At 38.7% G+C, this 288358-nt stretch overlaps 1 protein-coding gene and 2 long non-coding RNA genes across 3 annotated transcripts in view; 2 read left to right on the forward strand and 1 right to left on the reverse strand.

Annotated features, from left to right (window-relative positions):
• Nucleotides 1-12097: 12097 nt before the first annotated feature.
• On the forward strand, nucleotides 12098-140492 carry LOC111576870 (uncharacterized). The gene is made up of 7 exons (XR_008601328.1): nucleotides 12098-12176; nucleotides 27663-27799; nucleotides 80812-80935; nucleotides 123385-123670; nucleotides 129452-129500; nucleotides 135093-135926; nucleotides 136856-140492. It is a non-coding gene; the product is annotated as an uncharacterized LOC111576870 (long non-coding RNA).
• Nucleotides 140493-178196: 37704 nt separating this feature from the next.
• On the reverse strand, nucleotides 178197-182142 carry LOC129348794 (uncharacterized). The gene is made up of 3 exons (XR_008601487.1): nucleotides 181818-182142; nucleotides 179378-179503; nucleotides 178197-178279 (listed from the first exon to the last, which is right to left on the reverse strand). It is a non-coding gene; the product is annotated as an uncharacterized LOC129348794 (long non-coding RNA).
• Nucleotides 182143-188139: 5997 nt separating this feature from the next.
• Nucleotides 188140-288358, forward strand: part of sorcs3a (sortilin related VPS10 domain containing receptor 3a) — a 314018-nt gene continuing 213799 nt past the window's right edge. The window contains exon 1 of the mRNA XM_055010019.1: nucleotides 188140-189062. Within this exon, the coding sequence (XP_054865994.1) occupies nucleotides 188412-189062 (651 nt within the window). The 5' untranslated portion in view covers nucleotides 188140-188411. The remainder of the gene's footprint in view (nucleotides 189063-288358) is intronic.

Raw genomic sequence — 288358 nt, forward strand, 5'->3', positions numbered from 1 at the left:
GTTTTTTGTGAGTGATTTGTTTAAAAAATGTGATATCTGACACTGAGCTGCTGCTGATGTTTCAGACGGGATGCTGTTGCAAAACAAAATCTAAAGACATCTGAGAGCTGATTTGTAGCATCCTCTATTTCCTCTTCTTGCTTCTTCTTGTTTTTGTCTTGTTAGTGCATTCACCTCCAACATGTACTCCTTTAATATATGTTTATATAGTTGTTTTACTCATTAATGGCTGATAGAATTTGTTTTTAGGCAGCTGCAAATATACTCATAACTAAAATGAGCATGTAAAGTAAATACCATTCAAACTTTCTCCTGACGCGACATGGCCACAGGCAATTTTTTTTCTATCTATTCAGTCTGGTCACCTTTTTTACCCTTTACCCGTTTACATCTCTGGAAACAACATCCTGAAAATCAGTGAGTTGTTGAACAACCTTGGGCTCTGTGGATCAGAAACATTTGGGAGAGACAATAATATTGTGTCTCCATGCAAGAGGTCAGAGTCAGATCTGAAGAGCTGCAGCAAAAACTGACATTTTCACTTTAATCAAAACTATAAACAAAGTAAACACGAGCCTCATAACTATGAGTCAGTGACACTGATGTTATTGAACTTGCTCTAAAAATTCTCAACCGCAACTCTGCCAAATCTGACGCCTCAGAAACTCAATACAACAGTGCTGCAGCCGCTGGCAGAATTTTATGTTTCTATAACACTGATCCTATTGCTGAGACCTGCAGGCTGCAGAGGGTTGATGTAATTCATAATGACTGTTCAATGAACCCTTGAAAGATCTAAATACAAAAACTGCCCTGCTGAGTGGGAGACACTTCAAAGTAACAAATTCTGTAAACAAAATGGTAAAAATCTGGCAGTGAAGGATCCAGAAAAAAAAAACATGAAAATATGTTTGAATACTGTAATGTTATAAAACTGTAATGTTATAAAACTGTAACAAACAACTGTGAGACTAATTTTACCATTTTATTTAATTCTTAATGTGCAATGTTTCTTTTAAATAATACATTTCTGTAAAGTTACAATGTGTTTAATCAGTTTAAATGCAGGAAAAATAGAGTAATTTTACAGTCAAAAATGCAGATTTTTTAATGTGCAATTTTGGTGCATTTTTTTTTTTTTACAGCCAGCATGTAAATTATATATTAATATAATTCTATGATATTTTTCCTCAATTTGTCCTTAATATATGTATTTTTTCTTTCAAATAACATTGAAGATCTGTTACCACAAAAAACTACAAAACTACTATACAGTTATTTCCTTTTTTTTTTTTTTTACTGTTAACATTTAAATAATTTTTTTTAGAATTTACTATTTATTTTCTGTAGTTTAACAAAACAAGGAAAATAACAGTAGGCTTTCTTTTAAAGAAAAAGACTTGTAAAATCTGTAAAAATAAGTAAATAAGTGTTAAAGTTAGGTTATACATATGTACATATGAGCCAAAATGATTTCATATAATAATGGACCCTTGGAGCCGTTTGACACGGTTGGAATCTCAAAAATTGAAAAGGAGAAATGAGTTCATGTGTGTTTTATAATGCAGACACATTTAACAGCAGATCCGCAGCACATGTAAATTTCAGAAATCCCAATATAATGTCCAATAAGGACTTCTACAAAATGTATATCTACACACTGTAGTAATCATCTTGAGGAATCACTGGCTCTGTATCCCAGCAGTGTCACATATATGTAGTTAAATGAATCTAAGAATAGACAAAGCACATCTTAGCCATTCACATCTATTGGTACTATATAGGAAGAGCTGAGAATAATAAATATCTGTGTGGTATCCATTGGAGACTCACTTTCCTCCCCCTACATATGGCCTTTTTATAACTGACTATATTTTGGTCTCAGGGAGTTTCATAAAGCGAATCTGGAGTCTGTGATGGAATTGTATTTTTATCTGATCATGCATGAGTTGATGCAGTTTAGATGAAGAGCAGAGAACTTCACTTTGCCCAGTCAATAACTCACTGTTACAGAAAAAAATAACCTGTTAGAGGAGAGCGCTGGCTACACACTGATGACACTCTGATCCTGGAGTTATTTGGGTTGTGTAGAGGTTATAATGGGCTCTGTAGTTCTGGGTAAACACTCCTCAGACTGTTGTAAACACGGGATTTGTTGGGGACTGTGTCTTAGCTGTGGATTAATGCCTATTTGGTGGTGTAGTCGTGTATTTAACCCCTTAGAAATTCCCCCCATTTGCTGCTTTTTAACACTGATTACTTTAAATATACTTTTAAATACTTTAAATTTAATATATACTTTAAAGTAAGTAAATATCTAAGTATTTACCCCTTATAAAGCGATGAATTCAGCTGGGTATAAAACAGCCATTTCCCTTTCTTGAGCAGTCGAAGCTTTATGGGAGAGTCGCACAGAGAAAGACATTGTTGAAAAAAGTTCAAATCAAATCTGAGCTAGAGTTCACCAGAAGGTATGTGGGAGACTTTGAAGTCTGGAAGAAGGTTCTCTGGTTTAATGAGACCAAATTGGAGCTTTTTGGCCATCAGACTAGACAGCAAACACTGCACATCATCACAACACACAATCACCACCATGAAGCATGGTGGTGGCAGCATCATAATGTAGGGATGCGTCTCGGCAGCAGGTGCTAGAGATCTTGTAAGGATAGAGGGTAAAATGAATGCAGAAAGTATCGAGAAATCCTGAAGGACAACCTGATGCAGTCTGCAACAGCACTGCCACTTTGGAGGAGATTTGTTTTCCAACAAGGCGATGACCCAAAGCAAACATCCAAAGCTCCACAGAAAAGGTTTAAAGGCAACAAGTTGAATGTTCTGGAGAGACTGAGTCAGAGCCCAGACCTCAATCCAACTGAGAATTTGTGGTTGGACTTGAAAGGGTTGTTGGTCACTATTCCTGTACAATCTGACAGTTTTACAAAAAAAAAAAAAAGACTGAGACCTACCTATCCATGCAGGCTCCATGCTGTGACTTCTGCCACAGGTGTGTTTACTATAAGGGCAGGACTACTTTAGCAATCACTTATTTTACTTTTTCTATTTTTAATTAAACCACATTACCTATTACAAATCTGTTTTCATTTGACATGGAAGAATCTTTTTTGGGGGGGGTGGGGGTTTGCCATCAAAGCCAAATGAAATTGAACATAATTCAAAGTTAAAAAGGGGAAAACGTCCAGATGGAGGTGAACATATTTTATAGGCGCTTAAATATATAAGCTCTTCAGTGACTGAAACACCTTATTTTGACATTGTCCAGTGAATACTGGAATGTAAATGCTCTAACAAATGATCAGTGATGCCATGAAATATTAGGGGTGATGTTGGACTTGAGTATATTTCTGAAGTTTCTATTTATAATTTCAGCTATCTTGGATTTCATCATTTGGCAAGTACTTTATTTTGGAAATACCTCTCGCTGAGCCGCTGTCTCTTTTCATTAATGAGATCTGGCCCCATCTCTACCAGCAAAATTACGGCTTGTTTGAACATGGTGGTGTGCATCAATATTTTAGGACTATATTTGTGCACCCAAGTCTGAAATGAAGACTCTAAAGACAAGGCTCAAGGCCTGTCTTTGAAAATAAGACCTTGTTAGGAGGACAATTACCAAGAACCCGCCTCACTGGGTGTAATTTGAATATATGATACAAGTGCGGCTCTGTGAGAAGCCCTGTTCTCAATGCATGTACCGCATGTTCTGAAATATGTCAAGAACTAGATATCATACTGACGAGATCTTTTCCTGCAGTGCCACCAGCACCTTATAACAGTGAACTGGGACTTTCATAGGTTAAGAAAGAACACTTTGGACTTTGAAGAGACATTGCCATGAATTTGGTCTATTGAGAAGAAAACAACGCAGTGATTTGGAGGAAGTGATTGTTTTTGTGCATCAGGAACTACAACCCAGATGCAGGACCGTGTTCCACATTGTTGGACCTCCTCACTAATGGTTTGCATTCTCTGTTTACTGATCTGAGTATTTTGCGATATTCATCATGATTTGTGATTGTATTCTAAACAGCTTTTTCTCATCAATTTAGATATTTTTGAGTTTTTTGTGTGCATTTAAGACTTTACAATTTCAAAGAACATTCTCGTTTTTTCTCATGCATTTTTGATTATAAACTCATAATGTTCAATTTTTTTACTCATGAATTTGCAAGTTTGAGTTCAGATATTTTTTTCCGTTAAATTTATGGCGCTAAATTGACAGAATGTTAGTTGATTGTTATGACAGAATGTTCAAGTTGTTTTCTCAAGTTTTTTTTAAGTTCAGATTTTTAGAGAATTAGATTTTTTTCTTGCAAGTTTATGACTTTAGAATCTCAAAGCTAATTAAAGGCTTTTCTCATAACTTTTGACATTTTTATCTCATAATTTTAAATTATATGTAATAGAATTTCAGAGAAGATTCAAGTTATTCACTCATATATTTTCTAAAGTTATTTTTAAAAATAAAATAATAAACACTCATATTAATACAAATATACTTTTTATTGTAAATTTGGGTTTTGGTTTAAAAACTGATTTTAACCTCAAGTTGATTTGTCCTAAATTTGTGAGTTATATTTTGAAAAAGCTGAGTTTTTTTCTCATAAATCTATGACTTTCGAATCTCTTAATGTTCAAGTTTTTATCTCAAAGTGATTAAATATTCATGTTTTTTCTCATGAATGTGTGAGAATTTGAGTTCTTTCCTCTAATGTTGTGACTGTACTATCTTACTGAATATTCACATTTTTACTCATGGATTTGCTTTATTTTTTAGAAATTTTTTTTTTATTTTAAATTTCTGACTATATGATCTCAGAGAATATTTTTCTCATAAATTATCTGTGTGCAGAATACAGTACCATGCATATCGAGATTCCAAAAAGAGAAGCTCAGTGTGTATGTATGAGACAGCAAACAGCCAAACCGGAAGCTGTGAGGGTCCAACAGCTCCCAGCTGAGGGGCTGCCCAGCACCAGAGGCCTGAACAGATGGGTTTGGTGGGAACCGGAAGGTTTTCAGGGGAGAGTAGAACTGATGTTCACGGATAGCTGACTCAACCACTCGAGGGCTCGTCCTGGAGGAACAGAGGAACCAGGACAGAAGCAAAACCTGTGTCCAGCTTTGTCTAAAATGTCTTCCTCTTCTGTTTTTTTTTTCTTTTTAATCATGTTTTAGCCATCAAACAGCAGGACACGATTATAAAACAGCAATTATGATCTGTCTGACTGAGCACGTTGCTGAAAAGTGCCTCCATCCAAAAAAAATTGCCCAAATACAGGCAGTGACACAGCACTAGTCCCAGCATCAGGAGGTGATGTGTGAATCCCCCCAAAATCAAAGTTCATCCATCATTCATTTAGTCATAGAGGGGTGCAGCGAGAGAACTGCTGCCACTGACAGGGAAATTGTGGAAACGATGAGCATGATTTCCAGCTGAAAGTCAACAGAAGCGAAGACAGCCACAGTGTAAAATAATTAGTGACCATCCAAACTCTGGAGCTCCGTCCAGCCTCTGGTTCCGCATGTGGAGAGAACGTCCTGCGCCGTGCAGCTCGGATCATTAGCGATTGCTGTTGTCGCAGTTGCAACTGAACACATTAAAAAGCTAATCAAAAACTACTTGATGAGCAACGTAGTTCAGGAGAAGTTAATTAGGTTAGTGATGAATTGGGAGCATCCAACTGTGTCCCGTGTGGACGCGTTTAAAATGTCTCCATTTGTTTTTCTATCTGTGTTACACTGTTTTCCAGCCTAAAAACTGCTTTCTGTCCTCTGCAGACTGGTTCGACTAAATCTATAATCTTATATTTCTGGCTCTCCCAGCCTCTCTGTTATGCAAATTCTCTTATGTACATTGAGAATCCAGCTTATATAACAAAAATAATAGCCTTTAGACACAGTCTCTTTTTAATAAATCCTAAAATACCACTGTACTGTGTGACCCAGTGGACAGCACACTGACAAACATGGTTAGAATTCAAAGCAGAACGTCGTCATTTACAGTTTCACATTTTGAGTCTTAATCACATACATTTATAATTTACACACAGATTAGCGTCAAAGCTGCAAGTCACATTAGTAAATATCAAGTGAGACAAATAAGGATCTAATCAGTGTTTGCTAATGCCATTGTAAATTCATAAAAAATACAATAAGCATGAGAGAGTTTTCATGCTGATTGTGTAACACAATAAGTCCTAATTGAAAGTACACACTAACAAGATGAAATAGAAATGAGAGTTACTTGCCTGTATTTGTGTTCATTGACTCAGTTAAGTGGTAGGTGTTTTTAAAAAGCTGACATCAAAATAAAATTAGCACCAAAGTAAATAAACAAGGTCGTATGCAGAGAAAACAAGCACAATATGCCCTCAAGAATTCAGGATGCACATTTCAATGTCAGCTGGACCACATAACCAATAATTCCAATACATTTAATTGCAGTAAGGACACTCTAAGAGGTTCATCTCTTTATGGAAATATCCATCCGATATTTCAGTGGTTATAACAATCTCTGTGCACCTAACATTTTCCATTCTTTCTCCAGAATTTGGGTGTTGTGAACATCTTATATCCTTTAAGAAGCAAGACTCACATAAACATATATGTTCTGTTTTTATTCCAAATGTCAAATGTGCATTTTACATTTTTTTCTTTTTTTTTGTTAAGAAACAGATACGTCACAGAAAATAGTATAACTTGACATGTTAACAAAAACAGCCGCAACTGTAAATGCAGTCCCCATAAAAAAAACCCAAATTTTATTATTCTTTTTTAGTATTTCATTGTTGTTATTTGGGAAAAAAAACATGTATATTTAGGAATGTAAAATGGTAAATTGTTTTTAAACTGTTATTTTACAGATCTTACTTTTTTTTTTAAATTACAGATAATATCTAGAAAAATCTGAAATAAAAACTTAAGTTTATATGTTAACTGTAAAGAAAACAAAAACAGGCTAAAACTGTAGATAATGTCCACATAGAAAAATCTGTATTATTTATTTTTTAAATTCTTTTTTACAAATGGTAATTCATTCATTCTTTTGCAACATGCGATGGTAAAATTACAATATACCATATGTTTTTTCACTGTATTTAAGTTATCACAGTATTATTTTACTGATTTTTTGTTCTGTTATTTTATAGTTTTTCTCTCTTGTCTGTTTTCTTGCAGATACCTAGTGAAGGATATAGGAATATTTGACAAGAAAACAAAACAAAACAAACACAAACAGACAAAATAACCCAGGACAAAACTGTAAATGTATACATCAAAAATCTGAATTCTTACAAATTCTTTCTTTTACAAAATATTAATGTTTTACTATTTTTCATTCAGTTAAAATCTAACTAGTTAACAGATGTTTGCTGCTATACACTTTTTGAATGCTGTAGTATTCCAATACACTTTTAGTTTATATTTTCTGGCACCTTGCTGCCACAATTTTTATTGTATTCATTTATTTATTTATTTATTTTTACAGTGTATACAACTTGGTTCAAAGGATAATTCTACATCGGGTTTGTTCTTTACATTTTCAGTCGCCTCCAGCTTTGGAGTTTGGGGCAACACCAAAAAATATGTGCTAAATATCTGCAGATCGACAAACCTTTTCCAGCAGAGTGTCTGCCAAGCAAACAGCCTCCAGGGGTGAGTCCACACTTGTGCCAAAACTCCCAGAACCTTTAGTCGCTCCTCATCTTTGACTACAATTCTCCCGTCTAGTTTTTCCATCGGGTGTTTTCTGATCCAATTGTACCTCATGAAAACACAAACCATTGTTATTCAAGGCTGTGTTGTTCTAGATTATGATGCTTTAACTGACATAGATAATACAGGTTTTATTGGAGGTACCAGTAATGGCCACTGTCACAGTATCAAACTGTGCTTGAGGTTGGAAAATACTTTCATATATTACCTTCAAATACAAGGTGCTTTTGCCTCCACCTGCTAAATTGTTTATCCAATCTGTCAGGAATATACCCACTAAAAAGTCAAACATTTTGCTGTTTCATTGGTAGCTTTATTCCATTGCAGTGGGAGACAGAAAAACAAGTATGACAGCTTATTTAAAACATCTTCAGACTAAAACTAAAACCTGAGAAGGCCTCAATTTCCACTTTCTGACTCTTGCTGTGTAACAGACATTTCAGCAATTACTTAAACAGCAGTCAACCTGTGAGTCTGAAGTCACAAGCATTTGGTTTCTCATTTAGAGTAAATATGATACAGATGATTGTCATAGAAATAAATGCTAACATTATTGATTTTAGTTTCACACAAGATAATATAAAAAGATGTTCAGCATTTCCTGAAAGGTTTAATTAACCCGTTCATTTTATATCCTGACCTTCTTCCCAGCTTTTAGGCTGAACGATGGGAGAAGTGATGTTGGTAGTTCTGTTTTCTCTATGTGCAGACGTTTGGTCTTTATCCCCTCAGATCCCTGGCTCCCCCCCTGGGGGTGGGGGGGTGGGGGTGGGGGGGGGGGTGTATATTTTATACAGGAAAACTTTTATTAATGTCTGTTTTGGTATTTACCATACACATACTGCTTCTTTAATATAATATAATATGCTTCTTTAATATAAGACACTCTAAAATGTTACAAATAATTACGGTTTGCAATAATTTTTGATGCAAAAAGAAGTTAAAACCCTTGTCAAATGAGCTGTGTTCATTGTCAGTTTGGGCATTAAGTATCTGCCTCAAGGCTTCTGCAGCAGTAAATCTTCTCCTCTTGGTCTGTTGACTGAGATTCGCTGCAAAACATTAAAGTGTAGTCATTAAAAGTGGAATATTATACTAAAACCACAGCATAATATACACTCAGTTTCTTCTTGGGTCACAACACAACTTTCCGTCATCCTCGTAAAATACCCATAGATCCCAAGATTGTTAATTTCTGCCTCATGTAAGCTGTAAAAAAAAAAAGAAAAAAGAAGCTGAAACTGCAGATAATGTCCACATGAAAAATCATTGTTTTTACAAATTGTGATTTGTTCTTTTACAGCACTTGATAATAAAATTACACCATTTTTTTACTGTATTTAAATCATCAAAACATATCATTGTTTAAAATATTAAATAATTTTTTTACCATTATTTGAAAGAAAAAATACGTATATTATGGACTGAAAAATAGTATATGATTTCTTTTACCCTTTTTTAAATCACAAAAAGATGAATAGTTGTTGACTGTAAAAAACAAAACAAGGCCAAACTGTAAATAATGTCCACTTAAAAAAATGTGTACAACATTTAATGGTACAATGACACTTTTTAAAAAAAACTTTAAGCCTGCTAAAATACGTAATTTTTTTCCAAATATTTGCCAATATACAGTGTTTGAATGATACAGTATTCCACCATTATTTAATAGAGTTATTTGGCACCCTAGCTGCCAAGTTCTAGCAGATTTTTTTAAATACAGTTGAGCAGTTGTGGGACTGTTGCTGACAGATTTTTTTCTATTTTTTTTTTTAGATAGAAATTTAAAATACTAGCCTCGGGCTGTGTGTAGATGCCAATTTGTTTCTTCCCTGAACTCAGCACAGTTAGTCTTATTGTGGACCTTTTATTTTGCCATAAACTCTTTTTTTTTAATGTGGACACTATGTATTGCAGTAAAAATAAAGAACACACCTTAGCAAGAAGTTCATCCTGATTACCTCCAAACTTTTTATAAATAACAGGAACGATATTTCACCTTCACACACCCAGAAATGTGTCCACATTTTCTACCACATGTTTTTGTTTTCAGACTTCAACTTTTAACACTTTTACTTTAAGCTTGAAAATGGACACAGAGTTAGAGATAAGACTCTGCCTTTCAGTCATCGATTGCTAAGGTTTGCTATCCTCCAGCAAGTGGCCTAAAACCTGTAACATATCGGAACCGCTTACAAAAGACTATATTGGTTTGTGTGTCTGCATGTGCCCTTGAAAAACAGGCCACAGCGATTAAAAGCCCCAGGTAAGTGAAGGCTCAGGCAGCAGCAGCATAATGCCTGCAGCGCAGGGACGTAGAGTAGCTGCACCTTGGCCTGAGAATAGACATCCACCAATCCAGAAGCATAAAAAATCCCCTTTGTGGAGTGAATCTGACTTCCATGCAGCACATTTCATTGACCGAGGCTATGCTATGGGGGTGTTCAGCACAGCGGTGCCATCACCTGGACCCTTTCTGAACCTCTTATCCTGGAGGGTCAAGGCTTTTAAAATGGCTCTGAGCACAGAGTAAATGTAGAAATAAACAGCTTGTATCAAACGCAGAGGCAGTAAATATAAAATGATCAATCTAAAACCTCCTGTGCTACAAAACTAAGTACAGAAGATGCTCAGTGATTTCAACCAGTACCAAAATCTACCCTCGTAATCCAATTTTTACTACCAACATCGTCAACAAAAACAAGCTAAAGATTTGTTTCCAGCTTCACCTATGACTAGGTGAAATAAACAAACTGAGCCCAGTGGGTTCAACATGTGTCATGCTGTTTTGATTGTCAAAAACTTCAGGTGTTTTAAAAATGAAACTTTAAGATCTGTCTTTTTGTTGCTGATGCTGCCAGTCATTTGCTTTTTATCATGTGTTGCAAGTTACTATGCAAAGTAAGAAACAGTGTATTATTCTAGTTAACTAGTGGTCAGTTATGGGGAAAAAAAACAATAAGCTTCTTTAAATCAGCAATTTGGGCAGGACATTGCATTGCTGAAACATCCATCCATCCATCCATCCATCTTCTTCCGCTTATCCAGGGTCGGGTCATGGTGCCTCCATGAGAGGGCTTGCCTTGCGGCTCAGCTCCCTCTTCACCGCGATGGTTCAGTACAACGTCTGCATTACTGCTCATGCTGCACCAAGCCGCCTGTCCACCTCACGCTCCATTTTCCCATCACTCATGAACAAGATGCCGAGATACTTGAACTCCTTCACTTGGGAAAGCAAGTGAAGAAAAGTTGAAACAGGACCTTGCTGTAACAACCGATAATGACCTCACTGTTTATGTATAGAGCTGCAACAATAAGTAGAATAGTTGCCAACTATGAGATTAATCACCAAATCTGATTCTAACTTGTAAAATTTGAATATTTTCTGGTTTCTTTTCTCATCTATGACAGTAAACTGAATATTTTTTTATGTAGACAAAACAAGACATTTAGAGACATCATGGGAAACACCAAAGCCCATTTTTCATAATTTTCTGAAATTTTAATAGATCACACAATCAATTGATTGAATCAAGAAAATAGTCCACAGATCAACAGACAGTGAAAGTAATCATTATTTTCACTCCTAGTTATATATGGTGTAGAGAATAGAATACTATTCTAGTATCAAGCATTATAGCATCCAGCTGTGGTAAATTTGCAACTATCAAACAAATGTGTGGATCTTTGTTGTTGTGATTATCATGCCCTTCTGCACAGGAGCTAATTAATGTCTGTTTTATTTAATGGCTGCATGCCACTGTGCTACTAAACTCTCTGTGCACTCGCTGTGTATCACCGAGCCGCATGGATCCAGGCTCAGTCACTATATGTTTGTGACCCTCCAAGGCCTTACTCCAGAAGGGGAGCCTGGTTTTCCTATACAGTGCAGTTCCTTCTTGCCAGTTCATCCGAGTCTTTGTTTGATGGTTGCCCTGCTTAGCTTGCTGCCACTGGTTAAGAAGAAGAAAATCGATGAATGGTTATGTGGAGGGTGCCATTTATTTTATAGGTGTGCTTTTACCTTTGGGGTTTTTTTCGAGGAACATCTAAGGTTCAGCACAGAGATGATATCTCTCATCTTGCCCAGGAATGTCTTGGAAGGAGCTCACTAGAAATTGTTGTTGGGAGATATCTTGGCTGTCCTACTTAGCCTGATGCCACAATGACCCGAGTATATGTGGCACACCTAAAATTTGGTGACCACATTTTGTATAATAAGATTTAATTTTTACAGTAGAAAATGGGCTGGAAGCCAGGATGATATTTTATTCTAAACAAGGGACAGGAAAACAGCAGCGTTCCGAGGGGGAACTGTTGACATCGGCATTGTTGCACCTGGGTCACCTTAAGGGGAGGGAAACGGCGGCACCCCAGATGTAACCTGGAGGACGGAGTGCCGAGCTTCTTCGTTGCTGCGCATTATCTCCTGTATTTTACAGGTTAGTACGGTTAAAACCTGCTAATGTGTGCTTATGACTTATCAAGCTTTAAATGTTAAGTCGCTGTGTACCAGTGAGATGTTGTTTTAAGTGATGAAATATAAAAATAAGGCCGTTAAAAATGCGCGACAGCTATGTTCGCGGGCTAACTGCTAACCGTGGTTTCATGGGTTTTTGCAACCTCACCATTGTCTGGCAGGGAGATCGTCACCTTCTTATGTACACTCTTTACAGTTTTATTTGGAATCCTACACCTGTTGTTGTTTTTATGTGGTATTTAGCAGATGTTTAAGCAAAGAAAATTGTTATCAATTGAGGATATGTTTTATTTTTTAATAGTTTTGATAACAGTAACTATGTAAAATGTTCCAGATATGGTATTTACATGACCTCAAAGTGCCTTTGTCCCTCTATGAGTTTAGACAGCTAAAGGAAGCTTGTTTTTAAGACAGTGGTTATACTTCATTGATTTAGAGAAGATTGTATCCAGCACTTTGAAGTATTGGAATGTGAGCAGTCTGTATTATTGGAAGAAAAGAGAGACAATATTGCACTTATGAGGACACTGATACCAGGATGTTTGTACAAAATGATGAATGTTTTCTGTTAATTGAAACCAACATAATAGAGATGTAACCTGGAGGACAGAGAGTGTGCCAAGTGTCTTTGCTGCACATTATCTCCTGTATTTTACAGGTATTCATTTTTGTTGCTGTGGTCCTATTCTTGGGACCTGTAACATATAGATAAGCAGAAGAAAATAGATGTAAGGTCAAAGGAAAAGTGCCATTCATCAAGACTAATTGGTGTGCAGTGAAAAGTGAAGAGCATGAGATGTAACTTGAATTATATTTTATACTTTGAAACCAGGCTGGTTCATCTGGTTGATATTGGGGAAATGTTAAAGTTGCTCTGCTAATTCATGGCAGCAATGTCTCAGCTGGTAGAGTAGGTTGTACATAAGGTTCGGGGTTCGAGCCCTTGACCCTCCAAGTGCTGAAGTGTCCTTGGAGAAGACACTGAACCCCAAGTTTCTTGCACTGGTAGTCAAACCCTTTTAAGGACTGCTCTACCACCACTGGTGTGTGAATGGGTGAATGAAAAATGCTAGAATGGCACTATATAAGTGCAGACGATTACCATTTACTCGTCTGAGGTAAATATTCTATTGTGTTGAGATACTGCCGTGTGTATAGCTGCTCAACCTGTGGCTTATTTATTAGTTGTGCTTTGTGCGATTGTTCTAGTGCTGTTGAGGTTGGCTTTAGCCTCATGCTGAACTCCAGTAGCAAACTATGTTGTCATTACCATGTGCAGCAGTGACACCCAGCAGCCCTACAGGCAAGTCTTGTTTGGTAAAGAGCAGTAAATTCTGAGCTTAATGCTGGAATGAAAGCTGGCTGGTCCCTCAGCTTCCACCACACAATCTCTCCCAAACATCTTCACTCTCTTCTCAGTGATCTGAACTTTCCTGGAGCACTTATGTCCACCCCTCAGCTTTAACCCAGCATGCTTCAGGCTTCAGTCCTGCTTGCTCACATCGACAACAGCACAAACCGCAGGAAGCCAATAGCAATCCTTCATCCCCAGGGATGACTGCTTCTGCCCTCAGCAGCTGATTAGCATGGTGGCTTCCTGCTGTACTGTTATCTGTTCAGGCTCTCAGGCGGAGTAAACATAAAAACAGCAGGGAGGCTGACCTCAGGCCATTTACTCAGCAGCCTCTGAAGAGCTTCCCTCACCACGACCAAACCCACCCCACACTGATATTTCTGAATTAATGAGGGCACAGTAAGATGTACGAACACTTGTTGTTGGCCCTCCAGAAAGGTGGGTTTCATCTTTCTAATCACAGCGAGACACTCGACAACGCAACTGACCATAAGGTCAAGAAGTATGACAGACTGGAATTGAGTCACTTCGTAGGTGTTAGGTAGACACTGACTCAGAAAGACTGTCACAACAAACGATTATGCTTGAGAGCTTTCAGATTCTTTTTGCAATGCAGTGATGGACATCAAGTTATTTTTAAAAGACTGTGATGTCTGTGGCAGCTGCAGTAACTGGAAGTGTGGGAATCTATTTAATTCAAATCAACAGGTCGTAGTTATGGGGTAGATAGTAATAAATTAATCTCTAACAAAATTATCCGGAACCGAGGGGAAAGTTGGTGTTATAATACTCGTACAATAGCTCTCTCCCACCGCAGACATTTTGATGTAAATAATGGCTGAATGACAATTAGCTGTTCAGATGCCAGAGACCTGCCACTGTAAATACTTGCTCTCTGCATGCCTCAAGAACACCTGAATGAAATGAAGCCACCAGGATTTTAGCTACATCTTTGTTTTAGGAATCAGATGTCATCAGTGAGGAAGAAATGTCGAAGTTTTGCTCTGAAACTTTTTGTCAAGACTGTCAGTAAGTGTTTAAACAGAATGTGTTATCATGGAATATGTTTGAGTGGCATCATCTGTTATCATTATTGTCTTGGATTAATGCCAGCCACATTTTTTGCCTAAAATTTAGTCTTGTCAGCCTTTGTTTGTCAGGAAAAAGTATTTACCCCCTCTTAGGAAGATTCTCCTTTTGTTGCTTTTCAACATTAAATTATTGTCAGTTTAATTTGGGTTTTTAACAAGAATTTGCAAAAATAAACTAAAAATGACAACAGATTTCTACAAAATAATGTCAATTACTTGAAAACACAGAATGTAAAATAAGATGATTGTGTAAGTATTCATCCCTGTGTAAGATGACTCACCTAATTGAACACAGGTGCCGCCAACTGGTGCTGCAAGTTACATAATTAGAGAAGCAGAGATCATCTGAGTGCAGTAAATGTGTCTCAGTGATTGTAGTATAAACACACTTTTATCTGGAAGGTCCAGTCACTGATGAATCAGTACTCCTGGATATAACTATACCATGAAAAAAAGAACACTCCAAGAAACTCTGTGAAAAGGTTATTGAAACGAATAAGTCAAGGGATCAATGCAAGACTATTTCTAAGTCAATGAGCAAATATGGCACATATTAAATTGCATATTTCAACCTAGAACAGGCCATTTTCAAAAACTGAGTGACTGTGCTAGAAAGACTAGTGAGGAGGCCACCAATACACCTATGACTCCTCTGTGATGCACCGCTATGCTGTTCTTCACCAGTGAAAACTTTATGGGAGAGTGACAAAGGGAACGATATTGTAGAAAAAACGCTTTCCCGGGATCTTTCTGCATGGAGTTTGCATGTTCTCCCTGTGCATGCGTGGGTTTTCTCCGGGTACTCCGGCTTCCTCCAACAGTCCAAAAATATGCTGAGGTTAATTGCTGATTCTAAATTGCCCGTAGGTGTGAATGTGTGAGTGATTGTTTGTCTGTATATGTAGCCCTGTGACGGACTGGCGACCTGTCTAGGGTGTCCCCTGCCTTCACCCTAAGTCAACTGGGATAGACTCCTGCAAACATAGCTGGCAATGTGCACTGCAGCAGTAAATTACATTTTTAAATTTTCATTAATGTATACTGATTCTCTAATGAGTTCCTAGAAACTTCTTGTTAGCAAACAGCCGATGTAATTCTATATTTATGATGTTTTATATGAAACTTTAAATGTGTTGAAATTGCATTGTTGTCCAAACCACATTTTGCGTCCCAGTGCAATTAGACTTTGGAGAAATATATTAACCCTCATCAGTATCATCACTTTTCAACCTACAGCTGACCAAGTAATGAAAAGTATTCATCAGATTTTGCATGCTGTGACACTCTGATGTTTAGCTGCATTTTGTTGGTTTTATTGGAAGTGACAAACAACAAACTTATTAATGAAAGATGTGACAGGAATATATTTTTAACCACAAAATCAGGGTGGCATTAGTAAAAAGAGTCAGAAAAACAAAATAAACAAAACAAAAAAGAAAGAGAATTTTTCATGTGTTATTAAAAATTAGGTCTTTTAATCATTATTTGTGCACATTAGGGCTGTCACAAACGACGAATCGACGAATCGCCTGAGCACGATACGTCATCAAAAGCGGAAGTGAGCGCGCAATGCAACAGAAATCACCGTCTGAGCGGAGCGCAGAACACGCATGGACATCCGCGCTGTATCGTGCATATATAGTATATGCATATATTAGATATGCACAATACAGCGTGGACATCCGCGTTTACGTTACAGCGTGGACATCCGCGCTGTAACGTGCATATACTATATATGCACGTTACAGCGTGGATGTCCGTGCGTGTTCCGCGTGATTTCTGTTGCATTGCGCGCTCACTTCCGCTTTTGATGACGTATCGTGCTCAGGCAACTTGTCGATTCGTCGTTTGTGGCAGCCCTAGTGCACATATCTGTTTAAACTTAAGGTTCTGCTGAAACCTGAAGACTGTAACTCAGCGTACCTGAGGTCACTGAGTTACTCTGAATATAGACTGTACCTTTGCAGTAGCAGCTGCAAAGCTGTAGAACAGCCTCTTTCCATTGACATTTTTAGGATAAATCCTAAATATGTGCTATCAGTGGCTTTTGTTAGCTCTAAAAGGTCAGAATTTTTTGTATTTTATATTTGTTTTGCCTTAGAATTTGATCTTACAAGTTACTGTGCTGTTTTACTTTGTTTTAGTGTTTTCATACAATTTTATCATCTTTCACAATTTGGTATTTACGCTAGGTTTGATTGTAAAATGGTCTGTTTTGTAGGTGTAGCTGCTAGTATCCTCTATTACACTTCTGCCGAGAACTCTGAATGGCCAGGTGAGTGGTGGCATCTTCTGTGTTCTCAAGTGAGCACCATCTTTCCTAATTGGTTCGCTGATGGACAGAAGATTCTTTAGTGAGTCCCCACATCCCAGGCTCACCCTTTAGATTCCATTCGTGCACTTGGAGTTCTTTCTCTTTTTCCAAAGCCACTGACTATGTTCTTCAGATGCTCCGGAGAGGTCTTAGCTCCCATATACTGCAGCTACCTTTATGTTGATGTGGCATCAAACCCTCTGCAGATTGTGTCAACTGGTCCAACCATGTCACTTACATTCTTATACAACTAAACTGCATTCTCTATTGCATTTTAATGGAAAAAAAGGAATTTGTCAAATGTGACATGCTCGAATAGGGTTGAAAACAGTTTGAAAGAGAGGCTAAATTGGTGTCAGGAGGTAGGAGGGGAAGTTTACGGCATGAATTAGAGACCAGACTTTCACCCAGAAGACCAGGGTTTGTGTCCCGTGATGGATGATTGGTCTGAAGTTTTTCTTTTTTTCACTGTTTTCTTTCAGTTTTCAGTTGCTTTCTGGTTTGGTTCCGGTACCGAACGTACATGGTTAGGTGAAACTGAGAAAATATCACACTTTGTTACATACTTTTAAAGGTTAGAAGGCACCAAAATTACTTGGTAATATCACAGTTTTGGTTAAAATACACTACAGGCCAAAAGTTTGGAAGAAAGATCAGATTTGTACAAAAAAAGATCATAGTTTCATTGATATACTTTGCAACAAAATAAACATGAATATCATAGAAAGTACCACTGATGAGAATACATTTTTACTATAATTATCAGCTATTTGTATCTGTACTCTTGTTTCTTCCCTCAGCTGTGTCTTTCTAGCCATTTTTGTTGTAGTTATAGAGATATGGACACAGTTGAGATTTACTGGAATTTTTGTTTACAAACTCTCAAAAGCCAAAGAGCTGAAGTGAAAGTGAAGTGCAAACTGTGATTTGTTTTTTGCTTTTGCACTTAAGTTGGGACCCTTGTAAATCTTCTCAACCCTAAAACTAAGTCCTTCTTTTCTTTTGTTAACATTTATTCAGCAATTGTCTGGTAACTTCAGTGTATAGCTACAGGTAAATTGAGGAAAATTATGTATATCAATGAAAGCAAAGACTGGTCATGCAATAAATACATCCCAAAATCCACAGAATTCATACTGATTTGTATTTGTATTTTTTTTTTTTTCAACCTTTTTAAGAAAGACTGTCTGAACAGAAACTTGAAGCTGATTCCAAATGTTTGGCCTGTATTGGCCTTGCTTCCAAACTCTTGGCCTGTAGTGTATGATCGTTTCATTGCATGGTTGAAGCTTCTCCTTTGTTTTCTGGGTAATTTTGTGGAGCCTTGGTTGACCAGTCGCACCTTGGCTTTACAGCCACATTGTTGGACTCATTGTACCTCAGATTTTTGCCATCATAGGCCTCCTCTATTGCATCCACCCAGGGCACTTTGAGCTCAATGAGAAGGGGTGAGTCCAACCGTAATACAAAACCTGCTCTAAGGTTGGTTGGCACAATTTCAGCTGTAAAGTCTGCCACCATTTTCCAATTGCTTGCCTCATCTAACCACTTAGTGTCCAGTCTTGGTCCCTAATGTTCTCATACAAATGCTTTTGTCAACCAGCAGGGGGAGGAAAGGCATAAACACCTTACTGTGCCACCATTTGTATTGGTCCTAAGTGAGGATGGTCTTGTGGCATAGCCAAATGTTGCTAGACTCTGGCATGTGGATGGCAGTGGAAGGTCAAAATAGGTAGCTGCGATGTTGAAGCCTGCCTGCAACTCTCACTGTTTATTTCATAATGATTTCTTTTCTCCACTTCCTCCCATCTGATCAGTTTCCTTTGCTTAAAAACAGATTTAAAGAATCATTACAGTACTTATACTGTACAGTTCTGGATTTGTTTTTACAGCTTTTATTTGGTGACAAAGTTTAGACAGCTTCAGTAAGGCAGCATTACCTGACACAGTTAAATAAATTCATAGATTTGATCTCAAGTTCCACACTACCACAGTATATTTTACCTCGACATGTTAAGTCTCTGACTGTCCAGAGCAAAAAACAATCTATTATGTCATCTGTGCTGTCCAACCCTATCGTTATCTGCCCACAATTTTCTCTCACTTTCTCCACTTATGTTTCTTAAGATTTTTACACACAAGCCAGGCTAACAGCTGACACTTCCACTTTTACATCTGCTCCCTCTCCACTTCTCTCCCTCACTTAAATTCTTTCTCATTTACTTGCCTGTCTTTGCTCTGAACACCTCCCCATGAAGCCACTTAAGCTGTTCACAGCAGTGCTCTACTTTTATGCACAACTGTAATGAAATTTGGCCCCATCAAGATGCTGTCTGCTGAGTTAATGCTCCAATACATCTGGTCACTCAATTGCTTTTCAGCAGCGTAACATTTGAGATCAAATGGGTAAAAACCCATTTGCCTGATTAAAGTCTGACGGCTATTGAGTAAAGCCATAACTACTCATTGACAGCTCCCTTCTATGGTATTCTATACACTTGTTAACATGAAACAAAGGATGTCAGAGCCTTAATGGTCAGCGTTTCAAAGGCTACATTTACACGTCATCTCAAATGCCCTGTGAGCTTTTAAAAACTTTCAGTTGCTCAACCACAGACATGTTTCTTCCAGAACAAACTTCAAACATGCAATGTATCCTCTGCTTTTTGAATGTACAGTCCAGACTGTATATATCGGAACAGTTCTTTTTGAGATCAAATAACTGTCAAATCTACATCACAATTAATTTGATTCATCGGTTTAAAAAGACTTTCATTTTGGCTTCATTTTTCAGCTGCAGAAGTTGCCACTTCATTTCGGTACAGTGTTTAGAGAGTAAAATGGGTGGTGTTTTAAAAACTTCAAGTGGGACGACTTTTTTTGTTCGTGTTTTTTTTTTGTTGTTTTTTACAACAAAAGTATATTAATCTGTATGAAAACTATTTACCTCATAAGCTCAATTCAGAAACTTTAATGGATCTGTAGTGGTAATTAAAAGGAACTCGTTACAAACAAGTTATTTGTCAATGCATTTCATACCTGTAGTTAGCTATTTAACACACCTTTTAACAGCTTCTGATTTTAGCTTTATTTTTGCTCTTCAACTTTCTTCTTTGTGCTAAACCAGCTGATGGGTAAAGTAAGGTTCATTAATGCAGTGAATCTGATCTTAATGCTTAATGCTCAGTGAAGTCTTTCCACCAACACTTGAGAGAAATATTTTCATTTCAGCTGCTAAATATTCAATTTTCTTTCCAAGCTATTTGCTGGTTCAGTCGGTCTGCTCTGTGATGTTTGGCAGGTAGTATACAGGGGATTTAAAGAGTGAAAGCTTTTCTTGCTGCCTTTTGCAGGTGAAAGTAAGATTGATGAATGTGAGTCTTAATCGTATAGTCAATTTAACAACAAGCAGCCAAGTTACCTAAGAGAGGCCACATAGAGCTGGGATAAGTCCTTCAGATTGCACACAGTCATGTGATTGATTGTTAATGAGAAAGACTATTGTTAGATGAAACTTTCAAGTCAGTTAAAGGTGCCACGTGGAGTTTTCTGTTATGCAAGTGATTTCTGCTTGCATTTACTACAACTCACCAACATGTGTGATGTAGAATCCTCAAGGCAACAAGGAACGTTAGCATTCATTTGGAGCTGTTTTCTGCCTATATGATGAATGTAAGTCCAGTTTTGACTTGTCTTGAGGCTCTGTTGTTGGTCTCCACCTCCTGTTCAGGGGAAATACTTCCATTTTGGCAGCTGAATATTTAACTTTGTAGCTCACTGACTGTCTGCTGTTTTTGCTGAAAAGAGCTGCCTCCTGCTGGTGAAAACAAGGTTTATTAAAGCAGTGAGGATTACATTTACATATTCTATTCAAGGTTAATACAACTAAATTGATTCGTGGAACTTTCAAGACAAGTATAAAATTAGTTTAAGGAAAAAAACATACAAAATTTGTGTCTGTTAGCTGTCATTTCACTTGATTTTCACAAAGAACATTCCTAGAAGAAGCCATTACTTCCAGCCAGATCGGAGGTTAACTTTCAATTCATTTTTTGCTCAGTCTCTCTCTTCAGTTTGAAGCTATCTTCGTGTTTCTCCAGCTGAGATTGCAGTAGACGAGGTTGACTGACTTGGTTTTTGAAGAGGAGAGAAGAGAAGAAGCGGGAAGAGAGGGGATTGTGAATAAAACAAACGGCTTATCACTAAAGCTGATCAGTGAGGAAGAGTTTTGCGCTCCACTGACCTGCTTTTTTCTCCTCTTTTGTGTGTTTTTCTACAAGAGCAGACACGTCGTTATCGCCTGTCGTCAGCTTTGTCAACAGATGGGAGTTAAAACCAGTACACATGTATTTCTGTTTAGAATGCATGCCAGTATGCATTTTTAATGTTTGACTCTTTAAAAGGATATTGACATCTCGGCTCACCATGAAAGAAAGATGATTTCTGTCTTGTCAAAGCCTCTCCAACAATTTGTCAGGTGTCAGCCTCTGCTCTCATATTTCACTCTTCATTTGACAATTGCCCTTCTGCCAGTGCTGTGACAGGATGTCGATAGTTCTTTCCTGGAGATGCTAACAAATTCAGCCTTAGCTTTCCACACCGAGCAAAAAGTGGGAAAAATATCCTGTCATATTCCTTTCTTCCCCTCTTTACTCTCTTGTTTTTACTGGTGAATTTCCAACGTGCTTCGGCTCCTCATCCTGTCACAAAGCGTCACCATCACCAGGTTCGCCTTTAGTGCAGTGCGTGAAAGCTGCAGTTGCTTCTAAAACACTTCACTTTGAGTGAGTTATTCCACAGTAAGTGTTAGACCCACACAGATTTCACGTGTGGTCTTGGAGCTCTAACGGCAGCCTCGTGTCACCCTAGTGTCATTCTGGAGTGGATTTACTGCTCTTCTTCCCAAACAAGTCTCTAAATTTGACCGTTTTACCGCCCTCAAAAGAGTGTTTTCATTCTGTTCACCATCTCAGGGATTCTCAGCCTGTCTTTCATTCATGTTAGCCCTAAATGTATGCAGCTAGAATAGATTGTACATGCTTGACTTTATGCCCTCTCTCATCTGTCTTCCTTTTTGTAGTCAAACAGTCTTGTTACTTTGATTTTTTTTCTGTTCACTAGCTGACCTGTATGAAAGAGCCTGGAAATAAAAGCGAGAGTTCTGCTTCTCTCTGAGCTCGTTACACAATGAATAAAAAATGCAGAAAGTCTGACAATCTTATTAAACCCTCAGAAATACATTTTGTATTTACTGATTTAAATTTTTGATGCGACTTTGCATGATATTAGGTGCATAAACATAATTACATTTCACACCCACTTGCTTAATTGAATGCAGCAGAATAATTGTAAGTGTCTGCTCATTTACCATCCTTTTAAGGCATGTGTTAAATTATGCTAAATTAGACATCTTTATCTCTCCTTGACCACCTGCTATTCATTTTAGTGTGCAGGCTGTGTTGTCAAGCGGCACACAATGAATGCACTATAGATGCTCGACTCCAAAGATGTTTCGGTTAGTCTGTCTCAATGAGGGATTCAGCCCTCGCTCTTTGAAGTGTGAGCCTGCTCTTTGCCAAACCTTTCAGTTGGAGATATGAGAGGAAAAGGCATTCCCCTTTTCTTCCTTTTCTTTTTACTTTAACTACCTACAGAGGGACATGTAGCCTAGAAGCTGTGTGTTGTTGTATAAGGTCCGAATTTGAAAGCTTGGCGCCAATGAGCTGCTTTTGCCACTTCATCCTCGCTGAATTTCATTTGCAAAAGAAGAACATGACATGCCAGGACCACAAAGTATCAGCTGACCATCTAATTTCAGCACGTCTACACAATGAACAATGGATTAATTGCATGTGTACATTTGTTATGTAATCATAAAGAGCAAAGGAATTTCATTACATCTTTTTTGTTTTTCAGTAACATCATATATCTGTGCAAAGGTTTAAACCAGCAGTGCAGAACTTCTGGCAGTGAGAGTAGTTACACACACATACTGTTGGTACATGCTGATTTTGCATGCTTCGCTGTCAGTCTCTTCATTTTTCAGACCGTAATCTCTCCCCCATAAAGTTTCTTTTTTATTTGGAGCATCAGACATGTTGTGTGGATGCTTCACATATTGGTTCTACCAAATTCCTAGCTGCTGGAGCCCTCTCCATTGCTTCAGTTGCTTCCCTCTTCAGCTATGTCAAACTGATCATTGCTGGTTAATGTAAACTGAATCGCTACCAGTGTACCAGCATGGGTTTGGTGCTATAGAAACCAGATTTAAAGCTCTGGTACGCTTCAAAATACACAGAGATTTACCTGGTGCTAACTATCAATACGAGTTGGCCTTCCACTGCAGGAACTTGGGGCAGGTCTCCTAATTGATCCTTTCAGCCTTTCTGTTTCCGTTATAGTGCTGGATCTAACAGATTCAACTGTGACATTAACTCAGACTGCTCCAAGACAGCAACAGCATTAGCACATAGCAGATAGAACAATGGAGACTCCTTCTGGATGTGGATATCAAGATGGTGGAAAAAATGTCTCTTCTCTGAATTTAACCAATTAGTATCACAATCTGCACAATAGTTTGTTCAGGGCCACTTAGAAGTACCCACCCCGGAGAAGGTACTGTTTTCTTTCTAGAGGTCTTACAGGCGCGGTTCTCGCAAACAGCATGTTTAAAAATTAGATTATCTTAAAACGTCCCACAAAACTACTTGATATCCTTTATGTGTTTTGGCATTTTACGATTGAACAAATGTTAAAATAAGGCAAATAGGATGTGTAAATCAGATTTTAGAACAAACAGTGATAAGATTGGAAAACTGAATTTATGAATACACTAAATAATCCTGTGAAAACGGCTACCCAACGGAAGCCTACAGAGCCCATGTAAGTTGTTAAGACCAGAAGTGCATGCCCTCTCTTCATCTTGGAGTTGAAACCTAGGTCACGCTTAGCTCAGTATAAATAATGCTAACCTAGCAGAAAAAAAAGAGGAAGTGGTTAAACATTTGACACGATTACATCATATACATCCTGAGTGGGTCTTAAGATGATGGGTTGTAGCTTTCCAGAATGGAAGAGGAGTGTTTAGGAGAAGTTTGCATAGGTTTGTGTAGTCAGTTAAAATCTTGAGATTTTGCTCATGTTTGTTCTTACAGACTCTGTATTGAATAAACATTATTCACATCAGCCTCTGAAGACTGCCTGAAGACTCTTTCTGGAGAACTTTTTGATGACTCCAACTTTTGATCCAGAATTGATTTTCGACTACATGTTTAAAAAAGCTGGGCAGACTGAGTCACAACAGATGCACCAAATGACATCCCAGCTACTGGATGAGGACATCAAGAGGATGGAGAAACTGTTGAACCTGTTGTCTGCCAGAGTGTTTTTTCCCCCCCGACATTAATCACTTTCACTTTTCTTCTTCCCAAAACTGACCCTGATAGAGGTTCTGCAGAGACAGTTCTTGAAATCAGCACATGTTCAAAGTTTCAACTCACAAGTTCCTGCACAGGACAACTGCTTGATGTCCTTGATGCACCAAATGACATCCCTACTGCTGCTGGGCGAGGGCATCGAAAGGCTGGAGAAACTGCCTCTTGATGAACTAGTCTGCCAAAGTCTTCTCTGGCTTTAACCTTTTTTTATTTTTTCCTTCCAACAACAGCCCTGAAAGAGGCTCTACAGGGTCAGTTGTTGTAGTCAGAACACGCACAAATGTTTTAGCCCAAAAGTTTCTGCGTTTTAAAATGACTTCCTGTCTGAATTCATTTGGCTTGAATATAAATAATGTTCATATATATGTAAAAGCCCTGCATCCAGCTTTAAGCAAAATCTGTATTTGGTGTGAACGCTGTTTGCCTACAAAACAACCAGTTCTCCCTAAGATTCAAGACTGAAGAGTTTTTCTTTGTCACATGCAGACTGGGCAGTGAATTGCAAAGCGACTGTTCAGCAAGGCAGTGAAATAACAAGAAGACGTGAAAAAAAAACAGAAAAACTGAAAGTGTGAAGAAGTTGAAAAGTGTGGTGTGCTTTGTGCAAGAGTTGCAGTCGTGTCTGTGTATATGTTATGTTTTTTGCGTGTTTTTTGTGTTTGGGCATGTGTGCATGTTCTGCACATACTTACATTTATCCAGTGGCATGTAGCTGTTTATGATGAGGTGCTATGATTTAGATTCACAGCAGAGGTCAGAGTTCTCAGTTCTCAGAGGGAAGAAACTCTTCCTGAGATTGCAGGTGTTGTTGATTTTAGTTCAGCCTTTAGTATCCTTGGCTCAAGCACACCTTACTTCAACCTGTTCTGTCTGGATCTGTGGATCCTGGATTTCTTGTCCATTAGAACCAAGGTGGTGCAGTGACCAGACTCTGAACATAACCCTTTTGTTTTACTTTGCTTCTTGCTTCAGTTTGTTTTCCTGCTTTTGATTAGAATTTCTGATTAATCTTTGCCTGCTCGCTGCGTTTCGTCGATGCTTTAGTCGTCTTTGTATTGATTTAGTTATTAAGAGTCACTTTCTCTTTTTGGAAACCTTCCTCTAGATTTGGTTCTGACACCTCACACAGCAAGTCAGGTTTCCACTAAAGTGTTGCACAGGTTTTAATTGAATTTCTAGAAAATCTGCCAAAGAAAATGGAAATTAATTTGCGTTTCAGTACCATTAGTGAACATTAAGAGTTCATCTAGATAAACAGCTGGTGCCACTAATTCTCCAGTCAGATGCCATTAAACCGCTGCAGAAAAAGAGGGTGCAAGGAGGTAATATAATTAAGAAACCACACTTGCAATGATGGAAAGCAGTGTAGAAGACATCAGATATGGAAGTATGATATTTGTGTATTTTGGTTGAAATATTTCATTGAAATATTTTTGTTTGTTTTAAATTTTTTTTTGCTTGTTTATTTGGTGCATTACTTTGAGTGACATTGAGCTTTGAAAGATTTACAACTTGAAAGATTCAAGTTGAAAATCTTGGTCAGGTGTTGTATTTGTATCTCGTTTAATTAGTTTCAGGACCTGTGCACATATAAGCTGTCCATAAAAAACATTATTCACAAGCAGAAAACCATCATGTACACGGTTAAAAAAAAAAAAAAAGATATTTGGCAGTTTTAATCTGTTATTTTTAGAACAATTCACTATTATTTTCCAGATTTTCCAGACCAAGACTGTCAATAATGTTCACATCAAAAGTCTGTTGTTATAAATTGTAATTTGTTCCTTCGCAATACTTTACTAACCATTTTTATGTATTTAAATCTGTTGCAAACATTATTTTGCAGATATTTGCCATTATTTATTTATTTATGTATTTTTTGCCATTTTTGAATGTCGCAGAATTCTACAGTTTTTAAATTTATTTTTTATTTTGACCTTCCTTTTTTTTTTTTTTTTTTACAGCGCAGTTTCCAGCATTTATAAAACACAGATCAACACTGACTCACCAAACAACATGGCCAATGTCATTCAAAAGCCCAAATGTTACACAAATAGCTCAGATGGTAGTGATTCAAAGTAACTAAGTACATGTACTCAAGTACTGCACTTTCAGTACAAATACAGCTTGTCATACTTTATGCTTTCTGCTGCTTTATACTTCTACTCTGCCACATTCCAAATGCAAATATTGTACTTTTGACCCAATATGTATTTTATAATTTTGGGTAGTAGCTATTTTGCTCATTCATAATACAATATATAAAAAAAATAATCAACAAATAATTTGGGATGTATTATTGTTGGAAAGTCCTCTAGTGACACCTTGTTATTGGATTAATCTGAAACTTTATTGATCACTGTAAAGGAAGAAATTTACAAACTACCAATAGTAAATATTAAAATCAGATTTACCTTCATCAGCTCCAACATCAAAGCGACAAACATACTGATGCACGGCTAATTATAATCCTTTATTATAATATGCAAAATACTGAGAGACATTTTTTGTGTTACTTTCTGCCGTGCTACCCACCAATAAAATAACACACACAAAAAAATAATATGCAGAAAGATGCTCAATAGATTAAAGGGCAGCTGCAGAATTTGGCAACAATCCTCTTTCTGTTTATCACAAGAAACAGTCATTTAATCAGTTTCATATATAAAAATGTGATAAGTGCAGCTTTAATTATTACATTTTATGCAGTGCAAAGAAAAAAACCCAGTGGTGTCTTTCTTATTGGAAACATCCCCACCACCCACAGTAAGTGCAAACCACTGTCCTCCCTGGGAGCATCGCCAACCTTCAGGACGCAGTATGTCAATCTCTCAGCAGCAGCCTGCCCTCGCTGCCTCCTTAAGACAAGTGGAAGGACAGGGGTGGAGGCTTATTAGACACAAGTAAATTACCTCCCTTTTCTCTCTTTGCTCTTTGATCTGTCTCATAATTTTTCCTGCACTTCTTGCAGGTAAAGTTGAGCATAATGTGTGTCAAAAGCACTGATACATAAAACAGCAAATGGGGTAAATATCTCTGCACAAGTCCAGTGTTAACTTCCCCAGAGGAGAAGAGTAATTACTTTCCCTACACCCATCATCCGGTCTGGTGATTCTAACATAACACAGCTTCACCCTGCATCCTAACCTTTAAGCAACCCTTGTTCTATATATGACTTGTCTTAGAGGCACAACTCTGGTATAAATTTGCGTGAGTGTTTATCCCACTTTTTTCTCTCTGTGTCCCGATACAGAGGCGACCGCGGCTAATGAAGCAGCAGGAGGCGGAAACAAGGCAATGCATTGACAGCCAGAAGGCAGAGGAGAAGGCGAACTCGGCACGATCATCGCTGACGCTGAGCAGATCCGACAGAAGAAACAACCGGACCAGGTAAGGAAACAGAGGTGTAGAGGCTGTGGGAGAAAGCTATGTGAAGTAAGTAGAGGAGGAGGAGGAGGTTTGGGGTTCAGTGAGCTAACTGGCTTCACTGGCTGCTACAGGGATGAAAGAGACCAGAGTCTGGGTCCACTCCAAGCTCATTAACCACAGAGCAAGACTCTCCCTCTGAAGCCTAAAGGCCTCCGTCACCTCACTAACCCTGCATCCAGGAATATAAATGTGAATGCAGTCTCCCAGCTTCCCTGTTTGTAGGAAGCATTTGGTTCAACAGGTGATCAAACAGACTCTGACCTAACAGACGCGATCGGCTCGGTTCAGTGACGGGACGGTGTTGATTTTGATGTGAAATGTCACCGTAACATCCTTCCTTCCGGGACGTTTGTGGGGTCGGTTTCAACTTATTTCTAAAAGACAAAGAGGTTCCCATCAACCAGCACAACTGTCACGGTACAATCTTTTTATACGCAGCCAAATATAATTGTGTTGATGATGTTTCTTCCTCAGGGGTGACTCACTGTTTAACAGCGTAATGACTCCTGACTGGAGACACTGACAATAGCAGCAGAGACACACTTGGAGCTTCAACACTGGACACTGTTTTATCCAGAGTGATGCTAAACTGTGGTGTCAGAGAATCTCTGCAAGACTGACTGATACAATAATCAGGCTAAAAAGGCTGCACTTCTTCCCCTAAATTAGGCAAATTAGAAAAATCAAACAGAAGAACATATATATCCTCATATAATCTTTAAGAAATTATTGTTGCAAGTTAATAAGTTTCTCTTTGAACCAATAAAAAATACGAGCATCATTCCGTATAAAATCAACCAAAAAAAAATCCATGTGACTTTCTCAGAATCTACAATTTTTTTGTTCACAATATCTTTTGTGTACTTTAATGAAGCTGTGCAAAGTTTACCTTCATACTATCAATCTTGTCAGAGCTACATGCGCTCAAAGTACATGTAGATGGGTTGAAAAAATGTGCTTCTAAATTTGAATTTCTTTTCTCATTATTTCTGAGCTTCATAACTTCATCAGTGCAGCAGACAGGAAATTTTCAGGGCTGAAAAAAAAATTTGAGTTCTGTTAAAAACTGCAACCAAATCAAAGTTGTTTTTCCATTTCACAGCCTCAAGACACATTCACATGTATCAAAATATCCCTATATTAGAAACTGATTCTAACACGGAGTGAATCATTGAAGCATTGAATGTAGGTGAAAATGAAACATTTCATTTGCTATAACTTGTTCTGATCAACCACCTTTTACACATGCTGATATGAACCTAGAAAGTTTACCCAAATTGCACTCTTCAAAATTTTCTCTGATGATCAGGGTACCGATGCTCGTTTCTTTGAGTCTGTCACAGACATTAAACTGCTGCAGTTTTATTGTCAAACTATGATACATCCAAAATTACTGATGCTTGAAGTTGGTTAAAGTTTTTTTTTTTTTGCTATTTTTTGCTCATTTATGACATTTTTTTGAGTAATTTTGGACAATTTCAAAGGGTTTAGTGATTTATTTATTTATTTTTTGGTCGGTCAAAATTTGATTCATTCTGGATAGGGTTAGATAGGATACATTTTTGCTTATTTAGGACAAATTGAATCATTCCGGACAAGTTTTTTTGAAATTAGGAAAGTTTCTAAATATTGTAATAAAGATTTGAAGCAGTTCGAATAACTTTTAGATATATTTAGGTATTTTGGAAATGTTTTGAGAAAAATCTTTTTAAAAAATGAGATTTTATGTTATTTTTAGTCATCTTGGGGAAATTATGAGTCGTTTTGGACAAACTGAAACAGAAACACACCCAGGGTGTCAATGCTTGTTTCTATGGCTCTGTCATAGATATTAAACTGCTGTAGTTTCACTCTTCAAACTATGATACATCCCATAATACTAATGCTCAGGTTGGATGTAGAAAAAATGAACAGAAACCAGATTTAGTCTTTACATTATGACACCTGGAGAGGATGTAAAACTGATTTGGCTGCAGTTTTTAACAGAACTCAAATGTGTTTTTCACCCTTGAAAATGCCATGTATTTATCTACTGCACTGATGAAGTTCTGAGGCTCAGAAATGGTGGAAAAGGAATTAAAAAGTGAAATTTAGACCCACCCCTAGAGCCTGTAACTCTGAAAACATTGATAACATCAGGGTAAAATGGCTGATGATTTTGTTAAATCTATTAAATCAAGTGATTCTGAGAGGGTCAGGTGGGATTTTTGTTTGAATTTATTAATTTTGTTTAAGGCTTGTATTTTTTAAAATTAAATTTTTAACAATTCTAACAGTTTAAGACCTTCTCAGGAAAATATAACCTGAAGCTTTGTGGGTAGGACTTACATTTTCTGACTCTGGTGAGTTGTAGCAAAAAAAAAAAAAAATATTTGAAAAATGCAGCATAGGCATAGAGAGTCTATACAAAAAGGTTCTGTGCTCGAAATATTGTTTTAGCTATTGTAAGGCTCTGCAACAGTGCTCCTTTAACACAGATTTATACTGAATATACATGAGCAGGCATTCAAATGTAGATATACAAAATTAAATGTTAAAAACAAAGACCTATTAAGAAGCAAACAGTTGTTTCTGTATATATAAAAGGTACTGATTAAAAAAAACAACAACAACAAAACGTTTGTCTACAATAACAAATCGTGTCACGTCCTTGGTCTGGCAGTGCTATATCTGATATCTGGATGTGCAATCTCCACTTTCACCACTCCTGCTTTTTATTTGCTGTATTTTGTTGTTGTGTTTGCTGAAGAAAGGCACTGCTGGGACAAATATGATCAAAATCATGTAGGGACGAACAGAGCTGAAGGCTGTTCTGGGGTTTTGGGGGACAAAGGTGACTGAAGGCTTTTTAAGGGTTTCAAAAAATGTATCTTTATTGGCTCCCGCGGCAAATTATGTCAACGTGCTGCCAGTGATCCTTGATTTGAATCCCTGAAGTAGGATGGCATATTTTTTTCCGACAGGAGTGGTTATATTTAGGTGTGACTTCACGGATAGCTGAGTTTGAAGGACGATATACAGTCGGGCCATGTAAGCCTAAAGCCAAAACTTTCCACATTTTCAAAATAGAGGGAAGATGTCAGACAGACGAATTCCTAAGCTTTTTACATCTCTGTTTTGCTTAAAAAAAAAAAAAGTAAAGCTTTATTTTACAGATCTGTAAATTCATTTTGATTTCCAGCTTAGTTTCCGGGATACAGCTGTGTAATTAGGTAAATTTAATGTACATTTAATGTTATTTATTTATAGGGACAGTTCAGATAAAACGCTAAGCAAGTATAACTTTTGCACAGCAGATCACGTAAACATTCAAATGTTCATACTTTCTCTACATGCTTCAAATAATAATTTTAAAAAAAGGATCTACACATGAAGTACAGTAAACACTTGAGTTTAAAGCTGATTTTCTTTCATTACAGCCATAGAAATCAACAGCATTTAAGCACCACTAACTTTATACAGGGTTATTCAAAAAGAATGAACTGATTTCATTACGTAATATTTTAATAAGGAAAAGCAATAGAAAACTCCAGCCAAGTCACAAGTTTTCTACTTACACTCAACTTTTATTTGATGTTTAAGGTCATCGAATGACATTGAATAACAACAGCGATCAACTCAGTGGATGGTGATATGCTGATTCACATTTGGGAGGAATTCTCTTATTGCATTGATGTTGCCGTGCTGCGGGTGGTGGCCACATTGAACACTTGTAAGACAGGAAATAAAAGTTGATTGTGAGTAGAATACTTGTGACTTGACTGGAATTTTCTATTGCTTTTCCTTATTAAAATATTGCATAATAAAATCGGTTCACTGAATAACCCTGTATAACTCCCATTTTAAGTCAAACTAGTTTCAGGTCTGGTTTCAAACCAGTTTTGCATTTTTGACAACCAGAGAATTGCCTTTGGTTGTCAAAATGCAACCAAAGTCAACATAATCCAGTTAAAGAATTGACTCTTGACCAGGAAAACTGGTTCTAGAGCAGCACCAACACTTGGCTGGTCTTGAACCAAGAAACACCAAAACTGGGGCTGCAATTAGTAATCCAGAGAAGAAGAAAAAACTGAGATTCAGTATTGTTGTTAACATTTGAAGTATCAGTGCATTGAAAGCAGATATAGTCATGACTTGTCAATTTTTGACTGCTAATGAAGTTTTAATATCACTAGCTGGTTTTTGTAAGCGGCTTTTGTAGATCCCGTCTTTGATGTTAACCCTTGAAATGGCTTTTTTTGGCCTTTGTCACATTTTTCCTCACTATGGGCTAATTTTTTTTTTACTGTAATTGAAAGTCTTGGACCTTTATTTAAATGGCACAACCATTTAACGAGATCTTAAATATGTTTTCTGTGCTGTATTACATAATTAGGACAGAAAATCATAAAATGAGGGAGAACTATAGTTGCTGAAGGTATCTTCCAATAACTCTGTATACCATTTTTTGAGCCATCCTGCATTTATTTAATTGAACCAGTACGTTTTATTTACATCTCTCTCTCTCGTTGTCTTCTTTCTACCCCGTATAAACACTGCCTGCAGTTAATCTGAAAACTGTGATTCTAGTCATGTGAGTGTTGGTTGCAGCCGAGTCAGTCATGCCTCGTTTTGTTGCTTTTTACAGTATCTGGTGCAAACCATTTCTCCGAGTTCTACTGCTCACACAAATGACAAAATGGGATAGCGGAGGTGGAAGGACAGTAAAAATGATTCACAGCAGAGGAACAGAGATACTGAGGCAGAAGACAGACTAAAGACAAAAATGTTGTCGCAATCAGCACAGAGAGAACAGAGGAGAAGCTAGAGACTGAACTGTCGATGAGATGACACGATAGAAAGAACATCCAGCTCAAAGCCACCATGGATTCCTTTAAATCAAAACTCTCGTCCCTCCGACTTCTGGGTTTTTTTCTGCAGCAGGCAGGAGGCTTTGCTATATAACCTTTCAGACTGCAGTGAGTCCCCAGACGCTTCGATAAATAATCAATGAGCCTGAATTATGCACTAATAAAAAGGCTTCTCATTTTGGAATATTTTATTATTAAACTTTAGATATTTCAAAGCTTCCCTGGGCCCTCCAGGGAGATGTTATGGCCACACTTTAACATGCAGATTCAGAATGAAACACTGGCTCTATGGAATATGGCTCTATTTTTTTTTTTCTAACTCGTGATAATAAAGGCTTTGAGATAACTTAAAACTATCTTTTCTATTTAGTCAAGAATGGACTAACAGCTGGGGAAAGTTTGCTTAGTGATTAGTTTGTTCTGATTTGAATACTACATATTTATAAGGTAATACGCACAACTAAAGCACAATTAAAAATTTATATTTCAATAGATAAAATGCTGGGGGGTTTGCCACTGGGAACTGCACAAGTTGGCACTAATAAATAGTTGCTTATTTACGGATCACATCCAGCAAATACCAAGCACATGTGTGAAGATGTGAGCTTACACTTGTGTCCTTTTGATCTAGATTTATACCAATTTCAGCTGTGTTTTGGTCTCCACCACCTCCTGGTGGGAAACATCGGGCTCTTTAGCTGCCAAATGCTTCACTGTATTCACCACTCGGCTTTATATATTTGTTATTTGGTCCAGATTGACTTTAAACGGTTTCATTGGTGCACCAGCACATAATTAATTTGCACCCAAATGTATTCACTGCACCTTTTAAAGCTTAATAATATCTTGTAACTGTAGTATTTTGGGTGATTTTGAAAAAAGATCTGAGACTTAAAGTTCTTCTTTGGCTATATTGTAAGTAGTGTTAAATTTTATTACCATTTCGAACCCCTTGTTGCTTCCCTTTGCTACTGCGTGGTCATGAAACGTTTACTTGTAGTGGTGCGATCGATATGCATGCAGAAATTCATTGTAGATTTACACTGAGTTACAAGGCGAAAGTGTAACCCAGCTTGACTATCGGTAAACGCTACCATTTCTTAATGCTCCATCAACATCTCACATTCTTTGGTAGATGTTGAGTAGCTTGGCTGTGCAAGGAGAAGCCCCTAGTCTCTACTAAGTCTCTGCAGCTCAGAGAGTTGTGTGATCAAATGATAGTTTGAAAGGAGTGAAATCAAACATTCTAATGGAAGATTAATACAAGTTGAAACGGCTTCTCACAGATCTGCTAGATGTAGTCACACTTGACAGATTTTTGGTTGCATGTTTGACCAAAATGTTCTCACGCTGGTGTCATGATGTAGTGAGCAGTAAGATTTTATAGCTTAAACAAGCAACAGTCTCATTACACTAAACAATAATAAGACCAGTGAGCTAAAAGACAGCATAGTTGGTTGATAATTCAGTATGTTTTAAGCAGATATATGACAATTTGATTCATTGCTGATCTAAAAATACGGATCATAGTGACTTGAAAAAATTTGTTTTTTTTAATCTAATTAAGGCGATAAACCAACATATAGCAAACCTTGGAGAGGGTATTATTCGGGTGAAAATATACTGTTTGCTTTTTGGGATTGTGAATCTAAGTGTAGAGGCTCTGGCTGTCGATATGTCGGCAATGTTTGACTCCTATCTCCAAACTAATCCAAAAATTGACCAAAAGATGGAATGTGAGTGGAGCTGAGGTGGGTCATGGACTGTCCTATAACCCAAAGCAGCTCAAGCCTGACTGATGCATAACTTTACACCTTAATACAATTTAAATGGGTGGTTTAATTAAAAATCGCCCTTCTAAAGTGAATGACAAAATTAGCTGTAGAGACCAGAAAAGTTTTTTCTACAGGCTGTAAACATGTTTATTTCTGCTGTAAAGTCGAACATTTTAACATGGTGGTCTATGGAGAGTGACTCACTTTTGGATCCAGCCTCAGGTGGACATTTGAGGAACTGCAGTTTTTGATACGTCAGCGTTTTTAAGCCCTGGAATTTTCCATTTGGCCCACAGATAATTCATGCATTTATTACTTATTTTTAGATAATTCACATTCAACTAAAGACTACTTTTCTTTGATATCTTAGTAGAACATTGCGTATATGTAATTACGCACCACTTTTTTCGAAGATAGTTAAAGCCAACTTTGTCATTTTTAATGAGCTGGGTCTTTGAAAAACAAAGAGTAGTCAGTGACATGTTTTCGTACTTTTATTATTTCCTGAAAATATGCATCAGTCTGAACTGCCAGAAGCATTCTCTCATTAATTAAAAACTGCTTCTTGAAACACGGTGGCACATTTGACCACCATCTGAATTGCAGGAATTTCATAATGACATGACATGAAATGGAAGAAATTCCCAGACCGTACGGCCCCTTTCCGCCTCTACTTCCTTTGTACATTTCAGTCCAGAGAGATTGTGTCATTGCGAAACAGCTTTGTGTGTCTAAGCAGAAGCATATCTGTGCATTTTCTCCCCCAGCTGACCCACCCAATCTCCACATCTCTCCCAGCTCTCATCAGTGCTAATGGTGGAGCCAGGAGAGCCATACAGAACACACCATATGCTACTCCCAGTAATCGGCTCATTAGGTGCCAGCCTGCTTACTCTCTGCCTGAATGGAATTGTGAAATATCATAGATAGCCAGATGCACCCCGTATGTTTTCACATGTGCAAACAAACAAGCATGCACATATGTGCATACATAACCACAGTCACACATGCAGGAACACAATCTGTATGCGATTGCGGCGACAGGGTTGCATGCATTAATGGTCTATAATTAGCCCGCCTGTGTTCGGCGTCCTCTCCACTGTGTTTATCATGCACGTCGGATGTTTCAAATAGCTTTGCTGCAGTCGCCTGTGGGAGTGGCTCTTCATGTGTTTGCATACACTGAAGTCCAAAATTATTCATACCCAGGCCAACTTTTGATTTTGTTTGTATTTGATCTGTAGGTTTCCTCTGGCTGGAAATGACATAAAAAGCAGGAAAAGACTGCAAGAATCTTGTGTTTTTCTGTTTGTTTTTTTTTTTATTTTTTTTTTAACATCAATATGAAAAATGTCACGTCTTGAATTATTCAAAACTCTTGAATCTGATGCCAGTTATTGAGAAAATGTAGCTTCTATACCATTCCACTTGGTCCTGGTAATTTCCATCATGTTCTACAGTATTCTAATACATTATTGACAAAATCCGATGTAGTAGTTCTCTATTCAGTTACTTGTTAATTGCAAGTCACAGATAAACCTAGGAGAGAGTTTCTGCTCACAGGATGAGGAAGTGCTACAAAGTCATATCCAAGTGTTTTCAAGGTCCAGAGTCCACAGTGCAAAGTAGAATCAAAAAGTACAAGGAGTTCCACAGCTCCAAATCTCTAAGGGCTAGTAGGAAGTGAAAAGTGACCCCTGCACTGATGAGAGGAATTCAAAATCGGTACCAAGACCATGAATGTGACAAGTTCCGGTAGAAATATCTCAAACAGACTCTGACCAGTGTTGAAAGGAGGACTCCACTTCTAAACAAACTCAACTGGAAAAAGAAGGAAGTTGTAGGAGCTTTAGTAGATATCATCATCGTCAGATATGTGGACAACATCTGGGCCAAAATCAAAGCCCAAGAAGTAAAAACCTTCATAGAGTACATCAACTCAGTGGATAGACTACACAAACAGACCAATATCTGCTGTTTGATTCCCACCATCCACTGGAACATAAACTGGGGGTCATCAGAACCTTACAGCATCGGGATGAGAATGTTCTTTCTAATGCAGAGGGGAAGCAGAAGGAGCATACTCACATTAGGAAAGCACAGAGGATACGTGGCTACCCCTGGAGCCTTCATCAAATCAACAAAAAGATCTAGAAAACACAGCACCACGACAATGAAGAAAAGGAGAACAGGAGGAATGATGTTGTTATCCCATATGTAGCTGGGGTATCTGAAAAAATTCAGAAGGATTATCTCCAAATATAACATACCAGCTGTGCCTTCTCTGTTACTGTAGTTATATCCTCCATGACTGTGCTGGGTAGGCGTGTTCCCAGTTTTTGGAGAATCTGTTTGCTATTTTCCTGCAGTGCTTCATACCAATGTACTTAAAACCCACTAACATTCTGAGACAAAAACTGGTTCATGGAGGGATAAAACAAAAACACACAAGTTAAGCCACCCAACCTGCACTCAGCATCTGTGAAGGAGACATCTGGCAGCTCTTCAGGAGACAAAAGACTGTGAAAGCACCAGGCCCAGACCAAGTCTCACCTGCCTGCCTGGAAGTCTGTGCAGACCAGCTGTCACCTGTCTTCACTCGGATGTTCAACAGAACACTGGAGCAGGGTGAAGTCCATTCCTACTTCAAACGCTCCACCATCATCCTGGTCCCCAAGAAACCCCAGATCACAATGCTGAATGACTACAGACTGGTCGATCTGACGTCGGTGGTCATGAAGTCTCTTGAGAGATGTTGTTGGCCCACCTGAAAGACATTACCAGACCCCTGCTGGACCCCCTGAAATTTGCCTACCGAGCAAACAGTTCAGTAGATGATGCAGTCAACATGGGACTGTATTGCATACTGCAACATCTTGACAGACCGGGGACCTACACGAGTATTCTGTTGGTGGACTTCAACTCGGCCTTCAACGCTCAGCTGTTGGTGCCGGCCTCCATCTGTCAGTGGTTCACCAGCCTCCTGACTGACAAACAGCAGTGGGTGAGGCTGGGCAGCTTTACATCCAGCACCCATACAATCAGCACCAGCACCCCCCAGGGATGTGTTCTCTCCCTTCTGCTCTTCTCCCTCTACACCAACAACAGCACCTCCTCACACCCCTCTGTGAAGCTCCTGAAATTTGCAGATGATACCACTGTTGTTGGACTCATCCGGGACGCTGATGAGTCAGTCTGCATACAGACAGGAGTTCGAGCAGCTGGCTGTCTGGTGCAGTGTCAACAGTCTTGAGCTGAACACTCTCAAAACAGTAGAGATGACAGTGAACTCCAGGAAGAACACCCCTGTACCCCACTCAGGACACCACGTTTTTGAACTACTGCCCTCCGGCCACCATCTCAGAACTCTGAACACCAGGACATCGAGCCATCGGAGCAGCTTCTTCCCACAGGCCAGCTCCCTCATGACCACTAAACCAGTTAACCACAAATAGACTCGTTAAAATACCGAACTCGTGCGCAATATTGAAGCCCATCCAATTCATGTGCGGTACTTTAGTCTATGTGCAATATTTTGTGCATAGATTAAAGATACTGCAGTAATATTAATGTACTGTCGTGATGCACAGAAATGTTGAAGAAAATTGATGCGGTTTTGGCTTCCAGTGAAAGATATTGATCAAGCTCGAAGGCAGGACACCCATAGCATTACAGCTTACCACAGTGAATCAATCACACACATACATACATGTAGCTATATCGATGAAGAGATTTACACAGTGCCATGCAAAATATTGATCAAAATTTCAGTTATGAATAGATAAGTGTATAAATGATTCCCTGATTCTTTATACTCGTGCAATATCGTAATTTATCATGTAAATATGTCACTGTTTTTGTAGTACATCCTATCATCACTTAGAGTGTAAATTCCACTTTTATTTGTTAACCTTATCTGCTCACCTGTAATAGTTCATCCCTTTCATAGATCACCTGTAACATGTGCAATATGGCTGAAGCTATTTTCATGTCTTTATATAGTACTTCTCCCTTTGCGTATCTGGATTTTTTAGATTGTTATATTTATTACATCTTTAGATATGAATTTTATATTTATTACTTACTAATCCTGTTACTATCTTGTTGTCTAAGTTTTTGTGAGTACTTTAAGTTTCAGTTACTAAGACAAATTCCAAAGCTGTTTCTGATTTTCTGATTCAGTAATTGAGATTACCGAATCAATATCAGTCTCACGCTTGTTTGTTAATTCACCAATAATTGATTTTATTTCCATTTCAGTCCAGCAAAGCAATTTTATTTGTACAGCAACCTTCAAGACAAGATCTTTTAAGGGAAATATCAACATCCCTCGCAGATCGATAAAATGTTCTCTATTAAAGGCCAGTTCTAACTGAAATACTTGTCTTGTCCCTTGTGCTCTGCTTTAATACCAATTCAGCGCTCGTTCAGAGATTCTTGTCTTTGTTATTTTCAGGAAACTGAATGATGAGAGGATTACAGTGACTTCGTTCCAGTCTATATTTTTTATAGAACCAGCTTTCATTAAAAAAAAAAAAAAAACTCACAGTGCTGCATGACACTAGTTGCTTTTTCCTGTTTGTTTCCTCCCAAGCTAAAAGAATTTGATCACAGGCAGTTTTAGACAGTTTGATTTCCTACGTGGTGTCATGTACAACAGTTAAACATGAGCATGCACAAATACAATTAATATACTGTCGTGATGCACAAAAAATGTTGAAGAAAATTGATACTGTTTTGGCTTCCAGTGTAATCAGTCACACACATAGATACATGTAGCTATATAGATGAATAGATTTACACAGTGCCATGCAAATATTGGTCAAAATTTCAGTTGTTATGAATCGATGAGTGTGTAAAAGCTGCTCTGATTTCTAAAAAAAAAAAAAAAAAAAAGGCATCAAATCAAAGACAAGAAACATTCTTTTAAACATTTTAAGCAAGATTAATACAGCTGTTTGTATAATTGTAGTTGCACAATGCACAACTATGGGCACACCAAGAAATCTCAGCTTTTTCTGTCATCATTATAGACCTTAATCAGCTTGTTAGGTCTGTGGCTTGTTCATAATCATCCTTACTTAAGACTAGGTGTTGCAGTTTTCAAAGCTTTATAAATACTCCTCAAACCTGGTCCCAACAGTCGGCAGTTGTCTGCTCCTCTAAGCAGCTGCCGGACACTGAATATTCAAATAACTGATGTCCACAATGCAAAAGAAGGCTTTTAGAAGAAGTGGCTGTTTCCTCCATAATGCAATCAAGAAATGGCAGTTAACTGGAATGATGGAGCTAAAGTTGAGGTGGAGAAGACCCAGAAATCTTCCCGAGATCTGCTTGTAGGATCGCAAAAAAGGCACTTATTTGACTGGAAAAGACCTTCTGGAGTATTTATCAGACTCTGAAGAGGTGATGGTCTATTCACATCAGTTGCTTTAGCTCCTTCAGACTGAGAAAAAAACGTACAAGAAGGGCCAAAGTCGTCTCCACCTGCTGAGGAGACTGAGGTCCTTTGGAGTGTGCAGGACTCTGCTCAGGACATTTTATGACTCTGTGGTAGCGTCTGCTATTTTCTATGCAGTGGTCTGCTGGGGAGCAGGGAGCACTGAAAGGGACAGAAAGAGACTAAACAGACTGGTCAGGAGGGCCGGTTCTGTCCTGGACTGTTCCCTGGACTCCATAGAGGAGGTGGGTGAGAGGAGGATGTTGTCAAAGCTCACATCCATCATGGACAATCCCTCTCACCCACTGCATGACACTGTGGGGTCTTTAAGCAGCTCCTTCAGCAGCAGACTGAGACATCCACCCTGCAAGAAAGAGCGCTATCGCAGGTCCTTCATCCCATCTGCTATAAGACTTTACAACATCAGCATCACTGGCTGATGTTAACATAAACTGGACTATATCATTACCACCCCAAACCATAAAATTTGCACAGACATTCTTGCACTGCACATCTTTGCACTTTTAAACTTTATTTTTATTTTTATTTTTTCTGTTAAAAATTTTGCCACCCTTGTATATATTGTAAATAAAACTGCTGTAACAATGTAAATTTCCCCTGGAGTGGGGAGAAATAAAGAACTTTATCTTATCTTATCTTATCTTATCCTTATAAGCTATTATATGCAATTTTGCAAATTTACTTTGTGACTTGGATTTGCCTTTTCTTAAGTGACTTTGTTTCAGTCTGTGGCACTGATAAAGAGATCTGGTACATCAAGGACAAGGTCAAACTCGGAGGATATCCATGTATAATACGGAGATGTCTGAAGATACCAGTTTGATTCTGTATTTCCCCAATGAGCTTTCCAATATCACTATTTGTTCTCCCTGGAATCAAACTAACGTCTGCAGCATTTGACTTTAAGTGCAATGTTATACGCCTCTTGTTTGCCACTCAGATGGTGAGCATATGGCAGCTTTGACACCATCGATGCATCATTTGAAAGAAGGAAGCATCTTGCATCGGAAATAAAGAGCACCGAAGCATAGACAAGTGTTTAAAATGCCTGGGCAGTAATGCAAGCATCTGAAAGGCAATTGATTGGGCCACCACTGCTGTCTGAATCGCAATTCCATCCATTTCCTTCTGTTTGAGCCCAGGGCACAGCGAGGAAGAAAGGGAACAGTTTGAGTGGTGAGCTCCAAAACACATTAGCCCGCATCACCACTCTCATTTTAAACAGCTGCATTTACATCATTTTTTTACTCCAGTCTACTTCAGGAGGATTTTCTTAATAATTAATCACATTTGCTTAATAATGTTTGCTATCAAAGCAGCTATAATCACTTTTTTTTCTGACAATAAAATATCAGATGACAGCGTGACGGTGAAAAGTCCTGTGAACCAACAATCTGCTCTTTAGACCTTTAGTGAGTTTCAGCTCATTGTGTGCTGTCTGCTCTGTAACTCTGCTGTTTGGCTTCACTCGCTGCTCTAATAGCGTTGTTGTTGTTGACCACAGCAGGCGGTGAAAAAGCTGTAAAATCCCACTTCACCAGCTCAGCACCAAACAGCAGACAGATACCACTACAGCTGATGAATGTAGTGCAGCTTTTAGCAGCTAAAGAGACAGATACTGCCCTCAGGAGTAGGTAGCGACTCAAAATAGAGCTAAAAGAAGGTCTATGTTTGACTTGAAAACACCTCCAAATGGATTCTCATGTTGCTCATTCATTGATACATGCGTGAATAAACACAGTTTGCTGACAAGTTTGCCACATCATCTCCAAATGTGATGATATATCGTGCAGTGGTTGCTAGAAGTGGTTCAAGGAAGGACAACTGGACACTTGGCGAGAAGGTTCATTGATGCTCTTGTTGAGTGAAGACTCAGATCCAATAGAAGAGCTACTGCAACACAAACTGCTGAAAACCTCAATGCTGCTGTGATAGAAAGGACTAACAACACAGAGGGAATCTCAGTTTGCGGTGAAGCTGCAGACCAGTCAGAGTGTTGATGCTGATTACTGTTCACCACTAGAAGCTCCAACAAACTGAGAACTGAACCATGGAGCAATGAAAGTTTTTTTCTCATTTACCTGGAGAAGAGATGAGGCAGGATGGGAAGAAGTTATTTGGTGGAGGGGATGTGATGTTCTGAATGATGTTCTGCTGAGAAGAGTTGAGTCCTGCATTCATGTAGATGTTACTTTGACACCTAAACATTTCTACAGACTATGTCCAACCTTCATGGCAGCTTTATTCCCAGATAGCCTCTTTCAGCAGCATAATGCTCCCTGCCATGCTGCAGACATTGTTCAAGGCATTGACTCAGCCTCCAAATTCCTCCAGATTTCAATCTAATTGAACATCTGTGACAAAAACATGGATGCTCCACCTTGCAGCTTCCAGGACTTGACCTGAAACCACGGGTCAATTTGAATTCTTTGGAGGCCAAACCTTGACCAAACATAACTTTTGGGGCAGCATAAGGAAGAACCTGCACACTATTATTTTAGAGAAGATAGAATATTCCACAAAACGATAAAACTAAAAACAAAGCTTGCTGATGGGGGTGCAGGAAATCCTTGGATTTGTTGGGTTTACTTGTATATTTTTCTAAGGACATAACTATGGTTCAAAACTAGTCAGGTAAATCTCCAGAATTAATAATACTGTAGGGCCTTAGCTATACTATCACAGTGTCACTGTTATTTTAAAAAGCCAGCCACTGTTGCACTGAAGTGCTTTCCAGGATAGAAAATTCTGTTATGAAGAAACCCAATGAGTTTAAATATTTGGATTATGACCCTATATCATGGTGTTAATTTATCTGAATAATTTACATATTGAGGATTAAACCATACAAAAATTATGTAAAATACTACGTTACCTAACGATAATAAACAATATGGCTAAGACTCTACAGTATCATAAATTATGGAAATTAACTCAATAAATTGTGCAAAGAGAAACTGTAGTTTATTTTGGATTTTACCTTTAGATGAAGTTGATTAGATGATCTGGATGTAGTTAACTTTAATTGACATTACTACAGTACTTGTACAAAACAGGATGACGGAAAAGACGAGGTAGGAGTATAAAGTTCAGGACTTATTTCTATCATTGTCTCTGTTGAATCAGCTGGTTTAAAGCTTCAAGTCTCTGCTACCTCTGAACGCTCACAACAGGACTCACTGATGAATATAGTTGCATGTGGTTAGCTGGAATGTGAACCTAAACTCGTACATCACTGCAGTGACACAATAACTCAAACCACTGGAGATCGGGAAGAACAAGATTCTCTTTTCCTCATTGCTTTTGAAGCTCAGCAGTCGCCTGCTCTCGGCTCGGGTCTCTGGAGCTGCTGTAGGACACGGTGAACGCGATGGCTTCACATTCTTTCTCTGTATTCTTGTAACGCTTGTTGAGTTGTCCCTTGATTATTCTTCTTCTGCAGCTTCACAATCCTACAAGCTTCACAAGCTTCTTCCACGTCTCTGAGCAAAGTTAGCAAAGTTATGATTCGCACTTCTGAAACCAACATGGTGAGTTGGGGTTTAAAGATGGAGAAGAATTTAGAATTCTGAGAGTAAATTTCATCTCTACTGGTTACAGCAGACCAGTAGGACCTTATGCATATTTATGGTGTCCATGAAAAGAATTATACCAATCAGTTAAAAATGCTTTGACTAGCTCTGATCCTGACCTTTGAGGTAGTTAGCATCTCTTTGTGGTCATTTTGTGCCTCTTTTCAGTTATTTTGCATCTCTTTGTGCTTCTCTTGAGTGGCTGGTATGTATCTTGTCTACAGTTCTTTTTTGTGGTCTTTGCACTTATTTGATTTTGTTTTGTTGTTTTCGACAGATGTTCTTTGTAAAGTATTTACATCCCCATCTTACATCTTTTTGTGATGGTTTTGTAACTCGTGGTCGTAGTTGTGTATCTTTGCAACCATTGTGTACCTCTTCTAGTCAGTTCTGTCTCTGTGATATGTTTACATCTACTTTAGGGTTTTGTAGTTGTTTGCATCTCGTTGGGGTCATGTTGGTCCTTATTGTGTTTATTTGTGGTTCTATGGAGTGAATTGTGTTCGGTTGTCTGTTTACGTAATTTTGCATGGTTTTGTGGTTGTTTTTAACATATGGCGGTACCTTTGTGTCTGCAGTTCTTCTACATCTCTTTCCAGTCATTTCTACCTCTTTGTGGTCTGTTCTGTATTTTTAGTTGATCTTAATTTCTTTGTAGTTGTTTTGCATCACTCTGCCACCATTATGAGTCTCTTTGTAGTCATTGTGTATCTATTTGTGTTTATTTTACGTTGATACCTGTTAGTAAAAAAAAAAATAAAAAATTGATTGACCCTGATCACAATTATTTGAGGTCTGTTAGCATCTCTTGCATCTTTTTGTGGTCGTTTTGTTTTCCTTCTCTCAGCCATTTTGTGTCTCTTTGCAGCATGTGTTTGTGTGGTTTATTTGGACTGGGTTGTGTTTACTCTTCTTTCTTGTCATTTTGCGTTTCTTGAGGTTGTTTTGCATCTTGTGATGGTCTCTTTGTTGCTGTTCTGCATCACCCTCCAGACAATTTGTGTGTCGGTTTGCATCTCCTTCTGGTTGTTTTGCTTTTCTTTGTAGTTGTTTTGCATCTTTCTGCCCCTATTTAGAATCTCTTTGCAGTCATTTTGCATCAACTTATGTTCATTTTACATTGTTACCAATTGCCCTTATCCCAATCTTTGAGACTCGACGTTCCCAAAACTATGGCCTGAGATAGATCTTGAACTCAGGCCTCCTGCATGAAAATCCACTGACTTACTCCTCCACCAAACCCACAAAATTCAGACTGTTGTTCTCTTAGTCACAGCTTCACCACTACCTAAAGATGGAGGAGGTCCCTACGGCGCTTATGTATGTATGAGAATATTCTGCAATGATAATGGCCATTTAATTGGCTGATAGCATCTGAAAAAGGTGGTTAATGTGGAATCCAAATCTGCTATGCTGCTTTTCTGTACACACAGTATTTACTGCATGTCTGTGCATCCTGGAAGGGGGATCCCTCCTCTGCAGCTCTTTGATTTTTCTCCTGTTAAAGCGTTTCTTTTGAGTATTTTTCCTCATCTGAGTGGATAGGACGAGGACAGAGGCTACTCTGTGCAGATCATAAAGCCCCTTGAGGTAAATTTGTGTTTTTTATTGTACTAAATAAATTCTCTCTGAACGATTTTAATTCATCATTTACTTTACAGCAAAATTCTTAGGAGAAAAAAGACACCAGAAGAAAGAATCAGTACAGAGCTCAGCACTTGGATGTGGTCACCAACATTCAAAGCTGCCTCTCCAAAAAAGAATTCTGACCCTGACAGAGACTCAGGCAGAAAACACAGGCGCTGTGTGAAAGGAAAAGGTTAGGAGCGTGTCAGGAGCAGCTTTAAACATCGCTCACATCCCCCGCATAGCCAGGATTGGCTGAAGATTTACTCTTGAAAACGCTTTTCCATTTCCAAGATATAAGAACTGGTGTAAAAAGGGCCTTTTTCTGAGGAGTTCAGGAACACAACTGTGCACCGACACACGAGCACACAAGACACACTGTGTCTTTATATAAACATACATTTGCAGCTTTTAAGATTTGACTCATTCTATTGAACCAATGAAGCCGCTGCAGCAGGCTCAGGTCACCCCACAAAAATAAAATCAATTACAGTTCTACAGGAGTGTGTTGTCTATTTTATGCCTTCACTGTTCCACACTGCTGCTTTGCACCTGCGCTGCACAAGTACAATACGCTTCCATTTTCTGCAGTCGAGGCTGTTTTCTTTTGAAAAAAATAAATTAAAACTGTTAAATAATCAGTCCGATGAGCAACTGTTAATTAGGATTAAGGATTAACTTAAAAATGAATACAGAGCACATTCATCTGGACCCATTGCTAATTTTCTCAAACATTATTTTTGTCCTGCAGGTAGCAAACAGTGTTATTATTCCTTGTTGTGTATCAGCTGCATTCTGCTGCTGTAAAAACTACAGTGATTAGAGCAGCAGCCTGCAATCAGTAAGTCACACATGGATTATCCTCCCATCCTTACCTACCTGAGCAAGACATCCAGGGTGAATGGCACAGATGTGTTTTGTGTCTCTTTGCAGTTGTTTTACATCGCTGGAGCTGTTTTGTGGTTGGTTTGCAACTCTTTTAGGTTGTTTTGCATCTTTCCATGGCCATTTTGTGTCTCTTTGCAAGTATTGTGTGTCTTAATTTTAGTTGGCTCTGTCTCTTTGTGGTCTGTTATTCGTTTTGCAACTATGTTGTCATTTTGTTTTTCTTTGCAGTCATTTTACATGTTTTTGTGTTTCTTTGGACTGGATTGTGTTTATGTTTGCAGTTTATTTTGTGGTCTATGAGCATCTTTTTCTGGTGGTTTTGCATCTTTTTCTGCTCCTTTTGTGTCTCATTTTAGACAGATTCAACTCTTTGTGAGGTGTTTGCATCTCTTTCTGGTTATTTTTGTGGTTGTTTTGTATCTTGCGGTTGTCGTTTTGTGTGTCTGCAGTCATTGTGTATCTCTGTTACCTCTTTTTAGTCGGTTCTGTCTTTTTGTGGTTTCTTTTCTTTGTTTTGCACCGACTTGTGTTTGATGTTAATCTCATTTTAAAAACATCAGTCTCTTTGTGGTGTGTACACCTCTTTCTGGATGTTTACATCTCTTTGTGGTTGTTTTGCATCTCATTGTGCCCCGTCTGTTCCTTTGTAGCAGTTCTGTATCTCTTTTAGTCAGTTCTATCTCTTTGTAACATGTTTGCATCTCCTTCGTTTTTTTTCATCTCTTTTTAGTAGTTTTATGTCTCATTGCAATGATTTAGCATCTATTTGCATTTCATGGAAGTTCGTTTTGACTATTTTGCATCTGTGGTTGCATCTTATTTTAGACAGAGATCTGTGGTGTGTTTAAGTCTCTTTCTGTTCGTGTTGCATCTCTTTTTGTCTCCTTTTGTGTCTCTTTGGTTTGCATATGTGTTCATTTTGAATCTCTTTTCATAAGTTCTGTCATTTCGTGCTCCTTTTACATCTCTTTCTTGTCATTCTGCATCTTTCTGGGGTTGTCTTGCATCTCGTGGTCTTTTTGTGTTTCTCTGCAGCTGTTCCACATCCCTTCTGACTCAATTTTACCTTTCTTCTGTTATTCTGTATCTCTCTACCACCATTTTGAGCCTCTTTGCAGTCATTTTACATCTGTTTGTGGTCTTTTTCCTTCTCTTTTTAGTTTGTGTATCAGTGCTTGGCGGAGTAGTTGAGGAGGGCTGTAGTTTGGTGATAAATGTCTATGGCATTTTTTATTTTTTTTGCTAAAAGAGATCCTCTCACATCACACATTGTTATCTGATCTATTTTTAATACAAAAAATATCGAACAGATCAGGTTTACAGTTACTGAGAGTTTAATCGATAATAAAAACATATAAGAAATAATTCTATCAGTTACCCTTGACCAAGCCACTGGCCTCAAAACAGGAATTGATTTTTTCCTGTGGCTGCCCACTGTTTCTGAAAGGTTAAGTTAGGTCAGTGCGATTCCCTGCTGGGATTAACTTGGCATAACTTTTTGCTTAACTTTGCAGAGATGGTGGCGTCGTCTCGCTAAAAGCTACGATGTGTGTAACTGGATGCTTTTTCTTTGTCTTGACAAATTCTGCAGCATAAAATGAAAGTGACTCTTATCATGCAACTTTTCGTTTTCATCTAACAAGGTTTATCCCCATAATGTCATGTTTGTGATTGGTGCAGATTATAGCCCCTTTCCACTATCATTTCACATTCACAGCTTGATGTAGCCCTTGCAGCTTTGCCCAGCTTTGCTCACGGCTTTTACTCACCCTGTTGCCAGACTTACAGCAGATTGCATCAATGCCACCATATGCACTTCTGCCAAAATCATTGTTCTGTTTGTCAGTTTAGATTTCGCTCTGCCCACCGTCTAAACACATTGATATTGACAATTTTTGTTGCCGTTCCCCTGAGTTAGGTGCACTTTTCACCCTTACATGCAGCATAGTTGAATCGAGGTTCGGGCAACATGTTCTGCCGCCTTTCGCTGCCTCGCCCGCTTCCGATTTGCTTCAGTAATTTAATCATATGAGTGCTCGGGGCTGAGATTGGAAAACACTCACAGCTACAGCCCTGACAGAAGCTCAGGTGAGATTAGGCCGCAGGATTTGTTACCACAACACTTTGTGTGAAAGAACTGCTGAGCTGATACAGTTGGAAAACACAGAGAGCATGTGAGAGAGGACACCAAACAGATATAAGAGCACAAGAGCAGTGGTAGTTTGTGTGTTCATATGTGTGGTCTACTGTGTGAAAGCTGTGTGTGTCAACATGAACCGGTTGACAGGTTGCGCTGTGTACTGGGAATTGGACTGGTGCCTTATTTTGACTACCTCCAGAGAAATAATAAAAGAGGAAAAGATAGCAGAAATGGAACATGATGGCCTGTTATCCTCCTCCTCCTCCTCCTCCTCCTGCACACACACAGACAAACAACCAGCGCTGCCCTTCAGCCTGTTTCCCTTTATTGAGGCTGTATTACAGAAAGGATGCAAAGGACACAAACTCCATTTCGCTTGATCCTCTTTGAGCATGCCGGATTACACTCATGCTTCGTAAGAGATGGCAGAGTTCTTTTGTCCACTTTTTACAAAGCTCAACGTAGAAAATCAGCACAACTGCGGTTTAGGTGATGTAACTGATTCAATACCACGCTACGCTGACCTGCTGACTGATTATGAGCAGTCACTTATTTTCCATCCGGAATTGTCAGACCCGTCTGAGATGACACCATCAGTCAGACACTCCCAAATCCCATTAAGTTAAACAGCCACAGCTACGTTCCAGATTCTACAACACAATGCTGTTTATTGCTGCATCTGTATTGCGTGCAGGAAATATGATGCCTCAGTGGGACCGAGGTAAAGTTCACAGTAAAGAGTGAAGATGTCACATTAAATTCCTGCTAGTGCTGCATTCAAATTTTGTTATACATTGCAATCAAGCTGCAACCTCAAAGACTGAAAAATGAAGCTAATGTAGAAAAACTGCAGTTCCTTTAATGTCCACTTGAAGCAGACTTTTTATACCTCTATCTCCGTAGACTTCCGTGTTAAAATGTCCAACTTTACAGCAGAAATAAACATGTTAACAGCCTGGTACTAAAAGGTTTTGGTCTCTATAAGGTTATTTAATCTCAAATCATCTGTGGCCTTCTGCTCGACCATCTGTCAGCTTGAAACTCTTCTTTATTATAAACTGTGCATATTTAAAAAAAAAAAAATTGCGCATCAACCCACTCTTAGCAAGCTTTTTCTCACATTGGATTTTGAGGCTGTTTAAACTGCAGTATCTCTAGATAATACTTAGGATAAAACCCTGAAATTTTCAGTTGCTCATCAAATAATATCTGCTCATAGGTGAGTTGAAATATGAAAAAAGTAAAGCCGTCATGAAAAATCCCATCTTTGAGCACGTTAATAAAAAAATGTACAATGCAGCAGTCAGCTAGTGATATTTTGTGAACTAAATGTAGCCGCGTGTCACAATAACACCGAGCAAAACATATAGAGTACTTTTTGTTATAAAATATTTACTCAGAAATATTAAAAGAAAGCAGTTTTTCTTGAACTTTCATAACTGATTGAGTATGTTGTACCACCAGAACAAAAAATTGTGGTAGATTTTCTCACCCAAGTAAAACAGAGTCCTGGAGCTTCTAAATGGCTGTCAAAATATATCCTGAGGTACTGTTTTTCAAATTTTGCCTCAAATTTCAATGCATGAAAAATGTCCTGAACATGGGTCGGCAGGCAATTTTTAAAATCAATTTCTCTTCGAAAGTATTTAAAATATCAAGCTATAATTTCACAAATATCTATATTAACTATATTGTTTGCTATAGCATTCATGAGCTAGAGCAGACATTGAGCAGTAATTGTTGTAATAATGTGATGATTTAAGATGGACCGATCCTATAGTTAATTTGGCGATTCAGGACAACTGTACACGCTGTAGATTTTTATATAATTCATTCATTTAAATTGGTTCAAGGCCAAGATTATGAATAATTGAAGGCACTGCCATTTTAAGTGATGGGTCGGTGCAGTCATTGGACAGTCCATGGCCCACCTCAGCTCCTCTTTGCTTATTTTTGGATTAGGCAACAATTGAAGCTCTCACACTGAGCTTCAAAACCATTCTTTAGAGAACTAATGTGTGACCACAGCTGACAGTTTTGCTACACTCATGCTCAAAATCCATTAAATGTGTGATTTTTAACAGCTTCAATTGTATGTGCAAATATTCATGAGTTTCTGAGTGCCTTTAGCCCCTCACAAAGGTGAATTATGCACAAGAATAAGAAGTCTTTAGATAAAGTTGGAGCTCAGGCCTGAAGAGGCAATGTTCTAGTCTTTGGGGTTTTTTTGTAGCTGGAAAACCAGTGAAGGATCATATCCGTTTCACATTGCTGATATTGCTAGAGGTTGGATGGTGACCTGTGCTTTCTAAATGAACTAAGAGCAGCAGCTAACCTCCAGATTTTGGCTCCATAATACAGCATGTGTTGCTGAAAGGCTGCCTTTCTGTGTTCACTCCTGACCCGACCTGATGATCTGACAGGCCTGGACAGGTGGTGACTTCCACCGGGAGCGGTGGGGATTTGGCCATTCTGAACTAACATACAAGTGGAAGAAAACACTCACAAATATGAACTTTATAAAAGTGCACAAACTACAGAAACAAACAGACATGAAGTTTATGTATAGAGGTGCAGCGTTGTTTCCCACCACTGCAGTGTTTGTAGGTAGATCAGGTTCTTTGTGTCTCAACATGCAACAAAAGCATGCAGCACATAAACCCAAGCATGACATAGAGTAAATGGAGCCTGATAATGGAGAGTTTATCTGCAGTATGTTGGCTTTGTTGACTATAAACTGTAATCAAATTACTTATATATTTTTATTATTAAATCAAATCACTAGTTAAATGTATCTATCAGTAGTGAAATGTATGACACTCATTCTCTATCTATCTGTCTGTCTGTCTGTCTGTCTGTCTGTCTGTCTGTCTGTCTGTCTGTCTGTCTGTCTGTCTATCTATCTATCTATCAGTAGTTGAACGTATCTATCACTAGTTGAACGTATCTATCACTAGTCAAGGCATCTACCACTTGCTAAATGTAATTAAAACTAGTCAGTTGCATTTAACAGTAGTTAACTTGTGTAATACAAGGGGTTCTCGGTTTATGACGTCCTCAACCTACGCCTTTTCATTGTTATATCGGAACTGGTTATGTGGAACTAGTCGGTGAGCGGAGATACAAATACGTTGTTACACAGCGCTATAAGACGCCTTTGTTTACATTCTCTGATTGTACGCCACCTTGGATTGTGCTACATTTGCTAACTTTTTGCTCTTCATTATGGCTCCCAAGCGTAAGCCAGACTCTTCTGATGGCAGTGCTTTGAAGAAAAGGAAAGCCGTCTCCATGTGTGCATGTGTGTAAGTTAAACATCAAAATAGCGGGCAGGAAGTGACAGCTGTCAACAGACAACTTCAAAACAAAGCCTTTTTCAAAATAAAAATTGATAATTCTGCCTTATGGTCAACACACCATGGACATGAAATTAGATATAATAAAACGCTCGGAACAGCGCGAAACACCGATGAACATCTGCATTATTAGATCAGGTTGTAAAAACAGTGCAACATATTGTGTCATTTTCTTGTAAAATGACTCATACATGCATGAAAGTCATTGGTATTCATGACTTTTATGAAGAACTATTAAATATCTTGATACACGTAACGGCTTTGTTTACGTTTTAGCCGGAGTTTTGAGTTACAGCAAAAATGGATCAATCTGTAGGAAGGGAACTCTGACGTAAGTTGAGTACCGACTGTACTAGTTAAATGTATCTATTACGAGTTGAATGTCGTGAACACTTGTTGCCAAAGCATGAAAATGAAGAGAAAATTTGCAGTCAGCAGTGCAGAGAATGTACCAAACAAAAAAAGGCTTTGCTAGCTGATATCACAAACTGTGTTAAGCATTGAGGTTCAAGGTTTCACTGTCAGATTCAAACATTTTGGGAAGTTAAAAGTTTTTGAAAAATGTCTCTTCGATTGTAAATTGGTAAAATAAACATGCAAAGTACGGTATATCATTTTCTTCTATGCTACACCGCTAAGGCTTATAATATTAGAAAAAATGGTCTGTTAAATATGTGAATGAACACGTGAAAATGTCTCTGAAAGGAAAAGAACTGAGGAGGAGGAAGCAGCACTGATCCATTTAGAGCAGCTGCTATGGTGTGACTGTGAAGTGAATTAGAGCACAATACATCATTCATACGATCAGGTTCATTCACGTTACTTATTGTTGCATTACACTAAACAGAATGAATGACGAGTACGGTGCAATATTTTCAATCATTCTGATAATGAAAGCAGGTTATTAAGCCAAATTAGCTTAATCACCTAATTAAGTTGAATTAGGCCAATTCAGCTTCTATTGTTTACTTTCTGTATACAAACATTAAGAAGAAAACCTTGAAAAATTATCTCCACAATTTTTTATTGTATCCTATTACAATCAATAAAATGAACAGATTCTTTCAATTACAGATGGATTCTTTGATGGACAGACATGTTGTGCCAGTTTGTGCATGTAACTGAGATTGCTTGACAGTAAATCTGCAGGCTGCTCTTTGTATTTATGATTTAATGTATTGTGATGAGCAGTTTAACATAAAACAACATAAATATGTCAGTCTTTACAGCAGGTGGTAACATGTATGTGCAGGAATATAGCTGTTTTATGTGTGTGTGTGAATGTGAAACATGATGTCCAAGAAAGACAACATTCATTCATTTTACAGTCATGTGCACAGTGTGTATTTTGTTTGTCTGCTGTTTAGTGTTTTGTGGAAAGCACTGTATTTCCTGGTGTGATACCTGTGCATGGTACCTGATGACTGCAAACAGAAGAGTATTTATACTCACACAGGCCATTAGGTACAGTTCATACACAGTAAAAACAACAACAACAACAAAACACGCACTTTGAGTTCACAGGAGTGTTTTCAGGCCTCAGTGTTCTGTGTCCTCTTTTGATCGCTTGTTGAAGACTTGCATTTGATGCTTTTAGGTTCATCATTAATTCACTAGATGGAGAGCCAGAAGACCTACACAGCGAAAATAAATCGGTGGATATTAGCCCGCCACTTGGTGACTAGGTGACTCTGACTCGTAAAATATGTCCAGTGCGAGTTAAATGTACATGTTAGTAGTTACATGTGTATTTAGTTAAATGTGTTTAATACTAATTAAATGTATCTAATACTATTTACATGCATCTTAACACTAGTTAAATATGCCTGACTCTTATTGCTGATGCATGTATTATAATTAATGTTAAAGAAAACTGTAGAAAATAAAAATAAACAATTTTTATTTTGTCTTTAATTCAAATGCTTTGTGGAAACCTTGCTCCTTTCCACCTTTAAGTGTGTACTGTATTTATCTGACAGGGACAGAGCTCACTGTTCAGCAGATAAAGACAGTAATGGGGTCTGTCCACTAAAGTGTTATTTGGCAGCTGAAAATGCCAGCAGCTCTTGTGAAAATGCCCAACTGGGAGCATTTTGGAGATGCAGTATTTTGTCAGTTGAGACACTTTGGGTGTTGTGATATGGAGTATCTGCAGAAGTGTTTTGGCATGGAAGAACATTTAGACCCACTGCGACCAAATTGTTCCTCCAAGCATTATTTTGCGTACTAATATTTCTCCTCCAGGAACATGGCGCAGGCACAAGATGCAGCAAACGTTTATAGGAACAGCCCCTTTGTCACCACTTTCAGCCTTTCTGTTTCCATTACGGTAAAGGATGTGGCAGCTTCGAGCATGAAGTTAACTCCAAGTTCACCAAAACACAAACAAACAGTAGCTACTGGATGTAGCTCCAGTTCTATGAGCATGTGTAAAGTACAACAATGAAGGTTTGTTATGTTAGTTTATATGGTAAATGACATGTAGTTGTTGCTGATGTTAGAGAAGAGAACGCTGCTACTTGAAGACGACATTGAAAAGGGAAAAAATGGATCTTTTGGTGCTCTCTAATTAGAACCAAGCTCTGCATAGCACTTTCCTATAATCTGGATTTGTTTTTTTCTCTTCTGAAAACTGCCCTTGAAGGAGGTTCTACAGAGACAACGCATTTAAAAGTTCACGATGGAAAACAGACGATTGTCAAAGTCTAGAATGTCATCTGGTATATCAAGGACATCAAGCTTTTTTAATCTGCAGGTGGTTATAAGCTGACACGAAGCTGGTTCCCCCAGTATAACTTCTTTCAAGGCCGTTTTTGGAGGAGAAAAACGGTACTTACTCTGTGGTAGGTAGCATAGTGACTGCTGCTATTTCCCCCATTTGGATGTCCTCGTCCAGTAGCAGTCTTTTCCACTAAAATTCACCATATAGGCTAACAAAACAAACCTCCATTGTCCTTCCTTCGTGCTTCTAGAACTATGTCTGTTGTTTTAAAACTCTCACAATTAATGCCACGGTTGAAGCTCTTGGATTCTACTCCACAAAGGAGACATAAGGCTGAAAGGGCTGATGAACTGGCAGGTCTTTCTGTGCAATACCAATTTTTCTGCATAAATATTAGAATCTCTGCAATGTTGTATAGTCAAAGTTGTGCAATATAGAGAAATTCTGTGCAATATGAATGCTTCTCTATCAGTTTTTCTACTCATGAACATATCTGTGCAGTACCTCTGATATGTGCAAAATTATTTCAATATCCAGAGGAATTTGAACAATCTGAACTTGTGCTTAAGTATATCGTTTGTTAATTTTGATTTTTCTACTCATATTTCTTAAATGTTTGCTGCTGGAACAAAGCAAATTTCCCCACTGTGGCATTGATAAAAGCTTATCGTATCGTACGTTGGTGATGCCTTGTGCCGGCTCAGAGTTTCTGCAGTGGAAAACCACCTAAAAATACTTAAAAAGCAGCAGTATTTTCTTCGTTAACACTAGTTGGTCGGTGTGGTATTTGTTCCACTCCTTCTCCACTATGATGGGATGACTTGAGTGTCATATGGCACTTCCACTGAAAGCAATAGAAAAACAAATAACACTTCAAAAAGTGCACTGTGGCTTTACAGGCTAGTTTTCATCTGTTGTTTCTGGCTGGGTCTTAAAATTACATTGGATAATACATGTCTGTGTAAATTCTCAGCCATCCAGTTCAAAGTAGTCCTAAGAGGTCCAGTACAAAGCAACTGGGCTTGTCTTTTATCAGTCTTCTTCTCCAGTTGTAGGGTTGATCCACGGAGTTACCGTGGCATGTATATTTGGTCCGACTGTGTGTTTTATTATATAGTTGTGTAGTGGACTTTAATTTTACTACACAGCAACATGAACGGTGATCTGCAATGGTAGAGAAGTACGGCATTAGCTTAACATTCATTTGGAGTTGTGTTTTTGGCCACTTGGTGAATTTAGGTTTAATATTCATTCTCCTTTAAGCTCTGTTTTTTTCCCTCTCTACCAAGTCCTGGGGGAAATTTCTGGCTATTTATCAGCTAAAAGCTTCATTACGTTCTGCAGCTAGTCACTGACTTTGTCTGTTTGTGGAGTCAGCATGCAGTGAAGGTTCTTAGAGAGGAAAGGAAGAGTGCATACCCTTCAAAAAAAAAAAATCGAGAGGAAAATGCGAAAGTGCAGCACATTCTTTCTGTTACATTGACATTTAAATTTATTCAGTTGCTGGAGACTTTTGTCCAAAACGTCGAACAAATGAGGTACAATGCAAGCCACAGTACATAAAAGAGCTGTCTTTGAGGAAAAAAAAACGGCCCCGGTTACACGTTCCATTATGGAAGTGCTGCTCAGCCTGAAAGTACATGAACCTACGTAATGACAAATACATTTTTCTTTCTGTTTTTTTTCCTTTGGACAATGGGTTATGGTAAGCTAAAGAGATATAAAGAGGGCATATTTTTTGGGGAAGTGCTCTCAGTAGAGGACAGGAAGATGTTCTACTCATTAGGAGACTAAACATTTGTGCCAGGTTAAATATAGAGTAATAACACAAAATTAGAAATTGTAACACCTCAAGATATGCCACACAAGATTTTAAAGGAATTTATAATGCTATAATTTAGTACTGCACACATATTAAACTAACTTGGAAGTAGTGTTAATTAACAACATTCCATCTCGGATTCGCCAAGTGTCTTGATGGAAATATCTCCTAACTGACCGAATCAGACAAATAAAAATAAAAATGTGCTAAGGATAGGCTTTCTAAGCTTGTTAAAGAGTAACTCACATAGTTAAGAAACACTGGTGAAGTTGGAAGTCATGGAAAGGACTCCCAGGACTGGTTCTCAGTTGGTCCCATAAGAGATTTCTCTGAGCAGGCTGCCTCGTTCAACATTTGTTAGTTGATTTAATGACTGACCTTCTCCACATGCTGTATATCCCTCTAAATGCAGGAATATTTGGATAAAAATGAATCTGGTTATGTAGCAAGTCAAGTTAGTCCAACCTAACCATGCAAACTTTAAAATTACTTTTCTAAGCAAGTCAACTTCTACAATTAGGGATGCCAAGATCCAAGCTCCAAAGGCAATTAGAGCATTTTTTAACTTGATGGTATTAACTTTATTGAGCATGGACCTAAGTCCAGTCATTTGTTTTTGTCCACTGTCACACAGGTGTCGTAAACCGAGAGCATAATTTGTGACTAAACACTAGGGATGCAAATTTTAAAAAAAAATTTAATCAGTAATTGGTAGTTAAACAAATATAGCTCAACGGAATTTCATGCTGTGCTCATATTACTGTTTGAGTTAACAGACACATGACAAAGGTGGATTTATTACATATGCCACTAAGAAAAGAACACCGTCGTAGTGGATTTCAGCTAGAATTTAACACACGGTCTGGTCAAAAGTCATTAAACATCACAGTCTTCGTCATGGTGCCCCTTTACTAGCGAAACCACAACAATGCTCTCTGCTTGCCAGCATGAAATGTCCATAGTCCATGTGACCAACTCCTCTGGTCACTACAGTATTAAACAAAGAGAGGCTCCACCTGGTGGGACAACCAGGCACTACAGCTAATCTACAATGCATGTTCTGACATGCATGTAGAGAAAACGGGTTTTCTCTGTGTTCTGGAGCTTGTGGAGCCACAGTACACCCTACATTCTGACACTACAGAGTTAGACAGTGAGCTAGTGGAGCTTTACGACAAGGTTCTTGACCACCTACACTACAGGTCAAAAGTTTTAGAATGCCCAGTTGTTCCAGTTTTTTTTAAATTGAAATTCAAGTAGTTCAAGTCCCATGAATAGCTTGAAATGGTACTAAAGTAAGTGGTGAACTGCTAGAGGTTAAAAAAGGGTAAGTTTACCCAAAACTGAAAAACAATGTACATTTCAGAATTACACAAAAAGGCCTTTTTCAGAGAACAAGAAGTGGGTTAACAACTTAAAGCTGTTCTGCAGCAATAGAGGTTGATCAAGCCTTGAAAGTTGGTGCTACCAAATCCTACAGGTGTCCCAACTTTTCTTGATTACTTAAAACCCCCTCTGTCTGCATAAAAGTAGTAGTATAGTTTTCTTCTCCATCAAAAGGCACTCAGAAACTGGAGGAAACTCTGACAGGAAGAGGTCTGGAAGACCCAAAGCCACAACAGAATCAGAAGACAAGTTTCTGAGAGTCAACAGCTTGGTGATAGGCGGCTCACAGGACAACAGCTTCAAGCACAGCTTAATAGCGGTTGTAGTAAGAAGTCTCAGTTTCAACTGTGAAGAGAAGACTTCAAGTTGAAGGTTTAACAGGTCGAGTTGCAGCAGGAAAGCCTTTGCTAAGATGTCAGAATAAGAAAAAGAGTTTTGACTGGGGCATGAAACACTGCCAATGGTCTTCTAAAGACTGGAAGAAGATATTGGCCTGACAAATCAAAATTTGAAATCTCTGGTTCATCACGCAGGATTTTTGTACACCGTCAAGTAGGAGAAATGATGATTCGACTGTGTGGCATTTGCTGTCAAACATGGAGGAGGAAGCGTGATGGTCTGAGGCTGTTTTGCTGGATCCAGGGTTGGTGACTTGTACAGAGTGAGAGGAACCCTGAACCTAAACAGCTTCCACAGCATTCTGCAGCTCCATGCAGAACCCTCTGCTATGTTCCTGGTCAGGGATTCAGGTGGCTACTTTGATGAGTCAAAAATTTAGAATAGTTTTGGTTTCTAAATAGAATTTTTTTTACTTGTTCATTTGTTCTATGCTTTCCTTTCAGAGTACGATGAGACATTAACATTCATCATTTCCAAAAGAAACTAGAAAAATTGGGGTGTTCTAAAACTTTTGATGGTAGTGTACATTAAGGAACAGCTTGAATGTAGAAATGCAATTTTTTTTCTGTCGTGCTGATATGCAGATGTTAAGCATTTACACCGGATTGATTTTGACATCTTTAATGTACTTGAAGTGTGTATTATGTTGAAAAAATGGTATCAAATTCTAACTTTAGATAGTAAAGGACTCAGATTGGATCAAAAACAATACAGCTTGATCAGAACACCCTTAATTGCAACAGCAAATATGTCTCAAAGGAAAAAATGGAACAAATGGAAACAAAAAAAAAAACAGATAAAGCTCAGTGGAGGGGGCTGATGATAAATGTTGGCCTGTCTGGATTTTGTTCAGTGGAAAGCCACCTGTTGTGCATGATATTAGTTCCAACTTTGTTAACTCCATAAACTCCCCCAGGAGGTCAGTGTCCATGTTCCCCTTTCCTTTCTTTTAGTTTGCGCACTAAATCAATAAACATGGCCAAAGTAAGAAGTCGTACCTTTGCAAAATGAGTTTTCATTTTCTTTCATTTCCTCTGTACTTTACTCAAGATCCGCCTCATCACACGTCTGTGACTTGAAAAGCTGACATTCTAGGGATCTTAAAAGACATACAGCTTAGGGCTTAAGTGGTTTTTCAAAATCAGAGCTTTCATTGCCTAAACTATCACCTAACAATTGAGGTTTCATTAAATTTTGGTCTCCAACTTTTGTACACCCACCATCCACCCCATCCACCTCCAGACTCTGCTGCAGTTCATAAATGCGGTGATTTATTTAATCAAATACAAAAAGCTGCCCCTGAAAACCACTGAGTAATTACTTTGCGCACAAGTGAGAAAGTAATTTAGATGTATAGAAGCACAGTTTCTTGGAAACGGGGTTGGAACAACTTGCATTGTCCAACTGTACATTTTCTTCCACACACCTGCTAATGTCAACGAGCTAGCTGTCCCTGAACTCCCTGCAGTAATTACTGTTACGCATGCAACCCACGTCTGAATAATTACACCATTAAAAGATAAAGACAGCTCGAAGAAGCAGCACAGCTTTAACACGCATGCGGTTTATGATTGAGGATACTTGACATGGCAGCCTGGCGGCGATTTGTCACTCTTGCTTCCTTCATCCTCTAGTTTTTGAGGCTACAGTTTGACAGGCATCGTGTCCCAGCTGGATGTCACTTGATCGAGGTGAGGGGGCAGTGTCTGTCCCTGAAAGGATCCTCCGGCCACAATCTCAGTATCATTGAAACTGCAACAACACGTGCTTTAAAAAACAAGAAGACTTGCTGCATATTCTTTTCTTTTTACATCTTCCTCTGTTTTATTATTACAGTTGCAGCTTAATTTTTTGGGTCAGCCAGGATTTTTCACTAGCTTCATACACTAAAAAATGTAAATTCTAACAGTTTTTGGCACTAATTTTCTGAACCGTTCGCCATTATTTTCCAGATTTTCTCTGTTTTGGTATGACAGTCAAAAACAAAACTCATGTACATTTTAACTGTTTAAATAGAATCAAAAATCACTATTTCTACAAATGGTAATTTTGTTGGACTGTAAAAAAAATTGTCAATTTTTTGTATATTTAAATGAGCAAAAATATTATACAGATATTTTTCATTATTTCAAAGAAAAATATGTATGTTAAGGATTAAAATAGTAAAAAAAAAAAAAAGTTTAGTTTTAAAGATAGTTTCTGATTTGGGAAATACAAATATCTTGTAAAATCATAGAAAAAAATATACTAATCTCAATGTTAACTAGGGAAAAAAATAGAATGGCACAGGCAAAAATCTACATCAAAAATCAATATTTTTACAAATAGTAATTTTTTCTTTGGCCATAAAAAAATCTAACATTAAATCAGAAAAAAATACTGTTATATTTGTCATTGTAAATTTTAAAATGTCATTTCATAGATTTTTCCTGTTTTGTGAAATTATAGCTAATATCTCTTGTAAATTCACACACAAAAAAGTTAATTTACACATTGATGAATTTTTACAAATAGGAATTTGTTGTTTTACAGCGTGTGACCATAAAATGATGTATTTAAATCAGCTAAAAATATATATTATTTTACTTACTCTTATTTTCAGTGTTTTTACAGTTTCTGAACCTTATACTATATTTTGTCATATACAAAAATATTTCTTGCTCCTGCAGATTTTCTTTATTCTGGATATTTAATTTTATTTATTTATTTTTGCAGTGATGTCTGTAGGCTTTTCATAAACAATGTTCAATTTTTGAAAGTTGAATAACTTCATGTGGGCAAAGTTCTGCTTCTTTTCCACCATTAGACACAAACGGTAAAATGTTGTAATTACTTGGATTATGTTACAAAGATGGTAACATCACGTTCTACGTGTTGTTTCATGGTTGAGAAAGCATTTTGTATTACAAACTGAACTAAATTGGATTCATTGCGTATTACTATTTACAGCTCTAACGCAGGGTAATTAAAAAGGGTATAGAGGAGAAGTTGTGCCACTGTATTAGTCGGCTCATTGTCTTTAATTTAGATTAAAATCTGTTGTGTGTATGCATTGAAATTAGTTCTGTCTTTCTATAATTAATTTGCTCTGCTCTTCTCAACTTTAAATTCATGGGTATCTCTCCTGTGATATTATTTCTAGCAGCTTTACATCGTCTCCCACACAAGCCGATGTCTGGCCAAGTCTGAGGTCCAGCGGTTTGGACTGTTGCAGCTGTGGCTGAAATTTTCTAATTGTGAGCCATAATGGAATAGTGGGAGGGATTGCTGCTGATGGCTTCTGTAACCGAGACACTCTGTGGGTGAGCGGCTGTTGTGGAATTGAGATTATTTCAGTCTGCAGTAATGGTCCTCCTCTGATTCCTCTCCTCCTCCTCCTCCTCCTGTCATCTCTGACTCCGCTCATTAGCTCACTGTTAGAGGACAAAGACTTGCCCGGTCATCATGCTTGATGTTCAAGCGTTGCCACGGTGACTGTGAGTCCAGCCTTTGTTGCTATCAATCAAAATGGCAACCTGTAGATGTCGCTAACCCCCCGCTGGGCATGCAGAGACATTCAGATGCATTATGCTGATTATAAACAGCCATAATTTTGAGTGCTTCGTTAGGCCCTCGGGTCCTGCAGGGTCTTTGCTCGCTGTATTTAGCTCTCTCATATTGAAAAATGCATTTGTTTGTGTCCCATTAATTTATGATGCAGCAATAAAAAAATGTTTTCATTTGCTCTCTTTCTTCTCTTGCTAAGTGACAGTCAATACGCAGGCAGTGGTTTAATTTTCTCAGTTGCTCTTTTTTCTCTCCCTCTCTTTCTCCCTTTGCAGCAGCAGTCCTGCAGTTAGTCAGTTTTGAAATATATTAGTGAAAGCTGGCTTCCTTTTGACAGTTTGACAGCTCAGATTTTCATGAGCCTCCAATAAAAAGCAAGTCATTGTTCCTGGAATAACTGCTGTGAGAATATTGTTCTTCTCAGGCAGATAACAATGCCATTCATACAGCTGAGCCTTGACTTGATAACATACATATTGATCACTGTCACTTATCTGGCAATTGCCTCGGCGCCCCCATATAGATGAATTACTCGCAGACTGTGGCTTCTTGGTGTATATATTCATACTGACGCTGTGCTTTACAGCAAGCTGTCTATGAGCAGCACCTTTAACAACTTGGGTGCTGGGGATGTTTATGATTTAATCGATTAAAATCATTCAGTAAGGCAGATGATAAAGGACATGCATGTAAGAGATCTAAACTGTATATGAAAAAATGAAGCTCAGTGTGGTAGACCATGCTCAGAACTGCCAGATAATTCAAAAATAATAAAAGATAGGGATTGTAAGTATCTCTCGGCCATGAACTTTTCCTATGACAGCACCTACCTAATGCTCAAAGCAGCCGTGCCTTTAATTATGCACAACATTAAGCCTTAATACTATTTAAATGAGTGAGCTATAGAAAAAAATCTGTCTCTGCTCAGTGGTTCTGAAGGTGAGAATTAGCTATAGAGACCACAACATTTTTCTGTACCAGGCTGTAAACATGTTTATTTCTGCTGTAAAGCTTCAACATGGACGTCTGTGGGGATTGACTCACTTTTAGAGGCAGCCTCAAGTGGACATTTGAGGAACTGCAGTTTTTGAGACCTTTGCATTCTGCCTTCATTTTTAAGCCCAGAGGTTGCTGAAGAGTGCATTCAAATGTGTGCTCATTTTTTGTCTGTTGCAGCAAAGATTCATACAACTCAGCTGGCTCATTATACAGCTGACAATGTAGAAATTAAAGCTGTAGAAATTTGTTTGGTTTGCTCAGATATTCAGATGCGCAGAGTAAGTGTTCCAAACTACATAAACATATTTACATGTAAGTCTTATGGAACATTTGATAACGGCATTATCTTCATTTTATAAAATAGCATGCTTCTGACATTTTAGAAACGTAGCTGAGAAGCCAAGCTTGACTCAGTTGTGAAAAACATACAGACATTCATACATTTGAGGAACTGCAGTTTCCGGCACCTTGGTGTTGACTGCATTTTTCAAAGCCAGAGGTCCTGCTTGGTCAGGAAATGTATTATAAGTCTGCTCTAGTATCTGCTTCTTCCTCCAGGTGGAGCCTCTTACTGTTTAATAAGATGGAATTACAGGTGTGTTTAGCTGATAAAAGGGGTGCACCTGCCTGCCATTGTGTTGATGAACTCTGCAGGCTAAGTTTGTGAAAAAGGTTTTGCTAACTGTCTAAAGTAAGATTTCCAAATGGTAACTCAGGCTGGAAACTGGGTGTGTCAGTAAAGACGCTGCTAACATTTAGTAGCAGCAAGACTCTGATTCCAAACTTCCAGCAACATTCAAGATAAAGTGATTTAAGTGTCTCAGTGAAGCTCCGTTCTGAGTTTAATGTTTTTTAGAGGTTGCACTAAATACTGACAGATTGCCTGGGCTGATAAAGCTGCTACAACAATATTTAAGCAGCTGTTTGCAGCAGCTGGAATAACTACAGTGAACAAGTCACTGCGTCTTGTAGATCAGCCATGAGGATTATTGTGATAGCAAATCGCTGTTAACAGATTAGTAATATTATAGTTTCAAAACTGTGTATTCCATCTGACGCTAATTTTCCTATGTCTTGTATTGTTTTTTACTGTTTTTAATGTGTATGTTGTGTACATATGAAAATGTTTGGTTGTATGGTGTCCTTCAGTGCTGAGAAAGGCCCTTTCAAATAAAATGGATAATTATATTCTTCTTCTTATTATTATTATTGTTATTATTATTATTGTTAAGAATGCAGCTCGTCAGCTGTGCTCAATACTTTGGATTTTGTCGGGCTGATTGCTGAACAGCAGTTTTAAAAGAGGTCATTATTTGTTGCTATTTAATTTATAATTCAATGACTCGCTGTTTACTTCATCTGTGCAATTAAGCTGGTTTTGCAGCCAACGTTAAGTATTAGTGGTCAAAATAGTTCTATGAGAACATGAAAAAAAACTTGTCTTTCATTTTAGCAGTTGATTGACATTGTTTAAAAGTTGCATCCCCAGTAGGTGCCATTCACATTTTTTAATCTTTGTTGTCTTGTTGTGATTGTCACTTAAAAACAATCTCTCCATTCATGCCCAGAAGGCAGCGAAAATTAATGAGAGGATTTTGAAAACATTTTCCTGCAGTTGCTCTGGAGGCAGCCAGTGAGTCGGAGTCATTTGTTCCTGTGCACTGTGTGGACTCAATCAAGACGAGGGAGAGCAGGAGGAAATAATGACGACAAAGATTTCATTTGGTCTTTGCTCTCCAACAGAAAACATACATTCTAAAAACGGACACTGAATCTACAAGGACCATATATGCTTTTCTTTCCTGCGCTGAGCTTCCACACGGCTGCCTTTGAGGTGGCTGTTTTCATGTGTCCGGTAAAAAAAAAAAAAACGCTGTTACAGCACAAGGGCTTTGATTGTCGCAACCGTTGCTCGCTGTGACAATTAACATCTGGACAGAGCCGAGCAGAAACCCCACACGGAGGCAGGGACTGGAGCTTTCATGGTGTTTTCAAAGTCAGTCAACTCGCTGTCAACACCAAGCTGCTATCAAATATGGTCCAACCACATCAGAAGTATATTCCTGTGCTAAAAAATACCTGTTATATTGTCTGTCTTAAATTATTCATCAGGTTTTGATATTTGAGGTTCCTGCACCCAGACCTGCTTCAATCCAATAGATGCTGATTTTAATTTGTCAAAAATGCGAACATGAAGCTTCTGAGAAAGAGCTCACATCACTCCTACACAGACGACTAAAAATGCTCCACGTTAGCTTTAATTTAATTACAAATGTGGGCCTACAAAGGGCACACTGCAGATTTTACTTGTTTAATCATAAAACAATAATAAACCGGGCTTACAGTAACATTGAGAAAAGTTTAACTTCCAGCACTGTAGAACACTAGCTACTAAAATTAATGTATTTCAGCCTTTTTTTGTCTCCATATGCACTGTTTTATGCGACTGCTTGTTTCCATGAACCTCTACACTGGAGGTGGAGAGTTCAAAGACAGGCAGACCTATAAAGGCACAATAGAAACAGAAATGCTAGGTTGAAATAAGGCCAAAATGCCAGTTAAAGACAATACCAATACAACATTTATCAGAATAAGAAGCTGTCAAAGCAGCCCAAATGATCAGAATTTCAACTTTTCGAGTTGCTTTTACTTTTGTTAGGAACAATCGAGGCTAAAAATTGGGATATTTCATCAAATATTATCCATATCTATGTGTCTCATTTAAATAAAAATCAAAAATAAAATGTTTGCAGTAATTACACTCTGTAAAAAACTAAAAAAGTACATTCCTTAGTGCAACCGTGAAGCCATTAATTAGTGACTCTTCTGCAACCAACAGTCACCTGACAAAAATTCTGAGAGCTTTCGGCTGAACTGCCAGCAGTGTTTCCACGGAGCAGAGAGGAGACAAGCACGAAAACAAATTAGAAACGTTAAAATCTCTAAAATGTTTTGAGCCAACATTTTTCCCCCAGTATTTGTAAAACCTGAGGGCACTTAAAAATATTTTACATGTTGATTTCCTTTTTTAAAATTTTTGTGAAATGAAGAATCAAAGAAATTCAACTTTTGTTTTTCTTTTTTTTTTTTATATGCTATGACTATCTGGTCATAGCAACCATAGCATGCTTGGTCTGTTTCCATATCAGTGCAGGACTTTATATTGCAGTTAACCTCTTGACGCCTATTGTCACAACATTTAGAACCTAATTCACAACATACCACTTTCATTCAGACTGCAGCTGAGATAGTGTATCCATTCCCCCAATGCCGGTTTGTGCGTATTCAATACGTACCTCGGAACCTTTTGCAAGTACTGGTTTCTTGTAGGACCAGTCGGAGTGGACCTAATTATTATGTATCTGTTATTATTGCTATATATATCTATGTATTTATGTGTAATAGATAAATTAACAGTCTCCACTTATTTTAGCATCAGGTGGAAAGCAAAAACACACACAAATAAGTTTTTTATTTAATTGTAAATAAATTCAGGTGTCAAGGGGTTAAAAATGAGCCGACAGTGAGGACAAATGTGACAGGAGCAAATGAAATGCCCAGAAACTGCCTGGAGTTCAGAAGATTCACCTACCAAAAACTAACCCTTGGAAACCAGTGTGGTGACGGTTTGAGTGTTTTTATAAAATAAATAAATAAATAAATAAATAAAATAAAATTATGCTTAGTAAAATGACCAAAAAAACCAAAAACAATACTAACATGAGATAGTAAAACAAAGTCAAATTTAAATAGCAGCAGTACTGTATTTCTGTCTCATTGTGGGTATAAAATTAATCAAAATGTATGAACTATTCCTCAACACTGTTTAGAAAAAGATTATCTTAGATAAACGCTGCACCAGCCCTTTTACAATAAACTCCATTAATAAACACACAATTACTGCACACATCAAGCACTGTACTGCTACTGCAGCTTGGATAATAGGATGTCTCTAAACTGGGATAAGGACTTATCCTGGTTTCTGAAATCAGGATATTTTTTAATGCTTTTTTGCCATTAAGATAATTCTATGACAAAGTGAAACTGACTCATCAGTATCATCAGTTAGTATGAGTACGTGATGCTGTCAGAATAATATCACAACCAGGGAAGAAATCAGACTTCTAGAGTTTCAGTAACCTGCTTTCTTTGATTTTTGTGGATGACTTTACAATATGCTGTGCAGCTGTGGAGTTCAGTACATTATCTGAAGTGGAAAGTATATTGCAATACAGAGTAGAATGTTTTTCGTGTAAGTTATTGTCTCTAAATGTGATATCGATATCATCTGTATTTTCACATTCTGCAGTGAAGCTGCAAGGATTGATTTTGTTGGCGTATTTTTTTCATCTTGGAGGAATAAAGGGCTGCTCACAAGCAAGACGCTGAACCAAAAGAGAAAAATCTTCATAGTGAGAAAAAGTCGGCACACTGCTGAGCTTCCACTGTATTTTATTAGTAATTGCCATCCTGCATTTTAATCAATGGGATCTTCAGCCACGAGTGGTGGAGCTGTGTTAACAATGACAATCTTATACCGAAGATCAGGTCAGAAAAAGAAATCTTACTGCAAAGACAACGAAGAAGACACAATAAAGGACAAAAAAATAATAAATTATAATAATCTCTTTTGTCTGCACTTGACACTGTGTTTTGAGACTTGTCTTCAGCTCGGTTTTCTTTTCATCTCCACTTTAGCCAGCGTCCTATAATTTCATGCCTGTTTAGAAAGCTGCTGCCTTTGACATGATAATTGTTACTCGAGATAACAGTTGCTTTGAGCCCTTTGTTGTTCCTTTGGTGCATTACGAATAATTCTGAAATCAATAAGGGGCCTTTCGCTGTCATGAGTGCTGAAATGTTGACCCTGTCATGAAGCTGCAGGATCTCTGTGGACCTCATACTGTAGGTTTTTGGCTCTTCAAATCTCAATCTGGAGGCGATGGTGTGTTTGCTGTGCTCAGAGTGGAATCTGCAAACACAGTTGATTAAACAGTGCTTCCTCTTTGAATGTGGGCCCTCTACTGCTTTCGCTGTCTAACTTGTATTGCTTTTATGCACGTGTCTGGCTTTATTGTCTGCCTGTATTACACCGCTGTTGTTCCTTTTGTTTATGGAGCACTTTGTAACCTCAGCATGGACACGTGTTGTAAAATAAATAAAGTCTGACTTCGATTTATTCTCTTGGACGTCACGTTATGCTGCTGCCGCTTTCACATCTTTAAGCTTTGATGCTGCAGATTTGCAGCCTGTAAATAAACATTTGCTTACAGTAGGTGTGCGCACATGCATCCGTCACTCACAACATGAAAAGAGGCTCCACATAAAAGGATTAAGCCTTTGCTTCAGTCCAACTTTTGGGATTTTTGTGCTGCATGCTGCTGTCTGTGAAGTGCCTCACCCCCCTGTGAACCTTGTGGGCTTGGGCAGATCTGAACTCTGTCACTCACCTCATTGTTGTGAAGACAAAAACTTCCGCACACACACACACACACACACACACACCTGCACAACCCCAAGAAGGGCTATTTTCACTGCTGCTAGCTTAGACATTTCTGTGAAGGACCTGCATATGAATGGACTGACTGCTGTTTCCCCCCCAGTCATGAGTATATGAGCTTACACAAAGTGAAGATCTCTCACCTCACGGTCAGTATCTGTCTGCTGGTGCCCACTCACAAAGGCAGTCAACATATACAGCAAATTCAGAAACAGGAGCTGCATCTCATTTACCTGGACTGCAGAAAGACACAGATATTTATTAGATACGGGCCTTCAAGAACAGTATCGGCACAAATCTAAGCCTGATCATTTCTTTACCTTTGTTTACATCAGTTGTCACACAAAAGGAGTAAATTTGATCAATTTTCTTAATAAATGCAGCTTTATCAATTAATAATCAATAAACAACCAATTTATTATACATATTGAGGAGGCTAGTTATGTATTCTGTGGTGGTATTACCATATTAAGCCACAGGCACATGATGCAGGCCACAAAAGAAGCTTTTACATAAAACACTGAAATGTAGAAATACAGTCCTAGCTAATATCTGCTTCAATGTGCTGGCTAAATCAGAGGTCCACTGCTGTCCAAAGACACCTGAGACCCTCTTTGGTCTTTAATTAAGCCCCTCAGAACTCATTTCTGTGTATCAAAGTTGCACATTTAGAAGTTTGGGGTTTTTTTTTCATGCCAGTAATCTCTTCATGCCCTCAAATTTCTTGTTGCAAGAACCTGATTTGTCTTTTTAAATTAAGAGGGATATAGGAGTTATCTGCCAATTTTTTACTTAATACGATGTTAAATGATGTTTTTGGATTCCTATTACCTCTGCAGTGTGTGTGTCACGTTTTACTGCTTCATATGTTTAAGGTTGAGCTAAATTGAACTATTTTGTATATATTTATTACAGCATTGTTCATAGTGTCTTGAGATCACCAGATGTTTGTGGCATTATATTCTTGTTAGAACCACAAATCTTTAAAAAGCCAACTTTTCATGAAAAACAGTTTGTCAGCTCTGTGATTAAGCATTTTCCACCTAATCTATAGTTGTTATTAATGATTTATTTATCTTAACTATTCGAAGGATTTTCCCAACTCATTTAAGAAAACTTAATCTGTCAGTTTTTCACAAACATTCAAAAACATGATTTTCACTGTAATCTGGAAATTAACTAAACCTGACTGCTAAATGTGCAGTACCAGTCAGAAATTTGGACACACCATCTCATTCAATGCTTTTTATTTATTTATATTATTTTTTACATTGTATATTAATACTGAAGATTAACACTTTTTTGTTTACAACATCATTCCATATGTATTCTTTTATAGTTTTGATGTCTTCAGTATTATTCTACAATGTAGAAAACAATTAAATAAAAACCATTGAATGAGAAAGTGTGTCCAAAATTTTGACTTGTAGTGTAGTTAAAAGCTCAATATTTCATATTTCTCTGAGATCGAGTACACCTAAGTGGAGCTGTATTCAAGTGAAGTACTTGAGTAAATTTATTTCACCACTGATCAGCACCAATCCTTGAGAGACGACAAGTTGAATTAATTCTGTTCAGCTTTGTTGGAAAAAATGAGATTCTTAGTGAAGGTTGAGTGTCAGTGTAAATGCTTTGTGGTATTGTTAAATTAAAATTACATGGGCATCATTTCTGATGCATATTGGTAGAGCTGCAGTTAAAAAATTCATCGTCCAGATTCATTAACATCAGTGTCAGTAACTCATTGTTATTAGGGTGTTATTTACTCTGTAATTAAGCCAAATATGGCAATTTTAGTGAACGTTTTTAGATCTCACTCTGGTCTAGTGATGGGGACAAGATTACTTACTGTATTTGAAAATTCTCTGAAGTCTCATCGATCTAGAGAGCCCAAGGTTTTTCATTTTGGTCTTACAGTTGCAGAACTATAGCTGATTAAAATGTAGTATTCTTTTGTGGCAGTACTTTCAAAAAATAGCCTTGGGGCAAACATAATAGTGGAAAAAGACATTAATATTTCTGTATATAACTGAAAACACAAATGTTTCCTCATTTTAATCCACATATTTTTGTAGACTAACAAAACACTGCATGCAAATCCCATACTTTGGCTTTTAAGGCTTGTGAAAACACCACAATCTAATCATTTCAGATAAGAGAAGTAACCACAAGTTTCTGTAGAAATTGATCAACTCAGGAGGTTTGTTCTATTTCATAACTCTCCCAGGTTTCCCTGATTCATAGAGTCCAAGGTTGCTTATTTTAGCCGTAAAGTGGTGAGCTTTTACTGCCTGAATTTTAAGTCAGAATTTTAAATACTAGCATTGGGCCTGAAGGATTAATATGAAGCATCTTCAGGATTCCTGAGTTTTATTTACAGTTGCTTGACAATAAAATGGCAAAGTAGAAGTTAATTAACCTGTGACAGTATCTCCCCTGGCCTTTAATGCAGTAATTATGGTTATTATAGAGAATGGAACGATTGCAGCTGTGGAATATACTCTGGCTCCACAAGCTCTAAAAGATGAACAAAACCTGTTTTCTCCACACGTCAGAAAATGTATTGTAGATTAGCTGTAGTACCTGGTTGTTCCACCAGATGGAGTGTCTTACTGTTTGATACTGTAGAGACCAGAAGAGGCGTCACTCAGACTATGGGCAGCTCATGCTGGCAAGCAGAGAGTACCAGTACTGTGGGGGTTTAGCTAGCAATGGGCACCATGACAAAGACTTCTGTGGCTCTTAATGACCTCCGACCACACCTCATGTGTTTGATACAAGGTGGGTTCAACTAGGGCAGCATTTCTACATCCCAAAGGGTTAAAGTCACCTTTGCTACCTAAATCCTGTGTCTGTGAATTACAACAGCAACATCAGCACAACAAATATGTTCATTGTGATCAATTTTTGTTGTAGAAAAGTCCATTGCATTTTTTAAAATTTCTAAATTTTAAATTATAGACCTTTGTGTTGGTTTTATTGTCTGATGTTCTGTTTGTTCTTGTCCTGTTCTTTGTTGATGCTGCTCTTTGTGCCTTTGCCCCTCGGGGATAAATGAAGTGTTTGAATTGAATTGAATTGTCCTGATTGTTGATTAAGAATATTTCTAGAAATGTGCCATACCACATAATGGCCACTTTTACTTATGACACCAGTACATTTTGAGGGTGATACTTTTGTACTTTGTCTTGCATGGCTATTTCTGCATTGTGATATTAGTACTTTTACTAGAATACAAGGCCTTCTTCTCCTTCTGATTTTTAGGCAACTGTCAGCTATTAAAATGTCTGAAAATGGTTGAGATCTGTGGCTTTAGACACAGGGGTCCCGTCTGTCTGTCTGTTTGTCTGTCTGTCTGTCTGTCTGTCTGTCGATATAGATGAGTAGTGGTGAAAGTTTTGGAACTTGGTAAAAATGGGACGTTCTGTTGAAATTAAGGGCAATTATCAAAATAAAGACAAAAGAAAACACTATATATTATTTGTTCAGGGGGACTTTGCTTTTATTTGGCTGTATCTGCCAACTCAATTGATTTGAAAGTCAGCCAATATTTAAAAACTGGCTTTTATTTGACAATTTCCAACATGTGATAAACACACAAAGCCCCATGTACTTCACACACTCTTAAAAGTGTCCCTCTCCCTTGCTCTTTCTGTCTCTGCTCAGCACTCTCCATCCTGTCCACTGTATATATAATTGCTTTGAGTCATTAATAACCTATTAATATTGATGCATGTTATTTAAATGTCCGGGTTAACGACTCGGCGGACCTCATTAAGACTTGATGGGGTCAAACTGGGCCTGCAGTCCCACCACAGAGTGCCTGATTACACTTTTAATAGACTGTGGCTTTGATTTAGTAGGCTGTCCTCACAACGCCCGGTCCACAAAGATATGTTTTAATTGTTAGTGATACTTTAAAGAAGGGCAAGTGGCTCTGTAAGCTTGCAGGTGTCACCAGTTAATTGACTGCGCTCTGAAACCCCCACAAACAGCAATCATAGCTTAGCAGCTGTAATTATAGGCGCTGCAGGCCTGTCAAGCTCTGGACACATGTTGACCTCTGAGTTCGTGTAGCTCTAGTAAGAGACATCCTCAGTGAGCAAAGAGTTTGGAGGGTGATGTCTCCTTAATTGCTTTATCAAAGCCAAAATCGTGAGAGCAAAAGTGCAAGGAGCGGATTAAATAGCGGTCGCACTACAAAAAAATAATCACTTTGCGGTGCTGGAATTAGAAGGCCCGTCCTGCTCTTTGTGCGATTTGAGCAAGTTTACACTCCAGAGGCTTCATTAATAAAAATGTTCTTCGATTTATACTTAGTTCTCCGTTCATTCCCAAAGGTGTGCTTATATTCACAAAAGATGCTGAGTATAAAAAAAACCTTGGTTAACCCTCGAAACCACCGGCAGTTTCTGAGCTATTTTTCTTTGTTCCTGTCATATTTTTCTTCACTGTGGGCTCATTTTTTCACTGCCAGAACAACCATGAAGAAGGGGAAAAAACTCAGAAATGTCTTCTGTGCGGTATGACAGTTATAATGCCATTGATCATTAAAAAAAGGAGAGAAAATTCTTTGATCATTCAGGTTGTAAAAATTTTAAAAACCTGCAGTGTGCCAACGGATGTTATCCAAACTGGAAAGTACAGGTTGCTTTGTATACTACATACATTTGTCTAGTGACATTTTTAAAGCTGCTACAAACTTTCACACAACTCTGCACATTAATTCTGGAAAGATGTTTCACCATGCTGAATGTATCTTCCAACAACTTGCTTCTTCGTATACGATTTTTGAGCCACGTCGCATTTGTTTTATTGCTTAAATATGTTCTACTTCCCTCTTAGTTTCTCCAAAAATGTCTTTTTTTTTTTTTTTGTTAAAAAGAATCCAATGTGAATAGTTTATTTTTGGTGAACTTTTTGAATGAGACAAGAGTATAAAGTATAAAAACAAAATGTTTCCAATAAAATATCACAATTTTAAGCTTAGATTTGATTGTTTTTTCAGACTGAAATGCAGGTCACAAGTGGTGAGTTCAAGGACCATCAGAAAGCTGAAAATCCAACAGTTCTCTGTTTTTACAATAACTCTGCCTCAAATATATTGTGTATTTTTAGTGATTTTTAAAAATAACTTGCCTTTTAAACTTTCCAAAGGCTATTTTTTTAAGAATCCCGTTTGTGTCCCAGTACAAAGTATATCAAATGCTGTTCTGCCAAAAAATACTCAGATGTCCTACTATGCAGGTACTTCAAAAACTTCTCGGCGTCGCCAGAAAATATCACAGGTAAAAGACTGTTCTGTAATTCGGTCTGGAAAACAAACCAAATCTAGGCTTAAAAGCATAATTTTTCCTCCAAAACCCTGTCTATTTTACATTTTATTCTACGTCTCATTCAAAAATGTGACAAAAATAAATAGATATATATAAATAATAAATTCTGCATTCCTTAATCCGCTGAGAAGTCATGAAATAGTATGTCTCAATTGTATGATACTGTAAAACATTAAATACTTTATTGAAGGCCGCTGCAGTAAGTATTTTAAGTAAAAATTAAAAGTATACAATTCAGAAAGCAGCCTATTTTTTTTTTTTTGCAGTATCTGGGCAAGATGTTATGATCTTTCTTTGATAACTGATGAATTATGTGTCACCTGCAATTCGATCCAGAAAATCAGCCAGATCCAGGCTTAAAATCGTGACATTTCCTCAAAAAATGAATAAATAAATGTGTTTGCACCAGATTCTGTAAGAATCAACAATTCTGCGCACCTTAGTACAGCTAATGAGTCGTGACGATCGGGGCAGCAGCAGTACAAACTTTGTGTAAAAAGCAAAGAGTATTCAGAATTCAGCCTGTGTTTGCAGTACCTGGGGGAGAAGCTGTGATCTTCCTTTGCTGGCTGATAAAATTTGCCGGAGACATTTGTCAGTTTAGAAACACGAGTGACTGCCAGCAAGAAATGGGATGATTGAAATGCTTTTGTCTTTGTCTATATATTAACAATTTTGCGAACAAAATCCAAACCACAGCCGAGCGTTCGTTTGTAGCTCCACAGCTCCTGTACTTGGCTCTAACAGGGTAAAAGTTTGGTAGTAAAGCAGCCAGTGGGGATGTTTTCAAAAAGGGCTGCTCGCTACTGTTGACTCACTCACTCATTTATATGTCTCATTCTGCAACCCTCCCACTCCAAGCAGGACAAAGTCGAGGCGCATTTCAGTTCAGCTTCGGCAGAGTGTCATCAGAGAGAGCAGCGAAAAAGCTCAAGGTCTTCTGCGACTTTCATCTTTGTCTGTGTCTCCCTTCTGTTTTATCATCCCCTCCTCCTTACTACTTCCCCCCCAGTCTCAGCAACACTGTCACACAATCACGTACTTTTTTTTTTTTTTTTAAAGTTTTCTTCTTGTTTTCGGTCTTTTTGACCTTTATCTCTCCTGTAGTCAGCTATGTTTTCCACTTTTGTCTTGTTCTCTCTGTCCTCAGCCCTCCCCTGTCTCACTGTCTGTCTCCTACTCTTTTTCCTTTGCTATTCTACTGTGTCTGACCAGTGGCACAGAAATGGTGCTTGAGGCTCAGCAGACCCCGGGTGGCACCAGTCCTGTGGTGCATGTTAAGGCAGCTGTATTTCCCATCAGCCCCAAAGTGAGTGTTTCTCTTTTTCCTTTTTTTTTGTTCCTTCTGCAGCCCTGCCTCCGTCGCCCGTCCCACAGAGGGCTTTTCAGGGCTCCCATAAATCATTTCTCCCTCACAGACTTGCTGCGAGTTCGGGCCAGTTCACTTAAATGAATAATTAGGCCCCAAACAGCACCAGCAGCAGCAGCAGCACCTCCACCCAATTAAGAGCTCAACCATAAAGAATTGGTTTACAACCCACATTTGGGATCCTAAAAATGCCCCCTCATTCTTTTTCCTCCTTTTTTTTTATGTTTTGAAAGTTCTAATTCAGATGTCGTGAGGACAGTGAGAAAGTTATTTACATTTCTCTGCCACTGTGGTCATCAGAAAGCTCCATGTTAAGTCTTGGGTTTTCACAGGTCAGCTGAATATCTGGAGGAGTATCTGCGTTAAGCGTCACGTTACTTTCGAGGCGTTTCGAATGTAAAGCGCAGCCATGTGTCCAGAGGATGAAGCATTCTGAGCTGGATTCTTTGATAATTTATAGCCGAGCTTAATTAAATGTGGACCCACAGCACTGTGGGCAGCGGTTTAGTTAAACAGGCTGCATGGAGATGGTTGCAATGTTAATATGGAGTGAGCACCATTTAGGCCTCCACTGAGCAAAAAATTAAGCTTGAGATTTGCAAAGCTGGCATTTAAATTTTTATATGTTTGATTAATTTGTGTATAAGGCATAAACAAAAATGCAATACAGAAGTATAGAAGGACAATTCAAATAAGTAAAAATACAAATAAAATGAAAGGAGAAAAGGAAGAAATATCTAAATATTTTTTCAGTTTTATGTTATAATGAGATTTAAATATGTAAGTTTTTTTTTGCATACTGGATACATGCAAGTCATTTAGGACACTATATTTTTGAATAGATTTTCTACATTGTGTGCTACAAATATTTTTATTACCTCGCTCTACTTGTTCAGTACATTTTAGTGTCTGTCTCTGAATCATTATTGTACCGAAAGTGTTTTATGTTGAGTGTTTGATGCTGTAGTTAATGAAGCTAAAGGCAAATTCCAATATTAAAAACACAAATAAAATGAGAAAGGAAAAAAGAGAGAAATATATAAATATTTATCTATTCTTTTATATTGACATTTTAGAAATGCAAGTCATTTTGGACACAAATTTTTTACGTGATAGATTTTCTACATTTCTGCACATTGCATATTTTCTGTTCTGTATGTTTTGCATAGGACATAAACACATTGTTGTCACCTCCTTCTCAGTCTGAAGTACATTTTAGTTTCCAACTTCTGTAAATAGTGTTTGTGCAATTCAAATATTTTAGTTTTACTTTAATTATTCTGTTGTTGCCTTCATTGTCCTGTTATCTTTTAATTTATTCTGGCTAGTTTAAATAATCTTATATATGTGTGTGTGTGTGTGTGTGTGCGCGCGTGTGTGTGTGTGCGTGCGTGCGTGCGTGTAATAGCATAATGCATGTGTGGCTACCGAGTGTTAATTTCAGTTAACAGGGATGAAATAGGAACCAGAGTTTCATTGTATCTGTGTGTATAATGACAGTAATAGTTCATCCAGTCATTCCTTTGCTTTGCTGGACCTTGTGGTGGGGTCATATTAGTTACACAGTGTCAAATAGAAAGCAGTTCTCTTGATGTCTGTCTGCATAAAAATGACTGAATCACAGCAAGTGACACAGATTTAAGTCTTTATCTTCCGACTGACACAAACAGAATTCAGATTCTGACAACAAATGACACAAAGTCATAAATTATTGACTGAAGACAGAATTAAAGTCCTTTTTCTTTGTTCCTCTGCTCCGTTGTTGTATTGTGTAGCAGAGGACACTAGCGTGACACTAATTTCCACAATAATTGGAAAACAAACTCAGAAAAAAGTGTCAGAAAACCAATTTGCTGTGCTGTAACGTGAGACTAACAGGTTGTGCGAGTGATTTAATGAACTTTGCATTCTTCCAGGGACGGTTTGTAAAAAATGTATTCATCAAAGTCGGAACGCTTTTATCGACATCCTTCACACATTATTCTGATAGTTATTCTGGTATTATTTGCTATTCTCTGGCTTCCCTTTGAGTGTTCACTCGGCGCCACATGCATACTGATGCAGAGTAATTACAGCACAGTGCTGCCATGCAAAAGTGGAATTTGTGAACGCTTTTAAATAAATGCTGTGCAGTCGATTCATAGCACCTTGATGTATTTTACAATAAAGATTTGCAGCTTTAATCTGAGCTGCTTGCACATGCACACCTGGTTTCTCTACTCGCCTCTTTCTGATTGTCTTTTTAACGTTAAGAAACAGAATAGAGTACAATTAAAGAGAGACTGGATGAAACGGCGCTACAACAACGCTGGCTGCCATGGTGATGAGCACACAGCGACCGAGCAGAGCCAAATGGCAGCTGTGGTTCTCCTGCTGCCCAACAGAAACCACTTCGCTAAGCTGCAATTCAACTCACCGTCAATTTGTTTTGTCAGACTGTGGCATCGATGCCAATGTGGAGGACGAGCCAGAAAACTGTGCTGAGATTTGATCCTAAAACTGGGGCTTAAATAAATGACGGCTGATTATCACAGGATCATCTGTGGAGTCTTAAGCCATTCGTGAAATGTGCCACTTCGTATCACCAGGAGCCTGTTTAAACACATGCGGCTGCCACTGTACAAAGAGCCACAGCTCAGTGACTCTGCAGCAGCCGCCGGCAGCATGAGGTGCCTTCAATTACCTGCATTTGTGATCACAGCGCACCAGTTGTCATGTTTTGTTGTCTAACAGGCTTTAAACTGCATCTGTGTCCATGAAAACTTGCAGTCAGGCACCAGCTACATGCACACGGACAATTCAGTTGTTTTTTTTTTTTTCAGTGTCAAATCATCTTTTGGCCTTTGGTTTGGTGGCAGAAGGCTCAGATGAGGTCATTAGTAAGCCAGCAGTGCACTGTGAGTTTGGCTTACAGGAAAAGACAGAGGGGCATTATCTGCTGCCCTGTTTACTAGAATCACCTGAAGATCAGATATGACCGAGAAATCCACCTTATCAACCAAAAAACAGACTTCTGTATATTTCAACCTGCCGTATTTCCCATTAATGTGGCTGCTAACTTCGCCTCAATGTTTTTGAGATTCAGGAAAAAAAGGAGTTACACAGAGTTTTCTGTACAATTTTCACATGAACGCCTTTAAACATTTGTTTTCAGTCTGACTTAAGTTTAATACAGAAATTAGCGAACTGGAACAGACATTTTACTTAACGAGTGTCTTGCTCTTCTTCTTTTTGGACACATTTTGAGTCATTCTGGATGAGTTATAAGTTGTAATTTCCACAACTGGAATTTTTCCCACTCATGGACACTTAGCGATTTTTCCCAGTTTCCAGAAGGATGCTGTCTTTTAGGACGTCCTGCTGTCTGTTAGGATGTGCTGTTGTCTTTCGGCCTCCATCCGTCTTTCATTTGATTCAGCTCCTCATCTGTGGACTTCACAAGTTTCAAATATATCAAAAAGATTTTAACCCATTATGGACTAGTTGGTTTAATTTTAAACATTTTTTATATCATTTGGGACAAACGGAGACATTTCAAACAATTTTTTAATAATTTTGGACTTGTTCAAAGGTATTTAATTAGTTGTTCCACAGCTAATAAATTGTTCAGAAGGACCCTAATGTGTACAAAATTATCAAAGAATTGTCCAAAATGACTTGAAACTGTCCATAATGGCTGAAAATCTTTCTGGAATGACTTGAAACTTGTCCAAACCGACTCAGAATTCTTTCAAAATGAGAAAATTTACGCGTGTCCATGAATGAGAGGAATCCCAACAAAAAATAATGAATATTCAGCTCTGACAAACATTCTGGAGATGCTGTTTCATCTCCCCAACATCAGGTGGAAAAAAAAACATCAAGACTGGCTGGACGAACACTCAGCTCTCCATAATGTCAGCAAAAACAGAGTTTTAATTTCTGTGTTTTCCTTCAGTCCACTCATAAACAAACATTTAAAATGATTCATGTAAAAATGTGCTTTCTTTGCAAGCTACAGGAAGCTCAGGCTAAACAATGGAAGCTAAGAGTACAAAGTTATAATGACACTTAGGGCCACAACAGCAACATTAATGGTAAATGCAGCAGGTTAAAATAAACCAGAGTTGTTCTTTAAGCATGAGATCTGTTCCCTGAAAGCATCATAACTGAAAATGCTTTTAGAACCACTTGGGGATTAAAGAGTGTCTCCTGATAAGAGGTGAAGAGCATCTGACGAAGCGTCAAACATTGCAAGAGGAATATTTTTAATGCATTCCAGTAAATTAAGATGAATATGTCCAAGTCATATTTCTCCTAACTTTTTAATGTGTTTACCTTATCCGTTTTGTTTATGTGTCATATTTTTGGGTTTATTTTCTTTTGACCATACACACATTTACAGTGTGTCCAGATCAGCTCGTTCTCATTATGAGAGCATTAAATCCTGCTGATTTGTCCAAGTTGTTGTCAGAGTAGGGCTGGTCCGAATAGCAGTTTCTGGCCTCCAGATGTTTGGGCCCAATTAATGACGAATATCCAAATATTCGGTTCGTCGGCCATTGGGGGTGAAGCGCATTTTCGAGATCTTTGATCTTGCTTCTCAGGGTGTTTGTCATCGGAGTCTGACAGCATTAGTATAGCATTAGCATGGATATCTTCCGAGTATTGGGATCTCAAAATTAATATTCGGATACCACCAGAACGACCGAATATTCGGATATTCGGGTCCAGCCCTATCTCAGAGATATGCACAAATTGTCACCCACAGCAATATTTGACAGTGATGGAGTCAAAAGAGTCTAATGTCCTATGACTGACTCTTGTGGAACTCCACACATTATATTTTGATCTTTGCAACTTGACACTTAAACTAACCCACTGCATTAAATGTGATGGTAAGGTGTCCAGATGAAGCAGCGTAAAACCGGGCTCCTCCAAACTAGTTTCAAATATGTTTTAGTGGCAGCAGAGTAGCTAAAGCTGTCTGGCTGCTTCTTCAGCAAACACCTAAGTGAAGGGAATGCTAGAAATAATAATAGTGCTATACCATTGATTTCTGTAGGGAAATCATATCCTCCTTCAAGGTGACGGTTTACTTGGTGCTAGGGGACAAACATATAAAGGATCCCCACTAAACAGTTAAGTAGCTGGAAATGACTCTCTGAAGCCTCTGTGAAATAGAACAAACAGTAAAGAAGAGGATCACTAATTACTGGGCCTTTCTGTAATCCTGGTTTTATGGCCAGAAACATTCAGCAGACAAGCAGAGAACTTAGTGTCAGCAGGCTGGTGTGATGCTGAGCCCAGGCCAGAGTCAGGTAGAACCAGCTGGACTAAAACCGAACTGATCTCCACAGTGCATAAAGGAACCTGCTGGCCTCTTTCTGCACAAATGGCACCAGCAGGGTTATAATTTTAATGGACTGCAAAGACAGACAACATTAAATGGGCGTCCACATCATTAGGGGCGAAATGTCCCTTTAACAACCTGCTGTATAATGTAAGGGATTCAGAATAGCAGACCTGTGAGGAGGAAGACAGTAGGTGCTACGAGATCAAAATACAGAAAAGACCCAAATTCAAATCACCTGAAAATTAAACCAGATACTTCCCTTTGTAGCAGAATAAAACACTGGGTCCAGACTGTTAATATCATCATAAAGATTACTAGAATGTGAACGGACTCAAAAACACCTGCACCCGCTCATGAAACTTTACTTCAAAGGTACAATTGAACATAATTATGGAAATATTATAGCTGCAAATCACTGTCTGCAATCTAAAGATACAGTGGAGTAAATACTAAATCTTTTCTGTTGTATTTGTTAGCAGCCGGTTCAAATCTGCATGCATGTTTGCGCATGTGAGTCCTTCCCTTTGAAACTGTTGGCCCTCCACTCATTTATAAACAGATTGTACAACTGGACTAATGGTTCTAGCTGGACTTTTTTTCTTGACAGTATTTCTAGCTGTAAATGAAAGTGCAGGAGGTGTAGCTGTTTGTTTTGGTCTGAAATGCCGCTGCTCTTCTGACATCCAGTTGTTCTGAAATATATATTCGGTGTTTTTATTTTCATTAACCAGTGCTGCCATATTCTTTAAAAACGTACTATAAAAACAACAGCATGAAGAAATTAAAACATTCAAAAATATATATTTCTTGCAAAAGACATCAGTTTGCGAACTCAAGTGAAAAACAGACAAAAAGCACCTTCACTTTATCTTTTTTTTTCCCTTCCTGCAGGCAGAGAAACAACAGAGCTGAACATGTTGGAGTCCGAGTGCGGGGAAAGGAGTGAAAGGTTGGTCGATGAGCTGCAGAACACGAGTGGAAAAACAGCAAAGAAAAAATGAGAAAGCCCTACGAGGTAAGTGCTTCGGCCCCCGAGGAGGAGACCTTGAACTGTGCAAGAAAGTGAGACAACTGAGAAGGAAGGAAGTCAGGAGAAGACAGAACATGCAGAGCCGAGTATCACTTCGATGTGTGTTCTGGTAGCGTTGTGTTTCTGCCATGTGGAGCTGCGTGACCTTCACTCTGGGCGATCAGCAGCTGTCGGAGCGGCTCCATGACATGTGGCAAAAGATCGTAAAAATCTGATGAGCTGACTCACGGGCAACTTAGGTAGAAAATCTGACAATCAATGAGCCAGCTGACCTTTCTTTTTCCTCACCTGCCATCATTTGTCTGGCTTCTAATAGAAACTGACACATGGAAGATTAAATCCTCATTACGAGCTTGAACGTGCTGCTAAAGATGTCCGGTTGACTTGTGCTTTCTTTGAGAATCTGTAATCTGATTTTAGGTAGTGAACCTGCAGACTAATCTTGACAGAAGAGAGTTTGCTGTTATTTGTTTTCTCGAATATTGATCGATATTTTTGTGCCGGCACTGCCAGGATACCAAATATTTGGCCCATGAAAAGTAATTGAAAGCTTTCTGTGTTATTGCTTTCTATTTAATCACCACCTTTCCACCCACAAACACAAGCCGCCCCACTGCAGGTGCGTGTGTCAGATTTAATCACACTTCTATTTCCGGTAAATTTTCAAATCTTTGGGAGGAATTACATCGCACGCCTCCTCTTGTTGCTAGGCTGCTGACGGCTCTCTGTCACATTTCAAGATTTACTTTGTTACTTCGGTCTCATTTGCAGTCAAGGTGTCGTTCCCTAAACTGTGAGCACAAACTCTTAGATTTCTCCAGCCACAGAAGCGCCACACAGCATCACAACAGCCGAAGCACACAGGAGACATTAGTTTTAGAGAGCGAGCACATGATGAAAGAGACGACCTGCTGGCGGGAGGAAGTTGGCCCACCTTGGATAATAGCAGCAGATTGAATCGCCATACTTGGTCAGCCTCTGAGCCATCTGCTGGTGCCATGGGAGTCTGGTGAATAGACCCCCTGCTGGACCGGGCCCAGCCCAGGCCCGGCCTGGCCTCTGTTCAGGTGGCTGCTACATATGCTGTCATCTCTGAACCGGTGCCCAATTACACTTCATCTGATGTGTTTACTGCCTGAAACAAAGCACAGTTTGATTCAGTGCCGTTTGAAGCAGGGATATGAAGGGAAATTGAGGGTGAAGGATGATACAGAAAGTTTGCTGAGACGAGTGCAGTGAGACTGAAGGGACTCTGACGTGGGAGGAGCCTGTAGAGCTGGACCTGCCAGGGTTTGTTACTTTCATTTCAATGAGGACAAATCACACGGAAGTGGAAAACAAAAGTTTATTGCAGAATCATGAGCATATTATATCCATGCCGTCATAGAGTGGACTCCTGGGTGAAGGTGGAGATGCAAACAGGACCCTGTGGAGTTCAGATTCTGGTGGTGGTGGAGCAACGTTAGCAGATGGCTGAAGGGGACTGACTGAGATGCCCTCAACAACCCAGATGACATGGCCATGGGGAGCAGGAATGCACCAACAGCAACCTGGAAAGAAAAGTGACAGAACTGCAATAAATTCATAAGAACTGCATGTTGAGGTTGATTGGCTAGGAGGTCACAGGCCAATTACATCATTCGACGAGTGTTGTGACATTGAGATAAAAGTGACGTTCTTATGTCACTGAACTATGAAGTTGCTTTCTAATCTTTTCAGTTTGAGAGCGTTATTTCTTCAATTTACATACAGAATCACTGTTTGTCTGCAATGTGGAAGTAGATTATCATTAATTTTGATGTTAATCAGTTTTTAATGTTCTCTTAATGATCAGTAGCTTATATTTTTAGTCATTTTTAGACAAACTGATCTCTTATATGTTCAGAGTTGCAGGCGGACTGCTGCTTATAGTGATGTGAAATGTGTCACAAGAGTCAAAAATAGAGATCTCACTTCTTGTCAGGTTTGGAGTGCCAGTCTGAAGAGGCTCTTTGAAGAAATAGTCATGTATTGGGTTAAAATACCATCTTTTCATTACATGTTTGAAGCCTCTCCTCCATTTTTTGGGTTACCAGGATGACAAGTCCTGCCCCATCTAATGTACGATGGTTTGGCTGAAAAGGAGCAACAGTGAAGCAGTAAAAGAAATGGAAAACATATGTTGATTCGAAATGTATTTGTGATGACAAATGCAATTCAGTACAACATATGTTTACCCTTAAAATGTAAGTAGAAATACAGTTTAGTTGTATAAGAACATAATTTTGTGGAGAGTGAGTTGTAAGTGAGCAGAATAGAGCAACAGTTTCAGCTTATATTCACTGAGAGGAATGGAATTACAAGGTCATAAACAGATCTTCCTTTTTGAATTTACCATCTTTCAAAGGCAAAATTACCAAGGGCTTTACAATAAAACACATTATGAAGTAAACTGGCAAGCAAATTCAAAGTTTAAATTTAAATAAAGACACCAACTGCTGTCCATTTGGAAAGAGCCAATTGATAAAAGTTTAAAGAAGAGATGGAAAAGGTCACACTGATTTTGCTTGCCTCACATTCTCTAGCAGGGAGTTTCACAAAGCAAGCAAAGTAATCACTGTATATGCAGATTGTTGTCACTTATATCGAGTTGTTGTCAGCCAGATTGCCTCGTTTGATGAGGTTTTAGAGATCTGAAGAGTTAAAACTCTCCAGTATGTCACTGTAAAAATAGTGAATAAGACTGACGCCAAGATTTTAGTAATTCCTCTTCTGGATAAGCTTGTATTTTACTGGTTTGTTTGGACAAATAACTAGCAGACTGACCTTATTGAATGGTGTAGAGTGGCGTTTATAAATTAGCAGGTGCTCTCTGTGAAAATTGTGGCTGTACATGATTCCAGGATTGGAATATGCCGAGCACAGTTTGGGATTCGCTGCTATAGAATGAGCTGCTGTCGAACCCTCAGAGCCCGACAGACGTACCTCACGTCCAAACTCACATCCCTTCTTTTTGGTTGAATTCCTCTAAAATTATTTCTTGTGAGGTGCAGCACATATCAAATTAAACTGCACAATTTGACCTTTACAACTATTCTACATGCTTGTCTGGTTTCCCAACTCTTTAAGTTCAGTGAATACAATAATGTGATTTTTTTTATGTTCGGCACTTTTTTTTTTTTTTTTCCCCCCAAATTTCTAAGTACCACAGTATCCTGCCATTGTGGTTCCGGTATGACAAGATTCCAGGGAATCTCCTTTACAGAGTTATGGAAATGTGTCTATACTGCCAGCAATTTAGAATGAGATACATGTAAAAACACAACAATTTTAGAATTTATTTATATTTTTTATGTAAAGACTCATCTGAAAAATCTGTAAGTATTATATCAAATGACTGAAGATCTGAATAGCCTTGACAGATTTTTTTTCACCCTAAAAAAATGTGTCCTACCTGTGAAGCCGTTTCAAGAGTTCAGTATCTCCCACAGCCATGAAATTTGGTGAAACCTCAGACAGAATTGTCTCTATCTGATCTGAATGATTGAATGGCTCCAGCAGGGGTCACATTTTTAATCATCAGTTCTTGAAAATGGAAAAAAAACTGCAAAATCTTCAATCGAGACTGGTGTTATAGGCGTAAGAAGTCTAATTTATATTTAAACACATCATGACAAATGTTACAACAAAAGTCAACATAGACAGAATATCAATGCAGCAGACTTATAGGAAGTTTCTGGGGCCCTAATACCACCCATGTTTGAAAAAAATTTGTACTTTTTTCATTTTAAGAGACTACTCTAACCATTATTTAGATCCACTTGAAGTAATTTTCTGTGTTCTGAGCAAATTTCATGGCTGTGGAATATTATGTTTATATTATGTTATATTTCTAAAGCTATTGATCCCCCAAATTGGCTCCCCAGGATTTTTGAGGGTGAAAATACAAAAAAATCCCATTTCTAAAAATGTGAAATTGTCAAAATCCAGCCAAAATATTTTCCAGAGCTTAGTTCTGGGCCCCAAATAACAAAATCTGAGACAGTGCAGCAACATATTTTTTTCTGCCTGAACTTGCACAGACTGAACCCACCATCACCATCAAACATCAGTGCATTTAGTTCAGGCTCAATCATTTCGCAGTTAAAAACCACACTGAAGCCATTCAGAGTCCACTTAGCTGTAGCTCAGTGAGCTGCTGAGCAGCCTCACACTCTGCTGGATCTGCTTTTGAATTAATTAATAAGCCTCTCAGAAACATTTCCAGTGGCTCATGATGTTAAACGCTGGACACAGAGGCAGCTTCTCTGGCAAAGCCATGCTAATGATGTTGGTATTGATTGCTTGCTCACACTCGAGCACTTTTGTAGGTCTGTAATAGGCAGAGTTATTGTGTTTTTGAATAAAAGAATGGCGGTTCTGAGGACTGGCATGTGCTTATGAGGCCAGATGAGGTCGAAGGGTTTCTGCTGGTTTGTTTCGGTGCAGATTTTTTTGCAGCTTGAGAGATTGATGGACTCCAGATTTAGTAGCTACTTCCATAGAAGTAACCACATTCCTATTAGTGCACAAATCATGACCTGAGAAGGAGCATGACTGCACGTCTGAGGGATCAAGGATGTAAAACCTCCAGGCTGACCACCAGGTGAAATACAACCAGGCTCTGCAAGTTTTACAGTGCCTTGATTAGTGTGTGTTCACTGCACACTCCTGCAGCCGACATCCTTAATCACCCGGCAGAAAATCTTTGAGGGCTTAAAGCAGCAATTACAGTAAAGTCAATCGATAATGACAGGTTTTAGAGGAGACCAAATGACTTTTAATGGATTTTAAAAGGTGGCATAAATAATGCACAGGCTTAGGTGTATAATTACGGTTGACTGCCAGCTGCTGCTTAACCAAATGTATGTAAAGTGAGACAGTTCCCTCCCCTGCTTTTTTTTTTTCCAGGCAGAGCGCCGTATTAAGGTCGACCTCTCTTATGCAGCACTGTGGCCGATGAAAGCCAGACTGTCACTGCAAATTAATGGCATCCAAAAAGCCACCGCTTCCATTTCAGAGTGCTTCCTCAGACCAGGGCGCTGTCTCCATTACTGCGCCGCCCAGGTTTGATGCAGCAGATCCAGCCGGGCTTGTGTCAGGACATTCACCCCAGCTGGCCTCTGAGGCTGCACTAAAACCCCTGAAACAAAGCTTACATTCACTTGAAACCTGCATGTAAATGCACCGGATACTGATCCAACTCCAGACAGCTTTATTTGAACGCTCGGGAAAATTAGATTGGAGAGGCATGAAATAGCACAGGGGATCAAAAAGGTGCAATATATCACAGATAAACATTTGTTTATTTTCACACCTCCAGCGTGCCTTTAAGTTAGAAGGAGATGAGATGGATTTCATTTAGACCTGGCATGGTGACTCATTGTTTTCTCCTGTTTCATTCCCGCTCTGTCGGCCGTGCTCATTAGGTGTATCGCCTGTTCCATCAATGAAAGAAAAGCATTTTCCCTTCTTCTTGCTCTTCTCATTCGTCCTGTTGATGCTAAGGCGGGGGATTCGACTCGCAGTAAGCAGCGGCACCCTTTAACATGCCGTCAAGCTGCTCGCACCAACGAATAACTCCCTAAGATCTCCACATAGGTGAAGTGACAACGCCACAGTCGAAGAAGTGAATAAAATAAAGATGAATATTGCTGTCTGGCTGCACCAACCTGATCAGAGGTCAAAGGTTTTAGCTGCTCAGTGCATGGGTCTGTGGACTGTCACCTTTGGTGGTCGGTCATGATGAGGTTGGACTGTATTCAGAGTAACAATGACGAACTCTATACATTTTAATAAGTCCAACTCTGGCGAATATTGAAAATGGTTCAACTAGCTGGAACTTTATAACGACACTTTTTCTATGAATACATACAAACATGTACAACCATACTTCATCAAAGTTGCCTGAATTAGTCATACCAATCAATCATGGCATCCTATCTAACTTTTTAGCCACTTTCTGCTATTTGTCTTGGTTTTTCAGTCCCCAACTTCAATGTCTCTTCCATTGTTTGCAGCACAGCAGGCAGCTATTTGAAACATAGGAAATTGAAAAAGCTTTGCTCTTGAATCTGTATTTATGGAAAGAAGCAAAGAAAACCATGGATATCTCTCTGTCCTTACCATGTTCAAGTCAAAAAAAGAAGAAATACTTAAAGCTGAGTTAGGCTAAATTCGATAATAAGCTTTCAGCAGCTTCTAATTCTGGTCATCAAAACTAGACTTCTTACCCTTCTCAGCTCTGTTTCTAGACTTCAGGATCAGGGACTATGGCCAGTCACTGGTCGTGTCAATCTGATCATGTAAAATAGCATAAAGAGCAGGAATCAGCACAGGTACATTGTCATTTATAAAGCAATAATCTGTGGAAACATACAACTTCTGTACACTTATTTCTCAGCTTTGTTAGTTATCAGCTGTTCTCCTCCAAGTGGTGGCTTTTAATTTAAACCTGAGTTGTAGTTGCGTATCCAGACTGATCTCCACAGCAGTGTGTCAATGCTGCCGAATCTTCTGACTGAACCTCCTTTTCATCCTGCGGTAGAAGGGGAAAATACATTTGCGTTTTTGTATTTCTAGAAACCAACCCATGCTGAGCCCAGGGGTGGTGTCCCTGCAAAATACTGACTGGGGAATAGCTTAGGTGGCTAATTTACTGAAAGAACCAAGCAGTATGCCTAATTCCACAGTCCAAATTTTGATCAAAAATTGCCAGTTTCAGAGTGTTGGTTGCTGCGTGGAAAATGTTTCCAGTAGATATGAAAATGTATATTAGCAGATAATGGAAAAGGAAGAAAATTAAAACTGAAAAACACAGCAGAAATGGCAGGCTTATAGCTGAAGTCTGCATCCACTACATCAGCTTACAACTGTACAAATTAGAGAAGTTTATATAGCAATGGGGGCTGCACAGTGGCTCGCTGGTTAGCACCGTCACCTCACAGCCAGAAGATCCCAGGTTTGCATCCTGGCTTGGGATCTTTTTGTGTGGAGTTTACATGTTCTCCCTGTGCATGCTTTGGTTTTCTTCGGGTTCTCCGGCTTCCTCCCACAGTCCAAAAGCATTCAGAGGTTATCTGATAATTCTAAATTGTCTGTAGGTGTGAATGTGGGTGTGATTGTGTGTCTCTATGTGTAGTCCTGGCTCATGTGTTCATCAGACTATGACAGTTTTCCTATAGCCCAGTACATGCAACTGAGCTGTGTGAACTTTGCAGCCCAGATCTTGTACCATTGGCTAAAACTGCAGTATGTTGTGCATGACTTATATTGTCAATTAATTGTTTATGGATTGATAATGCTGCTGATTATTGATTTCAAAAATCATTCAAAGTTTGCATCCCGAGCGTACTTCCGCAAACTGTATTCTCCCTTTATGACATCTGTGTGACAGCAGACATAAAAAAAACTTTAATGGACCACAATCTTGATATTGAAGGTCAGAGAAGCTGCATTAGTTTAATAAAGAAAAATACGGGGAATGAATCTTCTGTTATCTTGTGAGGCCTGTTATAGGTATAGAGGAATCTACTTTCAAGATGATGTCATTTGACTCTTGATGGTGTTTAAACTACAAGCTACCAGCTCCCCTTCGACTAGAAAAGACGTAGAAAAACTCTCCCCTCATTTCTCTTTTTTCCTTCCTCCTGTGATTCCTGACTGACATTTCTCTCCCTTCCCTCCGTTTCCATCTGTTTCCAACCCTCTGTTCTCCATCCTCATCAATCTCTCCATTACCCTCCTTGTCTCATCTCTCGTCCCTCAGGCCGAGCTTTGACGAGGTGCTGGTGACAGAACCACAGAGTGGAGGGAAACTGAGGTGTGAGCCCACAGTGTGTTCTAAATGTGGTGGGAAGCTCCTCTGGCTTATTTCCAAAAGTGAAAATCTTACTCCTGAAAAGAGAACCAACACAACAGCAAGCTGCAGCTCATCAGAGCTCCGATTCCCCCTGAGGATGACTGAGGTTTTGATTTTCTTCTTCTTCTGTTTCCCCTCAGAGGCTCAGGGAAGGCGCTGTCTGTTCACAGCCAGGGTCAGATGCCTTTTAATAGAGTCCAGAGTCAATTATGACACAAGTAGACGCTTCATTGACGCAGAGGGGTTTAGGACCGGAATCCTCGGGGCCACTAGTGGTGTAGATCTAATGTAGATCAATGTCTCTTTTGAGCAAACTGACTGGAAGCCATTATGACACATTACTCTCTTTTAGTGAAGTTGCACCTCTTTTAAATTAGTCATGCAGTTCAGATGGAGACCTTTGACATTATTACAGCTGCAGCACCTGAATACTAATACACACATCAAAAAGCTCTGCCAGATACTTGGAGGAAGTTTTGGAACTCTCAGGATTCTTTTTTTTTTAAAATTTGTTGAGGATCTAAAAGTTTGGATAAGCTTTCTTTTCCGCCTCTAACTCCACTCTGTGATGAGCTTCAATCACTTTCTACATTTGTTGCTTGTTACACAGTCTAACCTCTCGTGTTTCGCTCTAATCTAGCATCCTCGTCTCTTTAAAACAAAGGTCATCCATTTTCAAACATCAAGCTGCTAATGACAATCAGGGCATCAATGAAATCAATTTAGAATATTCAAACGGCTATAATTGGCTGATGCGAGCAGGTGTCCTCAAACGAGATGCGCTCAGATATAGATCTGGTGTTGTCCATGAAATCCACACTGATAAGACCATGAAATTAAATCATTTAACGATGCTGCACGCTCTCCGTGTTTATCTTGATAACGGCTGCAAATTGACATTTTAAACTTGATCAGCTGTGAAAATCATGGATCAAGATTGCATCTCGGTCCCGGTGGAGCATGTATCCTGTACACAGAAAAAAAAAAAATAAACAGGAAAGAATCATTTTGACTATTAAGACAGTCACTGTAGCACATTTTATTATGGAAGGAGCTGTTTTGTTTTTACTTCTCCTTTATTTCTGCCTCATTTGTCGTTTTGTTTCGACGTGTGTGTCATGGTTCGATGGTGTGATTCTGCTGATACGTGATGAGCGATCGCAGCTTGACGCAAAGCAGGAAGGTGTCGGGCAGCAGGCTGACAAGGCTGCAATAAGATGTATGCAAATGAGGCCACAGGTTATTACATGTGCTGCTGTGAGTGTTCAGGTGTGTGTTTGTGAGCCGCAGCTGTAATGAGGTTTGATCAGGCGTGGTATGCTCAGCGTGGCGCCTCTGCATGGTCCCTGTCTAACCTCTGCAGGACCTCCAGACTCACCCGTCTGTCCACATCCACGCTCACTGTACTGTTTTGTAAAGGGAAGGAGACTCTCTCCGGAGGAAGATTCATGTCATATCACGCTCATGTTTACGTCTCCTTAACCTATATCTTCTTAGAGTTGACACAAGTAAAAGTTTTAAATGTATAGAAGCAGCCAAAAGTATGGACACACACATGGGTTTTACTAAGGACCAACGCCAAAATGTCTGACTTTGCAGCAGACAGTTTACTCTCTGGACTGCAAGCAGGTTCTGGGTGTTTTCCGTCACTGTGGCTTTATTTTTCCCTGCAATAAAAAGTCCTGCACCTTTATGCAAACAGCACAATCATGACTAGAAATAGAAACAACTCAGAAATGTCTTCTGTGCACTATGACAAGGTAATTCTAAACACTGCTGCTCTTTTGCTACTTGTATTTTATTTTTATCAGCTTGCATCCTTGTCTCTTCTCTGCTCTGTGTAAACACAGCCTGCAGTTCAGCTGAAAATGCCCTTAATTTTTGTTACATGACTATTCATCGGAGCTGAGTCCCTAATAGTATCACAGTTAAACAGAGAAGCAAAGAATGCTTTGATTTTTACAGAATCTGGTTTGAATCAACTGTTTTTTTTTTGTTTGTTTGTATGTCTTTTTTTCAAAACAGCCTGCTGTTCATTCAGAAATTCCTACATTTTTGTCACATGACTGTCAGTTGGAGCTGAGTCACTAAAGTTGCCTCTGTTCTGCCACGGAGTGCAGAATTTTTTGTTTTTCTACAGTCTCCTGTAAAAACACTTTGTTTTTGGTCAATTTTAAAATGAAAAAGTTTCCCAACCAAACAACACATTAAAGATGTGAAGTTCAGAGACTGTCGGCAAGTTTAAAAACCAACGATTCTTCCTGCTTTTACAGTTTCAAGCTGTGATAAATGCTGTAAGTTCTGCAATTTTGGGGTGGAGGAAGTCCCTGCATTACTATGTCCTGTGTTAACTCTGACCAGGTAGCCTACAGATGGCGACATTTTGGTCATAATTTGCTTTCACCAGACAGCAACTGTGACAGCTAATGCTACATAGACTACCTTCTGGGCACACAGCATTGAGTTTCAGAAGCTGCCAGTTGTCAAGTTTCCACCTAAATGCAGCTCAAACTCCAGAAAATCTGAAAAAAAAAAAAAAAAAAATTAAGTTGCATTACACCTTAAAAGGCACGTTGGTTAGAAAAGGTTGATTAAATTTAAATAACTCGATAGCATACATGGACAATGACTAGAAAAAAGCAGCTATTCAGTGAATTGAGTGTCAGTAATTTCAGATGTGTTGATGTGAATGTGCAGCTGTTGCAGTAGCCAAAGGTAGGACCTCTGAGAAAACATCACCTGCAGGGAAGTTTGTAGCCTGAGGGAAGATCTGCAGGAGGAAGGAGGAAGCGAGAAGAAAAAAAGAGCCTAAAAACAGGTGGAATGATTGAAATGTGCCGAATCAATAAAAAATGGCCACTGATGGGAGTATGTGGCGCTGGAATGATAAGATAAAACTTTATTAATCCTGAAGGAAATTCCTCTGCCAGGTATTACTCAGAAAAAAACTAAATGACAAAACTTAAGAAAAGCAGTACCTAAAAATGAGAAAAGCATTAAGATATAAGCACAGTGCGATGCTGAAATAAAGTAAGTAGCTGAAATTAGGCAAGAATACAACAGAATAAAGCAACACAGTAAATTATACTGAGGTGATATCACACATGATAATGAGATATTGCACCTGTGAGAAATATTGTAAATGCAATCAAAATGTTGCAAATGAAATGTTACATATAATAATATGAAATTAAACACATAAAGCCGAACTGTTGCACCCGAGAAGTGAACATATTAATTATTTCAAATTGCATATTGCACATAAAATGAAATGCTACACGTGATACTGAAAAACAGGAGGAGTAGATCGAAATATAAACTGAGAATATGACAGATTCTTCCAAGTGTTCAGTGTTTTCAAGGATTAAATGCTGTAAAGGTTAATTAGAGAGGAGAAAAAAATGTCTTTTCCCAATGTTGGTCCAGTTAATAGAAAACCAGGAATGGTTGTAAAGATGCCTTTCCCACAGAATATATTCATAATGGCTGATTAAATCTGTATCAATCCTAATTTCAGTCCAGCTTTAAGGCTTCGTCCTTTGGTTTCTTCCTGATAGTTCCACAAACAAACTTTTGCCAAGTGCAGAAAAGAACTTTTCAGTGCAAAATAGCGTTGACACTATTGCTTTAGTCCAAGAAGGGAAGGAGTGAGACGGAGGAAATGGAGCATATAAGTGCGAGGAGATAGATAGTCTGAACAGAAACCCAGAGAAAAGCCCAGAGACAGAAAACACACACACACATACGAGGCCATACTGAGAGGATGTGGTCGGCACATATATCTGCTCATCCAATTTGAGCGGTTTTATGTCTCATATTTGCACTCTTTCAGTTTTTTCATCCCACTGACGTAGCGTCCCAGTTCAGCACTAGATTACAGTACGACGGTATTTCATCTGCCGCTTTCTAACACACTGTATAATTAGAGCTTAGCGGGGTTTTAATGTGACATTGGTCGACCAGATAGCTTGCAGATGAGCCCGCTTATCCTCTTCTTAGGTGCATGTCTTTGGATAAAGAAGTGTGAGGGGGTAGAAAAGGCAGGGATCATTGCACAGACGAGATTACGGAGCAGAAAAGGGAGTCTTTTTCAGCAGGAAAATGAAAAGTTATTGGATTCTCTGCTCCCTGCCTGTGTGCACCGAAGGGGGTGTGGAGGTTTCCTTCAGTCCACACAGGCAGCGTGACAATTTGTCCAGATAGCAGCACTGAGTTCAGCTCTCAGTTCAGTCTGTGACGGCTCTCAGAGTACAGCACTGGTCACATTATCTACCTGGCTGTACCCACTCTTTCTGTTGGAGGGCTGTATTGATCGGGAGCTACAAATAACAAATCAATGTACATACAATAACAGCCAAACAACTGTTTCTAGGATTACTGCCTGCGTTCCTTAACTTTCTGCTGCAACCATGCCTCCCTAAAAGTCCTATACAGCTGAACTGCATTCTCAGTTTCAAGTAAAATGTTTTTTCTGTCGGATTATGTTTGTAAATGCATTCGAAATCTATGTCTTTGGGATTCATCACTCCTTCCACCCAACCAATCAATCATAGATTAGATGGGGAGGGACTCGCCTGTCTGGCAACTCAGAAAATACAGACGAAATTTCAAATATGCTGTGAAATGGTCATATTGCAACCAAAATCATGATATTTTTCTCATCCTATCCAAATAGTTTTGGGGCTAAAAGTGAGGAACAAACAAAAATGAAACGTAAATCTCTGAAAATGGGTGAAAATCCTGTTGCTAACTTCAGCTTTCATCTTCCTCTTCTACCTCCTTACACAGACTTTGTGGCTCTTTCAAACTGGAAGTCATTTTGGTGAGAAGATAGGTTTGTTTCCTTGAAATGACGCTTTTTTCCAAACCTACATGAGATCAGTTTGCTTGTAGAGGGACATAAATATTGGGAGACAGGATTGTTTGCTAACAGCAGTGAAGTTATTTTATCTTTTTACACCGTTTAAAATGTAAAGAAGAATGTTAAAATGATAGATATGCTGTACTAACTGTGAAAATAACAGCAAATATCTGTAAAATAATTATACTTTTAGCTGCTTTAAACACAGTAAAACTGTGTTTTTATTATATAGGCACACAAATATGCCACAAAAAACCCAAACAGCCCACAAAGTACGGAATCCAACATTATTTATGATGCATCAACATTAATTATTATGTTTAGTTTTTCTCAGATAAATGCGTTTAATCACAGTTTGCACTGACACTGCAGTGTTACAGTGTTACAGACTTACAAATTAGTCAAGTCAAGCTTCTACATACAGTCTCTGAAGATGCACCCCAAAAGCCTCAGAGTCGGATATCGCAATGACGCGACTTTGTCAAATGACCTTTGTGCACTTGTTACCTGCATGCTAACAAAGTTATTGGAGGTGGATCTATTGTCCCTCTTGGTCCTTCACTTCATGGTTGAAGCATCAGATATTTGCAGATAATTCTCACCAAAGCTTTGAAGCCTCAAAAATGGCATTCAGGGCAGCCTGAGGAGACTGTGATCAGGGTTAAAAGACAGAAGCCTTTATTATTTGCAGGTCCTTTACTGGACATAAATCTGCTACCCTGACCTATGCATCCTTACTTTGTTGGATTTTTCAACTCACTGATGTTCTTTCAACTAGTCACATGTGCCATGCTGTACCATTGGGAATATCTGCCAAATTTAATCTTACATTTTATTATTTCATCAAAATATATATTTTTTTTTAAATATACAGGTCTGATTAAAAAATCACCAAAGATAAACTGTTTGCAATAAACAAATTCTTTAAAAATAAAAAAATTCCAGCACTATTCTGGGACTTTTCTGATGAACTGCAGGCTGTGTTTAAACAGGAAACAAGTATGGAGACAAATTGGAAACAAAAATGTAAACAGTAAAATATCTACAGCATGTGAAACCACCATTTATTTTCCCAGTATTAGTAACACCTGGAGGTACATGTTGAGTCCATATTTTTATTTTAAATAAATTAGACTTTCATTGTGCTGTTTCCATAGAGGTACAAGACTTCATGTTGCAGTGAAAAATTAATCCACAGTGAGTGAAAATGCAAAAACTCCCAGAAACTGCTTGCAGAGCCCAGAGATAAAGACCTCTATTGGTTGTGGTAATTAGTAATTTACCACAATTATTCTCTGACATTAGTCATCTTTTTTTTCTTTTTAGTTTAACCATGATGATAAAGATCCATAACAAACCTTAACAAAGGAGCCACAAACAAGCTCTTTAAGGGTCAAAAATAACCTGATGTTTGGTACATCATGAAACGGTAAAATGTCCAACAGTATAGTTTGTTAATTTTATGGATTTAATGGAATGATTGTGCTGGATGCAACAGGAGATGCAGAATAATAAGGGTTTAAATCGACAGTTTTAGTGTCAGCAGCATCCCTGTTCTGTGGTTGGTCTGTGGTTGTGTGTGTGTGTTATGGTGGGAATTGAACAGCCGGCTTCGTTCTCTCGGGCTGCTGGAGTGTGACGAGCCTCACTCCTATCCATCAAGCAGGTAATTAATTAGGATGGATCGATTTAGAGCCTCTGTGATAATGATCTCTCTTGGACATCTCACTTATTTATCGGAGGAGGAGGGTCACTCACCCTGGGGGGTGTTGACGTGGGGGAAATGTTAATAGCTTCTTGCTTTGACAATGAGAATCATTGTTGAAGATAATTATGCAAATACATGCGATTGAGCACAAATACACACACAGCAAACTCAATCAAGTCACACATCATGCACAGGTAGACTCAGTCCAATCAAGAAAAACCTGCACATGAAAAACAACACACTAATCTTGACTCCGTGCCCGATCTGAAAAGGCAACTCTCCTTTTATATCCCTCAGGTGCTTTTTCACAGTAAATACCCAGAACAAAGCGCCTTTGCGAGCGAGCCAACCCCAATTACAATCAAGAGACACATTTGTCATATAAACTTTGTGCACCATGAAATGCACCGGCTCAGCAAGAAGCCTCCTTTTTATTTATGGCACAGGAGAAAATGCAGCAGCATCGACATATGGAAGGAATAAGTTCAGTGCTCATATTTGTGAGTGTTTCCAAAACATATGGCCTCGTCTAATAGCCTGAGTGTTGTCTGATTTCTTGCACCTGCAGGATTTTTACGATTGCAGGTGCTTTTAGGACCTGGCAGCAGCAGCGAGCAGCGATCGCTCTTATATAGGTGACATGAGCGGCAGCCAGCCCTCTCCTCGCCACTGGATTGGATTGGACCGGCGCCGACGGGTTTGACAAGCTTTGGCACCAAACTCAGTGTGCAGCGGCTCCGGTGCCACTTGGCAGCCTCGCACAGAGTCTCTCTGAGTCTTTCGGCATCTTTGTTTCTCTTTCCTGCTTCTATTTCTGACTTTTTCCAAGTTTGGAGGGGGGATCGTGGGGTGTCGCTCGGGTCACAAATGGCTCCGGCTTTGGTGTGTAGCAGCACGAGGCTACTTTCCAAACAAACAGAGCCCTGGTGCCAATTCCTTCCATTTCCACTCCTCAAGCTCGCAGCCAGCAGCCTGTTTGCCCTCTTTGCTTATCTTCTGTGTCGAGCTGAAGCCCTCGACTGCAGCATCGTCTGTCAGTCAGCTAGTCAGCCAGTTAGTCAGTGTTATGAGTGAGTCAGTCAGCTGGTTGTCAGATGTGCTCTCTCCTGGGATTGAGCGGCAGAGAAGGCCTTTGCCTGGCATGTGTCAGGTGCTGTCATCGCAAACCAATGCTAATGACTCGGGGATGTGTGGAAGTGTGCGACGTGGAGGTGTCCTAACCCTGCACTGTCTTGTAGCTCCCCTGACAAACGCTGACTGACAGAACGTTTTATCTGTTTTGGAGCGTGACGGCTGAAGGTTGACTGCATTTCGAGATGTTAATGAATAGTCTGTAAATGGACAACTTTTTATTTATTTTTATTTTTTTGTGCCTGCTGCTGTCAGAGTGTAAGTCATTATCACAGCACACAGCAAAACAGCTGCAGCGTGACATGATTTATGAGCCGTGACTTTATAGTCAGTTGTAAAGCCTGTGACTTTTACTGTGTGTCACTGCTAAACTGTGATTTTTTAAAAGAGGCTCAGAGGGCTCCGGTGTAAACACAGTGAGCGGAGCCAGCAGATTGTCATACACCATTTATCATGTGTTTAATTGGAATAAAGCAACGGAACTCTTGTTTGCTAATCAAAGACATGATCTTTCTCGATTATGCTCACATATTTTATTGAGTTAATTAACCTTGTGTGTAATGTTATTCCTATAAACCCCAAGGAATAAACAATTAGCTTAATCTCATTCGCCATGGCCCCGATTCCCACTTTAGCAACGGTGATGTTTTCAGAGCAAAATAGCTCCAAATAAATCTTCAAACTGCAGCAAGAGTACAAAGCTGCACAATCTATTGCATGTGATCAATGATTAGACTGATTGTGACCACATTGCTTTAGTAGATTGGTTTTTGATGTGCAGTCTTTAGAGTATTCAACAAATGCAATATGGATTTCTGTGATGTTAAAGAGCTTGAGGCTTTGTATTTTAACCCAAATCAACATGGGGTAGAAAATGCATGTTGTCACTGTTTTTATATTACTCTCATGTTATTTATTTGCATTATTATAAGTTTCCAAAGGTATGAGCAGCATAAAGAGCCCATATTAGGCTCATTTTGTGGATTCATAATCGTATTTTAGAGGTCTACAAGACTATTTTTCCATGTTTTAATGTTGAAAAAACACATTTTTTTCCTCATATTGTGCTCCAAAATCCTCTATTTCAGCTCCTGTGTCTTTAAGGCCCAGTCTGCACTGACCAAAGCCTAGGTACTGTTGGTTAATAACCCCAGATATCTGAGTTCAGACAGAGAGATGCAGGTCCAGCCAAATCGGCTTAGTGAGGAAATAATGTTAGACTGGAAACAGCTCATTCTTTAGTGTTTTCTTTTTATCCTGGCAACTTTGTAAAGATTATTAAGGATGTTTTTCCCTTGACATGTTTCGACTGCGTCTGCAGTCTTCCTCAGAAGCATCATCTGATGTGTTGATGGCGTGTCTTTTATCAGGTGACCGTCCAGATAGATCTATCAGATTGGAACGATGCATGTAGAGACCATCCATTCATCTTTTCTGCATCGTACAAAGATGTGGGTGGAACCAGTGATCTCAAATTTGGACTCATCAGACCAAAGCACAGATTTCCACTGGTCTAATGTTCATTCCTGGTGTTTCTGGGCCCAAACTAATCTCTTCTGCTTGCTGCTTTTCCTTAGTAGTGGTTTCTTAGCAGCTGTTTGACCATAAAGGCCTGATTGGTCTCCTCTGAACAGTTGCTGTAGAGATGTGTCTGCTACTAGAACTCTGGGTGGCATTTATCTGGGCTTTGATGTCAGCTGCTGTTAACTTTACATTTCTGAGGCTGGTGACTTGAATGAACTTATCCTCAGCAGCAGAGGAGACTCTTGGTCTTCCTTTCCTGGGGAGGTCCTCATGTGAGCCAGTTTCTTTGTTGCGCTTCATGGTTTTTGCGACTGCTCTTGAGGGCACATTCAAAGTTTTTGCAATTTTCTGGACTGACTGACCTTCGGTTGTTAAAGTAATGATGGACTGTCGTTTCTCTTTACTGAGCTGATTGATTCTTGACATAATGTGGATTGAAGCAGTTGTCAAACAGGGCTGTCAACTGTGGACCAACTTGACTTCTGCACAACACAACTGATGGTCCCAACCCCATTAAGAAGGCAAAAAAAATCCACAAATTAGCCTTGACAAGGCACAGCTGTGAGGTGAAAACCATTTCAGGTGACTACCTCATGAAGTTCAATGAGAGAAGGCCAAGAGTGTACAAAGCAATAAACACAGTAAAGGGTGGCTATTTTGAAGAATCGAAAATATAAAACATGTTAAAGTTTTGACTGGTGGTGTAGCTAGGGAATAATGTTGTACAGACAGGTAAGAAGCAGTGTTTTCTGTGGGAAAAGAAAATAGTATTTGGTTTGCAGAACTTTGAAATGCACAAAAAAGCAGCTATAAATCAAAGTGCATGGATGGAAAACTCCCCAAAAGCTTCAGAGTTAATCTTAAATTGTGGCCCAATTTATGTCTGTCATATCATATGTCACCTACATAGATAAGATGAGCACACTTTTTTTTTTTAAACGTAAATGTGTATATGAGTTGGTCTGATAACAAATCTGAATTTGTTTTTTTATTCATGCAGTCAGTCAGACCAACTCCAGTCAAAAAGGAGGTCATAACACCACTGAACCTGTTTGGTAAAACTGCCAAAAATGCCAGCAGCAGAAGAACTTGTAAACCTCAACAGCTTAGTTACAGCCACACAGTGTTTAGGTAGCCAACAAATATCCACAGAAATGTGGAGGACCTTCACCCACTCAGATAATTTGCCAGGTGACCAGACCAGGAAGCACATAAGTGCTTCAACAGCTTTAAGCTGAAGGAGAAATCAACTGCTTTGTTCCGGTGGCTTTAATTTTTTAAGTTTCTTTCAGTGTCATTTTTACAAGTGTTTAGTCACTGATGTTGAGCAGTCAGAGGAGAAGCTATAACGTGTACTTTGACCTCATTTGACACTTAGTGCATGTGAGGTGGATCAGAGATGTCTCAGATATGAAGCATAAAGATGAAAATGGATTAAAATTCTGTTCATGATGCAATGCAGTTTGTATAATGTGCAAATTTCTTGGTGTCAGCAGCCTGTTGAAATACCTGCTCACAAGGTTTGTTTGCTGTAGTAAGAGCAGTTTGAGTTACAGTATCAGTTTTTTGTACAGAAAATGTCGCTGTCAGTCAAGATATAAACAGGTAAAAACCTGATAATCCTGTTATGAAGACCTGTCAACACATAATTTCATTGACAGTGTTTATGTAGAAGTTTTGTACTAAATAGAATGAAAACATTAGTCTCAGTCAGTCAGTCAGTTGCATCCGACGGTATCAGTGACATGAATAAAGTTCTTCATCCAGCTCCCTCTGTCCAGCATTACAGTCAGAAGTTCTTTGCCTTCCAGACCAGTGTCTTCTTCAAGTACCTTCCTTAATGTTGTGCTAGGCCTGCCGATCCTTTTGACAGCATCAGGTTTCCATAACAGTACTCAACCAGCTGCTTTGCTGTGTCTCACCACATGTCCAGCCAGGGCTGGTCTACATTGCCTAATGATAGTTGAATAGCGTGTATGTGGACCATATAGCGACTTGGTGGTGAGATGCGATTTCTAGGAGATGTTTTGTATCTTCCATAGCATTCTGGTATCAGTCCCATCAATTCTTTTTGAGAGAGTCTTCGTTAGTGACCAGGAGTCAGATCCATAGAGTAAGGTGGACTCCACTGATGCCTTGAATACTCTCATTTTGGCTGTTGTTTTAATAGGAGATAACCATACTTTTGACAGAGAGTTTAATGCTCCCCAAGCTTTACCAATTTTTGTTTCTATATCATGTGCTGTGTTGGTGTAGCCTCCAAGATATAGGAAATCATCAACCTTTTCGATTTCAGACCTATCTAGTGCATGCAATGTGTCTTCAGAGGTTGGGTTAAGGTGCATGAATTTTGTTTTTCCAGCATTCAAGAAGAGTCCAATCAGTCTTGTTTCTCGCTCATAGTCTCAGCTTATCCTAAATAGTTAACAGAGTGAGTGATTCTTTTTAATAGACAAAATTATTTTTTAGATAAAAATTAAATAAAAAATAAACTTTTTAAATCAGGAAAGTGGTGTGCATTTTCCACCTGTACAAGCTCATACATGCATACAGGAGTTCTAAAACCTCATTAGCTGGATCTCCATGTTGACTCATTAAGAGTAAAGGCCGAAATATGTACTGACCCCCCATTTTCAAACATTTCTCTTTAAGAAAATTACTTTTTTTGAAGAAAACACGCTGACACTCATCCTGCTGAGACAATTTCCAATTCATCCGAGGAGATGAAAGAGCTCATCATTGAAGCCTTTTTTTGTGCATAAGTTGAAGACAAAATATGTGAAGTGCACATCGATGTATTTTGTCACATATCCACACTCCCTCCTGTCAAGCTCTTGTAGGGTAGTGCTGATGTTGTCATGGAGACTCAGGAGACTCCAGTTGTTTCAGTAGTCTTGAATTTATTTTACCTGTGTCAGCAAAACATGTCACAGGAACACTCAGAAATTTCTGCAGGCTAAAATACATGTTAGGTCTAACTAAGTTAGATTGAAAACTCCTATCAGCCTAAAAAACATTACATGGTGCAATCGAGAAGTTCTGGGACTGCATTTTATAGAAGAAAAATTGTAGTTGACATAAATTTGGCCACCATCCTTGACAAAGTACACGACTTGTGCAGCGATACTCTGCTCCCAGTGCTCCTGCCACAATCTGAACACTCCTTCTAAGTAGTTATATACAAATGTAGCGCCCCATCTGGAGCTGAATCTCCTAAGCTGCATCCAAACTGTGACCAGGTTAAATTTCATTTTGGGGAGATGAAGTTTCAGTGAAACAAATCAGGTGAGCAAAGAGGGTGGACAGTGGCGATTGTGGTGGTGCAACCAAAAAAGCTTGTGTGCTTCTCACATATGTCAATGACTGCGTTGTAATGATGCAGCTTCTAAATGCAATCACGCTGCAAATTCAGTTGTTTGAACCAAATGTTCTCTTTTTGACACTTGAGGATGTTACAGTAGAACTGACAACCCTCAGGGATGAATCATTGGTGCATATCACATGAATGTTGAAGAAAACAATGTGCTCCTTAGCTGACAAGCCTTCTTCAGACTTACAGACTGCAACTTCTCCACTGTGAAAACTGCTGTTTATTCTCTTGATGGTAGCTGCAGACACACAAGATAGATGATTCTTTATTGTCATTGAATGTTCTTACACAACAAAATTTTGTTTGATAGTTCTCTTTATCACAGCAGCATATAAAATAGTGTCAACCAATGCAGGGTGTAAAGTGCAAGTTCAGCTCAGGCTTACTACGTGGCTTTTATAGCCCTTGGGGGGGGGCTGTTTTTAAGTCCTTTTGTTTGTGCCCTCATGACGGTGAGCCTGTCAGAGGGGAGGGTGTCAAAAAGACATTGTTCGGGGGGTGTGTTGTCCGACCTGATCTTTTTGGCTCTGTTTCTCTCTGTCAGAGTATATTTCTTCCAGGGGTGGGAGAAGGGCACCGATGATCTTTGATGCAGTCTTGGTGATCTGCTGCAGGTTTTTCCTCTCTTCTCTCTTCTGAGGTGCAGCTGGAGAACCTCACCATGCATCCATAGCTCAGGACACTTCCTATGGTGCACTGGTAGGAATTGGTGAGGAGTTCTTGTGGAAGCCCAGGTTTTCTGAGGGTCTGCAGGAAGAAGAGTCTTTGCTGGGCCTTCTTCACAACTTCGCTGATGTTCACTCCCCACTTAAGACAGCTCGAGAGATGAACACCTAGGTACTTGAAACTCTCCACCTGTTTCACCTCTTCTCCAGTGATCACCAGACTGGCATGTGCTGTCCTTGTGTTTCCTGTTGTTCATGACAAGCTTCTTTGTCTTGTTGAGGAGCAAGTCATTGTTCTGACACCAGGATGTCAGGGCCTGGACCTCCTCTCTGTAGGCTGCCTCATCATTGTTGGTTATCAACCCCACCACGGCTGTGTCATCTACGAACTTGTATATGTAGTTTGAGTTATGAGTGGTAGTGCAGTCGTGTGTGAAAAGTGAATATAAGAGTGGACTGAGAAGACAACCTTGCATGCACATGACCATGTCACGTTCCATTCGCGCACAACAGGAAGTTTTGGTTTGCACCTTGTAATGCTACCAACAACCCATAAATACAGCACTGAATGTAAGATAGAATTACTTATTGTCTCTTGTCAACCTGTAAACATCTATAAATTATACAGTGCAACACACTCAAACCTAAAACGTGTGGTAATAGAACCCAGCTACCACAAAATTACATCCCTGTATAACTAAACTGTATTCTGAATTACATTTTGTTTGTTTGTAACATATCACATCATATCATATTTTTGTTATGTATTTGTTATTTACTGCTTCACTGTCGATCCTTTTAAACCAACCAACTGTACATTAAATGGGGTGAGACCTGTCACCCTGGAAACTCAGAAGATGGAGGAGAAGCTCCAAGCATTGTAGTGAAAGAGTCTTATTTTACCCCAAACTCTAACCAAGTAATTGTGGTTTCTAAGCTCAACCAAGCTTCTAACATGTAAAAGTGTCAAACAATGCATGATATTTTTCCAAATCTAACCACTTAGTTTTGGTGCCTAAACCGATCTAGAAAGTGAGTGAAAGCTGAAAGTGAAAAATGAGAGAAAACAAAACTTAAGTCTAAAACTACCCTTTTTACTCATGGTATGAGAACCTCGAAGTCTGGAGTGACTTTATTTTTGATGCATTTTCTACAATGTTACAGATGTTACAGTTCACAACAAAATTAAGTTTCTCTCAAAACCTTATTGATAATGCAGTTTAGTATTATAGGAATGTCATTTTGTGGAGTCTGGATTTATTTAATGCATGTCATTTCAAGTGCCAGGATGTTAGCTTGCAGCGATAACAAGTCTGCTGTAAATAAGGTCTATTGAACATTTTAAAACCTGAGAAATACATAACAGCTGTTACTTCCAGACTGGGCACCACCTTCATGCATGTTTATCTCTGAAATGGCAAAGAAATAATAGAGCAGACAGGATAATTCCAGGGTATAGCGGCTGGTTGCTGTTACTGTTATTGCCGACTAACTGTGCTTCCTACTCGCCTAACAAGCTTTGCTGCCTGCTCTCAGGTGTGGGGGAGGCTTGGAGTTTCTGTCTCAACCTTAAAATAAGGTGCCACCCTTAAGTCTCCACATGAAACTCATATGCTGAAGGCATGAGACAGGAGGACTGAGTCATGGCTGGCCTTGTGCTGATGCACCACACTTTGTAGCGCTGCTTTTTCCAGTCTTGATCTGTAACTTAGTGGGTGCACATCCCCTGCCTGTCTATCCTGCAGGCTGGGCATCAACACAGAAACCCCACTAACCTCATTTAGCTGTCAGTGCTATTAGTGAGTCCAGTGAGCTGTCTGCTGCAGTTTACCACTGACTGACTTCATCCAAGCAAATGCCAATTTGCCTGCACTGCAGTTCCAGTCTCATACATTACTCCATGAGCCCAAAGCAGCAGCCCTTATTGTCCACCTCGTGTTAAACGCTCACCCGGAAGAGGTCAAACTGCAATTATTTTGAACAAATGAGCATTTAAACCAAGGATTGATGCACTGATGTTTGAAAATACAGTAGAAAACGGTGCAGATATTCTCTATAGCTGATGTGTTGATAATATTTGTATGCTGCACATGTTGAAACAACAGATTTTTGTTGAAGTCTTTATGAGATTTCATAGATTGGGTGAGGAGAGGTTAGCAGAGGTCACTGGCGAACAGAGTTGCAGACTGAGTTTCGTCGTGTCTCTGTGGAGAAGACTTGAAAGAGACTGTCTCTTCTCCACCAGCTGCTCGCACAGCAACATGCAGTGAATATGTATGTGTGTGTGCCTGCAGAGGAGTTTTCATAAGCAGCATTGTGTATGCATTTGTGTAAATGTGAGTATTATGGCTCACGGGTGTTTGCACGAACACATCCTGTTTGCATTAATGCTTGCTTCTGTATGTTTCCGTTAGATCTAGATTATGTATTCTGTACACTCAGGAGTATAGATGTGCATTTTTCCCCTCCAGCTGCAGGACCAGAGGACAGCCGGGCTGGTTAGTTTGTCTGTCAGCTTGCTAGCATGTCCAACGGCGTGGCATCATGTCTCTGCAGCTGCAGACAGAACAAACTGATTCCTGACACAACTATTGTGCTGATCTATGGTAATGTAAACTAGTTGCCATATTTGTAATTGGCTATTTGGTGGCTCAAGAATAAGGCATTTAGTGAAATCACTAATTTTTCCACAATAAATTCAACAAAATCTACAGTACGTTCATGCTTTCTGAATGACACCAGGACTTCTTTCTTCTTGCACTGCCATCAGCAAATTGTCAACTTTTTCCATCAGATGTGAAACATCAGAGCCTGGATTTCTTGATATTTTTTGTGGGTGATCATTCTTCCCAGAGGATGAACCCTAAAGGTGTCAGAATTCTTACAACAAACAGCATTTTACTGCATGAGAATTGTTGGCCACCAGCCAAGTCCAGCTAATTTCCGAAACACGAAAGCTGCAATCAACAGAAATGCCAACTACATCCTGAGAGTGGCAATTTGTGTAGATTACATGTGCTGAAAAGTGAACTTCTGCTTCAAAGTCTCTTTTCTTTCATGAGTAGAAATACTGATAGAGACTGCACAGGTTCTAGTATAAGTTTAAATTTTATTTATGTTGATGTTGCAGCAAAATGAAGAATTACATTTTTAAAAAATGCAAGAGCTGCTGCAAAAAGGCTGCTACTCGAAATGAAAATGCAATGCAGTAATGTTACATAATGCATGTGTGAAAAGCGTTCAAGTGTGACTTCTCACTTGTATTGAGACTGTGGTGTGGAGAAAATGCATTCTTAACAATGACAGAACCTTTAAGTCTGGCCCAGCTAACAGTGACAAACTCAAAAAATAGGTTACAGAACAACAACAGTCACGGTTTTCTTCTTCTGATCTACCTGAGTAGAAAAAACACAGAAATGACAGACACAGAGACGAGCTGCTCATTTTAAATCACACACTCCGTCACTGACAGTTTGAGTTTTAAAACCGACTGATTGGATCACATCGCCTAGACACCAGTCCAATCAGTCAGGCACCAACCAGGACAGCACATAGTAATTTACATACACAACCAGGACAAGGTTATTTACACCCAAACAAATGAAAAAGCATAGTTACCCTGAGCTTTAACAGTACAACAGCATGAAATTCTTTTACTCTGTTACCATAAAAATATACCGTTTTCTATATTTAAATCTGCTAAAAATATAAATTTACAGATATTTGCAGTTATTTGTGAAATCCTCTAAAATCAAAAAAGTACTAATTTATATGTTGATATTAAAAATAAATAAATAAATCAAATGGAAACAAAAATGCCAGTCTAAGTTTTGTGCCAGAAGCACACTTTCCAGAGGCAGAAGCAAGCAATAAAAGTCAAAGGTCAAATTCAAATCTAATTTCAATCCCCCTGTAACCCAAAGACATCAGAAAAAGATGTAAAATCAAAGAATCTCTGTGGAAAAAACAAACACATCAGAGCGCAGTAAACACTGAGCAAAGGCAAGAAGAAAAAGATGGGAAGAAGAGCAGCCCTGCAGCACAGAGAAGCCTAAGTTTTTGAAAGTGCACTCAACAATAAAGCTTGTTGGTCTTTGTTGGAAAAGATACTGTCCTTTTTTCCACTGTGTTCCTCCTCCTTGTCAGACCTTACATTACACATACTATACAACTCAACCAGGCACAGTTCAGTCTGAGATTTGAGTGTTAATGCTAATAAGAGCTAGCATAACCTTGAGCTGCTAGCCTGCGGCATGGATGAGGAATCTTCTGGAGTTGTCCATCCATTCATCCATACATTTTCTTCCAGTTATCAAGAGTTGGGTCTCAGTAGCACTAGGCTAAACAGGTTATTCAAGATGTCCTTCCATAGCAATGATTTCCTGCTCTTCCTAAGGTCCTAAGGTGTTGCTAGGCCCGATGAGATATGTAATCCCCCCGGAGGGTTCAGGGTCTCCTCCCAGCTGGAAGTGCTGAGAAAATCTACAAAGAAAGGAACCCAGGACGCATCCTTATCCCGAACCACCTTCCTCTGGATGTCTAAACTTCCCTATCTCTAAGTCAGAGCCTAGCCACCCTGTGAAGGAAGCTCATTGCAGCCACTTGTATCTGCAACCTCCTTCTTTCAGTCACTGCTCACGGCCATTGTTGAGGGTTGGAATAGAAACGGGAGAGACGTCATGAACCCGCTCGGAATCGGTAAATCAAGAGCTTTTGGCTTAGCTTCTTTTTCACCACGATGGTCTATTTACTGTTGATGCTGCACTGATCTGTTATGCTTCATTTTAGCATTGCTTGTCAGCAATTTCCCAAAACACTCCTTCATTTGAAGCAGCAACACACCTCCAAAATAGGTGGATAAATTCACCAGTTTCCAGAAGAGAAATGTGGCATAAAAATTGAAGGGGCTGACTCTCATCTTGTCTGAAAACTGACAGTCTATGATACTTCTAAACAGACTTTTATAAGTTAAACTGCTGGAGTTCTTCTCTATCAATCAGGCAAAACTAGCAGCACACCATGAGCACCTGTGAAGCTTCCCGTCTTCTATTTAAGCTGAAGGTAAAACACAACAGGGGCTTATTAAAGCCTTCTGCAGCCCAGTTCATCTTATTTAAACCTCCAGCAATGAATTGCCTTAATTGTACTGTCTGTCCTCTGAGCAGTCTATAATTAATAGCTTAATAATAAAACCCGGAAGCCCCGGTGAAAGAATCCAGTCGACTCCTTCAGTTAACTTTTGAGTGTAAAATTTCCAATAGTACTGTAAAGGGACTGGCTTTTCAGACAGGGTGGAAATAGTGCATCTATTATTTACTAAGGCCTCCACTACTGACTGGCAGGGATTCAGGAGAGGATGTTGCTGTGGGTCAGGATGCTGATGAAATATTCTGACCATCTAATGCCTCTTCCTGCACTTTTACCTTCTGTCCTCCCTTTCTGAGACTCTGCAGAGCACAACAGTTTTGATGCAGGGGATATTCTGTGTTGTGTTGTGAATTCCTTTTTCTTAAAAAATGAGACCTACTGCATGCTTTTAGCCAGCCAATACGAACCATTTGTGTTCAGCTCAGGCAGTGTAGCTGAGAATAAGCACAAACTCGCACTGGGACAGTGTTTGGCTACTCTCTGGGTGTCTTGGCCTTTCTGAGAAAGCTGTGTGATAAGCAGGATGCAGGCAACATGCCATATGGAATCAGTGTTAGTGGGACAACACCTGTGGTTCACCTTTTCTTCAATAACAAAGAGCAAATACCTGAAAAGACAGGACAGATAATAGCCTAATATGGCCTTGTAGGAGTGTTTTATTACCACTGCATATTAAGTTGCGAGGGCTTCTTTTTGATGTACTTTTACACCTTAAGGATGTTTACACCAATGTTGAATCTTCCTTCTGTAAATGGACAGCAATCTTCTTTAGTCCCTGAACACCACAGAAGTATGGTAACTCTGTTTTCAGTGTAGATGTGCTTTCAACTCAGTTTGAAGTCATTCTCTCTTTATTTGACACTTGTATGTATTTCTCTGTTTTTGGAGTATTTTCTCAACTCTGAAATCAAGTAATTTGTGACTTAAGACATGCTGTTTTAGAGGTGGTTTGATCTGTATGGGGTGTATTTTCAGATGCACAGATGCTACTTAATGATCATAAACATATTACATGAATGATGCAGGAATAATAAAGGCTGCAGTCTCAATGGGCTCTTAATCTTCCATGACTGCGTGTCACTTTGATCATGAAGGTGACACTTCTGTATACAGTAGGCTGCATCATAGTATAGAATTGAGTATTTATAGTTTATGGTTCGAAGAATATCATAAGATGAAACTGACAGAAGGGTGGGATGAGAGAAAATGGCACAATTATAAATGTGTCTGCTATTTCGGGATCAGAGACAGCAACATGGATTTATCAATACGCAGCACAATGAGCCTGCTGATGTTGGAGAGTCATGGTCGGGGCCATAGATTTGAACTTGGACAAACCTCAGTCAGATAAAGGGCCAATGAGTCAGGCAGGCAAACATATTCAACTGTTCTATACTCTGTCTGTTACAAGGGGACGAAGAGGGTGGATGGCAGGTTAACAAGGGGGATGTATTTTGGTCTCTAGCTAGCAAGTGGCCTATTGTGGTTTTGGAAAACAAATCCTCTGAATTAATTGAATGTGCACGACTACCCACTTCCTACCTACGCCTAAGGGAAAATATCTGGCTGCTAAATGGTCCACAACATTCACCAGCTAGTTGCTAACTGTGTGTGTCTGCTGCAGTGCCGAGCACTTAATGTATCGTGGGTTTTAAGAGCTTTTTCATTGGAAAGAACTTTTTGGTAAACGTGAGTGAACTAAGACATTAATGTAACAGCTAAAACAATCAATTGAAGTTAGAAAGTTTAACAAAGTGAAGAAGAGAAAATAAAAATGATCCCTTTCACATCGTTATTTGACTCATTGGTATTAATAAAATATTCATTACAGTGTGATACCACAGTTTATCACACTGTATACTTATATTTTTATTTTCTGAGCACAATGTAGATTTTTACATTTTATGCTTTTACTCTTTTTTTAAAACTTATGTTTAGATTTTTGGCACATATTTTTCTACTAGTGTTTATTTTGCATTTTTTCTACTGCATACATTCCTAAGACTCTGAATAGGAGCAGCTGTAACTTAAGCAGTTTCCCCTCAGGGATGAATACAGTATTTCTGAGAGCAGCTCAAAGGTTATAGAGAGATGTCACAATTATGTTTCCAGCTCAAATCCAACCTGAGTTATTTAATATATATGAGTCCCGACCACATATAATTTTCATAGATAATACACACTTAAAGTACATAAAAGTTATTAAAATCAATTCAGTGTTGATTGACATAGCCTTCCTGCATTCAAGCTGTTCCTTGGCGGCCAGGAACTTTGTTGTAAAGTTCTGGTAAAACATTGTTTGAAATCTAGTATTAGAGCGTAGGGTGTGCTGTGGCTCTATAACAAGGATATTCAACTAAAATTCAAAGAGGTCCAATCAGAGAAAATGTACGAAAGCAAAAGTCCAGAATCATAATGTCTAGCTTGAATTAGTGTGATATATGTTGATGTAACCCAGTAGTTTTATTAGTGTCTGCATGTGATCAATAACTGACTGTCAAATCAAATAAATTCAGTACAGTTCAAAAACATTTTGAAAACATTTATTAATAAATAACTTTTGCTATAACTGTACATCTTAAAACAAAGTGAATAAGATGAAAAAATAATGACTCAACAACCTGAACCAACTCATATACATATTTAACAATACCTAAAGCTCTAAAAATTTAAATAATTGAACCCTTTTACATGTTTTTCTTTTCTTATATCACTTTTCCTTATATCCCTGCTGCTTAATGGGAGAACTGACTTGCCAGTATTTTGAATCGTGGCCTGAATGGTGTCAGGGTGGTTCTCAAACACATTTGGAGCTTATTGGTGAATCTAGAATGATATTTAGTTTTGATTATGTTCATAGTTGAGAAAGCTTCTTCCTCTTGGTGTCGCTTTATTTATTTTTCTTTTTTGTCTGTCATCTCGTCCGTCCCTCGCCTCTCAGCTGTTTTTTGAACACAGAGCTGTGATGTTTAGCGCCTGTAATGTAGAGATTTCATTGGCTGAGTAGCGTCATGTGGGATGGCTGAACTCATACGTAATTGGTCTGTGTGTCCTGAGCTGATAACCAATGCCATAAACACTGGAAAAGCTGCGCCGGTAAAATAGAAGCGACCCCTCAAATTTAAAATCCTGTTACAATTTACCGATTACAGGTCCAGGTCTGTATAAGATGACATCTGGGTTTGGATCCAGACCGCGGTCCGCCAGTTACTGACTCCTGCTCTATAAGCACTAAAAGATAAAGAAAACCTTTTTTTTTCTACATAGTTGACAGGTTATGTGTTGTAGATTAGCTGTAGTACCTGATTGAACCTCTAGGTGGTTCTTACTATTTACTTGGACTACCATCACTTGGACTACGAGCAGTTCCATGTTGGCAAGCAAACAACATCATGTAGGTTTAGCTAGCAACAGGCACCACGACAAAGTCTTCTGTGATTCCTAATGACCTCCAGAGCTCATCTTACAAGACAAGCTGGGATTGACAACTGAAAATTGTGAAATATATCACAATCATGTACAACAATTAAGTAGCTTGGGAGGTTTCAAAACATATAAGTGTATTCATTTTGGGGAGGAGCTCTAAAATCAAAAGCAGTTCTTCTAGTGTGAGACATGAGACGAGTCTGTCGGTGGAGCAGGTTTGAAAAAGTATTAAAACAGTTCTGAAAGCTAACATGGTCATTTTTCAGTAAGGGCTTTATAGAGAAAAACAGATATTGATCGGTGTCACATCTCTTTAGAAGGGAAGACCATCCAACCTTATCATATGAAATACAGTGATGGCTGCTGTAGACATCACCAGTAGCAAACCTCAAGGCAGAGTGATAAACGAGGTCCAGAAGTTGAACATTAGAGGAGGACGTCTGCCTGTAAATCAGCTTTAATGATAATGCAGTTTTAAAGGCCGCTTTGTCATCAGCATTAATCTCCTGTTATTTCACATGTTTCAGTGACCCCACCACCAACCTTGACCTCTTCCTTACACAGATCTTGTCACTCTCGTCATAATTTCCTGCAGCTTCTGGAGGCTGCTGTCACTTCAGCATAGAAATATGTTCCCTTTGGTGTGTTTGCTGAAACAGCTGCTTTTCATTTTTCTTGTTTTAGACTTTATTCATGTGTCATTTCAAGTATCTCACATGATACCGTTAAGATCTTACAAAATAATATGTAGAAAGCCACCAAATCCAGAGTTCCCTTGAGATTCCTTTTGAGAAAGCACTTGCAGTATTAAGTTAATTATTCAGGCTAACTGTAATGAGAAAATTGCAGCGTTAATATCTGTTCTGGATGTGTAATGGACTGTCACATGTTTTGGATGTAGGCTTAGATCTAAGTGATATGATTAATGTATAGTCTCATATGTTTTAATAACAGATGTCAGCGATTTGGTGCTGCTTGAGGATATTAAAAAACCCCACACTATAAATCTTTCTTTGTTACCAAACTTCACTTTATCATCATCTATTAGAAGTTTTAATGACTCCCATGTATCAGCCTATAGAGTGGGACTGGTTTGACTAAAGTGGGCACACAGAGCTGTTTCATTCAACTGCTCTTTCCAAACACTCATTTGGAATGACCCATTTCTTAGTCAATAAGCCATGTCAGACTGAGATACAGTGAAATTATATCACAGGTGTTAAACAAAATCCAGGATGACAAAATGCCGGTTAATTCAAAATGCAGTTTGAGAGCTAAACTCTGGAGGCCTCACACATAGTTTTGTAATGTGGAGTTACGGTTATGATTAATCTTACAGTCAGCATGAAAAAAAACTCCTAATAACTGAGTTTCAAATATCTTTTCCAGAAATAATCAGGCACTAGTGACTTATTTGCTCTGGTTAAATGCATCTGAAAATCAAAGTTTGTAATTTTATCATGGTAAAGTGAAAATCCCATGTTAAAGTCCAAAGTCGTCCTGTGAAGTTCTTGTTTGCAATTTTTTTTTTTTTTTTTTTTTTTTTTTTTTTACATCTCTTTGGCTTAAATGCAACATGTTAAGAGCAACATATCAGTCATTCCTTTATATCAAGCATCATTAAGGTTTCCCAGAAGAACATCATCCAGGACATCACACTGCCTCAACTGGCTTGCTATCTTCCCATCCTGCTGCCATCTCCTCTCCAAGTAAACAAAGCACCTGGCTGTCCACATGATGGAAAACAGATCATGATTGATTAGTCCAGGTCACTTTGTTGCATTGATGTCGTCTTTCGATCATGGTAGCATAAAGGTTCTCTGTAGTTTGCACTGCGGCAGCTTTTCTGTGGGACCAGAGCCATCACTCCTGACATGCATCACAACCTTGTGCATCTATGGCATTGTCTCTGGTTCACCAGTTGTCCTTCTTTGTGTCACATTTGATAACCACTGCTCATCAGGAACATCCTTCAGCACCTTGGAGATGTTTGACCCAGTCCTCTAGCCCAGTGGTTCCCAACCTGTTTGGCTTGGAGCCCCCCTATAAGCTGCACCACAGCCCCAGCGTCCCCCCAATGTGCCCCCCTGCCCCCAATAAGTACACTACAGTACACAAGAGGGAAGTTATTGAATTGTGTTACTAATAGAAAATTCCCTAAAATTATGAAAAAAATAATTTGCATTTTGCAGATGGCCCCTGTTCACTCGTTGCACAGTTGGCTGCACATAGATACCAGTTATTTTTGCAGCCTGAAGGACAGCTACTTTTGATTAAACTGGGCTTGTAGCACTTTGTCTACCTTACAGTACAACAATGGGAGAGAGGCATCGCTTATGTTTAGACAACGTATATTTAAAGAGTTATTTATGCTGGAAGTCCGAATCTGTGAATGTCTTTCCGACTTTACCGAACTGCGTTTTGTTTCCTGATGTCGCCGTAATTTGTTTGGCTTCATGCTGTCATTTGCGAGCATTTCACCACAAATAACGCAATTCTGACTTGTCTGCCTCTGACGCGCCCCCTAAGAGGGCGTGGACCCCAGGTTGAGAACCACTACTCTAGCCTCTCAGCTCCTTACACTGCCTATTTCCTGCTTCAACATCAACTTCAAGATTTGACTGTTGCTGCCTCATATATCCACCTACTGACAAGCAACATAGTAACGACATAATCAATGTCATTCCTTTTACCTATCAATGGTTTTTATGCTGTAGCTGACTGGCACATGTCGATCTGAGATTTCCCTTTAGTATTTGTTGTAAGTCTATAAAGTTTAATATGTCTAAAAAGAAGAGTGAAGGTTTTATTGAGTTGTTCCAAACCAAAGAAACAGGACAATAGAATATTCTGCACCTACTGGTGTGCAAAGACAATGTTCAGAGTTGCTGTTTGACACTTACTGATAGAAGTGGTTGTTTACCCCCAATTATCCTGGTAAAGTGATTGAATATTACTCTGACCCTGTTTAGTGGTTGGAAAGAAGCCACAGGCCAAGACACTTACAACTGCTAAAATCAATGTTCTCATCTTAGTGCATGATTGATATTATTGTGGGTGGTGGTACAAGGGTTTTGAACTGTGGCCTCACAGCTAGAAGGTTCTGGGTTTGAACCTGCTGGTTGGTTGTGTGTGGAGTTTCCACGTTTTCCTTCTGTGGGTTTTCTACAGGTGCTCATGCTTCCTCCAACAGTACAAATACATGCATGGTAGGTTAGTTGATCTACAGTATAAGGCATTTATAGCCAACAAATGGACATTAATCGATTGGATGGCTGTGTTTCGTTGTCAAAAGTTGTCACTCCTACTCACAAAGTCAAAGAAAATGACTTTTTTTTGTTGCATTTTTCAGTTTGTTGCTTTGGTTTTTACTTGTTTAGATTCAGCCCAGGTACTCAGTGTTGTTTCTAGCAGCAGCAGAGAGACGTTTTAGCAAAGATTTGCTCCCTACCCATGTCCAATATTATATTAGATCACTGAGTAACATTTTCTAAAAGTTTGGTGAACAACAATGCTAAGCCTACAATGCCAAACTTTTTTCTTTCTGTTCTGGCGATGAAAGTAGTTACATAATCTTTGTTGACACTTTTCAGGACACTCTGGTTATAATGAAATAAATGATCTTCAAACTTGGCTTTATGACAGGCATTATGGTTAATAATTATATTTTGACCTCGTATATCAACTACACATGTAGATATAAGGGAGATGACACCCTCTTTTGAAGGATAAAATGTAAGCATTATTGACACTATGTCAAAATGCTTGTCAGGTTATGAAAATTGTAATGTGTTATAAAATATATCAGTGAAATCATTAGAGGCCTATTGGCTTTTTTTGTTCACCAACTGGGCAGGGATTCGCGACAATTATGTTTGAGGAAATGTCAGATTGACCATGAATCAGAAGATAATGGTGTAAAATGACAGAATTTTTCTATACCTGCAATAAACCCTCAAGAGAGTGGATATCAAATTAATGTATAAAAGAAGTGGATTTTCAGCTCAAAATCAGTATCTGTGTTCATGAACAGCCTCGGTTTGCTGGAATCTTGTTAAATTCACAATAAATCTGACCTGACTCTGAGGTTTTTTTTTCTTGTTATTTTTGATACCTATCGAGTTTATCAGTAAAGTTGCTTTTTTTGGCCCATTTCACGACACGCTTGTTTTTTTTTTTCCTCCTTGTTGTCGACTTCTCCTCTGTCAGTCGCTGCTCTCTTTAGCTCTGGCAAACCAGTCATTGCTGGTGATGCACTACTGCTGAAATACTGCCACAGAATCAAGATTTAAAACTCCAGTATACTGTTAAATACAGACAGATGTATCTGGGGCTGACAGGCTTAATCAGCATTGTATGAATTTGTTTGGCTTTAATGTGACAGATGTTAATTTTTACTAAAAATCCTGAACTTCAGCTTAAAATCAATTAGAGCAAAATCCTCAAAGGACCACAAGACATGACTGACTAAATGCAAACGTGTCCACGACTGAATGCTAAATGCCAGTCCATGGTTTTCATGGTGACTGCTTCTGATTTCACAAGTGTGACGTTTTTAATCGTCAACTCAAGCCTGCAAGAGTTGGCAGAAATTTATGCATGTGCCAGGAGAACCTTAAATTAAAGAATTTGGAAGTGATTTTGGAGGAGCTTTGATTTTTATGTGCTTTCTATTGACGTACACCAAACAAAGTAGGAAGTTCTAAAATCTCCAGATATCCTATGCTCTGTCCATTCATTGGCCCAGGAAGAATCATTGACAGTGCTACAGCAAAATGTGCTCTACTGTGTTCAGTATGAAGCTTGGAACAATCTATAAAATCCACAAAGATATCTTCCACCACTGACTGTTCAATACCTTTTCGACGAACCACCTTTGGACAGTCAGCTTTTTCTGTAAAAGCTACAACTCAGTGGAACACCCTGCCTGATGACATTAAGAACTGTACTTCTATCAGCAGTTTTAAAAGCAAACTGAAAAACTTGCTTAAGAACACTCAGAACTGCAACCATTAATGTCTTTTTAATTGGTATTTGTGTGTGAGTGTGTGTACATGTGTGCTTTTAAGAGTGTGTGTGTATAATGTTTTGTTTCACTGTGTCATGTACTTTTTTGTAACATTTTAATGTTTTTATTGTGACCTGCCAAGGGACTGCAGATGGAAATTAGCTTAAAGCTATCTCTGGTGCAATACATCGAATGAAAACATTTATGTTTAATATTGTACATGGTCCCTTTTTAAATAAACTGATAATAATAATAATAATAAAAATGAAGTGAAATGACCATTTATTGTTACTGGACAGAATACAAAGAAATAGACCTGAATCCTCTACCTTCTGATCAGTAGCCTAAAGCCTCAACTGCAGAGCCACAACTACCGTATAAACAGAGCCGTGTGCACATACGCAGTCTGCTTATCGGCAAAGCATGAATAAGCATGAATTGACCATAACACCACAGCCATAAAAATTTTAAAAGGTCATCGTGCAATATGTCAGTGTTATGTTTAGAGCTTGTTCCACTGTCCCCAAGTGGCCAAAAAAATTATTTTAAAAAATCAATGAATAGTGCTTCGACTAGCAGCAGAGCCTGCAGGATGGCTATGATTTACATTAGATGTCAGGAAGTCGTGTAATTTTGCCATGTGTAAAAGACAGGGTGTAAAACAGTCCCGCATGACCTCCGGCTGTGGGTCTGCTGCTGCTGCTGTCACTGCCTTTAAGAGCTGCAGTCACAGTCGCTGGGTTGCTCCCATCTTCAGCAGCAGGATCTCACCGTGGACCGAGCTTGTCATCTGTGGAACCGGCGAGGACAGTCTCTCCTCGTCACTCTCTTGATCTCCGGATTGGGAACAGGCAGGCAATTCCTTTGTGCTGACAGGCAACGGCAGTTTCTCTGAAGAGGAAGAATCGCACTTTGTAATGAGCTATCTTCCCGAAATGGGCTCAGGAGGACGGGCAGGAGAGGCAGCAGCGTGGGAGCTGACACTCGGGTGTAATGGGAATTAAAATACCCTGCGTACGAGAGGAACATCACAAGTATGATAATGCTTCATTGCTCCGCTGTAGAGTAGTAACACTTACTACTACAGACCTGCCTCACACTGAGTGAATGAGTGCACTGTGTCACAACCTGGATATAATTCATTTTACAACACTGACACATTTTCTCTCAGAATTCCAAAATGCTGTATTATCTCATATCTAACGTCAGGACCTTCTGTTGTGTGACTGAACTATACTCTCCTCAGCCTCTGAATATCAAATGCAGATTTAACAGTTGGTTTAATTCAGTGGTAAACAATGAGAAAAAAGCAGTAAATTAGACATAGAAATTGCCTGTAAGGCAGTGTGATTATTCCAACCATTACAAAAATGTTTGTTTATAAAAAAGATGAACCCACGCGGGAGCAGTTAAAAATTTACTAATTAATTATTGGCAAATACGATGAGGTCTTCTGAAGTGGCACAGTAATTAGCTGTTGTTCCATATTAATTTTTTTTCTGCATTTCTCTTAACGTGGCTTGAGAATGATGGACCTCTTAACACTTCAGTTAGAAGGATTTAACTTGAAAAACGAACCTTACGAAGCAGAATGAACACCGTGGCTCCCTGCCACACAGTTTGATTAGAGGTTAGGCTGCTTCCTGAGGGACTCTCAATTAAAATGCATTTTTGAAAAAAAATCAATTTAGAAGAAATAAAAATGAAAATATGTCCAGCTTTGAAACATCAACTGAGAAAGCAGCAGATTTTTTTTTTAAAAAAGAAGAAGAAAAGTAAAAATAAACATTATTCTAACTAAACTTCTGTAACTGCATGTCAAATGAGGCAACATGCAAATTAAAATTTGTCTTTGGCAAAAGTTTGTCTTCTGCAATGCAAAGTATTTAAGAAATATTCTTTTTCTTTGTGTAGGGGGAAGATTTAGTGGAAAAGTGTAAAAAAAAATAAGCTGCTTAACTTAACAACATCTTATCATATTGTATCATCAGTTAAGAAGCCCAGCGAAGCTGCAGCACTTTGAAAGACAGACACCTTACAGGTTAAGGACAAACTGCTGGATTCAATTTGATGATAAAAAACACTTGATGGGAACCTGTCGCTATCTACGGTTTTCAATCTGTGGGACCTGACTGTTAATTATGACAATCTGAGTTGAACGTGTTAATCTTTTCGCACCAGTCATGCAGCAATTAGTGTCATATTTTGCAGAGTGAGTGCTTAGCTAACTCACTTCTCCTTTAACCCCCATCTCTCTGTTGCTATTTTTGGCTCTATAAAAATGGACGTTGTGGGCTCATGAGGAAGAAGGCTGAGTGGTAGAGAGATCCCAGTATTCTGTAATGGAATTATTTAATATGTCTTCTGGCATTCGTCCACCACCACAGAGACTCAGGATTTGATTATCTCTGTATGCTTATGGGAAGCAAGGGAGCGTTCTCGTCCCTGTTGCTGCAGTAGTGACAGCTCCTGATTGGTCAAAACACCTGTACAGTGTGAGGTAAAAATACATCACTAAATAAGTGGTTACATATTAGGGGTGATCAAAAGGGTGAATCAAAACTTGATTTAAATTTCTACCACCCCTGTCAAAGTAGAGTCCTTGTGCAGCCATACACTTCTCCAAGTGCTCCTGCAATCCATGTAAATCTCCCTGGAAGTCCAGTTATGCATGTATGCCAAGCACCACTTGCGATGAGCACTGAATCTGCCAAACTCTGTCAAACTATCACCCCTTTAACTGGACTTTGATTTGGGGCAAGAGAAATGAATCACAGAGAGCTCAATTTGGAGTTTCAGACTAGTGGGGAGTGACAAGTGTGCTGTTGTGGGGGAAAAAACCTGGGCATAATCAATTTTGTCATGATGCGTCAGTGCAGGTCATTTGTGCTGAATGCTTACCCTAAGATGCCTTTGAACATTTTATGAGGACTCTGCATTGATAGTGCAACCTTGAATTCAAGGTACACAGCCACATCAATATTGAAGAGAAGACCACTATGTTCTGGTGCTCCTGACCTGATGCACCTTGACTAGTTTCAGAAACTGCAGCTCTTCTACTGTGAAAACTGATGTTTCCTCTCTTGGTGATAGTGGCAGGCCCTCCTCTGGTCCAAATGAAGGTTGGATCATCCAGCTGCTGATGACCAGCCCCAAATGTGATGTTAATTTTCTGCTCCAGCTTAAGCTCCATGATGAGAACGCAAATGTGCAAATACCAATAACTATCAATACAGTTTTTTTTCCAGTGGTCACAAAAACATCTGGAACACAGATCCTGATGTTGACAATGCAGTGTCACATAGTGTACCGACTCGTGACTGTTACTGCTTGCACGTGTTGCACATGTGTTACCGTGAGGCGCTCTGTGTATGCTCACCATGAACGATATTTGAACTAGCTAGCTCCTTGCTGCAAGCTTACCTGCTGTTTAATGGCAACTGCCTCTGTCTTGACAAGAATATATTTTAAAAGAATGCATGCTAGAATCATTACTGAATCTCTACAAAAAGAACATCAAGAATGAAACATCAGAAATGTTTGGTTCGTGCATTTTTTCAGAATAAATTTGACACCTTTTTTGTCTCTGAAACATCCAAAATACAACTAAAGTTTTCCGATGAAGGTCTGAGGAATGAAATGCCCTTGGTAACGAGTTCATCACTTGTTAATAAAATACTCCTATTCATTCATGTGGATGTTATTTTGACACATATACATTGCTGCAGAACACTTCATGGCAGCACTATTCCCTAACAGACTCTCTCAGCAACATAATCCTTCCTGCCACACTGTAGACATTGTTTAGGAGGTGGTTTGAGGAACACGACGAAGAGTTCAAGGTGTCCATTCTCAGTCTCAATCAAGTATCTTTGGGTTGTTGTGAAAAAATCTCAACTGTGACAACTTTCAGGAATTAAGGTCTTGGTACCTAATATGACAGGACACTTTCAAATATCTGTGTAGACCACATATGACCAATCAGAGCTGATTTGGTGACACAAGGAGGATCTACACAATAATAAGCAGGTGGTATTAATATTGCAAAGTAAAGCCCCAAGACAAGTGAGTTCCCTCTGTGCTCTCTGGCTGCCACCAACCACCAGTTCGTCTTCCAGAAGGCCAGTAAATTTATTTCAGTTGCAGAGCAAACAGAAAGAGGCCAGCTTTCAGAGCTAGCTGATGCTCCTCACTCTTCAGACTTTGAGCTGCTACTATGCACTATGGCTTCACACTTTTATGCATTTTAACTATTTATCAACGCCTTTCAGTCCTAATTTATGCAAATGTCATGCAATTTTACATGCTAGTCATGCTGGAGCGCTAGAATTATGTAAAAACAAGAATAACATTTTTATTAATTTTTTAAAAATACATCATCACCTTCATGAACATAAAGTCTCCAGCAGGAAAAAGGTACGTAAGTGCAAAAAACCTTTTTTTGTGCGTTGATCACCTGTACCATGTTTGCACTTTATTACTTTATACTGGCATTGAGCCTTGTTTACCTGTTATTTACCTTCTTCACCTTCATTTGTTACACCGAGGTTAATCAATTTCAGGCAACTTGAAAAGAAATCCATCATCAGAATCAGGTCAAGGATCTACAAAGACATTTCTCAGAGTTTGAGACAGAGCAGAACGTGCTTTTATGCAGCTGACTTTTTTAATAGAACATACAAAACAACCTATAAAATAATATTGACAGTTTCCAATTTCTTTTTCTGTTTCAGGTCAACCCTTTACAGAATCCCTGCTATTGTTTCAATTTCACGTGTTCAGAAATTTGCATATAATTGACAGGTATTGTGGACATTCTAAATGTATCCTCTCCATAGATACCTGTATTTATGCTCATTTTGAGGTAGCCTCAGTCAATAATAACCAGCAATTGCAATTATCGTGTAAAGAAACATGTAATTTGAGGGCTGTGTGCAGCTGACAGGCCCAGCAGTAGGAGTCTGCACAAGATTATTTCCAGGGGAGTTACCGCCTGCTGCTGTTTCTCATTTCACTGTGCACCCAGAGGCTATTTTAGTGAGACAAATAAACTAACCTGGGTTGAAGACCTCCTATTCAGTTTATAACCTCTCTGTGACACTAACACATAGACCCGCACAGACACACTACCACACACACAACACACTGCCTCCCCTGCGACCCCGGAGTGTTTCCCTCCGCAGGAATCATTCCATTCACTTTTGAGGGACTGTTACATGCTGAAGGAAAATGATTTCCTCATTGTCTGCAACCGCTTTCTGCACCACTAATGGCTGTTATATTTCTTCAACAATCCCGTTCAGGTTCCTGTTGTTCCCTGCAAAATATGAATGCTCGTGCCCCTGGGAGTTGTTCCATTTTACACCTTTCACTCTCCTCTCTTTTTGCTTTCGTCGACACAGCGCCAACACCTCTGCCGCTCTTTAAATAGGACTTAATTTGTTTGAGTTTTCAGCAGTTGTTAGCTCCACCTGCTAGCATCTCCAGGTGGCTTGTTTTTCAATTTTCCCGTTTAGCACCATGGGGGCAACTGTTGTCCTGGTTCCATTTCCATCCTAATTGGTTGATTTTACAGATTTATCATCACGCTTGTTCTACATACAGTGTGTACTTGTGGCTCTGCGCCTGCTGTTTTCAGCGTCGGCCGGGAAACGTGCTCAGAGTGAAGTCAAAGCACGACGCAGATGCCTGTAACCCTGCAGAAAGTGCAAATGTTCGCTCCGTGTTCGGCTCCATCTGGCCTCAGAGAGGACGCTGGAAAACAAGCTCGGCTGAAGTGGGGAGTCAGCGGAGCGTCTTGTCGCCCGGTTCAAATGGGAGTAATGAGGGAGCAACTTTGAAGTGCACAGAACATAGAGAAGAAGACCTCTGCAGTCGGAGCCCCGCTCTAAGTGGGTCATACAGTTTGCCTTTGTTAACAGATGCTGTTTGTTTTAGTCTTTGTCTCGCTCTTCCTCAGAAAACAAGCGCTGGCAGCCAGTTTGCCCTCGCTCCTGCTGTGCTTTTTAGACTCCAACATGGCTGAGTAACTTTATGTTAATTACAACGTTACAAACATGTTTCTGGTCTCTGCAGGCCGCTGAGAACAAATTCCTTTCCCAAAACTTATTTCCTATTTACCCAAATCATGCCGGAGGCTGATCCGTTCCAGCCTGAAGACTGTCAATCGTCCTAACTCACGCACTTCATTTTGGCTACAGTCAATTCATTCTAAAAGATGGAATTTCCTCTGTTGTGGACACAAGGTTAAATTGCCACTGGAGCAGAAGAAAGTTAACAAAACGATCCCTGCAAATAAGTTTTTTAACTAATAATGAAGTGGGTTTAATATTCACCTTCTCACTGGACACATTGGTGAAGCTCAAATATCAATCAGTGATGTTTCACACCTCGATCTTGCAGGTTCATTCCCTGTCACATGGAGAAAGCTGTCCCTCCCTTGTTTGTTGGATGGTTTCATGGTGGATGTAAGTGAAATGCGATGTAGTTCTGGTGGGACACATTTGAGTGAAGTGCAGGAATAAATAACCATACACTGTATATAGTTCACGGATACATTAGCCACTGATTGTTAAAATAGTTGGTTGTACCTACAAGATTTAGTGGAAAGTTACTCCATTTGGTGGTGAGCAGCCAATGAGGATTTACAAGTTTCAGAGCTTTAGGATTGTACCAACGTTAATGTCATGTGACTTTATGGGGTTTCTTATCACTTTATTACAGGTTTAATTTACTTTGATGATATAAATAATAGCTTGTTTTATTGTTTAACTTTAAACTTTGTGTCTCACGTATTGCCAGACCATTATTATCATAAAATGCATAATAGTGTGTTATTCTGCTGCAGTAGAGGCCTGATGTTTTTCAAAATTAGAAAAAACATGAAAAAAATATCCTTGCATCGCATATATCTGCAATCAGCCAAAATAAATTGGAAAATGTTGACATACCGGATATTAACAAAATCCAAATCCGACTTTGCTGAGTAATGTCAAACATTCTTTATCACTTGATTTTATTTATTTTTTTGCATGTTCCTTCATGTAACCTGTTATACTTTCTTTTTTCCATATAAACAGATGGAAGAAGAAGAAACTAAGACATCTTCCAGGAAACATAAATGTAGAAATCTCCATGATAATACATGCAACAGTTGTTAAATATTCTGCCTCTGAAACAAACTGTCCTCCCTGGAGTCGAGTTGCTGGTGTAGTTCAAAGAATCTGACACAATACACCCCCAACATGTTTGACCTTTAAACTTACAATACTTCACCAACTTTTGCCTGCAGAGGTATAACTTGTACTTCTTTTAAACCCATAATAATCCCCTGTGTCTTTCAGAACTTCAATTTCATATTTGCACCCAGGGTCACGCTCTGTCTTACTTCTCTTACAGATAGGCAGGTACACTAACTTAGGCTCTATGCAGAAAATCTCCACCCTCACTGTTCTCACTTTTCTCTTTCTTCTGATCCCGTAGCATTTACTGTATTTTTTTAGCACCCTTTAGCCCACAGCCCACATTAACTTGACAGCTCTCCTGGCCTTTTCTGCACACGGCAGTATTTTGACAGACAGAAAACCCCGGGATGTCTGTTTTTTCATTTTTGTTTTTAATATCATCAAAGAAGCGTCATGCTGTTGCCATTTCTGCTCTCTCTGTTCATCTCCCCATATCACTCCATGTCCTCCCTCTCTCTTTTACCAACCAGTATCCGACCTGTCTGCTATGATGACCATTAAGGCTGGGCCGGTGGTGCCGGTGGGCCTGCTGCTTCCCTGCTTACGTCCCCGTTGCACCACAGTGAGCTCGCTGGCCTGGAGCCGCTAACAAGCTGTGCATTCAGACAGTTGATGCTACAAATGGAGCTGTGCACTGGACCAACTCTGGAGATGAACAACTGAAGCGCTGCTGAATCCCCTCGGCAAGGGAGGGAGCAAGACCTCCCACTCTCTGCAGACGAAGCTGAAACTGGGTCTGACTTTCATTTATCTCCGGTATGGGAATGCATTCTCTATGTGTGTGTCACAGTGTTATTTATTCTAATTTCATGAATACAGCACAACACTGGGATAAATAATGTATTGTAGAGGTAATTGGCATTGCTCACCAAAAATTCAGGGTATGGTAGACTAAACTAAATCCTTACTACTATGACAGAGAGACAAAACTCTAATATTTACAATGAATATTATGCAGACAGAAATACATACATAGAACCAAATAGACAATTGTTGAGAAATATTAAGTACACATTTTGACATATTTGATTCTGAAGGACACAAATAGGTAACAGCTAGAATTCTTTTGTTCTAAAAACAACATAATAAAGTTCTTCAAGGCTCTATTAATGTTTTCAGTTGGATGTTTTATCTTAGTTCCCAGAATGTTCTCTTCAAAGGTAGTATAAAGTTCCCAAAATACGTTACTGGACCATTATACACTAGTGTTCTTAAAATGTTCGCCTAATTTTGCAGCGAGAACATCCTACCCTTGTTATAATGGAACACTGTGCTAATGTTTTATTAAAGAACATCTTATAATGTGTTAGCTTAGCAACATCCCCTGAAGAACATTGCGAGCAGAGTGTTTAACCTTTGTTAAAATATCACATCAGAGGTATGTTTTATAAATAGCATTCTCTTTTTGGAGGACTCATCTTGGAAACAATTTGAATGCTGGTGTGAGAATGTTTTTCCTTTGTTACCATAGAATAGAATCTGTACTATTGGCAACATCCTCCAAACATTGTGTGAGTGTTGCAATTTATGTCTTAGTTTACTTTTAACCTCATATGAAGATTGTTGATATGATAAATGATGAATATCCTTAAAATGTTCTTTGAACATGAAACTAAAATGTCCATCCCTCCATCCATTGTTTATACATTGCTTAATCCTCATTAGAGTCATGTGGGGGCTGGAGTCTATCCCAGTTGCCTTAGGGTGAAGACAGGGGACACTCTGGACAGGTTGCCAGCCTACCGCTACATATACAAACAAACAGTCACACTCGCATTCACACCTACGGACAATTTAGAATCATCAATTAACCTCAGCATGTTTTTGGATTGTGGGAGGAAGCCGGAGACCCTGGAGAAAACCCATGCATGCACAGGGAGAACATGCAAACTCCATGCAGAAAGATTCCGCGAAGAACCGAGGATCTTCTAGCTGCAAGGCAAAAGTGCTAACCACTGACCCACTGTGCAGCCCCTGAAATGTTTTCTTTAAAACCTTATTAGAATTGCCATATCTTCTCTCTCTTGCACACACAGGATGCCTTCACTTGTTTTAGGTTTTATCACAACAGAATATTGCAGTGCCACTTATTAAAGGTAAATATCAGGTTACCTCTGCTTTAAATTTCCTTGATTCTCTCTTATTCAGTACATGGCTTTAGTGTTTTTAGGCAGTTGTAAGATCCTGTAGGTGGAGCATGATCGATGGCTGTGGGCCAATCTGGGCCAAAATGCTAGGGCTGTGTTTTGTTTTTTGTTATTTTTTTTTCTTCGTTGTTCCATTCCAGTCCTGGTTGTTAGCTTGGTAAATGATCTGCATACCTCTTGCAAATTTAAGGATACCACTAATGACTATTTTTCAAGTGATTATTCCATCTCTATTCTACTGATTAGTCAGTTTTACAAAATGATCGTTTGGAACTCTAAGTTCGTATTGAACCCCTTAACAATAAAATGCAACATGGACAACTTGAATATTTTATAATTATATTTTAATTAAGTCTAATTAACTCTAACAAGTGCAAAGACCTTGTTTTAGTAATTCTGACTGTTGCTGCAGATTCAGGAGGCTGTACACACAGCGTAAAGCTATGCATCTATGAGGTCTGAATATTTGTCACAGCAATCCCTAAATATAAAGTGTATGATAGCATTATTACAGTTTCTTGTCTCTAAAAGTGGTAATGCACCAAAAATGATAATGGAACAGGTTAGAATAACAACTTCTACATTTGTCAGGTTTTTTTTTTTTTTTTTTTTGCCTGACTTTGTGCAGCAGAGCCAGACACACAGGAACAGTATCAGAGGAAGTGAATGGATAATGAATCCAATATTTGCAGGACTGAAGTGTAAATTGACCATACCTTAACACAGTAAAATGAAAGTAGAAAGTTATTAGGCCCTGATAAATGAGCAGCTTCAGCTTAATGCAGTTTTGTTTGATGTTGGATGAAGGTACACAGACGTACTTTGATGTTAGTTTGTTAAAACTTTGTGTCATCACTGGATTCCATTAAAAATCTTTAAAATTTTAAAAAATATTGATCCTGAAAGTTAAATCTTGAGCTTGGAATAGGTACCTGTCAAAGTTTGATCGTCTGACAAGAGCTTCCTCTGCAGATTTTCTCAGTTTGGGCTGTTATTTATGTAAGTTCCATGTTTTTTGGACTAAAATTGGAGACTGAACATTCATGCTTGATGAAAAGACCTTACAACAAGGTGGAGGTTTTTAATCATATTGTTCTTGTGCAATAAAATGTAATTACAAATGTGATTTTGTTTAGAATTGAAGCTTTGAATTCGGAGTTTTCCTGGCTGAATATGGGCCAGCATGATTGGTCTGCCAATAGCAAAGTGCATTTTCCTGTTTTTCAGACTATTTGGTCCTTTGTGCTGGAATGTTGTGGAATGAAAAGGGAGCTGAGTCTGAAGGCAAAATTTCCGATTTGCCACTCAAACTATGTTCCACCCTCAGCTATAATCATGAGCTCTGTGTGGTGACAGGTGGAGATACAAGCTGTTGAAATGAGTTTTCCTTCCATAAGATAGTTGCTTCTCCTTGAAAAGATCTGACTGAGGTTGTTCATCTGATCAGGATGCTTCTTAGGCACCTTAATTTGGAGGTTTTCTGGGCAAATCCAGTTGGAAGAAGATCCTAGTGTAAACCCTGAACATACTGGTCGAATTACATATCTCATCTAACCTGGAGACTATTCTGGATCCCTCAAAATTATCTGGAAAACATAGCTGGGAAGAGAAACGTCAGGAATGACTTGGTTAGAGATCTGACCTGGATAAGAGGAAGAAAATGGATGGATGGATAGTATGGCTGATTAAACGAAACCCTAATTAACAAAACAGGTTAAAAAAAATGTTTCTATTGTTGATTCTTATCATTTTGGTACTCAGTAAAACCTCTATTAAGGAAAAACGCCGGTCATTAATTTGAAAACACACTAATTGGAGCACATGAGGGGGAAAAAAGAATTACACTTGTTATATTTTATTGATTCACTGTCTTTTGGTTTGTATGTTTGGATACCCAGGTGCATTTTTTTTCTTCTCAGATCCATCATGAGTGCAGCAACTGACCTGAATCTGCCACTTTTTACTGTACTTTAATAATAACGAGTAGAATCACAATTACACACCTGGCATTAACGTAGCCGGTAATAGTAGCAGCAGGAAAGGGGAGGAAGGGAAGCAGCAAAAAATGGGATAAAAGAGGGATGTACAGAAGAAAGAAGGAGGTAAAATAGAAGCAATAACGAGAAAGCAGATGAAGTGAAAGCAGAAAGAAAACGTTTGTCTGAGGAGCTGACTCCAGCAGTGTTGGTGGCAGCTGCATACTGCAGAAGTTTTCTATGCCTGCTTATTTCTTTCTCACTCCTCAGATTATCTTTGGCTTGCTTTTCCTGCCTCGCACCAACTAACTACATGTCCACACACACATACACACACACACACACACACACACACACACACACACACACATATATACATATATATATATATATATATATATATATATATATATATATATATATATATATATATATATATATACATATATATAAAACCTTCCACTTGAGAGGGAGCAGAGCCTGGACAGCACACGGGGGAACAAACAGCATGCAGCGTTTATAGAATGAGCTCCCCGATGTCTCGGTCCTATCAGCTCCTATAATCAATGGAGGCGTCGGGGAGAGCACAGCCACAGCTCTCCGGAGGAAACCAGCAGACTTCAGGCATCTGCCAAGTCGGCAATAAAGAAAAACAGATGACCTGTTAATTGCAAAGACTTGGACACTGGAGAAAAGATCAAGTTAGGGAATGCAATACTGAAATGACATTATTCTTTACTAAAAACTTGCTCCTCAGCGGAGAGGCCTCACATGAGACCTGTGCAGACTGAGTCAGGCCTTTCACAGAACAGGAACTGGTCTGTTTTTTTTTTTTTGTTTTTTTTTCTGTCGATGTAGCATTTACATACCATTAAAAAAATAGCTAATGTGAAACTTTTTCTCTGGGTACAGTGATTGACATCACCCTGCTATGATATGCAACATACCAATGAATGTGGTGAAGGAGAGCGTGACACCAGGGGGCTGCTGAGCATATTTTAATGTGTTAAAAATGTGCTGAATGTGAGGCACAGTGGAGTAGAAAAGTGACCTCGCCATGATGACATCTGTGCATTGCAGTCGTTAGAATACCAATAAACAGATTGGCTGTGATGCTGGGGAATAGAGAAAGGGTCTGCAGATTTGTCTTCCCATCCTGCCTTAATGATATCTCCCGGTGATAGAGGGTAACCTTGAATCCCACAGGGCCTCTCTCCATTTGCTGATGTCTCAGGTAAAATGAGACCCGTTCTTACTGTCGTGTGAACGTCACATCGATGGTACATCTCAGGACGCATGTTTTACTCTGAGTGCTGCACTCATCCAGGCTGTATATGATCATTGAGATTGATTTCATGCCCTTGGCTGGTGGTGAGTAGGTTCATGTGTGCGTCATTGAGTGTGAAGTCTTTTGACAGAGATTAAGAGAAAATACAATAATGGGCTCTTATCTCTTTATTAATGGACAATAGTGGTCTTTCCTCAGTGACCTCAGGCACTGTAAAGCTTCCTGACTTCAACTGCAAGCAAAGCATGAAATGCAAAAAGACTCTACTAAACTGCAAGAAAATACGTGCAACATTTAAAAACCGTTAAAGATTGAGCCCCTTTTTATCAAATTAATAAAAGTCTTACATGTTCCGACAATGTTTTGATTTTTTGACTCAAAATAGTACAGAGATGGTTCATTTCACCATGACAGGCTGTTTCAGTGCCTGTAGATTTTAATACAGTGGGACTGCTGTTGTCCCACTTCAGGAAGAAGACTCTCTGTGATTGACAGCTTGTAGGATGTGAAAGTGAGACTAGGACTTTCTTCTGTGAGCGATTATTTTCCATGGAAATGCATGAATTTACAGCACAGTCGTTGCTTTTGACGCATGTGTTTGTTGAGTTTGTCAGACAATTTCATGAAATATCTATTTCAGTTGCGGAGCAGAAGCTTGGAAATGGCTCTGGTTAACTGCTGGTTAACATCTGGTCAGTGAGCTGCATTTCTGTCGCTATTTCATACATATTCTTCTGTCTAACAACAGAAACAAGAATGACAACAACTTTATTGTGATATTAGCTGTGTTCAAATGCAGTATATATGAGCACAGAGAGCAGGAGAGAAGCTAAGAGATGTCAAGAACAGCTGAGTTTAGGTTGGGCTGAAACACAACAGCAAACATAAAAACACAGTAACACACCCAGTCCTTCTTTAGTGTTTTATGATTATTATATTAAAGTTTCCACCATCTCTGGATGTCCCTCAGTCTTACAGTTTCCACAGAACTCTGAGCTGTGAACCATCAAAGCTAATGTTAACTGCAGCCATGTTAGCTACACAATGCACACTCAGGATTTTCCTATTGTTGTAGTGACATTGCCATCATTAATAACAGTAACCCACTGAGTGTTCTGTTCCGCAGATGCATGAAGACTCTTGTGTCACTCTTGCAGCCAGCAGCAGATGATTTGGTGAGTTTTGCTCATTGCTCAGATATCTTACAGTTAACAGAAGCAGCTCTAAAATAGTAAACAAATGTGGTGGACTGTGAGGCAGCTGCTCATTCTTGGTTTGAGAAATGGCAAAAATAAATGTCTTCATATGTATATATAACAGCTTATAGTTTGTACCTCCAAGCTTATTACAACCACTGATACAGAATGTTATGTGTCTGTTCCAGTTTGAGACCAGTGGTGAAATCACAAATAAAATGCATTTAACAGTGGTTCCAAAAACATGTGTAAAACATCTGCAGATGTAGAAAGCTCAAAGTCACATGGTCTCCTGACTCATGACCATATACGCTTTGTTCATGTGCACCAAGAACAATCTGGATTTTTACCGGGAGTAACCGAGCAGTGAGTACCTTGGTTAGGGAGGTGACTAAGAAGAAAAATCTATTGCAGAGATGGAGAATTTGCAGAAAGGGCAATCCTCACAGCAAGATTTCATCAACCCAGTCTTTATGTTTGGGTAGCTTGACAGAACAAAGGCAAACAACACTTCTGAGAGCATGAAGACACTCTCATCGGATGCGACATAAACTGCTCTTTTCGGGCTGAACTCCAAGAACAATGTCTATGTTTGTTTACCTCCTAGACATTGCTCATCACTTGGCTTCTACTATCACTACAATGAAGCTTTGTAGTAGCAGTATCATAAGGGTTATGCAGTGAAATACAGTGATACCATTTAGCACCACAATGACCTGAGTCTAAGACAGCTAAGACTAACAGTGGAGTGACTTCAGTACAAGTAGTCTCTGACTGTCTTCAAGTAGTCTAACACAAGTCCAGACCTGTGAGAACATCTGTGAGGAGACCTGAAGATGGTGGTTCACAGACACTTCCAATCTCATATGATGGAGCCTGAGGGGGTTTACATGACTAATGAGATAAATGGCCTAAATCCATGTTTGCCAAGTTTCTGGAGAAACCAGAGAACTGGAACTGCAACCTCAAGTACTGAATGAATGGTCTGCATAGTTTTGTAAACAAGAGATTTCACTTTTAATATTTTTATTTTTTTCCATTTAAAATTATATCTCCAACACAACAAAGTGCAAAAGTGCACTTTTTAAAATCTCCTTTAGAAACTGTGTATAGCAATATTTACAATGCAACGTAGGGGGGAGCGCAGCGGCAGTACTGTAAGGTGCTGCCTGTGGGCTTTATGTACAAGTCAGTTTTCAACAGTCTTCCCCAGAGATCCATACATCCACAAGGTTTATTTGCCTTCAGTCAAATGTGAGTCTTTCATGCCTATTTGTTCCTTTGTCATTTTATACACCCATAGTCTGCATGTATATTAGGCACGCCATCACTTCCCTTGTGCTTTGTTAATGGAATTGGTTTAACGCATTGTTTGAGTGCCTTCATTGAAGTTGAGTTAAACCATAAAACCGTTTGTTTCCTCCTTTTCTGCACACAGGAATGTATCATCGTTAAGACAGAGCCTCAGCATTATATATATATATATATATATATATATATATATATATATATATATATATATATATATATATATATATATATATATCATTTAAGAAAAGGAAGCTGCACATTCATAGCTTGATGATTTGTTTTTAATTCATCAGTGATTTTGCAGACAGCTTGTTATTATGAGCAAGGTAATTATATCTGCTGAAATACTGATTAAAGTGGAAAATGGACCGGAGTTAGAGAGAGGCTGAATCTCTCTTTGCTTCTTACTGAGTTAGGCCTGGATTATGCTTTCTGTACGAACGTGACGTGCCAAATCTGCACGAGAATGCGTGGCTTTTATACTCCATGCGGCGTCTGCTCCCAAACTGCAGGGGGCAGTGTATCGCAAACACAGTAGAAGAGGTTTGCCATTGTTTACACCACTTACAACATGGCATTTTACCAAATAGTTGCATTTCAGCATGAACTCCTGTTCTTCCACCATGTTTTCCGCCTGTCTCTGCCTGCGTTGCAAGAAAACTTTGGACGTGCGCGACGCAGAAATTTTCTGCTTTGCTAAGGACCGCGCAAGGGGGCGTGGCTGCTAAAATGATGTAATTTGTCCTCGCGAAACCACGTGGACACGTCAAGCATTAAACAAGCTTTACTTTTCTTACCAGATTATATGTTGTTTTAGCTCCTACAATTTAAACTGTGCATGTAAAATGTAACAGAATTCGCACTGGTAAAAGTGTTGTTTGAGCAGTAGAGCTCCAACATCTTGAAGACGTTTTATTTATTTTAAAAATACACTGATTTTGAAAGCTTAATGCCAATGGGCACCTATTAGCTACAGGCAGTTGGAGAGCCATTTTAAGGAGCCATTAATGTGAAGTTGACAGAGATGTTGAGGGGGTGAAAACTGCTTTGTTAAAAGAGAAAAATTGCAGGAAAATCATTGGATAATAATAACTCTCTGAGATACTTATTGGAAAATCATGTCTGGATCTCCAACCAGAATCATTATAAATTAGAATGATGATTATTTTTCCGCTAAAACCTTCATTTTCATTTTATTTACCTGTCAGCTGTGAAAATTAGAATCAGTGCTGCTTCCTCGCAACCTCTCTTCTGAACTGATAATATTTCAGAACATTAATTCTTTAATATTGGAGATAGCTTGGTAGCAACACTACAGTCTACCTGGATTGTAAGCTTTCTTTATCTGCACCCGAGGCCCCTTTGCTGTGTTGAGTTGGCAGTACAAGCAAAGTAAATGTAAAATGGAATTGTATAAGACTTTCTTTAGCCTGAAGTCACAGTAATAGTCATGGAAAACATACATTTATTAAGCTCCTATTCTGCATCATTTATATATTTTGCATTATTATATATTCAGCTGAGGGAGACGTGTGCAGAGGCTACCAGTGCGATATCACATTAAGCTCTGGAGCACACGTCCTGATCATTGGTTGGCGCCATGTTTGGATGATGTTGCAGTGCATTAAGTGGAACTGGGGGCTGCAAAAGCTTAGATCTGCAGATGGCAGCTGCACTGATTTGTGGGTGCGGCCAATCACTGAGGATCACGACTTAAACCGAAAGACTGACGAAATAATTAGCCTCCTTTTTTGAATTTTGAGAATTGTAGAGTGATGCACATCTGGAGACCAAACAGAAAAGATGCTTGATAAGTGTGTTCATGCAGACACAGATATCAAGACTGGTCTCATCTGCAACTCATTGCATACTGACCCTTAGCTTCATATTGTAACACACTGGGTACATTGTAGCGTCACTTTCCAGCAGACGAAGTTCAACTATATATAGAAAAATCCCTAAACGTCAGGAATAGATGCTACGAGACTGTAGCTGAACAGCTGGTGTTGTCACCATCGCTCCTTTTTAGGTAAAGTTTGGGTGGTTAATGTTGTCAAAGGGTGCATTTTAACTCAAACTGGGTTCTTTTCCTAACCTTTACTAACTAGTTTTGGTGTCCAAACTTAGCAAGTGACTGTAAACGAGACTTCGGTGACAAAATAAAAAGGACAAATCCAGGTCCAAGTCTATGAAAACAAACAAGGAATTTAACTATGTGCCACTTCAGATGTCTGTAAAAGAGGCTGTTGGAATTATTAGGTTCTTTTACACTGCAAAAACTGCTGTGGAGAATACTGACACGAGGCGGCACCAATGCCAAAGAACACCTTGTAACTTTCACAAAGCTAGTCTTTGACGCGCTACGAATGAGGACAGGTTCAGCTGTCAAGTTATTCCATAAAGATTCTGTTTAAATGAAATGTAGCTGTCTACTGTACCATTAGGGGTTTGTATGAAGATTAATGCACAGTCCAAGAACCTTGTTTCTTCTTCCCTTACTACAAAAAATAATAATGAATAAATACCTGCATGCTGCCTGACTGACTAAATGAGCATTGTGAGAAATCATTTGGTAAATCCCACAAAATGGCTTTATATGTCGGGTGTGTGATTCTTATCCAACACATCTTGTTCTTATCTTTTTGTCAAATTCAGTGCATATCTTCTCACAGTCTGCTTCCTGTTTTCTACGTGCAATTTTTTAAAAAATGAAAAAAAAATTGAAAAAGGTGTTTGTTCAACCCTGCCACTTGTAAATGGGAAACAAAGTGGCTCAATCTGGTCCATACAACATTGCACCAGAGTGCCCTGTGCAAATCTGGCACATACTAACTATCCAAACATGCTAATGAGCTAAATATCAACAGTCTTTCTCCAGAAACACAGACTCCGTCTTTTAATGTAAGTTTAGTGATGTGTTGGTAAAGATTAGTTTGCAGTATGTTCTGTCTGTTCTATGCTGTTACCTACTCATTATGAGCCAGGAAGGTTTAAAAACCTTCAGGAAAAGTGTTATTTCTGTATTTCATGTGCACCTTTTGAAGGCAGTGTGAATTTAAGTGCATATAATTCACTAAACACTGTGACACAGACTCGAGGGGTTTGTGTTTTTAGTGCTATTCCAGATGGTTTTGTAGCTTCTCCAGCAGGCAAACAGGGAATTTAGCATGACGTAGCATTTATTTCACACATAACACACAAAAACGTTTATTTTTGTTATTTATCCAACAAAAAACACCTTGTTTGCACTTAGAGTCTCAGAAATACTTCATTACTGGTGTATTCTTAAACACAATTTAGTGGTAAAACCACATTTTATTGAACATTTCTTCTAAAAAATCTGTAGCTGTATATGTTACACAGTTTGACTTTATACCATTTAGCTGCTTTGAACTGTGCATATGTGAGCTGTTGTCCTGCTGTTCGTCCTGCATACACTCAATTACAGTGATGTAGCGTGCCCCACTGCTACACAAACACATTTCAGCCTTTGTTTTATTTGTCGCAAAGCGCTGCACCATGATAAACTCCAAATGTGTTAATAACCCTTGTGGAAGCCACGCTGGGAATTTAAGCCACCTATAACTAAATTATTGTTTAAGGTGCTGCAGTGCTTTCAAGCATTTATCTTGCTCTTATTGATTTCCGTTGTGGAGATGAGCTCGTACAACATTTGTGAACTTCCGCACAATGGCAAAACTCCATCAGATTATCCTTTAAAAAAGAGATTGTGAAATTCACCCTCTATTACAAACTGAATGAGGAGAGGGAAAAGTTATTCTGTGTGTCATCAGCCGTGCCTTGACCTTTTGTGGGAACGTATTTAGATGGTGCAATCATGTGTTAATAGGAAAAAATATCAAGTACCTTTTTCTCCCAAATGGAAATGTCACGTATCACTTTTAAAAAAATTTTTTTTGGAGGAGTGGGATGAAACTGTTAACATGCAGTTAAATGAATTGTGGCTCATTTTTGTGAGTGCATTGGGAAGGTATGCAGCAGACCAGAGATAAGAGCAGCTCAGACGATTGGAGGAAGCGTTCATACAGTCGCCGTCCGCTCAGGGAAGGAGGACCAGATAAGGGCTATAGCTCTTAGGGGCTTCTAAGGCTCAAATCATCTGCCTCAGACTGGATGAATCTCAACCATTTTGCCTTCAAGTGTATTAGATATATGCAACTCCCTGACATTCAAAGAGACTGAAAAAAGAGACTCTTTCCGTTTTGGATTTCTGTGACAATTTGCCTTTTGTGGTTGGAGTTTCTGCAGGCAGACAGATGGAAGAATGAGGCAGCCAGGATTCTCTCAGCAGGCGGATGTTGGCGACCCAAACCCAACAGCTTCACACTGAACCTGTATGTCCAAGACAAGGTGGAGGCATGTTAAAAAGGGGAGTTGGTGAAAAACGCTGTCATGTAATAACACAAGGAAGCTTTTGAAACTCTTTTTTGGATCAGCTCAGTCATTGTTACTGCAAAAATGTAAGAATGAGGATGTGGTCGTAAAAACAATTGTTTGGAAATATTTTGCTACAGAGAGGATGAAGTTGACCACAAACACGTTCCCTGTAGTGTCAATGAGACTAATTTGATGAGTGCTAAGTCAGATCTGAATGCCATCCAAATTAAAAATATCATTTTGGATCTGTTTGCCAGTGTTGCACCATATGCAAAGGGTCTTAAACAGCAGAGAGAATCACCGGTGCGATAACTTTTCACCTTGCAGAAGTCGTGTTACCGGTTAGGACAGTTAGCAAACATGATCCAGTGGCATAGCACACCTGTTTTTGTTAACTGCCATCCCAGAGCTACATGAAAAATCAAGTCCTGATAGATATTATTCAGCTACAACAGACTTGTGGTCCAGTTTGACTATGGAGCTCTACATAAGTTTGACCGTCCACTGTATTAATGAGGAAAAACACCTGAAAAGTTGCTCTTTGCATTGTCATCTTTACAGGATGATCATGAAGCCAGAACATGTAGGTGAAGAAAAGCAAAACTTTGGCGTCTTGAGACCTCGATGAAAGACATGAAGTCTGTATAACAACCAACGATGTGGTGAACAAGTGGACCAGACTGTGCCTTGCAGTTGGTAAGTTTTACTCATGCTGTACTTACTAAGAAGTTTATTCATATTGCAAGAAAAACAAAATATCGCAATGTCAGTTTTTCCAATATCATGCATCCCTGCTCATTGATGTACACTCGCCTGGTATGCTAATTGAAGTGCTTGTAGTTGCTTTGTGTTCTAAAGTCTATGTAGGTATTTTATAAAATGTTGCTTGTGTGAAAATACATTTTAAAAAAACAAGGGAGAAAGATAACTTTGTAGAAAAATATGCATATTAGGGTGGACAACACCTTAGTGCACAATGAGTTTTTCCACCTTCAGCCTCTGTCCACACAAGCTTTGCTTTAAAAACAAACAAACAAAAAAAATGAACATCTGTCCACAAGAAAATGCAACAACTTAAATTCAGCACTGTCAAGAAACAAACCAACAGGTGGCGATAGTATACAGTTAGAAACCTAAAATAAATGTAGTTTCATCTCCTTAGTTATTTTCTTTGCTTGATGCAGGCCAATAATTTGATCCTTCTGAGACAGATTAACATCCTTTCCATGACCACAGGATTTGTCTTCCATATGGTTGTTTAAGAAATGAGAAGCTCCTCACTGCATCTGCTAGGGTTAAATAAGTTGTTGCAGCAGAAACGTATTCATCATTGCAGTAATTATCCAATGGAGGCTCTTATCTGTTTGCTCAGATAAATCCACCAAACACCTTCACTTTCAGCCCAGGTGAAGCCATTTAAAAAGTAAATCTGTCTGTGATTTCATATTTTAGTACCAGGTTCAGCGATTGCATTTTTTCTTCTTGTGTCTATAATAAGTCTTATGAAAGGAGCTGCCCCAGGGCCACAAGACATAACTTTTGTACAATATGAAGCGACCCGTCATTATACACAGAAAATGTCAGCTATTATTTAAAATTACGCCTTCACTCTTTCTTATTTTCAGGACAGCGTCGCGTCTCCGAATCCTCTCAAGGACATCGTTTCTCCTCTTCTCCTCAAAGCTGCACAACTCCCATTGCTGCACGGCGGGGAAATTGTTTCAATTAGCGTTACAGAGGTGTTTTTCATTTGCTTTTGACTAGTTGGTTTTATCATCCGCTATAAAGATGAAGTGGGCAACACAAACAAGACTCATTATCATCGGCGGCGCTCTGTGCTCTTAACTATCCGCTCCTTCTTCCGTGCACTATTTGTCTGTGTTTGCTGCCATCTCCCTCAAGATTGAACGCTTTGCATTAAAAACTGGGCCACCCTGGCAGCCTGACAAATGAAGGCAGTCGCATGTTTGGAGACACCTCGTTCAACAGTTATTGAAGTTGATAACTTATAATTTGCATATAGATAAGGCATTCTTACCTAGACTAAATCTTTAGCATATAAAGTAGAATTGTGCTCTCTTTTTTGGGGGGTTTATTTTTCTTCAAGTTGAATTGTACTGACAAAAGCTGGCATACAATTTGAAGGTAGATTGATTCGAATGTTTGGGTGCTGCTTAGAATTTAGTGAAGGCAAGAATGTCAGCGTGCCACTTGACAATGTAATTACAAATGACAAATACTCATTAGACCTTAAAGAGGATGCAAAAACAAAGAAATGTGAGCTTTTTCTCTGTTTGGGAAGACAACAGCTACTGTGCAATTACCCAGTCAGGCTGAATTCAACCCGTAAACACGAGCGTTCCAGGATGAATCATGCATGAATCATCTAATAAAGTAATAAGCAGAGGAAGAATTTTCTCACATGCTGAAAAAAGGAGAAGTCGACGAAATATCAGCCACCTTTCTGGGAGCTTCAGTCCCCAGTTTCTGCTCCTATATTTAGCTAAATGCATGTTTAATACTGCTAGTTTTCTCCTCTTGAAACGGGAATTGCCCTCGAAAGAGAAAAAAAATCACTGGGCGGGTTGTTGAGGATAAGGAGCTCATCAGACACTGCAGGGATAAGCCTGGTTAATACCCTGTGAACTAAACATCACACTGTTAATGCAGGCTGCCATTTTACCGGCTGCCAGGGATGAAGGAATTGCCACCCAAGTGAAACTGTCAAGGAGATATATATAGGCATATATATCAAACCATATGTGTTTTTTTTTTCTCTGAAATACACCCTGTGCTGAGATGTTGGCTCTAATGGACTGTGTGTGCTTTATTTGTTAGAAAAATACCACATTTCACACAATACATTAATGCTATTATCAGGATTAAAGCTCCAATTAAATTGTGTCCATGAATGTTAAATGCGATTAAAAAGGTCACAGTCATTTTTCTATGTACGTGTAGAGTTACATGTTGCTGCCAAGTGCAGACATCTGTGATGCAGAAGCAGGTTGGATTTAGTGAAGGGTCTGCAGGGGTTTTTTTTTTGTTTTTTTTTAAAACTCAGGATACGATTGACTGCAAGATTGTTATTTCTGACAGTTTCTGCCTCTGAAAGTGTGAAAGCACTTTCTGTTACAGGCAGATAAGTTGGATGAAATACTCCAGCACTACAAGAACTCCTTGAGTATTCAAAGTAGGGAACAGAAAGAACACAAAGTTCTCGGATAACTTTGGGATGCAATCATTCAATGTGAGAATTATTTTACAGCCAATGCCCTTTATTATTGACTTTGACATAAACAAACGTGATGCATTATTCACCTTTTTCTTGTTTACAATAAAGGCTGCCATTATTTTAGAGCACAGTTTAACTTGAAACACTTCAGTTTGACTGAAGCAGGTCTAATAGGGTAGATCGAACACTAAAGGAGCAGATGATTTAAAACGACAGTGAAATGGTTAAAGGACAGAGCAAAGAGACAAGTTAAATTATGTTTGTGTGAACCCTATTACAGGTGCAAACTTGACACAGGCCAATTCAGGGTTTTTGCATCATCATGTGCTGGCTGGTACAGAATGTAGAAGTTGGTGTGCACACAATTTTGTTCATACTACAATAAATTCATGTCAGACTGATACGTAAATGGTTGCAAACACACCCGGTTCTGTGGAAGCTTACAGCAGCTCATTTCAGATTAGGCTGTAACTCTGTGTTAGTAATTATTCTTGTGTGGCTGGACAGAACACCGGGTATCTGGAGATTTTAGAACTTCTCACTGTTTGGCTTTTGGTAACAGGAATCATGTAGAAATCAAAACGTTTGTAGGTCTTATGGCGACTACTTAAATTATAACTCTGTCAGTGATGAATTAACCCTTCATTGAATTTTATTTGAATATCCAATTATTGAAGTTTGCACTTTGGTACAACTGTTGTTTACAGATTCAGCTGTAACAACATGTCTGTGATTATTCTGGTCTGGGTGGAAAGAGCACAGGGTATCTGGAGATTTTAGAACTTCTCACTGTGTCGCTGTCCTGTAACTCTTGCAGTGACTGCTTGGATTACAACTCTGTCATTGAGGAATTAATCATTCATTCAACCTTTATTTAAATCTCCAGGAGCCTTGGAAGTTTGCACTTTGATACAGCAGCTGGTTACAGACTCCACCGTAACACTGTGTCAGTGATTATTCTTGTGGGGGTGGACAGAACCTAGGATATTTGTAGAAATCAAAGTCCATGTAAGACTCGCAGCAACTATTTCAATTACTATTCTGTCAGTAATGAAATCTTTACCTATTCAATATTTATTTAAATCTCTAGGAATCATGAATGAAATTTTCAAATCACTTTATTGTTATTGTACAATGAAATTCTGTTTGATATACTCATATTAAAACAGCGGATGAAAACTAAAAACAAACAGGCAATAAAACCAACAAACAAAAAACATGTAGTTTAAGAAAATATTCAGTATTCAGTTATAGCAGCCACATCAGTGAAGTGCAAAATTTTAAAGTGCAAACGGTGTCTCGCTTCTTACGTTCTGGGAAATGTGTAGGGGATGTTCTCATTTACATTAATGCCGAGAGTACAATCAACAGAATAAACAGGCAACACTCAACAAGAGAGCAAACAACAGAATACAGTTACAAGCAGTTACATTCAAACACATTGTAACACAAACATGGTCAACAAAGTGTGACTGCTTTCTCTGTCAGTGCATAGAAGTATGTGTTTGCACTTATGCAGACCTCTGACTATAATAGAAGAAGGTTTATACATCCAGTAAACAGAGTCAAACATTAACATTCATTTGAAGTTGTCTGTCTGACCACTTAATGATTTTACCTCCCTTATTTACACACCCTTTGTTGCTTGAGATCCCAACATCTGTTTTTGTTATTTCGGTCCTACATTCCCTCCTTTGTTCATCAGCTGGTTGCTGGCTGTGTTGTGGTGCTGAGCAGGTTGGATACACCGGGTTTATCAGAGTTTCTTCTTCACTGGAAACAGCTGCCTGCCTCATCTGGAACTAATGAGAGCAGTGACACCATATCAAAACAATTAGGTTCAGGGCCATAAAGCCAAAACAATGCGCTGAATAAAGCTAATGGGCTCCACGGAGCTAAGAGGAACTGCAGCATCACAACTCTCTGACTTCATCCACACTTTATTGATCAGTAGTTACTATGAAAGTAGTGATTGCTCACTCTGAAATTCCACTAGCTAAATAGCTTTCTTCAAATACACCAGCAAAATCACATGAACTGAAAATGAAAGAAGCATCTCCGTGAATCTAGTAATTTAATAATCTTGGAGTGTACACAGCAAGTAATTTTACATTTATTTTTAAATCAGTACATTGAAGGGAAAGAGGCAGAAAGGAACACGGACTAATCAATTATCTTTAGATTTGCACTCCTGACTGTGCTCAGTATTTGTACTTTTTGGGTCAGAAACGAACCACTCATGAGCAGAGGAGCATTAAATGTCATGGAAAATATAAAAATAGATGTTCAGCACACAGTAGTTACCTCTGGACAGGCTCCAGTGCAGCATCAGCATGCCTGGCCTCCACATAAAGCACATGGTTCGGTCGTCACGTTGATCCGTACAGACCTGCTCTGTTCTAAGGTTGTGGTCTTATTCACAGAAAGCTTTATTTATGGATCTCTGTTTGCATTTCACAATAGCTGATCTGACTTCTTTGTGTAAAGAGAAGTATAAAGAGAAGTGACCTGGTTTCTGAAGTAACCTGAATTCAGGTTAAATTTGAATAGCTACATTCACAGTTATATTGAAAATGAAGGGGAAATGTATATTTTTTCTGCTTTATACTGAATATAGACAGTATTATCTGCAAGTTTTAGTTGATTTCATTGTAGAGTAAAAGTAAAGACACAAAACCTATTCAAAGACAAATATTGAGTTGTGTCGTTGTTTCTCTGATGTCCGTGATGTTCAGGTGGAGAAGAAACGCCCGTTGACACTGACTTTCTTAATAAGAACTTTATTAAAAGAAAGAACAGTATCGTACAGACAGGAGCTGTCTGGAAGGATGTGGCCCAATGATCCTCCTCGAACAAAGACCAACGGTCAGTTTTTATACCTTCTAGCAACGTATAAAATTACAGCATCTGGTTTACAACCCCACTAAAGAGTGACAACTCCTCAGACAAGACTCCCCTTCTGTGCATTCCTAAGGGTCACAAATCAGCTATAGGTTAACAGTGGACCCCAAAGTCAACACAGCATAGGATTTCTGGAGCCTGAAAACACATCTTCAGTACTTACTACCATCTGTTAAAAGTTCACTCTATGGTCAACAACCACCAGATCAGATACTTCAGTTGTGAAGTGGGGAAAAAGTTTAATCGATGAGAGCTTTGCACAGTGTTTCCAGTATGTGAAGCAGCTTCATGAGGTCAGCATCTAGAAATGCTTCCATTTATCACGTGAGATTTGTCAAAGCTCAGCTGGTGAAATTTCTTAATACACTGTAGGACCTTACAGGCCCTTAAAAGCGCAGTCTGAAACTTTGTGCGCATTCTAACTGCTCCTATCCAGCCTTTCTCAGGGCTGTTTTCGGAGGTGGATACTGAGATACTTCTGAAGAAATTGCTTTGTAGGGATTGAGCAAATTTTTTCTGTCATCTCGATGCCCTCGTCAAGCTGAACATGGACTAATCAGTCATCAAGTTGAAATCTTCTCCTCTCTAACATCGCAATCAGTAACATAAAATTCACCATATAGGCTAAATTTGAAAACTTTGAAAAATTTTTGTATTTCCTACGTGCTCATAGAACTGGAGTTACATCTAGTAAATACTGTTTGCCGTCATTTTAATGCACTTAACAGAGTAGAAACAGAAAGACTGAAAATCCCAATTATGGCTCCATCTCTGTAAACCATCAGTTGTGTTCTGTCCAAGTAGGGCTGATGAACAGCAAACAGCCCCATTCAAATGCATTAGTAACCCACGTTATGGGACGAAGCTCTCAGCTGAGGAAAAAGAAACGTTTGTCATTTCCGGGAGGCTTTTTCTCCACTCACATTTGCCCTTACTGTGGGCTCATTTTTCACTGCAATATGAAGTCCTGCACCTGTATGGAAGCAGAACAACCATGAAGAATGAGACAGAACTCAGAAATATACTGTGTGCAGAATGACACAGTTATAATTGCATACATTATAAGAAAAGACAAAAACAAAAGTTGCATTTATTTTATTTATTTTACAATATTGGAAAAAAAAAATGGAATCAAAATGTCCAACATTTTTCCAAGTGCTCACAGATGTTACCAATCCTAGAAAAAACAGTAACCCTACATATTATAGATATTTTACTCTGATACTTGGTTGAACATGTGTCTCCTCTCTGCTCTCAGTAAACGCAGCCTGAAGTTCAGCCAAAAAGTCCCTGAATTTTTGTCACATCATTGTTAGTCAGAGATGAGTCACTCATAGCTTTTCTTTTGCATTAAGGAACTCAGAATTTTTTTTGTTTTTTAGAGAATCAGGTCATAAAAAACATTAAATTTTTTTGAGAAGTTTTAAACTGAAACATGTAGAATAGAATTATTTTAATGAAATGAACTGAACATCACAGATGAGATGTTTAAGGTGCAGTGGAAGGTTAAAACTCAGATGATTCTTTGCATTTTTACAGTTTCTGGCTCTGAATGTTGTCATTTTGGACAAGACAACATGCCTTTAAACCTGTTGTGAGTTTTGGGGTTCAGAAGGTTCAGACAGTGTTTCCTCTCTGACACCTTTATTCAGAATTTGAACACTTTTTGCTTCCTATTTAATTCTGTATGTGTTATTGCATAGCTGTGATCCTTTCAGTTTTGTTCTGCAATGTAAAAAAAATTGCAAAAAATAAAACCAAACCTTTGAATAAGTCACGGTATCCATGAGGCTGATTCTCTGCAAAGTCAGAAAGCTTTAGGAGGCCTGTTGAAAATATTTGACAGTTTCATCTGTGCGATATACAATTCAAGGTCGCAGACAGGTGGTTTTTCTCTTTCCGAAGAGACAGCAGAAATTTTACTTATTCCTCTCTGTGTGACACATTGAAAGGACAAAGCAACAGCGTGTCTTCGCTTCTTGTTATGTCACTGCTTGTTTTCCAGAGGCTTTCAACAGGAACTTTATTCCAGTCCTGCTAACTCTGCTGCAGCTGTCACTGTTCTTGCTTTTATTGACTTTTTGGCTCCTTTTCTGCAGAAACACTAGAAATCCTGCAGTCCACATTGTATTCAATGTAAATTCAAGCTAAACAAAACTGCTGTTTCCTATGAAGGAGAAACTTTGTAGAGCCACTGCTCAATCTGACCTGGGTAGATAATTTGATTGTGAAACATTTATTAAGCTGTAATTTCAGTCAGAGTTTTTAAAAGTAGTTTTTTTACTGATTGAGAGTCTGGTTAAACATCTAAGTGTTGGGTGAATATGTGCAATACAGCTTATTGTTTTACAGCTCTTTAAAGACCCTGATGAAAATCTATTTTGATGGCAGCTTTCAATTATATGTATGATGTGCAAGAGTGAAAAAATAATGAAGTACTAGTTACTTTACTTGAGTAGTTCCATTTTAAGCTACTTTATACTTGCTAAATATTATACATTTCCATTCTCTGCACTTACTTGATAACATTGCAGATTTAGTTTACTGATACAAACTATAATCAACAAATACATTGAAATGTAATATTATAGATTGATGAAGCAAGTACAAGTTACCCAACTGATATAAAGGAGTTAAATCACCTTTACTAGCCGCAACATTAAAGTCATGAGCACATAATGAATTAGTAGTCATAATCAAATTATTTGCATTATTCCAAAGTATGTCATTACGTTACTTTTGGTACTCTCTCTTTGCTGCTTTTGGTAAACTCTTTGGCTTATTTTTATGGCAGTACTTGTGTACTCTTGTTTGAATTCAAGTGCATAACTTACATGTACAGTGATATTAGTACTTTTACTTAACTGCAAGATCTGAGTATTTTTTCCACCTCTGAAGATATGAAAGACAGTTTCAGTAATTTCAGTGTCTTCTTTGAACATACTGATGCACTCAGTGAATGATGAGCAGAATTTATCAGCTTGCAGCTAAAGAAAGTGAACATTGGTCACCTTTCCTTTTAGAAAAGTTGCCCTCTAGGTAACCGGGTTGTGATGTACAGACGAGTGATGGATTAACAGAAAAGCATTTTCAGTAGCTTCGGCCACATTGAAATTCTCAATTCTCAATTGGCTTCAGTTGCAAAGATTAAATCAATTCTCTCCAGAAACACAACTGAGCAACTTCTACACACCCTCATTTCCACTCGCCTGGACTATTGTAACTCTCTATTCACCTGCCCCAGCAACTACGTTCCACAGTCCAGGCTGAAAACTAAGGGAGGCTGTTTACTATTTTAGCACCAACATTATGGACCGATCTCCCCTTGACTGTCGGAACAATTCATGCTTGGCCATTGGTCCTTTTAAGAATGCAATATTTTTACTGATGCTTTATTTCTGTCACAGTTCTATCTAATGTTTTGTGTAGTTTATTGGTTTTTTTATCACCCTGTTTTGAAATGTGCTATAGAAATAAAGTTTATTGTTATTTTTATTATATTCAGTACGGCACTTAGCAACATAACCATGTCAACTGATTGCACACACATTATACATAAATGTTTCAGTCTAACATCCAAAGCAGCTACAGCTACGTTCCGTCTCAGTCAGCCTCCAGTGGTGGACCAGCTCCTGTAGTTATCTTTCAAACTGCAGTTCAGGTGTTATTTTGGCCTCTTGTCAAGTCGCTCACTGACAGCTTATATTACATGCTGTCAGGGACAAAACTCAGCAGAGTGCATTAAAGGAAGAATTGGGATTTAACTGGCTTTACTTTAACCAGTACAGATCCATTGAAACATGCCGGGATCAGTCCCAGTACCAGTCCTTAGTACCGGCTTGGGAAATCTCCAGTGAAATTCCTTGTCCATTTCCAGATGCACATCCTGGTCTCTGAGCCACTTCCTCTTCCAGCTCATGCTGAGGTTTCCCCAGACGTTTCCCTGCCAGATGGGACAGATAATCCCTCCAGCGTGGATTCGCCTCAGGGCCTCCTCACAGTTGGATGTTTCTGGAATACCTCAACAGAAGAAGATCCGGGGGTAAACCATGGCAGTCTGACACAACACCCTCATTACAGCAGCACTGATCCATCTGTTGATCTCACCTTAACTCGTGGACAAGACCCCAAGATACTCTAACTGTTACACTTGGCGGAGCAACTGGTTTCCAACCTTAGAGGGACACTGATTTCCACAAGAGCAAACAGAAAAGGTAGAATGCAACTGAACTACTTCCTAAACTGTAAAAGCTGTGTCCTTCAACTTTACACCAAATGTTGTCATTTGAAGTGACTATTTTTTGTGATTTTAAATTTTTTTTTCCCCACTGATTTTCCTTTCAAATTTTCTTTGAAGTTTCCAGTACTTTGGTCATTGAAAGGACAGAGTTGACTCTCAGCAGCAACCATATGTGGAGTGAAGTTAGAGATTTTCTAACATGCAGAAGAAAAGTTGACAGTTCATGTTTTATTTTTAATGTGTCGTCTTCAACATAATTCTTCATAAACATGTAGAGACAAGATGCAACCTTTCTCAGTCTCTCCCGATATGTATTATAGTTTTCTTCTAACATAGAACTGGAGTGGCCACTGAAAATGATGTCCTGATGGATGATTGTTTTTCCTTCATCTAGTTTGTCATTGCAGCTTGTCACGATATCAGTCTGGTTTGCTTCCTAAAAATGTCTCTGTACTCCAGTAGACGTCACCTGGACTTTTTTTTTGTTCCTGAAGACATTTCACTTTAATCCAAGAATCATTCTTAATTCTAACTGACTTGTGGGGACCTTCTGGTATTTATTATCACCGCTAAACACATGATTTAGGCTGGGGAAGCATTCAGGACTGCATTGTATGTACCTGCCATAGACCACTAGTTATTTAGAGACAAATCTTAAATTAAATCATTCTAATGTATGTTTTATTCCACACATTTATGTGTTAAAATTTTCAGATTTCGTCTAATAGTTCAAAATATATAATCAAGTAATCAAATATAATGACATAGGATTTTATTCATCCCTGCAAAGTTAAATCACTTTTACTAGCTCTGACTTTAAAGTGAACTCATTAATGCAGTAAGAACTATAATCAAATAATTTCATACCGATCACATTCATAAATATGCCACTATGAATAATGAGTACTTTTATTTCTGGTACTTTAAGTGTATTTTGATGCTGATACTTCTGTATGTTCACTTAAATCTAAATTCAAACACATGAATTTGATTTGTAGCAGAGTTTTTGTACATTGTTGTGTTGGTACTTTCACTTAAACAACAACAAGGTTGGATTAATTCTCCCATGTCTTAAGGTATGAAGGAAAGTGTTGTGCATGAACACAGTAAAAGTCATTTTTTTTTTAAACATCAAACTTTTTTCATAGAACTGAATGTGTGCAGCTAAAAAATATGATTCACCAAGCAAAGACTTAACTATATTAGAAAGACTCAAATATGCTATTCTGAGTAATGAGTACTTTGGTACTTTAAGTATACTGTGATGCTAATAGTTTTGTACTTTTACCTCAATCTAAATGCAAATGCATGAGTTTAACTTGTAACAGTATATTTCTACATGCTTCAGATAATGTGTGTGTGTGTGTGTGTGTGTGTGTGTGTGTGTGTGTGTGTGTGTGTGTGTGTGTGTGTGTGTGTGTGTGTGTTCATTGAGCATTCTCATGTTTTTGGTGAACTGAACTTATCAGCGTGCAGCTAAAGAACATGAGCCTAGTTCACCAGCAAAGATGAATTAATACAACAACACCAGATAACATAATAAAAGAACCAAAACTGCCATATCCCAGTAAGGAAAAAGAATAAGTGGAATAAAAGAAAACGGAGAATAAAATCATAAACAGAACAGAGGAAACATCTTGGACAAGAAGTGAAATATGTTCAAGAACCAAAAAGAAGTCCAATTGCCATGTAGTGAAGCATTTAATATGTCCTAATAACAATTAATTCATCATATCTCCCAGCAGATGTTGTGATCTTGAAATAAAATGTTGTTTTGTTTTCTCCCATTTGTGGTTACCTTTTCAGTCCCGAAGAACCAAACACATTTGTCATTGTTGTCTTTTTCAGAAATTTCTGCTTAAATTATGAACGGATGAATTATTTAATTGTTAAAGCACACTGGGGCCATGGTAACTGGGTTATTCAATACATATTTCCTAAGAAGAATAATTCTGTATCGCTGTACTGCTGTGTCCCATGAAAACAGTTTGGATGCTCTAAAATACTGAGTGAGCAGTAGCTTACCCTCTCCGCTGGAGAGTCTAAGAGACCTCGCTCAAAGTATCAGGCTCAATTGGACTGACCTGAAATGTATTCCCCATCTGAGCCACTGACTGGCTGCTATGCGTCCCCAAACTATAGGGGAAAAGGGGCACTCGCACTCCAAAGCTAGCGTGGTATAATGAGGCGACCCGGGAACACTGGTTTTATTTCACAGCTAGGCTCTAAAAGGTTAGCCTGGCCCAATTAATTCTGCTAGTTAAAAAGGTCAGGGCTCTGTGTTAAAGGGCTTGGGAGAAACTATACAAGGGCCTTTCACGGCCGCCTCATTACTTAGGCTTCATCATGCTTCATTATAAAGTCGTAGACATTGTTTAAACATGACTGGAAGGAGCCAAGAAGAGGACCTGAGCCTCGGACAAAAGCTGACAAAAACTAGTTGGAGGTGAGCTGTCATACATGATGAGGGAAAGGTGTTGTGGTTAGTTGAAACTAATCTGGATTTTAAAAAACATTGTCCTAAAAGAGGTCAAAGTTTGATGGTTTCGTTGAATTTCTTCCTTTAACCGCAGTATTTGATGTGTTTTGCATGTAAAAAACAGCAACTACTTCCCTCAGTGGTGACTTTCTTCGCACAGAACTTCATTGCAGTCAAATCATGAGTTTCGTCAGGGACCGGCAGCCTCATACATTAATCCCATGTATTTCTGCTTCATTTGCATGCGATTACCATTGTGTGCTTTTTCGCACAAAGACAGTCTGCTAATCAAACACTATTTGGCTCTTCCTTGGGTGTACTGAGAATAATTAATATCAAATCGGCACTCAGAGTCCAAGCTGTGCTGTTGGGCCCAGATGTTTCCGGAGTTTTAGACAGCCATAAGTTCATTTCTGTTTCTCCTAAATCCAAATTCTAAAATTAAAACTAATCTTTCCCTTTTCCAAACTTTAATATAAACTCTTAACACCTTTGCCCCAAATGTAATAGGAGCTAGTTTTCATCCAACATCTAGAAATAACCATGAATTCACTTGGACAACCAACAACCAGTTTCAGAGTGTTTGACATCCAGAAGCTTGAAATACATTCAGTGTGATGTCTAACAGACACCTGAGGCACCAGGAGACATCCACGGGAATCAGATCAAAGGCCAGAACCTGAGATAATTAAGACTGATCCCTCAACTGCCTGTGAAAATGAATCCATCACTTTTTCCACCACAATGAAAATCCCTGCTGCGCCCTCGCAGAGCTGCGTTATCAAAGACCGTATTAAAATCAGTAAAGCGAGGGGAAATTGAAAGGTAAGTTGTGCAAACTAGCTAATACGTTGTTCCAAATTCAGAATAAATTTACATCCCAAAAAATGTCCTATCTGTTTGATTTTTTTTGCAGACTGGATGGGCATTCAGAACCTACCTGGACCTGATTTTGTCACTACAAAGCATCCCATTAAAGCCACATCAGAGGTGCAATCCAACACAGTAAATTACACCAGCTGTACAAGTTGAGGCAGGTAGTTGCAGAATCGTTTGTGCTGCTGCTTGACATCTGCAGTCTAACCGCAATAATTAGCTGCACATCGCGGAGACGCTGCAGTATAAGACCAGTGAGCTGCTGCGGGAACAACAAGCTCTTCCAGGCTGAAACACAACATTTGTTCAAAGAGTTTGACTTCCTGTTACTGTCTGTCGCTACAGATTGTGTGTAAGCAGCCAAAAGATGAGCATCCTCTCATCACAATCTCACATCCTGAATCTATGAATGCCACAATCAAACATTGATTTTGGATAGTGTGATTTTTTTTTCTTTTTTTTGCTACAGACCGGGTGTGGAGAAGTTTGCAGTGGCTCATGAAGCTCTGAGACAAAACACTGACATCAATTACCATCTTCATCCTCTCAGAAATCAGCAACCGTGCAGGATTCCTTGTCTCCAGTAAGTAAAATATAACATCAACAGGAGACAATATTATTGAGGATGCAGTGACAACATCACTGTTGCTCACTTACTCCTCCCACGTTTGTGTCAGCGCTGAATAATAATCAGCGTCTAGATGTTTTTCCACGCTAATCTGTTGTACGAGTTTCTGCCACAGCAAGCAAAAAGTGCAGTAATATGTCATGACAGCTTCAGCAGGGAATAGAACAATGTTGTAGCTTTGTCTCCACTCCTTTCTGGAGTTAATAAACAGTGGGAACATGAACTTCTGTGAAATGAGAAAGTGTTTCTAAGATGCCATTTGGTCGCTTAACAGTCAAGTTTCCCACAAATCTGCCATCAGGAGATGAAATAAATCAACACTGGTGAGCTGCGCAACCTGTATTTAACCTGCAGACCGCATTGTGAAGCTTAACTTAGCCTGACTTTCTTGGAGTTAACCGGTTTACCGTTAACTCTGCGATTACAACACGGACAGACAAAAAGTAGCCCAAGCATTTGCCATCAAGTGGCCTTAATTTGATTCACGAAATTTAAGCAAACTCAGCATGTTTGTTGATCTGTGACTTAATTTTTAAAAAAAATCACACATATATTAATTTGTATTGTTTATGCTTGGGAGTATTCAACTTTTGCATGCACAAGAAAAATAAAATAATATATATATAAAAAAATAAATATATAAAATATTATATATATTAGGGCTGCCAAAATGAATGCGTTAACACGGATTAAACCATCATCATGATTCATGTGATAAAAATTTTTAACACACTGTAGCGTAGAATGACTCAAAATGCCTGAAACGTCTCTGGCAACACATTTCGTGCAGTTTGTCCAAGTAGACTTGCCATCGCGCATGCTCAAATGGACAGTTGATCAGGTGGTGGCAGAACCAAGCAACTCCACATGGAAGACCTAAACACTGGGGTCCGACTGATTTATCGGCGGCTGATTAAATCGGCTGATTATAGCCCTTTTCGAATTAATCATTATCAGCCGGAGTTTTGCAGATTATATATTCTTTCTTTTTTATTGATTTCTCATTAAACAGTAAATGCTGTTAAGTTCCGGAGTCAGACAGAATGACGTCGTTGCACCGTTTCAGCTCCAGCCAGGAAACATTACAGGAGTGGGCTGAGCCGACAGGTAAGTTCATAATGACGTTGTGAAATTAACAATGACTTAACATGTCTCCCGTGTCTCCCCCTATCCTTAGCCCATGGTGGTGCTGAGCTCTGGTCTTATCTCCTGTGAATCTGCAGTGGAGACCCTGTTGTTTTTATGGTGGGTTTTGACCAGCTGTGTCTTCTCTCTCACAGCATGTCCAGGACTTGCTCCTGCGTCACTCCACTGAACACACAAAGAGCGACCTGATATCAGAGCTCTCAACCCTGTCGCACAACAGGAACAATCCATATCATTGTCAGTCATCAATAGTGGAGGATTCAGAGAAAAACTGGGGTTATTTTCAGAGTCAGTTTGTTTGTTTTTTTACATTTTAGTTATCCATTTCTAGCATATTTGCAAGTGGAAAATGTTCTGGGCTTTACACCTGATGTAATTACTGAATTTCAAATTGTCATCCCTTTTGGCAAATGCACACCGGCAGCGGTGATTAATACTTAGCTTAATGCCTTTTCCTCACAATGTTAAAAGCAGCAGTGTGTCAGGAAACTGAGATGTCCTCTTCCAGTGTTGATGCACAGCAGCACTCCAGAAATGCTTCAGTTTTTATGACAGCTGCTACATTTTTTTTTACACAACTTCTTGCATGTATTTGATAAGAATGTAATGACATTACTCTAACTGGGGATGACTGTAGGGTTTTGGTGGCCTTAAACAAGATTCTCTTGGTGGCTCTAAAACATTTAGGAAACTGAATAAACATACAGACAACAGAGATGGACAGAATAAATAAAAGCAAATCTCTTACTTAATTTGAAAACAATGCAGATTACAAATATATCATAAAACCAGACAATATACTGTTTTTGCCAGCTGTCATAAGCAGAGAACTAATGACAGCTGAGCAGATGGTGCTGCAGGTAAGCTGTGCGATATATCGATATCAGAATGTCTTGCTCTGCAAAATTGGTATCTGTCTCAAATATTTAGTATTAGTAAAGTTCCAGTCAACATATTGAAACTTTAAAAGCAACAAACTTGCACATGACAAAGTCTTTAAGTAAATTTAGTGATAAATGAGCATCAGTGTGGGTGTAGTAGATGATGTAGAAGACTGTGGTTCCTCAGTTCTGATGTCAGCAGCTGAACTCAGTCGGATCAGACACTCCTGAAGTCTCTGATGATGCCACCTGATGACGTAGATGTTCCTGTTGAGTGGAAATATTCCATTAAGAACCCTCAAATATTATACGTGAGTTTAAAACACTACATCGGTACACAAATTTAACACCGTAAGAAAACATGGAAGCAAAGATAAACTTTCTAAATTATACATGATGCTTGAAATCTGGCTCATGTTATGGAAATAACAAGAAATCATACTTGTTCTGCTGGGGGGGAAAATTAACTAAAACAAATAATACACTTATTAATTTGCAGCTGTCTTGCTGTTGTGACTGCTCAGTTGATCAAAATTTCAATGTTGCAAAAAAAAGACAAGTTACTTGATGGTGACAGTCCTACTCAGCAAGCACTGAAAAAAAAACTGTTTTTTTGTAAAAAAAAAAAAAAAAAAAAAAAAACTTTGCAAAAAAACCCAACTCAAATTCATTCAACAAACAATCACAGACCTTTATTTTGTGTTCTTTTTTTCTATCTTGGATTTACTCATCATCCGGTGATAAACTTTCTTTAGGTGCCATTTGTGTCCAAATAAATTGTAAATTCCAAATTATTGCCGCACTAACCAGCAGAGCAGCGGTGTGGTCCTAAATAGCCTGTCAGTCAGTACTGCTGTTCTGTAGTAAAGCTGCTGCTTAACGCTGTGCTGTCAGTTACAGTTAAAGCATCAGCAGGGCAGCGACCAAGCACATCCCCTTGTTCGAAGTTCCTGATTGTGATAGTTTCTGTCAGCATCTGTCCAAGCTGGTTAAAAACAGTGCGGGTCGACTGCCATATTTCAGTGTCTTTAAAAGCTTGTTGGCAGCATATTTGCATGAATATTTATACAGGAATATGAACAGGAGGAGCAGATTCCAGAGATCTTTTAATGTATTTTTTTTCCCTTTGCACCGTCGCTTCTTTCAATTATCAGTTGGTTACACACTTTCCACTCATCCACATGCCCATACAGTGTGGATCCTATGCTTCTGTGACCACACACATACACAATCCTCCTCAGAAGGAGGGGAGGCAGATGAACTAGCCTGTGAAAAATATTTGATGATGAGAAATTGAAAAAATGGAAATTCCCGCTCGGTGGCTGCAGCCGCCTTCTTCAGCCCAGCAGTGATTGCAGCTTTAATCTCAGTCTCAGGCCTCTTGCTTGTAGCAACAGCTCAGAGTGTTAAAAAAACACCAGGAAAACATGGAGCCGAGTTGAGCAGACAACCAGAGGAGCTCAGGTGGAAATAAAGAAGTCGTCCTTGTCTGGGTTTTTTTTTGTCACAGCTTGTGTCGAAGCTGTAGAAGGATACTGTCAGCTATGTCGGTGACATTGCCGGTCATGAAGAGAGGAGTTGTGTTTCCTCTTATTCTCTTTCCTCCTCCCTGTATGTTCTTCAGACAGGCTTGAAAAGGTGCACTGTGTCTTAGCTGCTCGCTGAAGCAGCCACTACGAGGTGCTTTCCACTTCACAACAGCATTACCCATCAATTATTCAGAGGCCCTGAAATAAAGCAGTTTGCCTCCTCTATCTCTTAAGGAGGAAAGAGAGAATTGCAAATGAAAAAGGCACAGAAGTGTTGACGATTTCGATGCTTGTGCAATTAGTAGCATCACTTTTAAAAGATTCAAGGAAAAAAAAAACTGCAGCTTCAGTAAGTGTAGACTCCTGGCTGCTTCAGAAGATCACATGGAAGAGCTGGATTATTCCTATTCATGTTGCACTTTGTCTTCACGTTAATAATTCATTTTCTCCTTATCAATTCATCAGCTGGTATTAAAGGCTGTCACGCATCCTATGAGCACCACAGCCGTTTTATAAAAAGTTAGTACGTCTGCAGTTTGTCCACTGATCATGGACTGTACTTGGTACCTCCATGAAGCCACAGGACAGCCAGTAGAAATGTTCTTTGCTGATGTTTTAAAGTAGCAGATAGATCTTCCATTATAACTACAAACAGTTAATAAATTAATAAATAATCTTAGCTTGCATGACACTGTTGGACCATCATTTTTCAAAGGAGGGTATTTGGTAGTTTAGTTTAAATTTTGGGCCGCACTGCTAAATATTACACTGTACTCACAAGCTAGTTGCTAGCTACTGCTCATTGCTAGCTACAGGTTGTAGCCAACCACTTCTAGTTACCAACTACCGATAAATGCTAATTGCAGCTAATTGCTAAGTAATGCTAGCTGCTAACTACTTCTAGTTGCTAACTACAGCTAGTTACTAACTACTGCCAGTTGCTAACTACTGCTAGTTACTAACTGCATACAATTGCAAACTACTGCTAGTTGCTAGCTAATTCTAGTGTGGTTAAACCAAAGCAATAAGCTAATAGAGGCTGCATATATCTGAAGGAAACTAAAGTGTTGCTCTCTACATTGACTATTACCTTCCACATTAGTTAGTCATTTATGCTGAGCAATCAAAATGTAAAAGACTGTTTATGTGTCTGCAACATGTGTGAGCACTAATTACAACGTCAGAATCAGTTTTATGCAAATTTTTGTGACCAACGGTGGATGTGTGCAAACATCACATGATCCAGCCTTCATGCAGAGGATCAGGTGGGTGGGTCAGGACGAGGGTCTGCAGCTACCAGCAAGAGAAGAAACAACAATTTTTGTGTGTAAAAGTCACAGTTTCCAAAACCGGAGAATGGACATCAGGTCAGGAGCACTAGGGCTATGCTCGCTGTTTTTTTCAACATTTACCTGATTGTGCACCATGAATTCGTCCACCAGGGTTGGACTGCCAATGCTGTAACGTACTGAGGCATCTGAGAGAGAACATTTGGTGCCAACACCCTGAATGGTGACATGCGAGTGTGATGATTATGCACTGTTTTATTTTACCACAACAACACAATCACCACTCTCCGTCTGCTCTGCTCACTAGATTTAGGTCCCTGCGTCTTGTTCTTCTTCACATTGAAATTCAAGTTCTTCATCTTGGACAGTAGTTGACACCTTGGTATAATTTCTTGATCTTGTTCGAATCGTACCATGAAATTGCATATATGATTGTGAATTTGAAATATTACAGACATAATAGGAAATAAAGCCGAGAAAGTTGCAATTTGTTGTACAACTGTTGAGCTACTAGACTGAAAATGTGGAAATAGAAAGAAAACACAACAAAGTGATGTTTTATGGTTCTCCAAAAGCTGCCTAGATAGATCTCTATAGATTGACTTAAAGATTAGCTGTAGCTCTCACAATGACCAGACCTATAGGGAATTTCACCTCTTTTAATACTTATTTAAAAAATAAAAAATATCGGTGTTGGTGACGTATATTGTACAAGATTGTAGTTCGCTGTGCAGCTTCATAAAAAATGTACAACAAACTTTGTAATTCATGGCATAATTCAAACAGGCTCAAAAGCCAATTTTTTTTCTCATTGTTGACATCTATACGTAATTTTCCTGTTAACTGCTGTTGTTGTACTGACCTTTATTTCACTAAAATCTAACTTGAATCCTTTTTTATTATTTCCTTCTTGATGATTGTTTATGACTGATAAAAATGACAGTGTTGACAGTGACAACTTCTTTGCCAGAAAAAAATTGAGAATACAGCACAAGGTAAAGCCTCAATGGTTTGCTTTTGTTTTTTCTTGTCCTGACCATAGGGTGCAGATTGTAACTCTAAGTAATCAATAGCAGAGATTAATTTCCCAATCACCAACAATGAGACAGGAACAGTACAGTGAGACTGCTTGGCTTTTAGAAACCAGCAAGCTGTTATACGAGGCTGCTATGGTCACCATCAGCGGTTTTCTCTTGTGTTTCTCTTTCCTTTAAACTCCTGATTATTTTTCTTGTTTTGAATCACCTTTTCTTGGATTTGTATTGGACTTTACCTGCTGGATCCCTGCATTCACCTCCAGCAAGTTCTATTAAAGTTCACCTCAGCCTCCCTCTGTGTCTGTATTTCTGTCCTTGTTTTGAACCGCAGACATCAGAGGCTTCTTGTTCCTGAGATTTTTTTTTCATAAACAATATGGCTACTCGCCTGATTTCACACACGAATGACTTTTTTTTTTTTTTTTGGTGCATTATGTTAAAGAATAAGTCTTTTGAAACTTGCCAAAGACTAAAAGTTGCTGCATTGATCTTCCGGTATTTTGCAACTGATTTTTGAAATAAAATTCTTGTACAGAAGAGTTTTTAGGGGGCACAGCATCACCTGAAATGTTTAAATGTATTGTAGCTTTTACCTTTTGTGCATGATGTTAATTTAAATGGAGTAAAATTAAAGCAGTGATTGCATTAAAGTCCAACGGTGAATACTCTGTCTACAGGAGACTGACCTCTGATGGTGTTTTTACTTTTTAACTTTAGAAAACAGAAGCAAGTAAAGAACAAATATGAAGACATCACTGTAAGTATGCTCACTGCAGATCTTATAAAGTCAACAAGTACCAGACTTAGCTCTACTTTATCAGTGTCTATTTTAGGATTATATCACAATACAAAGACCTATAGAGAAATGAAATGGGTTTGAAATTGAAGCCCACAGGAAAAATATAAAGCAGGGAAGACTGGAGTTGGCTCCACTGAGAATCTATATCGCTTATATTTATGCTCAACGGGGAACAAAAAGAGTAGAAACAGACTTTTCACTTCCTCAAACTGTCTCACTGTCTGAGCTGAATCTTCTGCAACTGGTGACACCATTTTCCAAGAGAACTGATTGGTCAGTGTGAGGTGTTCGATCCATTATCTGAGATAAAACCTACCTCGAAGTTGGTTGGGAGTTCAGGATACCTGGTAAGAAGTGAATAACCATCATAGATCTGGAAATCCAGAGGTAAACCTGAAGTTAGCTTGATAATGTTCGATCTTACGGATCAGCACGCACTAAAACACTGTCTACTGACCGATCAGTTCTCTGATCTGGAAAATGGTGTCACTGTTCCTTAAAGATTAAGCAGAGCTCAGTGTGCAGACAGAGAGAGGACGCAAGAATAAACACAAAATTACATTCATATACAACTAAAACGCATACTTAATTATGCTTTGAAGGGAACTATGTCTGAATATTGACATAATTTGTGACCTGTGACATGGTAGGAAAAGTGCCCAGTTTCAAAGAGAAACCACATCTATGTTAGGAGGTAGGAGGATAGGAGGAGAGGATTCAGGGATAAACCAAAGACAGACTTTCAAAAAAAAAGACAAGCTTGTGTTCCTTTAACTTTTGTTTTTCATTGCTTTCTGGTTCGGTTTGGGCACAAAAACTACATGGCTGGAGAATATTTTATGCTTTGTTATCCACTTTTACATGTTAGAAGCTTGGTCAACTATAAACTCTTGAAGTACTTGGTTACATTTAGGAGAAATATAGCTTGGGTTAAAATACGACTCTTTCATTATGTTAGAAGCATCTCCCCATCTCTTTCATGTTACCATAGTAACAAGTCCCATCTCACCTGATACATGATTGGTTGACTGAAAATGAGAGACAAAAATATGTTGATTAGAAACCTATTTGTGATACATTACAAATGAATGTATTCTAGCAGAAAATATGTTTCCTACAAAACGTAACAGACTGCAATTTAGTTGCATCGGAGCGTAATTTGTGGGGAATGAGTTGTCATATGGAATATAACACCGAATGTGAGATTACTGTTTTCATCCTCCACATCACCATGAAAATAGTTTCATAGGTTTTTTATGATAACGTAGCATAATGATGGCTGGAAAAGAAACATGCATCTAAGCAAGTTATACATGTATGAAAAGCTCCTCAGATCGTGTTTTATGTAAAGCAGCGATAGTGATAACTGACGTTCACACTGTCGGCAATTATTTGCAGCTTTCATTCTTTGTTTTTGGCTCCAGCTGTGTAGCTTTTAGCTTGTATTATATTTCAAAACTTCTCATATCAGTTTAGGATTATAGTTTTTTCTGTTTTGTGAGGAATATTTGGCTGTTACCTGTCCCGCTTTGGTCATCTGCCCTCTTTGTATGAAAGCACTCATAGTTAGTTAGATTCAGAAAACCTGGTTGACCAGATTTATGTGTTGGTGTTGTTGAAATTAGTGGAGTCAGATAATAAGAAGATATTCTTGGTATGTTGACTTTATTACATAGTAGAGGCTCCAGATGCATTCCAATTTTCTAGTTCAAATATTCTGCTTTCCTCTTTTCATAGATGCTAAAAATACACTGATTCAAATGTGGAAAAAGTTTCCTAAGCCTGTGATAAAGCATGCATCAGAGCACATGTGTGTGGCTGAGGGATTAAAATCAATGCAGATATACAGTAAAAGGCTCTTGTACTGTAATGAATCAAAAACAAACTTTGTGGTTTTTTTTGGAAGTGTGAAGGTTTTTGAAGTGTTAAATGTTTCTGGGCTTTTAATGGACTCTTCATGTTTTCTCAGCTTGTGTCCTCAGTTTATCTGCAGGAGCCTGGTTTGGTTTGGAAATACACGATTCTAAAACTATGCAGAATGAAGCTTGGTGCATTTCTGTCCTTCAGTTATATAGCATTCATATCCTTGCAGCTTCCTGTGCAGTGATGTTACTAGCTGTGCAGATGGTTTTCTACTGTAATGAAATGGTCGCTTCACATTTGTGGCAGAGTGTTGAAATATTTAGTGCTGCATATATACTGAAGTGTCTCAACTTTGTTCTTTAGAAATCAGTGTTTTGCTTTGACAATTACTTTTGCTAGCACTAAAATATTTCAGTCAATAGAAACTCTACAGTTCCAGTCTACATCATCGATATGTTGAATGCCAGACAAGGACATTCTGTCACTTCTTTGCATACTTTAGTGTGCTGATTAACGGGTGCAGTAAAGAAAAACTTTTAAACTTAGAACTGCTACTGCTCACAAAACTTAAACCATCCATCCATCCATTATCTATGCACGACTTTATCCTCACTGCTGGGCGCTGGAGTCTATCCCAGCTGACTAAGGGCGAAGGAAGGGGACACCCTGGACAGGTCGCCCCAACAATCACACTCACATTCACACCTACAGAGAATTTACAATCACCAGTTAGCCTCAGCATGTTTTTTGGACTGTGGGAGGAAGCAGGAGAACCCAGAGAAAACCCACACATGCACAAGGAGAACATGCAAACTCCACACAGAAAGTTCCCAGGCTCAGGGCAGGAAACGAGAATGACCTAAAACACTGAAAGAAGAAACATTAACATGCCAGAGCTGTTTTTCCCACTGTAACGGAGGTGCAGTCAGACCATTCTATAAAGTGCTGTGTCAGCAGTAGAGGATGGCCTGTCTATGCAAAACTAAGAATACACCAATCAGCCACAACATTAAAACTACTGACAGGTGAAGTAAAAACATTTATTATCTCATTACAGTGCAATATTCTGTTGGAAAACTTTGGATCCTGCCTTCATGTGGCTGTTACTTAATTTTCTTGATGCTCTAGTGATGTTTTTAGTGGGAATTTGTTCTTTAAAGTTCCCAGAATGATTTCTTTAAAGGCAGGATAACACTCCTTTTCTGTATGTCGCAATGTGAAGGCCATTCCTTGTTATCAGGCAACATTCTGTAATGTTCTGGGAATGTTTTATAATGTCTTATCTCAGCAAAATCCCCAGAGCCTCCTCAGAAAACTGCAGGACAAAAATGCGATTTTTCATGTGAGGCATCGCATTTCCCAACATAGCATACTCTAAAGGCGTGCCACTAGCGGGACACTAGGTGGTGTCTAGATAGATAACGACTAGTACACCTTCACCGTAATTTGAGGTGAGAAATAAGCTTGCAGTTGATGAATTGGTTCCTCATTTTAGTTTAAAAATGAGTAGTTTAAAGATTTTACAAAAATTTTGCGAAGCATCCGACCTTCGGTCAACAGTCCTCATTTACGTAAAGTACATGAGATCTCAACTTTTTGCAAATAAGGTGCAACAAGCAGACAACAAGCGGACAGCTCGACGGCCCGTCACTCAAAACTCAACACGATGCCAAGAGAATGCATTATGGGATGTTTCACATAGACAGTGAATGGAAATGGATGCATCCTGTGGACATGTGCCATTGGTTTGAGAACCTTTGTTGACATCATCCAAAATCCTCCAAATGTTGTGACTAGAAAGTTCTGTTTTAGTCCACTTTCAGTCACTTAGGAACATTCTTTGAAACAAATAGATACCCTTAAAATGTTATCTGGATATTAGATTGCTGTGTTTTCTTAAAAACATTATTAGAACTTGTAGGTAATGTTAACTATATCCCTTGCTAGCTGGGAATGAGCTGTAAAATGTAAAATCCCTAGAACCCAGTCTGATTAAGCATCTACAGGAACATCTGCTGGAAACGATCTGGTCCACCCACAAGATCCGCTGCCAACATCTGGAGACAGAAACCAAAGGACACCTGCAGAGGCCGTGACCCAAGCACATTAGGCAAGTGGTTTTAACAATACTTGGTCAGCAGTTGCTACATGTGTACCTAAATTTACAAAAAGGTTTGTGATAAACTCTCTTTTAGGAGAAGTGAAGGCTTGGTAACGTTAGAGCAAACAGAAACAAGATGTCTCCTTCGTTTCCAAACTGACAGGAAAATGAAGGAAGCAGGGAAAAAAGCCAGGAGCTGTGGCTCAGCAGCGATGAATAAAAGACTCGGGGAGGATGATTGAAGCTGTCCTCCACATTAACTGTCGCTAAGGTCCATTAACATTAAAATCTTCTTCAATCCCCACAGAGAGCCATTCCTCCTGCTCATCCCACATGCTCCGAGGCCTGATTCGACACATTAGAGCAAAAGTAACTCACTAAAGTTCCCTTTAGCAGTGCACCAGGTAAGCATTGGTTTAAATTTGACTCCTCTGATTCCCTGATAACACACTGCTTGTCTGTCATGACATACTTTACGGTCCTTCCTGAAACATGATTCAGGTCATGGTGGCTGGTTTATAAAATTTATCGGAAAAGAGCTGTGAAGTTCAAAGCGTCACCCCCAAGTTTAGCTCTCCAGCTCCGAAAAATGTCCCCAAAGTACGGCTAAATAATGCATTCAGAGAGAGCTGCGGGTTACCTGAAATGCCCTGTTTATATTCTGCAAAGTTGTCCGTTCGGGAGAGCGGCTGCCTGCTGAGGACCCTGAGGTGTGAAGATGGATATCCTTATCCAGTGATAGGGGAACAAACCTGCCAGTGGCGAGCACAGCTGTGACAGCGACAAGCCACTGACTCAGCCATCGGAGGATCCCGTAGCTGCCTCAGCTGTCAGTCTCTATTTAGAATTAAAGCAGTAATCAATACAGCAACCATTCACCCTGCCCCTCACGCTGCCTGCGACTAAATGGAAGCCTCACAATCTACACAAGCTGAATTTATGCTGCTGAGATACTTCAAAACTTTTTCCCCTAACAAATGATATTTGCTGCAGTGACGGCTCGAGGCTGCTGCTGCGATTAGACACACAAAACTCCACCATTCAGAGGCAGATTTATCACCTGAAAAGTAACAGACAAAAGCAATACAAGTAATTAGGCTGCCAGATGTGATAGTGCAACGAACAAGCAATTAGTGGTGGACTGATCAAGTGATAAGTGAACTTGGGAGAGACACAATGTCAAGTATTTAAGTGATCTTAAATGGGGGGAGAAAGAGAGAAAGGGGCTTTATAATCAACGGTGAGACATGCTCTGACTTTCACTTGCTTTGATTAAAGTGACCATTACAGTCACACCTCAGTGAGCTATCATAAGTGTTGCATGTGTGTATAAGAACACTGCACATGTAATCAGTGCTAATAAATCCTCACTAACATGTTGTGAGCACAAACGCCCGGCCTGGAAAAGCTGCAGCGTAACAGATGAAACGACATTAACTTTTTCACCTGCAGACGATTCACCAAAGACTATTTTAGTGCATAGAATTAGTAACTAAATACAGTTTTTCTAAGCCATTTGTTAAAAAAGCATCAGTTATCTTAACAACCATGCAATTTGAAATGAAAGTTGATTAAATTATGTCTCCTCTAGTTAAACACCAAGCAAATCATAGTTGCTATCAGCTTGTATTCCACTGATTTATTTAGTTGTACTGTTAAGACTGGAACAAAAAGCACTACTTATAGCAGATGCAGATATACGAGAGATCATAGTCCTTTTCATGATGCCTGTGTGACAGAAGTAGTGCATTTATTATTCTGCCATGTATCTTAGGGCTACATAGCATAATGTTTTAGCATCAAACTGCAATGTGCAAGTTAAGCAAAGTCAGACTTATTTTCAATGACTAATCTATGATGTCTGCCTGACCATGTGACGTACCTCGATTTAAGAGTTTTGTTTACTTTAAAGACATGGAGTTTGTAGACAGACAGCTTCACATGTGCACAGAAAAATGAGCAGGAACAGGAGAAAAAAAACACTGAAAAGGAAGGTTTGTTTGCAAAAAAGAAATGCTGCATCAGCTGTTCGGCCGCACAACTAGTAAAATATTAATCACTATCGCAGTTTGGGCTTCCCACCATTAAATATATGACATGACTGATATTGAGGTTCAAAAAGCTCATAGAAAACAGCTTATGCAGATAAAACCTGGGTATATCTGGCAGTAGAACCCTTTATAGCACTCTTTAAACAAGCTGTCTGGGCTGCTGCATTGCAGTAACTGATGGAGACTAGAAGCTTCTCTGTGCACAGTCAACAAGCTAGTTTCTACTGTAGCCGACGTGGTGCGTTAGGAAACATCGGAGAATTTCAGCCTCATTTGATAAGCAGATATCCATTCAGTGAGGTATTTTGGTTACAGTTTATTTGTTTTTACTTGCGTATTCATTTCATTAGCAGGAAAGTAGCACAATATGGAAGTAAAAGCAGTGCTTTGTTTATTTAAATGTCAAAGTGCAATCAAAGTATTTTGTTTAAATTGATGACAAACATGAGGATAACATGGATCAAAATAATTATGGCCATTTTTTTGGCCATAATTATGCAGCCCTCGTGAGTTGCATAGGAATAGTTCAGCTACAGAAAGAATGATGTTGATCATAAACAGGTACTCTTGTCTGCAGTGTCTTGCAACTAAATTCACATTTTGCTAGCTGCACTTTGGCTCTCCGTCCAGGCATATGCATCATGTGTGAGGCTGACTTTTATGGCGAGGATGAAGGAAGGAAGACAGCAGAATGCCCTGAAAAACCGTTGTTGCTGCAAAGAGAGAGACCTGTTCATGGCAGAATGATAAAATTCCCCTGTGTCCATGGATAAGAGGAGCTGTGGACATAAAATTAATGAATCTGCAGCTCTGATAAACATCCTGCAGCCCTTTTCACCTCCCAGACATCAGCTAAAATGGTCAGTAAAAGCTAAGTTTGCAAAATGTTTCTTCCAAGGGGCTAATTTCTGTGTTTCCTTTCAGTCACACTAAAAACGAACTTTTAAATTGATTCAAAATTAAAAATCAGTTTTCTTTGGAAAACTACAGAAATGCCAGTCTTTTTTTAACAACATGTTTTCTTTGTCTTTTTTTTATTTTAAACAAACTGCTTCAATTTTTACATCTTTTTAAGCAAACCACTTCACTTTTGTAGTTTTTTGGTTAGCAAAATACTTTACCTATGCTCTTTCAAACTGCTTCATTTTTATTTTTTTTATTTTTTTAAAATCATATTGCTTCAATTTTCCGATTTTTTTTTTTTAATGCTTCAATTATGTTTTTTTTTTTTTTTCAATAAACAACTTGAGTTTTTTTGGCATCTTGTCCAATGAACTTAGAAGTTCTCCTGAACGAAATTAAAACTTGATTCCCTACAACACAGACTAATTTCTTTATATACTGCTTTACTTTAGCCTTTGGCCACAACTTACCCTGGAGTTTAGGCTCATATATACTCTGGGGTACATTTTGACCAGCAATATTGCCCAAAAAAGTGATAGTCCTCGTTGTAAATTAGCCAACACTAAATCTTTGACTGCTCTTTTGTTGTCCCTTCACATTTGACATTGACCGTCTATGTTGCAGTAGTATGTTGTTGTTTTTTTTTTTTTAATTGCACTGGAAAGAAACTGTTATTGAAATACAGACTTATTTATGACAAATACAATGGGTTTAATCTGGAATTACTGTGTATATGTGGCCCATTCTAGCCTATAACCAGGTGTAGTGTGATTTAGAGTTAATCTGACCTGCTTCACCTGTATTCTCCTTTAATCTGACCTCGTACTTTGACAGAAAACACACATTCTCATCTATTACTGCTCCTTTCTGCAATCTTCCTACAGACACTTATAAAAAGCTGTTTTGACAACCGTGACAGTGAAACTATGTGAGAAAATAACATCTAGCATGAAAAAGAGGTCCATAAAGCAGACAATTTCTATAAGTGCTGCAAAATGTACTTCTATCGCTTCCATCTCTTCAACCTCTCAGCATCCTATTTGCTCACAGTCATCGTGTTGTTGCCTCGGCTGCAGCAGCAGACAGGATCTGATCGGTATTTTCCCTCTGAGCCGTGGCTGATCTACGCTCAGGATGCTGCAGCAGCTTCCGCTCAGAGAACACGAGTGACAGCTGGTCGGCTTTGACTGGCATTACATTAAAGCAGAAACTCTTTCATCAAACTGCAGCTAATTTGAGGTTTGTTCTCACATGCAAAGCGAAAATAATGTGGCAAAGTTGCCATAATCTACGTTGAGAGTAGAAATTCATTGATGCTGGTTTGACAGGTTGCTAGGGCACAGAAATCAAAAGGTAAATAGTGCAGAATGATACTTGCAGATCATGAGATAACAGCACAATATAAGGCTGGAAGCTTGTCTAATCTGATGAAAAAAGATTAACATTTAGAAAAACAGCCAACTATGAAATATCTTGTCAAATTTTCAAATGCCAAATGTTTTACTGGCAGGAAGTACATCACCAAACTCTCACAAAGCCATTGTCTTGCTTCAGTCACAAGCGACGAGCTCTGAACTTAATACTGACTTTACTTAATGACTCCCAAAGCAACTTGACTAATTATGTTTGAACGGCGGTGAATGACGCCGGGCCCCTATAGAAGCGTGTCAATCTGTGGCCTACTATCAAAGGAAAAGGTCAATTACAGTTGCGTGTCCAAGGACTTTCTATCATAGCTTGACCTTTTAGCTTGATGTGCCAGAAAACCCACTGGAGCTTCATCCAAATGTCACATGTTTCCTGACAGTGCTTGATTCCCCAGGCTGCAGACTATTTACTGTGTCCCCTGCCTGTATTGGTTCAGGACAAACCAGCAGCACAATTAGTGCACAGGCAGGTTAGAGTATATGTTATATACAGTGTGTGTTTCATAATACAAGCAGATGCTATGAAACCATTTTTATTATTATATAATTTTTATTGTTTAGCCTTTTTTTATCCGTAAAGAATCATTTAAAAAGATTTCATGTAGAGCACTAAATGAGGGTCTGAAAGTACATCAAACAACTGGCAAACCAACATTCAGCACCAACTCGGACTGTATTTAGTTCAGTCTGTTACTTGTCTAAGTTGTAAAACCAGAATAAACACTGTACATTGGGTTAAAAGTGCAACGTGCCAGATTTTGAACAGAAATTTTGTATTATGATAGCAGCAAACAACGATCAGAGCAGAGAATAATGTTATTCATTATTCATATTCCTGCTGAATTTATTGCTATTTTTAAATCTCTCCTTGAAATATTCTATTGTTTTTAAGAAAAACTTTCATATCGACGTGAATTGCATTTGTTTTTTGTTTTTCATTTTTGTTTAGTTGTATGCTAGTGCATGTGAGTGAATTTTAGTGTATTTTAGTGCATGTTGGCATATGTAACTATATAGTAGTGCAAGTTAATGTATGCTAGTGTGTATTAGTGTATGTTAGCATTTGTTAGTTTGTGTTTTTGTAACTATATGTTTGTGCATACTATTTTATGTTAATGTAGTGCATGTTAGTGTGCCTTACTGCGTGATAGTGTAAGTTAGTACATCTTAGTGTATGCTAGTGTGTGTTAGTGCATGTATGTTAGTGTGTGCTAGGGTGTGTCCCTCCCTTTGAAACTATTGGTCCTCCCTGTGCTTATAAACAGACAGACTGACCACACACTGCATCAGAAAAGTAAAAGTGCACTCCAGCATTTTAACAATGCAAAGAATTTAACTTTATCGTCATGTTTTTTCTTTCCAGACCAGAGTTAGCGTTGTTACCGCTGTTCTGAGGCTCTCCTCTGCTTCTTTCCCACTCGTGTCTGTTTCAGGCCGGTTTCTTCATGTGTCTGTTTCTACACATTGTTCCACTTCAGTCTCACAAACTGTGGAAACAGGCACACAAAAAGCAGAACAAACACAAGACAAGTAAAGTGAAGATAACATTACTGAAGCTGACAACAAATCATTATGACCACTGTATGAATTTTTAAAATGCTAGTGTGGCTAATGCTAGTCTTGTGTTTCTTTTTCTTTTTTAATTGATGTGCTCGTTTACTTTGGCCTGAGATCCTGCAGCTCAAGTAACATCAAATGGTTGCGAAGGGTTGCACACAGAACCTTCAATAAGTCAGAGACTTAACTTACTTTATACTAAATCATGTGATTAAACTGTCTCTGTTTTTTTTTTTTATGTTTTTGTGACAATATTTTAAAGGTTTTATTAAAGAAGTGTGTATGTGGATCACAGCTGACATCACAGTGAAGGGAGCTCCGCTGCTGAAGGCCAGTGATTTAACCAGTGACAATGGTGATTCTTTATCATATTACTTCAAATTCTTTGGAAGAGGTTTTATTCTTTACATGTAGGGACACGGTCCTTTCTCTGTAACCTTCAGCAGTCCTTCAGGAGACTGACTCAATCAACATAAGTCCGAATTTATGTGAAAAGGTTTCCTTAAATACACAGTTGGTTTCTTGACGAGATTATGCTTTATAAAGAGTCAGCATTCATTAACGCATCCAAGCATCATTTACTGGCCGTAAAGCAGACTTCAGTTTGCACCACTTTGACAACAAGTGATTGAATCATCGGCTTTTAATGGCCTGGTGTGCTGAAAAACGTTGCTGGTTTGTTTTTTGTTTTTCTTTTACATGCTGACTGGGTTGACACGTTTTTCTTGGATGTCTGTGTGGGAGCTGCAGTTTACCAGGAAAACTAATTTAAATAACAAGACAAGCTGGCAGCAATGACCTCATCAATAATCACACTGATAATACATTTTTGAGATGATGAGTGACACTCAGAGTGAGGAGGATTTATGGCGTAAAAACATGATAAGCTGGTGTAAAAACAGATGTTTGTCATTATTTGAAAGAAAATGTATGTCTATTAAGGATAGAAAAATAGCATTTTTTAGAACTGTTATCTTACAGATATGCCTTATATTTGTTAAATTACAGATATGTAATAAAATCACAGAAAAAATATTAAATATGAAGTTACAGGTTTACTGTAAAAACAACAAAAAAGAAGAAAAAACAGGCCAAAAGTGCAAATAATATCCACATCAAAAATCCGTATTTTTTTCCAAATGATAATTTGTACTTTTACATTACACAGTCAAATGACACTATATTTACTTACTTACTTATATTTACTTATTTACTTTATGTTTTAAAAATTAGCATTATTTTACAGATATTTGCTATTATTTAAATCATGTTTGTTTATTAAGTAGTAAAAAATGCCAAAGCATTCTCAACTGTTTTACAAATTTTCCCTATTGTGTTAAATTTCAGATACTATCTTGTAAAATCACAAAAATATTGATTATAATTTTGCCTTGACTGTAATAAAAAAAACAAAACCAAACAAAAGCAGGACAAAGAAATTCGCTATTAACTTACATGTTAACTGTAAAAAAAGACACAAAAGAAAACAAAAAGAAATAGACCAAAGCTATACATAATGTGCACATTATAAAGTCATTATTTTCATCAATGGTAATTTGTACTTACATTATAATATATACATTACTGTAACATTGTACAGTCGTATTACACTATATTACTGTATTTAAATCAGCAAAAATGTGATAATTTTGCATATATTTACCATTAAATTATGTTTGTTTACTAAGGATTGATGCAACTGTTGTTTTACAAATTTTCCCTGTTTTGTTAAATAATATCTAGTAAAATCACAAAAAAGTATTAATTGATCATTGGACAGTATGAAAAAGTAAACTCCAGCATGAATTGCATCATCTCCCAATAAACTGTATAAATAGTGTGTGCTGAAGTGATAACATTCGTCTTTCGCTGTTAAGTCTTGCTTTTGTCCAACAGAGATCTCCAGTATCAGATGGAAACATCCTCCACCACAACCTGTGACAACATCCACCCACGCAAACGTCACTGCGTTTTCCTCTCAGTGGTCAAGTCTGATCGTGTTCTCGAGAGGTATGGGGTGTTGAACGCTCGCTTCTTGTCACTTCAATGTTCTGCTCTGACAGCTCAGCTGAGTCCCACTGTGTTGGCCCCTATTAAGTTAGCAGTTTCTGTTTTGAAGTCAAGGCTGAATTCCTTCAATCTGAATCACCAACTTACAGCTACGTGCTAAAATCAGACTGTGTTAACTGACAGCAAGTCATTCAGCACTTTAAACTGCTTTTACTTAATGTTGTCTGGTGTTAAAATAAATAGCTAATTATGCAACTTGCATTCTTGACTTGAACTGTTATGATCAACAAGAACAAAAAGGCAAAAAAAAAGACTCCTTGTGCTTTCGTAAGACCATCTTTAGATTAAAAAGAAAGCAGCTAATGTGGGAGTGCAACGCAAGCCAACACAGCGATGTAAAAATACTCCACCATGAGTTAAAGTACTGCATGAATAAGTCAGTGGAAGTGCACAGCAGCAAGCTATAGATAAAGTATCATAGTAAAAGTCCAGGTGTGGTCCCTGTGACTGATAAATTATTACATGTGTTGTTGTTGTTTCATGTTGCTGTTGTAGCCGCATAGGTATGGGTTGCCTAGAACTCCTAAAGTTCAAATTAAATCAGCATATCATTATAGACTGTACATAAAAGATGGACATATATGGCGATCAACAGTAGGATCTGATTAGACAACCCAAAAACAACACAGGCGCTCTAAGACATACTCTGCATTATTGTCTATTTTTCTATAAATGGGACCATAATTTATGAAATTAACAACATTCTGTATTAAAGGAGACTTGAAACTAACAAATGAGAGCGCAGATGTTCTAAGAAAGTGTTTGCTGAGGTAATAAACCAAGTGAGAAGTTGACTTCTCATTTTTCTATAAATAAAGGAATGGTTTAGTATTTTTTGATAGTCTTAATTTGATAGAAGGGTCAGCTATTATACCTCAGTTCTGACAAATAAGATAAAATACCTCTCTTCGAGATGCAGTGGAATAGAAGCACAACTAGAAGAAAATTGAAATTTGAAGTACCTCAAAACTGTTCGTAAGTACAGCAGTTGAGTAGATGTAATAAATATTGAGGTCACCAGTGGTGGAACATAAATATCTAGTTTGGAATTTGGCTATCGCCTTCTTTGTTTTTTGAAACCAAACGTGAAATAATACAAGTGCATCTGACTGGAGAAGCATCTTAAAACATATTCAGCTTTATTTTCTATTTTCCTCTAAATGGGACCACAATTTATCAAGTTAGCACCACGCTGCATTGAAATAGACTTGAAACTAGCAGATGAGACCATAGTCTGGTAACAAATCAGTTGAGTACTAGAGTCATTTTCTCATTCTTCTACAATTTTCAACCAGAGAAGTCACCCCCTACTGGATGTTAGAAGGAAGGCATGGGTTAACGCTTCACTTTTGAAAACTAAAGGCTACTTTCATATTTTCTGTACAGTCTATGGACCAAAAAAAAAAACCAAACTACGGGTATAAAAAACAAAAAAAAAAAACCCAACTTGTATTACCATTAATGTGTCAAATTTGTCTGTATTACCCAACATGTAATGTCTAGAGGTTATATTACAGCCTGATCCTATATATTTACCTTTAACTACTTCTATTCATAAAAGATTGTTTCAGTATCTCCCTGTTGTTTGTATTTTGGTTATAGGCTTTCTATTATATCTCAGTTCTGAGAAATAAGATCAAATATTTAAAATCCACATATTTTGCCTGCAGTTCTTTCACCAAAGGCAAGACATTCTGAAAGTTTTTCAAACAGGCTTCCCAATTAGCCTTTTTTTTTTTTTTTTTTTTTTTTTAACAGTTTCTATGAATGCAAAACAATGACTCATACTCGGTTTTAACACCATTAACACCCACTAACTCTTTCACTGCATAAAGTTATGAGAAAATATGATATCCAAAACTCAAGTACATCAGACTGAAAGGCAGTTATTTATTTATTTATTTAATAGTATAATATAGTGACTCTTCATTGGTGTGAAGTTCCCAGCTGCAGGGAGGACAATGGGCGGATCAGCTTCAGATCCTGATTCACAGATGAATGAAGTGTCTTGCTCAAGGACACTTCCTCCTGTGATCTCTGAACACCAGGCCACGCTGATGGTAAAGATGATTCTCTGAGGGATAAAATGTGCTTGGCTCGTTTTTTTCTCCTTTTTTTTTTTACCCCGAGGTACAAAATACATCTTACTTGGATGTTGATTGATTTTAAAAAATTCCATTTGATTTATCGTTAAAAGGGATTAATAATTTCCACTCCATTAGTTAGCCATAGTAATTGATGAATGGCAGCATCACCAGAGATGAGAAGTTTCATTCACTTTCATTAAAACCTCATTACATGTCTCTGTGAAATAATTCAGTCCTGGCATACAGTCACCGTCTCATTGTTGATCTGAGTTGCTTGGAGTTTTTCTCATGTGATGACTGTAGTCCTTTTAGGGGAGGAATGGTACAGAACATGATCTGTAGCAGTTCTCAAACATTTTGGCAAGTTAAATACAAAGATTGATGCAACTCTTTGATATAAGTATGGGGATGGACTTAGCAGCCAGTTAGCTACATCAGCTGAGGCTTCGCAGCCAACCTGCTTCTGTCCAAAGATAACAAAATATGCCTGAACACAGGATTTCTTATTTGCTTTGTCGTTGTGCTAAAACATAAGACCTTTCTCCGTTTGACTTGGGCTAAATGTTGGATTTCCTCAGGACAAATCACCTGAACTGTGGTGGGATGTCATGTGGTTGCATTTTTTGGGTTTTTTTTGGCCACAGCAACACAATTGTCACTCTCCATCTGCCAAACTAACCAGATTTTCTCCCTGCAACTTCCTGTTCTTCCTTAAAATGAAATTCAAGCTTGAGCGTTGCCATTTAGACACATTTTAAGAGATTCAGCGCTTTGCAGACAATATTGTGGATATTTGCTGTAATTGTTACATTTAGAAAATATTCAGATTCTTAAAAGTGACGGACAAATGTATCAGCTTTTATAATGAACAGACAGTCAGAAATTCCTTTTTATTAAATAGACATAGTTTCGAAAGACAAAAACACTAGGAATGAAAAAATATCTTCTTAGGTGAACCTCAAGTGTTTCCCTGTGACCCCCTTTTCTTAGAAACGAATGCAACCTTTACACAAACATGCTGAGCTACATGCTAAGCTAGTTGAAAGTCATTCCACTAACATGAAATACCTGACAACAAAGATGCACAATCTAAAATAAATAGGTAATATGTTGTAACTCCGATTGTTGGAACAGCGGTGTTTGGCATGCTTCTAGGGAGCTTTGGAAGTGTTGCAGGAGCACTGGGAGTGGTGCATCACTATGCAAAGAGAGTATTTTCATGAAAATGGTGATCAAATCTAAATGGGATTTGACTTTTGATGATCTAGTTTCATGTGCAGAGCAGATAACATGCAGTGAAATCAGGGTTTGAGTTGAAAATAGAAGACCTTTGGCACCATAGATACACATTTATCCACAAGGACAGTTTACCTTATTGCATGGTTAAAAGAGACGCTGACAGTCAAACACATGGAAAGAAACAGTGTTAAAGTCAAGAGCTAGCTGGCTGTTTAGTTTCATCAACTCACATTACTCCTTGTTTACTCGAGTCACCAGGGATGCTTTCACAATGAAATTTAGTCAGACTTGGCTTTTCCTTGCCTTCCACTATCTGTTTATTACTGTTTTCAGAATCCCCTTCACTAAAATAACAACCTCCAAGTAGCGACCGCTCACACAAACAAATTTGGAACAAATTTCAAGTTTTGCAGATAATTTAGATTGTGTAGTGAGGTAACCCTGCTTTTGTTTCATTAATTATCCATTTTAGTTCTGCAAATACGATTGAGATTGGCTTAAAGAAATACAAAGGAGCCACAGTGTTTTTCTAATAGCAGGATGATAATGAGGTACAGTCAGACCATTCTGCAACACAGTGCACGACTAAATAAAACAAATTACATTAGGTTTTCAAAAAAAATTGTTTTTATTTTTTCCGTCAGGCTGTTCTTGTTCTAGTTCATTTTATTCATTTGTTTTTTAAACTCTCTAATCATTAGGGTCCGAGCACCGAATGGTGCGAAGACCCTATTGGAATGCAAGGAATTATTAGGGTCCGAGCACCGAATGGTGCGAAGACCCTATTGGAATTCGTTGGGTTTATTATTATTATTATTATTAGGGTCCGAGCACCGACGGTGCGGAGGACCCTATTGGAATGCAAGGAATTATTTATTATTATTATTATTATTATTATTATTATTATTATTATTATTAGGGTCCGAGCACCGACTGGTGCGAAGACCCTATTGGAATGCAAGGAATTATTTATTATTAGGGTCCGAGCACCAACGGTGCGAAGACCCTATTGGAATGCAAGGAATTATTTATTATTATTATTATTATTATTATTATTCTTTTCCGGACTTTTGAATTGCCTTTTTGGCGGCCTTATCATACCCCAAAACGCATCAAACGTGGCATGCTCATCAGGCCTCGCGAAAAGTTTGATATTTTATGGGAGTTGCGCATGTGTGTGGCAAAATGGCTCCATAGCGCCCCCTGGAAAATTGAAAATTTGGTCATTAGGCCAACTTGCACGATGTTTCATGTACAGCTACAAAATTTTGTATGCATATTCAGCACATCAGGAAACCCAAAAAAGTCAATCATGACCACGCCCTAACACCAATAGGAAGTCGGCCATCTTGAATTAGCTGTAAATTTTTCAAAATTAATAACTCATCGGGGATAAGTCCGACAGACGTCAAATTTGGCCAATATATGCAAACACGGGACCTGATGAAAAATTATCAAAATGTTCATTTCATTTCAAAGGGCGTGGCCATGGCGACTCCCAAAAAAATGGATCCTTCGCCATGAAACAGGAAGTGGTGTCTAACTCAGCTGTACATGGTCCAATCTGCCTGAAATTTGACATGTGTGATCAGGGTCCAGCCCTGACAATATCCATGTGGTTATATTCATTCACAGTCATAGCGCCACCTTGTGGTAGCAGGAAATTGACATTTTTCACACTTTGATGTACTATTCTTAGCACGTTGATCAGATTCACCTCAAATGTGGTAACATAAGCCTGAACACATTGATGATGATTCCCAAAGAAAATGGTGACTCGTCGTCAAGGGGCGTGTCTGTGGCATTGCGGCGAATTTCGATTTCTCGCCATAAAAATTGAATCATTAATATCTCAGCTGGAAATGATCCAATCCGGACCAAACTTGATGTGATGGACACCAGTCCGGTTCTGAACACATCCACATTCATAAATTTAGAAATACTCATAGCGCCACCTATTGGCAACAGGAAGAAATTGTCATTACATTTGCACGTGCCATTGCCTGATACTTTGTCATATGATTCTGAAAATAGGTCAGGTGAGTGACCACACATTGACGATGGCACAGTGTGAAGATTTTGACGATTCATAAAACGCTGTTGCCGTGGCAACGTATCGTTGCCGGAATAAACAAAGTACTTTTTGACAGGTTAAAAATGCTCAAATGCTCGCCAAAATTGCCACACATATCTGGACCGGCAACCCATTTCAGATTTTAGGGAAACTGCACATGTGTTTGGCAAAATGGCTCCATAGCGCCACCTGGAAAATTTCAAACATTTACTACGGCCAGTACGTGTCACCTAGAATTATGAAACTTGGTAGGCATATGTAACTCGTCAAGACACACCAAAATGTAATTGACAGCCATGCCCAAAACCCAACAGGAAGTCGGCCATTTTGAATTATATGTCATACGTTTTGACGATTTTGGGTCATTTTTGTACATTTTCAAAAGCTATAAACTCACATAGGGTAACACCGAGAGAGCTGAAATTCGGCCAGGATGTAGTCCAGGCATGGGTGATCAAAAGTTATCAAAATGCTCACCTTAAGTCTGAGGGCGTGGCCATGGCGGCCTCGTGAATTTTGATGCTTCGCCATGAAACATCAACTGCTGTGTAACTGCCCTAAACATGCTCCAATCTGCCTCAAACTTTACAGGTGTGATCAGAGTCCAGTCCTGATCACATCCATAGGCCGACATAAACTCTCGGTCGCAGCGCCACCTGGTGGTTGGAAGGAAATGCTCTATAACTAGCCTGTACATGGTCCGATCTGCCTGAAATTTTACGTGTGATCAGAGTCTGACCCTGATCACATCCATAGGCCAATATACACTCTCGGTCGCAGCGCCACCTGGTGGATGGACAGGAAAAGCTCTAGAAGTAGCCTGAATATGCTCCAATCTGCCTGAAATTTTGCACGTGTGATCAGAGTCCAGCCCTCATCGCATCCATAGGCCGACATGCACTCTCGGTCGCAGCGCCACCTGGTGGATGTGCGTGGATTCGCCGACCAGCAAGGATGCGAGGACCCGTCCAACGCTGCTTGCAGCTTTAGTTTACTTTTTGATCGCAACAACTTGTCAAGATATGGAAATGATTTTAATTTGATATTCATTTCCACGTGTAGTAATCCTGACACCACAGCATAAAAACTAAACAGGAACTATTAAGGAAGAAGTTTCGGTTATCTCCCTGCCTTGTAAATGGAGAAAATTTATTTTTAAAAAATGCATAAAAGTTTTCTTGGTGCATGAACTGAGGCTGCTGACTGACCTTATATTGCACAATGTTCAATGTCTTTAAATATTTTCACAGTAAGGATTCATCTGTCGATCTATCTATACCTGAAACCTGATCCTCTGTATATAGTCTTCTACATGTTTGTTGTTTTTTTTTTTTTAAGAATAAAGTCATCTGTATATAATGCTATGGGCAATTTTTGCACCGTTTTTTTCTTATTTATTCTTGCACTGCCTTTATACTCTTATACTTTCTCCTTTCCTAAGGAAGAAGTTTCAGTTATTTCCCCAGTTATGTTTGAAATGTAACATTACTTCTTCAGCTCAGTGCATCAGTGATCATATTGGTTTAGTGGTTGGAAGTCAATAAAACATTAGCGTCAGTCAAATTGAATGCGTCAGTGGATGGAAGTGGTGGTTGCCTTGTGCTGCTCTTCACTTGACTGCAGCTCCATGGCTCCATCTGCTGGACGGACAGAAGTGCAGCAGCTGATGGCAGCTTCTTTGACCTCACGCTGCTGTCAGACCCACAGATTAGGGTTTATTTCAGATATATATAATAGAAAATAGTAATTAAAAAATAAGCTGATGTTGTATTTTTGCAGCAGTGAGTTTTACAGGGTTAAGAGCAACCAGTCAAAGGTTATTACTGAGGATTTTAAACAAAAACATTCAGGCAAACAGTTAACATCATAGGGTGCCTGACATGTTTGTTTTTTTTCCGGGTCGATACAGATTTTTTTTGTAATCAAGGAGATCAATAACCAAGATTTGGAATCACTACACATTTGCAGAAAAAATAAAGTTTTTGAACAGCACATAAAGTTAAGTTAAAATTAAAATAATCACGAGTTGCAGCCTTTGCTTATTTATGTTTTACATGCTGAAGTTGTCCTTCAGTGTTTCACTGATCAGATTGTGCTGTGGGCAGGAACAAGATCAGAGGGAGGCAGCTGCAGCAGACCCAAAGTAGTTTCACATTCATTTATCTGATCAGATTTCAGGGGGCTTTTTTTTTTTTTTTTTTTTTTTTAAAGAAATGGGACCAATAATTGAAAACATGCTAAATATCAGATGGGATCATTGGTGTCACAGGACATCTGCAGACACAGGTCAAAGATTACAAGGAGTTTATTTAACGAATGAAACTAAAACCAACACAGAAAGGATAACTAAACCAAGGTGAAAACAAAAAGGGGAAACCAGACTAATTGTAGGAGAAAGGTTCTGGTTTCAAAGTCTGTGGTCTGGCAGAGAGCGGAAGAATGAAGAACCGGGCCTTCGTGGATTAAGGTGATTGAGAACAGGTGAATCAACCCCCACATCTGTGAGAGAGATGGGTGGATGGATGGATGGATGGATGGATAGATAGGTAGGGAGGTAGATGGACCATAGATAGATGGATGGATAGGTAGATCCTGCAGTGGGGAAATTTTCAGTGTGGCAGTAGCAGATAGGAAAAAAAGTAAAAAAAAAAAAAAAAAAAGCAGCACTCAGTGCACAGATATAAATAGATGCTTTCTCCTTAGAGAAGAAATAGAAATGCTTGTAAAAAAAAAACCTGTGAAATTGCACATATTGACTTATTTACATTTTATTGCAGTTACTTCATGGGTGATCTGAACTACTGGGAGCAGGCTTGATTGAACACAGTCTGACTGCTGCAGGAAGGAAGGACCTCCTTCAAACATCGTGGGTGAAGCAGTTTGTCCCTGAAGGAGCTGCCGGTGATGGTCCTGTTTCCTGCAGGGGGTGGGAGATGTCCTCCATGATAGACAACAGCTTTGTCATCATCCTCCTGTCTACCACCAGCCCAGGACAGAGCTTGCTTTCTTAACCAGTTTCTTTAGTCTCTTCCTGTCTGCAGCCGTGATGCTGCTGCTCCAGCAGACCACTCCATACAGGATGGCTGATACCACCACACAACCATAAAAGGTCCTCAGAATTGCTCCCTGCACCCCGAAAGACTTCAGTTTCCTGAGCAGGTGAAGTGTGTTCTGACCTTTCTTACACCGTGCGTTGGTGTTCTATCTCTAGACATGTTTGAATGTCTTTATCAATAAATGCTCAAACATATGTTGAGTGTCAGCTCAGCTCTTTGTTCCATACATGTAAATGTTCCAATGTGATTGGTGTCTTGCAGTCAGAGTGTAAAGAATTGAAGCTGTCAGAGGCTTTCTGTGGTGAAGAGGCTGCAGGACATCAGCTGCTCCAACAGGTGAAGCCTTTGTTCTTTGGCTCCAACCAGAAGCAGCAATAAATCAGCATGAGCTGCAGCTTATCCACCTCATAGAGTGTATAATAAAGAAACCAAGAGGTTTTAGTTGATAGCTGTCGCTAGCAGTGTGTTGTTCAGGTTGTGAGGAGAAGTAAAAAGCTTACAGCACCTGGTATTCCCAGGTAGTCTCCCATCCAAATACTAACCGGGCCCAACCCTGCTTAGCTTTGCAGATCAGATGAGATCAGGTGTATTCAGTCTCAGAAACAAACCTCACATGATTCAGATCTTCACTCACACCTTTTATTTGTCGTTTGGTTGCGCCAGTACTAATTGATAGCATCATTTAAGCAAAGTTAGAGCAACATCTTGTAGGACAGGTGGTGTAGAGGTAAGTTTTTTGCCTCCCCGGTACCTTAGTACCTTTATTATCTTCACTTCCTTAATACTTTTGTGTACCATCATTTACGAAAACTAACAGCTACACCCAGTAGGAAGGATAGTGCAGTGGTAAGTTATCTGCCAAGAGGTCCTTGGTTTGAATCCAGCTCAAGGCTCTTTTTACACTTTGGCTGCATGACAACCTCTTGCAACCATCATTACAACAAACTCCACCAGGGACCTTGTGTGACAGATAGCTCACACAGAGGGTGTGTGTCTGTCATGTGGATGGTCACGGTTCGAATCCCCGCTGTGGTGTGGAGTGTCACTGGACTGGAGTGGACTGGACTGGACTTCAAGGATGGATCTGGCAAAAAGGAAAACCAGGAGATTTGCCCATAAGCAAGGCACGAAGGCACGAAGGCACGAAGGCACGAAGGCACGAAGGCACGAAGGCACGAAGGCACGAAGGCACGAAGGCACGAAGGCACGAAGGCACGAAGGCACGAAGGCACGAAGGCACGAAGGCACGAAGGCACGAAGGCACGAAGGCACGAAGGCACGAAGGCACGAAGGCACGAAGGCACGAAGGCACGAAGGCACGAAGGCACGAAGGCACGAAGGCACGAAGGCACGAAGGCACGAAGGCACGAAGGCACGAAGGCACGAAGGCACGAAGGCACGAAGGCACGAAGGCACATTTTTGGCAAATTTTGCCCAAATGTGGAAAAAAAAGCTTGAGCAGAGGGGGGGATTGAACCTGCATTCTCCAGGTTCCAAACCACCATCACTACCTCTGGACTACCGGTCCTACATACCCAAATACAGGCTTTTCTTCTATTCGTCAAGGCGGTGACATCAACACTGAAAGAAAAAAAAAACAATCCACAAAATCAAAAAAAGAAGATAATCTACCTACAACTTTTAAAGAACACGCTAAAAAACACAATACTAAAAAGTCACACTCTTCTCCTCATCACTCATTTTTACATTTTAACACAATTTCAAAGCCACACAAATCATATTCTTCATGTCAAATCACTTCTCTTCACTACAAATGGGAGAGAACAGCAAACAAATAAAATACAACTTATGGCTTAAATATCTTCAAAATCTCTTTGCTATTCCTCTACATTCAAATTCCTCAACACCACTCAACAATCACCTGCAGGATCTCTTACTTCTTTCTTAGCTCTGACAAAACATCTTCAAGACTCTGAGAAGACAACTCATTTTCAACACATTTGCTGCTTCGTCTAATTGTCCACACACATCTCCAGTCATCAACAGGCCTCACCACTGATCAGCTGCACAAACTTACATGTTAAACTTCTCCAAAGATAAAATACAGGCCCTTCTGTCTGATCACAACTTTTACTGGTGGCTCATATTTCAAGTTCATTTCCTTGCAAAGTCTTTATTTTGGATTAAAGTGGGATCTGTGACCAGGCAGATCACTTGTTTATTCTTAGCATTTGGATTTCACTGACATTCCTGTCATGTAGAAAAATAGAAATATCTGCATTGATTCAGCTAAACTAACTGCAGACACTGAGAGGCGTAAAGTTCAACAAATGCTGTTTTTATTTACTTCACTGGTGACATCAGTAGATGCTTGCAGTGAAACCACCACTGCAAATATTTATGCATTTAAGTATTACAACTGAAAACTCCCTACAAACGTCCACTTCTAACACCACAAACATTGACCAGAGGAAATGATATTAGCTGAACATAAAAACATGTAAAACAGCTCTGATGCTTTCATCCTGAGCTCCACTCAAACATTTCACTGTGCAGCAGCTCAGCAGTTTGTTTAAGAAAAGCATTTAGGTTCAATCTGTGAAGCCCAAAACCCACCAGCTTTGAAAAATGACACCATTTACCAGAGTCAAAAACTGTAAAAACAGAAGGAATTGTTGGATTTTCTATGTGAATGTGTCGCCTCTCTAGTTAACTCACCCGGTTACGTCTCCATCCTGACGCTGCTCTGCTGGACCGGAGCTTCTGGACCAGCCGGGTGGACCTTCCTTCACAGATCTTCCCGGTGGGAGTGATTCTGAGTCGGCCTTGGTTGACTGCAAACTCCTTAAAATGGACACATGAGAGGAAATCGTGGACAAATCGATACAACAGCTTGTTCGGTTTGTCCTGTTCTTAAATGGGTAGAAAACTGCTGAGAGCTCTCAGTTCAATTCAATTTTCAATTCAATTTTATTTATATAGCGCCAATTACAGTCAAATTGTCTCGAGACGCTTTACAGAACCCATATGCCTGACCCCCAGAGCAAGCCAAAAGGCGACAGTGGCAAGGAAAACACCCTTTTAACAGGGAAAAAAACCTCGAGCAGAACCCGGCTCTAATGTGGGGGGAACCATCTGCCTGCTGGCCGGGCGGGTTGAGAGGGACAGAAGAGGTAGAGAGGTAGAGATAGAGGGGTAGAGGTAGAGATAGAGGGATACAGATAGAGGGGTAGAGATAGAGAGGTGGGGGGGTGGGACACAAGGACCATAAAACACAGCCACACATTTGAAGCATCCAGCATCCAGCTCTGGGACCAGGGACACTCGGAGAAAGGACACAGAAAGAAACAGAGTGAATGTAATGCAATAATGGTATATGTAGTAAATACATAGGTAGTTAGAGAAGGGCTCAGTGCATCAAGAGAGGTTCCCCAGCAGTCTAGGCCTATAGCAGCATAACTAGGGGCAGAACTAAGGGACGTCAAGAGGGGAAGTCAGTTGTGCAAATGAAAACACAAGCATACCCCGTCAGGGTCCCCCAGTCAGCCCTAACTATAAGCTTTGTCGAAAAGGAAGGTTTTAAGCCTGGTCTTAAAAATAGAGAGGGTGTCCGCCTCCAGAACCCAAACTGGGAGCTGGTTCCACAGGAGAGGCGCCTGATAACTGAAGGCTCTGCCTCCCATTCTACTTTTAGAGATTCTAGGAACAACAAGTAAGCCAGCAGTCTGAGAGCGAAGAGTTCTGCTAGGATAATATGGTACTATCAGGTCTTTAAGATATGATGGAGATTGGTTGTTAAGAGCTTTATATGTCAGAAGAAGGATTTTGAATTCTATTCTAGATTTAACAGGAAGCCAATGAAGAGAATCCAATATAGGAGAAATATGATCTCTCTTGCTAACTCCCGTCAGTACTCTGGCTGCAGCATTTTGGATCAGCTGTAGATGTTTCAGAGAGCTATTGGGACAACCTGATAATAAGGAATTACAGTAGTCAAGCCTAGAAGTAACAAATGCATGGACTAGTTTTTCTGCATCACTCTGAGACAGGATGTTCCTGATTTTCACAGTATTTCTCAGGTGGAAAAAGGAAGTCCTACAGATTTGTTTTATGTGCGAGTTAAAGGACATGTCCTGGTCAAAGATAACACCGAGGTTCCTCACAGTAGTACTGGAGGCCAATGTAATGCCATCCAGAGTAGCTATATGCTTTGAAAGCAATTCTCTAAGATGTTTGGGGCCAAATACAATGACTTCAGTCTTGTCTGAATTTAGTAGTAAGAAATTATAGGTCATCCAGGTCTTTATGTCCTTAAGACAATCTTGCAGTCTAGCTAGCTGATTAGTTTCATTTGGCTTCATAGATAAATACAATTGAGTGTCGTCAGCATAACAATGGAAATTAATACAGTGCTTCCTAATAATGTTGCCTAAGGGAAGCATGTATAATGTGAACAGTATTGGTCCTAAGACAGAACCCTGAGGAACTCCATGATTAACCCTAGTATGCTCAGAAGAGTCATTGTTGACATGCACAAACTGGAACCTGTCTGATAAGTAGGATTTAAACCAGTCCAGTGCTGTCCCTTTAATGCCAATAGAATGTTCTAGTCGCTGTAATAAAAGTTTGTGGTCGATTGTATCGAATGCTGCACTAAGGTCCAATAAAATAAGTATAGAGACCAGTCCATTATCTGACGCTATGAGAAGGTCATTAGTAACTTTCACCAGAGCTGTTTCTGTGCTATGATGCACTCTGAAGCCTGACTGAAACTCTTCAAACAAGCTATTCCTTTGTAAATGTTCACATAATTGATTTGCAACTGTTCTTTCCAGAATTTTGGAGAGAAATGGGAGGTTGGAAACTGGTCTATAGTTGGCTAAAACATCTGGATCTAGAGTGGGCTTTTTAAGTAAAGGTTTGATTACAGCAACCTTAAAAGCCTGTGGTACATAACCTGTTACTAGAGAGAGATTAATCAGATCTAACATTGAGGAATCAGCTCTGACAGAGTGTTGCTCTGACTCCATGTGTGACTGAGGCTGGAGTGAACAGAGCTGCTGCTGCTCAGATGCAGCTTCTTATTAGCACAACAACAGACGCTGCGTTCACTACGTCTGTGGGTGTGGAGCTGATAAAGAGGATCTTCACCACTGACCTGAGCTGCTGCCACACGGTGAGACGTCCAACAGAGTCACTGAGCAGCTGATGATGAAGAAGATGAAGGCTTCAGGAGGAGGTGGAGGAGGAGAAGCTGCAGGGCCACATGAGACACTGAAGAGACAAACCAGAAATGATTCACACACTAGACATGAAGAAAAGAAAACATCAGAGAGTGTAAAATACAAGAATGAGTCCTGAACATCACAGGCGTAACCCGTAGAGCTACATGACCACACATGTTCTGGTCTTGAAAACGTGTATTAATCCAATAGAAAGTCTAGGGGTAGGGTTAGGGTTGGAGAGGAAGGTCCTTACAGTTGTAATGAAAAAAATAGGGTAATTAATATTACACATAAATATTTTTAATGTTAATACTAAGCAGCCGAATATTCTGAGAAATTAATCCGTGGTTTTTCCTTCAGCCGTTGTAGATCTAGATAACCTAAAGGTACAGTGCAACCACAACGGCTGAAGGAAAAACCCCAACTTTATTCTAAGAATTTTTTGGCTAGTGTGACTTAATATTAAATTATGAAAAAATGTATAATTTTATATCCATGTTTTTGGTACATTGCTACTGTCAGGATCTTCCTCTGTAACCCGAACCCTACCCCTAGACTTTCTATTGGATTGATACACCTTTGCTGACAGCTAACATGTGTGATCATATAGCTCTGCGGGTTAAGCCACTGAAGCATGTAGTTGGTCCTCAATGCTGAGGCCCTGGTTCGATTCCCGCTCGCAACCCTGTGCTATATTAGTTGTTCTCATTCTTATTTCTACCCCATTGTCTGGCTGTCTCTCACTACGCCTATCCATCAATTAACTGCAAAAGACTACAACACTTATTTACAAATTTCCTGTTTATTTATTAAATACAATTTTTTAATTTCTTACATCTTTTTTCCCCCCATACTTTATAAAAGTTTAATTGTCTTAACTTTTTCCCATTTATTTAATTGCTTCTTTTTTATGTATTTTCTTTCTTTAATCTTCTTCTTCTTTCTAGAATTTAACACCAACCTTCAATTTTGGGTCATTTTTAGACATTTTGAAAAGCTATCAACTCAAACAGGGTAACACCGAAAGAGATGAAATTCGGCCAGGATGTAGTCCAGGCATGGGTGATGAAAAGTTATCAAAATGCTCACCTTAAGTCTGAGGGCGTGGCCATGGCGGCCTCGTGAATTTTGATGCTTCGCCATGAAACATCAACTGCTGTGTAACTGCCCTAAACATGCTCCAATCTGTGTCAAACTTTACATGTATGATCAGAGTCCCGCCCTGATCACATCCATAGGCCGACATAAACTCTCGGTCGCAGCGCCACCTGGTGGATGGAAGGAAATGCTCTATAACTAGCCTGGACATGGTCCGATCTGCCTGAAATTTTATATGCGTGATCAGAGTCCAACCCTGATCACATCCGTAGGCCGACATACACTCTCGGTCGCAGCGCCACCTGGTGGATGGACAGGAAAAGCTCTATAAGTAGCCTGAACATGCTCCAATCTGCCTGAAATTTTACACGTGTGATCAGAGTCCAGCCCTCATCACATCCATAGGCCGACATGCACTCTCAGTCGCAGCGCCACCTGGTGGACGTGCGTGGATTCGCCGACCAGCACGGATGCGAGGACCCGTCCAACGCTGCTTGCAGCTTTAATTCTTTATGTTTTTATTATGTTAAAATTTGCCTTTAAATATTTTATGTCATTCTTATCCAAGTTTCATAGTTATGGGCTGAGACCTTTCAGTTTTTTCCTCGGTTACATTTTAACTATGGCCTCATACCTTTTAAGTTAAGAGTTTTAATAAAGGTTGCTCAATAATACTATTTCTGATAAGCTTCTTGCACAGTCAGACCATTCTATGCTTCAGAATGATCTGATGGTGCGAGACCAAATAAAACATAACTAAAGTAAGATTTGAAATTACATCTTATCTTACCTAAAGCTGTTTGTTTTTAAATTCTCTAATTATTGCTCTCAGTTTTATATATTTTCTATTCTTCCTTTTTGATATTTTTAATTCTAAACTTCTTGCACAAATGACTCATAGTGCTGGTTTGCAGTTTCATGCAATGAGAGCTGAGAGTGAACCAAACCAGAAAAGATATTTCAAATTGTCATCTGATACACTGCAATAGTAAAAATATAGAATATATTTCCTGAGGTCTCTTTGGGTGAAATGTGCACCAGCTCTGTGGCAATGCAAAGGAATCAGATTACTCGGTAGCGCACCGGTTCCTTTAGCTGATATTTTTAATGCCTCTGCTTATTCTGCAGCTGTCTTTTTCACACTGATATGATTGGGAATTTGTTGAAATGCAGACAGAGTCTCCAGAATTCTCCCTGATGGGCAATTTGTGGGCAGTCAAGTTGATAGACAAGGACGCAACATGCTAAATCACTAATGAATAACTGCACTTAGACTCGCAGACAACCCCCTGAAAACTGCCTCCTACGTACATTCATGTTTTCTATCAGCATCTCTGAGTCCTTGATGTGCAGAATGAACAGTATCCCTCCCCTCTCCTCCCCCACTCCCTGCCTCTCTCATGCCTCCAGGCGCTGCCTTATTTCCCCCCGAGGAGTGGTGCAACTCCCTGCCAATTCTCCCCAATCCATCAGTGAGTGTTCTGCCTCCCAGAGGAGCCTCCAACGCCAGCTCCGGCCCTCCTTCCTCCACCTCCCACCCACCAGCACTGACAGACTGACCCGGTCCTGTTTTTAAATCCTCATATTATGTTTTGTGTGACAGACAGATTGGCAGGTGCTGAGTGTGGACAAATAGGCCGCAGTGACCAGTGAAGGCTGCAGCCTACGTGGTTGTGTAACAGTAAAATGTGATTATTTTATTATTTCCTCCACTTTGTAATGGCCTATTATTAGAACCATTGTTAATATTATTGGTTTTGAGAATCTCTTGGCAGAAATGGCAGCACGGTTGACTGTTTAATAGTGTGTCCAAATATTTAGAGGTGTGAGCTTGTTGGAAAAGTCTTTGTTATAAACTCAGCATTCAGGGAGCCTCGTTGTTGGAGAAGTTTTCTAAAGTAAATGCAGTTGTTAGATATTTAGGGTTGGGGTTCAAACAGTCTTCACTGGGGTGTTTTTTATTTATTTTTTTTTAACTTTATTTGGCTTAAACTGAGCAAAACCACAAAATGCTATATGAGAGTATCACATTTTGGTCATTTTTAAAAATGTTTTCATTCAAAATGCAACCCATAAATTTACTGGCATTTGGTAAATTGAAATGAAAAAATATCACAGCTAGACTTATGTATATTACACTCTAAAAATAATCTCAAGGGATCACTGCTTAATTAAATGCGCGGCTGCAAGAAAAAAAGAAAAAACCTCTGAATTAATGATTTAGCTGGTTTGAATTTGCAAACATTATTTTGAAAGGTTGTATTCACATAATAATGCTGCTAAATAACACAACTTAGTACTGTGTGTAATTCAAACTAAAATTCCTGATTTAGTTGATTTGAAACTACATTCAAGTTAATGCAACCTAAGAAAATGTAATTGATGACCAATTTTTTCTTCACCGTGATGTCAGGATTTCAGGATGTTGAACTCTTCTTTCTACTCAACAGTGGAGCAACTTAGTTTTCAAAATGTATGAATTTTTTAAAAAACGTGTCTTCATAATTATGATAAAATATGAATACATTTCTCAAATCCATAAAAATGTCACTTACTTATACTTAATCCCTCATGTTTTTGACCTTTTAGTGCTTTGTGCATTTTAAAATGTCAAACAAAGTTGACAGATCTCAACTCTGCACTGTAAAAAGTACATCTTAGCTACCACAATGCCATATGGTAATATTGATTTTCAATAAACAAATAACACGTCAAAGCCAGATATATGCATATTACACTCTAAAAAGTTTTTATACAACCTATTCCCACTTCCTGAATAAATGAATAACTGCAAGATAAAATTTAGGATTTAATGATTTAGATAAACATTTTACACAGCAAACGTTGTTTTGATAAGTTGTGTTGACATAATAATGCTGCATCAACTTAATATATTTAGTTTCAATATGTTTTGTTTCAATATTTTAATATTGTGTGCAATGTCAACCTGAATTTTAATGTTTGTTGATTCAGAATGAAATTCAAGTTTAAGTAACTTGATAAAAAATTTGCCTGATAACTTTATTTTCTTCACCTTGAATTCCAGATTTCTATCTAATAGATATGCCTTGAGAATTTCAGATGGTTAAAAATGTGTGTTAGAGGATATTTCAAGGTGAATTCCATGTCTTTAACAAATAAATTCCACTAAAGCAGTGAATCTGTGAATGTTTTCAGTTGCGATATTACAACAATGGACTCGTGCACAGAGTTTTTCTACACCTGCTGATAGTCGATAGGATATGTTGTTCTACTGAATGCAGCTAATGCTAGTCATATTTAGCAGTGAAATCTGTCTGCAATCTAGACAGTATAACGATAAAGTTTCATTTGGCAGTTCTGCTGCTAGAGAGGATTTTTCATGTTTATTTATAATTTGTTGGAGCATTTCAATTAGTTTTGTTTTTGCTTTCAAAATTTTAATATTTTGTCTTGAAATACACAATTGCTACTAAGGAAAATCTGATTGGAGCAAGTTATTTTTTATAAAGTTTTTGTCAACTTTAAAACTTGTGTTCATAAATATGGTCATTTCTTACGTAGCAGGCAAAAATGTCTGTTAAATAACAACAACAGAAAATGACATAGTTAAAACTAATTTATATGAGTAATCATTTACTTCATGATTGGTTACATTTTTGCAACCATGAAGTAAATAAAAACGTATCTTTGACAGTAGAGAAGAATCTAATACCATCAACCCAATGTAGTTTGTTGGTTGACCATAATTTCATTAGAAGTTGTCATAACTCAAAAGATTGATGCAAACTGTTTTGTTTGTTTGTTTTTTGAAGTGGGTGGGGGTGCATAGAATAATATTGTAGGATCTTAAACTTAACATTTATATTAATTAGGTTAATTTCTGTAATTTATAATGTCATAGGGCCTTAGCTACAGTATATTATTACATTAGTTAAGTTATTCCCCATAATTAATGACACTGCACAGTCTCAACTTTAATGTAGCATCCTCAGGTAAAGTAATATTTCTATATTTTTATACATAGATTATTAAAGTAAAATTACACCATAAATATCCATCATTTAAAGTATTTTTAATCTATTTTTGTAAGTTTTAATTGCTAATATATAAATTATTCAAGCAAAATCACACAATAAATAACGTCAGGGTTTCAGTCTGAATATTTACAATTATTCGGTTATTGTGCAATACTTTTACCAGAAAGCAACAGCTGTTGTTTAAACGTCACATACACAAATGTTGTCTTAACTTGATTTAACTGCTTTTTCTTGTTTATGTTGCATGTAATATGATATGTGTTTGAATTTGTTTTACATTTTTTTTGTCTAATTTGACATTTCTTTGATTGTAAAACTCTTTATTAATAGTGTTTTATGAAGTGTTTGATTTACACTTTCAGTTTCTCCAGCAGCCCTGCAACAAAACCCTCAGATTTTTGCAGTTTTTAACCTTATTTTGGATAATTGCTGCTGTACTGTTAGAATTTACATGTATTTATATGTTTTGTTTTTTGTTTTTACAGTTGTTAATCACAGTGTTGATGAGAGGAGGCTCAAAGTCTGAATAATTAGAAATATTGTAGAATTTTATCCTTGATATTTATATTAGTTGGGTTAATTTCTAATACTGCAGGGTCTAAGCTACAGTATATTATTACATTCCTCAGTTTATTCTCCTTAACACCACTGTGGGGTCCTTAATATTATAGTCAAGAAAAGTGGTATTTTCTATTTTTGTAGGACTTAATTCTGAATATATAAATTACTGAGGTAAAATCACACTAGTAATAACATTACAGAGTGTCAATACCAATATTTACACTTTATGTTGTAATTTTTTTATATTTGGCGTCTTGTGTTTTCTGAACTGTTTGATTCTCGTGTTCAGTTTTTCCAGCAAAAAAGCACCAGATTTCTATAATTTTGGAGAATGGCTGCACTGTTGTTAGGATTTCTAAGTGTTTATGTGTATTTTACAGTCATTTATCAGAGTGTTGATGAGAGGGGGCTCACAGTGGAGATTCTGTGCTGCTCGGATCTAAAATACTTCAAAGAGCAGGAGGAGACTCAGCACCGCGGACAGCGCCTCTCTCTCCCCGCTCTCTCCCGGGGTCTCTCTGCCTCTCTCTCTCTCAGTCTCCCCCCTCTCTCCCTCTCTCTCCCTTTCTCTCCCTCTCTCTCCCACTGTCTCTTCCGGACTCACACTCGGCAGCTGGCTGCGTTACAGCTCCTCCCTCCTGTGTGGTGGCTTTTCCCGACCAAAGATCCTTGGACGTGAACAGTTTCGCTGAAGAGCACTTTTTCTTCCCTCCTCCCCCAAAAAACACGCAGACGGACAATCGAGGCGTCAGTTTCTTCCCACATCGACCTGAGAGACGGGAGTTAAGGTGTAGGATAAGGTCTCCAGCCGTCCTTCACCCCCTCCACCTCCCCAAATCTCTGTCAGCGATGGAGACTTGGGCTGGCTTCTGCCCAGCCTTGCACTTGTCCCTGGGTATCTGGCTGATGGTGGCCGCTCACACCCTGCAACATGCCAAGGCGGAGATAACTTGCGCATCTTGTCCGTCGCCGGTTCAACTTCACCTGGAGGAATTACAGCTGGGGATACCCGCCGACCCGACACAGGAGCCGGCCAGCCTCAGAAACATCCGAGTAGAGTTTGGCGAACTCGGGGTTACCGAGCTGAATACTGGAATAGACGGAGAACAGTTCCCCGAAGAGGTCAGTTTGGATGGAGTTAGCGCGCCCGGAGATACACCCGGATCCGCTGGGCAGAGTCAGCACGGTGGAGGCGGCCAGCCGGAGACCGCTGAGGACGCTGCGCTCCGGAGAGCCAAGAGGAGCGGCGGTCCTGAGTTTGCCGACTTGAGCGAGAGCGGGTGGAGCGGGCGGGCTGGTGTGGACGCTGGCGCTCCGGAAGATCGGGGCTCTATGTTGGACGGACAACGGCAGGGCAGGTCCGAGTTCAGGTGGAGCAGGGACGAAGGGAGAGGGAATAACCGGCAGGACGAGCCGAAGCTCACCAGCAGCACTTTCTCTCTGACTGGGGACTCTGCGCACAACCACGCGGTGGTCTACTGGTCCGGACAGAACAGCAGCGTAAGTACAGCCGCTTCCTTCTTTCCCCCCCAGCGGCTCAACTCTGACCGGAGATTTTGGAGATATTTTGAGAGAATAAACTCCGTGACGCACAGAGCAGAGCCTCGGTGCTCTGTCGTGCCACTGAGTTTGGGTTCACTGTTAACAGGTGCACTGGATGCGCACTGACGCACACTGTTCCTTAAATGCCAGAGCAGTGCAGCGCAGTGAATCTGAGGTTATTCCGCCGCGACCTTTGACTCTCCTCAGAAAATTACGCACTAATCTCCTCAACTCAGACGTCCCTCCTGCTCTTATCCAAACATGTGCGCTTCTCCGCTGGCATGCGCAGCGATTTGTCAGTTTAATATTTTGTTTTGTCGTGATTTATAGCCTTAGCAGGGGAAATATATTTATGATTTATTTGCAGCGAATCTGAGATATGCAAATGCATGATTCATTCCTCCCAACTGATGCGAGCTTTTTTTCATCCACATTAATTGAGCGGGGAAGGAGGGAGTCATAAATTATTGTTCAATCTCCAATAAGCCCTTAAATTCTTTAGATTATGAGTCAACTCTTGGTGCCTTTACTTGAATTTAGGAGTTTATCGAACTGAATACCTAAAAAGGCGAATTAATTTTAGTTTTATTGACTGTTTAGGAGTGATTTATTCCTTTAAATGTAATATTTAGCCCAAGCCAAGGTGTGCTGCAGCCAGTGTGTTGCAAATCTTAAGATGCTCTCCCTTGTTGCATTACCACACACTTTCCAAAGGGGGTGTTTGGAGGTTTAGTCCTAACCCCATATGCATTATCACCAAGGAGGAGATACGTGGTGTCTGTTTTTGTTATTCTAAACATCTAATTTATGGGCATTTATTTGAAGGAAATGAATTTGTAAACACTTCAAGGGTACAAGATGGTCAATTTAAGATTCAAACTTGCAGCATTAATGTGATCTCTGTGTGCAGCAGGACTACATGTGAGCTTTGTGTCACAAAATTAGTGCAGGTCAAAGACCTTGGCAGCCTGCTGCCATAATGTGTAAATCTTTGCAGCGGCTGTAAATAGTTCTCACTGAAACACTTACTTGTCTTTGAAATGACACAGGCCACATTGGAGCTCATGAAATGGTCGAGGATCCGTCCCCTCTTACACAAGTGGGCCCTCGTAGGAGGAGAATAATGAGACAAAATGAATCAAAGTCATTTACAGCAGCATGTGAGCTCACAGGAAGCCGATGGCCTCTTCTTTGTGGCTTCATGAGCTTAATTTGTTGTTATGGCTGCTGCTCTCGCTTTATTCCATTGGAAAAAAAGAGAGAAAAAGCCCACATATTCAGTCTTGTCTGAGCTGATTATGACATGGTGCATGAACTTGTTTTTTAACCCGCAGTGAAGACTGAGGCGCTGTGCTGTGGACTGTGTTTGTGTGGCTGCATGAGTGTGTGCTGGATGGAGGGGGTGAGGAGGTTATCGTGTGCCGCTGCCCCTCAGCTCTAAATCTTTAATAATTATCTTGAAGACTGAGGCCTCTATTTCAAAGGCTTTTCTTCTTCTTTTGTGGCAAAAAAAGGAATAAAGTCAGGCCTGGCCTCCAGAGCATCCTCAAGAGAGGAGATCTGCTACTTAATCTTCATCGGTGCTTGTTCTGGTGATGAATGGAGGAGCAGGAAAGAGAGAGTGAGCTGCGAGGCGTCTGACTTCACTCTGGCAGTAGTTAGTTAGAATTAGAGGCTGGCTAATGGAGGACTAACTGGTTGGATGGATGACTAGCTTCAGGTTGGGCCCCTTCATTTTTCATGTGACCTAATGCTTCAGAGACAACAGAAACATGACAACAACTGGTTGTTTGGTTCGACACTCGGAGCCTCCTGAGGCATCATTCTGGCCTCGAGGTTGAGCTGAAGTTTATTCCAGATAGGGACATCTGTTACTTGTCTTTCACCTCATGTTCTCAGTCTGTCAGCCTTCAAGGTTCCACCAAGTCCTGGTACAACAATGACCTCCAGATCTAGAACAAATGACCTCTTGTGGCCACATGGGCTTATTGCACACATGGAACGAGGTTTGGGTTGTTGGATCCACAAAGACAAACACCGGAGACATTATTTTCCAACCACAGTCAGTTTCTTTCCACCTTGATCAGAATTTTCTCCAAATTTACGATTAAATTTGTCTTCTAAGCCCAGCGGCAATCATTTTTCAATGGGCGAGTAGCAACTAATAAGTGTTTCTTCAATTAGTTGTTTGGTCGCTGAAAGTGTCAAAAATGGTGCAAAATGATCTTCTTTCCTTGTTTTGTCCACAACCCAAACATATTCATTTTAGCCTCATACAGGAGGAAATAAACCGCCGTTTAAGAAGTCTTTTGTTCTCAAAATTGCTCAGACTGATAAAGTATCAATATGGTTCACCATGAGTTTAAGAGCTCTAGTTTCTACCTGGTTGACTGTACCGGAACCATTCTTTTATTCTTTAATAGCCTCACTCTAAACTGAACCAAGTGGTACTTCTTTAAACATGGCATTGGTTGTTCTTAACTTTGACCAAGCAGTTTTTTTTATCCATGACCATTCTCTAACCAAGTAGTTCTTTGTAGTTCCAGGCATTATAAAAGGGTGAAGATTTAGTTTTAACATGAAGGAAATGTCTGAGGGTCCTGATCTAAGAAATTCTCAGCATGAAACTATTCATTTCCTGCATTCTGGTAAATTTTTATGCATCAGTTTATACACTGTCTGCATTGATTTTATGTGGAAATGGCTTATCTTTCATGCACAATGAGTAAATGTTATAGTAGTTCCTCAAATTGCAGTCCTTTGCTTCTTTTATATTATTAAAGGGACAAATACAGCTCTTTGAATAAATAACATAAAATCTACAACTGTGGTTGAGGGAGTGAGTTCAAATAAAGGGAGGAAAAGTCTAATTTTGTCTGTTTGGTATTTGCTATAATCTGGACTGTAACCTTTTAAGTGCAGCATATATCAACAGAGAGGAGGTCAGGGGTTTTAAAAGTGCTTCAGCAGGGGCTCAAAGGTTTGCACGAATACACTCTGAGCATAGTGTATGTAAAAGATGGATGTAGCCAGCATGATGTCCCCAGAGGTTTGTGGACAGTTTTGAAACCTTGGGTTTGGAATTTCACCAAAGCCATTTTGGGCTTGTGAAACTGGTTTGCCAGTGACCAAATAGGCCCACCTGAAAACATACCTCATTTCACTGTCAGTTTTCCTCTAAATGGGACAATAGTGTACAAAAAGAACACCATGCTCTATAAAGGGTGATCAAAAAGTTCCAAGACCATTTGTGGTGCACATACACGGAACATGTCACAGCTGAGTGTATGTAACATACGGGAGTCAGGATGTTCAGGTTTTTATGGCAGGTATAAGACATCATATTCTGTTTCAGTCAGCAGCTAGATGATCCAACCTTTATGTGGAGGATCATCATGGTGACCAGAGAACGGTCTGCACCTACCAAAAAGAGATGAAACAGTGCCACAATTTCCAAAACCAGAGAAGACGCATCAGTTTGGGAGCACCAGGAGGATGTTCCTTGCTTTTCTTCAACATTTCCACGGTTATGCACCATAACTGCATCCCCAGGGTTGGAGTTCTACTATAACGTCCTGAGGCGTCTAAGGGAGGATTTTTCGAACTCATGAATAGAACTCGTCACTCTCCACCTGCCCTGCTCAACACATTTAGCTCCCTGTGACTTCTTTTTGTTCCCCAAAATGAAATTCAAGCTGAAGTGCTGCTGTTTTGACACCATTTAGGAGATTCAGTTGATCACAGATGCTGCTTGACATGTTTACATAATGGGACTTCTAGGGAGCGTTACAAATGCTGCAGGAGCACTGGGAGCAGAGTATCACCGGGGATGGTAGCCAAATTTCAAAGAAGTTTTGATTTTGTGCAGTCTTAGAACTTTTTGATTGCACCTTGACTTGGAGGGTACACCCAACTTTAATATATAGTCTGTGATCCAGAGCTGCTGGGTGCAAAACATGTCTGTCATCATTTTTGGATTTATTATGTATTTTTTAAAATTATTTTCTGACCTTGCAGCTCTATGACTAACATCATGCTGGCAATCTGACAGCAGATAGTAAAAGTTCTCTGTTTGTTTGGGTGTAAATATTTGTACAGTCTGAGCCTGGACTGCACTTTAATTTCTAGTGTGTATTTTTGGTTTGTTGTGTGTTTTGCCAAGCCAGTTCTTCCAAGGCAGCTAAAAATTAGGAATATTATGACACAGTTAATTCGTAGAATTCATAAAAATACTCCCGACAGTTGTGTTTTTCATGCATAAGATAAAGGTGAAGGCTTCAAGAACGGCCGTTAAGACCTGCGCTCACAACCGGGTTGCCAGATTTGGCGACTCTCCGCAATAACACAATGGCGACAATCTCGTGAAGCTCATGGACAGAATGCCAAGAGAGTGCAAAACAGTAATCAAAGCAAGGGGTGGCTATTTTGAAGAATCTAAAATATAAAACATGTTTTGACTTATTTCACTCATTTTTGTTTACTACATAATTCCGTAAGTGTTCATACATCGTTTGGATGCCTTCAGTGAGAATCCGCAATGTAATAAGGAAAAAACATTAAAGGAGAAGGTGTGTACAAATTTTTGACTGGTAGTGTATATATATATATATATATATATATATATATATATATATATATATATATATATATATATATATATATATATATATATATATATATATATATATATAGATATATATATATATATATATATATATATAGATATATATATACACAGTACATTATATGGATGCAACTTTTGGTGAAATATTCGGGCTTTTAGTAAAATAAATATTTTAGACCGACTTTATTAATCCCCAGGCTAAAAGGCGGAAACACGTCACCAATTTGTCAACATAGCACACGTGCTGTAGTTTGGTTGCCGCAGCAGCTCGTGCTAACTGAAGTGATGTGAGCAGACGATTAAAATGGATTAATTTCTACCCAAACTAAGAAAATGTACAGAAACAAAGTGGAGACAGACGACAAAAAAACTCGGAGTTTAGACGAAGCGGAGTCCGGAGAGCTGAGCAGCGGACAGGCAGCAGGTGTTTCCAGGTTACACCACAAAGTACGAACTGGAGGCGCAGCGAAACTTCCAGAAACTTCCATGGATTTATATAGTTTGTATCGGAGCAACACTTGGTGGATAAAATGCGAACCAACCTGCCCCGGTTTCTGGAGGACAAACTTCTCAAACCTAACCTGGAAGACAACATAGTCAAGCATCAGCAGCTCCCTTGGTCAGGTAAGATGGTTTCAATAGAGTTATACTGGCTGCAGGACATATTATGGGATGTTGAATTTGGTCTTTACTTTCTCATCAGCTGTTTGTTAGACTGAAGGTGGAAGGTTGGAAAGTTTGGAGTTGTCGCCCAACTCGACATGTTTTAGTTGGAAACATGAATATCTGTGCCATGACAGCATTTTACGCAGTTCATTTCATGTTTTGGAAACGTGGCACTAAATCCAGCCGGCCAGGCAAAGAGAAATAACGCCGAATTCTTCGCTTTGGCTGTTTAAAGCTAACATCATGTCTTTTTATTTTGTAGTATTTGTTTGAATTAAATGATTTTTTTTAACCTCAATGAGACTTTCCAGGAAAAGTCTCATTGATTTTAAAATGTCTTTTTTACAAGTGTATCCTGGTGCACAGGACAGGCATAAAACGACACAAATAACGTTTACATAAGGGTTAAGCATCATAGCATTATAATCATAGATCCCACGGCATCAGTGATCGTACAGGACAATGTGAGTCATAACATGTGCATCACAAATGAATCCTGTAAATTTGCTTCAAATTCCTTTTAATGGTGGTTTTCTGTGACCTTTTTCTAAAGCTTATATCATATTTCATGATGAAATTGCCTTGGTAAAGACATGTTTTGGTATCCTTGGTTCTGGCTCAGGCCATTTTTGGATTCTTGACTTTGTATTATGGGCTGTCTGATGGTTTTTAACATGTCTGTGTATGCGCACTGGGGTAAGAGTATGGCTTTCTTTTATCTAAACATTTCTATTATCAAAATGAAGAATTAGGAAACTGTTGCTTAGTTCTGGTCATGGATTTGTTTGTTATATTTGTTTAAGGTCTTTACTATGTTTGATGCCTGGCGATGACTTGTGTTTGAATTCTTACATAGAATTACAACCAATATAACTTAGATTTTGCTTTGTGGAACACATGCCATTGAAAGAAACATTTGTTTTATTATATTTTGTAAATTTTATACACAATATTACATTGACATTTGTATAAAATTTATGAAACATGCATATTAGTATTAGAGCTGCAGCGGTTAATCAATTAGTTGTCAACTGTTACATAGTTAAGCAGTTTTTAAGGGAAACATCTAAATTCTGTGTTTGCCTCATCTTCAATTAGCATACTTTCTGGTTTCTTTCCTCCTCTGTGACAGTAAACTGAGTATCTTTGGTTTGAGATATCTGTCACCTTGGATTTTAAGAAAGACTGATTTGATTTTTTACATTTTACAATTTTCTCACATTTTATAGACCAAACAACTAACCACTTATAAAGAAAATAATCAACAGACCTTTGACCAGGTAGTTTTAGCTAAATGAACTTAATTAAATCATGACTACAGAGGTGACAGATCAGAAAATACTCAAAACTAGGCCTCAACAGATAATGGAAGTAATAATAAACTTACAGTAGGGACAAGTGCAATACTCAAATCGCAGAAGCTGCAGGGTTTTTTTTTTGGATAAATGTAAAATTGTAACAATATACGATTATAAATGAAGTATTGTGGTGCCACAAAGATGCTCTGGCCTGTTAAATTTGTTCTCCAGATGTTAGATAACATGTTAGTTTTTCGCAGACTGCAGTAACAATCTCCTCATCATTTGTGTATGTGTTTTTTTTTTTTTTAAAGAAAGAAATGCAAAAATTATCATCCACCCTTAAATTGTGACTTATTTTGCATCATAATTATTGTTTTATTTTTTATTTTTAGCGTATCTTTCAGTCCTAGTTCTGAAAGGATTTTCTTAGTGTAGGTGCTAGAAAGTCTTTAAAAGCGTTATATTTGAAAATACGAATCCAGACTATGTACAAATACATTAAACCTCATCCCCTCATGCTCAAAACTAAGGCTGAACAATTAATTGAAATAATATTGCAATCACAATGTGAACATATATGTCCAAACATTATATTCTAAATATTTGGTAGTCCAGACATCCATCCTGTGAATCTTGTTCTTCAGATGTTAGACAACATGTTTGCAGCTCTAAAAACCTAAACATGTGATGACCTCATAGGCGACAGATTGGAGCATGTGAATCATTCCAATGGTCCTGAGTGTTTCTGAAAGTCCTGACAAAATGCTGAAATCTCATCCGGGTGTGTTTCAGAAGCTCCAGCTCCACTGACCTTTATGCAGCATCCCAGATCCCCCACTGCCACCTTCATGATCTTAACTCCTCACGACTAAAATCCTGAAATATAAATGTAAATGAATCTCAGCCAGGCGACTGCTGAGCTGTTTGCTCCACTGGCCACAACATCGACCCTAAATTCACAACCTTCTTTGGTCCAGGGGTTTTTCTCAGTCTTATTTCTGCCGGGTCGGTCGGCCATGTCTTGTACTGCGACTACCTGAGGGAGGATTGATGCTGCTGTGGCGACAGCGATGGTGGCGGCATGTCCTCTGAGGCATGTACACAAGGCTAATGCACTCTCACTGTACCTGTCCGACTCGCCGCCTGCGACTTCACATCTGCCTCAGGCTCCTGCAGGTTATGTCAAAGCCTCAACCTTAGATATTAACTGGCACTGCAGCCGTGGCCACATTGAGACAAACTGTCATTTATAATATTCATGAACATAATTCTGAGGAAGCGTTCCTTCAGCGACGTGACAACTCCTTTTCCTGGTGTGCTTTTTTTTTGAAGGCGGCATAACCTCTCAGCCTCAGCAGTCATGAGCATAATGGCTTTGTGACTGACAGCTTGAATGCAAGATGGATCTAGCTTCTGCAGGAGCCTCTTTTGAGTGAAACATTCATCTCTTCTTGGAGAAGCTGGAGATCACCTCTGCTGTAATCAAAATAATATTGTAGCTTTAACAATAAAGTGGCTGTAAGTATCAGCATCTCAGGGCTTTTTGGCTGCCACATTTTTAACCCCCTTGATGTTTGTTTCATGTTCTCCCTCTCTTTGTTGTCGTTCGATGAGGGCTGCAGAAAATTAGCATAAGGTGCTGGCGTGGGCTCGACTGGAGTGGTCTTTAAAGTGGAGAGAACCCACACGGAGGCAGGTCATCCATATCTGGCGAGTCATCAATTGAGCCGACTGGTTGTGTTTGAAATTCTCAAGTCCCTCTTGAGGAGCCGAGGAACACATGCTGACTCTCCTGAGCAGCATTTGAAGGCAAAAATGTCACACAAGCACATGTTCCAGACTTGTGTGAGACGCCGAAGCTCAGTTTTGCTGCAGGATTCTTGCTGAACAGAGGTCGATAAAGAGTCTGAAACAATCTGACACTTGCAGAAATGTTCCAGCAGAATACTTTATCAACCTGGCTGGCTGATATTTGTGGTTTATGGTCATTATATGCAGCAACTATTGTGCGAGGAAAAAAAAGCCACTAATAAGGACAGAATGGTGTAACATTCAGTTTCTGCAGAGAGGGAAGGTGATTTAGGATGTGGAGGCAGGTCGTGTTCCCACTCACTTTCCATCAGCCCATCTCACCCCTCAGGCTAAATTACTGATGCTAATACATTATAAAGTTGTTTCTTTTCTTCCCCTCTCCCTCCACCCTGGTGGCCGTCTGCTCTTCAGGAAGGATGGGAGGGGGGAAAAAAAAGTAGAATATCATAAATAATGTAGCCCTTCCAGCAAGCCTTGGCTGTCTTATCCCTCCATCTATCCTCCCTCCTTCTCCCCTAATCCTGCTCTAATTAGTGTCTACAAATTTCTCTCCCCCTGTTTTCTTGGCTTTTTTCTTGCAGTTGAAGTATGATGTTGTGGCAAGAGGCCATTTGCCACAAAACATGAATGGAAAACGGGATTTGACTTACTTCCAGAGCTTAGACATCTTGGCTGCAGCTCCCAAACAGTCGGGTTCGGCCTCATGCTCGCTCGTGGCCTCCGATTCTTTCCAGTGTGGTTTTAAAAGCATGTTATGTCACTTGAAGCGCTCGCAGTATGTCTAAAGCTTTGAAAATTTCATCTATAGAATGAGTCACGTACGGTACGGCAGCTCAGATTGCATTTCTAAAAGCTTTATGTGGTTTTAGCTATTCGGAATAAACAAGATTTTCAGTCGGAAGGAGAGATTCTGTTGCAAAAAACATCATTTTAAATACAACAAGAATCGCGCCTGCATCCACAAAGACCTAAGCTTCTCGCTCTCTTTACCACAAGCTAACTGGGTCAGCACAATTTAAGCATTTTATAACTCCTGCTAAAGGTCACTGGATGCACTTAATAGTGTCACATAATGCTAAAACTCTGCTGGGCGCAGAAACGCAGCCACATTAAGGAGGTTATTCAGGAAGCCATCCAATCAGGATGCATTCCACCTGCTCCTGCAGCACGACGCAGAGATCCACTATCACATCAGGCTGCTAAAACGCTTCGAAGCTTGTAAAGTGTAAAGTAGAAACCCAACTGGTTGTACGAGGGGCTTTCAAGGCCGCGTCGGGCAAAACGTAATAGCCTCATTATGCTTCATGTATGATTGTTGCAGCTGCTGAAGGAAGCCGCCTTGCCACGAATTCATGTTTTTTATTCATGGCTGCTGATCCTGGAAGTCTCATGGAGAAAGTATGAGCTCCAGAGAAGTAGAGGTGTTTTAATTAAATTGATGTCAGATTTAATTCAGTTTTTATTAAGAGAAAACGTCAGGCTGCTGCGTCCTGCCGCCGTCTTCTTGCTGTGCACAGTTTGAACATCCATGACTAAGAATATTGAACTGTGGATTCCAATTCTCGGAGGAAGGCTGCATCTTGACCTTTTTTTTCCTGAGCCAAGTGCGATACCTTGTAATGCCGATGCCCCTTGCCATTTCCCAAATAAGGGTGAATCCACGGAGAGCGGCCAGGCGATGTAATAATGTCAGACCATGGCGAAGAGATGGACCGCACGCTGGGTTTCCTCTCTATTCACTACCTCTTCTGTCTCACATTCACATGCATCCACTGGGTCACAAATCTGCACACAAATACCCAAAAATAAGAGACACTGAACATGCGCACACACACATACACACACACATGCACACACGCCCTCAATCATTCTCAGTGTCACGTTGAGCCTGGAGGACGTCGTCATTGATGGAGACTAATGTTGACACATCACACCCCAGGACCTGCGGTCAATTAACACATTGTCTAATTAAAGTGATCTACCGGTTTATCTATGAGAGATTGAAAGCAGCTGTAAAATGTGTCCATGCCACATTAACTTCACAATCAGGTCTGCTTCTTTATTTTCCATTTGGATTTTTAATGGTAATAACCTGCTTAAACATCCACTCATTACCAGGGCAGATTGTGTAAGCATCTTTCACTGATGGCGGCGGCAGAGAGGTTCTCCCGATTTTTAGGATTTTCTGTTTTCCATTCGAGCCGTGTAATCGTTTTTGGACGTTTTTTTTTGCTCGGGACACGTTTTGACTCACTGTTGACTCATTTTTCACTGGAATTTAAAATCCTGCACCTCTATGGAAACAGAACAATCATGAAGGAGAGGCATCTCAGAAATATCTTCTGTGCAGTGTGTAACAGTTATATTCCCTGAAATTATAAAAAAACAAAACAAAAATACATCAAAGTCAAATTTCTTAGACTGCGTATTTCACAAAAAATTTAAATAACTTGGAATGCACATGTATAAATCTTTTTCAAGGTGTTGCCAACATGGAAAAATTGGAGACTTGACATACTATATAGATATTTCAGTACTTACGGTTTCACAATCTCTACAAACTTTGTGTTTTTCACACTACTTTGCACATCAGCTATAGAAAGATGTTTCACCATTCTGAATGGATCCTCCAACAACTTGTTCCTGTTTGCCTTCTTTGAGCATTTATTTTACTGATCCATTATTAAATAAATTTTTAGCTGTGACTTTTAAAAAAGGGGATTTTCATAAACTGCCATAGTTGTAAGCTTAGATTCCTTTTTTTCCCTTGGTGGAACGGTATATCAAGCATCCAAAAATCTGATCTGACATCTTAAAAATTCGTTGTTTTTCCAGTTTATGACTGATTAATGGTGTCATTTTGCAAATTTGTGTAAAGATAAAATGTCTTTCAATGCTGCATTAACTACTTCTTTATTTTCCATTTGGATTTTTAATGGTAATAACCTGCTTAAACATCCCCTCATTACCAGGCAGATTGTATAAGCATCTTTCAATGATGGCGGCGGCAAATAGATGCTCCCGATTTTAGGATTTTCTATTTTCTGTTAATGCCCCACTCAAGCTGCGCAAAATACTTTGGTACGTGACTGAACTTCTGCCATCCGTTAGTATCTATTGTGGAACTCGGCCTGAAAAGTGCCCTTTAAATAAATCATCCTTCAGCCGGCTATAAGTCATTTTCCTCCCCCCTGAAGGTTTTGTTCGTTCTTCCTGAGAACGGGAACTGCATTACATTTCTATCAAACACAGTAATTGTCTCTTATTTACCCAGCCTCCATGCTGAGCTGCTGTTAAAATTTTAATGACGCCGTAAGAGTTTGTTTGGACTGCTTGACGGGTGCGGCACTAATATAAGCCCGTCTTATAAAGGAGACTGTGAGTGGTCATGGATATCAATGAATTATTAATCCTCCCAGCTCTTTTATAGGTGTTTCTCTGTGCGGAACACAAAGTAGGCTGCCGTCTCATAATCCTGTTGAGGAAATTCTTGTGAACTGCACAGAATAAGACGGGCCAAGGTATCGCTAATGATCCCTTTGGTTAGTCAGTAAATAGAGGTGTCACTAACACTTCAAGCTGGTGGCATTCAATTCCCACTGAGGCCCCATGATAAAAGTATGAGCTTATTTTCCAAACTCATCTGAACGTGAATGATGCAATGCACTTCCCTAAATTCTACTTTATTCAAAATACCAGCTCTTTTTAAGGTATTAGTTTTGTGTCGACACCTGCGGTGCAAATTTTAAACAGTTTGAAGTAGAGTGAACCTTTATTAAACCTTCTGAACCCAAAAACCTGCCAGTGGATTTGAAAGATGCTTTTTCTATTTTAAAAAAATCACCAAAATCACACCATTTTTCAGAGCAAAAAACTCTAAAAACTGAAAAAATAGTGGGATTTTAAACTTTACAACCACCTTTCAATTGACTCTGTGGAACTCTCAGTTTCATTGATTAAAAACAACCAAACTAAGCAAGAAGTCGTGTCATTTGGTCAAAATCATTTTATTCTACACATCTCATTTAAAAAAAATTGTCAAAAACACATCATTTGCAGTACCCAGATTTTGTAAGAAAAACAAAACAAAAAGCAACACTATTTCTGTCATGTGACTTTTGGTCACGTGAAAACAAATTACTGGCCTTTTTTGCTGAACTGCAGGCTGTGTTTGCACAGAGCAAAGAAAAGACAAGAGAAACAAATAAAAAAAATGTATTTAGTATATCTATCTTTCTTTTTTTCTCCCAGTATTGGTAACATATGTGGGAACTTGGAAAAATGTTGCACATGTTGATTCCATATTGAACGAACAAACCATAAAATTCAACTTAATTTTTAGTTTTTTTCTGATTCATGGCATTGTATCTGTCATACTGCACATAAGACATTTCTGAGTTCTTTCTCACTGTAGGCATGTTTGTTTTGTTTCCACTGAGGTGCAGGACTTTATATTGCACAAAAAAATAAACCCACGGTGAGTAAAAATGTGACAGGAGCAAAGAAACAGCCAGAAACTGCTTGGAGTTCAGAGGATTAAGTTTTCCTGTAAAATCAGCTCAGTTACGTTAAGGATTTGATGAACAGATAAAGACAACATTATCTTACTGAATTCTGAATTAAATTCATAATTAAGGCAACATTATGTTGCTGAATTCTGAATTAAATAGCAAAAAATGTTGCCTGAGAAAATTTAAAGTATGAAATCTAGCAGACAAGCTGCAGTTTTCTACAGTAAATAACCTGTAATGTTACTAATCTCTTCACAGCAGTTTTATATCAGAACAATCCTCATAGCTGATGTTGTACTTATTCCAGCTGCTAGAAACAGCTGCTCAAATACAGTTGCAGCAACTTCATCAGTCCAGGAAGTCTGTCAGTTTGAATGCTGTTGGAAGCTTGTAATCAGAGTCCTGCTGCTTCTCAATGTTAGCAGCATCTCTGCTGACAAGCACTTCACTCTTGTCCTGTGTTAGCATTTGGAAACCCTATCTTAGCATTAACGTTTATCCTGAGGTAGCTAGCTAAACCAGACAAACATCTTTTTACAACCTGATGCTGCAGAGTTCATCCACAGGACTCTTACAGTTAGCAGATAGATAACAGGGCGGGCAGCAAACACACCTGTAACTCCATCAGATTGCAAAGTTAGAGATGTCACCTGGTGGAACAACCAGGTACTACAGCTGATCTCCAATACATTGTCTGCCAGTTAGTTTGTATGGACCTTATCTTCAGCTTCAGCAGTTAATATACGCATTTCTGTGGCACTTTATGAGGCTGTACAGAACTTTTTGTTGGATGTATGTTGGACTATTTTGTCAACCTCAGAAGAATTATTAGCATCTAAAACCTCAACATTTTACTCAGAAGGATCAGACTGACCTTGGAGCTGCTGTTTTTAAAGTCAAGAATGTAAATGCAACTTCTGACTCTACAGTAACTTTGAGGAATAAAAAAACATTTTTAGTAAAGTACCATTTTTACGTCAGTACATATAAAATACTGAATTCAGTAGGTGCTATAGCCTAAAGAAGTCTGCTTTGAGCAGCAGTTTGAGTTGGTGAATGTTAGCAAACTCTTTTGATTCTGTTTCACTGTTTTGTCATTACTGCACAATTGTGTGTTCATGCAAAAAAGCAGAGAAACAACAAAAGATTCACTTAAAACAGATGTGGCCAAGAAGTCCATAGTGCAGATTTGCATATTGCATAACGTAGGAGTATTTCATTGTAATTTTTATAATCCAGAGTTTTTGGATTTTATGAGAATGAAAGCTGATTATTTTCATTGTATTGTGTATGTAAAAGCCCAACTAGGGACAGTTCTCTGTGCAACCCATCAGCTTCATGCCCTTATTGGAACTATGTTGAACTGCTTTGTCCCTGTTAAATAAATTCAGCACGAAATGGTGAGAAAATATGTTGTTTGACAGTCTAACGGCTGCTGTGCACATATCTGCTGATGAAAACTGTGAGAACAGAACAGAGCAGACCTGTAAGTGGAGGCGTTTTGTCTGAAATGAAAATGAAATTTAAAATGAATAATATTCATGGCAGCCTTTTTGGCACTGATTGTTTTGTTTCTGTTCATTTCTCTGTTCAAGACTCAGAGAAAGAATACATGCCAAATGGTATTTAATGTGTTGTTTCAGCTCTGGGGGTTTGGCACCTGCATCCAACAGACAACAAACTGTTGCCACCTGTAATCACGTTTGTTCAGCTAATGCACAGAGGAGCTGCATTCTGCTGCAAGTCAGCGTCTGTCTGTTGTCTGCTCAGAGATCAGAGACAGAGATTGCATTCGTGCCTCACTCTTGTTTGCTGCCAGGTTCCGGCTGCAAAGATTCTGGAAACGCTGCTGCAGCTGCCTCACGCTGTCACGTTTGTGGCGATAAGCGACACAGACGTGTGAACGCGAGTGTTGCACGTCCGTATACATGTGCAAAACGATATTTCAGGATGTGCTAACGTGTCTGTCTGCTAACACATAAATCCCTAATAAAGCAAGCTGAGTTAAGAGTCGACATTAAAATTTAAGTTTAAAAAGTTTCTTTCTTTCTCCCAGCGGGTCATTTATTTGCACATAAAAGTAACTAAAACATGCTGTAAATGGATTTATGCTCATAGAAATGAAAAGTGCTGATGTCTCCTATACTTTAGTTTAACCTCAGCAGCTAAATAATTTCTTTTCTTTGCTGCTTCATCCCCAAGTGACCCCCGTGAACATTCCCGTTTCCTGTGTTAGTTTTTATTCTTCAGTCGAGGTTGTACAAGCAGTAATCTTGAGTAATGAGTGGCAACAGGCATGCAACTAAATAAATAGCCTGAGCCTGACACTTTTTACGTGCTCCAGCTTGCGAGTTTTTTTTTGCCTGCATCAACAGCTCAGTGATTTTCTGCAGTGTGGCTCGTCGTGCTGAGAGCAGCACATAAAAGACAGCGTGGACGGAGGGCTTGTTCTTTTTTTTTAATGTAAAGCTTTATCGTTTTATTTTTTGTAGTTTTAATAAAGGGAGCCTCTTGAATATGTAGTTACGTTGCTGTGTCATATGGCGATGATGAGTATATTTACCCCTCCTGAATCTCCCAGTGCATTTTCAGTCCCAAACTAGAAGCTTAAACCTTTTAAATCTCAATAATTCTGGGTGAAGGTAGCCTCAGTGCTGCCCCAGTCCTGTCATACAGAGACTGATAGTGCGCCTTTACAATCAATGGTGCTCAGTATCATTCCTGGTGTGTCATATACCTTCAGGCTACAGTGAAAATAAGGCAGTTCAACCACAGACTTTTTTGGGCTGCTGTATTTTCTGGTGGTTTAGGGATGGTATAAGCGTGCATTCATCAATAACCCTGACATCAACAATGAATCAAATGACTAGAATGTGACAGCGGTCGGCTCCACTGCTGGAATCATGGTAAATTAGCTAAAATCAGCTCTGCATGCAGGCTACTTGCAGCTCATTGTTTCAGTTTGACGTTTTGCATCTCACTGCTCTCATCACTCGAAAGTTATTTATGAAGAAAGCTGTGCATTAAGTGACCTGCAAGACCACATATTTGAGCTAAAACGGAGCCAAAAGTATATCATAAGTATTAAACTTTCATTCCACCCGGCGGCCAGATACATGACTGGAAATTAGGGCTCAGAAATTATTGGATTTCAAATAGAAATCCCAGTTTAGCAATTTCCAAATACTGTAGTTTAAGATGTACATTTTGCAACATTTAAATGCTTGAGTCAGTGGTTTTTGTATGTACTGACATCTATTAAATCTTGATACACAGTGAATATTGAACTGAAACTTGACTTTGAAAAACTATATATAAAACCCAATTGCTAGATATTTCTGCCAAGTTATTCAGCCCGACATTTCACTCCACTCATCACTCCCATAGGTCACCAACTTGACTATTAAGAAAGTTGAACATTTGTCAGTAGAAACCAAAATGAAAAAGTAAATCTCTGGTAAAATCTATTTAATTTACATTATGTCCACAGGTGTTGCCAACACTGGAAAAAAAATGGAGCCTCCATATACTATTTGTCAGTATATTACCAGTATTTATGATTTTACAATCTCCACAAACTTTTTTTTGTTTTTCACTCTCCTTTGCACGTCAGCTCCATGAAGATGTTTCACCATGCTGAATGTATCTTCCAACAATTTGCTAATGACTTGTTCCTCTGTATACCATTTTTGATCCATGCTACATTCAGTCACTGAATCAATTTTTAGCGGAGATATGTAGAAGAAAATGATTTTGATGAAATGCCATAATTTCAAGGTTAACTTTGGTTTTTTTTCCTGACAGAACTGATCAAATCCTAAACTATCCTAAACTCAGAAAATTCTTTAGGTTTTTACTCACTGATGAATGGTGTCATTTTGCATATTTTTGTAAAGATATCATGCCTTTCAAAACCACTGAGGAATTGTGGGGGTCTGAAGGTTAACTGAAGCTACTCCTCACTCTATTAACTCTAAATGTTCATAAACTGTAGACTTTGGATAATTTGTTAGCATTAATAAACCACACAAAGAACACTGCATCATTTTCAAGCAGTATTTTACTTTTGATATCATTGCAGTGTCTGGGGTTTTCAGCTTTTGCTATGTGTGGTCATGCAATAGCCTTGTAGCTCTTGGTGAACAGAACTGTGCAGAACAATGAATCAACTCTGATCTGATGAAGAGAGATGCTGTCGTAACTTTCCAAGAACTGGACCTTTATTTCCTTGTTAGCTGGGGTAAACACCGTGCACAACTGTTGCACTGAAATTTGGGTCTTTTTTCACCACAAAGGCCCACTGGACCCACCTAGCCTGTACCCAAGGTCCTTTTCCTAAATATTAGCCCTTTATTTGTCATATAGTGTGTAAAGGGATTTAAATATTTGCAGTTTAGCAACTTTGATACAGTATTATTTCATAATATATTTATTGTAGTTTATACTTCTTCCTGCACAGACATGCATCAGCTACTGCCACAAATAGAATATAACTGTGTATCAAACACTGCTTTAGCCATTTGTAGCTACTAGGAGTATAACGGTACATGCTTTCATCATGCACTGCCCTAAAATGTACCTCGTGTAACCCCACATGTGCAGTTTTACCCCCAGTGGCTGTATTTTTGTTATTTGCCTTTCAAATTCAAATTAAACCCAACACAACAGTGAACCCTATGATGCATTTTGTTTCCTAGTGGCATTTGTTTTTCTTTTTTTCATTCTCCCACAAGGCACAAGCGGCGCCCATTGACTCACCCAGCGTGTTAGCGATAGCAGCCATATGCTGAAGCCCTTTTAATTATCACACATTATCCCAGAGGTGTCGCAGTATGATGGCAGGAGCAGTAGCTCAGGCGCGACCTTTTCCGTCGGGGAGGTAAGCTGACTCACGACGAAAAAAGCTGGACAAAACCTGTAAACAGAAGCGTGATTATCTTTACTCTGTCTGGAAAAGTATACAGCCGCCGAAACAGACGACTCACTCAACTTCGTCGTGTCTGGGTTTCCATTTCAGTCTGCGCTGACCACAGCTCTCCCTTTAACAATGAATATCTTACTGTGTAATCTTCAAAAGTAAGTCAGTTATATAAAATTTAATGAATTATGAATAAAGCCCCATTTTCACTGTGTGCCCTGCCCAGGCTCTGGTGGTATCAATTATCTTGAAGGGGATAGATCTCATTTCAGTGCCTACCTGATTTTAAACATGTCAGGGTGAGGATATAATGGAATTTAAATGAGACCACTTGAATCGAAGCAGCGATTTGTTGCGTGGAGAGAGCGCACTGTAGCAACTTTATTTAATGAATTCTGTTGGGCTGAGTGCATTGACTCCTGACTCACCTTTTCATTTGTTCTGCACATCTGGAATGAGCTGCTATACTCATTCTGTATCTAAACGTTTCATTCTCAGTTATCTTGTGGATGCATAATTTGATAGAATCTGTTGTTAAAGCAACAGACCTGCTTGTTTTCTCGCCCTATCATTCAAAAGACTACATCCCGCCGATAAGTGCTGGGAATGCAGATAGGAAAGTGGAAGCTGTGTATGATTATTAACATTCGCAGAGGTAGGGCTGCCAGTGAAGGCATCGCTACATCATCCAGACCGGTAGGATGGATGAGGACGGCGGGGAGGGGAGGGAAACTAGGCCTTGTTGGGAACCCACAGAGTCGCACGCAGCTCTGCAGAAACCCAGCCCAGGTAATTATCACGTTGTGCCACTTAAATACAAATGAACATGCTTTTTCACAGCAGAGAGCAGTTTAATCAAGTGTGACTGTTTGTGTTTATCCTCTTGCTGCTCCTGCATGCGTTTTATCTGCGCCTCTTAGTGCTGCAAACCCACCACATTCCTGAATTGGAGCATAACGCTCGCATTCAGTTGCCTGTTTTTTTTTGTGTGTGTGTGTCCTCGTCCAAACAAGTGTTGCTCTCAGTCGACCGCTGTGTTTCCCACCGGCGGCCTGGCACTGCATCCAGCCTGTGGTGACGGAGGCCGACTCTTCCTGTCACTCCCGTGGTCCCACATTTGCCGCCTGCCTGCCTGCCGGCTGCTCCTCAGGCAGTGCCTTTGTCCATCACTAGAGGGAGTGGGTAGCCTAAAGAATAATACACTGTAATGTGAGCCATAAGACAGGAGGACAGAGGCAAAGTGGAGCGAAGTAGAGGCTGTGACCGCTCATTATTCATTTGCTTTACCTTACAGCTGCTGCCACGTTGTGCAAATACAGCCTCAAAGCACAGAGGACTCATCCTGCAGAGAGAAATGTCTTGCAATGTCTTGGAGTTGTGGTTGAAATGACTAGATGTGGTGTTTAGGTGGAGCAGAGGCACAGAGAGTCCGATAAATGGCTGGAAACACAACGCTGGACTCTCATAAAGCAGCTAGTTCTTTGCATGTTAACTATTATCTCCTGCAGCATCTCAAATAGTCAGAAGCAGATCGAGCCTCTTCCCCGCTGCAGCCTGTTTGCTGTCCTTTTCACAGCTCACTTGCTGCACATGAAAATGTTTATGTGGCCCTAATTGAATTTAGAGCTACACGGTTTGCCAGATAGAGGAGCATTTGTAGAGCAGGCTGCTACAAGAGAGATAATCCGGCTAGTAAAGATTCTTCGCTCCTGCCGCCCGTCTCTGCATTTAAGGAGCTTTAGTTTTTAGCCAACGCTGGGAGAAGGGGAATTTAGGTGGAGCCAAATCTGAGCGGCGCTGTGCTTTTGGGTTGTAGCGGTCACAGTGTGGCTCAGGATTTCACTGCCGTTTCATCCATTCCCGCTAAGAGGGAGGTGTGTCGGCTCACCTTTATCATTTTCACCCTGCTGGTGATGAAAGCTGCCTGTTTTGTCCCGTTTAGAGGAGGCTGAGACAGAACATGAATCACACTCATCTTCCCAAGCAGCTGCAAATTATGGTGTTCTGATATCTGTTCACACTATTTTCAGGAATTAGCTGCCAGGTGTTGTCTTCTGGTTGGACATAAACCAAACTACCAACCAGAAATGATCTTTCAAGCAAAAAATATTTAAAACTGTAAAAGACCTCCCTGTTTGGTCTACAGCAGAATAGAACCTCCACAGGTGACCATGGAATATAATAGGGTTATCAATGAGCCCAAGGAGATGCTGTATAAGGATTTGACACCTCCTTTTCCAGTTTTAATAAGATTTAAAGCAGATTTCCCAGAAATGTTTCTGATGTTGTTCATGTCTCCCAGAGGATGAACCCTGTTATTTCTGGATACTGCTATTTAATGTTCTGCTTTGAAGTTGCTCAGTTTTTAAGCACACAAGCTAATATAATGCTGGTCTAACAAGAAGACTGTAATGAAATTATGCCCAACCTGGAGGAAGCCAGTGTCAAGGAAGGTCTGAAGCTGAAAACAGAGTTCATTTATTCATCAATTTTGGTAGATTAGCTGTTGGAGTGAGTAAACAAAACATTCCAGAATGTTAATAACTAACCTACTTATTGCAAAACAAAATAAAAATTTCACTGATGTAAGCAGGTGAATGAAAATATCAACAACACAACTGCCAGGACTCCTATCCGAGAAAATAGTTACATTATTTACAACAAAAATCAATCTAATGCCCTTAAAATGATGATCTGGTCTGCTTGGGATCCATGAAGGAGGCAGAGCAAAGCCAGGACAGGCAAGCATTTGTAATTTTTGCAAGACAGTATAAGAAAATCCTCCAGTCACATTTAAAAACAACTTATTGCCTAATTATATCCTCTCATGGAGATGATTCTAAAGGCCTTTTTTGCTCGTGGCTTTCGAAAATTTGAGGCCATATGGACTTTCTTCAACAAATACGCCAACATAAAAGTAACCTGAAATTAAATAAATGATTCGTAAATTTTGTCTGTCATATGTTTGCAATTTATTCTACATCCTTATAAAATGATTTCGCTCACTCTTTAGGTTTTTGTAGTTCACATGCTTGACAATGGAAAATCGAAAATGATCCTTGTAGATAAAACCTTTTTGTTTCATACTGGGGAAATGTGAAGTTTTAGTGCCTTATTTTACTTTTTCATTTTGCTGTCTGAGCAGCTGCAGTAACTGAGTGGAGACTAGAAGCTTCTCTGCACACAGCCAACCAGCTAGCTTCTGGCTTAGCCTGCATGTAAGGCGTTTAACACTAGTAAATTATAGCACCATTTGATAAACAGATTGCAATTTTATTCATATTTAGCCATTTGGAGATCCTTTAAATTCAGGTGAATGTTATTCAAAATCTTAATTTGATGCAAAGATTTGCATGTTAGCAGAAATGTAGCAGAACATGGAAATGAAAACAGTGCTCTTTTTAATAATAATAGAGTCCTGATTGTCCCTGAAATCAGTGCATAATTGTGATAAATACCCGCATTGCTCATAAAATTCATTTTTTTCTGTAATCGTGCAGCCCTGAGTCTTGTTTTAGTTTATTTAGTCGTTGTATAAGCAGATAGACAGCAGTCACATGGGGGAAGAAAAGTTCTTTTGGGATCCCGTCCTTGACCAGCGGTGCCCCAGATGTAGAATTTCCCTCCTAACTCACTCTGGGCTGTTTTACAAGTTATTTTCAGATCTTTGCTTTGTTGTTCAGCATGAGGTGACAGGAAAGGAGAAAGTTACACTACAGAAGTGACTCCGTGGTTTGCAGAGCTGTGAAATGGTTGCATTGTGCAAGATAGTAGTAGATTGTTTAATGTTATCTAAGCTTGCACTAGTGCTGAATTTAACATGTAAAGACAGCTTCATGTTTTGTTCCGACCTCATGGTATAGGCACATGAATGGATCACAGTGGCACAATATCGACATGTTTTACTGACAGTCTGTCATGTTTCCTGTGGATAGATTGTCAATACGAAAGTGAGAGTAGCCTTCCAATATATTCCTCTGGTATTACTTAACATGTCATTGCGAAGCCACTCGAGGCACGTGAGTTTCCCGTGCAAGTCGAAGCAGATGACTTGTCAACATGAGTTCAAAGGTTGGCTCAAGTGTGGTCACTTGGAGTCGAGCATCTGGAGCATTAAAGCGCTGATGGGAGGGCACGGGTCGGACCAATCAATGACACACAGCGGGGGGGGGCTTATACTGTGACAATTTAATTAATGTTTCTGCAAGCATGTAGAAGAGCTGCACCCGGGTTGTGCATGAGAAGGAAAATAATCTAAATTAATATCTTTCCCTGTTATTCCGTGTGATGATGGAGCATCTCTCAGTACAGTGAGCGTGTAATTTCATTATTTTCCCTCATGGTGATCCTCATTTGAACTGAATTCCTACAGTCTAAAGTTGGATCTAAAATGGAGTATGCAGTGCTGAAGCAAATGTAGTGGATTTGTGTTTGACTAGAAGTTTCCTTCTGGCTGGAACTGACAAACAAAAAATCCTTAAACTAATCATCTGTGACTTACTGTTTTTTCTCAAAAATCTAAATAAAATCAAAATCTAGGGTTAAAATTGAGCTATTTAATCAAAGTCACTTTATTCTACATGCCTTATTGGACCATATACACATAATAATAATCATAATACATATGTAAAACCTTTGCACTAACCAGATTTGTTTTAAAAAAAAAAAAAAAAAAAAGATAAAATATGTGCTGTTGCCGTAACCATGAAGTCTGAGTGACTCAGCAATGAATGACTTGACAAAAATTCTGCAATATTTTATTTCCATGCACATTTAATTTTTTTTCATTTTAATGTGCAATTTTTCACTGTCTTATGTTGAATTTTAATTTAATTTGCTATATTTCCTATATATGTGTGTCATTACTTTATTACCATACAATCATTCCAGTATTACTTTTCTATTCTATTCTTATTTTAGCTTACTTATTTTATTTTCAGTAATGTATCACTTTTCTACCTGGCATTGCATTTGTCATGTTATATAATCGTGTTTTCTCAGGATTATCTGGCAAAAGAGTTTCCTTGAGGATTAACAAGGTCTTATCTTGTCTTAAATGAGTCCTCAGTGAAGAAGAACATTACAGGAGCCAAAAGGATCCAGAAACCGTTAGAAGGCTAAGAGGTATGAATAATGTAGTCAAAATGTAAAATAAAATAAAAACAAGCAATAAAGAAATAGTTCAACTTTATCATTAACATTTCTAACACAGTTCCTTACCATCTTTTGTCACTTGTTTGTCATTTCTAGTCAGAAGACCCCTATTGGTCAAACAAAAATTCACCATAAATCAAAGGTTTCAGTCACATGAGCTTGCACTTGGTCGCCTACCCGACATGCTAGTTCTCACACCTTTACATACATCTACAGTATGTGCACACACTGTCAAACACAGGAATCTATCAAGACAAATCCACTCATACTTGTTATTTTCTTATCAGCTGCATATCAAAAGCCTTGATCCATAACAGGCTCTATTCCCGCTGCTGCCTGGGTCTGCAGCACGAGGGCGGATGGGAGGGGAGGGTGGGGAATAAGGAATCCATCTGAAAGAATCTGAATACGCTTGAGTCTGGGGAGCATCATTTTTTGCTCTGCTGCATCGAGTCATCATGGAGTGGGTAATTCAGCCGAGTGGAAAGTGTTCTATCAGGAGGCAGACAAAGAGCGTGCCAACATGCCAAGCTCCCACTCATACTCCATCCTCAGATGCAACTTCGAGACGAGATTATAGATAATTACAGCGTGGAAGACTGGAATCACTCTGAAACGAGGGAACGCAGGAAAATAGAATACCTGTTGTTATCTGTTATTATGCGTAGTATTTTGATTCCATCTGTTTAGAGCAAAGTTGCCTATGGGGTGTGTGCAGTGTTGCTTTTCTGTGTGTAGGTGTCTGCACATGTATGTGTGGTCGGCGTAGATAGGATGCTCACAGTTTCTGTGTTATAGAGAGTGACATGCAGTGTGGGTGGATTCACAATTCGGACCACATCTGCTCCTGAGGCTCTGATGCGCTGCATGGTGGAGACTGGGACTGAAATTACTGAAAGAGCTCACTCCACATTTCTTTGTGCTCCCTCTGGGGCTGCCACTGTGGAAGGAAACTTCTCTCCCCGCTGTGCTGTGCTGCAGCAGGAAGCAGCTGAAGCTCGCAGCAACTAGAAAGTGCAAAGTTGACACTGTGACACTATCGCTCCAGCGGCTGGGTGTGAATAATCAGCGTTAAGATGTTTCTGCTGTTCAGGCCAGTAATCGGCAGATGGAACAGGGAAGTCTGGTGATAAAAAATCCTTAAATAAACACATCTGTCTATTTAAGAAAGATTGACTTCAGTTCAGTGTTTTGCCAAAGATCTCCACCCCTGAAGAAAAAGGTCGAACTCCCGAAACCAAAAACACAGAATACACATTTATTCTTTTGCTTTATCTCTTTATTATCACTTTAAATGCTGCTATATCACAAGGGCGTGTATTAATAAATGTATGACACCTGTGTGACAGTGGACCTAAACTCAAGATCGATCTTAGGTTTGTGCTGATACCAATCAGTTAAAAATTGCCTTTTTTCAGCTCTGAAATCCATCCACCCATCCATTATCTATACACCGCTTAATCCTCACTAGGGTCATGGGGGGGCTGGAGTCTATCCCAGCTGACTCAGGCGAAGGCAGGGGACACCCTGGACAGGTCGCCAGTCTGTCGCAGGGCTACATACAAAGACAAACAATCACTCTCACATTCACACCTACGGGCAATTTAGAGTAATCAATTAACCTCAGCATATTTTTGGACTGTGGGAGGAAGCCGGAGTACCCGGAGAAAACCCACGCATGCACAGGGAGAACATGCAAACTCCATGCAGAAAGATCCTGGGAAAGCCGGGACGCGAACCAGGGATCTTCTCGCTGCAAGGCGAAAGTGCTAACCACTACGCCACTGTGCAGCCCAGCTCTGAAATCCTTATTTTTAATATTGGTTTATTAAATTTTGTGATTTCATCGTAGAATATTAGGGGGAATATTATACTTTGTGTTGCACTACATTTATGTGACATCTGTTGATATTTGGCAGGTAAAATTTTGCATACACAATACCTCACTGACTAATGGAGCTGGAACAATTAATCAACTAGTTGTCAATTATTATATTAAATGCCAACTATTCTGATAATGAATTAATAGGTTTGAGTAGTTATTTAAGTAAAGAAATGCCAAATGTTTTCCTCAAACGTTGTTAGAGGCAGAAATGGGCCTAAAAGGAGACTGGAACCAGAACCAGGACTGCAAATGATTGTTAATGTATTGAGTCAGCCCTATATATTAACCAATAACTGTTGGTTAATGTGTGTGACCAAACATTTGTCATGGCTAAGTGACAGTATGTCAGTGTCAGTTTGTTTTGCTGCACGCAAATAGCCAAAACAACCAATGATTGTTGCTTTTGGGAGATTGTTGAAAATTTTCAGCTGGTATTTTTAGCTTGAATCAGGTATTTTTCCATTGTGGTGTTTCTGCTTTAGCATGCGATCTAAGCACTTCTGTTACTACTGATCCTGTGTTTTGCCTCTGAGTTATGTCTACAGGAACAAACAGGGATTTGGCTTTGAAATGCTACATGAATTTAATTTGATCTACTCCTATGCATACCAGAAAGGCCAGTGGGGCATGTTTTGTCATATATTATCTCAGATAGTGGTCTTAAAAATTTCCATATTGTAATGTGCAAAACTCGATATTTCTTAGAGTATAAATAGATGAAGTAGTAGTGAGTGGTGTGTGTGCATGACTTGTAAGCAACATTATTTATGCCTCATCTAGTCTACCAGCTAATGTCCACCATAACAACCAATTTCTATCATGTGAACAGATTCCAAAAGGCCTAAGCGGTGGCATATGTTTCCCCAAATTAAGGGCCTGTTAGAGCGTGTGAATTGGCTGCGCTCTCAGCGACTCCCCAGATGGATGGAGATTTCCCCGAGGACTGGAACTTAAACCATCTCCTCAGCTCCTCCACCTCCTCCTCTCCTCTAAGGGTCCTTCTGTCTGTTACAGATATCATGGTCTCACTTGGTGACCTTGAGAGGATATCTCTTTCTCTCCATTAGACACACCAAATATTCCCTTCCATCCTTTCTAGAAAAAGGCGCTTGAGATGCCTTGGGGAATGTGACATTTCACCCTTCATCTGCGGACGACGTTTTGAATTTAAAAGTCTGCCTTTGGAGCCCCGTTTAGTTTACCCATCAGATCATTTAGAGGTAGAAAACACATTTTTCCCCCTTTCAACGGGGCTGCGGAAGACATTTTCAACTATGAAGCTGATTGTGTGGTTGATGAATGCACAGCCTTCCTTTTGGCACTGGATGCGATCATTTTCCAGCTAAAAATGAAAATCTCCCCAGAAGCCACGGTTATATAGCAATTAGAAACAAAGCATTTGTTCCCGGTAGTTTAATAATTAAACCCCAGAGGGTAAAACCAGGATGTATAAGTATTTACTTTAGCCCTATGGGAGGCAATTAGAAATCTACTGCTGTTCTGGATTCATGGTCATCCACATGCACTCAGAAGTGATTAATTGAAACATGCAAACAAACGTCGTAAATCTTGATTAGTAAACAGGCTGTGTGGTGACGGCGTCTGGAGGGTGGATGCTGGATGGCATTGCTCCTCCGGCCATTTCTCTTTAGGTCTGGCAGCCCTATGGCAGCCGTGGGTCGTGTCTCTGTAAATCCAGTGTGGATGAGGGATGAATGCTGATCAATCAGAGCACTGCATTAAAACGGTCAGGCTCAAAGAAGATGGCTGCCATGCCTCCCTGGCACAGAGATGAAACCGCTGTGTGGTCTCTGCTGCCATTTATCTTTCCCCCCTGGAACAAAATAACAGCAGCGGTATTACTTCATTCAACGATTCTCGTATAGCGGGAAGTTGTCATAGCAGATTGATTCTGGAAAAAAAATCGCACTGTGAGCTCACAAATATATACAGCACAAAATATGTTTTGACAAGGAAGACTGCATTGTGCAGGTTTGGGAAGCTGATTAAAACCAGTCTGTGATTTGGATTAATGGAATGCAGCATTACAGATGCATGGATGCAGATTTTTACAAGGCGCACAGATATGTACATATGTTTAGGAGGAGCTTCCAGGACTTGCTCAGTGGGTTTGCAAGTGAGGCACACAATGAATATTAAGGAGCTGTAGACTGTTTTTCTCCATTGTAAATTCCCATTGTAAAATTTTATTTTATTAATTTCCGAACACAGAATCTCAGGAGTCTCTTAGATGATTTAATGATGATATGTTTTCATGTTATAGACATCGTTTTCAATTATTTTGACTTTGTTTTCTAAAAAAAAAAACATCCTTATGTTGATTTGGGTGTTTATACCTCAGATTGTTCACTAACTGCATGGTTGGCGGTTCAAATCCAGTCCTCTCTACATGCCAGAGTGTCCTTGGCACACGAAACCATAAATTACTCTAGATGGCAGATGACCAACTCTGCCACCATTTGTGTGTCACTATGTAAACAAGAAACCCATTGTAGAGCCCCAGTGATGAAACATGACTACAGAGGATTTATAATGGAAAACTCCAATATCTATGGTCCTTCTCTGCTGTTGCTATGCACATGAAACTTGTCAGCAAATTCCAAATTACTGCTGCAACTGCTAAGAAAAAGTTAGTAATATGTCCAAGTTAATTACAGATTTGCAGACATGCCCTCTATTTTCCAGTCTCTATGCTGTGCTAACATGCTGGTGATTGTAGTGTCATGCGAAGTGTGCTCAAAAAATGACAAGACTGCTGATAAAAATCTCAACCTGATTTAAATTTGGCCACCATCCCTGTCTCCTTGTGCACTGATACTCTGCTCCCAGTGCTCCTGCAACAGTTTTAACACTCCCTAGAAATCCTGTTAAGTAAACATGTCAAACATCATCTGTAATGAACTGCGCCTTTTAAACTGTGCCAGAGCAGCGACCCTTCAAGTTGAATTTCATTTTGGAAAAGAGGAGACAGTTGCAGGAAGCCAAATCTGGCAAATACAGAAGATGGGGAGTAAGGACTGCATTGATGTGGCCAAAAAGGTATCTGTAATCAAAACGGTGCACATTGGAGCAACTAAAATGCCATCCAGCTGCAGCTCATTATACTTTCACAAAATGTTCAGATGCCTCAGGACAAAGCAGAAAAAACTTGTCTTGACAATGTGACGCCGAAGGAGGAATTCCTAATGATCAACATCAGCATGTTGAAGAACACAATGACTGTTCTCCTATTGCTCTTGACCTGATGCTCCTTCTCCTGTCTTGGAAGCTGCGGCAACTACAATTATTAGAATTCATGAGCTAATGTAAAAGCATAGTTTTACTCTTGTGGTTGGTTTCAAGATTGATTAATCTGCTGATTGTTTTTTTTTTTTTTTTTCAGCTGAGAAGTTCCTCAATTTTTGCCCCATGACTGTTGGTCAGTGATTGCTTGGTTGTGTCAAAAACAGAACATTTTTAACTTTTGTACAGAATCGGATTAGAACAAATTGTTTATTTTTGGAATAGATTTAAATTACACATACAAAATAAAGTGATAATTATTGAATTATCCCAATTTTTAGCTTCAATTTTGTTGTTTTATCTCAATGAAAATAATACATTATTAGTTCGAGACAGATGACAGATGAATGATATAATTTTGCCAGTTTTAGAAAATGAAATAACCTAACCTAATCTAAAAGTTATCAGATGAATGCAGTGAAGCAAAAACTTTAATATTTGCCTCTGAGATGTAGTGGAGTAAAAGTAGCAAGACGAAAGGAAAATTTGTACCTCAAATTTGGACTTAGGCTAAATATTTGAGTCAATGTGCTTAGTTACATTGCAGCACTGCTCTACAGTTTCAGTACTGAAGTGCTTGTATAGATGAAGAGGTGTTCTGCTGTTGATATACTGTCTTTGACAGACTCACACAGTGAAAAGAAGTTGGATTTGCAGTAAGTGATTCTGGGTTTGACCTGAGCTTTTACCTGACAGAAGGAGGTGAGTGAAGGGTGAGGAGGGGGATGATAGGGGTCACCTGTAATCTACTTCTGCTGCTTCGGCAGGGAACCTCTCTGCTAATTGGACTGAATCTTTTATTTTCTGCTATCAACAGTAAGGAAATAAACACAATGATAAATGAGAGCCATTTCTGATCACTCTGCCACATCTCATAGTGCGTAAAGATGGAGGAGCTCCTAGTGAAAAAATTTGTGTCCTTTTTATTTTTGATGCTGAGCGATGGATTCTTTATGATGGAGCTGACATTCTCATTTGACCTCAGGTTAGAAGACGTGACGTTCCTCAAAAACTGCAATGAAAGCTTTGAATGATTCAAGTTGACATTTTATACCCAACACAGCCAGAGTCAGGATTAAATGTATGGTTGTGCTGAGACTGAGAAGCACTCAAAGAATCCAGCAGTCAAGGTGATGGTAACACTGTCAAAGTTAATGTTTTTAAAAATATTTTTAAGTGTATTTTTTTGGAAAAACTGTTGACTGTTATTTTACTGATGTTCCCTGTTCTTTTAAAATACAGTCACAAACTCTAAAAACACACAACAAAAGCATACATTTCAATATATACTGTAAATAGACACCGCCCAAACCTGTAAATAATGTCTGAATTATTTTGTGTGTTTGTGTGTTTAACAGTAACATTTGACTATTTCTTATCATGTACAAATCAGCGGAGACAGAATCCTTTTATATACACTACCAGTCAAAAGTTTGAACACACCATTCAATGGTTTTTACTTAATTACTTTGTACATTGTAGATTAATACTGAAGACATCAAAACTTTAAAATAATATATATGGAATTATGGTGTAAACAAAAAAGTGTTCATCTTCAATCTTAATCTACAATGTAGAAAATAATACAAATAAATAAAAAACATTGAATGAGAAGGTGTGTCCAAACTTTTGACTTGTATATAATTAATTAAAAATGTCAAATGTATAAATAGAAATAATTGTAAATTGTTATTTGTAAGATTTTCCCAATTTGTGTGAGTTGCAAATAATATGTAGTACAAAATAAAAGTATTAATTTATTTTTTACAAATACCAGTTGGTTGTCTTACAATATTTGGCTATAAAATTCCACTATTTTCAATGCATTTAAATCATTAAAAGTTATAGTTATTTTACAGATATGCTTAAGAAAAATCATTTATATTAGGAATTGAAAAATTTTGCAAATGTTTGATAGATTATTTATATCTAGTAACATCACAGAAAAAGCATTACATTACATGTTGAAAGAAAAAAAACCCTTACTAAACCTGTCGATAATATCTACATCAAAAAGTCTGTTTACAGTTTTACAAAAACATTCTTTCACAATGCGTTACTGTACAGTTATAATCATTTCATATTATATAATATGTATTGTATTATACATTTTACTATTGTTAAATCAGCTACAAAATATAATTGTTTTACAAGATATCTGATGTCATCTTTGCCCCTTTTCACAGTTAACCTCTACAGTATTCCACCTTTTTGAAATCAGATTTTTATCATTTTAATTTTATTTTATACCAGATATGTAAATTCAGTCTATTTTAATAATCCCATTTATATTACAAATATTTATTTTTTTTTCAAAAATGCAAAAATATATGTAAAATAGTAATTTAATAAGCCTCCATACGTTTAGTTTTTTTCTTTCATTTTTTTGTGCAGCGGATGACAAATATCTTTCTGTGTTTTATGCACCCATTCTGCATGTTGTAGACCGTATCTGATGATGTTTTAAAAACACCATTTCCGGGCACATCAGGGGACTTAGTGAGTTTGTGTACAGCAGTGATTGTGGCTGCTGGACTATGAGGGCTAATTGCAGGATGAGATGGTGGACTGATGCAGAAATCTGTGGCGATGAGGATGCATAAACATGATGAAGGGCTGCCATGTGACCGAGCATTTGGCTGATGGTGTTCAGAAAGATGACCTCAGCGTGAAGCAGCAACATGTCAGAAGTCGAGCGCTAATTAACGGCCCTCACGCTGAACGAAGCTTCGTCTAATCAGGCTCTCGGTCTCCCCGCCGACGTCTCGCTCAGTAATTCGCTCAAGGTCTCTACCTTTATCTTTCCACTTCTACTTCTTAAAGGATCGGGGGACAAATGAGGGACAGAATGCGCAGAGTTTAATTAATGACCATCAGTTTAGCAGCGCTATTAGACAGAGTATTAAATTACATCCTCTCACAGGCTGTACGTATCCTCACAAATCAAACCACTACAATGTTGCTTCATGTATCTGTAAAAAGAACCCATGATTATTGTGTAATTCATCCAGGGAGCTGGTGTATAGAGATAATCAAAGCTCAGATGTCAGGCTTCTCAGAGATGAGATGAACTTTCATACCGTGAAGAAGAGCAGAAAATGCGCAGTTACGTTAGAAAAGATGCGTCCCTTTAATTAGAAATGCCAAAGATGCAAGGAAGCATCTAATTATCAGAATAGTTTGAAAATCTGTTTTGGGCATTTATAATGGTGATTCAGGCTAAAGATTAGACTGAAATTATGATGTTTTGTTCTTAGTGTTGAGGCTCAAGACTTCGCAGAGCTGCATTCAACCAAAGAAACTCTTGTTTGACTGAATTTGTACCGACTTGCAAAGAAAAATTTAATGCACATATTGTCTGTAGATGAATTTAATAGGCCACGTTCTACCTGCAGCCTTATCACTCTAAATAAACTCTAAATCAACATACAAAGCCAGTATTTGGCTAGTGTCCGGTGAAATGATAAGATTAGACTGGAGGTAGAGCAGCCTGCACCTGGAACTGATATTCATTATTTATCCAATTGCTGGTATCACTATTTTTTTAAAAATTAAGCCCTGAAAAATTAAATTGAATTAAAAATGGCACCAGTGCAGCTGCTTTTCTCTATCTGCAGTCACTCTGTGATCTCCGCCCACAGCACCCTCTCAACAGTGGGGGATGAATGCCAAAAAGTAATTTCAATCATGTTTTATGCTAGAGTTTCTGTCATTCTAAATTTTGACACCAAGATTTTTATTTTTTTACTACAAATGCACAGTTGAGGTTGGTTATTGTTGGTTCTTGGTCTATTGGTTGTCTTACCCTGAAGAGTTTGGGATACGCACCACAGTAAACTGCACTCACACAGATTCTTTTAGGTAGAACAAAAGACTTTGGGCTGCAGTAAAAGTCCTGCCTGCCTTTAATTTGTGTCCATGGGCTGAGTCTTGGGAGAGTTTCTCCACCACACAGCATCGAGTATTTTCCTCTTTAAGTATTTTCTTTGAAGCAGTGTGTCACACTCTCTGCTTTTCAGGTATTTAGAGTATACTGCCCATTTCTCGTCCAGCTATTTGCCTTTCAGGGTTTTGCACTTTACAGCAATTTTAAAAAATGCACACGAAAAGGTTTCATATTAGTTGACACATTCACTTCCTTGTACAGTGTCTGTTCCACTGTGCTGCGTCATCTAATGCCTTCAAATGCCTTAAATGTAATGTATAGTTTTGTCACATCTCACATATTATAGCTTGAACATCGGCTTACTCTCTAAAAAACAGAAAATAACGCATCGTAATATTTTTTGTACACAAAGCCTTTGTTTGCTGCTATTCATTAATTCTACATTGTGCTTATGCTGTTTTTGTTTTCTCCGCCGAGCATCAGCTTAACTGCTTATGGCTGACTTGATCCATGGGCTGACTTAACAATTCAGATTAGTGTGCTCAGTTCTTCCATGCAAAATGTGTATGTGTGTGAGTCGGTAATGCTACTGAACATTTTAATGGCAAGAATGAGAGGAAAGTGAGTGGGAAAGGAAGGAAGGGGTGAGAAAAATAAATAATAGAGAGGAGAAGAACAAAAAGGAATATCGTTATAGGAGAGAAGGCAGCTGAAAGAGAAACTTTACAAACCAACTGTACCAAGAAAGTGTGTTCAGGTCATCAGCAGAGAAAACACTTTCTAAAAATGATGAATAAATGGTTGAAACTATATCAGTTGGTTGATTTTAACAGTTGATACTATAATTTTCGGCATATATTGTGTCTTTAGTATTGTTATTTTCCGCATCCAGAAGAATCTGTGCATCAGAATTTCCACATAAGGAAGAATCTTTCCAATATCATCAGTCCCTCTGTGTATGTCTTTATTTTCTACTGATGTTCCCTACACTTTTGCACTTTCCCTGCAAAATATCACACAGATAAACATGTTCATTTATAAATAATCTCTCCACACACTTTGTCTAGTTCACTGCCCTCTCAGCATTATGCAGCAAATGCAACAGAGCAGTCAGTGGTGCTGAGTCAAGCAGTGTCTTCTTAGAAGCTGCTAACTAGTTTTAATTAGTTTTTGTTAATTAACAGTGACCTCATCCTTTTCTCAATGCTGTCCTAACACAATATATACAATATATCAATATCAGATTATGTTCAATCTCTGAAAGTTGGTATTGGTCCAAAAATCCAATATGAGTTTTAGTTGCAACTCAGTAGAATCCCAGTTTTGTCCATAGACTGTTAATAAAAGATGGTGGCAGCCCCTAGGTCTGAAAAGTGAAGCTTTAAATCTGCATTTTTTTCAAACAGCCAGAAGGAGGCGACTCCGCTGGATGCAAAAAGAAGTCTGATTGCATAGAAATTTGTGAGAATATGAGCCTACTTCTCACTTGATTTGCTACCTCAGTAAACATTTCCCTGACGAGTGTGTCATCTCAATCAAAATAGATGATAAAGCAGGGAATGCGCAGTTCTCAGATCCACTCCTCACTCATGTTGTCTGGTTTCAAAAGAGCAAGATGGCGATAGGCAAATTCTAAACTTAAAGTTAAAAGATACAAAACAAACAAAAAACAAAACAATTTTAGCAACCTTTTGGTTGTTCTGTCCTTTTTTTCATACAGTCAGAGTAACATACTCAGAGTAACATCAAGATGACTCGAGACTTGAGGAAATTTTTCCTAAAAGAAAAAAAAAAAAGATCAAGCCTAAACTGAAACAGTCATTTAGTTTCCTTCCAAAGCTCATGCCAACAGAATCTTTGACAGAAATTCTGCAAGACAATGCTAATACATGCATGTATAAGTGATATGGAAATTGAGTACATTCAGATAAAAAGGATGTGGCATTAATTTTCAAGTTGGAGACTCTGATACCATCTCGGATGAAACAAGTCAGATGTGCAACGGCAGCACAGCAAATTTTAAACCTTAAATAAGCCTAAATAAAGGAGAACAATGTTGGAAATTTCTGTGTTTTCTGTCGGTTTCATGTTTTAATTTGAATAACCGTGCCTTTTTTTCACCCTGGAGATCCCTTTACTGGGACCAGGCTGCATCTGTTACTAAAATTCAACCTGCCACCATTGAAGGTTGCCAAGTGTGGCACGTTCATTGAAGAGGCTGCCTGGTAGTGCTATGATTAAAATTCAATTTCAGCCAATTCACAACATATTTCATCTCAAGTCTCTTCATATAGTGAGGTTAACATCTTAAATAATGCAAAGAATTACAGAGAGAAATCCAACAAGCTCTGCGTAGAGATATAAGTGAGGGTTTTTAAATGAGATTCAACACCTCCAGGCCATTATTTCCTCTCTAATTTCCAATTTTTATTGGAAAACGGTAAAAATATCAGTTTTTGCTGGAGTTTCTCAGCTCTCATTTTGACCCGGTGATGGAGACGCACAGATTTATTGTAATACATTTTGACCTTGTAGTTGCGGAGATGTTGCTGACTGAATATGAGGGTGTTTTTCAGATGGAGATTTTAAAAATAAATAGCTATGGGTTTAAAGGGTAAAGGGATGAAATGACATCCAGTTCATATTTACTTTCTTCACTGTGGGCTCAAGTGTGCACAGTTTGACACAAATATAATGTTATAAATCATTAAAAGGTTGTTTTGCAAACTGCTACCACATAACTGCAAAATCCTCACATTGCATTCAGATATAAACGTTTGTTATATGTTTTCTACCCCCTTCACCTTCTCCCAACATTTCCTGTCTGCCTTCGCTTCATGCTATTGAATAAAGGCAGTGATGGCTGGTAAAAAAAGAAATCTTTAAAAAATTATGTCCAATTAAACACATCTGCAAAACTGCCAATGATGTCATCCAGGGTGTACATAAGATAAAACTTTGCTTATTCTAAAGGAAGTTCTTGTGCCAGATATTGCTCAGAAAAAAACCCAAAATGACATAAGAAATGCAGTGCCTAAAAAGTAGTAAAGCAGTAAGATATAAGTATGATAAATTACTGAAATAAAGTAAGTAGCTAAAATGAGACAACTGAAATGAATGCCGGCAATTATACTGAGGTAATAAGTAATAATCACACATAACAAAATATTACACATTACATTGAGTGAACTATTCCACGTTATCAAAATCTTGCAAATGAAACTGAAATAGGACACCTGAGAAATTAAAATATAAAACACTACATGGAATAAAATGATACAGGAACTGCTATTCCACAAACTATTGAGAAAATTAATATTCCAAATGATATTGATTTTGTGTTTGACATTTTAGCTGTCATTCCTGAAGAAAGGCTTAGGAGTTACACAAGCTTGTACCATTTGGCTTTTGAGTTTTTTTTTTTCCCACACAAAATAAAGTTGGGAAGTTCTGCTGTGCAGGTTTAAAGCTACTTGAGTCAAACTAAATGTTTCCTACCTGGGTAAAGTTGGTGCTGCAGAGCCTCAGTAGCCTCCTGCTGTGGTGGCTGAGAGCCCTGAACTCTTGTACTTCTCCATTTATATTCACCTAAAGATATTTCTTCACTCTTCGGTAAATAAAAATGCAAGTTTGTTTTTGTACCCGGCACAAATGCTTATGTCTGTCCTGTATATTTTTGGAAAGGCTACTCTGAGATGCTCCATAAATTATACAGTGTATCTACGCTTCTCCACGTTCTCCTGCTTCACTGGAGGTTCAGCGTCACTTTCAATTTGCCACCGTCTCTCACCATTGACCCATTTCTGCCTTGTTTCGCACTCAGTGGCCCCCAGCGTCGAGCCGACCCAGTAACCCCCTGCAACACCTGGCCAGTGGCCCTCTGGGAGCTGGACAGCAGGGTGAAGGGTCAAACTAATATTAGAAAATACAGCTGGGCCTCTGTTGGGTTTCAGAGGAACCAGGCAATTTACTTCAGTTTGGATTTCACACAACATCAACTGTACATGCTGCTACAATACAGTGCTAACACGTGAGTAAAAACACCTGTTTCTAGCAATAAATATACATGAAACAGAAGAGATTTAGTGTTTACTGGCAGTGGGGAAATTCATTCTCAATGTTTTTCATCATCAGATTCTAATTATGTTGCCTATTTTCCAGTTTCTGGAAGGTTGAAATAGCAGCTTCTAAAAAAATCACCAAAATGACATGAATTATCAGCCAGAATCTGTAGAAACAGTCTGTTCTTCTGATGCTGTTCTATCACAGAAATCAACCAAATCTAAGCTCAAAGTTGTGATATTTCATCAAAATTACTTTATTCTACATAAATCACCTAAAAATTCACCAAAAATACACCATTTGCACCAGATCCTGTCGAAACACAGTTCTAACAGTAAATATGCAAGAAACACAAGGGATATAGTGTTTACCAGCAGTGGGGAAATTCAGCCTCAATTATTTTCATTATCAAATTATGATTCTGTTTCTTGTTTTTGCAGTTTTTGGATGGTTTAAAAGGCAATCTCTTTTTGAAAAAAAATGCCAAAATGACCCCCCACTTATCAGCCAGAAACTGTAAAAACAGAAAGAATAGTCAGGTTTCCAACTTTCTGATGATACATGAACTAGTCATGCTCTTTGTCAGGGAAATTAACCAAATCTAAGCTTAAAGTTGTTATATTTCATCAGAATTACTTTATTCTGCAAGACTTTTTTCAAAACCTGTTCCTAACAGTAAATACAAATGAAACAGAAGGGGTTTAGTGTTTACTAGCAGTCAGGAAATTCAGCCTCAGTGATTTTCATCATCCAATTACGATTCTGTTGCATCTTTTTCCAGTTTCTGGAAGGTTGAAATAGCGGCCTCAAAAAAAAAAAAAATCGCCAACATGACATCAATTTTCAGTGAGAAACAGAACAGTACAATTTTCAACTTTCTGATGCTATTTTGTCATGGAAATGGACCAAATGTAAGCTCAAAGTTGTGATATTTCATAAAAATCACTTTACATAAATCATTTCAAAATTCACAAAATATACACCATTTGCACCAGATCCTGTAAAAACAACTGTCTCTAGCAATAAATACACATGAAACAGAAGGGGTTTAGTGTTTACCAGCAGTGGGGAATTTCAGCCTCAGTGCTATTCATTATGACATGATTCTCTTTCCTGTTTTTACAGTCCCTGGGGGTTCAAAGGCATTCTCTCCTCTAAAAAACTCGCCAAAATCTCACCAGTTATTAGACAGAAACTGTAAAAACGGAAAGAATAGTCAGGTTTCCAACTTTCTGATGGCACATGAACTAATCATGTTCTTTCTTTAGGGAAATGAACCAAATTTAAACTTAAAGTTGTGATATTTCATCAGAATCACTTTTTTCTTCAAGACTCTTAAAAACTCACCAAAAATAAACCATTTGCACAAGATCATGCAAGACCACTTGTTTCTAACAGTAAATACGCATAAAACCGAAGGGAATTAATGTTTACCAGCAGTGAGGAAATTCAGCCTCGGTGCTTTTCATCGTCAAATTATGATTCTAGTCTTTTTTCCAATCTATCTCAGCCTTCATTCTGCTTTATTCATCATGTGTGTAGGCGACCGGTATGCATTTGCATCTTACACAAAGACAACCAATATGATAATAATTTCTGTTTTTTGACATTACAGTGTTTGGCTAATCCTGGAGCAGGCTGGCACAGACACAGGTTGTTTCAGTTGTTTGCAGGAATTTTAAAATGAATTCTAAATGTGCTGCTTGCACATGTAAAACAACAAAAGATGCATCAGTCACTTGCAACTAGTTCCCTCGTCTTGAATCTTGACCTTATCTCCTCGTAATCTCTTCATGCTGCGCTCCAATTTGATCATTTCAACCTCTTTCCACTCCGGGTTTCCAAGAGAACTCATTTGCACAGTGTGAAAAAGGTCAGTGTTTCCGAAAGTGGTGCGCTGACGTAGACCTGTTGTATTTGGGTGTCAGGGAGGCCGTTATTGCTTTAAGAAGTGGAAAGTGTCAGTGCATAGACAAGCCCCTCCGTTTAGCTCGACCTTCCGCTCGGCAATATCATCGCCCGGTGACACTTTGGTTTGTCGTCACAGGGAATACATACAGGCAAGGGCACAGCGACAGCGAGCTCTCAGTGTGGTAACAGGGCATGTTGTGTCACCATATTAATTGATGAGACTAATTGATGACATAATGTAATGATGGCAGCCTTCCACTCCAGTTCATCACCTCTGGGTTATGAGAGCAGCAGGGAGGAGGAGGCGTACATTCGAACAGCTACAACTGTATTCAATGCACACATGCAATTATTACCCTGCTGAATCCCAAGCAGCTTCTTGGCGTTTCATTTTTTTGTGCTCTCTGCTCAATTTCCCCTCAATATAAAGTCCTTCACCTCTATGGAAACAGAGCAACCATGAAGAGGGAGAAAGAATTCAGAAATGAAACGGTTACAATGTCGGATATCATGAATATATATACATATATGATATTTGTTTTTTGATCATTTATTTTACCAAATTGAAAAGCCCTGAAATCAGCACATGCAGCATTTATCAAAGTGCCCACAGGTGAAAAAACGGTGGTCGTGCATACTAAAAATGTTTTTACATTTACATTTTCACAACCTCTACAAACTCACCCTTTTTTCACATCAGTAGGTGAACGATGTTTCACCATGCTGAATGTATCTTCCAACAGCTTGCTCTTCTGCTTACCGAGTTTGAGCCATGTTGCATTTATTTTTCGATAAAGCATGTTTTATTTTCCTCTCAATTTCTTATTGTCATCTTCTTTCTGCTTTTCGTAAACACAGCCTGCAGTTCACCTGAAAATTCTCTGAATTTTGGTCACATGACTGTTGGTCACAGCTGAATGACTTCTCGGTTGCACCAAAGAGCTCAGATTTTTTTGCTTTTTACAGAATGTGGTACAAAGCATCTATTTCTGTCATTTAAAAAAAAAAAGTGACATGCCAAGCTCTTTTGATGGAATACCACAATTTGAAGCTAAAATTTGTTTAATTTACCTGACAGAGCCATGTATCGCACATGAATAGTTCAAGTAACATCAGAAAGTTAAGAATATGACCATTATTGCTGTTTTTGCTGTTTCTGGAGGGGTTAAAAGGCATATTATCCTCTAAAAAAATATCCAAAATGACACAGATTATCAGCCAAAAAAACTGCAAAAATAACAACGAAAAAGAATGTTCGAACTTTCAACTTTCCAATAGTTTATTAAGCTTAAAGTTGTGATATTTCATGAAAATCACTTTAGTGTGCATGCCTCATTTCCAAATTCACCAAAAGTAAACCATTTGCACCACATCCTGTAAGAAAAAAAAAAAATTCTAAGCTCAACGCTACCACAAATGCAATGCCTGACTCAGCTGTGGCCAACAGGCATATGACAAAAATTAAAGAGTTTTCAGATGAAATGCAGGCAGTGTTTCTACATAGCAGAGACACTAATGTGGAAATGAATTAAAAATGTAAAAAGTAAAATATTTATAGCATGTGTAGACACCGTAGCTTTTTTCCAGTATTGGTATCACATGTAGGCATTTGGAAAAATACTGTACATATTGACAACATTTTTTTAAACAAAGATCTTTTGTGTTTCTTTTACATGATTTATTGCATCCTCACCGTGTTACCTTTCACAGAAGACGGTTATCTCTGCTTCTTCATGGTTGTGCCGTTTTCATAGAGAGTTAACGGTAGAACACATGAATATGCTCAGATACACAAACTGTAGATCTTCCCTTTTGTTTCTCTTCGGCTTTCTGTTTCTTTTCTCTGATCATACTATTGAGAATTTTTCCTCAGCGCAGCCATTACTTAATAAATCCACTGATACCACTACAAGTCAGCGTATTATGCAGAATATAAAGCAGAATTAAAGCTTAAAAAGGAATTCGAGTTGATTGTTCATTCCAAACAAAGCCATCGCCGGCTTCTGTTAAACGCTATAGCGCTTTGCCTTTGGGCTTTTTTTCTCGTCTCGTAATTTAATTAAATCTATAAACATTCAGTCACAAAATTCCCACTTCATGCTTAGAGCTCCTCCGTCAACAGTGCAAACTTAAGGCTTTTGTGTGCTTTAAGCTTGAGGGGCTTTTCTATTGCAGATTTTAATTTTTCTCTTTGTTATGTAGACCAAACAGAGTGAACGCTCCTCAGAGAGAGCCTTGGCGGATGCGAGTCCTCAAGGCCCTGAATCCTAATGACTTGTAAATAAATATATAATGTCATCACTTCATTAATTGTACCAGGGATCCCGCGGTGAGAGTGTTTCCTCTCGCATCATGTCACCCAGTCTTTAGCTGCGTGAGGCCCGATGTGAGTCGGAAAGGCGTGGATCTGGTGCACACAGACTCATAAATCTAGCAGCCGAGATCAATTGATTTATTATATTTTCTGCATCCGTCAATTTATCATTGTGAAATGGTTGAAAAAAATGGATAAAACCTCAAAGAAAGATCACACAGATTGGTCTTATTGGCAGGGAAAAACAATATGTTCAATATAAATGTGACGGTGCCTGTGGATGAATGGAGTCGTGCCACATACTGTGTGTGATGAATGTACTGTATGTTCCTAACAGACACATGATAAAAGGATCGAGGAGGCGACATAAAGATGGACTGTTTTCTTTCTTCTATCGGCCAAGGATGGACAGCTTTTAAATAGCCCAATTAGCATTCTTGGCTTGAAGGCAAGGCAAAGCTGGCAACGTCCGTCCTTCAGTCTGGAAAAGTGCTGCTCGGTTCTGAAGACATGGCTTTAGTTTCATGCTTCAGACTGTACGCAGATGAAAAGTGGTGATGTGAAGGATGCCTTCACAGAGAGTCACGGGAAAATCCCCTTTTAATTCAGCCTGATCCGGGGTATTACACTCCAGCAGCTTTTCCAATTGTCACTTAGCTCAACTTGATTTTCAGGTGTTTAACACACTTAGGAGAGAATCAGCATATTTGCTACACAATTACAATTAGAAAGTGCAGCTGTGAAAGTTACACATTTCACAGCCACTGATGGTAATGAATGGATGCATTTAACAGTAGTGTTGGATTACCTTTGTTCCACTAGAGTTTGGTTTCCGTCTCAAGTTGATGCAGAGGGGCAGAATCCATTTTCTTAGAGTACTTTGTATGTATGTGCAAGCTTGGAAATAGTGGAACAATCTGTAAAGACAAAGCTGACATTAAAAACACCTTATTAAATTGAGTTTGCCAAAGTGTTAGCAACCAGTTGCACATACAGATATGGTGCAACGTAAGCATATGTTTAGAATCCTGTTTCTGACCACCACAAAAGTGTATATGTAACCCGAGAGGTCTCATTTTTCTTCACTGTGAACTCATTTTTCACTGCAATATAAAATCCTGCACCTCTATGGGAACAAGACAACCATGAAGAAGCAGAGAACGCAGAAAGGTCTTCTGTGCTATATGACACAGACTAGAAAAAACTAAATAATAAAGTGGATTTTTAAAGATTGTCTCATATAAAAATCTAATTAAAAAATGGAGTCACCACGTGAAACATTTTTCCAGTTGCCCTCTAGACCACAAAATTTAATTTTGGTGAAATATTAAAGGAGACATATAGAGTCAAGTAAATTTGGTTGATTTTCCAGACACAATTGCCTGTCACACATGGCTATTTCAAGAAAATTGATTAACAGTTTATTCTGTCTGTATTTACAGTTTCTGCATCTGATAAAAGGTGTAATTTGGGTGATTTTTCAAAGATAGCATGTCTTTCCAACCTACTGGCAAGTTTTGGGGTTCAAAAGATTCATCTATGTTTAGCTTTTTTGGCTTTAATCGCTAACTTCACTGGTCAGCTGTTTGGTTCTAGCCAAGCAGTGGGTTTATTGCTGAAATACAAACAAATAAAAATCTGCCTGCTGCTGTAAATCCAATTGATGGGAATGGAGGAACTAAAACTGTGGGTGAATGAAAAATCATTTTCTGTGGGTTTGTATTTGAGAAAAATTGTTTATGTAAAAATACTCACCAGTGCAGCTTTAAATGTTGAGTTTAAAAACTTATTTTTAGCCACAGTTTTGGAAAAAAGTGGAAAAGGAACAAACTTGATCACAGCTGATGTTGTTTTTACACCAATTAAAATGGTAGTCATTACATGTGTCAAGGTTGTCAGCTTTGTGGAAATGTTTGTTTTTTCATCGTTTTTTTAAGTGTATAATTAAGTTTGTCATTCAGTATCTTTAAACAAACTTTACCAAAGTGGAAGAAAGAAACGTAAGATCATAAACGAAGTTCGGAAACAAAGCACTGCCATCTGGGGTGAATTTGGCATCCAATTTTAGAGTAGAAACAAGTTTTAAAGTCTCTGCTTTGCAAGTAGCTCATAAACCTGTCATAAACTTACAAAGTTTTACTAGATGGAGCAAAATGGTCCTTTTTTACAATCCAATATTAAAAGTTGGTTTAAGGCGTTTCAGTGAAAACATTGACCCTCAGCTTGACAGATTATACATATTTATTGTAATCTTGACTTTATTTAACTTCTCCACGCCTTTCTTTCAGGCTCAATTTCAACTTCAGGTGGAAATGTATCTTTGGGGTCAAAAGTAAAAACCGTGCCAACTCTACAAAGATGAAGTTTGCCTGCAGCTGGTCATTAGCGTCTGCAGAAATCCAGCATGTCAGCCACCTCAAGGTTGAAATGTGTGCTATTAGCCATCCAGCTAGTTAGCAAGGCAGATGGAATGGATGAAAAACACTAACTGGATTTTTCATATTACCCAAATGCGCTCTGCTCACTTGTGGATGAACACGTTGCCGAGGCCGCTCTTGTGTAACGCTGAAGACATTATTTCTGTCTGCGTTGACCCTGTTTGACCCTGCGGTCACCTCATTGAATTAAGGTATTTTTCTCATCATGCATGGCAGCACAATTGCACACAGAGGACTAACTATGAGTGTAATGACTCTCCAGGCTGAATTCCCTTAAATTGAATTCTACTGAATAATCACCCCACAATATAATGAGCCATTACCCATTTGCTAGAATTGTCTCATCTGTCTTGGAAAATGCCTATTAATTTGCCTGTAATGTATTATCTTTTGCCATCAGACCTAAAATCGTGCGTGTTTCTGAACACACTCGTGTGATGTTGGACGTTTGTTATTTTCAGGACACGACCTCACAGTTGGTTCATTTCAGTTTCCCCACATTGTCATCTCGGAATCATTGGCGTTTCATTCAATTTGGGATGATGCCACTGATGATGATTTACATACAGGCCTGTAACTCGCTGCCAATTCAGAAAGTGACTGAAACAGAGCTGTGTGGTGGACAGGCGCCTAATCATGATGTTGGAAAGTTGAGAATGTCTTCTGTCACAGTCTTGCAAGAAATAGTTTGCATTTGGAAGTAGAGGTGCAACGAATACTCACTGTAGTCCCAGTGACGTTAATTGTAGATTATTTTGGGGATGCCATTGCAGATGATCTTCTGCAAATGTGAATAGAGAGTGTCGACTGTGACTTACAAAAATATGCAGACCACCTTCTCACATTCTGAGGCATGTATAAAGATGGACGAACCCTCTCTGACTTTATCCATAGATATCTCTAAGAAACTCAATGTGGTTTCTGCATTTTCCGCCATCTTGGCAGTGTCTGACTCCTTCTAAATCCCAGCAAATCCAAAACTGAGAAAAGAGGTGGAGCATGAGTGGAGCTGAAGTGGGACATGGACTCTTCTATAATGGTACCCACCTGCAATGTCCCAAATAATGCATCATTTTAATCCATAATACACTTTAAAGGAGTTCTTAAATAATTCACCCCATCATTGTCATGAACATTGACTCTACAGACCAAAACTGTTAAAAGCTCCAAACGTGTTTATTTTTGTTGTAAAGTTGGACATTTAAAGCCTTGTTTTTTTAGATCTAGATCATTTTAGAATATTCTATAGATAATAGATTTAGGATCTCCTCACAGACACACTTCTGCAGAGCATGCGCACTGCTAAATTTTGCATTGCGGACAGACATTTGCAGTGATCTCTTAAAAGTTCCTGTTTCTTTGTGCTTGTATTAGGAGAGGCAGCTGCAAATGTTCTTATTATCGAAGGGTGTATCTCCTGTGTCCATCTATCGTGAGAAGAGCGACTTGGGACTTGTGCTGCTTACTGTTTTAGTCTAACGGCTGTTGAGACATTTCACTAAAACGCAGTAATGCCAGCCTCATGGTAGCAACAAGGGGAAAAAAGAAGTCTGTTGGCTTGATCATCTGGGGGACCATGAATGCGCGTGCAAAATTTCTTGGAAATTGTTGGTAGATATAAAAGTAGGATAGACGTTTAGGAGTTTTTCCAGTGTAAAAGAGCCTCATAATGACTTTGGAAGGTTGGTGGTGATGCAACTTTCAACTATGAAGTTTGTGTCAGGGGGTGTCATTATCATCTCACCTAGCTTCATTTTATTTTGTGATTCAGGTCTCATTTTCACATGCTGAAATTAATAATTTCTTAGTTATGTTTTGGGAAAAGATGATTAATTTTTTGTTAAAGTACTTTTTTCCAGTAAACACACAATAAAGCTAATTTTTGTTGCCTTAAAAGGACTGAAACCAGCAACGAAGGTTCGGCTATGGTCTCATCTCGTTACTTTTGGATGTTCACAGATTTCTAAGGGGCTATCGAACTTCTCTACTTCTCTGAAAAATTACGCTTAAGGATACCGAGTGCATTTAAATTTGACAACAAGGGGTTCTGATCATTATCATTTGAGCAGAGACGAACACGAGCGAAAGATTTTGGATGGAACTCAGAGTCACCTTATCTCTGACTCCCGGGCATTGTAATTTCTTTTTAGTTCACTCGCATCACAAGCTCAAGCTATTCTCAACCTATAACGCAGAGACAAAGAGACATTCATCATAAGCTCGAGTCAAGTTAAGTTGTGTTATTTTTAAATAAAATTAAATTACATTTAAAGAAATCTGGAAAGAAACCAAAAGTGAGTCTGCTGAGCTCTGGTTTCATTTGTGCTGGTTAAAGTTTGAGCTAAAATTAAAAACAGTGCATGTTGTAGTGAGTGGTGAGTGATATGTGTAGAGTTGAGTGAAATTTGAGTTGAGCTTTGTAAAAATAAAAAGGAAAAAAAATGACATTTTTATCCTTCAACTCTGCTCACATGTCCTGGTATTAACAAAACGACCATGTGTGACAAATCCGGAGTAAGACTGAGCTCAATTTTTCCATCATTGCATTGTTTAAAGTCTTATGCAAATCTAACATGAAAGAGCATCACCAAATTTTCCTTAATCCTCCTCATATCATTTATCTGTGTAGGTTCTTCTCCTCACAGTGTTTCACTAATAATTCAGTCATTCTTCTAAGAAACACCATCAATATCCCAGCGCTCACTAGCATCTCTTCTTTGATCTCTTCTGAGATTGATGCGCTTAAACTGCCATGCTGTGTCAAAAGTATTGCGTGTGCAAAGTTCCCATGGTGAAGCCCATTCAAGCTCCTGCCACTAATTGGTTTCTGAGATAAGGATTCCCTCTTTCACAATGTGGATGACTCAATCCATGATCTTGTTAGGAAGCTTTTAGGGGATAAAGAGGATCTGGCTGGAGTTTTTTTCTTATTCTTCTCCTGTTTTTTTTTAATCTGTGGACACAAGCTAGCTCAGGACGCCACGCCTTATCCACACAAACAGGTGACTTCCTGTGTGAGTGGAATGAAAAGCAAATCAAGAGTTGAAGTTGTCTGTAATCTCAGCCTGTTTGAATTGTAAAGCACTGGAGCTCCTGTAAGAGGTTGTTAAGGTGCTGGAAATCATTATGTCATCAGCCAAATGAAATCACTCTTCAGGTGAGGATAGTTATCTACAAGCTTTCTGAAGTGCCACTAACCTTTGGAAAATCTCCTAATTACAGGAAATCCCAAAATATATTGGATTTATCTTCTACCTGCCTCCAGTTCAGACCCCAAAATATCCCCGAACAGCATCTGTGAAGTCTGTCTGACTGGAAACTGAGATTTAGAGGGAGAAGAGATACTCCCATAGTAGTTTTGGAGGCCCCTCTTTTAGCCATCTCAGCTATTACATGGCTCATTTAGCATACAGTGCGATGTTGCCGGCGATGCTTCATTTTGGTGACACATGCCCTCATCATGAACTGTGGTAGAAGCTTTAGTTCTCTAAAGCTCAAATCATCTGTCTTAAACTTTCCTTCTGTCAGCGGAAGCAGAGTCAATGCATCAACTTTAGTCCTGCAGTGACTTCTAAAGATATATCATTGAACGTAGAGATGGAGTCAGATTCTGCAGGCTTACAGTCAGGGTTTGCTTCATTTAAAAAGAAGCCGGAGGGTAACATAGACTGTAATGGATGCAACAGCTTTGGGTTTGCAGGGATGTGAATTTAAACTCCAAGTGGCAGCATTTATGCTAAAAATAAATGCATATTCTGTGTTTTAAGGCACTTTAGACAAAGTTATCCATCTGGTGTGTTTCCATCTGCTTAATTAGAAGTCAAAAAGACATGTTCTGCTGCAGGAACTTGGAGGCTGTTTTAGGGCGACCTTGCAGCCCTGTATCCCCAAAAATTGCATTCCTACACAGCTAAACTGTGTTTTTTTGAAAAATAAAAAAAAAAGTATTCTGCCAGAAAAAGATCAGATTTGATGTAGCTGGAAAGGCATAGAGTTTTGTTTTCTCCTGTTGTTTACTTTCCGTTTTTACTCCATTTGGTCAGGCTTAGGCACTAAAATCTTGTGGTTAGGTTTGGGATTGTAGGTACAATCTTGCATTGCATGAAACAACAACTTCTGAGTGGCAGCCTGCAACACTGAAAATGTACAGTTTTGTTGTGCATTTGAATCATGCAGTGAAACAATGTTGTATAGAACTTCTTAAGTAGACCATGAAATTTTTAATTCTTCTACAACACTTTAAACTATAACTGTCTTTACTGATAAGCTAGACACTTATCAAAACACAGTAAAACGTGAATGCAGCAAGACAACGAAAACTGAGGTTCGTTCTTGAACACAGACATTGATTTTTTTGTTGAAAATCCCTTTCTTTTACACTTTGTTTAATTTAATATCTGCCCCTTTTAGGGTTTTATTACAGACTTAAGCCCATTTTATTTATTTTTGGGAATATTCTGTCATTTTCACCATTTTCTCCAGATATTGCCATTATGAAAAGCATAGTTTCATAGCTGGAAACTATACACTCTGACCTTTCTTCAAACATAATCGTTGCACATCCCAGCCCACTTGACACACATGTAACAGATTATGTAACATTGCAACCAATATTTTAGCCAGATTTCTGTTTACATACTGTTCTAGATTCTTGGTGGCATTCTCCAAAACAAGGTATTATCTCCCTTGAGCTGATCCCATCGGTTAAGATATAAGTTAACCAATTTTAGAGATCCTTTACTTGACTGTAGTCAGGGTGTCCTTGAAATGACACAACAGCAGCAGTGGATTATCTGCTTTAATGACAATTTTTACATCCCGACAAATGTTACACCAAAACATTTCCACCTGTCACTATTTTGCAGGACACTGTTGCTGCACCCTGGGCTGAGCTTCGCCCAGTGCAGTTGTGTGATCAGCTTGAAGACATATCATAGTTAGGCTGACACTTCAACAACATCAGCCACATATTAGAAGCTTGGTTAAGTTTAGGCACCAAAATAATTTTTGTTGGTTTTAGGAAAATGTCTCAATTTTCCGGCTAGTAGTGTGACAAGTCCCAGCCAAACAAACAGTTGTCTGAAAGGCATCGACAGTAAAACAAACACATGTTGAATAGGAAAGTATTTGTGATATTTTACAAAGAAATATAATCTGCTAGAAAATACATTGCCCTTAAAATGTAATTGAAAGTGCAGTTTAGTTGTACAGCAATATCATTTTGCTTAGTTGACACGTCTTAAACTACAGTGTATGACCTTTGTCTCTACATGTGAGTTTGGCATACCTTTGATCCATTAACTACTGTGTGAGGTTTTGTCTTTGGACAGACAATAACTATTGTTAGAGAAAAACAAAGAAAACAGCCTGATATTAACCTCTGTAAGGTTATGGTTCGAAGCTGTTTAAATTTAGATGAAAATAAAAGCCGACGACAGACACACAATGGGCCGTTTGTCTACGCAACATCAGCTAAATGTGGCTTGAAGCTCTTGTTACAAAAGATGGATTAACAAATTGAAAAACTGTTTTCTAGTTACATCTTCCTGTGTGCCTTTCCACAAAATCATTGGCAGCCTAATAACTCCGATGTGAAGGAAATTGCTTGAAATGGAAACCAAAGTTCTACTTTGCACGTCAGCATAACTCAAATATTGGTGCTTGTGATAGAATGAAGCTGTAATGAGTTATTGTATTTCAGCCCAGTTTAATTACTCACTCAGTGCTCTGGAGGTACTCGTGACAAGGTGTGGAGAAAATCAATGGATTTGTAAAAATTTGTGCAGAGCTTCAGAACTCAGCCCAACAACTACAGCACACGGCTATAGCTCTTTGTGCAATGGGACTTGATATGCAAATGAAAGAGTGAATCAGCTGCACACATCAGTGCACTCGGCTGGAGACCTGATACTTCCACTTGTCACAGAGTTTGTTTATCAGGCCACACAAGCTGACCACAACAAATGGCCTGAATACCATCAAATGCACGAAGTGTGAGAACGATTGCACACCTATTGATGCGACGTCGGTCTCTCTGATGAGGATGTAAAACAGAATGAGTGTCATGGCAACATGCTATTCCATTTATTTATGATATTTACAACAGCATTTTGCACTAACAAAGACTATAAATACATGTTGTGTCAGGCATAGTAGAAATTGTGTCACATTTCCATGTAAAGCTGGAAATAAGCAGAAAAACTGAAGATTTAAAAACAGTTTTAATGTTTTGATATGTAACTGAGGGATAAGTATTTCAGATTTTCCAGTTTTTTGCTCAGACTGAAGCAGATTAGTATCCCTGACCATCCTTTGTGCAAAAGTCATATTTCCTTAAGTTAAATCCTTCCATTGAAGCAGCATTTTGGTAGACTAGATAAACTGAGAAATCTGAGGGTGACTCGTAATATTAATACTTTTAAAAGCAAACTTAAAACCTACCTTTTTAGTCTGGCTTTTAACAAAATTTTTAATTTCATCTATTTTAGGTATTTTTATTTCATTTTATTTATCCTATTGTTCTTAATTTGTTCAATTTTATTTGTTTTTGTTTTAAATGTAACTAATGATTGTGAGTTTGGGTGGCATGTTTTTATCCATGGCTGTAAAGCACTTTGTGCTACATTTTCTTGTATGTAAAGTGCTATAGAAATAAAGCTATTATTATTATTATTATTATTATTATTATTATTATTATTATTATTATTATTATTATTATTATTATTATTATTATTTTAAAAAAATCTTGTAGGTTTTGCTTCCATTTTCAAAAAATCTTCATAATCAAAAACAAATAATTTTCTCTCTTTAAATACACATTTTCTGTTAGAAATTGCGATTATATAAAAATGTTTTTTTTTAATGTATTTTTTTTTTTTTTTTTTTTTTTTAAAGAAAACTGAGTTCTTTATGTATTTTTGTGCATGTCTCTGCCCGCTTTGTTTCTGTAAGATAAAATATGTTACCAATTTAGGAACAAGCCTGATTGTGTAAATGTGCTCTCAGTGTGTCTCTGAACATTTAGCCGTAGCGATTAACATTAAGCCGCCATGTTGTCACCGTGGAAATGACAGGTGCCATTAATACTCAACTGGCATCTTTGTTGTTGGTTTTGTCCTGCTGAGATCATGGCAGTGAAACGCGGCGCTGACAAGCTGCTGATGGCCTCCGTCAGGAAATTATCTAATTGTGATGACTTTCGCAGTCTCGCTGCCTCTGTCCATATGTCCATTTTGAAGTCTCCCTGTGGAGACACAATATGTAACAGCAAATTACTCTGACTATTAGGACTCGATGTCATGCTGGTACGTGGCTTATTGACTCTGAGAAAGTTTCATTGATGAGAACCGAGGCCAAGTTCTTAAATTGAATCCTCGACTGGCTTTCAGAAAGAGAATGAGTGGGGAGGAGAGAGAAGCTCTGCAAAGCTCCGACAAAAGGTGACATGAATTTTTCTCTTTTGAGATTGTGCACTCTTGCAAGAGGTCAGGGCACAAATGTTCATGGCCCATTTAGTCGTGAACACATCAGTTCCAATGTGCCATCTGTGTTTTTCTCCAGGAAGAGATGAAATCCCAGAAAGCACAGTAATGTGACAGCGGGAGAAATGTCCCGGCGATGTTTTGCGAGTGCAGAGCTGAACATAATTAGATTCCACACGTCCACTGGGAGTTAGCAAACACACAGCTATAATGTCATCACAACTGGGCTTCTGCTCGGGCCAACAGCACTGTCAACAAGCAGGAAAAACCTTCTTTACTTCTGTTTTCTACAATGCTGTGGATGGAAACTGTGAACCTGGAGGAGCTGAACGCTGCAGATTGAGATCAGTGTTAGCAAAGACTCAGCATCTGGTTCTGATTCAAATACAGCAACAGTTATTGGATGGATTATTTTTTTTCTTCCAGTTCCTTTCCTTTAACCCCGATTCAGATATTTGTGTTTCAAAGGCAGAAATCTTGACAGCAGCTGACTGGATTGCCACAACAGTTTGTGCAGACATTACCATATATTTATTAGATAAGATGAAGTAGACACTCATAGAACCTAAAATATAATGATGGTAATCATTTAAGAGAGTGAAAACCAAACTAATAAACTTTACTGTTGATATATGCTTATAAGAAAAGGCAGAATGGGTCAGTTAGATATGGTGACTTATGAAACTGAAGGTCAGTATATGAGGAAAAGAAGCTTTAATAAGGATTTTCTGTGTGGTAGGAGCCATTCTGCAGCCTTGACATTCATTCTACCTAAAACAAAGATTGTACAGGCTGTGAATGTTAAATAAAAGCTGCGTGAATGATCACACAGCTTGTGACAGGAACAGAGTCCACTTATAATCGAACCTGCTTATGACACATGTTGAGTAGGTAAAGAATTTTATTCAAGTTTGCTTTCAGTAACTTAGAGCTGCTCGGCTTTGTGTACAATTAATCTAGTGAACTGAAGATCATCAACTTTGCGCCACTTGCAAAATGTGGTTGGTAATTTGAGGTATTTTTTTTTTCTTCTGCACAGCATTAAGATTAAACTCAACCTTTGCAGTTATTACAAATTACCAGATCCTCCCAGTTAATGCTAGTCTGACATGAATATGACCAAAGACAGTGAAAATAGCAGACATAGAAATGGGTGATATTGCTGAGAAATTTGTCTCAATAAAATGTTTCATTTCAGTGGATATTGGTAATTATTGATGATTTATGATTATCTGTTTTTGAATACAGACCATGAGAAAAAAACATTTACTTTGAATTTAACCATTTGTGGCCTGTTTATAGGAGTATAGAGATAATAATTAATTTGATGCTATCACAAAGATGAAAATGTGTGAATAATAACTATAACAAAAGGACATTATTAAAATGAACAATTTATATAAAAACTATAGAAAATTGCATAAACTGTCATAAGTAATAAGGAGGTAGAGCTGTACAACTAATCTATTAGAATAGAATAAAGACACAAAAGACAAAGGAATGATCCCACCTTGAAACACATTATGGATGAGGTATCATGGGATGGAGACCCTACACTGGCCTCCATGTCCACCCCAACATCAAACTGCTGGGTGTGGGTTGTTTTGGTCGAGGTGGTGGATGACTCAGGGGTCGTGGGTGCTGTTAGACCACGAATCCAGTCTCGTAAGGGCAACCAGCGATTCCCGCCGGTGCAGCCTCCAGCGGTGGAGGCTAATAGGGGTGACGAGAGGCCCAGGCAGCCATGGACTAGCTCGCATTGGGAGACCTGCTCAGAAACCACGGGGAGGGCGATGGAGGGCGAAGGGCGCCGTTATCCAGGGATACAATAGGCTGTTTATATCCAGGGAGTGGAGCATGTTTGGAGTTTGTTCATGCAGACAAATGTTTCATTTTCATTATGTGGTTTCTTTTCTTTTTGCTATTATATGAAGTGTTTGCCACTGGTACATATTTCTATCATTTTATCATGCAGACCTAAGTAGGCATTATTAGACACACTAAACTTCAACATCCATCAACGCAAGATCCAGCATAAATAATATTAATTGCAGCATGTGAGATTGCTCTTGTACAATAAGATAAGCCTTTATTAATCCCACATTGGGGAAACGTGCATTGTTACAACAACAAAGGGGAATGTGTACATTTTAAAGACTATCAGTATAAACATAAAAATAAACCCAAATATACATAAGTACCACTTCAGTTATCCAGATTGCTCTTGAATGGAAATAACAGTATTGCACATATCAGTGGTATTGCACAGATTTGTTCATGAATAGAAATATTGATAGGAATCAAAATCAGAAATACTTTATTATTTCCTGAGGGGATATTGCTCTGTTACAATTGCTCTCAGTTAGAGTCTTAGAAAGTTAAGCTGCACAAAAAATATATAGATAAACATACGTAGAGAAAGTATAAGCATAAAATGTAAAAGGTGCATTGTTCTAAGAAAAATAAAGTAAGTACAGAGTGTAATAAATAGTAATGGATTAATATAACTCAGATTTGTCCGTAAGTAGAACACTAACGATATTGCACAGATTCTAGTATATATAGAAAATTTTGCATTGCATAAGTGTATGAATAAAGGATGTCAAAATACACCAGAATGACATTAGTTACTCAATTATTTGAGTTTTTCATCTGTTTTCACTGTTTGGATGCTGAGATCAGTGAATTTCTTCAAGATAATTTTCATAAAGCGCACAAAAGCAGAATGCAGAACCATTTATCAACAATCTAAAGCATCTTTTCTCTTGGAGTTACCTTTGCAAGGTGACTCGCTGCACTTTAAAGCTGCATTACTGAAAATGCTGATGTTAGGAAGTCCGTGTGTCGTGTGAAGGGAGTTACTTCTAGTCTTTATTTCTTCTTTAGGTCTTATCTTTGGTCTTGCACCACATACAGTGTTCAATTCAGTTTCTTTTTGAATTGTGGCACTTTTTAACAAAAAGCTCTCATTAACTCATTGAATGCAGTAGAAAGCACACACAGGTGAAAGAAATACTTACATCTAGTACTTAAATAGAAGTAGTTTTTTGTTTTGTAGACTTTTTGAAATCCTTTTTATCTTTGACTTTTGGTTTTACAGAACTTACTATGTTTGATTCAACCTCTTTTTAAGCTGCAGCTGTTTTCAGCCAGAATAAACTCATGTACATCTTGTTCTCAATAGCAATAAAAAAGTAGCAATATACAAAATACTGTTAGAAATAAAAGTAACCCATCATAAAGCAGATTGTAGAATAATTTGTCAACACTCTCCAACATTTGTTCTCTTGGAGTTGCATTTGCAAGGTGACGATGTAGAAGAAATAAAAACATCATGTTATTGTGACACTCTTGGATTAGCTGCTGCGAGGACAGCCTCACTGTTTCCCATTATTTAACCCCATTACAGTCAAACCAGCTGAAAAACTTCTGCAAAGTGCTGCAGGGGAAGAATCTATTTTCTCTGAGTGAAAGCATGTGAATAATAGTCATCGCCTGGTGAAACAAGAAGCAGAATCACAGTCAGAGAGTCGACGGTGGTGTGGAAGGATGTCCCGATATATTTAATGGCACCTCAGACTTGTAGAATGTGGAGAATGTGTAACAGTTTGTAGGGGGGGGAAACTGTGAGGAACTTTGTGGAATAAAAAAAGAGATAATAAGAGGGAGTTGGAGAGGACCCTGTTTGGTTCGTCTCTGCTTCTGTTTTCATTAGGATGCGAAGCGGCAGTCGCTGTCTGGGAGCCCAGGAAGTTCAAGTGACACAGAGGGGGAAGGAAATAAAGGTGGCAGAAGACGAGGAAGGCAGGAAGGCCTGTTGAGGATAAGGACAACATTGGAAATGACAAATGTGGGTTGCTGGGATGTGGTATCGACTGAATCAGAAATAAGAGTGAAAGAATAAGATGTGAGAGATGAAGACGAAGGAGAGAAGTGAAAAGTTGTTGAAATTTTAGATTTCTGTATTAGCTGTGACTGCGGAGCGATGGAATGATCATTTTGCCGTGACACTACAGAATGTGAAGCAGGAGGTGTGTATTTTCACGGCATTACAAACCTCCCTGTGAAGGTGTTGCACTGTATTTCAGCTCAGTGCACGACTGCTCATCAAGCCTGTTTTCCAAGACAATAACGGAGAACAAAGGGCTTCCCAAATGTTCCTCCCGTGCAACCTCGGGGCAGGATATTGAGAACAATTTCATCACGTTGAAAAATACTTTAATTCAGCCACATAGCGTGGCTACATGGGGTGTGATGAGTAGAGACACAAAAGCTTTTTTGTCAGTGTAATGCATTCTTTACTGCGCTGCTGACATTCAGGCCTGAGGCAATGTTTAGTCATTTCATTAAAATGAAACACAAATGGATAGTTGTGTAGTTTTTGCTTCATTAGACCCAAACTCTGCTGCTGCTGCCGCCGCCAAGCTGCTCTGTGCTAAAGATCCTGCGTTTCTCGCAAAAGAAAATTAATTGCAGCATGTGAGATTGCTCCTGTAGCAAGTATATGAATAAAGGATGTCAAAATACACCAGAGTGAGATTAATTACTCAGTGATTTGAGTTTTTCATCTGTTTTCACTGTTTGGATGCTGAGATCAGATGAATTTCTTCAGTTATTTTTCATAAGGTGTACAAAAGCAGAATGCAGAACCATTTATCAACAATCTAAAGCATCTTTTCTCTTGGAGATACCTACAAGGTGGCACATATAGTTCACTTACTGCACTGTAAAGCTGAATTAAGTTTTATTTTGCTATTAAGAAGTCAATGTGTCATGTAAAAGGAGTTACTTAGATTTTTTTTTTTTTATCTTCCTTGAGCCCTTGTGTTTTGGTTTTACAGTACACACAGTCATTATTTCAGCCTCTTTTTCGTTTTTTCTTAACAAGAACACAGCAGTGGAAGAACTACACAGCAAAAGTAGAAATACTGTGTTCCAAGTAAAAGTGATGTATTGAAATTAAAGTAAAAGTATGGCGGCGTTAGCATGGAAATCCTTTTGGAGGCAGAAATATCTCAGGATAATGTCAACTTAATTTTCTGTAAGATTATATTTCTGCGAAACTGCTAAGTGAAGCGATCTTGGGATCTGTTTGAGAGAACGATGCAACTTGGTGCATTTTCTCCAAAAATGCACCAAATTGTAAAATAGAAAATGTTGTATTGCGAACATACAGCATAGAATTGAATTTTCCATTAAGGAAAGGTTTCAAATTGCTTGTATGATGTCTATATTAGTTCTGAGATAGAAAAAGAAATGAAATCGGAAATCAGACTTGGCCAAGGAAGTTGAAAGTGCTGTGAAGTGTTGATTATTTTGAACTGTACAGTTTTTTGAGTTGTCTGCAAAAAAAACAGCAAAGCGTAAACGAAAGCTGCAGAGAAAGTCCGCAGTAGAATTTTTAGAATCTAAACATCACCTGTACAGAATATATTACTATCTTTTGATTCATGACAGCACTGGAATAAAGTTGCATTTGTAGATTAGACATACATTTCTGCTGTGCTGAAGATACAATGTTGAACGCTGGAGGGCTCGTCGTGGCTAAAGTCCAGCACAGTTTGTGTTTTGTTAACACTATAATTTTTAGACTAAAGTGTTGTTTTCAGTCATTGTTTGGTTCAATTTGGGCAACAAAATCACTGTTTAGGTTTGCAAAAATATTCTGCTTTGGGTTAACATTGATGTTTTCCCAACATAAACCAAATATTAGAAGCTTGGTTAAGTTCACTCAGCAAAAGTGCTAGTTATCAGAGTGATGAGTGCCTCCTAATCTAATATATAATTGGTCAGCTAAATATGATCGACAATAAAGCACTGAAATGAATGGAAAATACATTTTCTCAAAACATAATTGTGAATGCAGTATAATTGAATAGAAATGTTATTTTTTGGCCACAAGGTTGCACAATAATAAAGGTTTTGTTATGGAATGGTCATGGTTTAGGCGGAAATTTTAATCTCATTTCTTTCATGGAATGCACTTTTGCTCAATGTCTATTGTTTTAACTGCTATGAAAATAATAGCTTGATTTGACTTGACTGAAGACACACTCACTATTAGTTTAAAACAAACATTGTTCTCCCCTGTTTTCTGGACTTGTCCATCCACCCCAACCTCCTCCCATTGCAGTATTTATGATTCTGAGTCATATTTAGTACAGCCATTAGAGGCAATCAGCTGCTCCCACAACTCACCTATGAGGTTGCCTTTTTAAGGGAGAGCAGCCTCACCTATCTATTGATGTTATATTCAAAGTACCTATGGAAAAAAGTGACACTGAGTTTGAAATTTCAGCCAAAATTGAAATTCTTTAGTGGTTTTCTCTCTTGGCCAAGTTGTTTTGGTGGAAAAATCATGCCATGTGACATTCAGTGAATTTTTCATGAGATTCTCTCTTTGAAAAAATGGCACAGGGGGGCACATGGCCAAGGATCCTCAAAGAGGACATATATTTGATTTAATGTGCTGGGACAGTGCAGAGATAGAGGATACCCTCTGGTGGTTTGCAGAAGAGAACAGGAGACTCTGCAACCAGCGTGATGGAAGTCTTTTATAAGAGGACAAAGGCAGGAAGGCGGGAACAAGGAGTGATGGGTGGAATCTGGTCAAGCAAAAATGGCTGCAGTAACATAAAAAGACGCACGTTCCCCAAAAACTGGAGCATTAAGGTTAATGAGTGGAGAGATCCTCTACGGGAGGACGAAATGTGGCTCTGAGAGGTTCACCTGTATTTCCCTCTATTGATTTTCAAAAATGACATCGGCCCAAGTGACAGTCTTATCACACTCAGTTGAGCAAGGTTAGCACGGGTACATTTAATCTCTAAAGAGGCTGATTTAAAAAAATATCTGCTCTTTGAGTCCAAAGACAAGAATCAATAATGCTCCCTGAGGTGCTTATAGATTTTTTAAACTACATGATGGGAATACGCATCGGTTTTTACGTGGCATCTTGTTCATGAACCAGCTCTTCTGATTCCTTGCGACTACGACACTCAGGCTAAATTCAGCTTCAGATGTGTCCTTGTTGCCTCTAAAACAACCTCATTCCTGTTTTTTTTCTCTCTCTCTCGACACAACAAATGTAAGGATTGATTCTCAAAACAAAAGAAGAAAAAGAAAAGAAACACATCATGCCGCCTGGCAAGATACACAACCTCCTTTGCTCTTGCACGAAGGTTCCCCAGCAGAAGTAGTTGCCAGTTTGCTGGAGCATGAAGCACTAACAGCTTCGCCCAAGGCTAACTCCAACCTTTTCCAGGGGAACGGAATAGGAGATGTCTGGTGAATTTCTCATTGTTTATAGTCTCATTTCATGAAGAGATTAAGAGTGAGTCTGTTGCTTGGTGAAACAAGGGGAAACCAGGGAGGCGAGAAGATCATTTACTTTTCTGACAAAATGAGCTTTCCTCTTAAGCGGAGCCGTATGTGATTTAAGGCTCGGATTTAGCCAGAAGTAAGGCGTAATACAGAGTAATGGTACTTTGTACATGTTCTCTCTGTCGGAAAATGTTGGATTTTTAGTTTTTTTTTTTCCTTGGTATTACTCACGAAGAGTGAAAATGTGGAACAGATTCAGTTATTTTCAAGGTAGTGTGAGGATGTCGGTAATTTATCACTAAAGCTCTGCTCATTTGTGTTTTATGGAAGACTTATGGGACAAATCAGAACAGTTCTCAATCTGAATGGTTTATTTAACGGGATTTTTCAAATTGTAAGTAAAAATGCTTTGTTTTTTTCCTGATGAAAGCAGCAGTTCCTCAGGGCCAGTTACTCCAGTGTTGGGATAAAATATGAATATGGAACATGCAGTTGAAGATGGAGTTATAAAGTGGTGGCAGAAATACATGTACCTGAAAATATGAGCTGTTAAAATGGAAGAGCTGAAAGAAGTCTCGTTTTAAAGATTCATTTGAAACTCAGGTACTGAAAGAAGTTGAAATTTCAGTCAACTTTCAGGCTGCTAAAATGGTAATTAGAGCTGCAACTAAAGATTATGTTCATTGTAGATGAAATGTTGAGTACTTTTTTGAATAATAAATTAAAAATGTTACAAAAAACCTTCCAAAAAAGTTTCCCGAAACCCAAGATGACATTCTTAAATGTCTTTTTGTCTTTCCTCAAAGATATTCCGTTTACTCAAAGAGGAAAGAAATCAGACAATATTCGCATTTAAGAATATAGAAATGAGAGATTGAGACTTTGAATAACCTGAATTCAGAGCATTTTCAAGAGGCTGAATATGAATAAAACTGTTCTCGAAATGCCTCACAGTTTACCAAAGTTCCCTGAACACCCCAAACCAAAAAGAAGGTTTTTTGAGCTGCAATTTTAAAGCAATCCATTGTTCTAGAGGCCTTTATATATCAGTGTTATCTCAAAACAGGGACTGATAAAGCAATTCATCCTTATTCTTGACTTTGTAAGATTTGCAGTAAGTGTACTTATTAGTTTGAATGATGTTTTACATTCATGTTTTAGTTACTCCCAAAACCAAATAGCTGGAAGAATGAAACTGTCCTCCACATCATAAAAACATGACATTAAATGTGAGATTATAGAATTCATCCTCCACATTACCAAGAAAATTGCTTTTTTCCCCAAAATTATTTAATCTTTACATATTTAGTCTTTTTTGTGAGTAGGAACCATAATGTCAATACACAATCTTATGCCACATGATGTTAATTCAACAGGGAGGTTGAATAAGAAACCTACATCTTAGCAAGTTATACAAAATAAAACATTACTTGAGATATATTGACAAGCCTATTACCTTACATTCACACTAGTGGCAGTTTTTTGCAGCTTTCATTCATAGTTGTGGTGGCTGCAGCTGTGTTACTTTTCACCTGTAATGTAGTTTTAAATTCCTCATATGGGTTTTGGGTGAGATTTTGTTCTCTTTGTGAGAAATATGTGGCTCTAGATCCCTGTTGGTGAATGAATCATCTGGTGCCAACTGAGCCTCATTTAGGTGAAAATGCCTTTAAATAAATTCAGAAACTCTGGTTAACTAGTTTTGTGTGACTGCTCAACATTGAGGGACTCCGTATGTGTTGAAGTTGCTTCATAATACAGATCTCAGGACTCTGTGACCATCAGTTATAGGACTCCTTGTTCTTCTTTGTGACACTGGCTTCATATTTTTACTCATTGTCCCCTGCTGCAGAATGAATTCAGGATGGATTAGATGTCTCCCATGATGGACACAATTGTGAAGTGCTAAAAACATGTGCACAATCCTATATCTGACAGTCTCTCCTCATTTGTGTAAAAGAAATCTGAGTAAATCTTTTTTTTTTTTTATGGAAATTTCCACTTTTTATTTATTTATTTATTTATTTTTTGTTAAACTGATTTTGTTTTTCCACATGATGAAGGCAGTCTTTGTTCAGGGAGCAGCTCCACCAAGTATGACTGTATAATTACCTCACATATGCAAAGGTCACCAGAAATCGGCGAACTAATTGCAGGACGGAAATGTTTTGAGTGCAAATCAGACGAGCGTGTTTTATCTCAACTAGTCTGACACAAGGTGATCAATGCGGTCGGTGAAAAAGAGGTAGGTCGTCCCTTGAATTTCGCCTGGAACCACTGTGATGGACAATTTATCTTTGGATCAAGAGGACTCGATGAATACCTCACTGAATTTTTCTCAGGTTTTGAGGAGCTGAAAAAGTACGTTATTCCACTGAGAGTAGATTTGAATTAGAGAGCGGCGGAACGGCAGCATATCCCTGCTTCACATTCAGCCCCTTTAACTGTATGAAAACTGAGCCTTCATCAAGTGTTTGTCTCTGGTTTTAAGGTGCTTTAAGTCTCCACAAAGGCTCCGAGCTGCTATCGTATTGTCGTGGAGTCGTAATGATGCAGCGCGCCCCTCTTGATGTTGTTGTTGTGGATGTTTTACAGTCGCGGTGACTGTTTGCACGGAGCTTTGTGAGTCTTTCTGTCTGCCAGACATGGAAAGCAGGTGTTTGACAGATGATGGGTCCAACTCTGCAGAGAGAAACTCGTCTCTCCTCTAATGAGCTACATGAGACGGATTGTTTCTTTATCCTTCATTTGACTTTACAACAAAAGTGAGCGTCTTAACAGAACTGTTTTGCTCCTGACAGGATATATTTACTCCTCTGAGGCAGCGGAGAAACGGGTTGCCTCGATAAGGTCTTTGAAGGTGGCTTAATGATTTTCCTAAATTAATGTTTTGGCAGTTCCGCCGTCTGCCTGCTTTTTTGCTCTCTTGCTCTGCTTTTATCACACTTTTTAGATGCTGTGCGCTCAGTTTGGAGAATCAGTGGCATTTAGGTTGTGTTGGAGATATTGAGTGTAGATGCAGAAGAAACGTGGAGTATTGATTATCGCTGCTGCAGCTCGTGTCACTTTTGATAACGCAGCCGTCTGAAATGCTGAGTGGTTATCAAGGTTGTGTTGCAGTGCAGCACATTCAGATGATCACATACTGTCAGTGTAAACAAATAAAGCCTATTCAGAGCACAAATTAATCCCTCCATTAAAACAGGATAAAACACACAACAATTACAGATAAATAGCAGTGTGACTAATCCTCGTGTATCATGAGGTAGGAAAATGCTTCGAGCTCCATACTCAATATCTGTAAGGAAAAAGCCAAGGATGACATCCACTGCAGTTTTTTTTTTCAAATGTTTTCTGAAGGATTCATCTTTGCAGTGATACAATGACACAGGATGAATTGGCGTGAACAAATACACATCACATTCTAACTGTGTGCATGCAGGGCTGATAACAACAATTCAGGGTGGAACAAATGACCAAAGGACCATATGACGAACTTCTGGGGTAGAATCATAATCTGAATCACACAGATTTAGTTGAACTCGTGTATTTGGAAGATTATTTGTGCATATGGCTGCATGAATACACATCCTGTCACGTCAGCTCAAAGCCAAAGTCACAAATCTCTGCATTCTGTGCTGACTCTTTGCTGCTTTGCCACTTGACATTCCTCCATTTAAGAGTCCATAGATGATGCTTAGGTTGACATGACTCCAGACTGCAGAGATACACAGCAGTGGTAGTTTCAGAAAGGGAAAATAAGAGCTGCTTTTCCTTACGCTGCAACATTTATGGATAAACACAATAACTCTGACAATATATGTGTCAAATGTATTTATAAAGCACATTTAAAACCAGCAGAAGTTGAATCAAAATGCTGTGAAGTTGAGAAAAAATGGATAAATAAGTAAAACAGGATAAGAAAACACAATGACTACAAGACAAAGCTACTTAAAAAACAATAAAATAATAGGAAAAAAAGAAACACAACACAGTAAGAGATAACAGGCGTTAGTAAAACTTCCAAATGCACAGCCTCCACTAATACAACACACTTTAACAATGACAGCATAAAGTTCACTATACTGTTCATCAGGCAGAATTAATCATCCAATGTATCAGTGTTCATCATTTATTTATTTTTTTGTTACAATATTTTTTTTTCTGTGCGCAACACACAGACACATTCACAGACAAACATATGCCGATCATCACATAACTCCGCTGCGTTCTTTGGTGGAGTAACAACTTCAGTGTTCTGTTTAATTACTCAGAGTACTACATCCAAGTACTACAGGTAATTGACAAAACTTTTTCTGACATGCATGTCCCTCATCTTCTGCCTTATGTTTTTTTTTTTAAACTGAATTTTTATTGACCAAACCACACAGTCCACAGAACGGATGACATGCATACCCAGAAGCACTTACTGCAATTGGTCTCCATTTGACTCAACACTTTTATAAAAGACAATGCTTCTTCTATGGTAATATTACTGTCCATACTAATTATGGCATAGACAGTCCACCTCAGATGCAGGTTAGTAGCAGGTCTTCAGACCTCCTACTAACTGAAATCACATTTGGTATATACTTTGTATGCAAAAAGAAGGATAACAACAACAAGTGCAATACAGGGGAAAAAAGTAAAACATCAAAGTAACAAAGAAAAAGAGGTGATTCATTTTCTGGCATCACCTGAATTAATGGTGACCATCTTTTGAAAAAATGCGTCTATTTTTAACGTTAATGTTGTTTTAATTTTCTCTGTGATGAATTCTTCATGAGACAAGTCTTCTGCCATAATATTTTATCATTTTAAATCTGATTAATTATTGAAAAAGCAATCAATGGATAATCATTAACAGTCCAAGTTTGGACAACTCTGATATTCATTTAGGGAAGCGGTCTGCACACTTCCTCTGAAACATAGATAATTTGACAAATTAGGATCATCCACGATACATAAAATTGTCAGATTGTCCACCGTTGCCAACAATATGGGTTTTTTTGTTCAAATTTAATCACTGAAAAAGTAATTACATGACTTTACTAATTATACAGTAATAGCAGTCATTAGTTGAACTAACTTTTACATTATGTTCTGTTACTTGGACTAGCTCTGTCAAAATATAGCAAGATTTTTTAACTTTTTGGAAGGCAGAGGAAACACAATGTAGACATGAAATCACCTTTAAGTAGAAATGTAAAAGTTAATTTACACATCCAACAGTTGACACTTGATGAATGTAAGTCCAGCAATCATTGTACCTTTGCTCTGTTTTTAGTCTCCTTAGAGAAATATTTGGCTCATTAGCTGCTAAATGCTCCACAGTGTTCACCAGCTACTCTGTAAGTGTTTCTGTCTGCTGTGGAGCTGAACAGGTAGTGCACAGTGGGTTAATAGTACGTCTGGTGCTGGAAAGAACACTCTCAGAGCAGTGACAGTGAGCACTAAACTGTGAGCTGAAACTCATAACACCCTGTGAAGTGGATGGGGGGTTGGGGTAATTTTCCATAGTGCATCACTCTTCTGCCCCAGATCAGAGTTATTTACTATTTAGTGTCTAACCCAATACCAAGTCCCCATCCAGTAAGATTTTCCTAGATATTACACACTTCAAGTATTGTAGATTAGCTGTTGCATCTTACTGTTTATTACTATAGTCTCCAGAGGAGGTGGGTAGTTCTGTCTTGAAGAGAACAGAAAGCATTTTGGGGGTTTAGCTTGTAAAGGCGCACCATGACAGAGACATATGTCATGCTTAATGACTTCCAGCCAGTGCACATGAATCTACTACCAGCCAGTGATTAACTAGGATAACATTTTCTATATCCTAATTTGGTTTTCTCTCGTTTTCTTTCTCTTTTCTTTCTTCACCATCACCTTTTCTAACTGTATGCTAATGTTTCACTTTAATATAAAGTCCGGCACCTGTATAGAAACAGCGCAAACATGAAGAAGGAGAGAGAACATTTCTTTATAGTCAACAACATTTTGAAGTGCCCACAGGTGTTACCAATATTGAACAAAACTGATGCTCCACATGCTATAGATATTTTACTGCTTACACTTTTAATTTGTTTCTGTACTTGTCTCCTCTCTGCTCTGTATAAACACTGCTTGCAGTTCAGCTGAAAAGTCACTGCATTTTAGCAATATGAATGTTGGTGACAGCTCATTTTTAGTGAATTTTTAAATATGTAGAATAAAATAATGAATGTTGTGATTTAAGCTCAGATTTGGTTACATTTCCCAAGTGTGCTGCATGTCACTTATGAATAGTTTAAGGACTGTCAAAAAGTTTAAAATCCAATTATTCTGTCAGTTTCTGGCTGATAAATGGTGTAATTTTGGGGATTTTTGTAAAGACAACCAACCATTCAAGCCCACTGATGTGCTTTGGCATTCAGAAGGGTCACTGGGATTTTATTTACTCAATCATAATAGACATTTGCTTATCAGATGGTCAGACATACCAGGAAAATGCATAGATTTCTATCAGATATGTTGACACAGACTCATTGCTGTCAATATACATACAGTGATCACACTTCATGTTCACGGTCTCCCATTTTGAGAAAAGAAAAACCTTGATGCATCATATCTGAATTTCAAATTTTAAGTCCCTAAAACAGTAATTATAACTGTTTCTGTTCCCCAGCACTCACATGTTTTGACATACTGGGAAAAAAACTGCTAAAAAAATTCAACCCATGCTGTGTATTTGCTCATATACAAGACAACAAACAACGTGTTTCCCATGAGAACACTTCTATCAATATTGTACAAAGAGCTCCTTTCTTTCTGTCTGTCTCCCTTTGACTGGATAAAGAATTCCTCTCTCGGAACATTACTTTTACTGTGTGGTTTATTTCTCATTATGAGTAACTTCAAATGCATGCAAATCCAAACGCTGCCATCCCAGCAGAATTGGAAGCATTCAGATGTAGTGCAAAAGGTCAGACCGCTGTGAACAGAAAGTTAGTTTACACACAGTAGGAGGCAAGGACGTATCATGTTCTGTTCATTCTGTCTTTGCTTTTTCCTATGTGTGGTAACAACGTGAGCATTTCCCTAAGTGGCTTCGCTCTGTATATTGTCTATTAATAACAAGAGGTCAAAAGAACAGGGACAGAGAGAGTCAGATTCAGAGAGGAGAAATGTTTTGCTGGGGCAAACCATATGGTGCACTGAGCACACAGGGAACCTGAGGAGGCTCGGCCCGGCAGAAGATGATGGATTGTATCGAGCTACAGGCAGGGAACGGTAGAAATAAGTAATAGAAATGAAAACGAGGGGGAAAAGGAGGTGTTTGTGTGAAGGGGCTGCTCACCATTCAGTGCTGTATTCCAAGAGGTGATGGAGCTTGTTATGTTGTTGATGGCATAAGGTATTGTACAAACTCCACTGCCTCCTGGCTTCGGTAGGTGTTTTAGTGGAATAGAGTTGAATTATCCATTTAGTACCAGAGGGGCAGTTCATGACCTTTTCCTCTCGCACTCCCCCGCTCCTCCATCAGCCGCCCACGGTGGCAGCTGCGGTCAAGGTTAGCTCGCTGGCATTTTCTGCTTTGCTGTTTGGTTGCGTGAACCGAGCCAGGGAAGTCTGCCAGACAGGTTCTGTCTGAATATACTCTGGTACAGAGCTGGTTTCAGGGCAGGCTTTCATAATGCAAGCAAATGATCAAGAATTTTTTTTCTGTTGCCATGGCGCCTGTACATCTCTGTGTACCAGAATATCAGAAAGAGATTTTGAAATTGTAAGAAAAAGAAATCAGCAGGAGGGCCATGGGATTTAAACAGGAACTGAAAAATCCAAAAATAGACAGGTCTTATCCAGCCAATGAAGCAGATAATAACACAGGAGGAACAACTCACACACTGAGACTGATTTTTATCAGTAATCTGATATGTTTTGTTTTAATGATGCTGAGAAACTTTTTCATAAAACTGTGATATAATGGTGTAGGAAAAAACAGATGAATGTTCACTGAAGTCTACATTGAAATGGGATTTTATCCTCTGAACTGAAATCCATCAGCAGGTTTGAAAGTCATGCTACAAAATTGCCAAAAATACACCATTTATCACAGAAAACAGAGAGAATAATTGGATTTTTAACATTTTGACAGTCCTACTTATCTGTGATGTCCCCTTGAGTGAGAAAACATGACCACATTTAAGCTTAAAATTAGGACATTTCTTATAAATTGCTTTATTCTACATGTTTCTCTCTTAGTGTCAAAAATAAGCAATTTGCTCTAATCAGATTCTGTAACACAAAAAGTGCTCTCATGCACCTGGGAAGTCATTAGAGACTCAACTGTATCCAAAATTCACAGACTCTTTAGCTGAACCGCAGGCTGCGTGTTTTAATTTTTTTGTAAAATATGTAATCAAAGAAATTCAACTTTGGTTTGTTAATATTTTTTGATTTCTGACATTTTAACTGTACAAAAGTACAAAAGACACATTTGAATCTTCTGTCATGGTTGTACCATTTTCATAAAGGTGCAGGACTTTATTGCAGTGAAAAAGAGGCCAAAGGGAGTAAAAATGTGATGGAATCAACAAAAAGGCCCAGAAACTGTTTTGATTTCAGAGGGTTTAAAGTAATAATGGAGCAACTATAACCTCCACATACACCAAATTGGATAATACTGCTCTTTACTATCCAGTGTGATTAGTGATTTGGAGACAAACTCTGTCTTTATTTTCAGTGTTTCACTGACTGAATGTTGGTATTAGTGGTAGAAGAAACGCTTAAACTGTTTTCTTCATAAAAACTATACTATCAAAGTCCTGCATTCTTTTTATACTCAAAATGAAGAGTGAAACAGGTTTTATCAAGACAGTGTACTGACATTTACCTCATATCTGTTCAAAGTGACGCTTTTAATTTGTATATAATGCCGGACAGCTGCATAATATTTTATTTTGTGGGTAAAACGTGACACTGTCCACAGTGCTCTGATCCATCCTATCCACACAACGTTAGTGTCTATATAAATTATCATTCTTACAGCACATATGAAAAAATAAGCAATTTTTATTCTGTTCTTAATTACTTTATTTTTTTGTCTTTTAAAAATAAAACAAACAAAAACAATCAAAAAATACCAATGCTGTTAAAGTACCGGACTGATAAGCAGTATCGGTAAAAGTAAAGTGAATCTTAACGATATTCCATCCCAATTGATTTGCAAAAAACCTACAGTATGGATCAGACCATTCTTTCTTGTCTAACATTCACGACATTAACATGTAGGACTTCAGTACAACTTTGCCGACATGCATACTGTAATATTATAGTCTGAGGTATAACAATTTTTTAGTTGCATTAAATTAAATGCATTTATTTTGAAGGCTAACCTCACCATTGCAACTTCTGCTGCTATATAAGTGAAATGACACAGGAAACAAGATCAATTTATCATATTTTATTGAAATTATAGAGGTAATGAATAGGGGAAAATGATCACTGTATGAACAATAAAAATACCATCAGTTTGCAATTTGATGTTATGTTACGCTTCCAAAGTACCAGAAATACCAGGAGAACCTGCTTAAACTCACTACATTCATTACATTTGCAGTCAAAGTTGTGCAACAAAACATTGGGGAATCTGGTTCGTGCCAATTATCATGTTTATCTTTGGGAAAATCATCACCATCACCGGAATTCTTTTAGCATGCAAGTAAAAGCTACACGTTAGCTGTGCTGTTTTTTACTTCTGTTTTTCATAACCAGAAACCACCTACATCTGCTGTAGCATAGTACATAATAAGACAATTTCACAGTTCCGTACTGCATACTACTATAGAACATAGTGTGCAGTGTGCAGCACATACAAGCCATTGGTGTTTTGAATTGAAAGGAGTTATGTGGGTGTCATTAAGGTGTTACAGGGGAATTTTTCTCCCAGGAAGTCTTTGGATGCAAATTTGTTTCACTTTTTAACACCCTTTGGTCACCATCACATGGCTCTTCTCACTTTGCTGGCAAAAGGCCAGAAGGGATATAGAAATGAATGAATAATTAAAAACCTAGACAAGTAATGATGCCTAATCAATAAATGAAAAGGTAAAAGCTTCTCAAAATCAGCATCAGAAGTCCAGTTTTCTGAATGACAATAATTGGTCATGTACTTTAATTAGAGAAAACCGGCTAATGACTGGCTCGGAGCTGCTGTGATGTATTGTGTTCAGTGGAGTGTGTGAAATGCAATTACAACTATTATTCCCACTCTTCACTATCTTACATGTAGCGATCTGATGGAGCTTTATTCATACCATCCTTTATGAATAGTGGTGATCTAAATCTGCATCACCTCATACATTAAAATATGCAGTTTTATGGAACAATATGTGCCATTTTGTCAGTGAGAGCAAGTGTAGACATAAAAACTGCCTCAAACCGGATCAGTTTAAGGTTATGCACCATATGAATAAACTGGTGTAAATGGTGGATTCAAAACAAAATAAACCACCTGGTTGTATTATTAACTAGGCGGGTTTTGTTACTGGCTGATGTAGTAGAAGTAATAGCTACTGACTGTCAACTTGAATCGTCTCAAGTCCCCGAACTGTCTCAATTGAGGTCCAGTCTTGTTTTACATTGATTTCTGTCAATCTGTGTCTTTGCTTTCTTTGGGCTGTTTTGGCAGGAAGTGTTTCCAAAGTTATTCTGGTTGTTTTCCATTTTAGCTGCCTGGTAACAAAATCCTCTTCCTGTTGTGGTTTCACAATTGCAGATACACTCTAAACCCTATCTTTAGGGTCTGCTGTTACACAGGTTGTCAAAAAATAGAACATAATTTTGTTGCAGGAATATAAAGATGCAATTTTTAAAAATGATTTTCTTCATAATCTACACTATTCTCAGTCAATAACTGGTTCACTGATGACTCAGATTGAGTGCAGTGGACTTTTCTGCTGTGCTGGTATAGCTGTTTTATCTAACAGACAGACAATATGGGCCTCATAGGCAGCTCTGTTGCATATGTCATAGAGAAAAGGCAGTGCTGTCAGAGTTGATTTTGCCTTGTTTGAAACACATGAGCATGAGCCAGAGGTCATTAAGCATTTCAGGAGACTTTGCCATGGTGCCCCCTTACTAGTTAAATCCCCCCTATGCTCTATGCTTGCCAACACAAGCTGCCTGCTTCCTTGGTTGGCTGCAGTATTAAACTGAAAGAGGCTCCACCTGGTGGAGCAACCAGATGCTACAGCTAATCTACAATACATGAAGTGTGTATTATCTAGGGAAATGATATCATGTCAGTATTAGCAGATGCTAAATATTAAATGACTCTAATTGGATCATGGAAAAAAAAAATAAAAACTTTGTACACTTACTTGGTGCCATAATAGAATTACATAGGGAAGGTGAGGCTTTTGGGGAATCAATGAAAATGCAAGGGTTTTGGTAATTTATAGCCATTGTGGAATATATTCTTCATATTTATACCTGAAAACAAAAAAAGGACTATTTTATAGCAGAAGTCAACCAAAGAAAGTGTTCGACTGAAATCCTTAATACTCTTCAACCAATTTATTGATTGCAGAGGGAAAAAAATTGCGCAAGAACCATTGGGGAAATATATGATGGACAGACAAGTTAGCTGATGTTTTTTTTTTTTTGTTTTTTGTTTTTTTGTCTGCATTTGTTCTTATTGTTTAACTCCACAAAAGAGGTGTCAACGTTGTATGAGATTGATGCATATTTTAGTCTTGCAGCCAAATATGTTAATATTTAGTGCATGTGTGTGACCACCACCGGCCCTCCCTGAAAGCTAAGCAGACATTCTTTATTAGAATTCCCTATTATGAGCCAGGGAGGGCAGTGCTTCACCTCAGTGATGTGTGGGGGAAACAAAGACTGGACAGGACGAACAGGATGAATAGGGATAGAAACTAACAGGCGATGCTATTACAATTAAAGATTGTAAGGTGGTGTGTTATTCCCAACTACTAACTGCCCATCAATAAAAAAAAAAAAGAAGAAAACCAACACAAAAGAAAAAGAGATTCAATAAATAAATAATTAAACAAACGGTACTGAGCACCATAATTGTGGATGTCTTGATAGTATAGAATAGAATAGGCTGATGTTTTAAGATGATTTGTCATGTTAGTTTTGAGCTGTGACACACAAACTGCTATTTGCAAAATTTACTCTTGACTTCCAGGAAAATGTATGTTAGTTTGGAGCTGACTCTGAACAAATGTTCAAAGTTTAATAAGTTAGACCTTGCAGTCTCCATTAGGTTGGGCCTGTTCAAAGCTGTGAAAACGCCGGGGTGTTCACAGGCAGCCACTAAAAAGGCTGTTGATGTCGAGCTTTTCTTCTTATGAGATTGCGAAACCAATTACCAAACAAATGACAGTTTAGTCAGATGAGAGTGTATAAACCGACCAATCAACCCTGTCGTTGTTGCCACGGTCTAGTTTTCATGTTGCGGATCTCACTGATAGCAAGTAAGACATTCAAGACAGCTTTTTCCTACATTTTGTCCTGTTGCACATGTTCCAACCTGACCTAATTCACAATAGTCAAACAGAAACCCTACTCAGGCTCTCTGGAGTATGCCCTGAAGCTTATGCGAGTGTGATAATATCCCCAGAACTATTTTCAGCACCAGAGATATTCGCTGTAATGGGTACCGACATATCTTACATTCTCTGATTAAGTGTCTAGGAACTCAGAGGATAATTCAGACATTTATTTGACAAGATCTTGTGATTATTGCTGACATATCCTTCACAGAACTGCAAGTTGATCAGCAGACCTAAGTAAAACCTTATTGTATATGCGTATCAAGCCCACTGAGGCCTCAGAAAAAGAGAAGGTTTTCAGGTCCATCAGTGCTGTTCTCTTTTAATCTGCAGTTTGTGATCACAGTGCAAAAGCTCATGGAAAAGGACTTTGAAAAGATGTTGCTAGCCTGCCAGTGCAGATGATGTGCCATTAGTGAGCAGAATGATTGATTTCTTAAAGTGGATGTGTGGTGCTAGAAAAGAAACATTTACCCCTCAGGCAGAGAGGCTGTATTAATAAAACATTACAAAGAATGAATCGCCAGCTCTCAGAACCCAGAGTGTTTAATGACCGTCTTCCTCCCTCTCTTTCATATATGTTTAAATGCTCTTCATTGAGAATTTAGCTCTTAAAGTATGGGAGTCACATGAAGTGTTGGGAGGAAAGTAGGTTAACTTTGCAAACATTTGACGAAAAGTTAGAGTCTCGGGTGGTGTCACAGGGTTTGTGCTGGCATTTCATTTTCCAGCATGATCTCCTTTCTATAATGCGACTTGTAATTCTAGTCACTGCTGGTGCCAGTTTCAGATGTTTCCATTAAATTTGAAATGGTAGGAAATTACTGCCAGTTTGACACATTCATTCAAAGCCAGAAGCTGATATTCCGAAACTGCAGTGGTGTTTACCCGACCATGATTTGGAGTTAATTAACTGTGCTAATATTTCAGATGTAATCTGTGTTTGTTGTCCAGACTGCTGTCTCTTGTTTGTTTCTTTGCATGACAAGTAGCATGCAAAGCATTTTGTGAAATGGTGTTATTGTCCACATTTGATGCTACTTTTATCTTCGAGTCCGGTTCTAGTAAATTAAAGTGATTGAAATTCTGGTTGCAGAATTACTAATGGCGTTATTTTGATGTGCTCCTCAATTTTAGCAAAGATTTTCAGTTTCAACACTTCCTCAAATTATTGTTCCAAAGTATAGGAAATGGAAAAATAGGGAAACAAAGCTATTTATTCTTTTATTTTTTGCACTGCTGGTTTGCAGCTGCAGATGAAGTAAAGTAGCACAGACATCTTTCTCTCCTGTAATGTCCTCCAGCTGCAGTGCTTCTTCCAGTGTGTTCTGGGTTTGCTCTGGGATCATCTCTCAGGTGGGCTACATCTTGAATTTCCCCACAGACAACCAACCTGATAACAAATAAAATAGCCCAGCAAAGTCACCTCATTTTGGAATTCTTCAAATTAGCCATATTTACATAGAACTGCAAATTAGGCAGTTAGTTTGCATTGAGTGAATGGAATAAACTAGGCTGTTAAGTGTCGTCATGAGGAGATGGTATAGGCTATGTTAGGTGTGGCTGTCATAAACAGACTACAAGAAGAGGGAAACAAAACTAGTTGTTTGCCAACCTGTAAAAATACTCAAAAAAGGGGAAAAAACTAATTTTTGACCATCTGTTTAAGGAAAATGGAGCAAATTCATTGAGAATTTGGTTAAGTTGTAAAGATTCTTTCTTGTAAGCTGGTACTGGCCAGGTTTCATGCTGTCCAGCATCACTAGAAGTAGAAGCTTTCTTGCAATGGTTATTTAGTTTCCATTAGTTTAAAAAACAAACAAACATTGCAATTACTCTAAAATGTGCAGAAAAATATGTTATTGAAACATGGCTACTGACTTCAAGTATAAAGAAAGTTAACTGACAAATCCTCAAAGTATTTTCATCCAAGTTTACTGCAAGAACAAAGAACTGATCAGTTGTTCACCTCAATCATAAATTCCCAGGGCACCCACGCAGGATCATACTTTGATAAATGCTGGACACCTTCTGGGAACAAACACTTACCTCTGACACCCTATTTGTCAACAGTTCTTGTCACTGATCTCTCCACAACATTAGAGAAGCCTGTCAGGTAAGGCTATCCAACCTTGTATCGAGCCTTCTCATGGCTAATCTCCTCCACCACTTGCACCTGCAGCTTTTAAATTACCTTGGTGACCTCTCCCAGAGGTCTGGCCTCAGCAAAGAGAGCAGTGAAAGCTTTCACCCTCGCATTTTTCCTTGGACAACTCTCTGCGAAAGGAGGCAGCTTAGCCACCTGACTGGCTATACACTGGGCCGTTCGGTGGTAAGTTCACATGATAGATACCTCACGGTGATTCTTACAGGAGACTCTGACAGGTCCAATGAATAAAGCCCTAAGGTCTTATAAGAGTAACAGTTAATTGATTCATTCCTGTACCGAATAAAAAGTGTAGTACCAATAGGGCAGCATATGAAGCACATGCATGTCAGAGAATGTATTGCAGACTACCTGGGTCATGCATCAGGTGGAGCCTTTTACAGTTTAATACTGTAGTGTTAGTGCTGTAGTCCATTCTGTAGAAGGTAATGATTTGGTTCAATGCCATTTTACTATCGTGGAAAAAAACGCTCTGGCTAGTTTGTATTTCTTTAAACCAATCACAGTTGTTGTTGGTACATTATACCATTATAGCATCCTACCTCCAATGATCATAAGAGGGGCTCACTCAGACTACAGTTATTTCTTTGTTGCCAAGCAGAGAGTATTGTGGAGGTTTAGCCAGTTGGCAGTTGTTGTTTCCCACAGGAAAGAAAATGGTAACATGCAGATCTTGGAACAGAGGGTCAAGGCTGCCTCCAGTGACCAGCCAATGGCAGGGTTATACATTCAGTGACTTGAGGAGGTAGTAACTGGACTACAGGTAGTTCTGTGTTGCCTAACAGAGAGCACTGTGGAGGTTTCGCAAGCAACGGGTACCATGGCAAAGACTTATGTGATGCTTAATGACTTCCTGCCCAAACTCAAGTGTTCAAAATGATCCAAAATGGGGTAGAACAGCACTACTGTAACCAAACTATTCCAGTGGCCTGTGTCATGTCAACAAAACTTTAAAGTTTCAGTGGGGTAGTTTGCTAGTTGTTGTTTCCCATAGCGAAGAGATGGATGGCATGCAGGTCACAGAAAAGAAGGTCAAAGCTGCCTTGTTTGAGTGGCCAGTGGTAGGCTACATCTGGCAACTCAAGGAGACAGACACTTGGAGTAGAGGTAGTTCTGTGTTGACATTGTGGAGGTTCAGCTAGGAATGGGCACCATGAAAAAGACTTCTGTGAAGGTTAATTCCTTCTAGCACAAACTTGCATGTTCAAAATAAGCCAAAATGTGCTAGAACAGCCCTATTTAAGCCCAGTGGCAAATGTCACCAGACTTTTGCAGCAGCTTGTGCCACTTGTCAGTGATCAAAAATTATTTGTGTTATCCATTATTGATTGATTGTACTCTGTTGAATATTAGTTAGGGAAAATAGCTCAAGATTTCCTGGCTCTAAGAAGGAGTGCTGGTGTACCTATCCCAGTTGATTTCACCCTTTCCTACAAATTCACAGAGCTCTATGACTCATCTGGTCCCCAATTTTTCTTCAGAAAACATACCAGAAGCTATTGCCCCTGACTGCACAGCTTGAAGGATAACTGGTACATGCACACAATTCCACGATTGTAAGTTAGTGCTGTAAGAAGCCGACTGAATCCCCATTAATAAGCCAGTTTGCTTTTCATTTGCATTCATGAGGATGCCTAAATCTGTCTTGAGAGAGAAAAGGAGGACAAGCCCCTGTGAAGAAGGTTGATCACAACATAATGAGTAAGAGCGAGAATGGAAGCTGGCAGCTTTTAATAGAGGGGATTTGAGTGAAGCCTGCCATAATATGAAATGTGCAGCAGCTGGCGAGGTGCCACCTCCATGCATTAAATAAAGTGCACTTGTGTGCTCGCTTAGTGGGTTAACAAAGCACTCTCAAGTGAAGAATCAACATGCCCCAGAGAGTACAAAGCCTCATTCAAAACCAAACCTTTCCAAAAAGTTATAACCCTTTCAAAGGTTGAAAAAAAACACAGTAAGCCTCACACAGTTACGGTTGTATTCTCTTAAATTAAATGATACTACATGTTTTAAAGTGACATTTGGAATTTGTTTTTCCAGGACCATTGTCTTTTCAGTAAGAGTGGTGAGAAGGACTGAAGAAAGAAATGCTTTTGCTCTTTTGCGTGATTATTTTTGTTTTTATTTTTTTAAGCTGTCAGTTTGTTTTTCAGGACTTAATCCCTCAGGCTCCTGGTTTTTTAGGGACTATCCACTTGCATAAACATATCAAAGTTCAATTAATAGTAGCTCCACAACTGTAAGGCCAAGATGAACATTGGGCTCTATCAATAAGAGGAACGTGGGAAAATACCATAAGTCTCAGATGTAAAAAAAAAAAAAAAAGTTTTTTATTTCTGCAATGTCAAAGCTGTGATTTAGAGTTAATAGCAGCCTGTAATGAGTCAATAAACACAGATTTTATTGAACCTGGGCTAAAAGTTGTCAAAACTCTACTAAATTTGATGCAATGGAAATGAAGCTATGCTAGTGGAATAGTAGAGCTAGCCAGTTTCACAAGTTTTGAAAAATGGCAGCAGATTATGTTTTAATAATTGATAAAGTGTGGTGCTGGTGCAGTGACTTCCAGCATGGAAAGGGTTAATGGCGGCAAAATGCTTCTTAGAGCTTGCATACTAAATCCATAGAAATTAAAAAAGCCTTCCTGTGAGGAATCTTTATCGGATCAACCTCTCTCCTGCAGTTGTGCAGCCTTGCGCCTGGTTTCCCTTTAAAGGGAATAGATCACTGAAGTTATGTGTCCTTTGCAACCTTGTGGCATCCGTGTTTGAGGTATCACCATCACTTTCTAACACCATTTTTGGATCACTGAACAGAACTAGCAGGCCATAGACCCAATGAGGTGGGCTAGTTTGAAACAGACCACAAACAAGATGCAAAATCACTTTGAAAGACAAAAAAGATTACAGAGAGATGTAAAACAGCCACAAAATGATGCATAACAACAAAGTCAAAGACAAAATACGTCTAAAAGATAATGAAATACCACAGAGATGTAAAACAGCCACAAAATGATGCATAACAACAAAGTCAAAGACAAAGAGATACTCAAATACTACAAAGACACACAGAACGACTACAATGAGATTTAAAGTAATCAAAGAGACGTACAAGGACCGCAAAGAACCAAAAAAAAAAGAATCGCAGGGATAAGAAAGACCCAAAAGAGATGCAAAATAGCCAAACACAAAATGGTATTTAGAGGTAAATATAATCATAATGACATACAAAATTACTGCAAAGAAGCAAAAATATATCTAAGAGGTCATAAAATACCAAAAAAAAGACCTAAAACAACCACTGAACAATGCAAAATGACCACTGAGAGGAACAAAATGTTGATAGCAGGTAGCATAAGGTCACAAACAGACACTGGCCACACACAGCCACAGTGCAACAAAAAATGCATTTAAGTGATAATAAAAAAACAAGATACAAGACACAACCACAAAGAGGTACAAAATGACCAGAATGACAAATAGAGACATTAAGAAGCTAAAAAATTAATGTCATAGTTGTCATGTCATGTCATTGTTGTTACCACCATCATCGTCATCATTATTATTAGTAGTAATAATAAACCTAAAGTGCTTCCCTTTTGCCTCTTCTTTGTGTCAGCCGTGTTTTCCTTCTTTAGACTGTAATCCGTCCTCTGAACACCAAATTTCTTATTTACCCAGAGCATCAGGAACTTTTCCTAAACTTTTCTTCACTGTACTCTTAATTGCCATTGCCTCCATCATCACCATTGCTATGGTTGCTTCTCTGGCAAACCAACCATTTCTGTTTGGTGTATTTCCAACGCAAGATGTCACCACAGACAAATGTATAACTTCAATACAATGCAAAATACAGATCCATCACACCTTGCAGAAATAGATTATAGACTTTGTAAAGACTGACTAAACGTCCTTCTCCAGCTTCGGCTGCTGCCACTTTTACAGTATCGGATTCCTCAAAGGAGCAACACCCTTAACTACTCTAAGCCTTAATACAATTTAAATGGTGAGTTATATAAGAATTCACCACCTGTGCAGCTGTTACAAATGTGGAAATTAGCTGTAGCGACCAAAACCCTGTTTCGTACCAGGCTGTACACATTTATTTCTGCTGTAAAGTTGGACATTTTAACATGGTGGTCTACAGGGGTTGACTCACTTTTGGAGACAACCCCAAGTGGACATATGAGGAACTGCAGTTTTTGACACGTATGTCCCTTGTATCGAACAGTTTTACAATTTAAAGGAAAATTCCATTTTGGAGCAACCAGTGTCTTAGAGCGATTGACCATTATGGGTTTTTCAGGGCCAGTGCTGATTATTAGTAATCAAGGAGGCTGATTTCATAGTAAATGGAAAGCTAGATTTCACAACACAGATATATTAAGCCTTTTATCTATGCTCTGAGTCCTAAACCTAAACCTCATTCTGTTCATTTTAATCTTTGAAGTCCAATTTTTATGTATCTGGGACTTCAGATTCACGCAACCAGAAGCGCTTTGACAGCAGTGACATTTAGCTTTTTTTTCCCAGGTCTTGCATGTCAAATACAAAGTGACCATGTCACAAGCCGCCAGGCATTTGAAGGGTTAACTTGTGCTGGGTTCACCAACACTCGGCCTCCTTGACACTTCTTGCCTCCCGCCTTCCTCCACCCCCTGCTCCAGCTTGACTGAAGAATTACTGTATTTGGTGCAATTTGATGGACTGCTGAACTGTGAATATGCTTCAGCCCCAGACAGCTGTCTTGCCCAGAGTGAAATGTGATGGATGGGCAGGAGAGCAAGGGGGACATATGGAAATGACCGGGCATGAAGAGAAAAAGAGAAATTCTCTGCGCCTTTGTTTCATCAACTCCCCAACCGCACACAGGCTTGCTTTTTTCTTCTACCGCCGGCTTTGACAATGTCGTCTGTTTTATTCCCACTTAATCAACACCCACGTGCCTTAATTTCCTACAAGCCAAAATTCATCTAGTAAATGCAACACTTCTCTTTTAGGAGGTCCCTAATATTGATCAAAATAACCTCATTGGGATGCATTTATCATGGCTGCAGTGACATCCGCTCTGTCTCCTCAAGTGGCGTCGGGTCACAGAGGCAGGCCGGGTGGTATAATGGTGACAGCAGCTAAAGATCAGGATTGACAAAGTGGAACGCCAGCCCCGATAGAGTGGCAGCTAAGCATAATTTCCCAATAACTCACCATATTTGGCAACGCCTTAGTCAGCAGAAGGCCCCTGGGCCATCAGTCCAATCCGAGAAGATTGATCCTCTGAGTGTGTTTGCATGTGACTATGTGGGGAAAAAAAGGGAAGAGATAGCAAAGCAGCTTCTGTTTGAGAGACATGTGATTTTGCATAAGGCTGGCAGGATGCTGGAACAGCTTTGTGTGGTTTTTATTGTGCGACATACCAGTGTGTGTTTTTGAGTGTCATGTGCATCCAAAAAACAAACAAAACAAAAAACAGAGAGAGATGTGCTGGAGCTGGTGAGTGTCGTGGGCCTTCGGCGGAGTCTGGAGCTGAAGAGGTGACTGGAGGGTGACTGGAGGCTGCCATGTGTGCTGGCTGCCTGAAAGGTCACTGGCTGCTGGAACCGTCAACAGACTCCTCCAACAGAGCCAGCTGAAAGCACTGTAGTGCAGTAGGACCTGACAAATACTCCTAAATATAGCTCATATTCTCCAACAAACAAAAAGCACTGGAAAACACAAGTCAGATTTACGCAACTACATCCAAAACAGGTCGTGCCGGTTTCTTCTGGCTGCAAAGGACATAGAGATAAAAGATGGCATGACATCATGTTAGAAATACTAATGAGGAATTTCCATATTTATTTCTAGACTTTCACTTAAAATGCCACATTCAGTATTATTAATACTTCTTGACATTGTTGCAAAGTTTCAAAAGAATACAGCCTCTATCTGCATCCAAATGGTTCTGTTGATTTCTATCATGTTCTAAAGCATTTTATTACATTATAATCTGAGAAAAGTTTGTGCTGTCATTCTCTAATTCGTTGCTAGTCAATTGCAAGTCTTCGCTCAAACTAAAGAGCTTCCATCATTGACAGAATGCTTTCAAGTGCTAGTGGCCACAGTGTAAAGCAAAGTAAAATGTACAAGGAGGTCTGAAGTATGAGAATTTTAAAATGGCTGGTAGGAAGCCAAAAGTGACCCCTTTAGTAGTAAGAATGGTAGAGTCCAAGAAAAATCCAAATATCAGCACCAAGATTCACGCAGTTGCACTCAAAGTAGCTTATGCTCATGCCAATGTTTGCTTTATAGGAAATATGTAATTGACTAATGGGTTTCTTCTCCTGGAAATGAATAAACAAGAGACAGAAGATGGCATGACATTGTGCTAGACATGCTAATGATGAATTTATTAATTTATTGTATTTATTTATTTTTGCTATAAATGCTATGTTCTATATTAGCCACACACTTGAAAACATTTTGAAGAAAATGCATCTTCTATACCATTTCAAATGGTCCTGGTAATTTTTTTTTTCATCATTTTAATACACTATAATCTCAGAACAGTTGATGCAGTAGTTCTCTAGTCAGTTATTAGTCAATTGTAAGTCAATCCACTGGCCACAGTGCGAAACATCATCAAAAAGTACAAGGAGTTCCACACTGTGAAAAATCTCAAAGGGCTGGTAGGAAGACAAAGTGACCCCTCGAAAATGTTCGAGTTCAAGAAGAATCCAGAACTCAACACCAAAAGCATCCTGATAAATGTGAGCAGTTGCTTTGGGGTTATTCTTCGTCAAAGTAAAGAGCATCATGAGAAAACAGAAAAACATCAGACAGTCTGCAGAAAAACCTCCAACAAGACAATGATGTGAATAAAGCCAAAGTGGTGAATAAATAGTGAACAGAAAGCCATATTAACATGTTGTTTTGAACAGGGAAGTTTTAGTAAAAATGTGAAAACAAAACAAAACAAAACACATAGAGACATAGAATTCATAATTAACCTCTCTAATCCTATGACTTACTGTCTTTTATCACTTGTTTGTATCATTTCTAGCAACAGGAATACAATTAGTCAAACAAAGCCTGACTATAAATCCAATATTGGCATGGACATTGTGAACTGTATGTTCAGACTGCAGATACTGACCTTCAGTAGGTCTCGAAATACAAAGCTGCCTGCGTGCAGGGTCTAAATGTAATCATAATGTATAGAGGGAAAATGCACTGGCTTAAATCACACGCAGATAAAATCACAGGTCATATAAATCTCTGGTATTCATTTTGAAATTATATGTCTGCTTGAAACGGGCTGAAAGCTGCATTTTTCTTTGCTGAGAAAAGAAAATTGCAAATCATGGTGAGCAGTTTAAAACGAATATTTTTATTTTTACGGAGCATAAAAATACATCATTCTTGACATCCAACCCCATAGAGGAGGGATGTTTTACAGGTGCAATCTAGTGTAATGGGTTATGTTTTTTATTTATCACATGTAAAATATTGAGTACATTGCGTTAATTCAGATCCACAATACTTCTGTGATGCCTCATCATCAGTAACTTGTGAGAAAGCTCTTTTAGCTCTCCCTGTATGGCTTGTGTAGATGGATTTATTAATTTTTTTTGAACGGGCACCCTGCCATTTTAATTCATCAAGTGTATTATGGATTGTGGGACATCTGCCCACCCGGAAATATGGGAGGCTTGAGGTTTTTTACCTAATGATGTGCTGCTCCTACCTAGAATGTGTTGCCAGATGTACGTGGACACTCAAACATTACATTCCTATGGGTCTGTGGAAGCTTTTATGGAATAAGGCTGCAGGAAGAAAACTAACTTTATTTTATGGCAACTTTTGTTCTCATAGGGTACAATAACATTACAAAGCGCTTTAACAAAGGGCATGAGAGACAGTAATAATTATACAGTTAAAAGCATACAGAGCCTAGAGATCTAATATCATATAAATGTGCACCCATGTGCAAATGGGCTTAGCAAGGAAGAGGTATGGCTCCAAGCTAATCCACTTAATGTTTTTTGAGTGATTAACAGAATTTTGAACTACAGTCTTGAAGCAATGAAAAGCCAATGAGTAGATATTAAAGTCTTGAGTGATGTGTTCTCGTGTCATGGCTCAGGTTAAAAGCTGAGAAGCTACATTTTAGTGTTTCTTGTTTTGTTTTGTTTTGTTTTTTTATTTTACTAAGTGAAAAATGTAGAAAGTTAATAATTGAAACAGGATGTAATAAAGGCCTGAACTCCTTTCAGCCGTGGATAGAAACTGTTTGATGTCAGAGGTGCTTCTCAGCTGATTAAAAACAAGATGAAATAACCCCCTGTGCTCTGTTTTCAAAGTTCAACTTTGAGTCATATATTGCTTTCAAATTTTTGGCAGATGGATTTTAATTGGCAGGCATGACACCAGGTTATCCATTAATTCTGACAGTCAGGCAGTGTGGGGCAAATATAATCACCTCAGTGCTATCCTTGTTACAACACATCCAGCACTTAATGATACAATAGAACTCTTCAAGTTTTACCAAAATTCAAAAATCTGCAGGGTTGACAGCAGATATAATTCTGCATAGTCTGCATAAAAAAATAAGCCATACATTCTAATGCCTTTCACACATTCACTCCTTTTTCATTATTCTAACTCTATATGATTGTGTCGGCTTAAAGTCGAAATGCACACTCTGCTCAGTTTTCTTTAAAACTCTGATCTGTTAGCATTTCTGCATCACTTTCAACATGGTACAAGTCTGAATTGCACCCAGTCACGTTAACCTTTATTACTCCGCCAAGGAGGCGGAGCCTCGGCAGAGTTATATCATCGACGTTGGTTTGTTTGTCTGTCTGTCTCTCTGTTAGCAACATTACTCAAAAACAGATAAACGGATTTGGATGAAATTTTCAGGAAAGATCAGAAATGACACAAGGACCAAACGATTAAATTTTGGCAGTGATGCGGCTTATAGTCTGGATTCACAAATTTTTTAAAGATTTCAGCTGTCGGAAATGATAGAACGACTGAGCAGCTTTGGCGGAGTACTGCGCTGTCTGAGTGTTTTTCTAGTTTAACTTGTGTGAAGAGATTTGGGGAAAACATTTTCCACATTTGAGCTCCAATATTGGTCCAAAAACATCACAGGGACCAAAAGACACTGTTTTAAAAACAGAAAGCTTTTTTGTCTTATTCACATTGTTCCACAATTTCACTTTTATTACAAACTTAAGTTGCTTCCAGCTGGTTGTAGGAGTCTTTCCTCTTAGTTTATTAAATATCTGCAGCAGGATCCATATGAGCTGCATTAATGTCTGTGGAGCAGCAGCAGTAACTTCATTAATTTCTTAGGATCGTAAATGATCTTCTACATGGAGACATTACACGATTAGGTTTTTCCAGTAAATGAAACCATGTCCTTTTCTTCAGCTCAGACATCTCATGCCTGAAACAGGCTTATCTGCTAATTATCTGACCAACTGGAAGCATCTACTTTTGTGCACTTGTGCATTGTTTCGACTTTCATGTTGGGGTTTACTCAAACTGTTGACATGAGATATAATTATGCATCGTCTGCATAAAAATTAAACACTATTTTATTGTCTCTTTAACATGTGCACTCCCTTCCATTAATTTCATGGTATCTGATTGTGCCAGCTTCGAGTCTAAATGCACACCCTGCTCACTTTTCTTTAAAAGTCAGACCTATTAGCATTTAGGCATCGATAACATTACTCCACCATTCAATTAGGCAGCTCGCATACTATGAATGCATAGTTAGTAGAATCAACGTTATTGTATTCAAGGGTAAATATGTCTGAAGTATACTAAAACAGTTCGTTGCTTTACATAGAAGCATGAAAGAAATAAAAAAAAACATGTATAGACATCAAACCTACATTGCAGAACTAACACTTACGATGTATGCTTTGCCGTTTATCTTTCTTTTTTAGACAGTAATCTTTCCTCTGAAGCTTCTTTTTTAACTGCAGCATTTGAAAGTTCCCTTGGATGCTTCCAGTCATTGGCTCTACCACACCTAGTAGCTGCTGTAGCTTTATGTGGTGCTACAGTTGCTCCATCTTTAGCGAACTAATCATTGCTGGTTTTTGTAAAATGCATCACTAACGGTGCACCATTGCAGAAATTATTGCCACAAAAACCAAATATATAAATAAATAAAAGTACAGAGAGTTTAGCCTGGTGTTGATCAGACTCAGTCAGGATTGTTTTAGCTTGTTTAATAAGGGTCTGAATGTAGCTGACTTTGATTTAGATGTAAAACTTCTGCACTCCAGCTTTAAGCCATACAGAAAGAAAGCGCTATGGATTGCTGATGCTTGTGTAAACATTGCACATTTCTCCATAGTACTTGTCTCTGATTTTGGAGTTCAGCAGCTTGACAGAAGCTGGAGCAAATGATTGCTTCAGTCTTTTTCCTGATTGCAGAGGTTCCTAGAGAGACAAGAGGGGATGCTTAGAGTCTCCGGTGATTTTTGTTGGCCCATACAGGTTCTGTGAGGACTCGTATTCTTTCATCCCTGTCACCTTCATAGCCGCTCTGTGTATGCAGGCAAAACTACTTTTCAGTTGTTCCTTATCTAATGATGCTGCACGGTAAAAGATCAACATGATCTGACTGCTCCATTCTTACAGCCTCAGTTGCCTCAGAAAGTGGAGCCGTTGCTGCTGCATTTTGTCCAGATTATCATGTATTTACACCTGAGTGACTGTTTGGGTTTAAAGAACATTAGCTCAGACTTTTGCTCGGGTCATACAACATTTCTTCTGTTAGGATGACATTAAGAATGAGATGGTTAGTATTGGACCTGTTAATGGTGTGTGTCTCATTGTGGTGCATAGAATTGTCCGTGTTATTATTTCAGAATAGCTGCACACAAAATAGGAGGATAAGGGTGCCCATGGTCAAGGTAAGAATTAACCTTTTTTGGGGCTGTAGTGTCCAGGTTGACTGGTTGATCGATTCGCTGTCATCCAACCAAATTCTGATTTGTTGGACAAGTTCCACTGTTAGTTTCATGAGGAGAAAAGCATTACATCAACAACCTTCCAGAGTTAATTCATTATTTTTAGCAGCAGGAGGAAACACCTCTGATTTTTTTATAGCTTCAGACTGATCCAACCTAATGCAGACTGGTAGGTAGAGACCAAAACCTGAGCTAAAATAGGGTGAATATTGGACTTCAGTTCACTAACTGGCCACTACAAATGAATGATCACGTTGCTGGATGTGTAAATACGCAGTTTTTTGCCAAATTAAATGTGATGTCATGTCTCCCAAGTGGATAAAAACAAGTAACCACCAGTCAAGTAACAGAAAATAACGTAAAGTTTTATTCAGCTACTCACTGCTGCCATTGGATAATGAGTGAAGTTATGTAATCACTTTTTCAGTTATTGAATTTGAACAAAAAAATGCACTGTTGGTTTCTCAACAGCTTTCCCAGATTAATCAATTATTTTTGTCAGCAGAAGGACCAGACTATCCATGAACACCCCCGCGTTTTCACGACTTTGAATTTGCCTCACCTAATGGGATTTGGTAGGTGGAAACCAAAAACAGAGCTAAAAGACAGTGAATATTGGACTTAAATTCATTAGGTGGCTACTTTAAGTAAATGGTGGATGTGTACATGAGGTGACATCATGTGTAAAGGTTGTTCCCATGGACCCCAAGTGGACAAAAAATACTGATATAGCAAGGCCAAGTAATGTATTGGTAAATGCAACTGATACCTGCTGCTGTTATTGAACTTGAACAAAAAATGCACTGTTGGCATTTGTTAGAGCCTTTAGTGTCCAAGTGGTTGGATAGCTGGTCAATATGCTGTGAATCAATCACCAACAGCCTTCCAGGATTAATTCATTCTTGGCAGTGGGAGGAGCACTGTACCTGTAAACACTCCCATGTTTTCACAGCTTTCTACCATTCCAATAATGGAAACCTTTTAGAAGACAGTAAGATTTGCCCCTGCATGATTTCTCCACTTTTGGTCCTTGGGGCATGTGAAAACCATGTACAGTAAAGCCTGTATACAGATTATTTATTTATTTGATGTAATCTCTTATTGTTTGCACTTGGGTTCTGGAAAACATAATCAGGAGGCAGTGTAACGTTTTGTTCAATTTACTGTTGCCATTGGACTGAAAAGCCAATATCTACAGCAATGCTTCTGGGCCATATAAGCACACAGCATCTCAATAGCATTATAAAAAGCATCGGTTGAATTACAGCAACATTTGATTCTTTTTCTGTGTGTGTATAGAAACCACGAGGAGAATGAATAGGGGAAAAGAATCCCTCCATTTCTTTAGATTCTTGAGAAAGTGGGATTTTTGTACCTCGCGATGTATAAAAGCAGGTTAGATTTGATTACAAAAGCACTCTGCAACATTGCAGAGTTGAGCAGTTTGAGCGCGGCGGCAGGTATCAGAAACGAAAGCTAAAATGAAGCATCGATTTTAGGGCGAGTTGCAGCTCTGCTTTATTTGATGGTAACACAGAACACATTTTCAAACATGATGTAAGTTTAAAAATGTGCACTTCTTAGCTTCCACGGTCCAGCGGCTTTGTTTAATTGATTTTCTCAATGAACATAAATTCCTGTTTCCTGGGATTTATAAGGAAACACATTCGGTGGCTCCTATCTCTTCTGCAACATAAAGACACAAGGATTCATGGCTTTTCCCATGAGCTATATTAAATGTTTTGTTTGTTTTCTCCTGAGCACATAGCTCTCTCATGTTTACCATAATTCAACTAACACCTTTGGGCTCACAGCCAACAATGCAGCACTTATTTTTATACTAGTTGCACATAAAATGGGGAAATTCCTGACAATATTTCTTTTTATTATTGTGTTTGGAGGCAGAATTTGTCACCTGGCAAATCATCAAAGAAAGCTGATGTCTGTTTTTCTGAATTCACGTGTACAACAGTGTGTTTGTGTGTGGTTGTTGAGATGTAGAAACACACTCTAAGTGCAGCGGCTCCAGGTCACAGCTGAAAAATTAATGATTTGCAATTTCTCAAAGTCACATTTTGTCAAAACAAGTCGCCCAGATCACATCGATTTAAAGTCCAGGTTGGAGTTCTGAGGAATGACAACCGTTGCGTGAGAATTCTGCTTTATTGTTTTGTTGTGGTTGAGCAGATCAGCTGAATGGAGCCCAGCATCATTCCCATTATCTGCCATGAGGGAAGGCTCTTTTGCTTCAAAATGGACTGGATGAGGAGCAGCTGATAATTCACGGCTGTCACTTGTTGTCAGATGGCGTTAGCAGTGTTTGTAAAAGCATCACTGGCAAACCTCGCATTAGTCCGTGTTTGACAAACCTAATGGTAGCCAGCAACACAAAAGCTCCACAAATGTTCTTTTGTTGTGGTCATGAAAGTAGCTTTCATCTGAATGAAAGAGCTGCCTTGTTTGACAACAACAGTTCAGTACATTTACTTCAGGTTCAGGAATTAAAGAAGCCAGATTCAGATTTTTGGTTTCTCTTTTTCCTTCAGTGGTTCTTAAAGCTGCTTTTTTGTGCATCTAAAACGTCTGCAAACTTACAGCTCCAGGCTGCCACAAATGCCCTGTTTGCGTTAGTCTTTTTGAGTTATTATAAGTATAAAATTATGTTCAACCAACAAACTAGACTGAGTTCTGAAAATGAGTTTTTCCTCCATAATCAAAGGTTTTTTAAATAAATAATAGCATAGACACAGATTTTTAAGTTGATTACTCATAAAAATTAAGTTGCTTTTAAGTTAATTAAGTTACTTTTCTTACTGTATTCAAACCAGCAAAAACACATCATTATTTACAGATATTTGCTATTACTTAAAGGAACATTTTGTGTATTAAGGGCTGAAAAATGATAAATATTTCACTGTTATTTTGCAGCTTCTTTAAATTCTCATAAAGTCTCATAAAATTACCAAGAAAGTATGAATGTTTGCATCAGTTGTTGGATATAAAAATAATAAAAATATTAAAACTGTAAATGATTTCCACATATAAAATGTGTATTTTTACAATTAATAATGTGTACTTTTCAAACATTTGGAAATATCCTTATTTTAACAGTATTTTAATAAGCTAAAAATAGCACTATTTTACACAAAATTGCAATTCTTGTCACTGTGTTTGCAGGTTTTGAATGTAAAAAACAATATAAAAAAAGTCTTTTTAATTAATTTTTTCAGGCACCCTTGCAGGGAGTTTTTTTTTCTTTTTTTTGAGTGTGTATTTCAAAACCCTAGTGCTTGAAAGCATCACCGTCTTTTGAGATGAACACACAAAATGTCACACAGTGTGGTGAAATATCAGATTTTCTGAAATCGAAAAGAAACTGCAGCCGAGTTCCCACTTTGGACTCCGATCTTGGCTACAGAGGACCGAATCCTCCTTTTAATTGAGTAGCAGCGCCATCACAGGCTGCCGCCAAGGTGCCAGATTTAATTGAGAAGAGATGTCAGCTTCAGGATTGGAAGACTCAACTGCAGCGGTCCTCAGAGCCTGCAGAGAGTCAGCAAAGTCAATGAAAGGCCTGAACTTTCAGACAGCGTGAAAGAAATGAAAGCAGGCGATGGAGATAGGGAGGGCAGGAAAATGGCCAAAGGGGGAAAGATTGGGGGAAGGAAAAGGAGGGAGGGCAAAGAGAACGGATAGAGGGGATAGATATGTCCCTATTCAACTAGCAGAGAGTCTCTATCCGACTGAATTACACCTGATCTAAGGAGTGCAGACAGTTCCCTCCTCGGAGAGAGTTAGGGCCTATAATCCTCCGAGTTGATAATGAGAGCTTGGCTTCAATGATACATCAACCCAATGGAGAAACTTAACAGCAAAGGCATGATTCTTCATTGCACAATCCTGACACATTTATTACCTTGCTTTTCTGAGGATCCCTATTTATAGCAGAGCAGCGCTGGTAAAGATACAAAGAGAGCAGCAGCAGGAGAGGCAAGTTTAATACTAAACCACACAGAGGAGAAGTTCTTCTTTTAACAGTTCGCTAAGAGCAGCATGCAAAAAGACTCTTTTCTTATAGGGAAAAAGGCACTATATGAAACTGTGTTGGTGTTTTCACAGTCATGAATAAAAAACAGAAGCCATACATCTTATTTTTCATTCCGAGGGCTTTTCTGTGATGCTGATCAATTTCAAAAAAAGATCAAATACAAGCTGTGTTCCTGCCTCGTTGTCCTTGATCTCCATCTCTATCGCTTTCTTCCCAATAATAACAACAACAACAGCAGCAGCAGCAGCACAACCTTTCTTTTCTCTGAGCTGCTTCTTCTTCTTTCTTTTTTTGTGTGCAAATTTCTCCATCTCACTGTCTTAAGAAATTGGGGATTCTTTGGCAGCACCCACTGTGTCTCGGCGGCTGACAGAAAGAACGAATGTGCTTCTCTTTGTAACGATCACTTCAGGCCTCTGCTATCTCCCTGGCGAGGCGAATATCAAGAAAAGCACACGAGCAGCTTCTGATCGAGTCTCTTAATGAGACCTAATGGTCCTAATTCTCTGCGTCGATAGAAGATCCTTTATTTTCTCACTTGCGTTCAAGACAACAAAGTGGATTATGCTCCCACAACAACAGCAGGTGCAGAGTGATGTTGGAGCTGTGAACAAAGATAACTCTTCAGGGTGGAGGACTGCGCACTTTGCTGATTGTTACCTGCATGAAAAGGATACAGCTTTTAAGAATATGCTGAAAACTGCCTTTTTGTTTATGTAGAGAGCAAGAAGTGTTATTGATGAGAAGAAAACAGTTCATAACGTTAAAAAAAAACTCCACAAATCCATCTTAATTCTCCTCATACAACATCATTCTCAGCTTCTTGATAGAAAGTTAAAGGGGCTTTGTTTTGTTCCCATTTGCAAAATAGATTTTGTGCATGTTTGCTTATGGATTCTGTTGTTGACTGATTTTCTGAATATAATTTGGCAAATACACTCTGCATGCTGTCCGGTTTTTAAACATCATTCAATTAGTGCAATTTTGGAAAATACATGTATTTACTCTCTTGCTGAGAGTTGGATATGAATCCCTGTATTGACTACAGAGATAAATATGGGTGTCTCTTTGCTTAAATTAGCATTAAATGCTAACAGCAGGATGTAGCAACAAACCTCCTTCAGAAGTTTTAGGCTGGGTTTGTCCTCAGATGCTGGTGACTGTAAAGTATGCTTGGCCTCAATAAAAAAGCCCAAAGCTGAGCGCAACAGTTTGTATCAATGTTTTTAAGTTCTGACAACATTTAAAGAAATTATTCTAAACCAACACACTATAACGAGTTAGAGGAATTAGCTTGTTCCAATTAGTAGTTACACATTATTTTAGCGGATTTTAAATTTTTTTTGTAATTAGTTACCATAATTACAACAACAAAAGAGTTAGTAAAAACTTACTTAGGTAGTGGAAATTGGAAGCAAAATTTAGTTATCAAGCCAATTTCATTAAATTACATGAACCAAATGTTTCTCCATGAAGTTTTCGGACTGCTAACTGGAGCTAGTCTCCACTAAGACTTACGGCTCCTCACCAAATTAGCAGCCGCAAACCGGAGCTCGAAATTGTTCATAATCACCCCTTGGTGACTTACGAACTGACAGACCACACAGGAATAAAAACAATACACAACTTACAGAGGCACTAGGGTGAACTGGTCACAAATACCAACCGCCCCAACTGAGAGTTTGGCTGCAGTTTTAACCTCTTCAGGTGTGGCTTGTGGGAGGAGGCGTCGTGGCGGTAGATCAATCTGATGGGTCGGGAGATGTGGAGGATGGGGCTGGGAGGAGGTCTGGAGCGCCGGGCTTAACCAGTCCTGATGAATGCCAGGTGGAAACTGGAGCTCAATCGTCGGTCAGCTGTAATCAACAAGGTCCTCACAAGCTATCCAGACATTCAGAGGCTGTACAAAGTCCATTACCAACCACCAGTAGCAGAGGATGTAACAACTGTATATATTTATCTAAGTGCAATTCTGCAGTCTTCGGTGCTGCTGTCTCCATTAAAGGCTTAATAAAGGTTGACTTTAAATAGAAACTACTTTAGCTAGTTTACTACATGCTAGCTGTGCTTAGAGCTGCACAATATGTCATTTCAACATTAATTTCAACAGCAACACAAAGCTCTGTATGACAAGTGCAAAGCCAGATCTGGATGTTGTCTGAAGCCAAAAGCTATTTCAGATGTTTTTACTTTCTGTGCAGATTCTGTGCCGTACCAACGACAAGTCCACTGTCCATGCTGCACTAAACACTGCATACTCATATAAGTCAGTCCCTCCAGGAATTTGCGATGTTGCGATTGCGCGAATACATGCGAATTCAACCAATCTCCACGAATTATGCACGACCTTGCAATTTTGTCCAATCACTGCAACTTTTCCGCAATTTTGGCCAGCCTCCCATGAGTTCCACCAATCATAGCAGTCTCCAGCGCAAACGTAATGCACGTACGTCACCGAATTGACTTCCTTGTTTATGGTTTGAAGAGGCAGACATGTCCCATTCTAATGTCTCTTATTTACCAACAAAAATTACTGCTGAAGACCGTGAAAAACAATTAATTCCCTGATGTTCTTACCAAACGGAAGTAAACTGTTTTGCACCCATACAATATTGTGGTGCAATACAAAAAAAAAAAAATAAAATCATCAATTGATAAACACTTTTCTACCACGAAACATATTAGGAGAACGGGTGAAACGAGCAGACCACAGACCAGACAAATCACCGTGATGGAAACTGTTGCATCCAGATCCATTGGAGCTCTGAAAGAATGAAGGGAAGTTAGATTAATTATTCCGCCAAGGAACGCGGTGGAGTTATCTGACGATCGGCATATGTGAATCATTCCTCTGTTAGCAACATTATTCTAAAAACAGACTAAGGGATTTGGATGAAATTTTCAGGGAAGGTCAGAAATGACACAAGGACTAACTGATTAGATTTTGGCAGTGATGCGGCTTATAGTCTGGATCCACAAATTTGTTCAGGATTTCCCTTTGAGGTAGCGGCACGACGTCTGATAACGGCACCATAACCATAACAACAAGTAAACACTACCTCAGCGGCCTGCTGATGATCACATGATGGTGATCCTACTACAAATTCACCACTGTAGACGTATCGGAAATGATACAAGCAACAACTGATTAAATTGTGGGGGTGTTTCTGAGTCCCATCAATTCCCGCCGCCCGCAACACATTTAGGTCACACGATTCGGCATCTGTACATAATGTACACATGCATAACACACACCTGTGCTCAGCAGCACAAGGTCAGGGAATGAACAGTCTTGGTGGAGTACTGCTCTCTCTGAATGCTTTTCTTGTTAATTGACGTGACAAGTTGTGAGCGTGTGTGTGTGAATACGTGTGCCAGGATGTGAAATTACCTTTTTAAGCCACTGACAGATATGTCCAAATATGATTCATTCAACAGTAAATTTTTATTTGTGTCTTAAATCTACCAGCCACTTCATGTTAAACCAGTATCTGGCTGCTGCTAATTTCCCACCGTGGTATACCAGTTTTTGTATAAATGGTCCGGAGCATTAAAGAATTCATTTCGGAATAAATATTGTAAATACAATGTTGAAACGTGTTCTAAAAGCTGAAAAAAAATGCAACTTTTTAGCAACTGTCACTGTCTCCTGCTGTTTCATCGCAACAAATAAGCTTAAAACATTGCAACTTACATCGCAAATTTGTAGAAAAGCTGCTGCAAATTCAGGTATTTTCGGCCACAACAACCTCGAAAAACGCCCACGAAATCCTGGAGGGACTGATACGTGTACCTGCACATTGTATACTCTACTGGAAGCCAACACTCACTGTCATCAATCATTAATTAATTCTGATTAATTGAAGCAGCAGCTCACTGGTGATTCTGTGGCCCTGCTCACGTCTCTGTGAAGAGCTGCTCGACTGTAAATCTAAACTGCTTCACTGACTTGATTACTGCCACAAAGTGTTTGAGCTAATTGAAAGAAGTGTATTACGCAGATAAACTCAAGCACGTGATCAGGAACTTGGATAATGCTGGAGTCAGTGGGGTTTATCCGGCTCTGTTAGATATTTTCAAGCGTGAAGTCTGCAGTTGGTGCTGCACATGCAGAAACATTTGACTTCTCATAAAGCACCACTTTTACATTACTGCACCCACTTCTCTATGTGCAGCTGACTCCTCTTCTCCCTTGTTTCTCTTGATAAGCAACTCATGTCTCATGTTGTTGTTATTCTTACAAAATTTCATTATAGATTGTGATCAATTTCCATCTTTTAGGAACATTCTGCATCACATGAGCACAGCGATCGCAGCACTCGCAATCTATTTTGATAAGTTTGCTCTTTTTTTATCAGCAGCATTCGGAGCCAGAGCGAAATGAGCATATAGGCTCATCTTCTCTCCACTTCTATGCTCAATTGAATAACTAAGTGAAAAATGTGATGGTCAAAATTAGAGCATGAACCAATCCAATCAGGCTTTTATCTTTTTTTTCTCCAAGGCTACTGTATGACCTTTTCTTCCTCTAATTGGTTTACGGAATGTCTCTCACAGCTGCACTGAAGCTTGGCCTGATAAGTAAAGGCTGTTTAAATGTCTTTTTTCCTGCTCCCACGTGAGGACTGAATCATTCAAGCAATGTCATGCATGATTTAAAAAAAACAGTTCTTTTTCATGGAGTGTGCAAAAAAAAAAAAAACGAGTCCTTTAAAGTTCGTCGAGGCTAATTGATTGTTCAGCGTTAAAAAATGAATCAGATGTCCTGTGAAGAAGCACGAATTTGCTTGGAGCTTAATAATTTTATAGTTCATGAATAATTTTAAGAGGTCAAATTGTTTCTTTTGGTGAGTGTGACTTGATTTGACCATAGCAACATGTAAATGCCATCAACAGTACACTAGATTTAATCATTTCCTGGACAGACTCTCTCACAAACTCAGGCATTTTTTAAAAAGCAAACATTATGTCCATTATTTGTAATAGCAGTACATCAAGTTTCAGTTATTTCAACTACCTTGCATCAGGCACCAATATCAAACACCTGCGGTATCTGGTCCTTATGTAAGAAACATGCCGACATGTTGCAGTAGCTACGGTGAAGCTCTGAGTGCAGCATGACCTGATGTAGAGGCCGCTGCCACATATTAACCTGCAATTACTGGGTTTCCTTCAAGCTGAAGCAAATTTCAGGAAAGTTTGGAGCAGAGCCTGCTACAAATTCTTCTACCCGCCCTTTTTGTTATTGTAAACACACATGTAGATCAGTTTTCCCAGCTTTCTTATGCACATAAAGTTAGTCACGACCAATGATATGTTACGACATATATATTGCACATAGAGATCAAGAACTGACCTCCAGAAGTGAAAAATGAAGAAGTGTAAAACTGCATTTTCACAAATGTCCACTTGAGGCTGACTCCAATAGTGAGTCATGCCAATACCAGTCAGTTAAAAAATGTACCGGTTAGCCCTGACATCCACATGTTGCATATTAAATGATCAAATTGTACTGTTTCCATTTGATGTTACTTCATGTCATACAAAAATATTACACGTCATGCTGAACTACATTTATTTGACACCTGTGGTTACTTTGCAGATTTTACATACACAATACATGACATGAATAGAGCTGCAACAGTTAATCAGTTAGTTGTCAACTGTTAAATTAATCAGGGCCTGTGGTATTGCTTTGGGTAGTTTTTTTTTTTTTTTTTTTTAAACAAAAACAAAATCTAAATTCTCTGATTTCAGCTTCTTCAATATTAATATTTTATTGTCTATTTCTGTCTTAAGCTCAAGGAAATCCTGAGTTTAAATTGTATTAAGACTTAAATTTATGTATAATAAAGGATATGTTTGCTTTGAGTGACCACACTGAGCTTGTGTCCTCTTCACTAAAAGTCAAGAGGTGAAGTTTATTACCTGCAGCGCTACCTGAGATATTTTGAACCTCCACTATCCTTCTTTGCATTGATGTGTCCCTTCGATAATGCAACATGAACTGAGATTGCTACTGCTATCAAAAATGGTGTAGCTTTGTATTCCTCTTTAGCCCCTAAATACACCTTTTTACTTTGTAAAATTCTCTTGTGGTGAGTTATACAAGACAACTGACACTACCCTTATGTATCTAAATTATGGAGCTACTGCCAGCAGCTGGCTGCTTAATCAGTTAGTCTAACTGGCTCCATCCAAAGATAATAAAATCTTCCTACTAGCACCTCCAAAGCTCCCTAATTACATTATAGCTTGTTTGTTTAATTCACATAACACCAATTTGTCAATTCTGAGTGTTGTTTGTGGAAGAATTAAAGGAGCTGCAGGCAATAGCTTCATATTTACCAGCAGACACAAGTGATATCAATCTTCTCTAATGGTTTAGTGTCTGTTTCTGCACCATTTTAAAAGGACCACACCTGTAGCATCCCTCTAGCTCTCTCAGAAGCTGCTTCAGTGAAAGGAATAACTAGATGTGATCAGTCTGAGTAAAGCTGTACCATCTCTAAGTGTTTATTTGTGGACCCGCAGACTGTGGAGTCTGAACTATGCATGTCAGAATGAATCATGCAATGCAACACATGGCTCCGACTGCTTGATTTGCTGGACTACTGTTGTTGTGATGCTCTGCGTCCGTGACCCGCGATGGCACCGGATGATGTGTTGAGGCTTTCTGGAGCTCCGGTCTCGGGCCATCGGAGGAACCGCAGAGCAGCAGCATCTCTCCCGATCTTCACCGTAGTGACAGTTTGTGCTTTCTGTGGAGCGATGCAATTTGATGGGTTCGTTTCTCAGAAATGGACTGAGCTGTTTCCTCGACTAAAAAATGTTTCTTTTTTCCATGTCAGTGATTTTTTTCTTGGAAGACTAAAAGTAGGAGTTGAGGAGCAGAACAGAACAGTACAGCAGGGATCTGCAAAAGCTGCCAATTAATGTTTTTCACTCCTAACTGATGGATCATGTGCCATTTCTCCATTAGTTACAGAAATCCTCTTTACTTCATTCAGTTTCCCAGAGTTCTTACAGAATGTGATCTTAAATATAAATGTGTTCACACCGGCAGCATCGCTCTATTAATGGCAGCGTCTATTTTTTCAACTACTTTGGTCCCAAATGAAATATCTGTGCAACTTTTTCACTGGACTGCTGAACAATTTACTGCAGACATTCATGCCTGCATCAGCAGTTATTGTAATCATTTTAGTGATAGCTTTACTTTTTTATCTGTTGTTTTTGAAAAGTAATTTGTCTGTTGCTTTAGTATTAAGATGCTCCAATCGGTCTCTGCTGTACTTACCATTTAGTGCTACTTTCAGCATGCGAACAGCCATTGATTTGTTTTTAAAAAAATCAATACAGAAAATGTTTTTTAACAATGTAGATGTTTTTTTCTATGGACATTTATAATATTAAAGCAATTGTAAAGTACAGTTTAAACTACATGCTAACAACAATGGATTTAGTTAAAAGTTAATAAACAAATACATCCTCCATTTAGCTTGACAACCAAAGATTTGAAGAGTTTTCCATTTTATATTCACATCAGCATTGCTAGTGTAACTACATGCTAGGCATTAAAATGCTTTACTTATATATTTTCCACTATTAAAAGTTACTTCAAATGGATGGAGAGGAGGAAATTACCAGAAGGAGAGAATTCTGGTAACTGATGAGGATCAGCTTTTTTTGCATTGTTGTGGTGAGACCTGCATTCTTAGAAAAATAAATTTAAATAAATATAAGGTTATGATAGAAGAACCAAACTTCTAACCTAATTTTTTTACCTCAGGAAACATTCTCCTAATACGTTTATGGTCTCAATTGCGAGTTTCAGGTCTACTTCAATATAGTATGGTTTTTATTTAATAAATTATGGTCCCATTTAGAGAAAAACAGACGATAAATCAGGGTATGTTTAAGGGTGTGGGTGCCTTGTGATTGAGAAGTTGCCATCGTTTGGGTGTGTTTAGTGTCCTATAATCAGATCCACCTCTTGCTCATCTCCAAACTACGATGGCAACTGCCAAATTCCAAACGGTAGTCCACAAACCACTTGGTGATGTCATGGTGGCTGCATCCATCTTTTATGTACAGTCTGTCGTGCTGATGTTAGCGCTTAGCAGCTAGTAGAAATAATCAGGTCATAATGATTTAATACGCTGCTAATATTAACTTTCTATGTGGATTTAAAATTCATTTATGCTATTAAGATTGCAAATAGTCACTCACTGCTCTGTGGCATATTTAGTTCATCTGCAGGTGATGCACACATTTTTCCTCCTGCGATCAGTTTTCTCATGTTTACTACAACCCTAAATGAAACTCATCTAGCTGTTTATTTAGAAAATAAACCTTACAGTTTTATTACAGTAATACTTAACTCCTCTGCTGCTTTTATTTCCTGTTGTACGAAACACGAAGATTTGTTTGTTGTGAAACTGCAAACAGCACGATGTGTTTCTAATTTCTCTAAATAATCTGCGGCTTAGTCTGAACTTTAGTGTTTGTTGTTATTATGTCTCCTTTTTAATTATTTAAGTGCAAAGTTATATAATGAAGGCTTCACGATGCAGCCAAGAAAGAATATATTGAGAAAGTAGGCTGACTGAGTACATCTATATTGTAGAAATAAAACTTAGTATCTATAAAGGAATCCTGTATTTTTTTAAGACAGACCAAGAGGCTGTAAAATCAACTCAAATGTCTGCACTGGGATAATTTCAATCATGGATAGCCTCCTTTCATAGTAGATCCATGCATTACCTGAGTGTCAGATTTATGAACAACACAGAACATAAAAAAGTGACAGAGCTGTGACAGGCAAACAGTTTGTAATCAGGACAGAAAAAAGCAAAGCTTCTTCACTATTATATACAATAAAATACAAAGTCTGGCTTCAGATGATTCCCTGAACGTGGTCAATCATCCAGGTGGAAGGCAGAACGGTAATGGATGGAGCATCAGCATCGCACTGCTAACCCAGCATTGTCAGAGCAGATGTCAATGTAAGTAGCCCCTGAGCCATCAGTGAGCCGGTTTGTGTTGAGGTGAGCCGATGGACCAAGTGCTTGATGGATAGCATAATGTCCCTGAAAGGACAACATATTGCAATTTTAATTATGCCCCGCTCACTTTCGATGCTTTTAGTGCTTCTCGCTTGCAGCACCTGCACGATATCAGCACTTCTTTACCTTCCCCTCTTCCTCGTTTCCCCCCTTGCACCACGCCAAAACAGCCGGAGACTAAAAAACAGTGCAGTGTAATTAACAGTACAAAATAGGAGCCTGGTGTTCATCAGGCGTCCTGCTGCGTCCACTTCGAGAAGATTTGCTCCGACACGTGACTCAGCCTGCAGTTAAAGCTCCGTCCTCCTGCTGACACCAGAGCGCAGAGAGAGGGAACAATGTGAAGATGAAAATGACAAATTCCAACTAATTTCTGTCGCTTGTTTGCAGAGTAAAAAGCAACATGTTCCTCTAATCAGAAATGATGTGACTGCGGGGGGGAACAGGCAGATTCAGAGTTGCTGCGGTGGAAGCTGATTACACTAACAGTCACTCGTGTTGGAAGTCGCGTTTAAACCTTCTGCTGTCGGCCTAATTAACGTTTTCTGAGAACCAAAGCCCACCTTAATTGTGGTACAGAGTGCCTGCATTAGAATCATCCTCTGTGGTAAAGGTAGAAATGTCACATCAGCTACTGACGCCTCCCACTCTGACTTTGACTCCTGGCTACATTCTCATGTACCCTTCCACTTGCGAATTTGCTTTTCACACTATTTTGCAAAAACCTACCATTTTCTTACCAAAAACTGAAAAAAAGTCTAATACAGAATACATTTCACAGTTGGGTGTCTGCCACTTGTGAGCCACCGACCATCAGCCCACCTGGTTCCCTCTGGCAAGAAGCACAGAATGTTCTGTCAGGTGGAAACAACTTCTTCTTCCTTTCAGTCAGAACTTTAAAATACACTCCTCTGTATAGAACCTTTAAATTCACCCAACACTTCCAACAAGGAAATCACACATTTTATTGATATTTTGCATTAATAGGCTTTCTCTGTCTCACAAAGACTGGCCCATATGATGCATTAAAATATATTTTGTTCTTTCTTTGTTATCCTTTCAACCCTCTTAACTCCAAGTGCTTTTTTTTTTTTTTTTTTGTCACATTTTTCCTCACTGTAGACTCATTTTTCACTGCAATATAAAGTCCTGCAGCTCTATGGAAACAGAATAACCATGACTAGCAGTAGAGAGAATTCAGAAATGTCTTCTGTGCTGTAGGACTCTTTTTTTAATGCTATAAAGCATAAAAAATGTTGAATTTCTTTGATTATTCATTTTACAAAAATTGAAAAAAACATGAAATCAACAGGTACAACATTATTTCAAATTTCCACAATTGTTACTAACACTAGAAACAAACAATGGCTTTAGATATTCTAGATATATTACAAGTTATATTTTTAACACAGGTGAGAAATCCCTGAATTTTTGTGACATGACCATGTTCCAGCTGAGTCAGTCATGGCTTTCGTTGGCGTCGTGGTGTGCAGATTATTTTTTTATTATTTTTTTTTATATAATTATTATTTTAACTGAATTTGGTTACTATAGACTGTATTTTTCCATTTTTTGAAAGAAATTTAAAATTTGGTGATTTTAATTAAAGCTATTAATTTTTAGCTTAGATTCGTTTGTTTTTCCCAGAAAAACCAAAAATAACAAAAAAGATCTTTCAGTTTTTTTCAGTTGTGTTGATGTAATAAATGATGTAATTTTGACAGTTTAAAATCAAATAATATGGATTTAAAACTCGCCAGTGGGTTTGAGGTTCAGAGGGTTGAAGGGACGCTTTACTAGTTTTGCTTGGCTTAAAGAAAACTGTACAGCCTGTTAAAAAAAAAACAAACAAAAAAAAAAACAGCTGCATCATTTCTTTTGAAGGTCTGGTGCAGCTTAAAACTGTCTGAAAACAACACCAACAACAAAACAACTTGGTGATGTTATCCAGATCATCTTAAATTGGACTTGCAAAGTTTGTCAACTGAATAAATCCAGTTAATTTAAAAAACATTGTATAATAATTAAATAATAGCGATGAAAAAGACAGGAATTTCCTTCAAGATGGAGAAATTATCTTATTTTATCTCATTATTGATATAGTAACAGTCTTACAAAGTGCTTTAGAAAGGAAAAACTGTCCAACCACAATCCCATAAATGTCCAGTAAATCAAAGTCTAGTAAAAATATAACACTAAAATTAAAGCTGCAAGCAGCATTGAACAGGTCCTCGCATCCTTGCTGGTCAGTGAATCCAAGCACGTCCACCAGGTGGTGCTGCGACAGAGAGTGTATTTCAGCCTGTCTATCTGTTGAAGGCCAGACTCTGATCACACATGTAAAGTTTGACGCTGATTGGAGCATGTACAGGTTAGTTAGACAGCACTTCCTGTCCATCCACCAGGTGGTGCTGTCACTGTGACTGTATATTAGCCTATGAATGTCATAAGGGCAGGACTCTGATCAAACGTAAAGTTTGAGACTGATTGGAGCATGTACAGGTTAGTTACACAGCATTTCCTGTTTTGTGGCAAAACGTAGAAATTACGGGTGCTGCCATTTCCACACCCTCAGACTTTTGTGGAGCATTTTGATAACTTTGAACACCCATGTCTGCTGTACATCCTGGCCAAATTTCAGCTCTGTTGGGGTTTCCCCGTTTGAGTTGATAACTTTTGAAAATGTGCCAAAATTGGTCCAAAATCGTCCAAAATTTGATGCATAATTCAAAATGATCGACTTCCTGTTGTGTTCTGGGTATGGGTGTCAATTACATTTTTGTGTGTTTGGATGTGTTACACGTGTATCAAATTACATAACTCTAGGTGACACGTATTGGCTGTAGT

The sequence above is a fragment of the Amphiprion ocellaris genome, chromosome 4 (assembly GCF_022539595.1).
Source record: "Amphiprion ocellaris isolate individual 3 ecotype Okinawa chromosome 4, ASM2253959v1, whole genome shotgun sequence".
Lineage (NCBI taxonomy): Eukaryota > Metazoa > Chordata > Actinopteri > Pomacentridae > Amphiprion > Amphiprion ocellaris.